The following is a 288,358-nucleotide window of genomic DNA, read 5'->3' on the forward strand; positions in this document are numbered from 1 at the left end:
ATTCTTGTAGCATCAATGCCCAAAGCAAATTTTGTAAATACTTACCTCTTGCGGGAATTGCAGTATGTTAACAAATATGTATTTTTCTAGGATTTTGATAAATACCTGAGAAGTGTTTTATAAGGGAAAACTAAACAAGATTTTATTGTTTCAAATGGGCCTGGCATTTTAAATGAGCCCCAAAAAACCACAAAAAACAAAACTGATCTCTGCTTACTATAAATTAAAAGCTGTCCTTTTGCCTCCTTCCTCCTGGCTGTCGGGAAGTTAAGCTCCGGAAGTCAGTCACTGTACAGAAGTGATGGAACCGGAAGCAATCAATTTGCTCAGGACGGGCAAGTCTGGTTACAACTGGGTCCAGAAATCTCCAGATGCACCCCTCTTCTGTACTGTCAAAATACTTAAATTTCTTGCAAGCAAGCAGTTGGTCAGTCTACTTTCAGGATTGTAGCAAAACATAAGAATTAATAAAAGGATTCAACAAAAACAGGCAATACAGACCAGAAAGGAAACCATCGATTCAGCTGGCTTGGTCCCTGGGCAGAGTTCTAACCAGGTCTAGCAGGATTCCTGGAGTGCCCCTTCCAAAATATCTATTTGCAGCGATTCTGATTCCAGGGTCCACAGGAGCCAGGTGTCTGTCCTCTGGTGATTATGGTGTGCAGCCCTGGGGAGGGATCACTCATGTTTTATTATTCATCTGTTTATGTACTAGAAAGAAAATGTATGGCTGAGGGTGGGGGTGAAGAATAGACGTGGAAATATTTAACCCATGCTAACAAAAGCTGGGGAGAGGCAGTTCTCTGACAGACACTGCCCCCGACCCCGAGAGTGGGTCTGTGTTCGAGTCCTCCCCATCTTAGCTGGGCAAACTTGGACCCTCAATTTATCTTCTCCAAGACTCAGCTTTCTCATATGTAAAACAGGACAATCTATTACCTCCTTCATTAAATTTAGAAGAATTAAATGAGTTAACGAATGTAAAACGAAGGCAATTAACAATGTTTAGTACATAGTAAGTGCTAAGCCATTATTATTTATAGATCTGTAGACCTTCTAAAAAAAATGGTCTACAGAACTGGAAAGGATTTTAAAGGTGTGCAAATCCAGCCCTCCCTCCAGCATCTCACGCACATCCCATTGGAAACTTGAATGTGTTGGCTTATTGATTATGGAAGACATGTTTAGACAGCAGGGAGAGAAGACTAGCTTGAGGAAAGGCTTGGAGATAACCTTGACAAAGAATTTTGAATGTCACTGTAATCAACAAGGGAACTGATTAAGGTAAAGTTTCCTTCATGGGTATTACATGTTCCAAGCATCAATTTGAGACCTGACCTGACTGCTGGGCGTAGAACACATTGAAAGGTAGTACATAGCAGGGGTGTGAGGTCAGGTGGCCTTGACCTGGGAAGGAGGTGGGGGTCGGCGGTGAGACTAGAAGGAAAGAGTGAGGTGTGAGGGTGACTGAAGTTTAAAGAACGAGTTGAAAGGCTGGAGGGTGAGACAGAATGTGGGATTGAGGGTTCTGTGTTTTGAGTCCAAAGAGAATTTTGTGCAGGCCCTGGTGATGAAAATTTCTGCCGGAATTTTTAAGGTTGTGCTGTCTTTTTAGCTTTGTAATAATTTGATTGTACTCACCTGTGTTCCTCAAGGCAGGATATTTATTACCTCTGTGTAGACTCACATAACTGAATTCTGTATGTATGGGAATGTAATAAAAAGCAGCTGATGTTTATTGAATACTCACTGTGTGTATGCCAGGTACTAAATTAACTTCCTTAGTTCTCACAACAACCCTGAGAGGTGGATACTATCCTTTTCCCCATTTCACAGATGGGAAAACTAAGGCACTGAGAGGTCCAATGGCTTTTTGAAAGCTACTCGCTGAGTAAGTGGGGAAGCGGGGATTTGAGCCCAGGCAGCGTGCCTCCAGAGTCCTGGTCCTTGACCCCTGGGAAGGGATGAACACTACCCAATTTTCCCAAGATCACAGCTGAATGGTGATCACATTGGGATTCAAACCCAGGTCAGATGCCAAAGCCCAGTCTCTTTCCTTTATTCCCCAGCCGACCCCAGAGACGACATTAGCAATTCAAAAACCAGGTTCAATCACCGCTTGGGGATAAAAGTTGTCCAGGGTTCAGAGAAGCAATTTTGCAGTGAACCAGGGTGACACTAAGCAGAGTTTTCTCTTCCTAGAATATAAAACTTGTATGAAAGGAGGCACTTTCAAAAAAGATTTTTCTTAGATTTTCTTTGCACATTAAGTTGATAATTACACATAGGAGTTGATAATTACAAAAGGAGGGCACTGATAAACACCAAACCATTATCTTGCAGGGGGATTGGGTGGGGTGGGTGAGAATGAGAGCCTTTCGGAGTTTGGGTCATGAAAAGGGAATTTTTCACATTTTCCCTTATGTCCATACTATATTGTTTGAATCTTTTATAATGATATTGTATTCATGTATTAATTTTCAAATTTAAAAATGAATTTTAAAAAATATATAGAAACAAACAAACAAAAATATATATATAGAAACAGAAACTTCAGGTTTTTAGGCAGAAATAAGGAAGTCCTAGTTATCCAATACTATAAACACATTTTTACAATTAGTGTTATGCAGGTAAGGAAATAATTCCAGTGTAACTAAATATTGTATCTATGTATGTCTGTGTGTGTCCACAGATATACATGGGCAGGGCACCTCATCAGGATGGCAGGCCGCAGCTGTATATAGCAGGGCAACTAATTATCCCTCACTTCACTAAAGGAAGAATTTCACAAAAGGTTTATAGATTCCAGGAAGGAAATCTGCAAAACTTGGTAAATGTAGAAGAAATGATCCAATATCGAGATAAGGCATCTAACCTTAAAAGATTTTTTTAAAAAAGGCAACCAACAGTTAAGGGCCCACTGTCTATTGCTGGGTTTCTCCTGGCTGCACCCCACAACTTCACACCTTTAGTAACAGGGATCCCCTGATATGCCGAGGCATGACAGAGTTTCCAATTGAAACTCACTTGTAATTTATTGTTCTTCTCACATCAGTTTGCAAGGAAGGGAGCACAGCAGAGAGACACGCATTCTGTACGCCCAAGACAGTCTGGTTGCCCTCTTCTGTTCTACCTATTATTAATAGCACCCTCCCACCTTCACTCAGTATCTGATTTTGATTGATCAGCCATATGGTCATTGTAGGCTGGAGCAAAGCCTGTATCTTGCCGGGTCCAAAGGAGAGAGCAGCCCATTCGTCCTTGTGCACAGCAGCCGTGGTGCCTTCCTGGTCTTGCTGTCTCTGCGCAATCACAGAAATGTCTCAGTCCTCTTATCTCAACTTGGGTCCCCTGTCTTTTCTATCCCTCCTTCCATTTCCTTTGCTTAAAGCTAAAACCAGCTTTACTAGTCCCAGAGTCCCACCTCTCCGCATTGAACTTCTCAAGGCCATTGAAGCTTCACACTGTAGCTCCAGCTTTAGGTGAGTTCCCAGATGAAGGGGAGAGAGAAACTGAGGTCCCAGGACACCATAGCAACATCTGACAAGTTAAGCTACTTCCTAGAGTGGGAATGAAGCTAAGGGTGTGGAGAAGACATTAGACTTACCTTTGATACCAACATACCACGCAAATAAGCAGCTATGGGCTTGGAATCAGATAAATTAAAAAAAAAGAAAACAAAACACACATGCATGTACAACTCTCCTTCTCTCTCCCTCTCTCTCTCTCTCCCACACAGGAAGACATGCTTTTAGAATGGTAAGTACTTCAGAAAAATAAAAAAAGACTGGGCATCGCTCTGGGGTTTCTCTGGGAGGCAGCATCTGCTGTGGGTAGGACCTCCAGCTCGGGATTCAGACACCTCTTAGTTTACAATCCAGCTCAGCCACTTACTAACTACGTCAGCCAGTTTTATTATCTGTACAATGGGAATAATAAAAGCATCAAAGCATTGTTTTGAAGTTTGGAAGATTAATATGATCGTGGGGTTAAAGTAACCTCAGTAATGATTCAATAAATGTTAGCGAGTATTGCTGTTATTATAGATATACTACTGACAATGTCATGATAAAGGGACATTGTGACCTTAACAGAATATGTTACTGGAGCATAGTACATGCTGCATAAATGTTAACTGTTATTATTATTACAATTGTTAGTTCAGCCTGTGTAACAATTTATCATTACAATGGCAAGAAATTGCCAATCTGGTTCGTGTGAGGGCTGCTGAATACCGGCGTTATGTCAAATCTGGTATTTCCGGTGGCGTCTCCAAGGCTCCCCACCCAGCCGCAAATATACAAGAAGCCTTGTAGTTCAACGCCTTCACTACAATTCTCCAGAATTCTCCTAGCCCGGCCTGCAGCATTTCCAGTAGAGTTTCTGATCTAAAATGCGAGGCAAGGTAGGTCGTGGGGTACTTTAACGCTAAGGAGGTTTTTCCCCACTGGCCATTTTTACAGCATCATACTTAAGGAGGACCGTTACTGAGGGCACTTATTCTGTTTGTTTCACAGTTTTGGTGGCACATACAGTAGCGTTTTTCTATTGAAAAATGAAGGCTCTAAAATTAGATGGCGGCCGTAAATTTTTTATGGGTGCCCTGCACCGTTCATACTCTCGCTTTACCTCCTGTGCTCCACTCAGATGGGACGGCTCCGAGCTGCCAGCCTGATTTGCGGTCAGTTCTACTCGCTGAGAAGCAGCGGCCGATGGCACTGAACGCTGGTGCAGAGGCCTCATAAATAACACACCTCTGGTGGGGCTCAGGGCCTGTAGACAGTGACCTTTGCCTGGCTGTGGGTCCTTTCCCATGAGCAGCCCTGCAGGGTCTGCCTCGGGCTCTGTGGTTCCCCGGAGCCATTTGCTAAGCAGGATGTGAGGTGTGGGGCGCTCGCTTACCAGCCTGGCTTATCTGCTTTGGGGCAGGGCCTTCCTGGCTCGGGCCTTGTGGGTTCATGATTTGGCATAATTACGGTGACCACAATGACACCACTGGCTTTGCTGAGGAGCCTCCCAGGCCAGGAGCCTGAGAGGAAGCAGGATGGGGCCTGGGTTTAGATTTCAAAGGCTGGAGATAAAGGGGTGTGTTTCCCAGCCTCCCACCTGGTTCTATCTCAGAAAAGCAGCCCTTGATTCTTTTGGTTCTCCCATTATTTCATGAACTGCAAACTGAAAGAAAATGATTTTTCCCTCTATCATACCTGTTTCACTCTCTATTACAAATGACAGTTCTAGGGACAGTCGTCCAGTTGCTGTTTTCCACCTGTATAGGTCAGCTGCTGGTGGGCTTCCTGGCAGCCACTCCCTCCTCTTCTGTCCCACGTCTGAATTTTCCCCTGCGGCATCACTGCTTCTCTTCTCTCAGCCCTTGAGCTTCGGGTAGCACCCCTCACCCCAGGCTCAAGGGCACACCATGTGACTCAGCCCCAGCCAATCAGAGCATTGCATTCCACTGACCACAGGATTGGTCCAGGACTAGACATTGGCCCACTGAGATGGAGAGATACTTTTGCCAGGACTTCTCAAAAATCATTTTGAATTGCTTACCATCAACAGAGCAAACAAAGAAAATTTTCATCCACGTATGCATACCTCCTGACATACCACTGGATACCCCTAGAGGTACATGGTCCCATTTTGAGAAGCATAGTCCTACAGGCAAATTCCAAACTCCTATGTACTCCGTATAAAGATCTTCACAATTTATTGCAAACTCATCTTTTCAGCCCCATCTCTTGCCACCCTGAGTTTCTTGCCATTTCTGGAACAAGCCCTGCTCTTCCACTCCTCTGGATCATTGTACCAACTGTTCCCCTTGTCTAGAATGCACTTCCCCCTTCTATGCCTAGAAAACTCTACCCATGCTTCTATCTAGATCCACATCAGATGTCGCCTCCTCAGGAAGCTTTTTCACTTCCCAGATTTTTAGCTGCTTTCTCCTCAGCTAGACACATATCTTAATCTGGGCTTGTCTGATTCTCGCTTCCTCACTGGGCTATAAGCACACCCCTAAGCACCTCTGTATATCCAGAGCTAACACAGGGCTTGAATAAAGGCTTATTGGATGGGTGGATGGATGGATGGATGGACAGACCAATGGACAGATGGACCATTGTGCTTAGAAAAACCAGCTCCCACACCTGCCACAGCATCCCGGCCCAGCTGGCATCACTTTCGAGTCACAGTGACAGTTGAATAACATACAACCTGGTTCTTACACAGGCATAATTCTATTTATTAATTGCCAATTTCGTAACAATCCATTTCACTGTCTATGCCTTTTAAACTCTTGAATGCTTTATAAGGAAAGGAAAGCAGGGCCAGTTGTTCTTTTCCCTTAGTCTACCTGCTTCCTGACGGCAGCCAGGGCAGGAGTCACTCTTAGTGCTGTGGCAGAAACTGGCTACCTGCCCACCAACCCTGTTTCCTTTCCTCTTGGGCACACAGCTCAATTACATTTCCCAGCTTCTCTTGAAGTTAGGTGTGACCATGTGACAATTCCAGCCAAGGGAACATGGATGAAAGTGATAGATACAATTTCCAAGTCTGGCCCATGAAAACCACCCATGTGACATCCTGTGTGCTCTTTCCCCAACTCCTGGCTGGAAGTGAGAGGGCTCTGAGGTCCCCAGGGGGTAACAGAGAGTCCATATGGAAGACCCCAGGCTCCTGACTCACCGTGTGGAGAGCCACTACAAACATCCACATTGGACTGGGCTGTAAATAAGAAATGTCATTTTATACTCTTAAACTCAGTGATGTGCTGGAGCTGGCTTATTCTGACTTGTGAAAACCAACGATTAAATTTGGAGAGGGCTTCCCTGGTGGCGCAGTGGTTGAGAATCTGCCTGCTAATGCAGGGGACACGGGTTCGAGCCCTGGTCTGGGAAGATCCCACATGCCACGGAGCAGCTGGGCCCGTGAGCCACAATTGCTGAGCCTGCGCGTCTGGAGCCTGTGCCCCGCAACGGGAGGGGCCGCGATGGAGAAAGGCCCGCGCACCGCGATGAAGAGCGGTCCCCGCACCGCGATGAAGAGTGGCCCCCGCTTGCCGCAACTGGAGAAAGCCCTCGCACGAACCGAAGACCCAATACAGACAAAAATAAATAAATTAATTAATTAAAAAGAAAATCCTTAAAAAAAAAAAAAATTTGGAGGAATTTTGCAAGTCAGTTGTTAAATACAGCCATTATTAAGAGTTAAGTTTTATAAACTAACAAATACATTATATTTTTTAAAGGTAATAATATTCAAAACTCATCCCAACCTAATAATTTTACCATATTTATTATGTACTGCTCTTGAGGTTATTTGTGTGGAAGTACTGTGTAATGGGAGGGTTACAAATATCTCTTCCCAACTCTGCATTTAATGATGTCACATTGTGTCTTGAAATCAGCCACAGTAGCAGTACTTACACTGTAGAAACTGGCAAATACTACAAACCAGGCTTTCCCCCCACTGGAAGAGGTTAAACATTTGCCAACACACCACTCTAAGGCTTGTCTGTTACAGGAGCAAATACTTCCCTAACACACTGACTTTCTACTTTAGGAAAAGATAGCAGATTAAATGCACATTAGCTAAGTGCATTAGCTCAGCATAGAGGAAAAGCAGCCACGGTGGCCACAGCAGCTGCCCAGAGCCGCGGCACGTGAAGAGTCACACCAACGCTCAACATACTCAAGCTGAATGTCAGTGGCACTGTGTGCTTGAGATCCCGCTCATCTTCCGAGCACGAGCGTGTGATGACGGAGGCACAGAAGTTGTCATTGCCTGCTTTCACATTTATTGGGTGACAAGTGTAAATAAGAGGGAATGGAAATACGGGTGCTAAGTTTCAACCCACAGCTCTTGCTGGAGAATACAAAAGTGAAGATGCTCTGTGTTCCTGCCCAAGTTCTTTGAGGAAGAAAATTTCTCCATGTTTTAACTCAGCAAAAGCATACGTTTTGGCACCAGCACCTGCAGTGGACCCACGCAGAGCAGAGAAGCTGAGAGAGTGGGAAGTCCGTGGCCAAGGCAGATCCTAGGCTGCAGGTGTGAGGACAGCAGGCCTTGGGCCAGAGCCAGATCGACAGTGTTTGAATTCATCAGGTTTGCACATGGCAAAATGATCGAAATAATTATCCTTTGTGGAAGCCATAATATTTTACTTAGAGGAAGGCAGGCAGATCCTTGGGCAGCGCGGCCCTCCTCCTCGGGATATAAACTGCTGAAGTAGACCCCAGAGTGCAGGGCCATTTGCGAGAGACATCACGCAATTCGCAGGACATTTCAGTGCAGACACTGAATGAACTAATTCTGCTAATAGAGTATTTGATTTAATGGCACATTAAAGGGGAAAGGGGAGCGCAGACACATCCTTCAGCTCAGCAGCTGATGGGTTACCGTAGATATCGTAAGTGAAGGAGCTAAATTCTCCTCTGCCTGCACCAGAGCATGAGAGTTGCAGGAACAGACATGGTCATTTTGCGCCTGGGTTTTGGCTCAGGAGCTCCGAGCAGAAATCATCAGGTTAATGCAGCGCTCCTGCACAGAGGTTATAATGACTGGCCGGAAAGACGGACCCACACAATGACGATGAGTTTCTTTCCCTTTTTGTTAAAAAATAAAAGTTGCTAGATCACACCAGAGTGGAATAAAATAGAACTAGGGGTCACCTAGTGGATCGTCACTTTTCCTTTCTGAGCCATTTGATTTTAGTTATTTGCCCTTTGGTTCCTTCTGTCATTTTTGAGCGCCAGGCTCTTTACATGTATGCACATGTTATTTACATATACATCATCATGTAACCCTGGGAAGGAGATGCTATTTTCATCCTACTTTACAGATGCATAATCTGGGGCACAGAGAGTTTAAGTAAATTTCTCAAGGTCACTCAGCTAACTGGGGCCAGAGCTGGAATTTAAAACCAAATTTCTCTGACTCCAGAATCTGGGTTCTTATCCCTCCAAAGTACTATCCTTTCAGCTGGAAGGTGGGGCACAGCAGAGCTCATCAAATATCATCACCCAGAAAAGCCCGTCAGAAGTGATTTGTTTAGAGACTCAAGCAATAAAATATATATCTCCAAAGATATATATTTGGAGCAAACCTTTACTTTTTCAATTTCAAATTCAGTTTTTCAATTTTTAAAGAGTACTTCCCTAAAACAATCCATTGGGAGTTTTACAGTAATTTTTTTTTCAAGAAAGCTTCACCTTGTATCTTTTTCTTCAAGATTCATATATACACCCTAATCAGAAAAGGTGGCAAATTTTAATGATTTTGGTTTGCTCATTCTCTAACTATTTATAACCCCCTCCTATTTATTTTTTCATTCAGCTGCCAGAAGGCCTTTTCTGAAACTGAAATCTGATCAGCTCAGTCCCTTCATTGGGTTTTCCTGCAAAACATGGGCCGACCTCCCCAGCATGGTGCACTCACCGTGGGGCCCTGTTCACCACTCCTCCTGTCTGCCCACCCTCTCCCTCTCACTTGCATCTTAGACATCAACCACAGCAAGCTGCTAGGAGAGTCTCCAGGACTTTGCATGATCTGCCTGCTCCATTCTTTGACTGGATGATGCACAATTCCTGCTTCTTCTTTGAAAGCAGCTCCGTGTCACCTCCTCCAGAAAGTCCCTGTGGACTTCATCTCCTCGCCCTACCTGTATTTGGGGCTGCTTCTCTCTGCCCCCATTGAAGCCTGGGTTTATTTCTTTCATGGCCCTTGTCCCATTTTATCACGCTTCTCCACATTACGGTCTCCTCAGAGCCTGGCACAATGATTCAACGATGCATGATAGGATCACCCAGAAAGTCTGATTTAATTCGTCAGTGGACGGTTAGGGTTAGGGTTGAGAACCTCTGGCTTCATTAAGGTTTTCTGACCAACTAACTGAATGGATGGATGCATGAATGAATGAATGAACACACTGAGGCACAGAGCCTGAGATTCTGACCTGCTTCCACCAACCCTGGAGACTACGACTCGCTCTGCCCTAAAATAATTAGAATTTGTCTAAGGAGGCTCCTTGGTCATGCACTAGGTTGGGGGCTGCGAATTCAGATCCTGAAAGTTCACAGACGCCTCGTTTGACTTCAAGAACAAGAATGGACTTCCACTTGTTCCAGAACACAAAATGGGAAAGATGATTCCTCCCACATAAAGGAACCTTTCCGTGGAGCTGATGGCAGATGCTGTGAAATTACCAATTCTGACTCAACAGATACCCCTTTCCTCCTCGACCAGCTGGGATGAGAGCTCATCTCAAGTTCTCTGCCAACTAAGAATCCCAGAACCCTTGGTGGTTGGAAGGGGTAACAGCACTGCCCAGTGACCACTGGAAACACCCCCGTGTACTGGAGGGCACGTCATCCTGACTCGGGCTACACCTCTGGCAGAAGAGGCCTGACAGCCCATCCCTGAGGTCACAGCGGAGCAAACCCCCAACATCACGGCCAAGTCCGAGAGGCCAGTTCATGGAACAAAACAACCTCGTGCTGCTATTGCTTAGACCCACAGGCATGGAGAGATACCCCTTGCTAAACCTGCACCCTTTTGTCCTCATTCTGAGGAGAAAAAAGCCAAAAGTCCTGGAGATTTTAGCTCACAGAGCCCAATCTCACAAGCTAGAAAATCACTGGAGATCTCTTGCATTTGAAAAATCACAGATGCATGCTCTGCCTTCCAGCACCAGGCAGGAGAAATGAGACAAACAAGCTTTGAAAATAAATCTGACTCTCTCGTGGCTCCCGATAGCCGACAAGTGTTCGTCCATCTGCCGCAAGCACTCACACTGTGAATTCATTGATTTGATAATCCTCTAGCATAATTGATTGAGGAGACTGGCTTCTTGACTTGCCTCCATGTTTGCTGTCTGATATCTTCCCAACACCGCTCTCTCCACTTTATCTGTGACAAAGAAGGAGAAACCAAAGATTTTTCTGGCACTTTCTGATGGGATGACACCTACTCTATTGGCCGTCCTGAGACAGCATGCTTTTTGAATTCTTGAATGGCAGGAACTGTTAGCTGAGCGCTCCTTTCTACTGACAGATCTTACTCATCTTCCCAATACTGCATGCATCCTCTCTACCCCGGCTGTCCATTTGTACTTATAGGTAACGAAAAATAGCTAGAGGTCTATTGCTGCACCTGAAGTCTCTCCCTAGTAAGAGGGACATAGCAGCAGGCACGGGCTGACACAGAACAGTGATAACGGCAGAACTGTCACATGAGCTATTAGCCTGGGGAATAATACTGATCTTTCCACTCTCAGCAACCACAACCCATCCACCTCTCTGCAACTGTGACATTCAGATGTCATCACCATTTCATTAAATGGAATCAAAACAGCTGTGAGGATTGCTGTTTTATTTTATAGTACAAAGTCATCATAACTTACTTTACAGAGCAGCTAGCAGCCAGCAAGTGCAGCTGAAACGGAAAAGCCGACTGCAAAAGGAGGAACTTGAAAGGGGGACGACCTGGGGGCAGGTGGAATCTGGAGCTAGCTAGGAGCCCCCCGTGGCTCACTGCAAATGACCCAGGAGCCCTGGCCATATGGTTATTCGCGAAGATATAACCACAGGACAAGTTGAGTTTTGCATCTAGTAAACAGATACCTAGATATTAAGGTTCAGTTCAGCCTTCGATAGATCACTATCCGGCCACTGCTAGAGGCAGAAGCTCAGACAATATAGCACTTCCAGTGCCCTTCTCCGCCCTGCCACACTCAGCCTCAGCCCTGATGCAGTGTAAACCTCCTCAAGACATGGTTTTTTTTTTGTTTTTTTTGTTTTTTGTTTTTTTTTTTAAAGTTTTACTTGATTTTATTTATTTATTTATTTTTTTATTTTTGGCTGTGTTGGGTCTTCGGTTCGTGCGAGGGCTTTCTCCAGTTGCGGCAAGCGGGGGCCACTCTTCATCGCGGTGCGGGGACCGCTCTTCATCGCGGTGCGCGGGCCTTTCTCTATCGCGGCCCCTCCCGTCGCGGGGCACAGGCTCCAGACGCGCAGGCTCAGCAATTGTGGCTCACGGGCCCAGCTGCTCCGTGGCATGTGGGATCTTCCCAGACCAGGGCTCGAACCCGTGTCCCCTGCATTAGCAGGCAGATTCTCAACCACTGCGCCACCAGGGAAGCCCTATTTTATAGTACAAAGTCATCATAACTTACTTTACAGAGCAGCTAGCAGCCAGCAAGTGCAGCTGAAATGGAAAAGCCGACTGCAAAAGGAGGAACTTGAAAGGGGGACGACCTGGGGGCAGGTGGAATCTGGAGCTAGCTAGGAGCCCCCCGTGGCTCACTGCAAATGACCCAGGAGCCCTGGCCATATGGTTATTCGCGAAGATATAACCACAGGACAAGTTGAGTTTTGCATCTAGTAAACAGATACCTAGATATTAAGGTTCAGTTCAGCCTTCGATAGATCACTATCCGGCCACTGCTAGAGGCAGAAGCTCAGACAATATAGCACTTCCAGTGCCCTTCTCCGCCCTGCCACACTCAGCCTCAGCCCTGATGCAGTGTAAACCTCCTCAAGACATGGTTTTTAAGTCTTAGGAGGCATGCCAGCTTCTCCAGCTGGACAGCATGGCCAAGACAGTGTGGCTAAGTGGTTAAGTCACTGACTTTCTAGTGAAACGGGCTGGGTTGCATTCCGCCCTGTGCTGCTTAGTAGCTGTGTCACGGGGAAAACTACTTAACCTCCACATCTCAGTTTACTCATCTGTAAAATGAGCTTCATGGGGAGAGCAGATCTTGTCAGTACCTTGCCCTTACCTTCAACCTGACTGCTTCCAACTGTGTTTCTTGCCCTAAAGCTTTTTCTGGTGGTCAGAGCCCACTCTCTGCTCACCTGGCAGGCTGGATGCACCAGAGAATTAATGCTCCCCAGGAGCAGCTCTCAACCAGTGAGGATGGGAATTGGTGTATAAATTGGTGATGGTATATAAATACCTCAACTCCCTTGCCCCTTGAGTAGGACAACCCTAAGACACAGGTTCTCTACTGACACCCAGATTGCTACAGCGGATCAATCTGCAGCCGACCTCAGCGGCTACTTGCTTAATAGCAAACCCTTTGCTAGCTGCCTCCTTTCTTTGCCTCACTGTCCCACTCACCTTCTGGGGTTTCCCGAAATCATCTCCCAGATAATTTCAGAGGGCACCTTTTTTCTCACTGGTCTTGTGGAAGGGTGAGGGCTGCCTTTTTCTCATTGGTCTCTCCAGAAAGAATGTCTGTTTCTAATTGCCACACACCCCCTCCCCCCAGTAGATGTGCTTTTTTTAAAGCCCATGGTCAGGGAGACCCTGCAAATCTACATATGAGATTTTCTGGTTCCCAGATATATTTGGTCTCACTTCACAGCCATCCTCAAAATCCAGCAGTGAGCCTTCCCAAAGTACTATGTTTCTGCATGCACGTTGTTTGATACTCGAAATATCCTAGCATTATCACTTGAAAACTCCATTATTAGGACAGTGAATTAAGTTGCACATTGCTATTTCCTTTCTGAAACTGGTACACTCAACCCCACAGCTTCTAAAATGCGGTAGATCAATACTACATTCCGACCACGTGAACCATTTGCTGTCTCCAAGGACAGCACAGCAAATTTTAAAAATCACAAAATCCATTTTATTCTTGACTTCCAGTATATACTTGGGAATATTTCAGGGAAAAAAAAATCCATGAATCAGTTTTGCTCTTTTAACCTTGCAGGATCTTGTAAGAATTTAGGCATTCAAAAAATGAGCAACTATACACCAAAGGCTTAGAGTTCCTTGGTAATGGTACTTGTTGAGAATTAGCAGTTATTCATGGGAAGGTTGAAGTCTACAGCTTGTTAACACTTTAGTTGGAGAAAAGGTGTTAATGAAAGTAGTATTTGCATTTATTTCTCATCAAGGCTAAATGAAACTGGGTAGAAGAGTCAGATCAAGTTCATCTTCTGGGGGAAAAAACAATTCAGAGCACATACTTTCTTAACAGAGAGACAGTCACAGAAGAATAACAGCTGATATTATTATTAATCCTCATTATTTTAACTTCAGTCTTTGGGTCAGGGCACCTATGCAAAAGAGTTTTTGTGGTCCTGGGCATCTGGGAGCCATGCACATCTACACAATGCGGTCATGGCACTTTGCACAGGCTGCCATTCTCTGATGGCAGGACCAGTGTCAACTCCCTCTGGAGAGTTGATGCCTCTCTGAGGGCCCATGAGAAGTCTGGCAATTCTGATGTGTGTCTCAGGGTAACATTTATTCCAATTCTTCCCCCTTTTAATCAGTTCAAAGTCAGACCCGTTTCAGTGCTGATGGGCCAGCACCATCCGTAGGGAGCACTCATGATCTCTTTTCTGCTCATTTAAGGGACTTAGGAATGCCTGGTAGACGGTCTCTTACTGGAACCAATGAGACCCATATAAAGCTTAAGGGATGTTGATAAACCTGTTCTTGGCTTTCATAAAATTTCTTCCTCTGGTGTTCTGGACAGCCCCATAACTTGTCCATGGAAAGGGCTGCTTCAGAAAATTGCACTTTTTATGGTGGCAATTCAGTCTCACATCTGAGTCCTTGATGGTAAAAGGTATTTAAATTTAAAAGCGTATTTTGATATAAAGTCTATGGAAACCCACTCCCTCCCAGTTATTTGGATACTCTCACCAAGCAGAGACCTTGGGGCTGCTTCATGCCTATTTCGTTTTCCCATTCAATCCATTTTCACTGAAAAGGAGACATAAGCAGGGAAGCCAATATAGTTTTATTGGATCCAATGCACTGCCACTAAAACAAATATATGTACACTCAGGCCAATACACTTTTATTAAAACAAATAGAATTTAATTCAAACCAGCATTCAATACATTTTCTCAAAGCAATGAAATTAAGCTCTACCAGTACTTCTGCTCAATATGTTTTCCCAATCAAATCCATTTGAACAAAGTGAAATATATTTATCATAGATAACACAGTTTTATTAAAAACAAATTCACTGAAACTGAGTTTCCCTTTGAACTGATAGATAAAAATTCTAACCAATTGTACAATTAGATCATAGAACAGATGTACTTTTACTTTAGCAAAAAGCTTTTCTATTCAAGTCCACTTTAAAATGCTAATGAATGATAAAAGTTGCTCCAACAATGTCTTTAACGGAGTATTTTCTCAAAAGTATGTCCTTTGGGGTTGAAGTACAATCTAGACAATAGAAAACACTTAGGGAAAAAGAACAGTGCTGGGAATATGATTACAATAAATTCAGACTTGTAATGATTAAATACTTAAGTCTACCCGTGTGTACTTAGTGTGAAGTTTTTGGGCATGTGTGAACACACAGACATGCTTGGGGACATTCTGTAGCTGTGCTATTTATACCCCATTACCCAGAAAAAATCTTCCTTATCAGTGTTCAAACACATAAATTCTCATCTGTCTGAGGTCCACTAGGGATTACCATGCTTAGGGCTAACCTGATGGAATGGGGAGTCGGGTATTCGTATGGCTCTTTGGAGGGGATTTCAATGTTGGTGCTTAGATCGCAAAACACCTTCGAGTCTTCTGAAGAACCGTGGAGAGGAAGAACTACTTCCAAATGCCATGCACCTTTTGCAGAGTAACAAACTCACTTACTACATACAAGCAAGAGTATCCAAATGCATTCCACCTCTACCCAGGGCCACCATGCTCCTGCCATGTGCAAACTCTCCAGTAGAGGAGCACATCTAGAGAAATTAGAATGCTCCCCATCAGGGAACATTAGGACTCTAATCCATGGCCAGCGTGAACTACACCCTGCCTGCCTCTGCAGTGATCCCCACCCTCTGTCTTCTCTGCCTCTATCCTACCCAGAGGCTGCAGGTCGTAGGGATAGAACAGAATTCTACTCCCTTCATGAAGCAGCCCAGAAAATACTCTCTAAATCAAGACTGTGGATTCCCTTCACTGTTTCCTCTTCCTGCCTAGAAAAGTGCAAAAAGTACAGATTGTGCCCACAAGTCATTGGGCAAATAATTCATTGACCTCTAGAGCACCCTGGTCTTGAATGAACTAGACCCACCATCCCTGAAACACAGCTAGTCACAGAGGACCCCTTGAGAACAGTTAGCCCCAGAGGTTCATGACAGAATTGTTTATAAAGGTGAAATGTTAGAAACTTGAATATTTAGCATGGAGGGGACTGGTTAAATGTATTGTAATACCATCTTCCTAATGTAGTCTATAGGATTAATACCAACACAGTATTGCAAGCATTCAAAGTGATATTGTGGAGAGATTTATTAAATGGGAAATGTTCATGGTATATGATTAAATGAAAAAATGTTTAACGAAACATTATGTGTAGTAATTTCTTATCTTTGTAAAGTAGACATGCATTCCTTTGCATAGATAAAAAGATGGACAGACGACACTAAAGTGTTAATAGTGGTTAACTGAGTGGAGGGGTTATAGATTTCTCTTTTTTTAATCTGTAATTGACAAATTTCCTACAATAAGCATATATCATTTTTGATATAAGAAAAATTTATTTTAAAAGTGATTTTTAAAAAATTTTATTTGTTTTTGGCTGCACTGGATCTTCATTGCTGCACTCGGGCTTTTTCTAGTTGCGGCGAGCGGGGCTACTCTTCGTTGCGAGCGCAGGCTTCTCCTTACGGTGTCTTCTCTTGTTGCAGAGCACGGGCCCTAGAGCTCGTGGGCTTCAGTAGTTGTGGTACGTGGGCTCAGTAGTTGTGGCTCGCGGGCTCTAGAGCACAGGCTCAGTAGTTGTGGCGCACGGGCTTAGTTGCTCCACGGTATGTGGGATCTTCCCGGGCCAGGGATTGAACCCGTGTCCCCTGCATTGGCAGGCGGATTCTTAACCACTGCGCCACCAGGGAAGTCCCTAAAAGTGATTATTTTTTAAAGGATGGTGTTAAGTCCAATCTAAAATGTAATGACCAATATTGGGTGTGCCTCTGTCATCTTAACTCTGCTATCCTTTCAGAAAGGGTCCATGTCACATTTTTTGTCTTTGTGCGAGATTCTATTTGAAGGCTTTGTTCAACTGGTCATCCAACATACACTTATACAAGAACCCAGGTAATAAATTCCTCCTTGAGTTTGTTCCAGGAAGCAGTGGCTCAGCAAAAAAAAGATGTGCCCACTTAATTTTGTCAGATGAAATGAACTATGTCACCCCAGATTTTCCTTTTTGCTTTAGCTCAGAGCCATGCCTAGCTGTTCCAATGATCTCATTTCAGATGTCTGGGAACATCTAATGCCTCTGCTCCTCTTCAGCAATTTCAGTTCTACTTTCTTCCTTGTTTTGTTTTTTGTTTTTTGTTTTTTTACTATGTTTACTTATAAAAGAGATTCAGATTTATTTTGGAAATAGATTTGAATTACAAAAAAAAGTCCTATAGAAGCAAATTCTAAACAAATATAAATATTTGACCATGATTATGCAAAGAAAGCTCCTGTTGCTTTCTCGATGTCCATAGAACCCTGGCTATGCTGGGTGAGTGACACCTGAGGAGGAACCCTCAGGAGCTTGGGACTCATCTCATTCCTCTTGCTCAGGTGCATGACCCTCTAGCCTCTGCTTGGCACTGATAGGGACAGGTCAGCTTCCCTGCCTGGAGGAGCAGCTGGGGCATCCCCCTGTGGCCTGAAGGCATTGGACGGTGAGCCCAGGAATGGAAGGCATCCCCTTTCCTTCACTGGGATACTCCGTGTGCCCTTCTGGGGAAGATTTGCTCTTCTGGGCTGCTTCACGCACATGGTTCAGCCCCTTCAGTTCAACTGAGTCCCTATTTGATATTTTTCTGTGACCCACTGTGAAGATGGAGGATGGGGACGAGAAGGAAGAAGGAGAGAGGGATGGTTTGGTGGTTGGTGGTAAAGAAAGATACAGACAGACAGACAGACAGAGAACAGAAGAGACAACACAGAGTACACAGAACATGTTTAATTAATACTGACAGTTATCCTGCTGCAGTTGAAACCCAGGTGGAATAATTGCTGTTCATTGTATTGTTTTAGATGAAAATGGTAGAAATAAATGGAACTGTCAAAATTGTAAACCTTCCCATCTTCATTAAAAATAGAGTTAAGAAATGAAAAGCTGTAGGCAGGGAGGCAAGAGTGTTCCGAGATTTCATTTTTTCCCCCAAGGCAACATTCCTGACGAAGCTTGGCATTCAGGCGTCCTGTTTTCTGTCTTGCTACTAACAGTTACTTCATTTTCTCCTCCCTTGGAGAGGGTCGCCCGGAGCCCCACGCCCCACCCCCAGCCTCTCCCAGCCGGTACTTCTTCCGAGACCAGCTATCCTCCCTCACTGGCCTTCAAAGCATCCTACTCACCAGTTCTTCCTTCCGGTCTTGGGAAAATGCCTTCTCCAGAAGCTGTCCATGCATTAACCAGTCTAAACCTCTTAATGACCCTTTGAGGGGGGACCTCTTATCCCCATTTCACAGTAGTGGAAACTGAGCTTCAGAGAAGTTGAATAACTGACCCCGGGTCACACAGCTCGTGCAAGGACTGAGTGACAGGGCTAAGATTCAGAGCATCAGCTGACTCCAAAGCAGGCCATCTGCCCTACCCCTCACTGCTTTCCCAGGAAGTCGCAGGGATCTCCTGGCTCCATGTGCACCTGGTGCAGAAGAGGAAACAGAAGCCCAGGGAGGTGAAGTGGCTTGCTCAAGGTCACCCTGACCCTACCAGTTAGCCTGGGGCTCTCTGCATGCTACCATACTGCATAGCTCATTACATTCAAATTCTTTAGCTAATACATTCAGATGCTCAAAACCTGCCACTAAAATTACTGCCAGCATTTTCTAAGAGAAAGCAGCTTAGTTCCAACCTCTTTCTCCATCATTTTTCTTTTAATAAATAGCACAGCTGTGGTTTTATTCCATCTCCTTTCATTTCCTCTCCCTGCCCTCAAGTGGCGGTGTCAACGTGTGACCACATGGCTCCAGAATGGGCCAGCGGGAGAAGGAAAATTCTTGGAAAAGACAGGAAGAGGATTAGCTCTCTCTCTCTCCGTTCATTTCCAACCCATGTCCTTCCTGTGTCCCTGGAATCCAACCTCAGTCTGTGGGCTTGGGAAGTGACTGAAGCCAACGGCTGGTCTGTGAGGGAAAGAGGAGGCAGATACACCAGGGAGCTGAGAAGTACATGGAAATCACACCCTGACCTGCCCAGGTGCAGGGAGCAGGTAGGCCAAGCCCCAGCCTGCCAATGCTTCTCCTTGCACAGGAGAGGGCCAATCTCTGGTTTCTGTAAGATTCATAGACCTTATCAAGAAAAGAGACCAGATACATCTACTATTTGTTGAAACATGGAGGTTTAACTGTTGATGGAGATACATAGGGTGGTAGCAAGAGCACGAACTTGAGAATCAGACGGATTTTGTTCAGAGTTGGAACTAAGCTACCGACTAACCACTCGGCTAGGGGTCTTGAGGAAGTTATTTAACCTCTCTGAACCTCAGCTTTCTCATCTGTAAAACGGGACACTAGCGCACAGTGGGTGCTCTAATATGTATTTAATGAACTGATTTTAAAGTACTCAAAATCATTCGGATTACTGTTTTAAAATAAGAATAACCCAATTCCTGTCCATCTGGAATCCAATTACCCAGTGTGGAGTTTCAAAGGCAGCAAAGATCTTAATGGCTGAACATCACTGAGGTCATCCTGAAATTTATTACGTATCCGAGAGCTTATGTTGACTGTATTCTGGAGGCAACGCATGATGCACAGAGTCAGCCCTCTCTATGTTGTTCAAGTTGTTAGAATGACTTAAATTTGCAGGACCACTCACTTATGAGTAAGGATATGTGTGAATGTACACACACACACACACACACGTCTGCACTCACACACAGGACCGCAGAACTCACTAACAGGCAGGAGTGGAGTAGCAAATCATTACATTCAACCATCATGAGCTCTTGCAGAGCTCAAGAATGCATGTGAGTTTCCCCCCTAATATCCCAACAGGCTAGAGTATTCCCGAGCTTTAAAGTAATGTATTTTTTAATCCAAACACTAGCAGACATCTTCCCAAAATCCAGAAGCGTTTTGTCAAGAAGGAAAAGGAACTAACTAAAGAGAAGATGAGTGGCATTTCTCAGCTATTTTATCACATCGCAACTTCAACAAAACCAAGCCTGTCCTTGCCTCATCCATGACGGCTCTGCCAGCAGAATGAGTGAATTGGGGCAGATTTCAGTTTTAAATGCCTCCTAATATCATTTGGGCAAATTAGCTTATGTGGCTGGACATTGGATTCCAGCCACAGAGAAGGTTCTTTTCCTGTCAGAAGCTCTGATAACCCAATGCCAGAGTGAAATATCAGTAACCTCTTAACAATTTTTCTTGATTTCTTTAAGAGTGAACATGAGACATATTAAGAACAACAACCCAATCATTAAACCCCATGCGGTTCTCCTAGGAGCCAGCTCTATTGCTTTAATCAGATTATGGACAACTCATTCTCAGCCCGGCCATTTATCTTCTTTGTTTATATACACACCAAGTGGCATTCTTCTTAACATCAAAAAATAGTAATCAAAACTGAGAACCACAAAAGACCTTTCACTATGTACGGAGTTAAGTAACATCTATTTGCTTTCATTAGTTTCTAAACAACAAGTACACTGGTTCTGATTAAACCTGGCATGTGTTAATTACATCCGAGGTCCGGGGTTGTTTTGTCTACAATAGAGGATGACTTAAGAATGAAGCCGGAGCTGAAATTTGAGGCTCCCAGGCCTCAGGAGTCACCTGCCTCCATGCGCTTCCTCAGTGAAAGTTTCCAGCCTCAGAATGGCAGCAACGGATGTGAGCGTGTCACAGAAAGTTACGTTTTTGGGGGGTTTTGTTTTGGTTTTAAGCCCTCGGCTTTATCACCCGTTTTATGGGCTGGAGTTAAATGGCAGTACAAGGCAGTTTGCTCTCTCACTGCTCAGCACTAACAGCCATCATGAGCCATAATTAGAAGTAAAACCACCACATAAATAACACGGCAGAAAAATTGTCACCAGGTCGAGTCAGACTGTGTCTATGGGAAACTTCAGTGGGTCCTGGGTACTTAAGGGGCATTGCATGTTTTAGCCCATATTTGTCTTACTAAAGCCAAAATGGGAGCTGTTTAGACTTTCAAAACAGCTCTTGAAAATAGACAATGCCAGTTTAAGCAGACTGTCTGTTGCTTAGTGTGATGTAGAAACCCTTTGCCTGGAGGCCAGGACAGCTGCAAGGGCTGGGAGGGAGAGGATGGGAGCCAGAGGTGAGGAAGGGTAAAGAAGTGGCTGGCAAGGAAGAAGCGCGTGGACTTCCCCCATCAAGGAGGTCTGGATAGATGTCACTACTGCCCACCATTGAGCCGGGAAGGTCACACTTCCACTGGGGGAACCAGTGAAGTTGGGTGGCCTCACAGAGGTTGCTTCTGTGACTTATACTCAGTGATGAAGTGGGAGCAGGCAGACTAACACTTTTGAGCATTTTACATCAATTTTCGTTAATTCTCGTAACAGCTTTAAGAAGTCAGAGAAAATAAATTGAGTCTTGCCCTGGGACAGGGCCCTGAGGAAACAGGACCAACGGCCCACTTTCTGCCTCTGGCCTGCCCATGTGCAAAGAGGCAGCAGATAGGAATTAACATAAGGGCGCCATACCAATAATCAGAAGCATTTCCTTTTTTCCTGATTTAGCCTCCCTCACGCAGGGATTAGGAAACAAACCAAATAGAGTAAGCCTGGAATGGAAGGAACATGGTCGACAGTAGTTTTCAATTTTGAATCACTTAAAAAATTGATTTAAGTACATCCACTTGCTTTTAAAAAATAAGTCATATGTATTTTTCTATGGTTCAGCCAGAATAGTTAAGGTCTAATCTTCACATGGAATGAAAGAGAACATTCCTCTGAATGATCTAAAAGCCCACATGTGTTCTCTAAAAAAGGATGGTTTGCTTTCTCCTTTTCTTTCTTCTTTTGCAAAATCAAACAAATAAGAATAAAAACAAAACCAAATTCATCAAAAACTCTGTGTGGAGAGTTTTTTTAAAAAAGAAACATTGTATCTGGTATTAAGCAATGCATTTAGTGGAATGGCTCTCTACATATACACGTAGGTTAACACAGCTCCATTTCACATGCGGATTTTTGTCTGCATTTATATCTCTGCAGGCCACATATGGCGTGACACTGACATTTTTAAAATTAAGATATGAAGTGCTCATTTTTTTGTGGACCTGCTATATTCTAACAAATTTACTCCACATCTCAGAAAACACATAGCTTTGCCAAAGTTGGTGAGCACCCCAGCGTGGTTTATCTCCAGCCCACAGCTCTTTCCCTGAATTCAATACTGCAGGCACAATTTAATGCAAACCCAATTTATGACTTAATGCTCTAGGGACCATAGTGAGAGATTGTTACATTATTCTTTTCTAATCCTATTTGTGTTTTAATTTGCTAAGTCTGTAATGAGGTGCATGCCTTGAATAGATTCAAGATCTTTCACATCGCTTTTGACTTTGTTTAATATAATAGATTTTACAGTTTGCATTAAATACCCAGGTGCTACGGTCAGTATTATCTCTTTATTTTCTCAACTAGAGTGAATAAAATTACACCGTGAAAGTAATTGTATACATGTTTCCTTGTTTATTGTAATGGTTTATTTCCTACTATAATTCTCGATTCAAATTACATCTAGTTCTCCAAAAGTAAATTCTCCATGGGCTCTTACTACCCCCTTTCCATACAACTGTTCATCTCTGAAAAGAATGGAGACTTGGCTGACAATTGATTAGTTGAGTAATAAGAGAATAAGTTTTCTAGCCTAAGTTGTGATACTTCAGTTAAACAGAAGGGAATAAAGTGAGGAAGGCAGGGAGGGAGGAAGGGAGGGAGGAAGAAAAGGTGCTGTGTCACTGTAGACTCACTATTTTATTTCGGGTGTTCGGCTGAAACGTACCATCCCTAATCAGAGCTGCTACATCACCCAAACCCACAGTGTGTCATTTGCTGTCCATAACTGTGTTATAGCCAATTATAGCTAAATTCTCTGTTCTGTATGCACAATCAAAGTGTGTCTGGAATGCATTTTGCTATTTTCTGAATCCTATTATTGCAGACATGTTTATTACATTCAGAAGATGGCTTTCTGAAATTACATTGGAATTGTACAACCCACCTGCCATTTACAAACAAAAGAATTTAAGCATTTCTTAACAAGGAGAAAGTTCACTGAGCTCTTTCCTGGTAACTTTTCTCGTGTTATTTTCTTCCATGGCCATTTTTATAAGACTCATTGCTCAAGCCTCTATTTTTGTAAAAATATCTAAGCTCTCCAGTTAAGGTTTATTTTTAAATTGATAACTACACAGCCGCTCAAAAAGGAGTTGCAAATTGGCTGTTGACACCTGGGGTAGATGCTTGTGACAATTTTCATTGTGAAATTTTTCTCAGACTATGTATAAAGGGATTGTATAAACGGACCCTAAATATATCTATTCGATAGCCCTGAAATCACTCCTTTAGGTTGCCTGTCAAAAGAAAGAAATTTCAAGTTATGCCCTTAAATTTCATTTGGGGCCATTTTAAGAGGAAAGTGAGTGGTGTTAGAAAGACACATGATGTCTATTTGAAAATGTACGCTTCATCATTAATTATTAAGGGAGAAGTGAAAGTGTTTCTAAACCCAATGCTTTTCCTTTCCCTTCTACTGAAGTTTATACTCTTAAATCCCCCTGACCCAAGCTTACTTTATTACTGGTATTTGCCTCCAAGGGCCAAGGGATATTACACCTTTTTATTTGCTATTTTTACAGGACCCAACAAAGTGCTTTTAAAATATATAACCACTTAATTCAAGTCAAGCTTTTTCAATACTCCTTTCCTTCAAGCCCTTTCTAATTTGTTTTCCTCCAGCCAGGAGCCCAGAGAAGACACTGTGATTTATGTTTTCATTTATTTATTTTACTTGGGCTTTTCATTTAAGCAAAGAAACACTCTCCACAGCCCTCAATTCTGCATCATCTCACCCCACTCCACCCCTTTGTATTTGGACCATTAAGATTTTCTTAAGGCCAGACTTTGGAGTATTAAATGGATTTCTTCGGAGCTTTGACCACAGTCTGGAGGAGGCTTGGCCTGGGGTGCTTCTGGGGGCGCCAAGGAGGGTTGGGGGAGGCTCTTTACACCACTCAGGGTAGCAACACCCCAGTGCTTTACATTTCCACCTTCTTGAGGACAGGCTCTATCTCTTTTTTCCTTTATCACTTCATGCCCAGCCCACTACAGAGCTCCTTAGACAGAGCCCTGGAAGAACTCAGCCTTTCCTAATGATGAAGGGTACTCTGCCACAGAGCTTAAATTTCCATATGTTATTGCTCAAATTGACATGTTGTTTTTGTTTGGACACTGGGTATGGGATGGAGGAAACTTCTACATGACATTTAAGAGCTTGGACTTGACAGTTTAGAGCCATGGGTTTGAGTCTCTGTTCCACTTCTTACCCAGGGGCCTTGAGCGAGCTATTCCCCTCCACACTGATTCATTGATCCAGCCAGTCAGTCAGCAAAAACTTCTTAGGCATCTGCTTTATGCCAGGCACTGAGTTAGGCACAGTGGGTAACAGGTAACAACATAGGCATGGTTCCTGACTGCACTGATCTAATGAGGCCGACAGATGGGCAAACATTTACAGTAAAATGTGTCAGGCATGATAATAGGAGAAGCCAGCAAAGCCTTTTGGAAAAAAGTGATATATAAGTGACATGAAATCAGTTTCCTCCACTGTAAAAAGGGGTTAATATATCACCTGCCTCATGGGGGCACTATGAGATTAAATGAGATAACGTACAATGGGCCCTTGCATTGCTCCCACATGAAGTGAAAACTCTTGTTAAAAAAAAAATGGGAAAGCAATTATTGTCATCATTGCTAAGTACCATTCCAGGATTCCCAAAGAAATTAACATTGGAGAACCACATAGTTCTTTTTTTAACAGAAAGGAGTAAACAATAATGTTGTCTAAAGAACATTAAAGTAAATTTGAAGATAAATGAACTAAAATTAATAGGCTCTCTCAAGTAAAAGTCACTAACAATTGAGTCTGTTTCAAACACCAGCTTCTCTAGGGCAGAAAGGATCAGACAGCTCGGTTCTACCCACTTAAAAAGAGGACTCACCCTCCGCATGGAGTCTTGGACATTTCCAGCAGAACAATGCTCCTCCAAAGCGTTCTTACCAGTTTATAGAAGGTAATAACATTTACTTTCATTTAAAGAGAGCCAGGAAGCATTTTTAAATGAGTATTCATACATTGGGAATTGTATTATATTTGCTCATTGCAACTTCAGAAATGAAATTCCCACAGAGACAAACTTTGGCTTCACCTACCATCAAACAAAACCGCCCTTAGGAGACCATGGTTCATTCCAGGAGGTGCTATGAACTCAGTGGATGCAGTGTGGGTAATGAAGTTCTCCAGTGTAATTCCTGAAAATAATAAAATGATCAAGCATTAATGAGCACGATCTTTGATTACTTATACAAATGTCACAAATATTTGGAGAAAATCATCTGTTAGTCACAACAGAATTCATCTTAGGAGAAGAACTGTCTTCATTTTAGCAAATACTTGGCTGGCCATTTTGGTGCCTTTAGATGGGGTCCAAGACAATTGTCCTGCTTAGTAACACAGCAGTAATGTTAGTGAAATGCTCTGCTTAGTAATTGAGGTGCTGGGAGCAGCCTAAGAAACAGAGAGACGGGAAGAATATTTTGAGGGATAGGGACAGAGCAGCTGGTGGGAGATGTTTAGGAGGAAAGCTGGCAAAGAGGTTACCTTGATGTGGGTATGACAGAGGCAACATCACCAAAAATGATGTCCAATATTCAGTTTTTAGTTAGCAGTTAGTAGTCTGCCAAGCTGGATTGCTAAGTAGCACTTGCTATGTGTGAGCACACAAATACATGGAATTGTCACCATAGGTCTCTATATATTGCATTATATGAGTAGATACTGGAAGCCCTCAAGGAAACTGAGGGTGTCGTGGTGGCTACCGGGCAGAGAAGAGAGAGCAGCATTGGTGTCCAAGAGAGGTCCAGAGGTCAGCAGGAACAATGTATTGGAGGAAGAGACCCCCAAGAACACAAGCCCCTAGGAAGTCACAGAAATCATGGGCAAGGCAGTGATACTCATACAGCACGTGAACAAGAGGATTTTAGCCTGTTTTACCCCACCTGGGCTATGTGTCTACATATAAACTATAACAAGCCCTTAATTCTTCTTTCATTGGAAATTCTTCCCAAGGCAAGGTAACCTGAAAATTTAAGCCACTATACTGGATGAGCCCTCGTGTCAGACTCTGGAGGAACTGACAAGTTGAAAAGACCACATGGAGCTACTTTTCAGATTTTCCGAGATGCCAGCAACGGCTCCTTTGTATGCTAATGTTACTATCCCTTTAAGATGAATTCCCCCACTGTCCTCAATGAATGGTTGCTGATCTAATGATTAATTGATGGCAAAGAGTCTCTAATGACCTAATAGCTCATTAGGGTTGACTGAGCCAGCAGGGGTTTTCGAAATGTTTTTTATTCCACTCTGAGGCTTTGTGAGTTTTCCTGTACATACATCAGACCATGGCCCAGGTTATTAAACCTACAAAGGTGAAACCACAGCAAGAACAGGATGGACCTACAACTATAACTTGGGATTATAAGGGCAAACATGGAACCCACATGACAGAGATGTATAACACTGCCAAAATCATATGATGGGAAACTAGAGAGAGACATGCTGGGAACCAAATGGGTTCCCAGTAGGTGATATCTTATGCCAAGAATTAAATTGTCACCATGATAGTGTGGGTAAATTCACCATTCATTCCTCATCTAATAAATTAACGTTTATTAAATACCTATCACTAATATGGTAGTATATATAAATGCTTTATATACATTACATCAATTTATACGATTGCACTGGTCATCTCACTTATAAGAACACTGAGCCTCTGGCAAGTTAGGAGGCTCGAAAGAGTTATATAACATGTGCTTTTATATCTACACACCAGGTCAGAAACAGATCTGGGGCTCAAATCTAGGTCTCTCTCTAAAATCCCTGCTTTTTTATTTCTCAACACATTGTGCCCTAGCAGGGTTCAAACAACTCAGGCATCTTATTTCTTGGATAATGTTTGTCTCTAAAGATATAGGGAAAGGTGATTACTGTTGGTATTCATTTTTAAAAAGCAGTCAATTCTGGTAGCATGAATAATTAAAATATTCAGGTAAGCCCCAAGCCATAGTGCTGAAGAATTCTCATTCATCTCTTCTTTCCTGCACTGAGCCCGACACTCCTGGGCTATCACCAGGATACTCCATAGATGGATGAGCTCCTTTCCTGGCAACAACCCTCATCTGCTGATGGAGCTGGAACTGCCGGGAAACAGGGAAAGAGATGAGAAGCAAACACCCGGGAAGACTGACCTTATGGTACAGAAGTGTCTCTAGTTAAATTTGAGAAGACACTGGTTGTAATATTTTTGTTCAGCACAACAAATCCCACCTAATGTTTAACTGAACTGAAGTTTGAACTGAAAACAATCATCAGGGAAAAGACTAGGGTATCAAGAGCATGGCCAAGGGACAGATTTCAAAAGAGAGGTATGTCTGTAAATTTGGCCAAGATATTTATTCTCCAACTTCTATCCACCAGGGCTGAGGGCTGCTCCCTGGGGCATTAATGCCCCAGTGTTTCAGGCTCCGGCTGGCTGAGTGAAGGCCTTCTGGTTGAGAGGCTTGCTGAAGGATGCTCTAGACAAGTACCAAGGTCAAAGGCGTTATGGGCAGGCCTTTGAAAGCATCTGCTACATGTGCTTTTTTTCTAGAAGAATGACCAGAACAGCCCCCAAGCCCACATCTGTTCATGAACATACAGAATAGGAACATATTTTTACCTTAGTAGTGTGTAGTATATACATCCTCCCCAGAACCATGCGAGTATATAGTACTAGCATAAACATCCTGAAATATGTCCAGCTATGGGGAGGCAGCTGTTCATCCCTCTTTTAAAGGATTCGGGCAATGTCGGTTGACCTCTATTATAGAACTGGCATATATTAGCTGAAATAATACTTTAACAGTTTTTTAGTACCCAACTACATGTTCTGTTATAAGAAATAGCAAATGTTTAATCATAAATATTTTAATGGCTTCAGGGATTCATGATATTCAATGACCGTGTTAAATGATAATAATCACATCTGGTTTATTACTATAGTAATTCAGCAGCTTCTCTTCAGCAGTTATTTTTTATTATATGTGCTGTGCTACTGTCATGGTCATTTATAGCAGTAATATTTTAAAGTGGCTCATTTGTTTGTTTAAGGACAGTTTCACAGTATATTTCTGTATTAATGTACATTTCGCACTATTATTTCCAAGCTGCCACTGGAAAATTGATCCTAGCCTGTTACGACTGGAGAGGCTGAAGACACGCGAAATGCCCAAGCAGAGATGGAGTGGGGTGACCAGATGGGGCTGTCCTGGTGCCCACTGGGGTTATGACAACCGCGATGAGCCTTATTCATAAATGAAGGTGTGCACTAAGAAAGAGTTAAGCAGTAATAAATATAAAGGGAAGACCCTAGATCTGGGGAGGCATTTCAGGTGAAATACCATCTCAGAGGCAACAGCATTTGGGAAGAACCCAAAGACACATGGTTTGCAAGGCCTGAGGCCATCATCAGGCCTCAGCAGGCTTCTCAGTGTCAATAACAAAATAATAGTGAGGAGGCGAAGAGTGAAAACATGTGAACTCGCAAGAGTGAAGCAAGGGCAGATCGAGGTTAGTCGCTGGGTGGCTTAGATGCTGACGGCAATTTCAAATCTGCTCAAAGTGGGCATTAGGAGTGAATTGCCGAGGCATGGGTAAGCAGCTCCCTATCCGTGTCCTTTCATTCGAGTGGCTCAGAGCAGCAGGGATTACGCTGGATTTGTGTGTGATGCCCAGTGTACTTTTGTCCTGTACGTCACAAATTGTTGCTTGTGATGGGGTAAATATTAGCCTGAAATCATATATTGCTCTTCAGTGGAGAGGGGGGAGGGAAGGGGTTCTTAATAACCCAGGAGAGTTAATTTTCTGTGACATTCTGCTGAACCTAGTTGTGGAAATTCAGAGGAGCCCAGAGAAAAATGCCAGGCTCCTGCTCTGCTTCCTCTTGGCTGGATCCTGATTGGTTGGGTGACAGAGGGCAAATGGCTTTTACGGCTATGAATGATGTATGACCGTAAAATGGTCTGTAACCAGAAGTGCCAACTGACATGCCTGCTGATTTAACGGACACCCAGGGTTATGTTTGTACAGAAACGCTTAAATAAACATGTGCTAGGTTTGAGGCCGTTTCCTAAGCAATCATTTCTCTCGCTCTTCTTTTGTATCTTACTTCATCATAAAAACAAGGAGAATAAAACTACAATTCCCTTTTGTATAATGATGAAGAGGTACTCATTGCCCTGGCAGTTCCTGTCATCCTCTCTACTGTGTCTGGCCCTTTTTTCCTCTGTCTACCTGCAGGGGGCGCTGTGATAGACTATGGAAGCCTAGGCAGGGCTGGCCACTGCAGACACTTGAACGAGCTGCCCCTTGGGAATGGAAGAGATGTCCTCTATTTACTTTTGCACTTGGTGAATTAGGAAAAGAAAGCTCTGAGGTCACTTTTCAATCAATGGAATGGCAAGATTTCCTTTCAGCTACAAATCAGCAAAAGCACCAACGATGGGAAGATAATCTTCCCATGATGGTTCTCAAACTGGAAAGTATCCCATGAGCTTATTCGTTTCTTCCGATACATTTGCTACACCCAGAGCAGTGAGGATTAATGCAGTTAGATTTGGGTCTTGAAGTTTAATCTAGATGATTTTCATATGTCTGCTGAATGGTCATTAGAGGAATATAAATTTTACTGAACATGTAAGTTTTCTCAAATAAATTGATCAGAAACCCATAAGATATCATAGAGTAGTTCCTGGTTATGTCAGTGGAAAAAATCCCATAAGATCCATTTGATTTATATTCCAGGCTGAGTCAGGGATGGTAAATCAGACCCCAATTTTCCTTCAAGGGATCTCAACTGGGTCTCACAATCTCTTTCACAGGGTCTCCAAGCAGACACTACCCATTGATCTGGGTTGGCATTCAAGATAAAATTTAGGTGCTGCTCTTGTTCTAGAACTTTTAGCTCCTTCCTTTCTAAGAAGAGGAATTTACAGAATTTTCCATCTTTTTCTATTACCTGGAAGGTTTTCTTTTAAACTAGTAGAATTATTTGTTTTTTAAAGAATATGTAAACCTGTGAACCCATCTGATACTGGTGTCTTTTCCAATGGTAAAACTTTAATCATCTTTCTTCTATGGCACTTGGTCTCCTCAGTTTTCATTTCTTCTTGGATCAATTTTGATAGTGTGTGCTAGGAGATTGTTTATTTTAGCTTTTCAAATTTACTGCCATTTTGTTGCATGTAGTATTCTCTTTGATTTAAAAAAATCCTTCCTGTAGCTGTAGTTATATCTCCTCTTTCATTGCTAATTTTGTACATTTTTGCTCTCTCTTCTTTTCGTAGTCAAACTTCCAAGGGTTTCTCTATTTTATTGGTCTTAACACCCAGCTTTTGGATTTATGAATCCTTTCTATTATTTTCTTTTTGTTTCTTATGCCGTTTATTTCAGCTTTTGTCTTTATTAATTTCTCTTTGTAGTTTCATCTGTTGCTGTTAACATTTTTTTCTGCTTCTTAAGATTAGTACTGAAGTTTTGGGGGGGAGGAGTCCTCCTTAATAATAAAAGCAGGGGTCACCAACTTATTACACATGAGCCAAATTGGACCCACAGCTTGTTATTGTACAACTTGGCAGCTAAGAACAGTTTTTACATTTTTAAAGCATTGTCAGAAAAAAAGTCTGTAACAGAGACCATATGGCCCACAAAGCCCTAGCCCTTTACAGAAAATGTTTGCTAACCCCGATAAAAGCATTGGCTATACCAGGGGTCCCCAACCCCCGGGCTTCGGACCGCTACAGGTCCAGGGCTGTTAGGAACCAGACAGCAGGAGGTGATTGGCGGGCCAGCGAACAAAGCTTCGTCTGCCACTCCCCATCGCTAGCGTTACTGCCTGAACCATCCCCCCACCACACCCCCGCCCCGGTCTGTGGAAAAATTGTCTTCCACGAAACCTGTCCCTGATGCCAAAAAATGTTGGGGACCGCTGGGCTATACTTTTCCCTCTGAGTACAGCTTTCACTCTGTCCCATAGATCCATAGGAAGTGTTCTACTTTCCCTTGTTTCTTAGATACTTCATAATCTACTTTTCAATTTTCTCTTTTATCAAGGGGTTATTCAAGAGTGTATTTCATACTAAGTATATTTTTACCCACCTTTTGATTATTTGTGTCTAATGCTATCAGCTTAATAAGAGAATGTGGCCGATCTCCATTCCCCAGCTTGAGGTTGTCCCTTCCAATCCATCTGACTGGCTCTTCCTGTCTGGTCCTGGAGGCATTGGGGTTTACTACCCACACCGTACTATTTATTTTTTGTCATGTAGTAGTTTTTAAACTTTCTAAACCCATGTTCCCCTGAACACTTTTTTGCCATTAAAGACTTTCATTTTTTTAATTGAGAGATGATTGTCATATAACATTGAGTAAGTTTAAGGTGTACAAAAACATGTTGATTTGATACATTCCTATATTGCAGTATGAATACCACTGTAGCATTAGCCAACTCTTCCATCATGTCACATAATTATTATTTCTTTTTTGTGTTGTGAGAACAATTAAGATCTAGTCTCTTAGCAACTTGGAAGTTTGTAATACAGTATTGTTGTCTATAATCACAATGCTTTGGATTAGACCTCCAAGACTTATTTATCTACTAATTGCAAGTCCCTGAACACTTTTGATGAGATAAAATCCTCTTCCCCTCCTTTAATAATAATTGACCTTTGATCTAAATTAAATATTAAGACGAAAATAAATCAGAACAATGGGACAAAATATTGCTCTGCTTTCAAAGTACACGCTCCTGAAATAGTGACACCCCATCCTTAGGGTCGGCAGTCACCGCTCCAGAGAAAATTCCTCTAGTCTGACATGTCACATTTCTAGTCTGGTGGGACTCCAGGACTCCTTAGTCACTGCAGTGTGCTCACTGTAATAGAGATCACAAAGCTCCTTGGTGTAATGTGAGTGACAGAGACAAATATGTTTGAACCTGGGCATCGGTAAACCTGCTGGTTCAGTAAAATAAAGATGTCCAAGAATTCAGGCTGTGAAGGAGGAAGTAACACTCAGAATTTTGATACCATCACCATACACAATGGACCACAGAGAAGAAATGACTTAATTACCTGGGTTTCAAGGAAAGAAACTTTCAGTCTCCATGAGCTATACAGAATTTAAAAAAAATAAATAAATGCCACTGACTGTGGCCCAGAAAGACCACCTGGTCACTCAGACTGAAGGTGGCATTTGCCTTGGAGAATTCACCCACCTAGAGTCTGGCCTCAGTGCTATAGAAACATCATTGCATTTATGACTGTAAGTTGATTGCGCCTGGGGACACTGGTACATGCTAGCAAGTCTCAGAGAGACTTATAACAAATCATATGCCAATGATTTACTTTATTTACTATGAGAAATGGAACTGTGTGTGGATGGAACCATCGTGTGTACATGGCCAGTACATTCCAATAGTCTTTTGTCCCCTGAAGTCATTAGCACACTGCACCACTCTTCTTCCTTCTGTGTATTTCTGTGGGTACTCAAAAGTACCACTGAATTCATCAGCTGATGAATGGATAACTAAAATGTGGCATATCCACACAACAGAATATTATTTGTCAATAAAAAGTAATGAAGCAATGATACATGCTACAACATGGATAAACTTTGAAAACATTATGCAAAGTGAAAGAAGCCAGTCACAAAAGATCACATAACATATGATTCCATTTATAACAAAAGCCCAGAATAGACAAGTCCACAGCGACAGAAAATAGATTAGTGGTTGCCTAGGGATGGAGAAAGGGGCTGGGAGTTGGGAAGTGGTGGTAACTACTAAAGGGTATGGGGTTTCTTTTTGGGCTGATGAAAACGTTCTAAAATTGATTGTGGTGATGACTGCACAAACCTGTGAATATATGAAGAACCTTTGAATTGTACCCTTTTAATGGATAAATTGTATGGTATTGAATTATGTCTGAATAAAGCTGCTACCAAAAAAGGATCACGGAGATAATTTTGGATCGTAGTGCTTCTTGGTTGATATCTTCATATCTTTGAACTAGATGCAAAAGGAGCATTCGTATATTTTCATACATGAGCATTTCATTTAACGATGTGTGCTTCTCACAGGAGATGGCAGGAGTGTAAGAGGGCAAGCAAAACCACCAAAGCACATTTCAAGCCTCTACCTGTATCGCATCCACTAACATTCCATAGACTAAGCATGGCCAAGCCTAAAATCAATGATGAGAGAGTGTCCTTTCTGTCAACTCCACCAGGAAGCATTGCCAATGTCATGTGATAAAGGGTGTGGATATATAATCCTACTATGGGACAAGGTGGGGAATTTGAAATGATAATCAAATCCATTCCAGGTGGCTGTTTTCTTTCTGGAGGTAGCAATGGGCGAGTGTGGCCCTAACACAATGGAATGCTGACACACTCATGTCTCCTGGCTCTGCCACACTGGGAACTCAGATCCACCTCTTCCACAGATCATAGTTTTCCTTGTTTTTATTTTGTATGTCGACAAAAGTCTTGGGAATTTTAAACTGTTGCAAAATAAATTGAACCGTGATTTTTATGTTTCACAACTTGCATAATTGACTTCATCTACTTTGATAATTCTATCTTATCATATTTCTAACACTTTATAATTTTCTTCTAAAAAGTTGGGGGATGTATTGGTAAGAATCAAGTTTGGCTGAAAATAACTGAGACCCAAAATAACACTGTCTGAAGCAAAATAAAAGTTTACCTGTCTCTCAGGGAAAATCCCAGAGCAGGCAGTTCAGGCTGGTGTGGCAGCCCTGCTTCACGAAGACTTCAGGTAGCCATGCTCCTTCAGCAGTGACAGCAGTGAGTAGCTCCTGCTGTCATGATCCAAGATGGTAGCCACCACATCCACATTCCACGCAGCAGGATGGAGAAAGTGATACGGAAGAAAGAGGCAAGGGGCATGTGCCAATTATTAGGAAAATATCTAGAAGCTGCCATATCTCATTTGCCAGAACTTCGTCTCATGGCCACATCTAGTGCAGGGATAGCTGGGAGAGAGAGTCTATATTCTAGTCAGTCAGATGCTCCAATAAAAATTGGGAGTTCTAAGAGAGAGAATGGATATCGAGTGGACATGTAGAAATCTCTGCTCCAGAGGACAATTGTCCCGTATCCTGCAGCTTCAGTACTACACAGGTGGTTTGGGTAGTCATCATTTTTCATGAGAACGATTATTATAGTTTCTTAGATAGTAGATATCTAGAAAGATTCCATTGCCTGGTGTTTCCATCTCCAGACTCTGGAGTCATGTTGATAGGGTTCAAATCCAAGTGGCTCCTCTTAGTTGTGTGACCTTGGGATAGTTTCTTCTCTGTATTTCAGTTTCTTCATCAGTAAAGTGGTAATAGTAGTGCCCATGTCACAGGGGACTTGTGCGTTAAAACATGAGCTATTCACAGGGAGATCAGCTCGGTGCTTTGTGACCACCTAGAGGGGTGGGATAGAGAAGGATGGGAGGGAGACGCAAGAGCGAGGAGATATGGGGATATATGTATATGTATAGCTGATTCACTTTGTTATACAGCAGAAACTAACACACCATTGTAAAGCAATTATACTCCAATAAAGATGTTAAAAAAAAAACAACACATGAGCTATTACTATTAACTGGTGTCCCTGCCTCTAGTCACAGCCCCTTTCCTTCTACAATGGAAATCTGATGCTATCTTACTCCATTAAACCCGTGGAAATTTTCTTAGTGTACACACATAAAGCCCCAGATCCTTGGCGTGGCCTGGAAATTCCTTTATAATCTGGACTCTGTTGGCTTGTCTTCTGCCTCCCAGTGTGTAACCTGCTTTGGGCCCTATCACACCACTCACGGTCTTAGAACAAAGAATGTCACGTGCTTCCCATTCCTCTCCCTGTGCTTCCTGCATGCAAAGTCTCCCTGGCGCTCCTCCTTTCCTCGAGACACAGAGAGCTGCTTCCTCTCCCAGCTCCGACATATTTCCTATCTGTGATATGAAGTGATATGACTCTGGACGTAGGTAGATGTCTGCCTGCACAAAACTGGGCCTCCCTATGCACAGGGACATAGGGGATTCAGGTCTGAGGCCCTAGGAAGATGAAGTCGGGGCTCAATATCTGTTGAACAAATAAATGAACACATCTAATATGACACACATATTTGGCATCAGGCAAGAGAATGAAAGAAGTATTGCAAAGAAGAAAGAGCTTAAAGTACACTTTTCCCAAGTTATACACTCTATAAAGCAGAACAAACAAAAACCATAAAATCCAATGCCAGTAATCACTTTCCAAATAAAAAGAGTACCTTATAGCCATGTTTCATGAATAATATATTGTGACACGGACTCAGGATTGTAAATCCTCTTGTTCACTTCAAAGTTTATAGACTATGATTAGCTGGTTTTGATCTGCCGTCAGAAGGTGTGTACTTAGGGGCTAGCCAAAATGACAGCTAACGTTTATTGAGTTTTACTCTGCACTCACACACATTATGGTGATATCTGCCTTAACTCGTAATAGCTAAGAGGTAGATACTACTAGTATCCCAATTTTATCAGTGAGGAACTTGTAATGTGGAGCGGGTAAGCTGGGTTTGGAACCCAGGCATTCTCACTCAGTCTAACTCAGTCAGTTTAGCTACAATTGGTGCGAGAATAATAAGCCAAGGATCCACATCTAAGAAAGGAAAAACACGTTTGTTTTGCTTTGCTCACAATGATCTCTTGAGTTTTGCTCTTAACCATAAATGGCAAACTTATTCAATTCTGGGAGAACCAAATCCCAGAAATACATGTAATTTCCAAGCATAAGAGATTAATCAGTTAGAAAGGAAGTTAACCTCAGAGTCAGTTTGTTTAAGTTAAAAAAAAAAAAAAAAAAAAAGCCAAAGCCACTGAATTCCAGAAATCACTCCACTGAAGACAGCAGAGATTCCCCACATTTAACCTCTCCACACCCTGGCTCTCTCCTGGTTAAGGCAAAGCTCTGACTGACCTCTTAAGAAGCTGGAGGGGTCAGTTGCTGGAGACAGATGGGGAGATGTTATCAACCAGATAAGAGGCCCGTGGGGGCATTAAGCACCTTCCCCATGTTTCTAATGACAAAGAGGCCAGTTAAGCTGGCTATAATTAAGTGTCTTGAAGTGCCTGCAGTAGCCAGTCCTCGGGCCACTTGCCTACTCACCTGCCAGCCCATGTGGGCGCCTCTCCCACCCGGCACTGATTCCACACAGGCGTTTACGCCACAGTGGCAAGAATAGCAGGAAAGCACAGCTTTCTCCCAAGGGTGGAAAAGCAAGGACCAGCATGTTCTCCAGAACCATCGCCACACAGCCCGTGTTCCCAGCCTGGAATGAAAATTCCTTAGTTTACTTGGCCCCCTACACCCAAGTCGGAGATAAATAGAAAACCAAGCAGCAGCGTCTATAGTATGTCAAAGGGTGATAAGTACTGTGGAAAAGCTAAACCAGGGAAGTGGAAGAGGAAGTGCTGGGTGGGCACGAGAGCCATCTCAAACGGGGATGATGAGAAGGCCGGGGGGAGGAAGCAGCATCTGAGTGAAGACCGGAAGACAGCAAGCGAGTGACCCACTGGGGGAGGAGCAAAGACCCAGAGACACCTGGGGGATGAGCATTCCAGCAAAAGGACCAGAAGGTCAACGTGGCTGCGGGGAGAGGAGGAATGACAGCTAGAGAGGTAACAAAGGGAGCGGCGGCCGAGGGCCCTGGTGGCCAACATGTGGATCTAGGCTTTTATTCTGCGTCAGATGAGAAGTCATTGGAGAGTTTTGGGGCAGAGACATGACACCAGCTGCCCTATTGATCAACTGATTGAAGTATAGTTGATGTCTAATATTATATAAATTATAGGTGTACAATATAGTGAGTCACAATTTTTAAAGGTTATACTCCATTTATAGTTATTATAAAATATTTGCTATGTTCCCCAGCTGCCCTATTTTAAGAGGCAAACTCTGGCACCTGTGTTGAGAAGAGACTGTGGTGAGAAAGAGCAAAGGCAAGGAGAGCAGGTGTGATAATCCAGGGGAGCAGCGAGGGCGGCTGGGAAAGGGGTGGAGGTCGTAGGGGTGGGGAGAAGTCACGGGGTGCTGGGTGTCTTTGGTGGTCTTTGGAAATAAAATCCTCCATGAAGGCAACTAGGCTTAATTCTGCACTGTTCCCCATCACGGCTGCGTGTTATTCACGGGGATTTACTAAAGTGTGGAACACATGCATAGAATTTGGGGGAAAGCCAGAGTTTGGGGAAAGATAAAAATGTGTCTGGCTTTTAATCAAATTAACCCCCGTGTAGGTCATCTTCTAAAAGGAAAAACCGTGAAGATATTGGTTTCAGTTCCCACTCAAACTTCCCCAAAGCAGTGCACACGCCTTCTCTCTAGGCAAATCCTCTTCTCTTCTCCCCTCCTTTTCCTCTGGGTCCCTCCTAAGATCTTTGTAGATTTCCCAGGGATGTCTTGAAGCTGTGGGGACCCATGAACTTTGATTCCTTTGACTGCCACCCTCCAGTGCCTCTGGACGGCCAGAAACCCAGCCGGCTGGCCACACAGATATGCTCCTGCAGGGCCTGGGCTGCCGGCCAGGAGCAGGTTGTGGAATTTGCAGCTAAGCGAGGGCAGATTGCTGGAGTTTGGTCAAGAGAACAGATGTGCATAGTGGGCCAATCTGACCACAGAGAAACATTTCCCTGTACCTTTTAAAGGTGCACAATTGCCTGGTTAAGCCAAGGCAATTTGACACACATCACCTTGTCCATAAACAGAGAGAGAAAGCCCTTCCTACCCGGGGGTGTGCAAATGACTGGAGAGGAAGCCAAGGACTTCAGAAATGCTGCAGCGCAGCTTCAGGAAACAAATGTCAGTGGAAAGGGCCCAAAAACATATTAATGGACTAGATGTTACCACACCCAGGCCAAAGCAAGAAGCTGTTGATCATCTGTTCACAGGCACGAGTGGAGTTATCTTTACACAGGAGGACAAAACCTTCCATTCCATTTAAAGGGGCCCACCTGCAGACCTTTTGCTCACTCCTCCAACACCTACCCAGCATCTGTTCTTCTCAATAGTGCCTGCTCCTTTTAGGAATTTCACGAAATCCCAAGGAAGTAGCAGCATCTTTGTTCCTAAGACACTTAAAATAGAGCAGGGGAGACCAGATGTCCATTAAGCGAAACACCCAAGGCAATAGAGTGGAAATGCTGAGAGAGAGAAATGCCTTCATAAATGAGACCAGTCCTATATTCTCTCCACTCTGCCTGGAATGTTCCATCTTCTTCCACCACTGTCCACCCGCCTCCTGCCATCCCATGCCTTGCACCTGTGATCACCATCTTCTCCTTTGACATTGAACTCAGGTATCGATTCCCGGATGAACTCTGCCAACACACACCTCTCTCCCCTGATCCCTGTTCCCGGGGCACTAAACTCATGGAGTCCTCCTCTCACACCTGTCTTCCCCACCAAATTATTCACAATGCTTGGCACATAATGTGTGCTCAACTAATATTGATGTCCATGACATGAAAGTCTGGGCTCTGATTTATCTGAGGGAGCTACAGAGGATCGTTTGACACGGAGGTGAATTGAGGTAAATACTCCTTGACTATGTGGCACATTTAAGCCAAGTGCTTTTCATGATACATAGCATGGAAAAAAAAACCCTAGGATTACTCAAAATGTAAAACAAGAAAAGTTAATTTTAGATGCACTAAAGCTTTCCTGGAGGAAAACAATGAGGTCTGGAAATGGACATGATGTCTGTATGTCACCAAGATGGCAGGAGACTCTTGGGGCACAGTGGGGAAGGTGAGGTCAAGGAGATGCAGAAAGCACGGGCAGATGGAAGAAGGCCTTGGAGCACTTAAGGGAATTAGGTTCAAGATCACAAAGGGGAGGAGAGAAACACGGTGCACCACCAGTGTGACTATCTGGACATTCTCTGGGCAAACCTCAGGGAGTTCATCAGCCGGAGTGAGGTGATTTCAGAAAAAGGCATTGTCACCCCAGAATCAAGGGGGAACCTGGAAGCCAGCAGATAGAAGGACAGGAAAGTCCCAGAAAGAACCTTTCCAGGGATGAGCTTGTAGAAAAAGGGTGAATGTAGGATAGTGATGAACAACTAAAACAGCGTGATTCACAAGGTTAACCTGGGCCGATTTAAAAGTGCAAGGAATACCTTGTCCTCTATGAAGAAGTTCTGCACTTCAGAAAAGGGGTTTGAATGTTAAATCTCAACTAGTGATTTAGAGAAGGAAAAAGTGATAGTGTAGTCAGCTGTCCGTAATTGCGGCTTCTACATCCTCAGATTCAACCAACCAAGGATCAAATATATTGGTGAAAAATATTCCAGAAAGTTGCAAAAAGCAGAACGTGAATTTGCCTTGCTTTGGCAAGTATTTACATAGCACTTATATCGTATTAGGTATTATAAGTAATATAGAGATGATTTAAAGTATACAGGAGGATGTGTGTAGGCTATATGCAAATACTATGCCATTTTACATAAGGGACTTGAAGATCAGTGGATTTTGGTATCCGCAGGGGTCCTGGAATAAATTCCCTGTGATGTAGCTACCACAATAGCACCTGAAAAGACCGTTCACTCTTACATTCATTCAATGACAGAGCGAAAATTTTTTAGTAGCAAATATGAAAATATGTACTAGTTATTGTGTTAAGTGTATGAGGGAAGGATGAAACATGCCTCTGTCCATATCCAGGCCCTTGGGGCTTAAAGTCAAATACAGGATATCAAATATACTTTATTAACTACACTACAAGATAAATAAATAAATGTCATAGATCAACTGCTAGGAAAGTCCAGAGGAAAGTGAGATTGTTTCCAAGAAGAATGATCAGGAAAGGTTTCACAGGGGAAGCATCGTTTGGGTTGGGCTTTGAAGGATAGGTAGGAGTATGAAAAAAGCTTGGACAGAGTTTTGCACATAGACCTATATGGGAGTTTGCTGTTAAGATTATAAATCAAGCCAATATATTTGTAATTCCCCAAAGCAATTCCATGCTTTTGTTCATGATATTCCTTTCACCTGGAATACCCCTCCCCTCTTCAACCCCTTCCCCCCAACCATCTCCCCATTTGTCTTTCAAGATCATCATCTCTTGACAAACACGCCCCTGACGCCCTGAATCACACTCTCCGTCATGCTGTCACTGGGGTCTGCACTCTGCACAGGCCTCTGTCATACACTCGCCACCCAATCAGGGGTCTGTGATGGCTTCTTTTTGTACGATTGTGCGTGCATCCAGAGGGCCCCGCCTGGGCTAGATTCACCTTCACAGACTCAATGTCAGGCCAGAGCAGGCACTAGATGGACAAAGGTGAAAGATGAAGCCATGGGGTGTATGGGAGTGCCGAGCGTCGAGAGCAGAGACAAGGGCCTAGGATAGATCTTTGGAAACTGCCTATCTTTTGAAGACGGCGAGGAAAACAAAAGCAGGTGTAATCCAGGGAGAAGCCCTGCTTGCCCAGCTGTGGCCACAGGAGGTGACCTTGAACATCTTTGAGGCTTCTCTTACTCATTCTTACATAGGAGGAAAATAGCTCCCCTGTGTTCACGAGGAGATCTGCTCAGGAGCAGATCTCCGCGGCGAAGATGCAAAGATCCTTGCCTCCTGCCACACACAAACCCTTTCCCCCCAACACATTAGTGAACAGCCATGTAGGGCAGTGTTTTTATTCTATTGTCCAGGCATCAGCTGGCTCTGCTTGCCACCCTCAAACAGGCAGGAGTGAAGGCAAACATTGATCCACGGGGCCCTCATTCAGAAACACAAGCAAATCACCAATGATGGGGGCCCAGGTGAAGGGAGGGGATCTTTGTTCAAGGGACTTGCAAAGGAAGAATCAAATCTGCTGTTTCACAATCTAAGATACCAACGAGGCTCACAGTTTGGAGTTTGCCCCTGTTCTCTAAAACATGGGTCACACAAGAGGCCATTTGCTTTGAAAAGAAAACCAAAAAATTTACCCCTGCTAACTTACCCAATTCTAAAAGGGTGAGTTAGCTTAGTTTCACAGTGAATTCCTTCTCCTTCAGAACCACCAGGACTCCTCCTCCAGGAAGCCCTCAGTGGAGTTTTTGTTGTCTATGTGTGTTCCACAGCACACCATGGGCATCCAGTCCACAGCACTAAGGCATTTTGATCTAGCTTTTGGCAGGGGGGCAATGTGCCCCAAAGCTTTTCTAGAGCCTTGTTTATAATAGATGGCAGCAGCCTGTGTTATACACCACACGCTATTTGTCAATGAAATATAATGGTCAAAGCAAAAAAAATAGTATATTTATTTCTACACTCTTTGCCATTTCACCAGACAATAAAAGAAAGTTGTATTTGCACCAAATACGTCTCTTAAGCCAGTGTGAAAATTTCCTTTCCCTTCTCCTGGCTCTAATGGGAGGCCTATCAGTTCCACATTCTACACAACTGTGAAAATTCTAGAAAGAGAGAGGAGGAAGCAGATTTAGTATTCATAGATGGTGCTATATAGATAAATGACCAGTTAGTTCCTACTTCCCCTAGGCATCTGAGCAGGGAAAAAAAACTCATTAAGTAGGAATCGAACGATTCCTTCAGGACTGTAAGGGAGCCCTTCCTCTCTTATTCTTTCCTACTTTTGTGATGAATGCATCACTATCTTCCAGAGCCTTGGATTGCAGTGAGAACGTGGTCAAGATGTGGAGTTTTTCTTACATGTAATATACCTCCGTTTCATTGTATGAGAAAATTTGGCTGAGAAATTGGTTTGTATATTTTGAAACCTTGGTGAAAATAAATGTTACTACTTATTCAAACGCTGTTAGTTTTACTTGTTTAATTTTTCATTTTATATCAGTTTTATTGAAGTACAATCACATACAGTAGAATGCCTCCACTTTAAGGACACAGTTCAATGAGTTTTGAAAAATGTATACACCCATCATGTAACAATCACCCCAATTAAGAAATAGACTATTTCCAACACCCTGAAAGGTTTTCTTCTACACTGTTGCAGTATCTCCCACCCCTAGCCCTAAGAAACCACGGCTCTTCTCTCTGTCACTATAGATCAGTTTTGCTTTTTCTATGGTTAAGTAGAAATGACATCATACATTATGTAGTCTTTGGTTTCTGACTCCTTTCTCGGCACAATGTATCGGAGACTCATCCAAGTTGTTTTATGCGTCAGTAATTCTTTTCTTGTTATTGCTGAGTAGTATTCCATTGTATGGATATACTATAATTTGCTGATCCTCCCAACAGTTGATGGCCATTTGGATTGTTTCCAGTTTTTAACTATTATGGATAAAGCTACTATGAACATTCATACACAAATTTTTGTAGGGATTCATGTTTTTATTTCTCTTGATAAATTATCTAGGAGTAGAATTGTTGAGTAATATGGTAATGGTATAATTAACGTTATAAGAAATTGCCAAACTGTTTTTCAAAGCAGTCACACCATTTTACATTAACACAACAGTGTATGAGAGTTCCAGTTGCTCCATATACTCACCAACACTTAGCATTGTCAGTCCTTTTAAATTTTAGCTGTTCTCATGGGTATGCAGTAATTTCTCATTGTGGTTTTGATTTCCATTTTCCTCATGACTAAAGATGTTGAACAGCTTTTCTGGATCTTTTGTGCCATTTATATATTTTCTTTTGTGAAATTTCTGTACATATTTTTTGCCCATTTTAAAACTGAGTTGTTCCTATGGAATGGGAGAAGATATTTTCAAATGATGCGACCAACAAGGGCTTAATCTCCAAAATATACAAACAGCTCATACAACTAAACTCAACCCAATCGAAAAATGGGCAGAAGACCTTAATAGACATTTCTCCAAAGAAGATATACAGATGGCCAGTAGGCACATGAAAAGATGCTCAACATCACTAATTATTAGAGAAATGCAAATCAAAACTACAATGAGGTACCACCTCACACTGGTCAGAATGGCCATCATTAAAAAGGCTGCAAATAACAAATGCTGGAGAGGGTGTGGAGAAAAGAGAACCCTCCTACACTGTTGGTGGGAATGTAGGTTGGTGCAGCCACTGTGGAAAACAGTATGGAGGTTCCTCAGAAAACTGAAAGTAGAATTACCATATGATCCAGCAATCTCACTCCTGGGCGTATACCCAGACAAAAGTATAGTTCTAAAAGATACACGCACCCCTATGGTCATAGCAGCGCTATTCACAATAGCCAAGACATGGAAGCAACCTAAATGTCCACTGACAGATAAATGGATAAAGAAGATGTGGGGGCTTCCCTGGTGGCACAGTGGTTGAGAATCTGCCTGCCAATGCAGGGGACACGGGTTCGAGCCCTGGTCTGGGAAGATCCCACATGCCGCAGAGCAACTAGCCCCGTGAGCCACAACTACTGAGCCTGCGCGTCTGGAGCCTGTGCTCCACAACAAGAGAGGCTGCAATAGTGAGAGGCCCATGCACCGCGATGAAGAGTGGCCCCCACTTGCCACAACTAGAGAAAGCCCTCGCACAGAAATGAAGACCCAACACAGCCAAACATAAATAAAAAAAAAAAGAAGATGTGGTACATATATACAGTGGAATACTGCTCAGCAATAAAAAAGAACAAGATAATACCATTTGCAGCAACATGGATGCAACTAGAGATTATAATACAAAGTGAAGTAGGTCAGAAAGAGAAAGACAAATACCATATGATATCACTTATATGTGGAATCTAAAATATGGCACAAATGAACTTGGCTACAAAACAGAAACGGACTCACAAACATAGAGATCAGACTTGTGGTTGCCAAGGGGGAGGGGGGAGGGAGAGGGATGGACTGGGAATTTGGGGTTGTTAGATGCAAACTATTACATTTAGAATGGATAAACAACAAGGTCCTACTATATGGCACAGGTAAATATATCCAATCTCCTGGGATAAACCATAATGGAAAAGAATATTTAAAAAAAAAAAGAGTGTATGTGTATAACTGAGTCACTTTGCTGTACAGCAGGGATTGGCACAGCACTGTCAATCAACTATCCTTCAATTTTTAAAAAGTAAAAAAAACCTGAGTTTTTCTTATCATTCAATACTAAATTGTAAGAAGTCTTTACATATTGATACAAGGCATTTTTTTTGGTGAGATATATGTTTTGTAATCATATATCTGGCTTGCTTATTCAATCTCTTATGGTATCTTTCAAAGAATCAAAATGCCTTATTTTAATCAAGTCAAATTTATCTTTTTTGATGATTATTGCTTTTTGTGTCCTAAGACGACTTTACCTAAAAGAAAATCATAAAAATGTTCTCTTTTCTTTTCTTCTGTATTTTATAATTCCAGCTTTTACATTGAGGTCTATGAACCATTTCAGTTAACACTTGTGTATAATGTGGGATAAAGCTCAAGGTTGGTTTTTCCATATAAATATCCATTTGTTTCAGCATCATTTATTGAAAAGAAGTACCCTTTTCCAATTGAATTGCTTCAATACCTTTGTCAAAACGCAATTGACCAAATATATGCTGATCGAGCTCACTGGTTTTTTCAAATAATAAGCTTTGAATCTGGTAAATTTCAAAAAACAAAAAAAAAAATTAAGTTCAATGCTATTGAAAATGGATCAAATCAGGGAATATGTTCAGGACATTTGAAAATATAAAAACAGCCTTGAAAGGAATTGCCCTTGTGTGTGTGTGTGTGTGTGTGTGCGCACGCACGCGTGCGCATGCACATGCGCCCTCACCAGGCACCAGCCCTGGGAGAGCAGAGACCGGGCCTGACTCAGAGACTTAGGCTTGTCTACCCAATGCCTGACACACGATAGGCTCCCAATACACACGTTCATTGAATAAACAAAAGAATGAGTGAATGAATGAATAAATTTACAGTGGCCCATAACACAAAACAGAGCTTCGTGGATATTGCTGCTGTCCCCAGTGCAGCTATTTATTTCCCCAAATTTATTTGCACTCACCATAGTCTCCAAGTGGTTCTTCCCTTACATGAAACAGCAGCTTGAACTAAAACCAGGAGGTTCTCACCATCCTTCAGTGAGGGCAAAATCTCAGCAGAGGGGGGGCTCCTGCCTGGGTTTCTATCTGGCTACACTACTTTACCTCTCTGTGCCTCAGTTTCCTTATCTGTATTTTATAGCAGTTCTGTGAGGACTCACTGAGCTAATCCTCCAGATATAAAACTCCTATAACTCGACTCCCTTTCTGATTGTGAGTCCTCACATCTCCAGGAAGGAAGAGACAGCAGGCAGCTGACTCACCGTCCACAGTCCCTGCAGGTCCCTGCTGAGAGGTCTACATTCTTGTCCAAATGGTCCATCTGGACCTGACTGCTCTCTGCTTCTGAGCCATGCAGGTGGTGGCAGCATCCATAGTTGCCCCAGAGACTCCTTCTCAGGGGATGTGGGAGACCCGGGCATCAGCCCTGCCTGGGAAACCAGACGTGGGCTCTCAGGGCGGCACTCAGACCCAAAGTCCTCCCCACTCACACACATCATCTCTCAGGAGAATTGGTGTCTTGATAGAGGACAGAAGCACCTCTCTCTTCTTGCTTCTCCCAAATACTTTCTCTCTACTATGCATCCTCTACGCGCTAATCACATTTGTCCCCTGAGGCGATCAACACAGCTGACTAGCTGCTTGAAAGGGAAGATGGAGAGTAGAGAGAAACATCAGGGGCTAAAAGAACAAAGGGTCTCAATAAGATAAAGTGTCTAGAACACTGTATGTGAATAATTAGTGTTAGTTGATGTTGTCATTTATTATTATTATTATTAAGATAATAATAATAATAATCTTCTTCTTCTTATTATTAAGAACTGGAGAAGAGGAGCCCCAGTTCCTGATAGGAATTAGAATGAGGCCTCAGCACCAGGCTGGCCACAGGGGGCCGCCCTCCTCCCCTTGCTGTTCACGGAGTGCCAGCCAATTTTCAACCCATGTGACCACGCTTCCATCCAAGACAATTTGAATTAATTTTGTGCATGAAATTTGGTGGGAGGCAGTGCCAAATGTTTAACTGAAATCAAGATGCAAACTTCCCCTCATCTACTCGTTTTGTAAATCCTGTCAAAAATAAAATAAAAGCCATTAAGCTTGTTTGGCAACATTTGTCCTTTATGCACCAAGCTATTCAAGGTTCCTGATTCCTCTCCTCTGTTTGCCTGCCCCCCCGCCCCCCATATTTGTTCTGTTGTATTTATGGTCCCTGGGCTGGCCCAGCACACTGTCAGCTCTACTGACTTTGCCAAGTCTAAGATCCCTTTCAGGGACTTATTTTATTTAAAGAGTATCCCATTAATGGGTTTAATGGCCTTTCAATCACTTAGTATGCATTGTCAATGAGGGAGAATCGATTTTCTGAGAATTCCTGTTCTGGGAGGAAAACAAACAGCCCTTCCTTCCCATTGCAATTTGGCCAATGAACAGATGATGCAGGACTCCTCCATCCTGGGTTCACAAGCTTTCTTGCGGCGGGCCTGTCTGTGAGCAAGCGGCCTCACCAGCACAGCACTGAATAAGACTGGCTCCTTTCTTTCTGCACTTCCTTTCTCCTTTGGGGTTGTAACCTGTGGGGCCGTGGGGACACCCTGCATATGAACTCTGGATGAGGTTGACTGTTGCTCTCACAACAGACCCACTCCTGGGTTCTCTCTGGGGAAGAATCAAACCATCACCTTGCGGCTTAGTCAGATCCTCGGGTCCATGGGAAGAGATGGGAAAGAATGGCTGCCGTTCCACTGTCCCCCACGCCCGAAACAAAGTTTCTAGAAGGGCACTGCACCCCACACTCTTGAGTTCCAGAAGCTTGAAGCAGTGGTCAAACACATATACTTTCACTGGGGCACCTCTAATTCCATAAATATCTATTGACAACTTTCCACGTATAAGACATTACACTTGGCATCATGGGAGATGCACGCACGGGATATAAAGAGAGTAAAAGGTGGTCTCAGCTCACACTCAGGTTTGTCTCTTCCAAGCTGGGATCTCCTTTAGATACTGTTAACCAACTTCTGTCTCCTCCCTCTTCTGTTATACTCCCCCTCCCCACCCCACCTCCTCTTCCTCTCTCCAGCCCTTCCCCAAGAATCTCCACATTCTCAGTAATGATGGCGATATTTTATAGAGACTAACAATGAGTGTGAGTCCCCTACTCAGCACCCTACAGGCACCAGGCTACACAACCTTATGTCAACTCCACATAAAGGCAATTATTTTATTACTAGCCCCATTTTTCAAAGAAAGAAACCAAGTTTAAGGGAAGTCAAGTCATTAGCTGTGGAGCCCGACCCATCTGACTTGAAAAGCTTTTCCCTTTAACCTGACATTTACTTTGCCTTCTCTTGCTCTTTGGGGGGTACTTTGCTCCCCAGGTAGTCTTAACCAGCAGGTACCCACTGTCTTAAGGTAAGTGACTCAGAATTGCTAATATCTGGCTCCTTAGAATAATCTTGTTCATAATAATAGCCATCACCTACCAAGTGCCCATCCTGTGCAAAACGCCTCATCAATCTTTTATTGCTTAATCCTCACAACTACCTCAAGAGATGGAGGAGGATACCATGAGGTCAAGGGACTTGCCCAAGGTCTCACAATTATTGAGTAATAACAATGAGGAAATTGCTAGCACTGATTGAAGGCTTATATGCCAAGTGCTGGGCTAAGGTTTTTTTTTTAATCCTAATAAGGTAAGTATTATTATTTATAGCTTCCAGATGATGAAACTGAGGCTCAGAAATTCAAAGTAACTTGCCCAAGGTTACCCAGCCCCTAAGTGGCGGGACCAGCATTTGAACAGGTGGCCATGCCTGTGCTTGTTAGAACAACGCTACAGCCATACCCCAAAGCCCACATTCTTCATATTGCACCAAAGCTACCTCTGTCCTCTCCAAAAGCCCTTTGGAAAATGGCCCATAACTTTTCCCCAAAATAGTTGAAGACAAACCCAAGAGACTTGGCTGTGACCGTCCCTTGATGAGTTTCTGCCCTGAACTGGAATCTCATTTGCGTTTGTCCTTCCGTGGTAGTTTCCCAATTCCTGAGCAGAACACAATTTAACTGTAAAGTTCACCTTAACTAGGCAGCTGTCTGCTGCAGTCAGGCACCAGGCTCAGGTGCAACTCCCGGTAGGCTCTCCCGAATCAGTGTGCCAGTCTCTGTAAAGCAATATAAAGTCACGTCCAAGAAATGAGATGCCACTTGGAAGAGGCATACGCTGACATGCTCTCTTGTTGTCAGCTTGGAACAGTGCAGGGGTTGCCAGTCATGACTCAATTACTTCCAGGACTTCTCTCCTGGAGGCTTCCCTGTCATTTATGAGAACCGGTGCAGGGAAGACTACCACACATCCTGGACCAGGGGTGCTACTGGGGATGGTATTTTGGAAGGGAGGGATTACGGGTTTAATTGGCCTTCCTTCATCACAATGTCAGCAGGCCATCAGAATGAGGGCTCCTGACATCCAATGGGCAAGATAACACCATTCACCAAATGGCATCTGAGCCTCTACTATATTCAAGACCTGATGCCAGGGGATACAAAGGTGAATCAGAAGCACAATCTCAGCCTGACGTGACCCTACAATCTAGACAGGTATATGTAGAGCACCAAGTAGAGTAAGAAAAAGTGCCCTTAGAAGGAAGGTATAAACAATGAAGTTCAAAGACACCTGCTTAGAGGTTTTAGTTGAAATGGAGGGAGCAGGTGATATTATTGGGAAGAGACTACAGGGAAAGATGAAGAAAAGGCTCAGAAGGAGGCTTCAGCAGAGACCTAAATCTGGGGGGCAGAGGGAGTGGCAAAGCTATCCTAGAAAAGGAGCAAGGGAAGAAGTAGCAGCTCAGGATCCCAGGAAGCACAGGGTGACAAGTGGCAGGGGGTGTGTCCATAGTGTCCAATGAGACTGGGATGATGATACAGGAGAAAAGACCACGGGCCCTGGAGTTCAGGAGGATTGCTGGCAACCCTTAGAAAACTGTTGGTAAGGGGTGACCAGCAGTTTGCCCAAGGTCAAGGAGACAGGTAGGGGATGAGGAAAGTAACTGAAGAGTGTAAACTGCTCTTTAGAAATGTTTCATAATGAGAGGAGAGCTGTAGGTCCATGAGGTAAGGGGACAGCAGGCCTGAGGGACGTGCTTTGAAGGATGGGGGAGATTCGAGCATGCTTGCAGGTCCCAGGAAAGGAGAGCTGGAAGATGCAAGGAGGGCATGTATTCCTGATGGAGTGAGATTCTAGGACAGGCAGGAGGGACCAAGGGCACAGGGGGACAAATTCACACTGGGAGAGGGAGCAGACACTTCAGAGACAGGAGCAAGGAAAGCAAGGAAAGAGGGAAAGCGATGATACAGCTGTTTTGAGCTGGAGAAGAGGATGTCGAAAGAACTTACAGCAGGTAACCTTGACTTTGCCATAATATCAAAAATGACCTCCAAAGGAGGTCGCAATAGTGTGGGGACTGTGTTAAAATGGTCATCTTCTGAAGGAATTTGCTAGAAGTAATGGGGCAAGATTCACTACATTCATTCTTCATCAAGCAAATTTGCATCTTTTCCTTTCTTGTTGGTTTTTTTTTAAGTTACGTTTATAATTACAGTAGATTTGGTTCTTCAACTTTTCCTGTCTTTACTTCTCCTTAGGAATATCTTATAATATTTATCTCAAGGATCTGCTTCCTCTTACTACCATCAACTCAAGAGTCCGTCGGGGCTAATTACCCAGTCTGAAGATTATCTGGGTCTTTCTGTATCTCCCCACTCAGACTCCCTGCATCTTAGCTATTTTACTGCTCATCAAGCCTTCCACCAGATGTGGGCAGGGGAAGCAGGAAAAGCTAAAACCCAAACCAGTTCATTTTACTACTTATTTGGGGATATAGCCAAATATTTTGAAGCCATTAGCTCAAATGAGGTTGGGGGCTATCTGAAGTTCAGTTATTTGATTATCCCTGAATAGAATGACCACCCACAATTAGTCCCAAAGTCAAAAAGATGAAGATGTCTGTGTGAGAAAAAAAACACACACTTAGTGAAGGTCTTACTGGCAGAGCTCAAAGTTAATACCTCTTGCCTCATAGCTTTGACTATCTCCTTGCCCTTTACTCTGAGTCTTGCTTTCTCATCAGCGCTGTCTAATTTGAAATTCCACATACTGTGTTTTCAGATTGGAAACCCTAAGAGTTAGCACTGCCAATATTAACAGATTAGTGGTTCTTCCAGTTCCTGAAATGTGACGCTCAGAGTATTCATCCGCATTAAGGTTACAACAGCTTCCCATGCTCCATACTCTACCTTTCTCATTGATAATGGAGCACAAGGCATGATCAGATGGTGTCTGGTTTCTGTTTACTTCTTATTAAACTTTGAGATGTGTGTATTTTTAAAAGACTCCAATTAGTTGTGATATCGTGCTACAGTTTTTCAAGAAAATGTGTAAAAGAGCCACAGATTCTATTGTTTTACTGAGAATCTACAGTCATATTGTGAATCTACAATTATTTCAAAATTAAAAATTTAATTTAAAAAAGTCTTCTAGGAACTTTTCACCATCAGAACAACAAAACCTAACAATGATTTTCATATATTCAATACATCCACTAAAATGACTAAAATTAAAAAGACTGACAACATCATGCGTTGACAAGGATATGAAGAAACTAGAACTCTCACACACTGCTGGTGGGATATACAACTACTATCGAAAGCAGCTTGGCAATTTCTTATAAAGTCAAACATACACTTATCACGTGACCTAGCAATTCCACTCCCAGGTATTTACTCAAGAGAAATGAAAACATGTCCACAAAAAAGACTTGTATACAAATGTTGATAGCACTTCATTCATAATAGTCCCAAACTGGAAACAATCCAAATGTCCATCAACTAGCAAATGGATAAACAAACTCTGATGCATTCATACAATGGAATACTACTCAGCAATAGAAAGATTAAAACCTGACACATACAACATGAATGCATTTCAAAAACATTATCACGAGTGACAGAATTTAGACACAGAGTACATACTAGGTGACTTCATTTATTTAAAATTCTAAAACAGGCAATGCAATCTATACCAAGAGAAAGCAGATCTGTGGTTGCCTGGAGACAAGGGGGATCAGGAGCGGGGACTGACGGAAAAAACACACAATGGAACTTTTTAGGGTTATAGAAATATGCAATATCTTGATTGGGTGATGTTGGTGGTTACACAGGTATGTATGTATGTATTTTATTTTAGGCAAAATATAACTCAATAAAGTTGATTGAGGGAAAAAAAGAAGACTCCAAGAATCTCTACCTAAATCAGAAAAACGAAATATAACCTAGCAATGAGTTTCTTATACTCAATAGTTTAACTTCCTTATCTTAAATACATCTTCAACAATGAACAGGTATCCTGAGACAACAGACTCTGGCTTAGATCAGCCAGTAGAGGGAACTCTTTCTCAAACTGAGGCTTCATTAACTCAATGGCCTACGAGATTAATCTCTACACTGTGAAGAGGTAACTCTTATGTCTCCACATTTCTCCCTCTCCATAGGTACAGACACTTAGCCTCAGGTAGAAGGAGCTCAAACTATCCCAGTAGAGAAACCAACCCTGTTCCCATTGAAAAGTGGGGGGAAGGAAGAGGTCCAGACCAGCAGGTCGGTGCTTCAGCCTCTAAGCCAACTTCCCACTCTGATCTTTAACCATATCCGGTAATTATTAAGGATGTTCGTAAACAAGCCCTCCTTTTACTCCCCAGCCCCTGCAATCAGAGCTATACACAGTGCTACACCTGCCCCCTCCCCCCGTTTCAGTTGCCTGAGAGTGGGGTCTTGGCTTATTGGCTTATTTTTGTCAGCTGTTCTATAATCTGGAGTTCCAGTTCTACTTAATGTCAGACCACCCTAGAGCCATGCTGGTCTGCCATTTGCCTGCAGCCAGGTTCCCATGACAATCCTCTCTGCCTATTTACAGGATCAGACCCAGGACAGCTCCCTGCAGGAACTCCTCAAAGTCAGGCCCTTGCCCACCTGTGCTCTGACTTGGGTCTGCCATAGCCCTGGCGGGCCACCAGCCCATCCTGAGTGTCCTTGTCACCATCTCCTGAAGCCTTCCCAGATTTATGAATCGCAGATTTACCCCCAGGGATGCCCACCTACTACCAACTAGACTCTGGTCTTCAAAGGCATTTCTTCAAGTCATTGTTCACCAGAAAATATGTTGGTGAGACAACCATAAGTTCTTAGAGGGAAAATTCCGAGTCACTGTAAAATAATTCTGTTTATGTTGCACCTAGAATCATGGAACTCTAGAGTCAGGAGGTTTTCAGAGCCATGTGCTCCAAGTACCCTGCCAGTCACTGAGAAATGGACATGGAGGTCCTACTTTTGAACCTTTCCAGTAGGGGGCACTCATTACTTTTCAAGATAATCTATGCCATTATTAACCAGATGTAACTGCTAAAATCTCCTTTATATTTGGATTTCAAATTTATCTCTGTGGACATCTACCTATTACCTTGGTCTCTACTCTTTTGTGAGGAACATAGAATTCCCTGTTACATACAAGAGCATTTTAACTGCTTATAGTCAGCAGCCCTGTGCTCCTCTTCCTCCTGCTTCTCACATTATTTCTTCTCCAGGCTCAGGAAAAAAAAGTCAATTCAATTCAGTTCAGTTCTTACTCAGTTCTAGGTAGCATCCAGAGCACTTGGGATGCAAAGATGAGTAAGTTATGGTTCCTGCCTTCAAAGAGTTTATAGGATGGAAGGGAAGAGTTAGCAAGTGAGGGGTGGACACTCAGAGGAGATAGCAGCACTCAGTGAGGAGGGAGAGAGTCAAAGAGTATTCCAGACATTGGAAACAGTGTGTTCAAAGGCCCAGTGGCATTGCTAGAGAGTTTTGTTTGTCTGTTGTTTTTGGTTTTTTGGGGGGCGGGGGTGGGGCGTGTAATAAGAGATAATGCTAGAAAGGTGAGCCAAAACCAGATCTCGAAGGACATTATAGACCATACTAAAGAGTTCTAAGCAGGAGAATGACATAACACTATTTCAGTTTTAGAAAGATTTCCTTGACTTCTACAGTATAGTTCTAGGCACAAGTTAAGCACTATTGTATTGTTAAAAATAAACTTAGTAGGAATAAACTAACCAAGGAGGCAAATGACCTGTACACTAAAAACAGCAAAACAAAACACTGCTGAAAGAAATTAAAGAAGGCATAAATAAATGGAAAGACATCTTGTGTTCATGGATTGGAAGACTTAACATTATTAAGAAGTCAGTTCTACCCAAAGTGATCTACAGATTCAAACAATCCCTATCAAAATCCCAACAACATTTTTCTGCAGAAATAGAAAAACTCATCCTAAGATTCATATGAAATCTCAAGGGACCCGGAAGAGCCAAAACAAAGTTAGAAGACTCACCACTTCCTGATTTCAAAACTTACTACCAAGCTACAGCAATCAACACAGTGTGGTACTGGCATAAAGACCAACATATAGAACAATGGAATAGAACAAACAGCCCAGAAATAGACCCTCTCGTACATAGTCAAGTGATTTTCAACAAGGGTGCCAATACTGTTCAGTGGGAAAAGGGCAGTCTTTTCAACAAACAGTGCTGGAGAAACTGGATATCCACATGCAAAACAATGAAGTTGGATGCTTACAGTACACCATGTACAAAAACTAACTCAAAATGGGTCAAACCTAAACCTATAAAACTCTTGGAAGAAAAGATAGGGGGAAGTTTCATGACATTGGATTTGGCAATGATTTCTTGGATATGACACCAAAAGCACAGGCAACAGAATAAAAAATAGATACATTAGAGTAATTAAAATTTTAAATTTTTAGAAATCAAAGGACACTGTCAAGAGAGTGAAAAGTCAACCCATAGAATGGGAGAAAATATTTTCAATCATATATATGATAAGGGATTAGTACCCAGAATATTTTTAAAACTTCCTTAAAAATTTGTTGCAACTCAAAAACAACAACAACAAAAACCTGATTTTAAAATGATCAAAGGCCTGGAATAGATAGTTCTCTAAGGGAGATATACAAAAGGCCAATAGCATATAAAAAAAATGCTCCACATGACTAATCATTAGGAAAATGCGAATCAAGCCCACAATGAGATACCACTTCACACCCATTAGGATAGCTATTATTTTTAAAAAAGAAAGAAAATAACAAGTGTTGGCAAGGATGTACAGAAATTGAAACTCTTGTTCACTGTTGGTGGGAATGTAAAATAGTGCAGCTGCTATGAAAAACAGTATGGTCGTTCCTCAAAAAATAAACATAGAATTACCACATGATCCAGTAATTCCACTTCTAGGTGCATACCCTAAAAAATTAAAAGTAGGGACTCAAACAGATATTTGTACACCAATGTTCAAATCAGCATTATTCACAGTAGCCAAAATATGAAAACAACCCCTATGTCCATTGACAGACGAATGGATAAACAAAGTATGGTACGTACATACAATGTAATATTATTCAGCCTTAAAAAGGAATGAAATTCTGACACATGCTACAACATGGATAAACCTTGAAGATATTATGCTATGTGAAATAAGCCAGACACAAAAGGATAAATATTGTACTATTCCACTTATAATTAGTACCTAGAAGAGTCAAATTAATAGAGACAGAAAATAGAATAGAGGTTATCAGAGGCAGAGGGGGAGGAGGTGATGGAGAGTTATTGTTTAATGTGGACAGAGATTAAGTTTTGGATGATGAAAAAGTTCTGGAAATGGATGGGAGTGATGGTTGCCCGACAACGTGAATGTACTTAATGTGACTGAATTGTATATTTTTAAATGGTTAAAATGGTAGATTTTATGTTATGTATATCTTACCACAATAAAAATCTAAGAAATAAAATAAAAACAAAACATAAAATCGAGTGTTTATTATGCGCCAGCTGCTGTTCTAAATGTTTTTCGCCTATTACTTGAGTTGATCCTCTCAACAATCCTATGAAGCAGGACTATGACCATCATTTTGCAGATGAGAAATGGAGGCTCAGAGAGGTTGCATGTTTTGCCTATGGAAACAGAGAATAGGCAATAGAGCTGGGAAAGGGAACCCAGAGAGTCAGTCTCTGGGACCAGCACGTACAACCTGAATGCCATACACCCTCCCAAGTGACTAACAAATTATGAGCATTATCTGTGGTTGGGTAGGGAGAGGGCTAAGTGACGAGGGGCCAGCACTGGACCTCCACCCAGTGCCTGGACTTGGTAAGCCCTTGATTCAGCTCCTCCCTGATACTGGACAAACCAGGTATGCCCCAGGGCCTTCTCCTTCTGAACTTTTCTGCTGGTGGTAGAGACCTTGAGGGAAGATGCAGCCCAGATATGTAGTCACTGTCAACATAAAGGGGCATATGACCTACCCCCTCACTGGTGGGGGAGGGGCTTCTTTAAACATTCTCCAAGAAAAGGCCTCAGAGAACATGTGCCAGTCTAAAGATGTCTGGAGATTACTTGGCCCCTTATTCAGCTAGAAATCCTTTGAAGTTAAAAAAAAAAAAAAAAGGAAAGTAGTAACTAATGTTGTTGGTGAATCATTCTCTAAAACACCTGCACAGTCTGGTTTTGGGGAAAATTCTTAAGTTGGAAATTTCAAAATGTTAATGTTTTACTAATATGTTTGCTTACTTCACTCTGTATGATGGTCTCTAGGTCCATCCACATCTCTACAGATGACCCAATTTTGTTTCTTTTTATGGCTGAGCAATATTCCATTGTATATATGTACCACATCTTCTTTAAGTCCGAAAGAGAAAAACAACTATCATATATTAACGCATGTATGTGGAATCTAGAAAAATGGTACAGATGAACCAGTTTGCAGGGCAGAAATAGAGACACAGATGTAGAGAACAAACGTATGGACACCAAGGGGGGAAAGTGGGGGTGGGATGGGTGGTGGTGGGATTGAATTGGGAGATTGGGATTGACACATATATACTAATATGTATAAAATAGATAACTAATAAGAACCTGCTGTATAAAAAAATAAATAAAATTCAAATTAAAAAAAGAAAAAATATGTATGCTGATTTTCAATATATTAATATATCTTTCTTTTCTGAACTCTCTGACTATGAAAGAAACCAGTGTTATCACTAAAGACTGTATTATTAATATTTATTGAGCTCTTACTATATGTAAACTTTTTACATGTATTATTTAATCCTCACAACATCTTCATTTTATAGCTGAGAAAACACACAGAGATTAAGTACCCTGTCCAATGTCAAATAACAAAGAAGTAGAGAGCTGACAGTCACACCAGGCAGTCTGATCCAGGTCCATACTATAAGCTAGACCCATGATCTGGGGAAATTCCCATCTACACTCTTAGGAGCCCACTTTCCTCATCTGGGAAATGAGGGGATTGGACCAGATGGTGTGTAAGATTTTCTTCCAGCTTGAACATGTCTATTTCCTTGTCTCCACATGCAAATGATACTCCACTAGGGCTTCCTACGTGAGTCTCCACCAACATTTCCCTGCTTAAATTATGGGAGCCATTAATGCTGTAAGCCTGGAAAAGAGAGTTGAGCTCAGCTGAAACTGACATGCTCCCATCTGCCTTTACGCTTGAACTGCAGTCACCCTCTAACTACCTGAACATCTCAACTCTCTTAACAGTCTCCCCCCCCCCCCCGCTCTGAAATAACCAATAAAAGAAAGAAACAGACATAAAGATTCAAGACAGAGGAGGAGAAAAGGGTTTGAATTGATATTCTAATTACACTTCTTTCTTCCCCTCGAGTCACAGAATTTCTTCCCACTTATGAATTTCCTAACAAGCCTAGGGAGCGGTGTGCTGATAAGTATTTAATAACCAGTTCACCAAGATAACAAAAAAAGCCCCAATTCGTAGCATCTACTGAGTTTTGTAGTTTAAATATTCCCACCACGGCTGATTTCAAGCTACCAACACCAAGTCACTGACCAGGAAGTTGGAAAGAGGTTGAGCCCATAGGAGCGGGCGCTAGCCCGCCACTGAGTCTGGGTCATAGCTCTATTTCATCTGTAAGCCTTGCAGTCTAAAGTATTATTCATTCATCCATTCAACGAACTTCTTTGTATACTAGGAATATGAACAAGGTATCCATTAAATTAGTTCTTTATTACAAATCAAATACTCTATTGAGTTCATTACAAAATAATATTATTTTCCCAGCATTTCCCCGTAGAAGTTCATTGAGACAAGACAGGTGGAATGATGGCTTTTCTACCTTCAAATAATTCACTTACGCAAATCAGAAGAGACAATTTGCTCATCTAGTGATTCTCATTAACATTCTAAGTATTAGGGAAAGTGGCCTCAGAACAGCCTTGACTATAAAACCCTAAAGTGCTTTATTATAGAAAGTTTACACAACCAATGCAAAAGAAAAAAATCACCTCTAGAAAATGCTTACCTAGACATAACCCTTCTATAATATTTTCTCTCTAAATTGGTGTATTCAAGATATGTGTGGGTTGTGAGGAACTCTGGAGCTTAATTGCCTGGGTTCAAATCACAGTTCTGCTACTTACTAGATGTGTGATCTTGGGGAAAAATTACTTAACCTCTCTGTGCTCTGATTTTCTCACTGTAAGATGGGGTTCATGATAATAACAGTAGCTGTGGTGAGAACTGAGTAAATATACATACAGCCCCTAAAACAACATGTACGAAGTTCCATCTAACTGTTAGCAGTTATTAGCAAAGGTTTCTTGAATGTTGTCTAAGCATGTCTTTCCAACAAGAATGGAGTAGCCCTCAAAGTCTTTGTGCAATCTCCTGCAGTGCTTACACATAGTATGACTTTAACAAATTCTTGTTGAATAAGCAAATGAAGTAATTAATTGATTAAGTGTGATTGGATCAATGTGACTCCAAAACATTCTCGCCACAGGGACTTCCCCCGCGGTCCAACGGTTAGGGCTCCGCACTTCCACTGCTCCACTGCAGGGGCACGGGTTCCATTCCTGGTCGGGGAACTAAGATCCTGAATGTCTCGAGGCATGGCCAAAACAAAACACATTCTTGCCACAAATAAACCACTTGGTCTCTCATCTGGATCTTGGGAATACTTAAGTCTCCATAAGCCTGTCTGAAGATAAGGAAAATAACCAAGAATAATACCTGGAGTAATTTGTCAGAGCTCTTAACATGCTTACATGTTCAGGAATGTTTATTATATATAAGCAAGAAAAAATGAAAGCAATCTAGATGTTCCACATCAAGGGAAAGGTTGAATAAATTATGATATAAGATATTTATGTTTTCAGTAAGTATTTGTTAACATGAAAAAATGCCCTAAGTGTAAAAATGAAAACAGCAGCATATAAGATTATATAAACAATATAATACCAATGTTTGTTTTAAAAAATGTGTTTGCATTAGGGAGAAATAAAAAGATACATAAGAAATATACCAAAATCATTAACAGTAGCTATCTCTGGTCGGTGGGATTTAGGGTGCTTTTTTGGGATATATTTCTGTATTTCCTAAAATGATAAAAAGAAAAGATGAAATAGATCTGGAGTATCAATCTTGAAATTAGTGTCTCAGGAATGAAATTATGTGTTCCTATTTGCATATAGATTCACTGACCTAACCACCTCTGAGGATCAGCTACGTCACCCACCTGCATGTCCACCCAGTCTGACATTGGCCACCACCCATTTCATCCCTCTCCCAACCTCCCAAAGTGTCCCAAATCTGACATGACAGCATAATCTATGTTTTGCAAATATGACTCCAACATCCAGCTATTTGGAAGTACCAATGATTGCCTTAATTTTTCACATTCCTTTCAGATATCCGGCATTAGGTAAGTACAGCCAACCTCACGTATACGTATTTCTACCTGTTAAAAATCAAGCACATTTGTGTTATCTCCTGTCCTTGAGGTGCCTGATACAAGGGAAGCATGACTGAGTACTTTACTGATAAGGCTGAACAAATCTGTCTTTTGAAACAGGCTACAGGAAAAACCAGTTTGGAGATGTGTGATATCCATTAAAATCTAGCTAAATTTGGGTAAAAGGTGGGTCTCAATTTAGTGAAGTGAGAATTCGAGAATATTTGTTTAATAAAAGCCATTTTACTACTCTCAAATCCAACTGGGCTTGAAGCACAATATGATGAGTCTAAATCAAGGTAGCAAGTATATCGTTGGCTCCTGCTATTAGGAATAGGTTAAGAATTATTTATAATGAGCATATCAGTCAAGTCTGATTTAGTTTTCTGATGTTTAAAACAACTTATTCAAAATAATAAAAAAGCTACTTATTCCCTTAAGTAGTGCAATGTTTAGCATCTTATTTTTATTCTTAATTTGCTAACATCCCCCTCTCCTCAAGGCAATCTCAAGCCCTAGCCTATCTAAAGCATCATAAATTTCAAACTGCTGAGCTAAATCAATAAGGCTTTATGGTATATCTTTCTTTAAAAAAAAAAAAAGAAGAAGAGGCATAACTTAACTAAATGTAGCTGGAGAAATGCACAGAAGTTATGTCTCTCTTAGCTCATTTGCTATGGATGGAGGAACCAAGCACAAGTTCTATTTTCATTTGTGAGGAAAATCTCACAACAGCAGGCACATCTCAGGACACAATTAGCCCAGGTAAGAAGAAACAGGAGAGCAGTTTCAGCAGCTCCTGAAATATTGAGGGGAGGAAATGGCTAATACCAAGGAACATTTTACTGTGAACCAAAATGTGTTATTTCTGTCAGCATGTCATTAATTTCATGGAAATAATTTATTTACATGACATATGTTAAGGGTGCCCCCTCCACCTTCTCTACTTTATTCTTGTCCACAGCACGTGTCACTAACATGTTACATATTTTAATTTTTTCTTATTTTTATCGTCTGTCTCCAGACAGACAGATGGAACTTAGAATGTAAGCTCCATGAAGGAATGGATTTTTGTTGGGGTCTCTGTTTTTCTTTTTTTTGCTTTTGCTGTATGCATTGAAAATGTGCCAGCACACTGGAGGTGCTCCAAAAATATTTGTTGGGGGCTTCCCTGGTGGCGCAGTGGTTGAGAATCTGCCTGCCAATGCAGGGGACACAGGTTCGAGCCCTGGTCTGGGAAGATCCCACATGCCGTGGAGCAACTAAGCCCGTGAGCCACAACTACTGAGCCTGCGCATCTGGAGCCTGTGCTCCGCAACAAGAGAGGCCGCGACAGTGAAAGGCCCGCGCACCGCGATGAAGAGTGGCCCCCGCTTGCTGCAACTAGAGAAAGCCCTCGCACAGAAACGAAGACCCAACACAGCCAAAAATAAATAAATAAATAAATTTATAAAAAAAAAAAATATTTGTTGAATGAGTCAGGCTCCCTCGTAATCAAGGGGCATATTCCTGAGATGTCTATGGTACAGGAGAAAGAGCACTGGATTCAGAGTCTGCAGTAAGTAGCACTTTGCTTGGCTCATAATAGACAATGACCATTTTTTGGATAAAGAGATGGTGGATGGATGTAGATGATGGGCACATGTTATATGACAACTCTCCTTATCTATAAAATGAGGATGATTATTCATTAAGAAAACAACGTGGAAAAGGTGTGACATCTTAGTTACTCAAGTAGGTAACTTTTTTTCTTGCAGCTAATGTACAGGAAGATGGGACAGGGCAGTAAGAACAGTAGCCATCTAAGACAAGGAAAGAAATCATTTAATCTCCTGTGTAAATGAGAGGAGACAGGAATTTGGGTAGAAGTGCATGTTTTTATTCTGTCTTGTACTGCTGCCAAGTCAAGACGGGCTTTGAGCAGAGAGGCAGGCGGGAGGCAGCCAAGTGGAGCAGGTGAGCCGGGCGCCGGCGTCCAATGAGACCTGAGCGAACAGCTTTCAGATTCACTCCAGCGGCTTCCTTGAACTGAGAGGCAGCGGATTGTCAGGCGAGGTGACGAAAGCCCCTGATAGACGGTCGGGATTTTAGTTCTGGGCATTAAGTCTCAAGGGTAATCCAGCCCCAGCGTTCCTGTTCTTAAATGTGTGCTTTTTGCCACAAGAGATAAAGCCTTCGGCTTTTCCATCCCTTGCGGAGCCTTCAGATTTGTAGTGGGGGCGGTCTGCTCTGTTAAAGCCGAGGTCTTCCCTCCCAGTGCAGCACCAGCAGCTTCGGTGGGCAGAGGTGGGGAAGGACGCTGTGCTCTGGGAAAACCGGGGAGGTGGAGGTGCAGAGGAAAACCGTAGGCCACCTGGACCCCCCAAATAGTAGCAGGCAGGTTTGGGAAGATGTTCCAGGGCCCAGGGACACAGCTCCTCCAGAAGAAATCTCAAATGCCTGTTGGAAGTGAATTGGGGTCTCCTGGCTGAGAAAAGACTTTTCTTCCCACGGTTGCTGCCTCCAGTTGGGAGATCTCAACGTGTCCCAAACCTATACCTAATGCTGTGACGTGCTCAAGAAAATCACCTTGTCTGAGGACCTCAGTCCTTCCTGTGTGTAATGATTCAAGATGCAAATTCTCCTCCTACCAGTAAGAGGCCCCCAGGCTCCCATGGGCCCCAGCAATTGTTCTTTCAGTGTGGACTGCTCTAAATCTCTGTTGCTGCAGGGCCTGTGGGAGGCTAGACAGTAGGCGACCTTTGAAACCAAGCCCCAGGAGCAGTCAGGAAAACCTAAAAAAGCCTGTCTCCTGGAGCTCTGCGAATACAAACTGGCCAGTGTTAGGAAGGGACTTTCCTACCTCTGTTGTAGGAACGGTAAGGCTGCACAGATGTCCCCAGACAGAAAGGAACTGAGAACAGCATTGGGTTGGCTGGTTTCCCACCTGTGATAGACACGGAAACTACATCTCTTACTCTCCAACAAGCAAAACATCTCCCGCTGGGATGTGGCCGATCTGTGGCTCAAAATATAGTTATTTTGTCCATGCCTTTTTATGGTTGTTGGTTCCAAAGACAGCCCATGTTCATGAATGTGCCACCCTAATTTCCACACGATCCCCTCTGTCCTTGAGTCTCTTCCGTGTTAAAATCGTAACAGTGGGAGTGGCTAGCCCTGCAGTTCACCAGCCAGATGTGGAAGGCAAGTGGGGAGAAAGACTGGAAGACAGAAAAAGATCTGGAAACCACATCCAGGTGAAGTGTGAGTAAGATTCCACCCTTATCTAAACTCAGTTTTCTGGCAGTACTACTGAGACCTGGAGCATGGAGAGGAGAAAGCCCAGAGCAGGTTCCAGGGGGTGGGTAGCTGGAGCTGACCCAACTTGGAAGTAGAGAAGGGAAATGCACTCTACTACGTCACTGGATACCCCCCATGAGAGGAGAGGGGACCCAGGCACTAGACTCAACTGTGGGAGTTTTTTGTTACAGAGGGCCAGCTCCCAGTGGGGAGGGGACTCAGGGTCTCTCTCAGAGTGTGGGCAATAATGTGGGCCCTCTTTTTCCCCCTCCCACTGCTCCGTCTGGAATTTCTGTAGAAGTAGTACACTGAGGTTATCATATCACAAGCTCAGCCAAGCTTCTCCCTAACCCCACAGTCTGCCCACCCCACTAGGATCCCATAATAAGAGCTACCATCCACTGATGTGACCCGGATGCCTAGAACAATGCTGGGTACATAAGTGCTTAATAAATATTTGCTGAGTAAATATACCTCATGAACACTTCCTACATGTCAGTCACTGTGCTAAGAGTTTTATGACTATTATTTCTTTTTATTTTCACAGAAACCTTGCAAGGTAAGTACCAACATCGTTTTTCAGATGAAGACATTGAGGCTAAGAGATGTTGAACAAATTATTCAAAATCCTGCCACGTGGTGTAACAGGAAGTTAGATCTGGATCCCTCCTCACATATTTAAAGACAGAGCTCTTCACTACCAATTTTTTTTTTTTTTTTTTTTTTGGCCACGCCACATGCCATGCGGGATCTTAGTTCCCCAACCGGGGATCACACCCATGTCCCCTGCAGTAGAAGCGTGGAGTCTTAACCACTGGACCACCAGGGAGGTCCCATCTTTGCTATAACTTTATACTGCTTTTCTGTCCCATCATCTTTTGGGGGCAGGAACGGGAATTAGAACACGTGAAGGAAGGAAAGACAGAAAGGGAGCTGGATGGTCCCACCCACCACCTGGCAATGGCCTCTTGGAGCTGGAGCTGGGTTCTAGAGGTCCAGGAGAGGTTGTCATGCCTGTTTCCAGTTGAGTGACCTAATTCCCTCAGGTTCTGCCAATCGAGGTGCTCCCTTCCCCCATCACACACACACACCCCCACCCCCCGCCTTAGATCCATCCTTCAGGGAGAATCAGTTGGGAAGGGTGATCTGTGGAAGTCAACTTTCAAATTATGTTTCTCAGATGGCAGACAATGTCATCCCTAACACCCTATCATTTCATTTACCAGTTTTTTTTCCATCCAAGAAAGCCGAGTCTTTATGTCCCCCGATATGCACATCCCAGTGTATGTGTGAGTGTGTCCCTTCAGGGGCATTTAGCCAAAAATATCCACCTGGGATTATGCCAGCAGAGCTTTTAGGCATATCTCCACGTGGAACAAGTGGTGTCAGTACACATAACCATGTGATGCCTTTGATGGGAATATTCTACAAGGAAATGTCACCCCTCCTGGGACTTTCCTGCCTTGAAGCTCCAAGAACAATAAATCAAGTTCCCCTTCAGTCTTCTGGGAAACTTGTCTCATGATCCAGGCTGTGGGCCTTCATGGGCTGGATAATCCAAAAAAACCAATATGCATCAGAAGTGAACTGGAGACGGAGCAGGCTCCTGTTCAGTTTATCCGTGTGTCATTCAATCAACCAGCATGGCCTCAGTGCCTGTCCCATGGGAGGTCTGGGGAAAGGTGTTACGGAATAAATAAAGAAATGTAAGACCCTGCCTTCAGCGTCCTTTTCATCCAGTCAGGGAGACAATCCACGCATGTATCCAGTGAGGCACACAGACAGGGATAGGTGTAAGATAAATATCACAGCCCAAGAAGACTAGAAGTGATCAGGGGCTGGATAAGCCTTCTTAGGGCTGGGTTGCCTGGGAAAGTTTGGGGGAGGGCAGAAACCATCTAGCGCTTGGAGGGGTGGAGCAGCAGAGAGACGTGGGAAGAGAGTTTGTACAACGACCTAAGAACGTTCATTTATCCATCCTCATTCCAACCCAAAAGACTGAGACGGTCACCACCTCTGACTGGCGAACTCACCAGGGCAAATGTTGAGTGCATTGGCTTTCCTACTTTAATCTGCATGACAGGGCACACCCAAAGCAGCGACAGAGGTGGCTGAATTATGTCTTTTAAGGTAACTGTCAACTTATACCAGGAGCTAAACTTCTGACCAGCTTTGTGAAGAGTTGTTGTGATATTTCTAATCCCTCAAACAGCATCTTTATGATGGAAACAAAAATCATTTTGGGCCCAAATCTTTCAGGTTCCCAAACTCTACCCATCACCAGTATTGTTTCTTTTCTGATTGTTATGGATTCACATTTTCCTTCCTACCACTAACTTCTCCCAAGCACCATCACCCTCGGGGCTCACTGCGTACAGATTACTGTGACCTGTCCCACTGTCCCCAGCTCCTCTTTATAATAACTCATTCACTGAAAGTTATGAAAGTGTGCACACCCTTTGATGCATTAATCCCATTTCTCAGAATGCATCATAGCCTAACTTCCCTCTTCTGTTCATTCTTTCATTTGTTCATCCCACGTATATGGGGTGTCCTGCTAGACACTGGGGCTACACAATGAGAAACAAGCCAGTAGCTCGAGGCCCTGCGTGAGGTTTACGATCTGGGAGGTTTTTGGTTTGTTTATCCCCTAAATCCAAACATTTTTGGTGGGGGGGTGGATCTTGGACAAGACAGGTCTGTAGTTCAGGTAGAATATACAATCACCGTGCCACATCATGAAATAGAAGCTTGCTGCCACAAAACGACAGGTGTAGACAGAAAGAGAAAGAAAACGATTCCAGGTCAGAGGTTTTCAAACAGATCACCTAAGCCTCAGGGGTGGGTTAGGGTGGGGTGGGGACACCGAGCAGAGAGAGGAGGGGACCGTGCATCACATGAGGACTGCCATGACCCCAGCACCTCCACCCACCAAGCAGCTCTGCACACGTTTTCCCTGTGACTTTGGGTTTCCTGGTTAGATTTATTTGGACAGAATGTTCTGTGGTTGAAAAAGTTTGAAAACCACTACTTGCCTCAAGTTTCTATATTTAGTCTGAAAACTTTCCAGACTGGGAGGTTTTTGGGATTTTTTTCCCAATTCCCTTTAAATCCTCTAGTTTTATGTTTAATGAATGTGCTTTAATGATACCTGATATGTGTTGGGTGTGTAATTAATGGGCAGTAATATCATGGGCGTGATACGTGACAAAATCTTATAGACTGTGCAAACGTGCTAGAGACTAAAAGTCCTAGAACAATTTTACACAGTACGTGACATGAGGACGGGGTGGAGGTGGGTGGGTACTAGTTTAGTTAAGAACATACCAAAAGCAGCAACAAAAATGTAAGCAGTTCGCAGGAGAAAAACGTAAGCAGTCTGAACAATTTGACATGAATTCTACATGGTATCATTTGGTATTTTATTTAATATTTGCTGAGTTCTCAGAATGTTCTGGATAATCTTTTTTCTCTAATTCTCTTTAGTACCTTGAACCAACAGATTTTACATCTAAACTTTCAATATTTACAAACCACCATTGTGATGATTTCTTTTTACAATATCTGCAGGCCACTTATATTAGTAAATATTTTATTTAAATAGATTTGTTTTGAATTTAAATAAATTTATTTTAAAAGAAAAGTTTTATATCGCTACCTATAAATAGAAGACCAGAAACACTTGCCAAAAATAAGTGGTAACTGTAACTATAAATTCATAATGATGAAAATTGTAAATATTTTTCTCTTACACCACCTAAGATCCCTTTTGGTTCCACCAGGGTTATGAGCATCACATTTTGGGAAACACTTGTTTTAACTCATATTACCATAATACTCAGCCAAGAAATTATAAGGTAAGCATAGCTCCTCTTTGTTCCCTCCCACTTCATCTTACAGGGCCTCTGGTACCCACATACCCACATCCCAACCCCTTTCTAAGCACGTGTCTTGCTCCAAGCTAGCTGAGAAGTAATAGTTGATAATTATTAACTTATAAATCTACTATTTTGCATACTTATAACAGATTATTCATTTTTCAAAACTCAAATACCAGAAGGCTATTGGAATTTAGACATAATGCAAGAAAACTGTACCATTTAATTCCAATCACAGGGCTTCCCTGGTGGCGCAGTGGTTAAGAACCCGCCTGCCAATGCAGGGGACATGGGTACGAGCCCTGGTCCAGAAAGATCCCGCATGCCACGGAGCAACTAAGCCTGTGCACCACAACTACTGAGCCTGTTCTCTAGATCCCGCGAGCCACAACTACTGAGCCCACGTGCCACAACTACTGAAGCCCGTGCGCCTAGAGCCTGTGCTCTGCAACAAGAGAAGCCACCGCAATGAGAAGCCCGTACACCGCAACGAAGAGCAGCCCCCTCTCGACGCAACTAAAGTAATCCCACGTGCAGCAATGAAGACCCAATGCAGCCATAAATAAATAAATAAATAAATAAATTTATAATTCCAATCACATATATTAGGTGATCCCTTAACCACCTACTCATAAACCAGCCCTCGTACTTCCCCACAGGCTCATATTTAGACTTCCCCAAAACATGGAAACTTGCCTAAGATGTATTAAAGGCTTTAGGATTTGACAGATATGGTCTTTTCAAACTGTGATGGCATTCCAGGAGAAGAAATATGGCTCAATCACCTCCTTAGCATACACTTTATTGCAATCCCACCCATAGCTATATTCTCCCCCCACTCACCTAGGAAAGAGGGTGGGGAAGTTGGTATAAGGTCTGAATATTGAATTTATGTCACTCTTGATGGTTGTCCTTGCATATTCTCCCTCTCACATTCCAGAATTCTTCCTTCCCTTGCTGCTCACCAGGAATTCCTCCTCCCAGGGAACTTTGGGAGAGTTGTCACAGATCAGGTTTCTGGGGAAGCGGACTCTAAGATGAGTTTGTGGGCAGGAGGTTTATTGGACAGTGGGAACCACACCTGTGTGGGCATGAGGGAAGCAGAGCTGGGCAGAAGAGAAGGTTGCACTGTGCCACAGTCACAACAGAGAACTTGGCCAGCCCAACAGGAGCCGGGACGGCCCTTCAGAGTTGGCCCGACTGTGGCAAGAGGGTTGGGCCTCCATCCCCCGACACTGGCCAGTCATTGGATGCAGGGATTCAGCTGTAAGTCACCAGCAGGGAGACCTCATGGGGTGGGGGAGTGGGAATACAATGATACCTCAGTCTTGGAGGAGGATCGGGGCAGAGCTTCCACCGCAAGAGTAAACCCACTAGTGCCTTGTTCCCCATTCCCCCCCATGTGGTAACAACATGGAGAAGCCGTGGGGCCTGCTTTCCAGGCCGTTCCTCAGAGCGATGAAACAGAGGCCTGGTGGCTGAAATGGAAGGTAAGAGCCAGGAAGCATAGTGTGTGTGTGAGTGTACGGGGTTGGCTGGGGAGCAGAACACCCACAGAAAGCTTGATATTCCCCTCCAGCCTTCTGCATGCATCCCTCCTCCACTGAAAAAGTGCTGGGCAGGAAACAAATGTGGTCTTGATGCCTAACTGGGTTATCAATCTTGAGATATAGCATTCAATTTTAAAGTTACTTGACCAAAGCCAAGTTACAGATCCTTAGGGAAGCTGACTTTCCAGAGAGGCAAGGACTTTTGGAGGCATGAACTGGGGTGAACTTTATAAGAGAAGTCTCAGGAGTCTTTGGTTGCCCACAGTTAGCTGAGCATTTGCTGAATTGCTTGGCTTCCTTACATCCAGGGAAAAGTTTAAGTGGAGCTGGAACTTCTGGTGCCAAGTCTGAGAAGCCAGCATGAAGAGGAGCTGCCCAGGTCTTAGATTTCTTCTTTGGTCTGCCTTCTTCCCCGAAAGTCAGACCACGAAGGTGAGTGATAAAGCACGGTCACAACCGATGACCTTGATTTCGTTCACTTTGTTCTTCTCGGGAAACACAGAGGAGCCTGGAGTGTTTCTCCTTCCACATCTTCTCATTAAATGCGTCTGACTCAGGTAGGGAGCAGCCCAGCATAATTTTGTGGGGAAAGGCAGTCTTGTGTCCACAGTCTTCGGCCCTTGCTCAGCCACGTGAGAATGACCTTGGGCCCAGGACACTGCCTTACTGAGAGAGCAAGCCACACAGCCCGTGCTGGGCTTGTCACCTTGCGTGGAATTATCTTTTCCTGTTTTAGGCTCAATGAGTTTCTTTGTTCTGCTTAAGCCTGCACTGAATGGCTTCAGCTTTAGTATTTCAGACTCCACGGAAATGGGGTCAGAGTCCTTCAGCTGCCGCAGGAGTGGATGCGCGTAGGCCAGCTGCCCTGTATCACTGCTGGGGGCACCTGCTGGCCTTGATAGCCGTGAGGGACCCATGCACACCACTGGAGCTAATTTTGCTCCTTCTGTTCTCTCTCTCTCTATGTGAGTAAAAGCGTTGTTCCATTCACTGCCGCGCTGTGTTGTGTCTTCCCTGGCAACTGATACCAAGACGCAGTGGGCAGAAGTGTTCGGCCCTCTCTTCCTGGTGGCCGGCACTCTGATGGTCTTCGCTATCCTCCATGGAGCTGGGGTCCCCCCCACCCGGCATGGGGAACGGGTGTGCCATGTTCTGCTGGACACTTTGTAGTGCCCAGTGTCGGGGGTGAAGAGGAAGTAGTTCACGCTGGGCTCCAGTACCAGTAGCAGGGTGGAACCCTCGACATCTTCAGAAGTTCATTGCCATGAGGCCTATTTAAACTGGGATTTCTCCAGATGGGACCGGACATCCTAGGAGGGTCCAAGAGGAGGTCCAGCAGAGGCACCTAGTAACCGTTAGTGACGGCAGCAGGTCGGGCCACATGACTGGAGTCAGCCACCTCCTCTCGATGTGGTCCCTCTCAAATGTTAAGATGTGCTGTCACTTCCAAAGGGAGGTAACCCTTGTGTGGGGAGGGAAGGCGGAGGCGTTTGATTTGGGGTACAGGTGGGTGGGCCATTCCCAGGCATCCACAAGGAGACTGAGCAATGCTGCTCTAAGGGCACAAGGAACTGCAGTCCCTCGTTCTAAATGGATGTTTAACTGGTTGCTTCGGTCGATCAGAAAAGTTCTCCGTGACTGACAGGTGTCAGACTAGCTCACCACACGGTTACCGAGTGCTTCCAGGGTGCCTGGCACCATGCTAGGTCCCTGCGTTTATTCTTTCATTTTATTCTCACAAGTGTCCTCTGAGGCAGATCAGGTTGTTCTCTTTTTACTTACAGAAATCAAAGATCAGAGAAAGCAAAGAATTAGCCACGGACTCACAGACACACACCCAGGAAAAAGCAAAGTTGAGACTTGAACCCAGGTCTGTCTGGCTCCAGCCCAACTCTGCTGGTGGTTAAGAAGCCTCAGTTCTCCTATTGCCACCCTGCACCTTTCACATAAAAGCAACATTAAGGGCTTCCCTGGTGGCGCAGTGGTTGAGAATCTGCCTGCCAATGCAGGGGACACGGGTTCGAGCCCTGGTCTGGGAAGATCCCACATGCCGCGGAGCGACTAGGCCCGTGAGTCACAGCTACTGAGCCTGCGCGTCTGGAGCCTGTGCTCCCAACAAGAGAGGCCGCGATAGTGAGAGGCCCACGCACCGCAATGAAGAGTGGCCCCCGCTTGCTGCAGCTAGAGGAAGCCCTCGCACAGAAACTAAGACCCAACACAGCCATAAATAAATAAATTTAAAAAAAAAAGTTAAAAGCGACATTAAATGGCAACTTTTGATGCATCCAGCATTCTATTCATCTCCGTGCCCAGCTCAGATCCCCTGGGCCCCAACGGTTCACCTCCAGGACAGAGGTTTCTCTGCGTCTTTTCAACCTTCCCAGTCACTCACTGCAGTGTCCTGAGCACAATAAAAACCCAGCAAATTCTGCCAGCTGACTGGCTGCTGTACAAACGAGGCTGAAAGACAAATCAGCCGAGGAGAGAGCCGGTCTGTATTTTCACAAACTGGCAGTGTGTCATTCCACATAAAATGCTCCTATATACCCTGCTTGGTTCTCTGGGCCCAAATCTCCTTTATTTGCTCTGAAAATCTGGATCATTTGCTTGTATTATGCTGATCATTTATTTAAAAAAAAATTTTTTTTGATCCCAGGTGGAAAATGCCACTGGTAATTAAGCCTGTGTCTGTAATTAATTCCTGTAACAGGTATAATTCTTCTCCTTCCTGGTGCAGGCACGCTGGCCCATGTAGACCCGGGTACGAGTGGTCATACCTGTTTATGTACGGCTTGTCCTTCTCCATATTTCACAGATGATAGGATACGGCTCTGCATCTCTTCATGTTAATTCTATTTGAAATACTCCCCACCAACATCTTAGGGCTCTGCCATCTAATAAGTGCAGCCAATTTATTGATAGTAAATCTAGGACAAGACAGACTCACATTGATGTGGGCCACAGGGCATTTAAATTAAACAGGAACTCTCCAGCCATCTGTGTTTTAACTTTTTTATGCCTTGATAATAAGCCCTGTTTAGAATAATTTGCTGTGGAAACTGGGACTTCGTGACTGACAGAGAAAGGCCGGGTATAAACAACCCAAGCAGGCCCCTGAATTTGCGAGAATGTCAGGCGAATTTAGACTCATCATAAAAGAATTCTCAGTGACTGTATTTCAATATGACACTTTTATGGTTTTTTATTTTCTAGTCCATTGCAGCCCCAGAGCCCTGGCATGATTTATATAGCCTGGCAGTGCATAATCTTTTGTATAAGATATACAGGCCTCCGGAGGTTTAATTTCTTTCCTCACCGCCACTGACAGCATTTGTGCTTCCCTTCTCTTCTATTTTCATTTCTAATGAGATATTGGACTTTGCTCAGTGAGAGGTGATATTTCCACATTTGCAGCCTGACAGGCTAAATCACCAGATCTCAGTGGTGAGGATACAAACCCATTTAAACTGTGTCAAAATATTCATGGAGCCCCATTGATTTGGGCAACGGTTATTAGGAAGCTATTTGGAAAGTTCAGGTTTAATTTTTGGAGCTTTCTGCTGCAAAATCACTCAGTTACATCACAGAGAAAATGGTATCAAAAGGAGAAAGAAGAGTGAGGGGTGTGGTGTGTAGCATTTATTTTGTTGGGATTATTTTTAGTACAGAGATGACCTTTGTTAAAAAAAAGAAAAAAGAGAGAGAGAGCGAGCGAGCGAGAGAGTCTTGCAATGAGGCATTTGGTCAATGCATGGCATGAAGCAAAGTAAATTCTTCTGATTGCATACAAATGAATAATATGTCAAGCTATTGAAATGTTTTTTAAAAAGCAACAATGAACACAACTGACATAGGAGATTAATGCTTTGCATTGCTACACTGACTTTTACCTCTGCCTTTGATCTTAAATCTAGCTGAAACTATTGCGACAGGAGTTTAGCTTCTAAGTGGGATGGGTTCAAATAGCCCTGGTTCACCTAGAATTCAGAAATATCACAGAAGAAAATTCCCGGGAACAGTAGAGGTGACTGGCTGCCCCTGTGAGGAGCTGTCGGGATAGAAAAGTAACAAATGGCCCAACTGAGGGAATTTGGGAGCTCCCAGTAGAGCGCAGCAAATGCACATGCTGAGGGGGCCCTTGAAATGAGGCCACTGCGATACAGTGTTGGGATGTCTCTGGACCCTACAAAAGAGCAAAGTCCTTTGATGGGACCCAGCACATTTGACCTTTAGACAGTAAGGTCATTTGCAATAGTTGCTTGATTTATGATCCGGGACTTTATATGAAGTTCATATTTACTAGGGTTCCCGAGTTCACAAGGACCTCATTAAATGGCACACATAACATATATACACACACAGGGGGAAATCAGTTTGGCAATTTGTGGGCGATAAAGTGTTTTCTGTAACACTTTACAATAAATGGACATTAATGAACGCTCAATTACAGCGGAACTCCTACGGAACAGCACATTACATTCACATTAATACCAAATGAGTTCGTTGTGAGGCATGCCATTGCAGCAAATATCACAGGAATTGGTGCAGAATCAGGAAATACACTGCAAGTAGACCCGTGTGGTGTGAAGCGACCACTCATTCACATGGCGAGCCACTCACATGCCAGTCCTTTCTGGCCTGGCTTGAGTGAAAACTCTGGTGCCAGGAGTCTTGCAGAGTCCTCTGAGAACACGACATTTCTATGCTTACACACGTGAGAACTTCTCAGAACCCAGGATCCACAAAATCCCCAAGGACTACTGCTTTGTGAGTTCTCTGATAACAGGGCACCCTCGACATGGGAAATGTACTAAAATTTGGTGAGAAATTCAGGGCAGATGTAAATTAGAAATTCTTGGAAGTAAAGATTGTTAAACAGTGGAACAAGCCACTTGAGGAGTATGGTTTAAGGACAAGCTTGGCATGCAACGGACTTCCTCGTGACTCCCTCCTCCTCCAGGGCCCAGGCCTTGACCTCCATGAAAGAATCCAAGAAAATTCCCAGCCCAGGAGCCGTTAAGTCATCTCCAGAGCAGCAGAGCCCCGTAGCAACCTCTCTCGCTCCAGAGAAGTTCCCAGTGTGCCAGTGACTCATGACACTACCAAAACAAAAAAAGCCCACGTGTCCTCTTGGGGCAGATTCATAAATACTGAAATATAACCCCAACATTACCCATGGCCAGGATACCAGGAGGCATGAGAAAAGAAAGCCCTGTATTATTGTCAGACGTCATTCCGTTAGGAGGCAGCCTGGCTGGCACAGCCTCCGGAACCAGGCCTGCGGGGTGGGCATCCCAGTTCTGCTACCCACTGGTTAGGTTATTCCACCTCGCTAAGCCTCAGTTCTCTTAAAAGTAAAATGGAGTGACAGTATGGCTTCACAAGGCTAGTCGTGAGGTTTATGTACAATACTATTTTAAAATACTGAACATGCAGCGTAATCCCGGGCACCTAGCAAGAACATCGAGTGCACTGGCATAACTAATATAACCTCACCCTCCCCTTCTTGTTCCTTCTCCCCGCTCCTTCCTCATTCCAGCTGCAGTCTTCCCCGTGGCCCAGCAGAGTGGTACCAAAAACACCAAAAACAAGGTGGCTTTCAAGGATTGTGCTGGAAGCAGAGAAGATGGTTGAGGGATGGAGAGCCAAGCTCAGCTACCATCCCAAGTGTAAATTATCAGAGAGCTTCTTGCAAATATTTAAAAGAGCAGGTTTATCCTAACTGCTAGTTCCAAATTATCATAGACCACAGAGTCTACATTTCTTTGTCCCATTTTCTGGTCCTCCTGTGTTTTACTCCTGCTGTGGGTATTTTATGCAACTCACCATTAGCTGGCATGCCTGTGTTGAGATGCAGGTGGTCTTCCGTACCCACGGATACAGAGGACCAACTGTACTCACTGCTCTACATCATTTTATATAAGAGGCTTGAGCATCTTCAGATTTTGGTGTCTGAGGGGGCTCTTGGAACAAATCCCCCGTGGATACCAAGGGATAACTGTATACTATTAGTTCAGTATTTATGAGCACTTGCTGAATACAGGTTCTGCATTAGGCGAAACAGCAGATAAAGGACTGAATCAGAGATGGGCTCTTTACTCAAGAAACACATTATCTAGTAGATGAGATAAGACTGCCTCTGAATAAATTTGCTCCTTACTTGGGGTTCCCAAGGAAGAATTCACTAGTTTATATTTGTTCATGTGATTAAGGCAGTGATTTGCTAGTAAATTTTAACAACCAGCTCTCAGCATAGGGGCAAGGGGTGTGAGGGGAGGCTGCGTATATATACTTGTGCATGGGTTTATTGGAAATTTTACTGATTTGAAGGATGCATAGCACATAATTTACAAATAAAAATAAAATGAGCAAACCTATTGTAATTCCACATACTCAGAGGCTTTGCCAATTTTTCATGAACTCTTGTGTCCGTCACCATCCTGGGTTGCAAGTGATGAATGAAGTGTAGTTCTGACACGAATAGTGGTTGATATTTTCATTTACATTAATGAGTAGGACAGAAGTGGAAAATGAAGACATATGTCAGAACTATATTCGTTCGTTAATGACATGAGTGACTTCTTTGCTCAATCAGATAATGGTTTTTGAATACTGGAAGAATATTTCCTCAAAGTTTTGTGGTAGTCACAATGTAACAGCTATAGACACAGCACACTTATAAGCGTAATCTGCATTATTAATTTTTTCTCCAACCCTTTCATAAGTCTAGATAGTCCATGAAACAATAAACCAAGTGCTGATCTGCAGTATTTGCTGATTTCCATGGTGTAAATACACCTGCCGTGGTCAGTTTCAAGCTGCCAAGATGATGTTACTGAATGCAGAACTGGGATAAGACACAGAGTAGCCCACCACTGTATAGCATTTCTGCCATACAGATCCAACAGACGTAAATAACCTCAATAGCACAGATAATAGTAAAATAATTAGGAGTTGATGAATTTGAGTATTTATTATTTTTGTTTTTAATATAATTATTTTACTGCAGGTGTTCCATGAGCTTTCTTTCTAAGTCCCAGTGGGTCCTCACAGATCTGCCCCATCCTCTTCAGAGGCCGCCTTTCAGCAAGTGTCAGCTGAGCGCAAAAGCAGATTTGTGGTGCTGCATCCCTCACATCTGACCCTCCCTGGACGCCCCAGGTGTCTCCCAGTGACATATCCTCCAGGAAGGGGGTCTGCTGCTTCCTTGAAGGCAGCATTTTCCTGGGGCCTCTGGAGGGCTTTGTTCCTGAGCAGTAGTTTGGCATATATTTTTATTCTAGAGTATTTTTCTTCTTCCTCTCCTCTCCTTCCCACCTCTTCATCACAAAATTGTATTATATGCCTAATTCTTTTGGAAAAGAGAGAGCAGCATGAATATCATTTCAGATTTGGGCCTTTCTCCTAAGTGGTTATGTTCTTCTCTGAAATACTTGAGAGCAGAGCTGGAAGAGGTGGAGCCTGGGGGAGGCCTGCAGGGAGGAGGTGGAGACTAGGTCAGCTGCATCACAAGCAGATGTCTGGGACAGAGTCCAGGGCCTCCTGCCAGCTCCCTGCCAACCCCTGATCACCCTCACCTGACCCCACCCCCACCCCCAGCTTTTTCCACGCATCACCTGAGCAATTACTTAAAATGCAGGTTCCCGGGCCCCACCTCACACTTTCTCCATTTCTGGGTTTGGGACCCAGGAGTTTGCTTTTCAACAAGCTCCCAAGTCATTTTCACGCATGTTCAAAATAGACCCTGTGCCTGGAGACAATCTGACTTCCGGTTTCTTTGTAATTTGGGAGATTTTCACATGGCAGGTGAAGATGGCTCTTATTGGTTCTCTAAGAATCAGGCACCTTCAGGATTGGTGAGAAATTAATAGTACAGAATGATGGAACAATTCTATTTATAGGCCAAAATAGCAGATAAAAGTAAGAAAAGCTGGCCTAAGTGACAGGAGAAGGCAATAATCAATATCGTAACATACAACAATAATGCAGCTGGTCCCATAAAGCACTCCCACCCAGAACTGCCTATTGCATACTTAGTGTCCTGTCGTAATGATGCCCACAGAATGCAACGTGCATTAACCAGGGCAAAGCCTCTTCAATGCTGAATATTCTGCCACGTTGCAGGCACATTTATTTTGTTTGAAAGAAGAATGGTCCTGTTGCCAAGCCATCAGATGGTAAAAAGAGATATATTTGATGGATAATAAAAAAGGGTCTGCCACAGCCTCACAAAATATGTTTCTAATGTAAATGCATCTAGTACGTGCAATTCATACCTCTGATGTGCAGATACCTGCAGAGAAAGGCAAGTCAGTCCTAAGGGAGTCGTGGAGGGTGAGTCAGGAGTGTGGCCGGAGAGAAGGAGACCATTAATTTTAACAATAACAAACAACAACAAAAATGCCACTCGGCAAACATCACTCACTTTTTCTCAGCCTGTTCCTGTGATACAGATTGACAGCCCTTTTAATATGAAATAAATCAGGCAGGAGAGGGAGTGTCTGGAAGAACACACAGATTGAGGGCTGACTGACAGAATGCCCCCAAACACGCTCTGTTTGCATTTGCCTTTGAAGCAGCTAACTTGAAAGGATGTCAGGTGCTTTGAAAGGCTGTGAGGATGCGTTTTGAACCTGGAGGACGAGTGTGATGTGCTTACGGGGGTTGGGGGGGGCTCCTTAGACGCTGGAGCCCTGCTGTGCACCTGCAGGAATGCAAAGCAAGCAGACCCTGCAGGTACAAGTGGCCTTTTCAATTTCCCTCCCACATCTTGGGGTAGAAAGGCATTTTGTCTCATATCTGGTTTCATACTTAGTTAGGACCAACCAACTGTCCCAAGCCAGTGTGCTCACACTGAAGCATTAGGGTCTAGTCACTTCTCACCAAGAAAACTGCCTGGTAATGAGCCGCGTCACCTTTCAAGTTGTGCGGTCAGTGGACATCCCTGTCAAGCACACCCCCGCCTCGGTCCAGCCTTCAAGGTGCTGACGTCCCTTTGGTTAGCTGTCTCCTTGGATTTCCTGGACTGCCCAGTGTTCGCGGTTATCCTGCAAAGCAATACTGGTACCCATGAGACACCCAAAGTCCGTTTCAACATCTCCCACGGCCCAGGGGGAAGTATTTCTGCTCTAAGGCAAGAAAATGCTTGCAAGGTGTGGGGTGAATTGGGACTAAGCGTGGAGGAAAAATAAGAGAACAAGGCAGGAGGCAAACACAGAAAAAGTAAGCAATGCTGGAGGCGTGTCTCTATCCCCGACCATGCCCCACGCACACCCTCCTTAGCACCTTTGCCCTCTTCTGAGGGGAGACCCTGCCCAGCCTTCGCACTCACTGGGTATCAAATCCACAGGCTTACTCAACTAACCTGGCTTTGTGATCATTCAGCCAATAGAAGCTGAGCATCTGTGAAGTGCTGGTCACTGTCCTGGACGCTAGAGCTAGAGTGATAACTAATTCAGACAAAGCTGCTCCCCTCATGGAGGAGAGAGGAAACACAAAGCACTAGGGTGCTGAGCTGGAAATGGTCTCCAGCGCCTCCACATGGGACCGAAACACCTGCTTAGAGCACCCACTTCATGGGGCTCTGGTGAAGATGACAGGAGATGAGGCAGTGCATGCAAATGTTTTACACGGTGCCTGGCACAAGTCAGCACTCAAGAAATGTTAACTGCTACTATTATTTTCAAAGACTTGGGATCATTTTCAGGTGGGATGGGAATATTGAGTCAGGTTCTCAGGGCCATTCTGAGCCAGTGTGCCCAAGTCTCTATGATGTCAGGCACCAAAAGCGTTCTAGTACAATTATAAATAACTTACTTTCCCAGCAATTAATCAGCGGTATAAGATTGCCAATACATATCATTGCCACATTATGACACACTGCTTCACACAATCAGAATGCAGAGAAGAGAGGGGGCCATTTGTAGCTGATCTGATTTAACTCAAATCAGCTCAATCAATTGAAAGTCAGTGGGAGTTTTGCCTGAATAAAAGTCAAGACCAATTATCGAAAGGTGTAATAGAACAAGGGGATGTTTTTGAAAATATTAAATCTTATAGTAATTTTTCACAGTAGCACTTCTATAATACAGGAAATACGTTGTTCATAAAGGTTTTCTGTCTAGTCCTTTATTTCAAGAGAGTCTATCTGCATCTTTTAATTTTTTTTTTTTTTGGACAGATGTAGGAATAGGGTAAAAAGTACAAAATGGCTAAACTAAGATATGTATCTAAAGCTGAAATGGGGTAATAAGAAGACAAAGACTTTTCACTAACTATCAATTATGTTATTAACTTGTATTATCTGTTCCTCTCCGGTAGCCAGATACAAGGCAGATACCGGAAAGGTCCATAGCCTAATTTTAGCCATCAGATTTCTCCTCCACCTTATAAGTCTACATGTGCTTTGGAGAATGCAACTGAATCATAACACTGGCTTAAACATGTTTTCATTTGGATAATAAATCTACCACTAAAAAATAGTTATTCTGTATATTTCAGAGCCGACATTGTCTATGGGCTGCTTGCTGGTTTTGTATCATCTGCGGACCTACTCCCTTCAAGTCCCTTCAAAATGTCAGTAAGCAACGAGAGGAAAAGGCTAACTTCAACCCGCCAGCGATCTTTCACTGGCACCAGCTACTGCGTCTTTTCCTCTCCAGTCTCTGAGCCTGTTTTGTACCTGCTGGCTCATCACCACCAAGATTTTCAATGGCTCCAACAGAATCATTTGAATTTTGAAACATCTTGGTCAAAAGACATTTACAAAAATATTTCACATGTCTGACCTGGTAGGTATACTTTCAATTTGGAGGGAACAAAAAGCAAAAATGCTTGGTAGACTGTAAATAATTTGAGAGCAGAAGTCATATCTTTTATTCTTCATACCCTTCACCATGTCCTGAACTTATGAATTCTCCAATAAGTAAGTGCTCTGTAATTGGTAAATTACCAAGAAGTTAAATTGCTTTGTCTAGACAGAGAGGATTGATTTAGGCTGTGTGAGTCAAGCTGACGAAGTTACAGTTCAGATTCTATGCACAAGTGGTAAGTAATAATAGTTCCTGACATCGAAGCTTGTATATAATCTACAACAGGTCTTTAACTGGTCAAAAAGAATTAACTGAAGCTTTGCAGTGAGTAAGAGGTTCTTGAAATTTGCCCAAGATACAAAGTTAGGGAGAGGGCAGGTTTTGTACAACAGACTTGTGGCTTTAATCAGTTTAGAGAGGGGTTTGCTAGTTGATAAGAAGGTATAGTAGCCCAGGGTCCTAGAAAAATGGAGTCTGAGGCAAAAGCTTGTGTGCTGAGACTTTGCTAGGAGGTGCAATCCCAGGAAAGCAAAAGTGAGGGAAAGGGGAGTAAGTCGGGGAAGGAGATGAGATATCAAGCTGGGCTCCACTGAAGTACATGCACAACTAACCGCTCAGTGGAGCAGATAGTCTTCAGAGAGGCCATGTGAATGACTGCATCCCAGGCAGTCCGCTGGGGCTGGGGCTGGGGCTGGGTCAGGAAGAATAATTTATCCACTGACTCCTGCACCTCAGTGGTCAAAGTTTTGTTTCCCAGGGTATTAACCCCATGTGAAGAGTAATTTTATATATCAACTTGGAGAGTGTTTTGTTTCTTTTTTCTTTTTTTTTTTTTTTGGTCACGTGGCTTGTGGGATCTTAGTTCCCAGGCCAGGGGTTGACCCTGGGCCCTCAGCAGTGAGAGCCCTGAGTCCTAACCACTGGACTGCCAGGGAATTCCCAACTTGGAGAGTGCTTTTGGATGCGACTAACATTTAAATCAGTAACAGCCTGCTGGCCTTCAGACTGGAACTGCACCGTCAGCTCTCCTGGGTCTTGAGCCTGTCTTGGATCAGCCCACACAGAGATTTTGGACTCGCCAGCCTCCATAATCAGATGAGCCAATTCGTTTATCTCGCAGACACACACACACACACACACTCACACCCATATCCCACTGGTTGTTTCTCTTGAATACCCTGATGAACACACCCCTGTATTTCCAAGCTGCAAAGACGCAGATTGGGGTTCCAAGTAGTATCATGCATCAGTGTCCACAGGGCAGCTCATGGACAGGCATGAGGCAGGCACTGCTGGTTACGTCCATAAAAGACAGTCACTGTGGCAACCCAGGCAAAAGAAGTGGCCAAGGGCTGGGAGATAGTTCAGGCAAAAGGATCTGAGGTGATGCCTAAGGATAGTGGAATGATGTGGAGAGAAATACCTCGACCAGGTTCTGATTCTAGAAAGGCATGTTTACAAAGCTTCCTAGAGTGGCCTTACGGATAAAGTGAGGAAATGTGTACTCATTTACAGTGGGGTAAATTTTCAAATAACAAGACAACATATACTCAAAGCGTACCCATGGTTTACGGCCACTCTCTAGATGTCTGACTTTGAGACAGTTATTTAACTCCTTTAGTTCTTGGTTTATTGGTTTTTAAAGTGAGAGCATTGGATTGATGATGCCCAAGCCTTCTTTCGGCTCTAAAACTTCTCTTTTTTCTCTACGATTTGGACAAAAACGTAGAAATTTGAAAATTATACAAATCTGATGCATTAAATGTCAGAATCAGAATTTTAAAATATTTCATTAACAGAAATAAAGGACCAAAATCAATATGATGAAATTTAGCATAACTAAATGTCAAGTCCAACAGTTGGGTCCACGCAATCTTTTTCACAAGTGCGGATTAGGGGAGATCTGGCTCGAGAGTCATTTGCGTTAAACAACAACAACAGCCAACCTTGGGATTTGTGTTGACCCCAAAGTCTAATGAATCAACTATTAAATAAGCATGTACTTATTGGGGTTCCTTCACTGAAAGAGAGGTTGGGTAAGATGGATCAGAGGAACTCTGATGATCCGTCTGAAGATTCCAAGCTTCATTCCCACGTATCTCTTCCCCTTAGCCTTTGTCTCAGTACAATCAGATTGTGGCACGGGGCACAGTCACCACAAGGTCAAGTGCTCCTCTAGGATTTCAGTGGGATGACTGAATAGCACAAGGTCACTCAGAGAGCCTCCCAGCTTTTCCTTCTCCTCACGCTCAAAGGGCCATTGTTCTGGATTGTGGCTCCCCTGCCTGGTATATAGTCACCTAAACACAAAACTCATAGCCAGAAGGCAGCTTCGGGAATCCTCACTCAGCTCTTCAAGAGTTATAGGCATTAAAAGGTGGTCCCCCCGTACTTCCCTGGTGGCGCAGTGGTTGAGAGTCTGCCTGCCAATGCAGGGGACACGGGTTCGAGCCCTGGTCTGGGAAGATCCCACATGCCGCGGAGCAGCTGGGCCCGTGAGCCACAACTACTGAGCCTGCGCGTCTGGAGCCTGTGCTCCGCAACAAGAGAGGCCGCGATAGTGAGAGGCCCGCGCACCGCGATGAAGAGTGGCCCCCGCTCGCCGCAATTAGAGAAAGCCCTCGCACAGAACGAAGACCCAACACAGCCAAAAATAAATAAATTTATAAAAATTGTTGCTGTTCTTACTTTAAAAAAAAAAAAAAAAGGTGGTTCCCTGGAGTGCTCCACCACTCTGCTGACTGGTACCAAATCTATCTTAAAGTTGGAAACATGATCTAGGTGGGGATGGGCTGTGATTTAATGCCATCCAAGTACTATAGGGCACACTTCTTAAAGCAACCGTTGTAAATTATCTGTGGCTAATTCTGCTGGTGGATGGAGGGCATGGGATATTCTCAAGTACAAGAGCCCAGCTTGTATCTAATAATTGTTATATCTTCTCTGAAATTTACTGCCGATGTCTCAATTTTAACAATTTAAATAACAAGCTTAACCAAGTGGAACGACGCTCAGGCAGGCTGGCGCTCTTGATGAAAGCAGGACAACTCTTAATGTCTGAGTGCATTTTTACTTTGACATGAGCAGTGACACACAGAGATGAAATCTGGTTAAAGTGGCAGCCTTCTCAACACCATGACAGCTTCTTAGGCTAAGCAAAACAATTTCAAGAGAGTGCACACATATACTTGTTAACTTTACTCCGGTAGACTGATTAGGGACAATGCTTATGAATATGATAATCAGAGGTGGGAGCGGGAAAGGTAAGCTAAAGGGGCTAGGTAATTGGCATGCTGCTTTCTTCATTTTTAATGGACCGCTCTGTAGCCTTAATCTTTGGGCGCATCAGTTAGTTTAGAAAACAGGTGGATCTCCTCCATGCACCAGGTATTACTGATGAGCGCACGTTTTTAGTTTACCTGCTGTTGAACTGCTGTTGATACTGTGAGTGGTCAGAGATGATTTCCTGTAGATTATACTCTCATTACCCTTTCGATGCTCTTTACTCCATCCCCTGAAAAATTCCCCCAATTTCAAAAGATGTTTCATGCCCAAAGTTACATATCACATGCAAATCGAGGCCTATTTTGAATATTTGTGCCCTTGGCAGTCCTAACACAAGGCTGTGCTGAGAACTTGCAACATAACTAGTAGAATTTCTCCCAAATTGCAGGGTCTTATAAAAGAGTGAAGAGACTACCCTGTGAGCTGAAAGCCTTTGTTAAAGTCACTTAACCTTTCTGGACCATTGTTTCCTCCTCAGTAAAGCAAAAAAATGGATCATAACACCAAGTTCCTTCTAGCTCCACTGTCCCATGATCTTATGCTCCTCTTCTCAGGGCAATTAAAACTAATTCAAATTCACTTGCATTATTTTAAGCTAAATATTGAAAGTCTTAATAGGGTACCACCACTTTATCAAACAGTTTGGCAGTCTCTAAAAAAGTTAAACGTACACCCACCATATGACCCAGTCAATGCACTTCTAGGTATTTACCCAAGAGAAATGAACCTGAGGTCTACATAGTCTTGGGCACAAATGCTCATCGCATCTTTATTTGTAATACAGGCAAGGCTCATTTTATTGTGCTTTGCGTTATTGCACTTTGCAGATATTGCGTCTTTTACAAATTTAAGGCTTGTGGCAATCCTGTGTCAAACAAATCTATCAGCGCCACTTTCCCAACAGCATTTGCTGACTTCGTGTCTCCATGTCTCATATTTTGGTAATTCTCACAATATTTCAAACTTTTTCTTTATTATTATAGTTGCTATGGTGATCTGTGATCAGTAATCTCTGATGTTACTATTACAAAAAGACTTACGACTTGCTGAAGGTTCAGATGATAGCATTTTTTTTAGCAATAAAGTATTTTTTAAATAAGGTATGTACATTGTTTTTTTAGACATAATACTATTGCACACTTAATAGACTCCAGCAAAGTGTAAACATAACTTTTATATGCACTGGGAAACAAAAAAATTCATATGACTCACTTTATCCCGATATTCACTTTATTGAAGTGATCTGGAACCAAACCTGAAATATCTCCAAGGTATGCCTATAGCCCCAAACTGGAAACAACCCAAATATGCATCAGCAGGTGAATGGATAAATAAATTGTGCTCTATCCATAGGATGGGATACTACTCAGCAATAAAAAGGAATGAACTGCTGATACACTCAATGACACAGATGAATCTCAAAATAATGTATGCTGAACACAAAGTGTATATACAGTATAATACCATTTATATAAAACTCCAGGAAATCCAAACTATAGTGGTAAATAGCAGATCAGTGGTTGGCTGGGGAAAGGGTGGCGAGGGCATGAGGGAGGGATTATAAAGGGTCACAGGAAACTTTTGAGGTGATGGATATGTTTACTATCATGATAGTGATGATGGTTCCATGGGTGCATACATATGTCAAAACTTTCAAAATGTACACTTTAAGTATGTACAGTTTATTGTGTGCCAATTACATCTCAATAAAGCAGTTTTTAAAAACAAAAAGTCTAAATATTATGCATATACCTTAATTCCAACCCTAAGAATTTATCACAAAGAATCAGAAGTGTGTGCTAAGATGTAGAGTATCAGGGCATTCACTGCAGCACTATTCATATACATATATGGAAACAGCCTAAATGTCTAAAAGAAGATAATTTATTAGGTAAAGTGTAGCACATCTAAGTGTTGGGATGTGATACAGCCATTAAAAAGTCATACTGCAGACAAAATATTTATTGTCATGAAAAAATGTGATCTATTTCTACATTAAAAAAAGCAAAGCACAAAACAACATGTATAGTGTAATGGAGCTATATTAAAAGTCTATGTTGGAGTTTGATAATTAATCACACTTCTCTCATTCCCTCAGAATTAGAAACCAACTGAGAAATGGACTAAAGAGTCAGAGAGATGAAGAGCAAAACACCAGCTTTGTTACTAAGAGTTCTGATTGGGAAAATGTAGCTTAGAGCTAAGGCAAAGTGGGCTTCCTACTCTTTTCCTCTGTGAACTATCCTGACCCACTAAGCTCCTTCCTGCGAGGGAAGGGCCAGCCCTGTAAGCCTATCCCTGGGAAGTGCCTCTCAATCCCAGGCCACAGGCAAGTTGGGCAGGGCTGTCTGACACGTTGCAGGCTGCGAGCATCCCTAGTCCCACCCATTAGATACCATACTATCCCCCAAGCAGTGTGACAACAAAGAACTTTCCCCACATATTTCTAAATTCTCCCCCAAACAAGGGTAGTGGGGCTGCCCAGCTGAAAGCCACCAGAGGTATTGAGGATAAGCTAATATGAAATCCTTGAATCTCAGAGTGGAAGGGGGATACTTAAATAATTTCCCTAATCTCTTTCCCACCCCAATAATTCCTCTTCCCATGAGTGTAGGGGAGTAAGTGAGGCAGCAGAGGGAAAGGTGGAAGTACTCTGCCTGATACTTCTTTAGGGATGGAGTTCCAATCTAATTGTCCCAGGTGAAAACACAAGGAGAAAAAAAGGAATGTTTCCCCTTGCAATCTACATGTCTCTATAATGGTAAAGAAAACCATCTGGAAGGACATATACCGTGCTGCCATAATGGCCACCTTGCTTGGCGGGGTAGCGGGACTGAGAGAAACAGGAAGGACTATAGGTGATTATTTTTCTTCGGCTCTTTCTATTTTTAGTTTTCCAAGTTTTCTGAATATATGACTTTTGCTACTGGGGAGGGAAGGGAAGAGAAGCCCCTTTTTAAAATTTAAAAAAAAAAAGTAAACTAAAAGGAAGGAGAAGTCCTGAGCTTTCCAGAGCCACAGTGCTGGGCAGTATTTGACCTGAGACCCCTCTCCCTGCTTCATTCTTCCTAGGTCATTGTCATATATTATGTGAAGATGCCATTTGGGGACACATTGCCCAACATCTGTTAACAGTATTGCCCTGGAAGTGTCCAAAGTGCTCCGTAAACAGGATTAGATTCTGCTTTTACCTTTCCTTAGCTGATGAAGAACGTTGCATGAAATGACTTTTCTAGAATAGCCGCCACTTAGAATCCCCAGGGATCAACATTCAGGCATGCCCTGGATCAATCTTCTCAAATTGACCAAACTAACGCCTCATGGGCTTCAATCTATTACAAAACTAAAATCACAAAAAATTGTAGATATTTGAATAGCTCAAGTTGGCGACATCAAAAACTACAATGCAATGTCATAGTGCTGTCCATAATATAATGACACGATTTGTAAGATATTAATTTATAAAGCTCTATCAGTAGCTTTGTCCTATAATAGGAAACAAAGTTGTGTGAAAACCGTCTGTACCTCTACCCACAGTCTCGTTTGAAGAGACGTCAAAAGCCTAGGCTGAGGCCCTCTTTGCATGCACAGCTGGCCCTCACAATCCCTTCACACTCCATCGTGCCCCAGTGTTCTCCCAGAGGCAAACTCCAGCTATCATCACAGACTCAGTCCCGATGGCAAGCCCAGCACTTGGAATGGCAGAGATTCCGAAGAAAAGGTGGGGCACATTGCTAAAAATGCAGCCTAGCAGTGTGGAGAAGCCCTCCCGCCAAGTCCCCTGACCACCACCCTCCTACACACATAATCACCTACCAATTCAGAATTTTTGCAATCAGAAAAATAAAAGTTTCTTTAAATTAATGGCTTTTCCACTTGTGGTTGTAGCCAATCCCATAGAGACAATCTGAAACTATCCAAGGCCTAAAAACAGTCTTCATAAAGTGTTGCTCTTAGAAATTCTGGCCAGCTTACCCCACAGGGACCTCACTGGCTCTGGGCTCTCGTGAGTCTTCTGTGAAAATGTTTCACCCAAACAGAGACTCTTCTTATTGAAAGGGTTGAAGCCCAGCCTCATTTGCTGGTGTGCTGACTGAGTTTCTGTCACCTAAGTCATTGACACCTTCTCCCTGAGCCATGTGCTTCAAAATGCCTGACCCCAGCCCCTCCCTCCAGGGAGTAAGGCAGGAAAAAAAGGTAAAAACCACACACTGAATTCTGCTGGGCAAGCACTAGGCAACCAGAGCACTATATTCTGGATCCAAGCCTCGGGTTGGCCGGAGAGAACCTTGGAGCCAGAAGTAGATTGGGGATGCATAGATGCTGGGAACTCCATCAGGGTTTTGCCAAGATTTTCTACACCAATCTATGGTAAGAGATATATTTTATATTGTGATCCAGTATACCTATAGCTGCAAGTGGACACAGATATAAACATATAACTGAACCCAGCTCCTAGAATTCAGCCCCACTAACTGCCTGCTAAGGAATAGCCATTTAATAACTGTTTAACGAACAAAGCAAAATCAAACCTTAGTGAAACAATACGTACCATCACCAGGTGCAATGCACTCTGATATTTTCTATTCTGTTCTAGTCTCCATTTCTTAAAAAGGTAACAAGTCGCAATCCACTAAAGTGATGTCACCACCACTAACAGCCTTGTTCTGATAGGACTTCTGTGCATTGCCTGTCCCTCACTGAAGATTACTGAAACTCGTCATGTGGGAAGCAGGGGCTTGGGGACACTGGAGGCAAGCAGAATGACACTGGGATGTAACCAGGTCGGGCAGAGAAAGACTGTTGGAGGGCGGGGCAGCTGCGATGCTGGCCGAGGGCGAAGGCACTACTCTCTGGGTGAGACCTATGTCTCGTCTCCCCGCCCCCGTCCACACACTGCCACCGCCCCCTCATAGGAAACCATTCTTCACACCCAGGAAGGAAGATTTTGCAAATGGAGTCGCAAGTCAGGCTGGCTTCACTTAGGTATCACTTGAAGGACCAGGAAGGGGAAAAACAAGGGTTGTTTAAGCTGCTGGGAAAACCACGGAGTAACCTGGTAAATGAGAAATCCACTCAGACCCACAAGGAGCACAAAAGTGAGGAATTAAACAACTCTGTAAATAAAGGGATCATTACTCTCAATGCATTAATACACACTCAAGACCTATTGAAAACTTCCCATTTCAAGATGAATGAAGAGCATTAGCTGCTCATTCCCCAAGCTGGATGGGCTGTTTTCACAGCCCAGTGCTGGGGGTCTGAGGCCTGGGTCAGCAGGGGCTGGCCCAGGTGGCGCGCTGGTGGAGCAAGGTCGGGGACCCAGGAGGGGACGGTCCCTGCATTTCTGCTATGGTGAAGGTTGTAACCACAGCCCCGTTTTTCACTAAAGGGATGTGCCCATTGCACACCTGATGAAGTCGGGAGGAAAGTTCTACGCCAGTGCATTTGCCTCCTCCAAGTTTCATCATGATTCACCAAATAAGCATAATTGCCCTGTGTTTAAGAGGTGCTGGGAACAGGGGCACTGCTGGTAATTGCCTAATGGGCGGGCGAAATGAGGTGTGAGGCACATTGGTGTGAAAAAAGCAATAGCCACAAGTTTATTAACACTGAAAATTAAAATAAGCTCAGCCCCAGCCAGGCAGTCCTTGCTGAAATGAATCCCATTATCCCTCTAATGGCTGCACAGGGCTCAATTGGATGCCACCCAGGGGGTAGAGAGGCCTCAATACAGGTCACCTCTCTGCCAGCTTCGGGAGCTGCAGAGCCTCTGGTTCACTGATGACTGTCACTGAGGAAACAGAACACCCCCTGCCTCCCCTCCAGCTCCTCCAGCTCCTCCAGCTCCTCCAGCTCCACTTAAATCCATGGGCAGGCGCTTGAGGAGCTGTGAAAGGGGGAAGCCGATGAGAATTATATGCCGTTCTGATGTGGGTACCTTTTTAAATAGTTGCTGATTGGCATTTGCGAAGACACACTGTAGGGTTCTGGAACTGAATGTTACCGGGTCCACCAGAGGGAAGTCAGGGGCCCTGCCTGGGGCTCAGCAACTTGCCTTGCCTTCTTTTATGCACCTTGATCATATTATCAAATATTTATAGATGCCCAGTGCTAGGAGAGTTGCCCTTGACCTTGAGCACATTCAGTCTATGAAGGAAACAAGGGTCTCTGGGTGAAATAATCAGAAAGCAATCAGTGAATGCTGCAGCCCAGAGCCTAATGAAAATGCAGAGAAAGGAAAGCTGGGGCTGTCTGAGAGCTCCCAGAGGACATGCAGCTTAGGTAAAGGAAAGGCAGAGGGAACTGCATGAACAGAACTTACAGATTCGAGGCATTTGGAGGAAAGGGAGGAGGCGGACCAGGCAGAAGGCAGGCTCTGAGCTAGGAACTAGTAGACAGTAAGCTTGGGTGGGTAAAGAGAGTGACACAGGGAAAGCCAAGTGTGGAGTTTGGACTTGATGCTAGATTTAAAGTGAATCCTGTAGGTTTCAGAAAAGAGGAATCATGGAATTAAAGAATTTAAATCACTCTACATTAAATTCACTTTGTGTTTTTAAAAATACATTTGGATTTTAAATTTCGATTCGCTTTAAATTTCATGAATTTCACTCACTTTATATTCACAGCCATTTACTTCAAATGGGCCTTCGGTGCTTCCCAGCGATCTGACTCTACTTCCCTGGTCCATTCACTCCCCTAGTTGCTGAGTGACAATTGTGCACTTTTTTTCTCTCTTCTCAAACATTCAGCATTTCTGCTGGCATCCTGCTCTCAGCTGCTGACCTTGCCTCCTATTCCTACCCCTCCCACCTCTACCCACTGGCCTGCCTGTGCCCCCAAGCTCTGGTCGCTCCCATTTCTTCCCGTGGACCTTCCTGCTCCAACGGAGGGCTCCCCTCACCAGTGTGCCAGATCGGCCCCCTCCCGCTACTCAAGGTCGCTCCTCCACAACTTCTTCCCTCCCACTTCCATTAGCATACAAACCTGCAGCAATTTCTCTCTTCTTAAAGAAACGAACAGACATTTATTGCTCTCACGTTTCAGCTATTGTCCCATTTCTCTGCTCCCCTTCTGTGGGATGATTCCTCAAAAGAGCTGTCTGCACTGGCACCCTGCATGGCCTCTCCCCTCATCCTCTCTTGAACCCACTCCAGTCAGGCTTGGCCCCGTCCCTCCACCATACCGCTCTTGTCACCGATGACCTCTATGCTGCTGAATGCAATGGTCAACCCTCCATTCTCATCTTATTTGAGCGCTCAGCAGCTTTCTTCACTTGGCTCCCAGGACACTGCTCCTCCTCAGTCTCCAGCTGGTTTCTTTCCGTTTTTTTCAACTTCTAAAAATTATAGTCCCCCAGGGCCCAGTCCTTGGACCTCATCTCTCTCTCTCTAAACTATACCCGTAGTTGGTCTCATCCGGTCTCATGGTGGTAAACACCATCTATTTGCTAACAAGTCCCAAATTTTTATCTCCAGTGTGGACCACTCCATATTCCAGAGAGATCTCTACTTGGATGTCGACCAGGCATCTCAAATTTAATATTTCCAAAGACAAACTCCTGGGTCCTGGCCCACCTCCCACTCCTGCGTGACACACATATGCATCACCTCCTCCTCCCGCAGGCTTCTCAATGCATGTCCTTTGCTCAGGACCAAAACCTTAGTCCTCCTTGACCACACTTTCCAGTCCACTAGCAAATCCAATTGACTCTGTTTTCAAACTCTATCCAGACTCTGACCACTTCTCACCACCTCCACTGCCATCTCTCGGCTCCAAACCACCATCTGCCGCAGCCTCTTGCCTGGTCTCCCGCCTCCACCCTTGCTCCCATACCAGCTTGACACAGCAGCCAGAGTGACCCTTTTAAAGTAAATGCAAATCATGTCACTTTTCTGCTCTAAGCCTTCTAATGTCTTCCCAGATCACTCAGCATAAAATCCAACATTCTTACAATGGCCTAAAAATTCCTACTCTCTCCGGCCCCCGCTCCTCCTCTGTCTCTTCCTTCCCTCTCACGCTGCTCAGCCCCTTGCTGTGTGTGTGTGTGTACGGTCCTTCTCAAACACATGGTGGACACTCCTGCCTCACCGCCTTTTCCTTACGGTTCTTTCTGGCTAAAATTGAATTCTCCTTGGTCACATGGCCCACTCCTTCAGTTCCCCCAGATCCAGCTCAGTGTCATCTGATCAGTGAAGCCTTCCCTGGCCACCCTACATAAAACACATATACACATCAGCCCTCCAGTTCGCCCTTTCTGCTTAACTTCTCTCTATTCAGCCTATCACCACCTGTTAAACCATGTTTTATTTGTCACTCATTCATCATCTCTCCCTTAGAATATAAGCTCATTGGGGCAGGGGCTATGTCAGTGCCTAACATGTAGCAGGAGCTCAAGAAACATTTGGTGAGTGAACAAAATGTATTTGAACACTCTCTTTTGAGCACCTGCCATGTAGAAGGAAAACAAAAACAAACCTCTCTCTGCTCTAGCCACAAAAAAACACAAAAAACCACCTTGAACACAGGGTGTCGCTGGCACTCCCTTTCCTCAGTGCCACACCCTTCAGGATTACCAAGATGGGTTTATTTCCACCCTCTGTTCCCTTGCCTAGGAAATGAGTTTTCTGATGCCAGCTGTCGCCTGGCTGCCTGTTTCCAAAAGTAACTGACCATAACCCCCAGTTTCCTTCCATTAAGCTGAGAAAGCTGTGGCCGGGATGTCAAGTTTCAGCTCTTCCATTACTTACTATGTGATTTTGGCCAAGCTTTTTAATCTCCTGAATCTCAGTTTTCTTAAAAATAGGATGGGAAAAGTAAAGCTAACTTCTAGCATTATTGTGGGATTAAATGAAATGGAGAATGGAGAATACTTGGCACATAGCACTTGCTCACTAAATGTTGGTTGTCTTTCTCTTCCCATCATGAAATGGAGCAGAACACTATGGTCCTTCCCCCCACGTCCTCTGCCTGCTTTTTGTCTGTAGAAAAACTTCAGTCAAAGAATAAATTTAATCAGAGAAGGGAGAAAATGTGGAAGCAAAGGAAAACAGCCAAACAAGACCAAATAGTAATAGTTTAGTTATTAAACAAAGCCAACGACCTTTAGTTCCTCCTCAAGGGCTATAGATAATATTCTGAGCCGTATTCTGTGAGCTGTCTTATAGATACTGAAACCTCGCCAGGTGGAAGAAGTTAACTACCTGATGACCAGACTGTAGCCATGACATAAGCTGCCACAATTCTGAGAACTGGCCTCAAAGAAATGGGAAAAAAAATCCTGGAACTAAAGACTAACTGCACTTAATCAAGATAATGCTGATCAGACCACTGCATGACCAATTTCAAGATCCCTGTCAGAACTGAATGTGCTGTTTCTGCATGTGGCCCCCTCCTGCTGCCTATACACCTCTGAAACTCCCCTTTAAATGCTCTTGTTCCACTGGTTGTCAGGGGAAAGTCAGCCTTTGGACATGAATCCGCCCTCTCCCCTGGTTGCCGGCCTCCCAAATAAAGCAAACTTTCCTTTCCACCAATCTGGCCTCTTGAGTATTGGCTTCTGAGCGGCAAGCGGCCAGACCTCACTTTTGGTAACAATCAGAAGGTGATCCTAGAACCACTCTGAAATCACAATTTCTTCTCTTTTCTTTTTTTTTGGCCGCATTGCTCGGCTTGCAGGATCTTTGTTGTCCAACGAGGGATCAAACCCGGGCCCTCAGCAGTGAGAGTGCAGAGTCCTAACCACTCGATTGCCAGGGAATTCCCTGAAATCACAATTTTTAACCCAACACTTGACCATGGCCCTCCAGGTGGAGATGCCTGATGGAGACCAGCAATGGCTGTCTGAACCTGTTTAGGCCATCCCCCCTCCCCATCTCCCCTCCCCCTCCCTCCTCCGTCACACAAGCCCACAGAGGGACAGGCTGCCCTTGGCACCCCTCTTGCATTTATGGCAGTACCTCTCCGTCCTGCAAGGGTGACGAACTGAATTCAGAAAAATGACAGGTCGTTACAAATATATTGCATGTTGTAAAATAAAATAATGTCCTTCTTAGAAAGCCAGATGAATTACTTTGGGAATAACTTCAATTGACAGGCATAAGATATTGCAAATGCAGAATGCATGTGTTACACTTTGGTATAATACTTTAAATATATATGTGGTGCTCCAATATCGATACATGTGGACACTGGCATTAATCCTTTAACTGAAATGCTCTCTGACAGTAACTCTCCATTACTCTGTATTGATTTGGGTTCATCTCTGAAAGTTCAGACTTGGAGACTACTCAGGCCAGGTCTCAACTGAGGAGAGTAGCATGGACTGTTGGTAATTATACAATGAATTCCAGTAATTATACAATGAATTACAAATTGTCTATACCAGTATTTCCCGGAATTCAAGAAACACAGATATGTGAATTCAACAGCATACCTGTGAACTTTCCAGGATACTTTCGGGGAGTGGGTTGGGGAAGGCGGATGTCCAGTGGGAGGGCCTTGTCCAGTTACCACTGCCATAGTGCTTATTCATCTACATCTCCTCATCCCAATACATTCTTAATAAACACATGGAATTCATTGGTTTTAATCTGCCACCATTCCCTTCTGCCTCCAAAGTAAAAAAAAAAAAAGAAGAAAGAAAGAGAGAGAGAGAGAAAGAAAGAAATAGAGAAAAAGAAAAACTAAAGAGTCCCTAATTGGCTGTGTGTGTTACCTTGGGTAAGTCACTATTTGTACCAGATAGCTTAACTGAAGTTCTGTGATTACTGCTCTGAAACCAGGACTTTGACACAGGTCATGGACCTCTTCAAGAGTCAAGAAATAACAGGCTCTACCCTCAAAGCTCAACACAGCTGATAGGAAAAATTCTCCCAAAGATATATTTAATTGTGGGTATTCCCAGGCTCTTGCAAATCTACTGTTTATGAGCCTGCCATTTGGCCGAGTCCAGCAGGAGTTACATGTCTTTTGTTGGGGAAATAGTTTTTCTGATGTTCATTTTCAACAACAAACTTATCAAAGTGAGTGAGTGCCGGAAGCTGTGTAGTTCTGATGATGAATGAGTCTGGGAATGAGGGAGAAGCCTCCAGATACTTCTGAAGACACAGCATCTCTCCCATTTTCACTGGTCTTTTCCTCTGTACTCTGCCATAACAAATATTCACTGCATATTCTTCCAAATCAGATGATGGCAATACTAATTAAACTCCTAAGATTGCATTTTTCCTCTGGGCCATGATTCATGACTAGCCAGATGACCAAAGTAGGATAACTCTGCAGTTAACTTTGGGGTAATTACAGGGCAAAAGAAAGCTTGTTCAAGCTCTCATTCCTCAGTTAGCCCAGGTTTTCTCCTGGTGCAAATCCGTAGGTTCAGGAGCATTTCTCTCCTCCGAGTAATCACCTATGACACTCACCACAGAAATAGGGAGTGTGGAGCCTGCTGGGGTCAAAGGAGTGGATGCAGTTATCACCCACCTGTGAAGTGGGCCTCCTTCAGTCAGTCAGGAGACTAGTCAGTCTTCCTCAGGAACTCTACAGTGGTCTTCAAGGCCCCCTCAGGTCCTCAACCAAGGACCACTAACAAATGTGTTCCCTTGAGTATCCATGCAGCACTCATGCTATTGATTGCTGGGGCAAGGGGGAAGGGTATTCATTCAACAAATGTTCGTTGAGCCCCTGTGATGACCAGCCCTGCAGTAGAACCTGGCGTACAATAGTTAATAAGGCAGACATTGTGTTGTCCTCACAGAGATTGCTAGGCTTGTGATTAGAAGGCAAGCATTTGAGTCCAGGCTCCCCCGTTACCTCTTTGAGTCTCAGTTTACCTTCAGCAAATGAAGGTGCTAACCCCATCTACCTCCTTGCCTATCTACCTCATAGGATCAAATAAATGTGTTGACATGCTCTGTAAACTTCTATAGTTTACACTATAGAAAGATCAGGTGTGACTACTACAGAAATTTTAAATGCTTTCTCTCATTCTCAAAAGAATTAAAAGCAGGGACTTAAAAAGATATTTGTATATCCATATTCATAGCAGCATTATTCACAAGAACCAAAGGAAGAAACAACCCAAATATCCACCAACAGATGAATGGATAAAGGAAATGTGATATATATATATGATGGTATATTATTCATCCTTAAAAAGGAATGAAATTCTGATACATGCCACAACATGGATAAACCTTGAAGACATTAGGCTAAGTAAAATACCTCAGACACAGAAAGACAAATACTGTATTATTCCATTTATATGAAGTACATAGAATAGTCAAATTCACAGAGACGAAAGTAGAAAGTGGAATAGTGGTCACCAAAAGCTGTGAGGAAGAGGAATGGGGAGTATTATCTAATGAGTACAGAGTTTTGGTTTGGGATGATGAAAAAGTTCTGGAGATGGATGATGGTGACTGCTGTATAACAATGTGAATATACTTAAAAATTTTTTTTTTATTGAAGTATAGTTGATTTACAATGTTGTGTTAGTTTCTGGTGTACAGCAAAGTGATTCAGTTATGTATATATTACATATAAATATATTATGTTTCAGATTCTTTTCCATTATAGGTTATTACAAGATATTGAATATAGTTCTTTGTGCTATACAGTAGGTCCTTGATGTTTATCTATTTTACATATAGTATTGTGTATATGTTAATCCCAAGCTCCTAATTTATCCCTCCCCTACTTTTCCCCTTTGGTAACCATGTTTGTTTTCTTTGTCTTTGAGTCTGTTTCTGTTTTGTAAATAAGTTCATTTATAACATTTTTTTAGATTCCACATACAAGTGATATCATATGATATTTGTCTTTCTCTGTCTGACTTACTTCACTTAGTATGATAATCTCTAGGCCCACCTATGTTGCTGCAAATGGCATTACTTCATTCTTTTTTATGGCTGAGTAATATTCCATTGTATATATGTGCCACATCTTCTCTATCCACTCACCTGTTGATGGACATTTAGGTTGCTTCCAAACCTTGGCCATTTTATCAATAAATAGTGCTGTTATGAACACTGGAGTGCATATATCCTTTTGAATTAAGAGTTTTCTCCAGATATATGCCCAGGAGTGGAATTGCTGAATCATATGGTAGCTCTGTTTTTAGTTTTTTAAGGAACCTCCATACTGTTTTCCGTAGTGGCTGCACCAATTTACATTCCTAACAATAGTGAAGGAGGGTTCTCTTTTCTCCACACCCTCTCCAGCATTTATTATTTCTGAATGTCTTCTTTGGAGAAATGTCTATTTAGGTCTGCTACCCATTTTTTGTTTGGGTTTTTTGTTGTTATTGAGGTGTATGAGCTGTATTTTGGAAATTAAGCCCTTGTCCATCGCATCATTTGTAAATATTTTCTCCCAGTCCGTAGGCTGTCTTTTCATTTTGTTTATGGTTTTCTTTGCTGTGCAAAATCTTATACATTTGATTAGTTCCCATTTATTTTTGCTTTTATTTCTATTGCTTTGGGAGACTGACTTAAGAAAACATTGTTACAATTTATATCAGAGAATGTTTTGCCTATGTCCTCTTCTAGGAGTCTTATAGTGTCATGTCTTATATTTAAGTCGTTAAGCAATTTTGAGTTTATTTTTGTGAATGGTATGAGGGAGTGTTCTAACTTCATTGATTTACATGCAGCTGTCCAGCTTTCCCAACACCACTTGCTTAAAAAACTGTCTTTTTTCCCACAATGTGAATATTCTTAATGCCACTGAACTGTACACTTAAACATGGTTAAAATGGTTTAAAAAAAAAACAAAAAACAGCTTTCAGGCATGCTGCTGTGTCAAGGTGAGGGCCAAAGTGAAGTACCAGCAGCTTTTCCTGGAGGAGGCTCCTTAGCATGCATCAGCTTGGTGTATTCCCACTGCCCAGGGTCTGGTCTTCAGCTTGAAGGTTCATGACTCTGCCTTTGTCAGCACAGAGAGAACTCACCCAACTCTTCATGGGCACACATCTGGAGCACAACATGTATGTAAAAGATCAAAATGTACCATTCACACTTTTAGTGAGAAATTACTACCAGAAATATTCTAAATCAGTGTCGTCATTCCATCTGCCTTCTGCTGGCAAGTGTTCATAGGAAGAAACAATCTGAAGGCAATCGTGGGATGCAATCTGAAGGCTGTTTGGTGAACACTTAATCAAGACAGGGCAAACTGAATATTTAAGTGGCACCATGACAGGATAGGATGTTCCTGCCAAAGGAACCTGAATCCTTGAAGTCTGTCGATTACACACAGGTTATGTCTATGGCTTCCATCACCATATAAGAGATGCCTCTTCCAAGAGCATTGGAAATTACCTAAGTCAATGCACTTCAGTTCCCTCTCCCTTGGACAAGGTCTGGGTGGGCCCTGCTAACGTTTGCCTCTGAGACCTTCTTTTTGTCATGCTTCCATGGCTGAACAACCTTCCCCCTTTCTGATCAAATCATTCTTTAGATTTTCTAATAAAATGTCAAACAAGCTGTATTTGAGTTCTGTGGTCCCGGGAACTATTTCAGCTCCTTCAGATGACTTCTAGTACCTCCAATCTGGTGTACTTTGTGTTGCAGGTTTACATCTCAGAGAGTGACAGCCCCTCTTTATAGACTTCTTGGGGACATCTCCTAGAGCCCCCAAGTACTTACAACAACTACTATTACCCATTTTTTCCAGTTTTCTCAGCATAGGGGTGACTAGGGAGAAGTTAAAGATCTCTTTTCTGGGCAGTTGAACTGGGAATGCAAACCAGAGACATCCCTAACAGTGACTGATGCAGAGATGATGATCTTGATGGCCAGGCAGAGCCCTCCCTCTCTCTGTTCTCCTTCCCCTCTGTGTGCCAGTAATTGCCTGATGTCAGTGACAAATGGCAGGTAAATCCCAGGCTGAGGGCTCAAAATGGACTTTGGATATTTCTCTTCCTGGCAGGCTCTTGTGGAAAGAAGTGAAGGATTGCTGGCCCTGAGGTTGTCTCCCCTTAAACCCACCTGGTGGAGGTCAGGGATAGGGGCCCAGGGTGAGTTTTACCTTAAGTAGACCAGATCTGCAGATAAACAAAGGGAACCATGGTTTCGAGCCTGGTCAGTTTCTTAATCCTGTATAAGCACACAATCACTCACTGCAAATTCTTATCCCAAACTGGAACTCACCGGAAGAAATCAATTTATGGAGGCAGATGTTTCTTCTCTTGCATGCCTTAAGCAAAATAAATGGCACAACTAGCAAGACTGATAGTAATAATATTAAGTCCATAATAACCCAAATCAATTCCAAGTGTGAAATCTGGGATGGTAAGTTGGGGAGAAGTTTATGATAAAGGCACAGTTCTTGGAAGCTGTAATAGCATTATGTTATGTGCTACCTTTAACCTAGAAAACACACACTTGGGAGTCAGACCAACCTATGGTCAAATCCCAGCCCTTCTATCATGTCATTCTGGGTCATGGTTGGGTCATTTTCTAAATTATAAAATGGCCCATGGTTGGGCCATTTCCAAAATCATAAGGTTTGATGAGAGAATTAAATCAGAGAGCCGGTATCAAGCCCATAGTAGGTGTTTATTAAGTGGCAGTCCCTGTCTTACTTCCTTCAACGCCTAAACAAGCACAACCTAGCTTGTGCATTTAACAAGTCCTGCTTCAAACTCCCTGTCTTTAGAAGTTACAGCAAATCCATACTTTTGATAAATAGCTTTATAATGGGCTGCTCTTGCGCTGTATATCCCAAAATCAAATGGACAGGCAAGGATCTAGGAAATCTAAAAGAAGCAAACTTTACCCATTTCCATGACCCCAGAGCATAACACAGTGTCATGGGCTCATTTGATGAGAAATCCCCCATCCTTTTCCCCAGGAGGAAAGCTGTGCCTGGGTCAGCCCCCAAACTAGTCATACAGGGACCCTGGGTGAGTATGGGACTGGGGAAGGAAGCAAGAAGGAGAGGTTAGAGGCCACCAGCTTGTTCTTGACCCCTGGCTACATCTCAGGGCCAACTTTAGGACGCCCAGGTCCCTCTGGCCATCAGAGAATGAGGACTTTAGAGATGTCCGGGGCGCCCGCTCCAGCAGGGCAGGCTGCCCAGGCACTGACCGAGAGGCGGAGGTGAGGAGAGATTGGGGTCGCCTTGCCCTTCCTGTCCTTCCTTGACAGCCCCTATAAGACTATCGATCCCCCAAGACCAAATCACTTCCTTTTTAAGCTGTCCTCACATTTGGAACTCCCATAAAGACAGCAATAAAAAGAGAGGTACCCTCAGATTACCATTTGCAGGTGTTCCAAGATGTAGCGAGTCATTTGAATCCCCCCTTAGGCCAGTGGATTCACTCCATCTGTGTCTGCAATTCAGTCGAGACCAGTATTTTCTGATGTGTGGCTTTCCTGAAATGTCTGTTTCTCCTTTTATTTTTTAACACACCAAAGAAGAAAAATCAGCATATCCATCCACGTTATTAGAACCAAAAATAGTCTCTTTTCTCCCTAACCCATATCATTGCCCCATTACAAATACATTTTGTGCATCAACGTTAAAGGTTGTCGTGTTTCCCTCCAGCCTTCTCCTTTTATTATACAAGATTTCTAGTTATTCAGTATTTTGTTCTCATTAGAACACTGCTTGTCACATGTTTTCACCAGAGACATTCATCACCAAGGTCAAAGGGTGAATATCATGATCTATTACGCTTAGAGGAATCTGATGAAAAGGCACATAATTATCCAATTTAAAGAGAAGCATGCAAAAAAAAAAAAGAAGGGGAGCACTTGCTATAATTTAAATTGTTTTGTTTCCCTAAAGCAAAATTCAGCACCTGATTGACAGGACCTAACGATAATTCTTATTGATATGGTGATGTTAATTGTGGAGAGATATTTAATAAGTCCCATATTCCAGAGGTAAATGTGTGCTCTTAACCTGCACCTGAACCTGATTTTTGATGCAGCGTGGGGATGAGGTACAGATACAGATAAGTGAGCACAAGTGGATTTTCAGTCTTCTGTGGCAGAATGGAAATTGGAATCTTCAGAATCTATTAGGAGAACAATTCCACAGTTGCTCACACTTTTATAAATTATACTGTATATTATAGAAAGACACAAAGTCAGAGGAGGTTCAAGAAAGGATATTGTTGAGACTTTGCAGAGAAGTTTTTAGGGGGGTATTTGGTGGTGGCGTTGTGTGGTTGTTTTTAACCAAAGACGTACACCAAAGATTGTGATCTGTATTCAAACAAACTTTCAAACAAAATGGACTCATGAACTCCGTTTTCTGTATTAACTCTCTCCTACCCCTAGGGGAGGCTGACCTTGCAGAAAATGAGGGCAACTTTAACACCTAAGTAGATTCTTGAACGAAAACGAATTCTTGCACCATGAACAAAATCATCTGAGAAAACATTCATGGGTCTAAATTCCAAAAGGAGGTGATCTGTGGGGACTGAAAAGTTCATCTAGATCTGCATCCCATCATGAGATTGCTGGGCCTCAGTAAACAGCTGCTGGGGCTGCGGACAGAGCTGGGATCAGCACTGACCTTCTGAGAAGCTGTTTCAAAATCATTAGCTGTCCACGGGCCACAACTACTGAGCCTGCGTGCCGCAACTACTGAAGCCTGTGCGCCTAGAGCCCATGCTCCGCAACAAGAGAAGCCACCGCAATGAGAAGCCTGTGCACTGCAACGAAGAGTAGCCCCCGCTCACCGCAACTAGAGAAAAGCCGGTGTGCAGCAACGAAGACCCAACGCAGCCAAAAAATTTTTAAAATTAAATTAAATTAAATTAAAAAATAAAATAAAATAGAATAATCATTGCCTGGACGAGAGAAGATGGGTCACCAGATCCGGTTACGTGTGACTTGACTCTGTAAACTGCAATCTTCCCTCGATGAGAAGCTGTGTGTTTCTTATGTTTTTATCATGTTCTAACAAAGTTTTAAATATTGGAACTTTAAAACTGAATCTGCTATCGTGAGACCACCCCATCATTTGGGAGGTAATACTCATATAGCCATCTCTGGGCAAATAATACAAGGTAAAAAAATGAAAGCTACTCTAAGGAGAAATAGACTTGGAAAAAAGTAATCAAAATCGCTTAAATCTGAGGGAGAGTAAGTTCTGAAACTGAATTCAAATTATTTTCTAAAAATTCAAGTTAACTCAGTCTTCCGTTTTTACTTATGGAAGAAGAGTATTACATGGTTAGCATTTTGACATTCTGGGCAATATAATTATTCGTGCCAAAGCATATGTAACTTGAAAATAATCAAGCCAAAGATCATTCTATATAACCTGAGTCACAAATGGGCCACTATCACCAGAAACTAAAAGCTATTGATCTACAGATAGGAACTTGAAAGGCAAAATGTGATCATTAAAAGGGTGTCAGAGAAAACAAGGGTAATTTTTAATGAACAAAATATTTTACATGTTCAAAGAATTCCAGGATCAGATACTTCTGAACACAGCATCTGGGGGCTGGCACATAGTGGATGATCAGAAAATGAGAAAAGACTTAGAAATACTTTCTTTTCGCTTCCTGAATTTGCTTCATTGTTTTTGCTTTTAATACACACACACACACACACACACACACACACATTGGAATATTCCAGATATAAATTATATTGACTTTGAGCCCTGTACTCACCTTAACTAAAAAAAAAAAAAAAAAAAGTCAACTTAATTGAAGATGACCAAATTGATCGCAGTTATGATACCAATGGCAGTTGAAACTACTGCTATGATTTTCAACTTCCCAGGCCAAAGCATTACATCATGCACAGGAGATTATAATTTCTCTGAGCACTTCTGGTATCTCGCTACCCGAAAAGCGATATGCCAGCAAATTGAAGACTTCAGAGAAAAGCAATAAAGATAATTAAGGAGGCACTCAGATTGACTGATGGAAAGAGATGAAAAGAATTCAATGCAGACTGTGTGGCCCAGTGATGACCTGGTAGTTCTAGGAATGATATGCAGATATCTGGAGAAGCAAGATTCCTGTCTGCGCAGGCGTTAGTCCACACAGAATCACAATGCAATCACAAACACAAAAAGCCTGCTGCTGGCCCAGGTCAAAAGCCTGGACCACGTCTGCGCTGGGCAGCTGCCCACACCCAACCTTTGCTTCTGGGTCTCCGGTGTGGGATCGGGAAAGCCCAGAACTAAGAGAGGCTGGGATGTTGCCAAAGTCCCCCTATTTCCATCTAGTGCTTATCTAACTGTACAATCAACCTGTGCCAGACACCTGCATCCTTGAAATGGCCTGCACCCCAAAAGGGAAAAAATAAGGGCTGGTTACCATCATGGTTAGGAGTCTGGGTTCAAATCCCAGCTCCAAACCTTCCCAGCCGAGTGACTTTGGGAAAGTTACTCAACCTCTCTGAGAGGCTCTTTCCTCCCTTATAAAATGGAGGTAACAATAGTGCCCTTCTCCTAGAGTTGTTGAATGAAATTGTTCACATAAAGCACTTCTCACAGTGCCTGGCCTCTTGTAAGTGCCCAATACACGGTAACTATTATTCTTTTTTATTATAATTAGCAGCAAAAGCAGGGAAAACCCTAAGAGTCAACGAAGAGCTGACCCTCCTAATTGGAGATCCTAAAACATTTGCCTCTGGGTTGCCTGGCTTGAGTAGATACCACAGAATTTCTCATGTTATCGATGCCCTCCCCTAACATGCCAGTTTCTTCCATATCTATTACAGGTTGAGGGACCAAATGTCCCAATTTGCCCAGGACAGCCCTGGTTTATGCCTCTTGACTCAGGGTAATTATTAATAGCACCTCTTTTCACTCATTAGAGTCACAGTTATGATGATAAATGATGTGGTCACCCTAGCTACTATGAAAAAACCATTTTCACCAATCCTTACCTTATATTTCATACCTGTGACTCATTTATTTTGTTACTGGAAGTTTGTACCTCTCACTCTCCCTCACCTATTTCTCTTATTCCCATTCTTATGGGAAAAGGGTTTAATGTTTTGCCACTAAATATGATGTTACTTGTCGATTTTTCATTGATGTCCTCTATCAGGTTGAAGAGGTTCCCTTCTGGTACTAGTTTACAGAGAGTGTTGAGTTTTCTCTAATCATTATGATGATCACATGATTTCCTCTCATATTCTGTAATTTATTAAATTACAATGATTAATTTTCAAACATTGGAAGAATCTTACATTCTTGGGATAAATCCCACTTATTGCTGGATTCAATTTGCTAATATTTTGTTAATGACGTTTGTGTCTATGTTATTAATGTAACGCTATAAGAAAAGTATTTTTACTCCCTTCCTATACTTGACAATCAAATGAGATTGTGAATTTTAAAGTGTGTTGTAGACTGTAAAGGGCTGTCCTCACGTAGGCCAAGCTGCTGCATCTGCTAATGATGATGACCACGCATCACATAAAAGCGGCCCTCACCATGGCAACAGCCCACAGGCTGGTCAGGAACAAGCCTCAATGACTCTTTTTCACACTCTCACAGATTTAGTCATAACCAATAACTCAGAACCCTCAGCTTGTGAGTCTGATAAAGATGCCTCCTGGATGCTCCAGGGAGACTCCGATTTTAAATATTCTCTCTTACTGTCAAACCTCATTACATCATATAACCTGATTTTGAGTTTAAGAGTAGTTTTCCCTGAATGCACTGACTTATTCTTGCTTAGAAAGAAACTTGCCTGTCACTTTCCTGACTACTCAAGTAGACACAGAACATTTTCCCACAATCTGTCCTAATGCAGGAAATGGTAGGGCTGATGATATGCATATAGTTTTAATAGATCTGTAAAGATTTCAGTCTCTAGTTAGGAAGTTTAAAGTCAAGTAAGGTTTCTCAATTTTGACAAAGTTTACTGAAAGTATCCTAATTTGTACATTCTTTGCATAATTCTGCTTCTTCTTTCTTTGGTTTATTTATTCAGCAAATATCTATGGAGCATCTGCTATGTACTAGGTGCTAGGCATTGTTCTAAGTTGGGGCAGTAGCCCCAACCCCATAGTAGCCCCACCCCTGTAGGGGGGGCCGGACAGTACTGCCCCAACCTTCAGAGCAGTACTTGACACTCACTTCAGGACCTTGACACTCACTCCTCTAGCTGCCAGAAGTTTGGGCTACTGATAACTCACATCTGAGACCCTCCATAGGCCTTGCCCTTGGCCAAAAGGAGCTGCCTCACCAGAAGTTACATTCCCTTCCAGCCACATCTCATGATTGGTGGAATGGAGGGAGGGGAAGATACAAAGACTCACCCCCTTGTCTCAATATGGGACAACTCTGAGGGGCCCATCCTAGCTCTAGAGCCCAGCTTCGTGGCAACTTAATTCCTCCTTCTGCCCCATTCTTCTTCCCTCACTCCTCCCAGGTACCATTTCCAGAGCATTCTCCAATCAACTTCATGCACACAAATCCCCATCTCATAGTCTGTTTGCTGCAGGAACAGAATTAAAACTAGCCCAAATCCTGATATATCCTTAAATGCTACCTCTGGGATGAGGCAAGAGATTAACTGAATGACTACTGAATGCCTTTCTTCAAAAGCAGTAGAGCTTAAAAATATACCAAACCTAAGTAGAAAAGTTCATTGAGAAAAGGAAAACTTTTTTTCCATAATTAAAGCCATAACTGACAATTCTTCAAGGAAATCATGACTTCCAACTAATATGCTCCCCAAAAGCTCAATAAACAAACAAAACCACCCACCATCATCTGAACAAGAGTTTCAGGAAAACTTGTGTAACATTAAAAGTTCAGGTATGAAATGTCACAGACATTAGCTGTGGAAGTAAGTGTAGCACTACTAAAGGGGCAGAACCCTCAGCTATGATGGGGGTCACAGGCTCCCACAAGCTATGCAATGGCATTTCCGTCTCACACAAGAACTTTTATAACAGAGTGACCTAGAATCTTCACATGAAGAGCATTACTTGCATGCTTTGTGACATTCTTTCAAGTTTGGTTTCTTTTGGAATGCATAGCAAAAGCTGTCAATGGTGTAGTGAGACACTGCAAGCTACAGAGGAGCTTCGGGATGGGAAAGGAAGGGGATTCCCAACCAGTATGAGACAGTTCATGGTACGTGTTTTTCAAAAACCTGGCAGGCGCCCAGTGAATGACTCCTGGTGAGGGCTACCCCCTCTCTCGCCCCTGTGGTTTGATGGCACAGGGTACAATGGTTAGCGTCTGAGGATTCACTCACTCATCCAACAACTATTTATTCAACAGTGTGTGGTCAGGCTGAAAGCTACCCCGAATAGCAAAGAGGCCACCAACTATAGTACCTTAAAGAAGCACAAGTTTATTCTGCACTCTCGTAACATTAGAAGGCAAATGGTCCAGGATGGGGGAAGTTCTGCCGTATGTGGTCATTAGGTCCATGTCTTTCGGTCCACTTGCTCTGCCACCATCTAGAGTGTTGCCCTTGTCTACATGGTCAAGATGGTCACAGGCAGAGCCACGCTCCTACCCTCAGGAAGGTGAGTACAAGTCTAGGGCTAGGGCTTGTCTTCCGAGCGAATGAGGCAGAAATTATACACATCACTTCCTCTCTCACGCCACAGGTGATGACTTGGGCACCTAGCCTCCCAGCCACAAAAGAAGCTGGTAATGTGGTCTAGCTGGCACCTGGCAATGTGCAGCTTAAATCCTATTACTGTGGGGAGGAGAACAGACTTTGGTGGACAACTGGCAACCTCTGAGCCTGGCATCCTGCCAGACCTGGATGGATGGCAGTGAGAGCACCTATAGTGCTTGCGCCCATGGAGTTTACAGGCTGGTGGGGATGAAAACGGGTAAGAAGAGAAGTAATTACCAAACAGAAAGGTCCATGAAGCGAATGAAGAGGGTGCCGTGATAAAGACAAGAAAGAAGTACACTAGGCAGAGAAACCTAATGCTCAAGGTCCCTGGAGGGACAGTGGATTGGGTGTGCCTGAGGCCAGTCCAAAGAGTGGAACTGGAGCAGAGAGTGAAGGGGAGAGTCATGGGCTAGGGATGCAGAGGGAGCAGGGCAGATCCTGAAGGACCTAGCAGGCCATGGTGAGGCATTCTCATGGGGAAGTACAATGAGAAGGTGGTTTACTGGATGTGATTTCCATTTTTAAAGATCCCTGTGACTGCCGCAAGGAGAATATAGCCCTCTGTGTAAACCACCCAGTACTCTGAGAAGGGAATTACAGGGTCAATAGAGTGAATGTTTAAATCTTGTCTCTAAAGAGTAATTTTAAGGTGACAAATGAATCCCCTGGTAGCTGATGCTTCTTTGGGTTTTCAGAGGGCCTACTGAGACCAGCCACACAGAACAGCAGGCTGAAGCCACTGCAAAAAATCCAGAGCCTTCAATTAGAAAATATACATGCACCACAATGTTCACAGCAGCACTATTTACAATGGTCAAGATGTGGAAACAACCTAAGTGTCCCTCAACAGATGAATGGATAAAGAAGATGTGGCATTTATATACAATGGAATATTACTCAGCCGTAAAAGAGAATGAAATAATGCCATTTGTAGCAACATGGATGGACCTAGAGATCATCATACTAAGTGAAGTTAAGTCAGACAGAGAAAGACAAATATCATATGATATCACTTCTATGTGGAATCTAAAAAAATGATATAAATGAACTTATTTACAAAATAGAAACAGACTCACAGACATGGAAAACAAACTTATGGTTACCAAAGGGGAAAGGGGGGGAAGGGATAAGTTGGGAGTATGGGATTAACCAATGCACACTACCATATATAAAACAGATAAACAACAAGGATTTACTGTATAGCACAGGGAACTATATTCAATATCTTGTAATAAACTACAATGGAAATGAATTTTTATAAAAGAATATATATATATATATATATATATATATATATATATACAAATCACTTTGCTGTACACCTGAAACTAACACAACATTGTAAATCAACTATACTTCAATTTCTTAAAAAAATCCAGAGGCTTCAAACCAACTTTGCTGGAAGGAAGGTGATCGGGAAGCACATTGTGGGGAGGGAGGGATAAGCACTGGGTTTTATGTCTAAGTCACTTCTTATCTCCAGTGGTGGGACTCCTCACACTTGAACTGCAAGTTTGTCACCTGACTTGAGAATTCAGGTACTTGGGAAACAAGCGTTAGTTTCTCCCAAGTACATAAAAAGACATGAAAAGTAGAAATACCTTCTCTGGTTTTGTTTACCTTAATATGGAAAATAATAAAGATTTATTTGTAACAGAAATGGTAGGCAAATACCAGAAATGGTAGGTAATTGTCTACACCTTCTAAAAATGCAGTCTTACATTTACAACTACATGCAGACATTATTAATACCTAAAAGTTGCATAGTTTTCACCAGTTTACAAAGTCTTTGTCCACGTTACTTTATGCAGATGCTTGGTTGAACTGGATTTTCTACAAATGGATCTTAATAAGCAAATGAGATCAACTGACTAAAACTTGAAATTTTTAATGTATCTATATTACCTATTCATGCATCATAAGCATTAAAATCTTCAAAAATAGTTGGTAGGCCCTGATGATTCAAGAGGCTTTGATTTCTTGAGCCCTTGGTTTGTAAAATGGTGACAACCTTGGATGAAATTCTGCACATTTGTAAGTAAAATTCTGAAACTTTGGAGATAAAAGGTTATTTCCAATCTTTCTTATGAGAATATACACGCAAACTGTGTCTATGTTACTGCAAATTCTAAATTAGTTGCAGTGTGAACTAATCATTTCAAACATTAAAGCTAGGCCTTGGGATGAATTTAAAGGAGAAACATTTAGGCGGAATCACTGTAGAATTACCCTCAAAGTAAGATTGCTAAATCCATAAATATTTTCCTAAGGTAAAAAGTGAAAGTATCATCACATCAGTTTCTAATCACAGAAAAAAAAAAAAAAAGCCTATGGACCATAGAAAACAACCTGTGTCAGAACACTGAATTATGTTTTTCCTACCTTTCATTTTCATTGTAACTAATATTTCCTAACATATTCAACAAAGGAATGTAAAATAGAAATCTGCGTTAGAGGTCTTTGATTTATCAACCACAATAGCCCAAGTAACTGTTCTGGTACAGGGGTATTAACTGGGTAGCCATGTCCCAAGTGCACGAAACCCAGCACGTTAGGTATTTCTAGAAAACTAAGGATGCACCAAAAAAATGAGTGTGAGGAGCAATGCCAGAGGGAGAGAATGAATGAAAAACAGGAGGAAAGGAAGCAGAGGGTACCACTCACCTCTCTTGACTTATCACTCTTTTCAGAAAACCTTTTCCCACAACTTTGCCAGACAGCACACCTCCCTCCTCCCTCCCAGGCTTCCATTCATCCATCAACAAGCATTGACTGAGCACCTACTATGAGCCGGACACAGAGTTGCATCCAGACTACAGAGATGAATCACACATGGCCTCCATCCTCAAGGAACCACAGGCTTGCTAAGAAATGGGCACAGAAACGAAAAATCTGGAAAGAGCTCTAAGAGAGGGAACTGCCAAATGCTGAGTGACTTCATCCTGGGATATAACAACTCCTTTACTCACAGATGCTGTGGGGCAGGCGACTGCATGTGAGGCTGGCTTGTCTCTGGGTCTCCATGATGTCTAGGATCTCAACCAGGAAGACACAAAGCCTGGGCTGACTTCCTGGCTGGGAGCTGGATTCATCTGGTGCCTGGAGCGAAAAAGCTCAGGGTCTTCCATGTCTTATGTCTGGGTGAGGGGACCTATAAAACAATCCCTTGCTGCTCCATATTGCTCTATTTCCCTTTTACTTCTTACTGTGTCATCTGGCTGTGGCCTCCAAGATGTGTCCTGCTCATAGCTTTTCAGCCTCAGCTTCCACCCACACACCCTAAATCTGCAGCGGACAGTTGCTTGGAGTTGCCCAAAGACACTCTCTTCTTTCTCCCCTCTTGCCTTTTCACCAACTGTTTCCTCTACCTAGAATATTCCCTGTGTGCCTAGCAACCTCCTACTTTCCTTCCCAGATTCAACCCGACATAGTCTGGTCTCTGAAACCTTTGCTGAGGTCCCAGCTAGAGTTAATGCCTTCCTCCTCTCTGCCCCCTTACACGGTGTATTCTCTTCTGGTCTACACGTTCAACGTAGTAATAAACTGTCTTCACATCCACCTCTCTCACCACCCAGTGAGCCCTCAAAACCCTTGAAGGCTGGAGAATGTGTCACTCTCATCTGTTGTCTCTTCTGGTCTCAAACATCTAGGCACATAGCAGATGTTTGGCTAATGTGGACTTTTCATGGTGACTTTCAAGATGACATTTCACGTTCTTAACAGCATTTTATCAAGCTTACATTAGGAAAACCGTCTTAACAGCTTTCATCTTCTATATGCAACAATCGTGCATTTATTAGCCCCATTTAGAGACGAGAAAACAGAGGCTCAGAATCATGTGGTGATTTGCCCAAAGTCACTTAGCAAGCAAGTGGCAGAGCTTGTTCCTGGATGGTCCTTCTGCTCAGAGCTCTCTGGATTGCACAATGGGGAAGCGGCACTGAACCCAGGTTCATAGATTTACCTTGGACACAGTCTCCATCCTGTGTGCCCAGGGCCACATCTGCTCCTCTGCTCACTCGGTCCCATCAGGTTCAGTCTGAGCTCCCCTGAGGGTAGGACTCTTGGGACCCAGAGGGTGGGGGTACTGTGGGAGGTTACTTGGGTTGGCCTCCAGCAGACTGACTCAAGTTCAAATTGTGGTCAAGTCAGCAAAGCTGAGGCTGCAGCCAGGACTGCACTGGGAAAGGGAAGGATGAGAGCTTGAATTATTTCTCCTGCAACCCCATCCCTGGCATTACTTTGCATAGAAAATCTTACATTAGAGTCCATGTCCTATCAAAATGGCCATAAAATCAGAAACATCAGAGCCCAAATTAATGAGACTGTTAGCTATTTATGAATTGTCTTCATATTAATTTAATTACTTAATTTTTTGAACAGGAAATATATTTACAGGGTCTGACACAGGAAAGTAGACAGCAAAAGTTGTCCTTCCCACCTTTGTCCTCCTGTCACCAATTTCCTCTCCCCCAAGGTGTTACATGAATATTCAAGAAAATACACACACATATTCTTTTCCTCATTTTTACATGACAGGTAGCCTATTTATATACTGTTCTACGTCCTGACTTGTTTTCACTTGACAATGCATCTTGGAATTCCTTCTGTGTCAGCACGCAGAGAGGTGCCTCGGTCTTTTTTACAGCTGGACAGTATCCCATTGTGGAGCTGTGCCAAAGTTTGTTTAACCAGAGTCCCCCAGTGAGGGGCATTTCGTTTGTCTCCCATGTGTTGCTATTATAAATGTTATAAATAATGTTGCAGTGAATAACCTGATACATACATCATTCTGTTCACATGGGATTATATCCATAAGACAGATTCCTAGCCTTGGAACTGCTGCGTCACGGGGGGTGTACATCTGTAATTTCAATGAGGAATGTTGCCAAATGGCCCTCCACAGAGTTTGTACTGATTTAAAATCCAACCAGAAGTGTACGAGCGGACCTTTTTCCCCATGAAAGCCTCTTTAATGTGTTAGCCATCAGGGACGATCTGAGGAGTCAAAGAAGCCAGGAAGACCAAACAACTCCAACTCCTCCGCATTTCGAAAATCAAGATGGGGGAAGTGCCAATTGAAACCACAGGGAGACACCACTTCACACCCACAGGATGTCCATACTCCAAAAAAAACAGAAAACAAGTATTGGAGGGGCTCTGGAGAAACTGGAACCCTTGTGCATTGCTGGTGGGAATGTAAAATGCTGCAATTGCTTTGGAAAACAGTTTGGTGGTTTTTCAAAAAAATAAAATATAAAATTACCGTATGACTCAGTAATTCCACTCCTAGGTACGTACACCCAAAAGAACTGAAAATCAGTACTGAAACAAATACTCGTTCATGAACGTTCACAGCAGCATTATTTACGATAGCCAAAAGGCAGAAACAACCCAAATATCCATCCATGGATGAGTAAAGGAACAAAATGTGATATGTATATACAATGGCACACTACTCAGCCATAAAAAATAATGAAAACTTGATGCATGCTACAACATGGATGAACCCCCCAAAACACGCTGAGTGAAAGAAGCCAGACACAAAAGGTCATGTATTGTATGATTATACTTATATGAAATGTCCAGAATAGGTTAATTCACAGAGACATATACAAATTGATGGTTTCCAGGGGCTGAAGAGGGGAGGGAATGGGGAAGTAACTGCTTACCAGGTACAGGGTTTCCTTTCGGGGTGACAAAAATACTTTGGAACTGGATACAAGTGGTAGTTGCACAATATTGTGAATGTACGAAATGCTACTGAATTTTATACTTTAAAATGGTTAATTTATGTTATATAAACTTCACTTCAACAGTAAAAAAAGGAAAAAATTAAAAGTGCGGGTGTCTTTGCGTCACTGTTTCCAACATTCTTGGTCACTGACTTTCTGACTTCCCCACAGAGAAATGCTTCTTTGTGACCCCCTCCCAGGTTGATCTATTGGTGGGAGCAGACAGGATGCTTACCCAGTGGCTCACTGGTAAAGGAAGGTCACAAATATTAGTGAATACCACATGCCAGGAAATAAGCTCAGTGCTTTCTGTGCATTTTCTCATAAAATCTTCACCACAACCCTACAAAGTACGTATCATTATCTTCATTTTACAGATGCAAAGACTGGGTTTTGGAGAGTGCGAATAGCTTGCCCAATGTTACTCAGCTAGAAAGAAGCAGAGGGTGACTCCAAAGCCAAGCCCCTTCCGTGAAGCAGCCAGTCTAAATGTTTTACCCATATCAGCAAGGGTCAGGGACAGCAGGCTCTTGCCACCCACAAAGGCAACTCCTAATAACTCAATGACCTGGGCCTTTGGCCAGTTGCTCCTCTGGGAAGCACCCAGCTTCTTCTCCTCCTGAGGCCCGCTATGTTCAGCTTACTACAGGCATTTCCCTGAAGCCCAGCTTGTCCCTTCTTGCCCTCCTATTTAACAGAGTGAATTGAGTTCATGGCACTCCATAAATACTAAGTGAATTAAACTGATCTCAGTATGCTGGAGCAAGTGAAACAAAATGAATTCATAGTGTTCTGGTTTTGGCCTGAACTAAAATAACCTCACCTTATTCCTGCTGTGATATGAGTGAGGGCTTTAGCGTTAAACAGACTTAGCTTCAAATCCTGGGTCTGCCACTTCCCTGCTTTGTGATCTCTGAGACTCAGTTTACTCAACCATAAAATGGGGTTGCAAAACTGTAAGGAGGATTGAACAATACAATGTGAGAAAATGTCAGCATACCTCATTCAGAAAATATCCACTAAGGCCCCACTATGTAACAGGCAGGATATTGGTTCAGTGGGATTTCTTTTAATGTGATTAAGACAAGCACAATCCTTGAACTCAGGAGACTTTTGTTATAATGGAAGAAACAGACACTAAATAACTATAGTCAGCCCTCTGTATCTGCAGGTTCTGCATCCACGGATTCAACCAACCTTGGATTAAAAATATTTGGAAAAAAATTCCAGAACATTCCAAAAAGCAAAACTAGAATTTGCTACATGCCAGCTACTATTTACATAGCATTTACATTGTGTTAAGTATTATAAGTAACCTAGAGATGATTTAAAGTATACAGGAGGATGTACATAGGTTATATGCAAGTATTATGCCATTTTATATAAGGGACTTGAGCATCTTCAGATTTTGGTACCCAAGGTTGTCCTGGAACCACCCCCTACAGATACTGAAGGATGACTGTAATTGCAAACCAGGGGTCTCGTCTATTTTGTGTGTGGAGGGGTGTCTGAGAAGGCTTTCTAAGGACGTGACGTTGGAGTTGAGACTGAAAAGTAAGTTTAGCAGGAGGGAGAGGAGAATGTTACAGCAAAGAGCACAGTGGATGCAAAGACCCTAAGGAGAAAATGAGCTGGGTGAGTTTGAGGAACTAAAAAGGGACCATTGTGACTGGACCCAGGTGTCCAGGGGGAGAGGGACAGGAGATGGCTACCATTCACTGCCAAACAGAGTAACCCACCCAGTTTTCCTGTCTCTACAGCCACCCTACTGTCTCTCACCAACCCTCCTAACTGGTTTTCCCTTTTGCATCCATGTGCCCCTCCAGCTCAATCTCCAGGACGGAGCCGCAGGCAAACTGTTAAAGAGGCAAAAAGAGTCAGATCACCTTCCACTTAAGGCCCTTCAATGGCTGGCTGTTGTTTCTAGGAGACTCTCAGATCAGCATCCTTAAGGTGGCGCTGCAGAGTCAAGTCCCTTCACCTCAGCCTCAGTAAGGCTGCAGTGCCACAGCCTCTTCCCCAAGCAAGCTGCCCCATACACAGCTCTGGTCACCCAGGTGGTCATGTATTGTACAAGAGGATAGGTCCCCGCCCCCAACCCACCTGGCTGGCCGGACCAGGTGCCAACCTAAATGCTTCCCAATGATGCACGGAATGGAACCTAAGGTCAGTGGAGGAAAAAGAACTGGACCAATCAGAATGTCTCTCTCAGGAGTTAAACTAAGGAATTCCATGAGACTGGCCAGAAGTTGAAAGGGTGCCTAAGGTCCAGTCAGTGCCATGTCGAGCCAAAGCCGCATGCAGTCTGACACTATGAGAGAAAAAATGCCACGAGGTATCAGGAGAAGCCCATCAGTAGACAGAGAGAAAACGGTGCAAGGGCACAGAGAGAAGCAGGGATGCAATGAAAGACACTGTATACACCAGAAACTAACACAGCACTTGTAAATCAACTATACTTCAATTAAAAAATTAAAAATTTTAAAGAAAGAAGGACACTGTGATTCTGGAGAAAGATGGGGATTCCCTGACCTGGGACAGCTGTTGGCTCCTGCCCCCGTGGGCAGCTCTGCTCTGAGCCCTTTTTCCTTTGTCACCCTAGGTGAACCTCTGCCATCAGACTCCTCTTTGCTTGAACTAGCCTGAGGGGCCTCTGTTCCTCACATCCCTACGACCCAAGCAGGCAGCTACTCAGTTGGGTCACTACCTTTTTGCTCTTTTGCATCTCCCTTGCACACAGGGCTTACACAAGCTCAATACACACCTGTTGGGGAAAAAAGAGTGAATGAAATTTACACCCAAAACAATGGCTAGAGAGGCATTTGGAGCTTGTTTTTCTTATTCATATCAGTTTTAATTGGCACATTCTGCACCCTGAATAAGAGATGGCATTTTCAGAGTGTGGTCCCTGTAGTCAGCTTAAAGCAAAAAGAAATAGAGGAAGCAAGTGGGAAGGAGGAAGAGCAGGGCAGGTCGGGAGGTCTGTAACTCCCATTTGTATAGACATTTACCTACAAGCAAATACCTATAAGCACCTCCTCAATCACTAAACTTGAGTGGAGACAGTAGCATAGCACACACAAAGGAATCTGGGCCTGGCTGAAGTCTATGTTTTCTCTGTTTAGTTCATGGTTTCCTTTCTTTAGATAACACATTTTTAACCTTGCGTGAGGCAGAAACTTCCCACTGTAATGTGGAGTTGTGCCCTTCTTTTCTTGCAATGGCCTGATGTACCACTGTTATCCTTTTTGTTATTACTATGTTAACTGCTTGGGCCCCACTCCATTCTGTGAGCACCCCCAGATTGCAGCACCCAGAGTGGGTCCCTGGACAGGGGAGAGCTATAACGTCCTCAGACACAGACAGGAGATGATTCCCTGTGCCTTGGATTCCAGCTGCCATGGCCATGGATCCAAACTCCTTGAATAGTGGTCAGTTGGCCCACTGGGGCCTTGCCATTAACTGAAGAGAGGGTTCCAGCTATGTAGGAAATAATTCAGTGGCAGAGCAAAAAAATGGAAAGGAAATAATCTGGTTGTCATTTCTCATTCTGTACAAATAACAAAGTTATCCTTCTCTGGGCATTCTCTCATGTTGACAATCATGAGGCAATATGCATACAGGATAAGAAGCAGGTTCAACAGACATCATTTACCTTCTTGTGACAGGGACAATGCATGCTCACCAAAAATGAGCTCCCTTCCATTTCCCAGCCTCCCTTGTTGTTAGGGGGCCATGTGGCCAGTTGCAGCCTATGGGCTGTGGGGAAAGTTCTGTGGGTCATTTCCAGGCTGCGGCAGTCAAGACCAGTCTGCTGCCTCCATCTCCTTCCCATGCTAGAGTCTCCCTGAAGGCTACCTGCTCTTGAGAGCAGGGGCTGCAAGATGAAAAACGGGGCTTCCCAGGTGGCACAGTAGTTAAGAGTCTGCCTGCCAATGCGGGGGACATGGGTTCGAGTCCTGGTCTGGGAAGATCCCACATGCCACGGAGCAACTAAGCCCGTGCACCACAACTACTGAGCCGCACTCTAGAGCCACAACTACTGAGGCCGCGTGCCACAACTACTGAGCCCGTGTGCCACAACTACTGAAGCCCACGTGCCTAGAGCCCATGCTCCACAAGAGAAGCCACCGCAATGAGAAGCCTGCGCACCGCATCAAAGAGTAGCTCCCACTCGCCGCAACCAGAGAAAGCCCGCATTCAGCAGCGAAGACCCAATGCAGCCAAAAATAAATAAATTTTTTTTAAAAAATGAAAAAGGGATGCCCAACAAGCATCTGATTTTACATGAACAAAAAATGAAACTTCACTGTGTTCAATCGCTGAGATTTTGAGTTTTATGTGTTACTACAGCACAGAACAGCCTCCGCCGGGCCTCACACTGTGAGATTCCAGGTAGGAAACACCAAAAGGCAAGAAACAATCCTGCTTTCAAGAAGCTTACAGTCTAAATTGAAAGAACAAGCAGGCAAATATTCCCACGTCAAATGCTGAAGTTCAGGCCACAAAGCTGGTAAATGGATATAGATTCAAATGGCCTGATAATAGGAAGGTGATTTTTATATGAGGTAAAAGGATAGGCTGACAGGCAAATATTCAAGGCCCTAAGAGATCAAATTTCATTAAATATGGTGATCATGCCATCCTGAGGTGGCACATTAACATCTTCTAACTGTAATATATAATGTTTTAAAACATACAGAAAAACAGAATAGTGTAATGAACCCTCATTCCACTCATCAGCCAGTTATTGTCATTTGCCAGTGAGATTTTCTCTACTCCGCATGTATCTTTCCCTGGAGTATTTTTTAAATGATCTAATAACCCATCGTGATCGCCTCAAAAAATAGATATCTTTTTACATTTAGTTTGTTCAAATTGGGACCCAAACAAGTTCTAAACACTGAATCTCACTGTTATGTCTTTAAAATCTGATTTCAGCTATGATAGTTTACCCTCACACACATTTTTAAACGCCACTTATACACATCGACTTTATAAAGTAATGCATTTTAGAGGTCCTGCCTACTCTGCTCTCACATAAGGGCAAAAGAAATCTTATAAACATCAGCTGAAATGTCGAGAGCCACCTAACCATGTTGGGTTTGCCGAGGTTACACAGAAAAATGTCTGGTCAGACTGCTTGCAGCAAACACACATGACACATGGCCTGTGAGGGGTGTCAGAGCCAGAGATCTAGAAAGTGCCTACTGGAAAAAGAGAGGCCACACAGAGTGTGTCTGTCCCTTAACTACTGGGACACACGGTCCCGTCCTGAGACTCAGGGACTATGCGGAAGGTTGTATTCTATCAGATAAAGTGGAAAGCGGCCCCCGACTCTGGTTCCTATCTTTGGCTTCTGACCAACAATAAGTGGCTTCTGTGAGGCAGTGGCCCGGAAAGATATTCAGTCGAAGATTCTGGAAGGGAACGACTGCTCCCTGGGTTTGAGCCTCTGCCTCTGGCATAACCGCAACTCGACCAACCAACCGGGTGAGCGAGTATGACTCAAAGGTTTCAAGGCCAAGTTCCAAACTCATGATTATGCTCACTGTTACTGCAGAATCAGAGAGGATTTTAGAACCTGAGACAGAGAGAGAGAGACAAAGAGTAAGGGACAAACACAGACGGAGACACAGAAGAGGACAAGAGTGAGGAAGCATCTATCCATCCAGCCAGCCAGCCAGCCACCCACACAAAGGTGAGGCAAAGGCAGCAAGAAGGAGCCAGAGAAAGGGCCAGGCCAAGAGCAGGTGTGAGGCAGAGAGGGAAGGCACAGAGTAGAGGCAAACACCATCTTTTCAAGTCCAACAGTTTCCTGAAGAACTCCACTCCAAGACCAATCCACTCCATAAGAAACTAACAGGTAAGCTGCACCCTCGGCCTTCAGTTTTCCACAAAGCACACAGCTCAGCCCGCTTTGCTGAACCACCCGTGCGGCGCTCCCTGGATGGGTATGAACAACCAGCCTTTGTTCTATTTTCCCAGCTACGGTGGAAAGGAACAGGAGCAATCAGCACAACAGCATATCAGAGGTGGATTATTGGTTTAGAAGGGGACCCAGATCCCAGAACCGCCCCCCGCAATAAGACAGCGCAAAGGTCTGCAGAGAAAGCAGGCGGCTGTGCCTGGGGTGATGTGCCAATTAAGAGGACTTGTTCGGAGTGACTCGGCGTGGCAATGCGAACAGTGCGTGTAAACGATCAAAAGCAGTCGGGACCCTTTCCCGTCAGTCACAGAAGATGCTTAAGGCTGGTTTCTTTGAATGCTGTTTTAGTAGTGGTCTCAGACAATACATCTTAAGGAACATTTATACTGTGTTCACTGCGCATTCAACTGTGGCCACTTCAAAGGTTTAGCCAAGTATTTTACGGCCATGGTAAAGGGTTCTTATTGATTTAAATTACAAGCTTGGCTCCCAGCAGCTCCACTTGAGGGCAAAAATGCAATAAAATATCCCACAGCACAAGAGACAGACATATCACATTGAAAATCTTAAGAGATCCTTTTCACGATAATCACTTTCAATGATATTTATTTATATGGGCAAGGTTATCAGAGAGATTTGTCTACAATCTTTAGGCTTTGGAGAGTTTGTCTTGGTTTGGATGGTGGCTTTTTAAAAATCTAGTTCAGACCTGGGCCAAAAAAAAGGTCGTAAGTGCATTCCACGTCTCCTGGCTTAGTCCTGCACCACTCCCTGACTACTAACAGAATGCTTGTTCCAAGAAGAGTGACAGTGACATACTGGCCATCATGGCTGAGGGACTATGGTTTTCAGTCCTCCCATCATTTGCATATCCAGCAGGCCAAACTCAGATGAATGAGAGGTGTCAAGGCATGAATGACAAGCCTATCAAGACAACGGAAGGCTGTCCCAGGATTAACTGTCAGGGAGACAAACTCCACTCTGGAGACTGAGACAGGAACATGCTATTGGAAGACTCTAAAACTGAGAAGGGTTCGAAGCTGTCAATATGAGACTCTGCTTATGCTACTCACTAAACCCTGTGATAATCAGCACAAAGGAAGTCACCTTATGCTAAGAAAAATGGAGAAAGCCAAAGCAGCATGCTCTGGTCTGCTTCATTCTTGGTTCCTGTATAATAATTTGCCTGAAACATAGCCAAGACAGAGCTAACCCCTGGACGTACACAGAAAATAGCAAATGACTATTATGTATCTGACATTTGAAATAACATGTTTCTGGAGGGTTGGCATTACAAGACTCATTTCACTTCAAAATGTTATTCCTAATGTAATTTTTTAAAATTCATAAGAGGCACTTGCTGGAATTCAGTGTAGCACTAAAGTCACTCAAAAGACAGAGGTCAAATTCATTTCATTTCTTTTATGTTTTCTTCTCTCTGCTAGATGAAATAAATGATTAAGCCTAGAACACTTGGCAGTTCAGCGAATGTGCTCCGTGGCACCATTATAAGATCGATTTTCTCAATACAGGAGTCTTTCTAGGGTGCACATTGCTTAGCTGACATCTGTCGCCGTTGTCATGGCAGCACTCTCTCCAGCATAGTGAGAGGTCAGGCCTGACAGGGAAGGCCTCGCCAGCTCTACCCCAGTCACTTCAAGGTTAACAGCCAATGGACCAAAGAAATAGGCAATTATAGTACAGTCAATTCCGGTTAAGGAAATATCTGAGAAGTAAATATGGCTGATAAGTGAATGGAAATGAAACAGCCAATGCTATTGATGCAATCCCATAATATCAATACCATTTTGTGGTGCAGTTTGGTTGTTTCTTGTAAAATTTCCATGCTCAAATAAATCTAGCATGAGAAAGGATAAGGAAAACTTCATTATGCTTCCATTAGCTCTGTACTTGAAGAAGAGAATTCCCACAAATGGAGAGATGAAGAGGAGAAGAGCAAAGGTTCTTCAAGGAAAAAGTGTAAAGAACATTCCCCGGGTCTCCATCCCCTGTTAGTTTAGTCCCCAATATTTCCAACTGTGTGCATGCCTGAGAAAAGATTCTCAGCATCTTAAAGGAAATTGCCTAAAATAATACTTCTCATTGCTATCTCATGTTTACTAAATTTATCGCTTATCGGGATGAAAATCCTTCCTACAGTTTCAAAACCCTGAAAAATATCAACCTTTCCAAATTACCAAATGTTGGAATTAATAATTTCTGATGATATACATTTCTACTAAAGCATAACTTTTGACAGACATTCTTTGAATAGAATTAGAGAAATGACAGGTGGAACTAAAGCGTAAAGATTTTCAATTACAAGTTGCATACCCCAGGAATTCAGTTACTGACAACCTCTTCAGGTTGCAATACTTGAAATTCATTACAGTACATACAGTCATATTACCCACTCCTGATTAAATTCTGTAGTTAGTATAAAGAAATCTTTAGATTTCATCAGACACTTGAACAAATGGCAATGACTTTCCCTCAGCTGTGAGATTTTGTTACTCACAAAGAAGAATGGAAAATTAAGGGGCTGCACTTAAAAGAGGTATTCAGATGATCTAGCTGTAAATGTTCATGAAAAGCCTCTTCTGTACTACTCCAAAAAAGAGAGAGAGAAAAAAAAAGCAAATTGAGGGCAAAAAAGATATATATGTGTGTGTGTGTGTGTGTCACTGTGGTTACTCATCTCAGATTTTTGTCAAAATATTCTCAGCTCTGGTCAGTGTAGACCATAATGACTGCTGAGGTCTTTGGTCCATCCTTGGCCACATCAGGAGGTAGAATCTCACCAAGCAGTGGTCAGGTTGCACTTGTCAACTTGTTTCCCAGAGTTTTCACTAATGAACCGAAGCCATGCATGTCTTCCTCTTCCTTTATGGGTGGAAGCTGGTTTAGCAGCTAAATTGGTGAGCTGACAATATTCTCTTCAGCCTCTTGAGAACCAAAGCCTTCATTTGAAAATTCAGCATTATTTTAGAAAGGTTCCATGTGGATGAAAGGGTAACCCACTCCAATTAGCTTAAGTGTAGAGGATTTTATTGTAAAGATACAACAGGCAATCCTGAAAAGGATTGGAAACATAGACAAGAAACACACTACATGCAAGCCAAATAGAATAAGAACTGGAATTGGAAAACCAAAAACCAGGGTTATTCTCTCTACATGTATTTCATATCTGCCACACTTTTCTTCTTCTTTCTTTACCTCTCTTTCAGCAAGCTTCCCTTGCTTTCAACATGGCTTAACCTGGCACAACCTTTCAGTTCTCGCACCATCCTCATCTTACTCAGTTTCTCAATGTCCAAATTTCAAATCCCTGTAAGACAGGGTCTGATTAGCTCAGCCCAGGCAATGGATTGGTTCTCCCACAGTCAGGTGCCCAGCTGGATTTAACCAGGGGGTAACAGTGGGCAGGGTTATGCAATTTAAACATGACTGCCCTGGATCAAAGATGACACATGAACTGAAAATCCTCCACATGCCCAAAAGCTTCACTAATGAGCAAGAGTTTGAAAATAATAAAATAAAATAATTTTTTAAAAGATGCTGAGATGGTTATTGAACAATATAACCATGAATTTGCATTAGTTGCAATATTGTCAGAGTCATCCCCATCAATATATAATTACAACCCCTGCAAAAAAAAATGTATAAACTCCTTCCTCCTTGTCTAATTACAGAAAAAGTCACACTCTTGAGCCTCGGCCTTCACAACAGGCTTCTGCCAGCACTGCACCCTAGTCTGTAGCCTGCATTTGCCCTGCACTTCAGCTAACCTGAACTGTCCTGTTCCCATTTCAAGCCCCACCCTTTCCTTTCCTCTGTAACTCCTTGCACACGGTGTCTCCAGTGCACCTTCTCTCTGGACCACACTGTAATTACCTATAACTAACACACAGTGGCTCTCAAAGGATAACCAGGAAGTAATGAATGGCCCCTGGAAGCAGGGTATTTTCTCAAGCAGATAGTTTAAATGGACACTTGATGTCATTTGTTAAGAGAAAGCATATGAAGCCTGTCCTTGAGGGCCAGCTCAGATGCCAGCACCTCATAAAACCTTCCCTAGACTACACAGATGAAAAATCAATAATCCCACCTCAGAGGAAGCATTTATTGTCTCCATCACTGTTTTCCAAATATAAGAACTTGTGGATCCTTGAAAGTACAAGCCCACAGACCTCTGAGAAACAGTCCATTAGAAGTTAAAACCCTGTCACCTGATGGGTCACTTGAGCCATGTTGAGTCCTAAATGCAGGACCTGAAATTATATGGCATTTCTAAGTTATTAGATTGACCCCCAGATGATCCAGAATATTATTCTACTAATGTTTAGATACTTATTAAAATAAAAACACAAATCATCATCATTAAATTTCAATTTTAAACACCTAATTGTTCAGGGCCTGTGTAGTCTAACATACCCAGAAGACTCGCATTCCAAATCACCGGGCCCATATGGAATTAACCAGATATCACCTCCACCATTTCAATGTGGCTATATAGCTCCAGCTTCTAAAAAAAAAAGCAAACACCTCTGGAGTTTGGTAAATTATGTATCTTCAAGTTACACTTGGTCAAAGCCATAAATCCAGGGCTTGTTTGGATGGTGATAGATTTCTAACTTGTTCACCTGTAAACCTAGTCAAAACACTGATCCTGGTCTTTTACAGACCCCATGATTCTAGACACACCATCTGAGCAGCAATGCCTATCATTTGCTAAAACAAGAGCACAGAGAAGAACTGCTTTATATGCTCACAAGTTGTGAAAATACAGTATTGATTCCATTTGAGGATTTTTCTGCTTATTTATCATCTCTGGTCAAAACTGAGAATTTGTAATTTGTATCTCTGTAACAGAGATAGAGATGACTTTTTTTATCCTTTGTCTTATTCTCAGTGGTTTTTTCAGATTTGGGCTGTGGCTATTTTTTAAATTCCTTATTCAATATATAAGATGCCAAGAACTGTTCCAGGCATCTGAGAATATAAATATCTCATAGCCTAATGCAGGAGACAGATATGTAAATAGACAATGCAATGGAATAAATTTTCTTAAACGAGGTATATATTAAAGGCTATGAGAAAGAAGAAAATCATTAACACTCACTCAGGCATTTCAGTAGAGTATCACAGAAAAGAATCTTTTTAGTTGGGTATTGTATTAGTTATAGATTGCTGCATAACAAATGACCCCAAAACATAGCAGCTTAAAACAAATTTCTTCTCGCTGTTTCTGTGCATCAAGAATTTGAGAGCTAGCTCAAGTTTTCTCATGAGGTTGCAATCAGGATCACTCACATGGCTGTTGGGAGGAGGTCTCACTTATTCCCTCTCCCTAGGCTTCTCCATGGGGCTGCTTGTGGGTGCTCATGAAATATCAGGTGAATTTCCCAAGAATGAGTGAACTGAGAGACAGAGACAGAGAGGTCCTAATCTTGAACATCACAAACCATCACTTTCTACATATTCTATTTCTTAAAAATTACTAAGTACAGTTCACACTTAAGGGGATGATAATTAGGTCCCATCCTTTGAAGGAAAAACTACCAGAGAACTCATGGGTATATTTTTAAATCACCATGAGTATTGAGGAATGAACAGGAGCTCTCTACAGAGAAGCTAAGAGAGAGAGAGAGAGAGAGAGAGAGAGAGAGAAAGCACCTAGAGCAGTCTAAGCAGAAGGAACAGCATGGACAGGTGTGAAAAACCATGAGTTCCCAGAAAAGTAAGGAGTTCACTGGAGGTGTTCAAACTTATCTTAGCCTTTTAATTAGATAAAATGTTACAAAGAAGCCCAGTATGCAAAACAAATAAAATGAGCTCTACCACAGTTGAAGCTAGGTGAAGGAGGGAGAGAGGGAACTCCCATGCCAAGGCAGTCTTTATGAAAACTCCGGGAGGCCCCAGAATATCACAGAGTTGTTTGAAAGTCACTGCTATAGCCAGTAGCTGTTAGTGGTTACCTATAGATGCAGGCATACTCTCGATTAATCTTTGTCTCATCAGGTAACAAATTGTGCTCTTGTTCTGTCACTGGGCTGTAACAAAATTTAAAAATAGATAAAATTCTCATTAAAAAGAGAGACTTCCCTGGTGGTCCAGTGGTTAAGACTCCGTGCTCCCAATGCAGGGGGCCCAGGTTCAATCCCTGGTCAAGGAACTAGATCCCGTATGCCACAACCAAAGATCCCGCATGCCACAACGAAGATCTCAGATGCAGCAACGAAGATCCCATGTGCCGCAACTAAGACCCAGCACAGCCAAGTAAATAAATATTTTTTAAAATTTTAAAGTAAAATTCTCATTAAAAAGAACAATGAAGGGGGAAAGGGGTGGGGTAGGAGGAATTCGGAGACTGGGATTGACAAATAACACACTATTGATACTATGTATAAAATGGACAACTGATGAGAACATGCTGTATAGCACAGGGAACTCACCTAGTGCACTGTGGTCACCTAAATGGGAGGGAAGTCCAAAAGGGAGGGGATATCTGTATGTGTATGGCTGATTCATTTTGTTGTGCAGTGGAGGCTAACACAACATCGTAAAGCAACCATACTCCAATAAAAATTAATTTTTAAAAAAGATGTAAATAAATAAAGCCAAAAAAATAAGAGTTGTTGATAGAAGCTGTGTAAGAAAAATGCCTATATAGCATCATTAAACATGTTATATTATGCTACTCATAAAAAAAAAAAAGAGAGAATAGTGATCTTATTGCAAATCCAGTTTCCTAATGGATTATATTCCAAGAGTTCACTTGTAAGATGGTTCTTTAAAACTCTGTGTATTAAATGTCCATCAACAGATGAATGGATAAAGAAGATGTGGCACATATATACAATGGAATATTACTCAGCCATAAAAAGAAACAATATTGAGTTATTTGTAGTGAGGTGGATGGATCTAGAGTCTGTCATACAGAGTGAAGTAAGTCAGAAAGAGAAAAACAAATACCGTACGCTAAGGCATATATATGGAATCAAAAAAAATATATGGTACTGATCAACCTAGTGGAAGGGCAGGAATAAAGACACAGACATAGAGAATCGACTTGAGGACACAGGGGGCGAGGAGGGGGAAGCTGGGGCGAAGTAAGAGAAGCATGACATATATACACTACCAAATGTAAAATAGATAGCTAGTGAGAAGCAGCAGCATAGCACAGGGAGATCGGCTCAGTGCTTTGCAATGATCTAGAGGGGTGGGATAGGGAGGGTGGGAGGGATGCTCAAGAGGGAGGGGAAATGGGGCTATATGTATGCATATGGTTGATTCACTTTGTTGTACAACAGAAACTAACACAGCATTGTGAAGCAATTACACTCCAATAAAGATGTATTTAAAAAAATAACTGTGTATCAGTTAGCTACTGCCACAAAGGTGTTGTGTAACAAACCATCTCAGAGCTCATTGACCTAAAACAACTATCATTTATTCTCACATATCTACAGCTCAGCTGGAGGTCAGCTAATTTATGCTGGCTCTGCTTCAACTTGCAGGTCAGCTAAAGGGGTTGCAGCTACCCACAGAAAGCTTATCTCACAAAGAGACCAGAAATGCAAAAAAGGCACAAGAGGGCAAGCAGAAGAAGACAAAGCCTCTTAAGTCCTAGAATTAGAAGTGGCACACTTTTGCCCACATGGTTGGCCAAAACAAGTTTTATGGACGAACCTAAAGTCAAGGAGCAGGAAAATGCAGTCTGTCTACATGAGGCTAAAGCAAGGGGGTGAAGCACTGGAGCCAGTCATTCAATCTACTACATTCTGGATGCATTTTTCCATAAAAACAAAATTTTAATTGTAGTTTATCATATTAGCTCACCAAAACTGATTTAATGCCAAGAAGAATAACAACAGTAGCTAGAATCAGGTAGTTACATAATGCAGGCGGCACACTTTTTAAGGAAGCCAAGTTTGTCTTCCCAGCTCAGTTTCTTCAACCACTTCTCAACAATTTTCACATCTCTCCCTACACGCTCTGCATCTTCATGGCTGCCCTAAACCCTACACCACTGTGCCTCACTCATCTCTCATTTCCCTCCTCCAATTATGTTGGCCCCCAAATTCAGAACTCAGAACGCCTCCATGTAGAAGCTCTCAGCCTGCTGTCAAAAGGAAGATAATCTGATTGATTCAATTCACACTTACATATGAATGCCCCACTGCTTCTTCACACTCCCCAAGACATCTGCCTTTTTAAGGGGCTTGTTCCATAGCCCAGTGATCCTCCCACTGGTAAGATTCCAGATAGTGAATTGGTGAAAGTAAAAAAGTCTGGAATATTTTCAGAGAAGGGGAATGTGTCCTAGAGAGGCCTGTCAGTTACCCTCATTGTGTGAACAAAGTGTCACTCATACACGTGGAGCCTGCTGCATTCATTTTATTACTCTCAGTTCCAATATTTTCTTTTCCTCTCTATGTTGCTACAGGGAATTGAACTCACCAAGAGAAGATAAATGTCAGTGTTATGATTTACATCTCATTACAGGACTAGAGTTGTTTCTCATTTTAAAATCTACTCTATAGGTTAAATCTTTAAAGGCATTCTTTTTTTTTTTTCTTTCAACATTAAAATGACATATTTCAAATTTTTCTTTCAGCATTAAAATAACATATTTCAACATGAAATATGCCTACTTTGACTTAGGAAGAGCTTAATGATTTGGGCCTTGCATTGGGTTTTCATGTGAACATCCCTATTTTAAACAAATAACAAAAAAAGAAATTACTATCTTGAGAACACTGCAATTAATCATCTTTGAAAATGTGTTTACTATTAAAGACATCATAAAGAAAGATTCCATGTATTACATTTTAGTAACACCACTTTTCTATGCTGTACAAATGTCTGTGTATAGACAAAGACCAGTGGAAAGTTGAGGATTGAAGATATCACGTAAAAGACTAACCTGAATAATTTGGACCAAAAAAAATATAGCTTTATTGATCCTGAAGTATGAATTTATGTATGGTTCATTTCTGCTGATGTTTTCATGACAAAAATTAGCAATGCCTATATGCCTTATGACAGTATTATTATGTCATATTTTAGCCATTTTGAGCAGCCTTTGAAATAGTCAATATCCTCCCCCATCACTTTGCTACACAAACTGTGGTACCTAGCATCAAGCTCCCTGAGGATGGGCCAGTAGAAACAATTATTTCTCTTCTTGTCTAGTCAAATGCCAATAACCATAGCATCAACTTCAAGGAGGCTATGTTAGGTCAAGATTTGGGGTGTTTTGGTTTAAGAGCTCCTTCTCACATTTTTTCTTACATTAGCCAGACGTGATCCAAATTCCATGCTATCCAAGGGAAAAAATGCTTTTCTCTTGTTTCTTAACAATTCAATTCTGATGAAGTCTAAATACAGTCACAACTCGCACTGAGGAGAACTGTGAAAGGGGGTGTGTAATAAGAAGTATGATTGGAAAGGTAAGTCCAACCCTTCACCAATGGCAGGGTAGCCAACCATTTGTCAATCGTGAGGTTGCCCTTATTCCTGGCTCATTTAGAGTGAACTACAGGTTAACAGCTAAAACGAGACATAGGGTTCAGAGCAACATTTCAAATTCCAGATCCCACATTTACCAACCATAATGCGGGCAAGTTACTTAACCTCTCTCTGCCTCAGTTTCTTTACCTGTACGGAGGATAACCGTATATACCTCTCAGGGTAATTGTAAAGATGGAACGAGTCCATATGTTTGAAGTGTTCAGAACAGTGCCTGGCACATCGTAAGCACTGTATTAGGGTGTGTTGTCCTCGTCAAGTCACCATCATCATCACCATCATCATCTGTGGATTCCTCTTGGCCATGCAGTCTCTCTTTCCTCTTAACTCAGATATTTGAGAGCAGCTAAATCACCCCATAGTTGATCTGAATTCTTGAGTTCCTTCTTAAACATTGTTGTTGGGAGTATAGCTTGGACAACCACTAAGATCTTGATATGATCTAATACAGTTGAAGATGCTCATTCCCTACGACCTAGTGAAGCTATTCTCAGGCATATACAATGGGGAAATTCTTAGACCTGGGCACCAAGAGACTAGATTGGATTAGAATATTCATGGCAACATGGTTTGTAATAACAAAAAAGGGAGACATTCAGATGGTCATCAACAAGAGGATGGATAAATAAGCCATGGAGTATTCATACAACAGAGTAACGAACAGTTCTTGAGTATGAATAAAGTATGTTACATGTATCAACTTGGACAAATCTCACAGATATAATATTGAGTGAAAAAAGCAAGTCATAGAAGATTACATTTACATAGGGTTCAAACACTGGAAAACTTGTCTTTAAAAAGCAGGAGAATGATATGCACAAAATCATGACAGTGGTTACCTCTGGGAGTAAGAGGGTTGTTCTTGGAGTCTCCATGGTAGTAGTAATAATGTATTTTTAAATTTGGGTGGGAGGTATGTGGACATTCATTTTACTGCAGAGTTTTATAGCTCACATATATTATGAAATTTGTAAGTATTTTAACATTTTATTCAAAACCTCTTCAATGAAGAAAAAATAAAACCACCACCTTGCTGGAGTCCCACCCTGTTTCTCTCATGTGGGGCTCCCACATACACCTGTGGCAGCACAAATTTAAACCAGCTCCAGTTTCTCCTCTTCAGTACACTGGGGCACTCTTCTGCAGGTATTTCTCTTTAGGGATGTGCAGTGGGGTCTGGTCAGGAAGGCACTCTGCCTCTATTGACATTTTTGTTTATTTTCTTAATAGAAGAATGCAATATTATGCCAAAATGATATGGACGCCTCATCTCACAAACATCACTCTGTCTATCGCCTCACAGGCAGGAGGTGGGTTTGCTTTCCCTGTTTGGCAAAGGAGAAATGGAGGCACAAAACAACCACAATGCTACTGCCCAACTCTTACAGTCGTTCTGCTTCCTTCAGGCGGCTTCTGTTCCGTTTATCCCCAAAGGTGCCTCATGCATTACATTTGCCTGTATAAACCATCTGCAAGTTCTTTTGGAGGTCGGAGAGCTGTAAATCTTAAATTTAGAAAACAATGAGGGAATGGCACCTCTGGGATTAAAACCCAACTCTCCTGATTACAGGTTCCGTAACTGAACAACCTCTAAATGGGATTTAAGTCCATACGTGGTGTTCATTATGCACCACATGCAAGCTGAGAGCTGGGGAGACAGGAAGGAACCTCTGGAAGCTGGAACAGTGCGCACCTGCAATAATGGCACAAGTCATGGGCAAAAGCCACGGACCCTCACCGTGGGCCCCTCCCTGCAGCCACCCAGGGCTCCTCTTTGCATCATGTATTTGTTTCTAAGACTTGGGGATGGGAGAGGAAGGCAAGAAAGCAGTTTTTCTTCTTAATAGGTTTGCTCTTCTTGCTCTGGGTGGAATCAATGCAAGTGGGGTTGAACACTCTCCCTAATGTTCCCTCCTCATCTGCTGCCTTCCATTGTAAATAATTCAGATAAAATAAAATAATCATATGCTTGTAATTACCACCCCTCTTCCCCCCAAATGAGTGATTACTGCAATGCTGTCCTCCTGGGTGTTGCAGCGGCCGTTAACAGCGCCCAGACTGGTGGCAAGTTAAAGCTGGGATGCATGTGGCATCTGAAGGTGAAGGCGGGAGGGCTGTTGGTTGTTCTTCCTGAGCAGAAGAACAATGAAATGACGCCGCTGTGCTTCTGTGGAAACGGCTGGCGTTCTGCTAAGGCGCCTGGAAGCAGCACAAATTTAAACCAGCTGCTTTAAACCAAATTCTCCTCTTCATTCTAATTTCCATTTTTATGCATGAGAATAAAGGTTCTATGAGAGGCTCCAAGGCACCCCGCATCAAGAAAAAGTATGCCTTTTCTCCCAGCTTTACCTCTTCATAGAATTTTTATTTTGTGGGCTTATTTCTTCATGCAAACACCTTGCCACCTGTGTGGACCTTATTAACAAGAACCTTTAAGAGAGGAGTAAGTGGTTGTTTTGCTTCAGAACATCAGTAAAGTTCAGGCGGTAATGGTACCAGTTACACTATGAGGATGAATGTTCTCAACCCCACAGAACGAAGTGGTGGCAACTCACCAAAAAGGGAGGGAAGGGGTTCCCAACAAAACCGTGTGTGTGAGCAGTAGGGGGTAAGGGCTGTGTGGTGGAAGGAATCTCATTTGGATACCAATCATTTACAGGGAAATCTCTGCTTGATAATAGTTCTCTTAAAAGAAGATGGTCTGTAGACTCTCCATCTTCATGGAGAATTAAAGAAGTTGTAAACAATAATTTTGAAAACAGCATAGACAGGGTTGTTATGATCCCAGCTTGCTACTGATACTCAGCATGTGACCTTTAAATAAAAAGCTGGAAAAAAAAAAAAAAAAGCTGGACAAAAGAGACTGAACTCATAAACAGGTAGACCAAACCCTGGCTCTTCCTTCTTGCTCTCATCCACTCCTCGGAGCTGGTGGGGAAGGCCTTGAGCAGTGGAGGGAAGTGGCCTTCGAAGGCCACGGGTTCCCCAGGCTGCCCCAACACAATGGGAGTAGAATTTGATCCCTTCTCTCTGATGCTTTCTCAGGACCAAGGATGACAAAGGCCGAGAGGCTCTCAGTCTGACCTGCCCAATACTATAGGCACTAGGCACATGTAGCTAGGCACACTAAAACTAATTAATTTTTAATAAGATTTAAAATTCAATTCCTCAGTCACACTGGCACATTTCAAGTGTTCAGTGGCCACACGCGGCTAGTGGCTGCCATACCGGTCAGAGCAGACACAGAACATTTCCATCATCTTAGAGAATTCTGTTGGACAAGGCTGCTCTATTGTGAGCTCACTGACAGAAGAAAGGCAGGTGTGCTGACCACCTGGGGGAAGTCTTTCAAAAGGGAAGGAACAGGATCTCCAACGTCACCTCACTTCCACATTTGGTGCAACTGTTGAAATAAGTTAAGTATCCACGGGAAACAGTGTAACACCCAGTGTTTTAAAAATCTTATTTCTACCTTAATGAGTCTTAAGATATAATGGCAGGACGTTTTCAAGTACTTAGTAAATGTATCCCTCAATTTGGCTAATTTTCTTCTTCCATTGGATGTTCTTAATTGTTAATATAGGGAAGTTTCTGGACAGAGGAAAAAGCATATTCTGGGCAAAATTATTTTCCATTTCTAAAAAGAAAAGAATAGTGATTGCAATGATAATATGAACTTTTGCATTAAAATATTACAAAATACATTATGTGGAATAAATTCCAAGATATCAGCATTTTATGAAAAGCTAAGATATGGTTACCATCACCCTCTGCCCCACCTGAGAGAGGACCAGGGTCAGCCCTCAGGTGTTCCATTTCCCACCTTCTATCAGGAGCCAGGCACTGTGGCTGGTTCTGAAGGGTATAAATGACCCAGACAGAAGATGCCAACCTCAGTATCAACCCAGGAAATGAGAAGTACAACAACAGGATGCCCTGGAAGGGCAGGGGAGGGGTGTGAGCCTGGATGAAATCTTAATGCCACGTGTAAACTCACTGGATGTGCTTCAAGATATAAATGATTCTGACTTCATATTTTTAAATGCCGTATTTAAATAATGCAAATATTAGGATGCTAGAAAATACCAGTATGTTTTACTTTAAAAATAGCACAGGGCTTCCCTGGTGGCGCAGTGTTTGAGAATCTGCCTGCCAATGCAGGGGACACGGGTTCGACCCCTGGTCCGGGAAGATCCCACATGCCACGGAGCAACTAGGCCCGTGAGCCACAACTACTGAGCCTGCGCGTCTGGAGCCTGTGCTCTGCAACAAGAGAGGCCACGATAGTGAGAGGCCCGCGCACCGCGATGAAGAGTGGCCCCCGCTTGCCGCAACTAGAGAAAGCCCTCGCACAGAAATGAAGACCCAACACAGCCAAAAATAAATAAATAAATTAATTAATTAAAAAAAAATAGCACAGACTATGGAATATTGGTGTACTACGCTTAGTATTACCATCACTGGGGGAAAAGAGGCATTCACATTTCTTATTCTTACACTTCGAATAAGAGCAGAAATTTTGAGAGATTTGTTCTGATGTACAGAACATTACACATTTATTTCAAATGTTATTCATCTTTTTTATGGAACTCTGATGTCTGACATGACTTGATCACCTTGATTTTCCACCTCAGTATCTCAGATATTTATTCACTCATTGATTTATTCATCTATTCTTTGTTCCCTTGTTCATATACACAAATTTTTTCCGTTCAACAAAAACACACCGAGCATCAGCTATATGTAAGGTACTGAGCACAGTGCTGTGGTGGATTCAGAGATGCATCAAAAGCCTCCCCAACTAGCAGGCTAGAAAAGACTGGTTCATTTGTTCATTTTTCAAGCATTGTTTACAGGAAGGATTGCCATATACCGGGCTCTGTGCTAGCGTCTGATAAACCTTCTTTCAAGGTTTTGTAGTCATAAAGGAGAGAGAAACAAGCAGTTAGTCTAATAATGGCAGTGCACAACTGCATGATGATCACTGAAGGGAAGTACAGGGAAAGAAAGTACTTGGGGGTTTAGAAGCAGGGGCGCCCACTTCCTGCCTGGACAGCAGGGCCACTTCCTGAAAGAGGTGGCTTTTGAGCTGGATCTTAGAGCTGGAACCCTGGGTACCCCAGTTTAGCTGGATGATAAGCTGAGTAAAGGGAAGTGGAGTGGGGGGAAAGGCCGGAAAGGCAGGTCATGGTCACAGGAGTAACAGAGGACCTAAATGCTGACTGGGCTAGAAACTTACTACCCTAGTACCATCCCAGTTAACAGTGGAAGGCAGACTCCAGCACCTGCCTTTCTTAACGAAGGGTGGTCACTTTATCCATACTTGTAAACACCTAGGAGCCTGTGTCTATTACATCCATTCTGTGATTGGTGCTCCATGTGACACGAAATAATTATGTCATCAGTTACAATGCCAGGCAGCCACCAACACCAGAATCCACTTACATTCCAACTTAGTTCTCCTTTCCTTAAATGTATACCTGATAGTTCAATTCATCTTCAGAGTGATAGATCTTTTACAAAAGCCCCAGGAAAGTGAAGGAAAGGATTCATCCCCAACGAGCAGAAATTTGTAATGTGGGTGGTGGGAAGAACCCTGGACTTGAAGCCAGAAGACAACTTAGGCCTGGCTCTGTCATTTGGCAGCTGGTGATGAAGGGCAAAGCATATACATATGCTCTGACCCTCGATTTCTTATCTTCCTATAAAGTGGAAGGAGACAAATGATGTCTGCCTTCACTCAGCTATAAAATACTGAGAAAATAGTAGCTATTACTACATTTAGATAAGAGTTTGGAATAGTTAAGTGTTGATTCATCATCTGCCAAAAATAAATCTGGAATAACTTTTTCTTTGTGAATAATGTCCTCTTCCTCATCAAAGTACTGATTTTCTTTCTATTTCAAAGCTACTCTTTCTTCAGAAATATTTTATAGGGTTGGCCAAAAAGTTCGTTCAGATTTTTCCATTAACACCTTACAGAAAAACCCAAATGAACTTTTTGGCCAACCCAATATATCCACATTAAGATGATTTCGTCCGTTCTTTTTTAATTCTCTTTCTTAGCTTTTGTTTGTTATTTAATTTAGTTTTCCTAAATTAAGGATTTATTTTGTGATTTAAATTCTGAAATTGATCATGAATTTTTTGATTTTCTACTATGTGCTTATTAAATTCATATTTCTGGCGGGGGAGGATACAGAAGCAGTATTGGGCATGAGCTCAGACCACAAAGACATTACACTCTAACTAGTTACTTAAGATCATTTATGTTGTTACATTATGTATGCAGTTAAAAAAACAATGTAAAAGAATAACTGAAGGTCATATTATGGTTGAGATTACATGTGCTTCAGAGCATAGGAAAACGGAGAACTCACCTAAAACAGAAGCAGCAGGGAAAGTTTCACACAGTAGGTGGGTTCTGGGGGAGCCCTGAAGGTTAGGCAGGATTTGAATGGACGACAGGAGAGGGTGGGCATGCTGGGTACTGAGAAGGCAAGGCAATGGTTACGAGCAGTACATGATGTGGCCCAATGAGAAGAGTGGACAAATCAAGAGCATAGAAAATGCTGGAAGTCAAAGGAAATAAGGTTGGGTCAGATTACAAAAGATTCAGAAGCTTAGCTCCTTTGAGCAAATGACTTTTGATCATTTAAACTTCTTGGGGTCACATGTAACTCACTGCAATGGGTAGAAGATAAGTGAGATACCCTCTTTGCTTCAAGATGCTGGTAGTCTGGGACAGAGGACTGAGTCTCCTAACAAATAACTATTTGCATCCACTGATTTGGGGGAGCCAAGGAACCTCCTAGGGGGAACCAAACAAGCAAGTCAACAAACTTGAAGTGTTTTTATAAATGTTGGTCAGGCAATTTTGTACATGTTTTGAGAGGAGAGGACATCAGAAGCCAAGTTGTGGGGAAGGATATCGCAGGAGAGAACTCACCCTATGGGATGGGGTCTCGGAGGGCAAGCCAGTCTGTGAAGAAGGCCCAAGAGCCAGATATGGTAGCAATCCTGGGTAACTGGTGGTGCCTGGTACCTGGAGCCACCTGACCCAGCTAACTTGATGGTGTCTATATACCTGTGTAGGAACTGAGAGAGGGCCTCAATACATTTCTTTAACACCACAGTGCTCAAGCAACAATATGGTGGGACCCCACTCTTACTGTAACATAATGGAAGGAGACCACCAAGCAGTCATAGCACCCATGAAAACTGATCATATCAGCGGGGGCAGGCCAATCTTTCGGTATCTGCACTTAAGCAAGGGAAGAGGGCACCACAGAGCAGGCCAGAAGAAGCCACATGGTGGAGACAGCAAAGGCCAGAAGTATTATGACTGACTAGATATATCATCAAAAATATGTACTTTATCCCCCCAACCTCCATACAAAGAGTGTGCTTCCCTACCCCTTGACTTTGGGAGGGCTAAGTAAATTACTTTGACCAAAAGGGGACACAGGCTGAAGCTTAAAATGTGCTTGTGTGGTGGGGCTTGCCCTCTTGTGCTTCTGCCACCATCCGGAGAAAACTCTGTCCCAGTGAGCCCCTTGGTCCAAGTCGGACCAGACCCAGACCCACAGGATGAAGCAGAGCCAATCCTAGCCAGCCTGCAGATCCATGAGAATAAGCGACATAACGTAATTCACACAAACTGGTAATCCAAGCCACACAAATTGCAGGATCCAACATTCCACACACTGGGGATTGTCCCTGCCTACCTTGGTGACTGTACCTACCGATAACACAATAACCTGATTGTGTTATTCACAAAAAAAACTATAAATAAAGGCCCCACACAAGGAGTGTTGTTTTATTTTTTTTTCATTGAAAGCAATGATTTACTCCAGCTTTGGCCAAAATAAAGCACGTCTATGAACAAAAGCTAAAACTGGCCCAGACTTCAAGCTGGGTTCTGCGGTGGAAGTTTCTGGAACTCAAAGCAAATTTTTTTCCTTTCAGTGCATCATTCCTTTTTTTATATTGTATAACTTTTTATTTTGGAATAACTTTAGACTTACAGAAAAGTTGCAAAAATAGTACGAACAGTTCCTATATTCCCTTCTCTCAGCTTCCCCTAATGGTAACATTTATTTGGATTTCACCAGTTTTTCCCCCGATGTCCTTTTTCTGTTCTAGGATCCAATGCAGAATCCCACAATGTTTTGTCTCCTTAGTGCCTTCAAATTCATGACAGTTCTTTAGTCTTCCTTAACATTCATGTCTTTGACACTCTTGAAGATTACTGGTCAGTTATTTTTCAGAATGGGTTTGTCTGATGTCTTTCATAATTGGAGTGAGGTTACACATTTTTAGTAAGAATACCATGATGTTGTGTTCTTCTCAGTGCATAACAGGGGTCGAGGGGAACTGTCTTATTACTAGTGATGTTAACCTTGATCACTTGGTTAAGGGGTATCTGCTGGGTTTCGCCACTGTAAAGTTACCATTTCTCCTTTGTAATTAATAAACATCTTGAGAAAGATACTTGGAGGCTGTACAAATATACTGTTTATCCTCCAACCTTCACCTGGTGGTTTTAGCATCCATCAGTGGATCTTGCTTGCAACAATTGCTGTGGCATTTGCCAAATGGTAGCTCACACCTGAAACCAGAGGGAAGCAGCTAATGAACCGTCCCTTTGCTTCCCAACCTCGACTTAACCAATAATGAGATTTGAACTAAGTGTGCAAAGGGATAAAAAAGGTCCGGTTCCTGAAACGAAGGCATCTCCGGCACAATTTCTGGGCTGCTTTGCAGAGTTGACTAAACAGCAGCTGACAGATCTTGCTTAGTAGGCAAAGAGAACAACCACGGAGCACACCCAACTCCCCTGCTAATCAAGGTGAATAAAGCCATGACATACAACAGAAAACCACAGGACTCTGTTTAACACAAGCAGGGGCTCAACTTAGTCAGCTGGCTACCTTGTTTTCCATTTGTAATTAGAGTCACAAAGAAACCGCCTCCTTGAGTGCTACCCCACCAGCAGAGCCCCAGACAACGTCCTCATTTTCAATAAGTCTTCCCCTTTATCTCACTCTGCCTGATGCCTAATAAGCTGATTGCTATTTACTTTGGACCAACAGCTAATCTGTTAATGATTGATTTTAAATTTTTACAGTCATTTGTCTCTGGCAGGACCTGAGACTGCAAAAGGCAGTCCTTTCCTACCTGATGAATTGGCTTTTTCTTTAAGAAAAAAAAAGAAAGAAAGAAGAAAAGAAGAAGAAAAAAGAAAGAAAGATTTAAGTCAAAAGTCTTCATGGTTGCATTCTGCTGACAAACTATTGACATTCAATGAGAAATTTCAATGCAAAAAAAGAAATGGTAATTCTTCCTCTAAAATTCATCTGCTTTTGAAATTGTCAGCAAATAATAAAAGTGGACATTTTGCTAATGGTGGTGTGGGGTAAAGACCCTCTTCCATATGAAGTAAATTGTAATTGTACTATAAATTTGCAGAGCCTGAGATTCTTTTTTTTTTTTTTAAGAAATTCACGTTCTTTTATTTATTTATTTATTTATTTATGGCTGTGTTGGGTCTTCGTTTCTGTGCGAGGGCTTTCACTAGTTGTGGCAAGCGGGGACCACTCTTCATCGCGGTGCGCGGGCCTCTCACTATCGCGGCCTCTCGTTGCGGAGCACAGGCTCCAGACGCGCAGGCTCGGTAATTGTGGCTCACGGGCCCAGTTGCTCCGTGGCATGTGGGATCTTCCCAGACCAGGGCTCGAACCCGTGTCCCCTGCATTAGCAAGCAGATTCTCAACCACTGCGCCACCAGGGAAGCCCCCCTGAGATTCTTAATTACCAAAATTGATGCTCATTGCCCAGCTGGGATGGGATATCTAAACTAATGCTTTTACTGTCCTTTAAAATGATCTAAATTGCACACCATATGATATGTATATTTTTTGTAGGATATATGCAGAAAAGTAGATTTTACTTTCCGTAAAAAAAAAAAATTTTTTTTAATCTGTTTAATAGACAATAGGTGGTTTAACTGGTATCACACGGCAATGGTCTGCAATTTAATCACTGCTTCTGAAAATGGAACAGTGGATAACTACTGTGCTCTGAAAAGTAGAGGGAACACCAGGCATGAGAGCACTGTGTGCATTTATAAACATCGCTTCTTCCACAAAGTTAAGCTTGCCTCAGAGATGCCATCTCTAATTTTGTAAATGAGCATGACCCCCATGGCTAGCATTCCCCTCAAATATTTATTAAAACACACCCTGGTCTTCCCTAGTGGTGCAGTGGTTAAGAATCCACCTGCCAATGCAGGGGACATGGGTTCAAGCCCTGGTCTGGGAAGATCCCACATGCCATGGAGCAACTAAGCCCGTACATCACAACTACTGAGACTGCACTTTAGAGCCCATGAGCCACAGCTACTGAGCCTGCGTGCCACAATTGCTGAAGCTCTTGCGCCTAGAGCCTGTGCTCTGCAACAAGAGAAGCCACCACAATGAGAAGCCCGTGCACCCCAACGAAGAGTAGCCCCCGCTTGCCGCAACTAGAGAAAGCCCGTGTGCAGCAGTGAAGACCCAATGCAGCCAAAATCAAACAAACAAACAAACAAACAAATAAATAAATAAATAAATAAGCTATACTTAAAAAGAAAAAAAACCCCAAGACCTCTCATCTCAAAATGGAATTAAACTCATCCAAGTGTCTCTGAAAGATGAGAGTGATTTAAAATGTGAACCAGCACTTCCACCAAGTAAAAAGGAAGAACACTAGTACAAAACGGTGTTTGGGTACCTGTAAGTGGTAGCAGGTCTTCCTGGAGGGCCAGTGTTATAAATTAGCAGATTAGACATTTTGCAGAGCCTCTAAGCGGAAAGGCTCAACTGTTTGAAGGATAAAAGCCCTAATCTTATTAATATTTTAGATCCTGCAAGACAGTGAGGCTCCATCTGCTATCAGCACTAACTGAGGAAGAACCGAGGCAGCTGAGGGACAGAAACCGCGGCCTCCCAAATGGTCTACTGACCTTCCTGAGAGGCAGATATCATGTGACAGCGATTGCCTATCTCAGCAGACAGGCTGGAAACAGGAGAAAGTGTTAAATATAACCAGGTAGACAGTGATGAATTGACATACTGAAAAATCGAACGCTTCAGTAATCAGCCTCAGGATCTGATATCAACAACATTTTTCAGTTTTGTCCAAATTCATTGAAAGGTGTACTTTAGCAAGTTCACTTCTCATTGGTAAGACCTTTCATCTTTATGCTGCTTTTCTGATTGGATTCTGTGTCATCACCGGTTTGGGTGGCTCTGTGCACAGGAAGCAGACAGACTGTTCACTTGTGAGAGAAGGAGGACTGGGATGAGCACACACATAAATGTGTTTTACGCCAGCATTAATTACAAAACTATTAAATATCTATCATAATGGTTATTTAGAAAGAATTATTAAAGCCATGGTATATGAAAATGCATCAGGTACTGTATTCTAACAGCACAGTAAACCTGAAATATTAATATATTGCCCTCTATTTTGCAGTAGGAAGCTTCTATAACTATAATTCTAGTTATAGAACTCTAATTAATGTCTACATGGCCTCAGATAACTTCATTAAATCTTTGGAATATTTATATTATCCAAAGACACTCTCTACCCATTAGAATAAAGAAATCTCTTAAAATAACTTTTAAAAATCCTACTGATACGCTTTTCTTTTTATGAGACACATAAGTCATATAATTTACTTTAAGATTTATTCATCTCTGTAGCAGTATTCCAAAAATTCTTTAACTCTTAACCACTTTTTGTCCCTGGTACAGACAGATGTAACAAGGTTGTCAGCTGAGGTCACTCCCTCCTTTGAGATTTAAATAAAAACTTGCTCAAGTCTCCAACCCTCATCCTGTGGGAAGTCCAATATTCTCCCCTAGATTTCTGAGAATTCCTGAGAGTTTATGTTCTCATAGTCACTTCTCTCTCCCCAGTGACTTCTTCGGGTTGAATTCTTGATCTCACTGTCTCTCATCTTTTATAGCTGCCCATGCCAACCCAGATTTTGAAGGTAAACCCTTTTACTTGATTTCTGCCAAAACACCACTCCAATAAAGTATTTGTGTGGAAGAGACTTTCTGTTTCCTTAAAAGTCTCTCATCAGGTCCCATCACTTGCTGCCATCTTGCTTTCTGCCTATTTCATCCCTCTCCTGTCTTCTGTCTCTTCTGCTTTCCCCCATTCCCAAATTCCTCTAAACTTCTTCCACAGAGCAATTCGCTATCTCTTAGCCTAGCTCCAGACTGTCCAGACTATCTCCTGGGGACCTTATCTTCACAGCCAAATGCTTCCATTAAGGTGGTAGACAGTCTCCTCCCTAAAAGGAATTCCTGGCTAGCTCTTAAAATAACAGCATTTTCCTCTAAGCTGCTCATATATTACAAGAGAGATGTGACTCATTCCTGCAAACATTCAGGAAAAGAAACACAAAGGACAACTAATTTTGTGATAAGCACCATAGGAAAGCATCTACAACAGAAGGTCTACAACAAACAGGGAGATAAGATCAGAATTGGGGGGCACTATAGCTTGGGAGGCAGGACTTTGAGGGGACCCTGCTTTCAAATTCACCCTGCAAGGGCCAATAAAAGTATTGACTCATAGATAGCCAGAGGACCATGTTGAGCTGGAAATAAGCCTCCATCCCAATGTCTTCCGAAGACTCTGAGCTCCTGGCTTTTCCCAGAAAGTTCAGTGTAGGAGCACCATAAATAGTGTTGTACGTGACTGATTTCCTATTGCAGACTAAGCCAGAGCTTAAGATGAGAAAATTCCCTGCTGCATGGATAAGTAGAAAGAGTTCCAGGAACTGACCAGAAGTCAAATTCTTTCACTTTACTCCCAGCTTGAATATAGGAGATAAAGCATCTCTCTACTACCCATAAGCTTCAAGCCAATCAGAACTATATGGACATCATTCAATGTGTGACTCACATACACACATTAGATCAACAGCCTCAGCAGAGTGTTAAAGTCCCAGATCCAAGAACACAAAAAGAGGATGACACGATTCATTAGCAAATTCAGACACATCTTAACCTCTTTAAGATAATTCAAGCAGAAGAATTTTACTTTAAAATGCCCAAATAGGTTTCTATTCAGTGTATTTTTTTCTGGCTCTCATAGCAAAAAAATGATGATTTCTAAACAGATAACAAAAGTAAGTCAATTAGGTTCAAGGCTAAACAAGAATTTTCATTAGTTCAATGTTAGAAGTGTACATTCAATGACTACTACGTTTAACTCAGTGGGAGGCAAGTGTGAATGCCCATCAGTGTACATTGGCATAAAATCATTGCAAACTGCTTGAGGGGGAATTGAGTAATTTTATTAAAATTTGTTGCAACTCATAGAACTATTTACCCAGCTATAATATGGCTGGCTCTATCAGAGACATGCTGGATAAAATTTGCCTGTGCACTGAGTAAACTGTTCCATCTCAAGGGTCCCGAAAAGAAAGTGACTTGTAATTGATCAAACAATTGTCCTTTACATCTTAATAATATGATTCACTCTATGCTTATTGAATTCATATATTTGATATATGGTAGTACATAGCAAACATTTTCATAAGCCAGGCACCATTATAAAAACTTTATATATGCTAACTCATGCCTTCATCACAACAATATTATAGGATAGGTAGGATTATAGGATAGGTACTACTATTTTTCCCATTTTACAAATGGGGAAACTGAGACATGGAGAGAGAGTATAACTCACCTAAAGTCCCACAGATAACAAGTAGCCAAACTAGGATCTGAACACAGGCAATCTGGCTGCCCAGGCTTTTACACTTGGCTTTTCTGCTCTCTACAGCTTCCACTGAATGTGGGCCCACAGCTGACCCTCAGCAACTTCACAGTAGCAGCACCAGAAGCAAGAGCTGGCTTCCTGTGGTCTGATTGCCAATAAGTACTTGAGGTTTGAGGACACAAGAAAACCCCACAAATCCAACCTAACTACAGGGAGGACAATGGCTGAATTGAGAGAATTTGCATTAAAAAGATTATTATTCATAAGTATAATTAATAATTAGAGAAATGCAAATCAAAACTACAATGAGGTATCACCTCACACCAGTTAGAATGGGCATCATCAGAAAATCTACAAACAACAAATGCTGGAGAGGGTGTGGAGAAAAGGGAACCCTCTTGCACTGTTGGTGGAAATGTAAATTGATACAGCCACTATGGAGAACAGTATGGAGGTTCCTTAAAAAACTAAAAATATAACTACCATATGATCCAGCAATCCCACTACTGGGCATATACCCAGAGAAAACCATAATTCAAAAAGACACATGCACCCCAATGTTCATTGCAGCACTATTTACAATAGCCAGGTCATGGAAGCAACCTAAATGCCCATCGACAGACAAATGGATAAAGAAGATGTGGTACATATATACAGTGGAATATTACTCAGCCATAAAAAGGAACAAAATTGGGTCATTTGTAGAGACGTGGATGGATCTAGAGACTGTCAGACAGAGTGAAATAAGTCAGAAAGAGAAAAACAAATATCGTATATTAACACATATATGTGGAACCTAGAAAAATGGTACAGATGAACCAGTTTGCAGGACAGAAATTGAGACACAGATGTAGAGAACAAACGTATGGACACCAAGGGGGGAAAGCGGCAGGGGGGTCGGGGTGGTGGTGTGATGAATTGGGAGATTGGGATTGACATGTATATGCTGATGTGTATAAAATGGATGACTAATAAGAAACTGCTGTATAAAAAAACAAATTAAATTAAATTTTAAAAAAAAGAAGTATTTTAGAATTTACTGGTTTGGTTAATTCCAAATGCATATAGTGCCCTTAACCACAAGCCATTTAGTGTGTCAAGTCCAGGTTCCAAGGACCTGCTTAAATAAGCAAATAAATATTATTTGCATACGAGGTTTTATATGCCAGAATATTAAACATAATTTGTCAACACATTCCAAAGAGTATAGTACTTGGACTACTTAATTTCTTTGCAAACAATTTCTCCTTCGAAAATACCAGAGTAAATGCTAGCCTGGCCAAGTGAGCTAGTGCATGCTTTGAGCTAATGGAGGATGCATTAGTGAGATTATACTGCCACAATAACAGTGGGTCTGCATCTCTAATCTAATCCATGAGACACTGCAACACTGCAAAATGTATCTTGCTCTACTTCATCTTGCATTTAAGCACCCCCTTTGTCATAGCCAGTTGGCAACCTTAAACATATTTGTATCTGTATTTGAATCAGGCAGCAGGGTAGGCTATATTCCTCCAAGTCTCAACATACAATTCTCTCTTCACTTATTAGCTCCAGCCCTTAATTAATTAATTAATTTATTTATTTGACCACAACAAAAGCAACAATGATTGCAATTACCAAACACAAAACACACTCACCAGCCCTTAATTTAGATATGACATAAACATTTACTTGCTCATGCACTTGTTTAATTCATTTTTGCTTAATAATTCTTTTTTCCCTAAGACTCCAAAGAGTAGGTATATCCGACACAGCTGGCTGGCTGCCCTCTGCCCTTTTTGGCAGAGGCCAGAATCTGCTCGGATACCTACCTCTCCCAGACATAACTCAGGATTAATCCTAACTGATATCCAGCAATTGGTTTCAGTGTGTGCAAGTGAGCAAATGCCAGCTGAAGGGTTTCCAGCAAAAGTCAGCTAGAGCATTTCTGAGTTTCTATAGGGAAAGACAGACAAGGATGATAGAGACTCTCCCCATTTCTGTTGGGTATTACTACGTCTAGATGTGATGTCTGGAACTGCAGCAGCCATTTATGACTATGAGATGAGCTAGGCCAAAAATGACAGAGCAGGAAGATGAGAAGGACCTGGGCCAGGCATGTGTTAGTGAGCCATCAAATTAATCAACCACAAAACTTCTCTACTTCCAAACTTCTAGTTGTAGGAAATTACAGATGTTCTCACCAGTTTAGCAAGTTGATTCAAGGTTTTCTGTTGCTCAGAGCTAAAAGTATCCTAAAAGAGACAGCAGGAAATGTGACTGTATAATTCACTTTAATTAATTTGTTCAACATATATTAATTGAGCATCCACTATCCCCAGGCATTGTTCTAGAACTTGGGCATAGAGCAATAAATAAACTAGACGAATCCCTGCCCTTATGAGCATACGTTCTAGGGAGGAATTCACTTTGTGTGATGCCTTGTATGCTCAGCACAGCCCAAAGTGGGAAGAGAAAAGGCATCCAATACTGGAAGAATGGGAGGAAAGTTGCATTTATTATGCATCAGAACACTTTTCAAAGGCTATCTCATTCAGTCACCACGGGCGCATGGTAAGATTGGTGTTATGGCCCCATTTTACAGATGAGGATGTTGGGGCTCACATATCCAAGGCAGAGCCAGGATAAGAATCCACATCTTCAACACCAACTCTGACACTCTTTCAGCTCTCGTGCTACATTAAGCCTACAGGGTGTCCAGTGGGTCAACAGGAACAGCAGAACTAGAGACCCACCAGATCCTGGTGTCCCAGCAGATGGACACGTCATGGAGACATGTCTCTACCTGGTACAAACACAGGGCTATTGTATGCCCTGTGAGGACTGTAAACAGGACAAGGCAGTAAAATTCAGAACAATCCCGAACAGATGGATATCTGGCAACTGTGAGATAAACACTCAGAGCTTTTGATGAGTTGGTGACGGTGCAGGAAGGAATGGAGATGAGAGCTCTGAAGGGTCTGTGATTTCCTGGCCTGTCAGCTCTGATCCAGGCTGCCCTGCAAGGGATGTGGCCGCACCCTCTGTAGAAGATAAACACAAACAGCTCTGTGATCATGGTTAGGCTGACAAAACGGAGGGGAGTGGGAGCAGGGGTGCTGTTTCATTCAAGAACTGCGTGTTTTCCTATAATAATGCATAAAGGAATCCTTCCAGAAATTTCTGTTTGGGGTGCTATTTACTGACATAATAATGGGGGCTTCTATTTATTGAGCGTTTGATACATGCCAGGCAATGTGCTAAGTCCTCTCTCTGTAGGATCATATTACAAAGTTAATTCTATTGTTATTCTTGTTTTTACAGATGAGGAAACCAAGACACAAAGTGTTTTAGTCATTTGTCGAAGGTCTCAGAAAATAAGTGTCAGAACTGGGATGTGAACCAAGTCTGTCTTTTGATTACTGGTCTATACTCCCCTCTGTGAGGGTTTATGGAACTTCAAGGCACTGTGTGCTTGCATTCTCCACTCTGACCTAGGACAGTGCTTCTCAGCTTATCCAAAGTGCAGGACTGGTTTGTTTGCTTGCTTTGTTTTGTCCAATCTGCCATGGGCTGATAGAGAGCTCTAATATGCCTACAGAGTTCCACCACATATGACTCATAACCCAATCTGCTCTATATCCTATGAGACCATCCTGACTACTTCTCGGATGGCGCAGCAATGTCAAACCACTATGAGGGTTTTCGTTCTGAACATTTCCTCTCAGTGTCCATATTGCCTCGTTGTGGACCAGCAGCAAACAGTCCGAGACAGGCACTGGTCCACAGACACACTTTGCACAGCACTGATCCAGGACATTTAACCTGCAGCCCCTAATACTGAAAAGGCAATAGGGCCACTTAATGATGAGTGTTTGTATGTACAGGGACATCTCAGAGAAGGAAAGTCCAACATTTAAAGTTCCAAATGAAAAAGGGAAAAAAAGGAAGCAAAGACATTTATAAAAAGGTAGTTCACAGACCTAAAAGCATCTTTCGTATTATAAACTAATACGATGCACTTGTCTAACAGTAGAACAGAAAAATAATTCTGGTAAAGCCATTCATTGGAAAAGTACACAGCCATTGGAGGGGTAGATATAATGTTAAGTAGAAAACAAGATTAACATGCAAAATTATATATCCAATGTGATCCCATCTCCAACACATACAAATGTGCTATCAAGAAAGGACTTTATAAAATATCTTGTCCTTAATTGTAATTTGGTAGATTATTTTAGTTACTGACTAGTATCGCTTTTTTCCTTAGCATACGTATTCAGATCTCCTTAACTTATTTTAAGAAAGCTGTTATAGGGAGTTCCCCGGTGGCCTAGTGGTTAGGATTCTGGGCTTTTACTGCCATAGCTCGGGCTCAATCTCTGGTCAGGGAACTGAGATCCTGCAAGCCACAAGGCACGACCGAAAAAAAGAAAAAAAGAAAGCTGTTATAAATTCATACTCACTAAGGTATAAATGACTGATAACTCCTAATATTTCCCAGGGAGCATTTGCCTTTTAATGGAAGACATAGTTAGCTGAAAAGAATTAATTGTCAGATTTCAATCAGCTATGCAATAGGTAAGTTGAAATCAGGCAATAGATGAGGTTGGCTGGAATCCTTGATATTATATGCACGTGCCTCAAAAGCTTGGTCCCAGCTCTTCTTACAAATGAAAAGAACGAGAGTGCTGGCCAACAGCAACAAACCATGAGACCAAAAATACAGGTGGCTGCCTTGCTCACCCACTTAGGAGGTATACATGTGGAGGCTTTTGAATTATTTACAATTTAAAACTCCCCTACTTCCCAAAAGAATTTGAAAGCACTGATGAAATTTTAAATAATTCAATTTAAAAAAACAGATTACAAACAGTTTACAATATCCAAATGACGGATATAAAGATATTACTATAGTGGAGTAATCAATTCATTTACATTTTCCTCCCAGGATACAGCATTATTTTTTACTCAACAAAAACTTGCTGATCATTATCTCCCATAGCACTTTCCCCAGTAGGCATTCCAAATGAACAAATTAATCAAAGCACATCAACTTCAAGGTTTAACTATTTCCTCCTAAGGAAACTTGTGGAAATTGATACATAAATTATGAAGTATTTGTTAAATTCCAAAGCAACAGCATATTCTGATCACCATTTTGTTTTTCCACTAAGCCATCTAGAGCATCTCAGGCCTGAAGTACATTATGCACATTATGTGTTAACGCCTTATAATGTATTTAGAACTCAGCAGACTCTCCTTCCCCTCACCTCACCATCAGATGATCCACACAGGTCGAATTTGGTGTCAAGCAAATTAAAAGTGTAATTTTATTATCCAAAGTAATTGTTTCAACATTAAAAGGCCATTATTATGAATCGGTTATGTTGGTGATTATGCCATTAAGAATGTGGGGCTAACTATTGGTTTAGCTGAACACCCATGTTTATGAAAGCCTTCTTTAGGCTCTACTCTATGTGGCAAACCATTCTTAACTGGGTACTCCAAATGGTCTTTGTACCTCAGATGTATTTTTCTAAGACATTAACACATTGAAGCCTGTCCCCAAACTCCCCAAGCGACCATTAATTAACAGTGTAAGAAGAAAGAACCAGGCCTCCCATTGTGATGTGGCTGAGACTAAAACTTTCAGCAGTGATGGTGCTCAGAACCACACAGTCACTGGATAAGATCTCTTACTCACATCAAATTTTTCAATCATGGGAAGAGGGGTGAGGGGAGGGAAGGCTATTAGAACAGTGCTTTTACTCAGAGCACTCTTTAAAAATCTGCTGGATACAAATATGTTTTTGAAAGCTTCAAGGAATCTCAACCTTGTAAGGAATTTTGAAATGAACTCCTTAGCCTGGCCCTCAAACAGCTCCCATATCTGAGGACTCAGTAAGTGCTAAGCCCTACATTAGGTGTTTCGAGTATTATCACTGATGCTTACAAATCCCTCCAAGGTTTCTGTTTTACAGATGAGGGAGAGAAGCTTAGAGAGGAGACTCTTCCCAAAGTGTCACAGCAATCTGGAAGATATAACAAAGATCCACATGGGTCTGTCTCCAAAACACAGGCTTCTATTGCATACTGACCCCTTAAAATGGCAATCCAGCTCCAAGCTTACATTCTATGCCACAGGGTAGCTTCTTTAAGCATATATCTAAGAAAGATGTGGTTAATCATAAAACCAACAAAACCCTGTAAAACACCCAGAAACAAACTTTACAGGAAACAGGCAATATCTGTTTGTGATACACACACACACACACACACACAGAGGGACATTCAAACAAAGGCCTGAGCAATTGGGAAATCATGTGTCATTCTCATGCAAGACTCAGAATTGTGAAGAATCCAATTCTCCCCCCAAAATTAATCTATAAATTAAATGTGATTCTAATGAAAATTCCAACAGGATCTTTTTTGAAAATTTGAAAAATGATTCTAAAGTTCATCTGGAAGAATAAACATTTAAGAAGAGCCAGGGAAATTCTAAAAATGAACAGTAATGAGATATTAAAATGTGTGGACCTGGCACAAAAATGCAGAGTAATCAAATTACCATGGTAGAGCCCAGAAAGTATATATGGACATTTAGTACATAATAAAAGTGGCATTTTATATCAGTGGGAATAAAATAAATTATTCAAGAAATGATCTCAAAAAAATACCTAGTCATTTGGAAAAAATAAATAGAGCTGGATCCCAACCTCATTCTTTACAGTGAGTTAAATTCCAGAGGGATCAACGATTTAAATATAAAAATTAGAACTATAAAGTAATAGGGGAAAAAAGATAAAGATTTTTATTATCCTAGGAAAATGGCAGTCTTTCTTATCATGAGTCAGAGGCCACAAATGAAAAGGGGAAAACCTGATAAATTTTATTTTGTAAAAAATGTAAAATCCCTACCAGAGGGCAGACAGCAGAAGCAAGAAGAATTACAATCCTGCAGCCTGTGGAACAAAAAACACATTCACAGAAAGATAGACAAGATGAAAAGGCAGAGGGCTATGTACCAGATGAAGGAACAAGATAAAACCCCAGAAAAACAACTAAATGAAGTGGAGATAGGCAACCTTCCAGAAAAAGAATTCAGAATAATGATAGTGAAGATGATCCAGGACCTCAGAAAAAGAATGGAGGCAAAGATCAAGAAGATGCAGAAATGTTCAACAAAGATCTAGAAGAATTAAACAACAAACAAACAGAGATGAACAATACAATAACTGAAATGAAAAATACACTAGAAGGAATCAATAGCAGAATAACTGAGGCAGAAGAAAGGATAAGTGACCTGGAAGACAGAATGGTGGAATTCACTGCTGTGGAACAGAATAAAGAAAAAAGAATGAAAAGAAATGAAGACAGCTTAAGAGACCTCTGGGACAATATTAAACACAACAACATTCGCATTATAGGGGTCCCAGAAGGAGAAGAGAGAGAGAAAGGACCAGAGAAAATATTTGAAGAGATTATAGTCGAAAACTTCCCTAACATGGGAAAGGAAATAGCCACCCAAGTCCAGGAAGTACAGAGAGTCCCAGGCAGAATAAACCTGAGGAGAAACACGCCGAGACACATAGTAATCAAAGTGGCAAAAATTAAAGACAAAGAAAAATTATTAAAAGCAGCAAGGGAAAAATGACAAATAACATACAAGGGAACTCCCATAAGGTTAACAGCTGATTTCTCAGGAGAAACTCTACAAGCCAGAAGGGAGTGGCATGATATACTTAAAGTGATGAAAGGGAAGAATGTACAACCAAGATTACTCTACCCAGCAAGGTCTCATTCAGATTCGATGGAGAAATCAAAAGCTTTACAGACAAGCAAAAGCTAAGAGAATTCAGCACCACCAAACCAGCTCTACAACAAACGCTAAAGGAACTTCTCTAAGTGGGAAACACAAGAGAAGAAAAGGACCTACAAAAACAAACCCAAAACAATTAAGAAAATGATAATAGGAACATACATATCAATAATTACCTTAAACATGAATGGATTAAATGCCCCAACCAAAAGACACAGGCTTGCTGAATGGATACAAAAACAAGACCCATATATATGCTGTCTACAAGAGACCCACTTCAGACCTAGGGACACATACAGACTGAAAGTGAGGGGACAGAAAAAGATATTCCATGCAAATGCAAATCAAAAGAAAGCTGGAGCAGCAATACTCATATCAAATAAAATAGACTTTAAAATAAAGAATGCTACAAGAGACAAGGAAGGACACTACATAATGATCAAGGGATCAATTCAAAAAGAAGATAAAACAATTATAAATATATATGCACCCAACATAGGAGCACCTCAATACATAAGGCAACTGCTAACAGCTATAAAAGCGGAAATCGACAGTAACACAATAATAGTGGGGGACTTTAACACCTCACTTACACCAATGGACAGATCATCCAAAATGAAAATTAATAAGGAAACAGAAGCTTTAAATGACACAATAGACCAGATAGATTTAATTGATATTTATAGGACATTCCATCCAAAAACAGCAGATTACACTTTCTCCTCAAGTGCACATGGAACATTCTCCAGAACAGATCACATCTTGGGTCACAAATCAAGCCTCAGTAAATTTAAGAAAACTGAAATCATATCAAGCATCTTTTCTGACCACAACGCTATGAGATTAGACATCAATTACAGGGAAAAAAACGTAAAAAACACAAACACATGGAGGCTAAACAATACATTACTAAATAACTAAGAGATCAATGAAGAAATCAAAGAGGAAATCAAAAAATACCTAGAGACAAATGACAATGAAAACACAACAATCCAAAACCTATGGGATGCAGCAAAAGCAGTACTAAGAGGGAAGTTTATAGCTATACAAGGCTACCTCAAGAAACAAGAAAAATCTCAAATAAAAAATCTAAACTTATACTTAAAGGAACTAGAGAAAGAAGAACAAACAAAACCCAAAGTTAGCAGAAGGAAAGAAATCATAAAGATCACACCAGAAATAAATGAAATAGAAACAAAGAAAACAATAGCAAAGATCAATAAAACTAAAAGCTGGTTCTCTGAGAAGATAAACAAAATTGATAAAGCATTAGCCAGACTCATCAAGAAAAAGAGGGAGACGACTCAAATCAATAAAATGAGAAATGAAAAAGGAGAAGTTACAATAGACACCGCAGAAATACAAAGCATCCTAAGAGACTACTGCAAACAGCTCTATGCCAATAAAATGGACAACCTGGAAGAAATGGACAAATTCTTAGAAAGGTATAACCTTCCAAAACTGAACCAGGATGAAATTGAAAATATGAACAGACCAATCACAAGCACTGAAATTGAAACTGTGATTAAAAATATTCCAACAACAAAAGTCCAGGACCAGATGGCTTCACAGGTGAATTCTATCAAACTTTTAGAGAACAGCTAACACCCATCCTTCTCAAACTCTTCCAAAAAATTGCACAGGAAGGAACACTGCCAAACTCATTCTACGAGGCCGCCATCACCCTAATACCAAAACCAGACAAAGATACTATAAAAAAAGAAAATTACCAACCAATATCACTGATGAATATAGATGCAAAAATCCTCAACAAAATACTAGCAAACAGAATCCAACAACACATTACAAGGGTCATACACCATGATCAAGTGGGATTTATCCCAGAGAGGCAAGGATTCTTCAATATATGCAAATCAATCAATGTGATACACCATATTGACAAATTGAAGAATAAAAACCATATGATCATCTCAATAGATGCAGAAAAAGCTTTTGACAAAATTCAACACCCATTCATGTTAAAAAAAACTCTCCAGAAAGTAGGCATAGAGGGAACCTACCTCAACATAATAAAGGCCATATATGACAAACCCACAGCAAACATCATTCTCAACGGTGAAAAACTGAAAGCATTTCCTCTAAGGTCAGGAACAAGACAAGTATGTCCACTCTCGCCACTATTACTCAACATAGTTGTGGAAGTCCTAGCCACCGCAATCAGAGAAGAAAAAGAAATAAAAGGACTACAAATTGGAAAGGAAGAAGTAAAACTGTCACTGTTTGCAGATGACATGATACTATACATAGAGAATCCTAAAGATGTCACCAGAAAACTACTAGAGCTGATCAATGAAATTGGTAAAGTTGCAGGGTACAAAATTAATGCACAGAAATCGCTTGCATTCCTATACACTAATGATGAAAAATCTGAAAGAGAAATTAAGGAAACACTCCCATTTACCACTGCAACAAAAAAGAATAAAATACCTAGGAATAAACCTACCTAGGGAGACAAAAGACCTGTATGCAAAAAACTATAAAACACTGATGAAAAAAATTAAAGATGATACTAACAGATGGAGAGATTTACCATGTGCTTGGATTGGAAGAATCAATATTGTGAAAATGACTACACTACCCAAAGCAATCTACAGATTCAATGCAATCCCTACCAAATTACCAATGGCATTTTTTATGGAACTAGAACAAAAAATCGTAAAATCTGTATGGAGACACGTAAGACCCCAAATAGCCAAAGCAGTCTTGAGGGGAAAATACAGAGCTGGAGGAATCAGACTCCCTGACTTCAGACTATACTATAAAGCTACAGTAATCAAGACAATATGGTACTGGCACAAAAACAGAAATATAGATCAATGGAACAACATAGAAAGCCCAGAGATAAACCCACGCACATATGGTCAATTAATCTATGTCAAAGGAGGCAAGGATATACAATGGAGAAAAGACAGTCTCTTCGATAAGCGGTGCTGGGAAAACTAGACAGCTACATGTAAAAGAATGAAATTAGAACACTCCCTAACACCATACACAAAAATAAACTCAAAATGGATTAGAGACCTAAATGTAAGGCCGGACACTATAAAACCCTTAGAGGAAAACATAGGAAGAACACTCTTTCACATAAACCACAGCAAGATCTTTTTTGATCCACCTCCTAGAGTAATGGAAATAAAAACAAAAATAAACAAATGGGACCTAATGAAACTTCAAAGCTTTTGCACAGCAAAGGAAACCATAAACAAGACAAAAAAACAACCCTCAAAATGGGAGAAAATATTTGCAAATGAATCAACGGACAAAGGATTAATCTCCAAAATATATAAACAGCTCATGCAGCTCAATATTAAAAAAACAAAAACCCAATCCAAAAATGTGCAGAAGACCTAAATAGACATTTCTCCAAAGAAAACATGCAGATGGCCAAGAAGCACATGAAAAGCTGCTCAACATCACTAATTATTAGAGAAATGCAAATCAAAACTACAATGAGGTATCACCTCACACCAGTCAGAATGGGCATCATCAGAAAATCTACAAACAAGAAATGCTGGAGAGGGTGTGGAGAAAAGGGAACCCTCTTGCACTGTTGGTGGAAATGTAAATTGATACAGCCACTATGGAGAACAGTATGGAGTTTCCTTAAAAAACTAAAAATAGAATTACCATATGATCCAGCAATCCCACTACTGGGCATATACCCAGAGAAAACCATAATTCAAAAAGACACATGCACCCCAATGTTCATTGCAGCACTATTTACAATAGCCAGGTCATGGAAGCAACCTAAATGCCCATCGACAGACAAATGGATAAAGAAGATGTGATACATATATACAATGGAATATTACTCAGCCATAAAAAGGAACGAAATTGGGTCATTTGTAGAGACGTGGATGGCTCTAGAGTCTGTCATACAGAGTGAAGTAAGTCAGAAAGAGAAAAACAAATATAGTATATTAATGCATATATGTGGAATCTAGATAAATGGTACAGATGAACCGGTTTGCAGGGCAGAAATTGAGACACAGATGTAGAGAACTTACGTATGGACACCAAGGGGGGAAAGCGGCGGGGGGGTGGGGGTGGTGGTGTGATGAATTGGGAGACTGGGATTGACATGTATACACTGATGTGTATAAAATGGATGACTAATAAGAACCTGCTGTATAAAAAAATAAATTTAATTTAATTTAAAAATTAAAAAAATATATTTTATGTTCTGTTTAAAGCTACATCATAATGTTATAATTGAAGAGAATTCTACAATCCCTTAAGGAAAAAAGATTGGTAATAAATGTGCACACGAATTGAAAACACGTGTTTAAAAAAAAAAAAAGTAAAATCCCTATAATTTAAAAAAGACAAATGAGAAACAGAAAAAATTTACAACAAATACAACTTTTAGAGTTAATATCACTAATCTAAAAAGAGTGTATGAAAACTCTATATTTTCCAACATTGCTTGATTTTTTACAATGAGCATACACCATTTTTTCTAGTGAAGCAAATAACAAAGCTATTTTTATTTTTAAAAGAAGTATTTGTTTAACCATGCCTATTTCCTCCATTGTATAACTTTCAATATTTAAAGGAATCAACCAATAACTTTAGATCATACCATTGCAACTCTAACCACAGGGGGTCTCAAAGCTGGATGTTCTTAAGAATCACCCAGGGGCTTCCCTGGTGGCACAGTGGTTAAGAATCCTCCTGCCAATGCAGGGGACACGGGTTCGAGCCCTGGTCCGGGAAGATCCCACATGCCGCGGAGCAACTAAGCCCGTGTGCCACAACTACTGAGCCTGTGCTCTAGAGCCTGCGAGCCACAACTACTGAGCCTATGTGCCCCAACTACTGAAGCCCGCGCGCCTAGAGCACATGCTCCGCAACAAGAGAAGCCACCAAAATGAGAAGCCTGAGCACCGCAACAAAGAGTAGCCCCTACTTACTGCAACTATAGAAAGCCCACACGCAGCAACGAAGACCCAATGCAGCCAAAAGTAAATAAATTAAATAAATAAATTTATTTTAAAAAAAAAGAATCACCCAGGAAGGTTTTATTGCTGATTTCAGGGGTAGAGGAATTTGCCTTTAAAATTTAACAAGCATCTTGATGTGTCTCGCCTGCTAACCTCACTTTGAAAACTATAATAGCATATCCAGTCACAGAACATTTTAACCTGAAAATAAGTACACTGAGAGACTATCTCCATATTTACCAGGAGATGTAAAAATATCCAGTGCTTCTTAAAACAGCTACATTGGCCACTGAAGAATTGCTTTCTGTCTTGTAGCTTTGGTGGCCCCTTAAGACCTGATGTTAAAATGCTGGTGCCAAATGAAACTTATTGTCTAGGTCTTATCCTCAAGACGGCTTACGTTTTATGCCAGGAAAACAATTCTGGGGTATGACACTAAATTCTCTGCAGCTCCATGGTGTGAAGTATGCGAGGTCTGTCTTCCCCCAGTTAAATGCCTCTTACAGGAATTCAATCTTCTGTGTGCAGTATGAATTTCACTTAGTGGAGATGCTACACATGTTTTCTAAGGTGAAAAAATTCTGCTTCTTTGTTGGAACTTTCCTGCTTCAGCCTGACAATCAGATTTTTTCATAAACTTGGAATGACCTTTATAAGTTTCTATTGGCTCCTCTTTCCCTCCTCAGTTTTCACGTCAATATTAGGAGCTTCACAGGCTTGAAGTATTGAGACAATAGTACAGTTCACTAGTTATGTGTGATTTATTCAAAACTATCTTGTTAGATTAGAAACTTAAGATTTCAAGTCAACTGATGACATGTCTAGACTTAAATGTAGTCTATTTTGAGACAGCTTCCTATAATTGGTTTTTCAAAGGATGTGAAGGCCTTAAAAATGGATCGTTTTTTCTAATTGTTTTTTCTCTTCTTTCAACTTTTAGTGACAAGTAGTTGGGTCCTGTAACCCACATGTTTAAGCTTTCAGTCATTTCTCTCCTCATACATATGTATTATTGTGCTAGATAAAAACAACTGTTACCTTTTTATTGTTTATCTAACATTAGATCATTCCTTCCTTCCTTCTTCAATCATTGTTTGATCAGTTCTTATTGAGCACCAAGATACAGTCTAATTACCTTGCTAGATCATAAGCACATAAGAATTTTGGAAACTAATTGAGTGATCTAATTTTGTTCTTCCCTATGCTTCCCCAGAAAGGAGCCAAACTCCACAATCACAACATAGCTCCAGAAATATCAGCTCTACACCTACCATGAGGTTAGGCTCAATAATCTTGGTAAATGGCCATGAAAAAATTTTAGCGAGATATCTTACCAGTCAGGGACTAACAACTAGCATTACTTTCATCTGGTGCTCACGGCCCCCAGTTGGGTACTTTTGGATCTCCTGGTCTTCACTGGTATAGAAATACCTAAGCATCCTACCACCCGATGATATATATGACATGCTCTGCCAGTTGCTCTACTTCATACTGGTTGAGGGACACACTCTTTCACAATTACCGTTCTTCCAAAACAATCTTTACTCATTATCTTGAATCTGGGAGTGGATCACTGATAAAAGACTGCTGTCTGAACAGGGATTGCTTGTCTCCAAAGTCCTGATAATGATTTGGGATTGGCACCTGCTCACCCAGGCAGTAAAAATCTCTCTCTTCATGTCTCAACAAACTTGTACTGCTATTTGATTTCTGAGAAAATTAAAAATTTACTCTCAGTGCCCAGGCCTCACTCCATGCCAAAGAAAGCATCAAATTGGGATCAGTCAGGAGTCTCCCTTGGAAGTCATTGCCATGGATTCCGCACATAAGATGATCTCACAGGAAGCTATTTTGGAAATCCCCAATATCAACGTGTGGGGCAGAGGCTTTGACTCTGTGAGGTTTCAGCAAAGCCTCTCTGATCTCTGGCTTGCATTTGTAGAATTCAAGACTCTGAACAGTTCCCAATAGGACTGACAAAACATCCTTCTTCAATAATTCAATAATTTCACCAAACTCCCATATCTTAGACGAGTCACTGGTCACAAGAGTTGTTATCATGCCATGTGTTTGGTCCCATGGGCAATCTGCTTGTGTTTATTTTATTTGCTTCTAGATAGCCTCCAATGCAACTTGGAAAACCCTGAGCCTAAAAATTGGGGGAATTACGTAAATTTCATCTGGAAGTCAGCACAGACTTTAAGCAAGTCCCTCGTTCTTTGGGGCAAGATGGGCTGGGTAATAATTCTCTAGGTGTCAGCTTGGAGGAAGGTCTCTAATCAATAGGCCACAGCGTTCTTTCTATCCTTAGACATTGTCTCAATCAAAATGCTTCCCTCTGCCACAGACAAGGACATGGATGGCATGCTTATCAAATCCGATGAAATTCATTCAGCATATGAATCCCAAGAAACAGGACACTTGACATCCAATTCTGCAATACACTTCAGAGAAACCGTTTAAGCAGTGTCTGTTCAATTTTCAGTGAAGATAGGATTTAGTGGCATATGAAGAGTAATTATCAAAAGACTTATACTGCCTGCTATTGTTTTGTTTTCTTCTTCATTCTCATTAGTAACCCTTTTTTGGGGTGGGGGCAAAAATGTGTGCAGACTTTGAGATCACGGTACGTGTCCATGGTAGTTAGTTCCAGCAAATTACAGCCAGCCATTTACTACCATCTTAAAGGAACACCCCAAGATATCACACACACAAGATAAAGTCCTTGCAGGCAAGTTCAAGTCCTATAGCTCAAAGGCCACTGGATTTTAGAGCTGATAAAAATATTAGAAATTATCTAGCCTGTATGTCCCATATTACAAATGAGGCACTTTAAAGCTACAGGATTCTCAGGACTTCCAAATGCCCCACTACAATTCAGAGATAAAGCCTGAATGAGAAGCCCACTCCCTCCCTATACGTCACTCCCTTGATGCTCCAGGATGCCTGACTCAATGCTTCCTTATAAGTAGGTGGTGCCTCCCCTTCAGGTCCCCTTCTTCCCAACACACTCCCTGTGAGCCATTCACACCAGCATTCCCACAAATCTCCATCCCTTTATTGTGACTTCCTCTGTCTAGAAGTCCTTCCTTGTTGGTCTGGAAACCATTGCCTAATCATCTTCCAGGACCCAGCTCAAATATCAGACTTTGGGGAAACTATTTACTCCACCACAGTTAGTTGCTCATGTTCACTTTGTCCATACTATGTGAATTTTCAGACTGGTTTACATCCCGCTGTCTCTTCCACTGTGAGCTGCTGGGAGCAAGGATAAAATGTCAGCCATCTTGAAAATCCAACTTCAGGTAGAGCCAGGTATATGGTGACAATAAATGGCCAAATTAAAACAAGCAAATCGACAACAGCAGCGATTTAAAAAAAAATTTAGGCCCGGCCCCATTCCATAATTCTGTTGAAGCCACAGAGATTAAAAAGACAACAGTTTTGCTCTCAAGGGGCTTACAATCCAATGGAGAATTCACTTATAACTTCTCAATAAATATCTGCTGAATGATGAATTAACGTGATCTAATTCCAATTCTCCCATGTTGATAAGCTATTACCAAAATTCAAACGATCTCAGTGTGTTTTGTGGAGCCATCATTTTTTATCTTGATTAACGAGACTTCCTACTTTGTGGTCCTGATTTTCTCACTTCACTGCATTTATCACAGCCCCCAGTGCTGGGCTCTCACCATAAAGCTGTACAGAGAACACAGTGGAAAAATTCATTCACACACATTAGAAGTGTCTCCCATGAAAAAACTATGTGTTGACCTGGAGTGAGGAAATAGGCACACATACTGCTAGTTGGAGTATAAAGCAGTACAATCATTCTGGTTATCGACTTGGCAATATTTATCACCATTTTAAATGTACATCTCTTAGTCCCAGCATTTCCGCTGCTAAAAATTTATCCCATGAACATGTTTGCACAAATCTGCAAATGTATAACGATATTCACTGCAGTGATGGTTGAAGTAGCATAAATTTTGTAATTGTTACATCCATATCCTGGAATTCCATGCAATCATTACAAAGGATGCAACAGATCTAAATGCACTGAGAAGGAGAGATGTTCGATATATTATTAGTTCAAAATACAAGGCACTGGAGAGTTAAGGTTTGGTAATACCCCACTTGTGTAAACAAAGAATAGATACACTTATTCATATATGTATAAAAATTACTAAAAAGTATACAAAAATATTAACAGAGATTGTAACAGTGGATGGTATAGAAGAAAGGAAGGGACAGGAGGACAATTTTTTTATTTGATACACTCCTGCAGTGTTTGAATTATTTTTCTATTGAATATATTTTATGATTTCTTCCATCTTCCATCTTCTTATCACCTCCTTGTTTTATCTATTTCAGTTTAAGCAACTAGGTTTTCTCAAGACTAGGTTATTTATTCCATATTAACCCTCTCAAACTCATACACATCTCCCAAACTTATTCTCTCTTAACCACTTTTTCTGCTTTAAATATGACCTTTCCAAGATCTTTAGCTTATGATTAACCAGATGAAACCATCAGTACATGGACCCCCAATCCAGGTACTGAATTACAGAAAGTACTTTTGGAAAAAAAAATGCTAACTCAATTGAGTCAGTTAAAACATCCGCAAACATTAGCAATGCCACAGTGTCATGACGCAGGAGGTCAAAGGTCCATGCACTCCACACAGGGAGTCACAGCAGGGCTTAACTGGGGCAGTTCTGGTTCTGCCATTAGGACCACGCACACTCCAATCTCAGTGAAAGTACATAACACACCGCAATTATCCCCGGATCATTGGCACGGTAGACCCAAACAACTCCAGTCTACCATGTCAATGTATATTCCGGGAGTCTTTAACGCACGGATCATTGGCAAGCTGCACCATAAAAGCCCTGTAGGAGCCGTGGCCGTGTGTGGAGTCGATGCACACTGAGAGACTCCCCCAGGCCCGCATCACTGGCAGCGCATCATGTCAATGCATACTTCGGGAGCCCTGTGCGTGCTGAGGAACAATGTATACCAAAAATACTTATGAAATAGTTGTTACAGTGCATACACAGTATTCACTCTTCTAAATGGCATGTCAGCAAGTTTAGTGTGTGACAAATAACTCCTAAAAGGCACAAAGCACTCCTAGAGGCCCAACTTCGCACACGGATGGTTAGTCCAGGGAATCACGGTTAGTCCAGGGAATTGCGGCAAGACTGCGGCAGGAGCGTGGGTCTTTCTTTACAGTGAACAAAGGGAAAGGAACAGCCAGTTCATGCAACCTAAGCCACTGCTTCAACTCTGTGTTGTCAAGGTTTTCAATAATCCTGATTACTTCCTAATTATCTGCCTGGGCATTTGATGCTTAAGATCCAAGAACCTTCTCTCTCTCCCTGCCCTGTTCCAAAGCCCCTGCAGACTAAGGTGAGAGGGTTAGAGGGAAGGGTCTTGGGTCTTAATTAAGCCTCTAGACCAGCACTGTCCAACAGAAATATAATGTGAGCCACATATGTCATTTTAAATGTTCTCTGTGGCCACATTTTTTAAAAGGTAAAAAGAGACAATAGATTTTAATAATATCTTATTTCACCCAATATATCCAAAACATTATCATTTCAATAACCCATCAATATTTTAAAATGATTGAGACAGTTTACATTCTTTTTTTCAGTCTTCTCAATCCAGTCTGTATTTCACACTTACAGCACATCTCCATTTGGATCAGCCAAACTTCAAGTGCTCAATAGCCACATGTGTCCAGTGGCTGACCCAGGGGACCGCACAGCTGCAGAGGCCTAGGAAAACGAATCCCAGCAGCTTAAACATTCACTGTGCCCCATCAACTACCTGTCTCAAAGCAGATGTGTGTCTAGCTTGCCGTCTCATCTCCTGACAGCGCTGCACCTGCCGAACCGCCTTTTCTCAGCCGCCTCAGCGGGTAGATCTGTTTGGGGCTTTGTAACCCTGAAAAGACCACAAATAAGCCTTCAGAAAGGGGAGAGAACGACTTTAGGCCCAAATGATACTGTCAGTGTCAGGTCCTCTTTCTTGGAGATGGAGCTGAAGAGGAGAGCGAGGGGCGCTGGGGGGAGGGAAAGGGAGCGGGGACGGCGCCCAGTGTGAGGGTGGCGGCCTCCCTGCCACTAACCCCCCCAAACTTGCCGTCAGCCGGGCTTGCGGGGTCACGGTGGGGGAGCAGCCCAGGTGGGGTGGCTGGGGTCTGAGGCTGAGTCTTCCCAGGGACACAAAGGGGGAGGGGGTGCAAGGAGAGGGAGAAGACAGGGAGAGCGGGAGCGGGCGCGGGTGCGGGCCGAGCCACAGACAAAGCCGGCGGCAGGCGGGGGAGACGCGGCGCCGCGCTCATCCGGGTACTCGCGGGACGCAGGGGGCGGGAGAAGGGGGAAGGCCGGCGCCCGGCAGGCCTATTTGAATATCAGGTTCTGCCACGCTCGGGGCGCCGCTGACAACTTCATTACCTCCGCGGATAAAAATGACTGCGGGCGAATGCAAACAGCGCGCCCATCTCGCCGCCTGCCTCCGCGGCAGCCGGCTTCAGGCGGGGCTCCGCGCAGCACCGCCTCCTCCGCAAATCCCGCGCAGCGGCCCCTTCGCCCCGGGCACCGCGCAGTGCCGCCCCCTCTCCGTGCCGCCGGCGACCCGCCGGCGAGCCCGGCTAGGGACGCAACGGGGTGTGGGCGACTGGGAATTGCTAATCTACTAAGATTTGATCGTGAATGTTAAAATGCCCTGCTTCTTAACTGTCATCGAATTAACGTATGGAAATGCCAGAAAAAGAGAGTACTCTGTGCGTAGGATTCCTAATCTTGAACCTTGATAGAAGAGGTTGGACCCCACTGGTTCCCGACCACCACTCCCCTGGTGATTAAGTTGGACGAAAGCATCCCCAGCGCCCCATCTTCACCCACTGAGCAAGCAGGTGAGGAGGTGTGCTACTCCCTGTTCCCCAGACCTTAGGGTCCTGCTGCCACCAGGACGTTGCTGCATCACCGTGCTGAACCCCTTCCCAAACCCCCGGCCTAGTTGAGCAGTCCATATGGGAATGGAGGCAAGTCGTGTGCAGAGGGGAAAGCTGTGTTTCCAGAGCCTCTCTCCTTCCTTTGGCATAGAGAAAAAGGCGAGGACTGACTTCTGGCAATAAGTCACCTCCTGCCTTGCGACAGCTGCGGTTATTCTGTGTGGACTCCTTGTGAACTTCTGGGGAGCAGGAGTGAGGTCATTTTTATTAATAATAAAAACAGCAGCAGCAATAACAATAATAGTAAACATCTACTGAAGGCTTATTATGCACAAAACATTATGCCCACTGCTTTAACGAGATTTTATTTTTGCCACAATGACCCTAGTGCTCTCCTGGAAACCGGGGTTTAGCCAAGCCTTGCAAGGAGCCCAGGGTAACCCAGCTAGGAAGGCGTGGAGCACAGGTGAGAAAGCAGGCATCCCTCCCTCCAGAGCCTGTGCCCTCAACCACTCCACAATTTTCTGGGCTTTTCTTGCAGCTCAGGCGGCTGTCCCATGCCCTCTTCCTTCTCCCCTACGTCCCCCAGCCCCCCCAAGCCATTCCTCCCTTGCCACTGAAGGGTGAATCCTAAATAGTATAAATCAATCAGATCAACCCCTTCTTTTGTCCAGGGCTTGGTTCAGAAAAGAGCACGTGACCAGTCCTGGCCAACGCCAGGTAGGGGGGACATCTGTGAGGGGTGGGGGAGGGGGGGTTCTGGGAAATGCTTCCTTGCCACATGGTATCTTAGCGCTGTGCGTATTTGGGCGGTGTCCACCACCTGGTAACCAGCAGCAAAGCTACTCTACGGAGACAGATTTGCAAGATTTAGTACAATTCATGCGAGGGCTGAAGTTTAGGAAAGTGGCTTTCTAGTCCCATCTCTACCAGCAGTGAAATCATGCTGCTTCAGGATTATATTTAAGGTTGATTCCTTTTTGGAACAAGGGAAAATGTAAAGAAGTTAACAAATGAAAACTTGAGCAATTTCATCATGTCTCTTCCCCACTCTGTTTCCGTTTCTTCATCAGTAAAATGACTGAAGAGCTTCTGCTCCTGGGCAAAGGGAACCTCACCATTCCAACTTCTCTTACTGGGCACCAACCTCATTCAGTCTCAAGGCTCTAAGCAGCTTTTCCTTGACTCCCTTTTCCGTCAAGACATCTCTTTGCCTACACAGGCAAGGCATCCCTTCCCTCCCAGAGCATCAGACCCTCTATCTAACTGTCCTGCACGTGCACATCCACGTGTCTGAGCTTGACTGCCTTTGAAATGTTGTTTACTGGCCTTCAAGTAGTCTCTCTGGAGAACTTGCGTCTGGTTTTGAACGTTTGGAAAACAATGGCTACTTAACCAGTCACTTACTTGTTTCCCTTGGCAATTGCTTTAAAACATAGAATCCAAATTAGAATGGAAAATTGATTTTTATTGTTTCATTAAAGTCATGCACACTTATTAAAATATGCCAAAAACCCTATGTAAAATATTAATATGTACTATATGCTTTAACAATTCATCCAGAATCAATAAGTGGTGACCAGCTCAAACATCTCTAATGTTTCCCACCACTGAGGAAAGGAAACCCAAACTCCTTAGCAAGACATTCAGGACAGCCCACAATCTGTACCTAACCAGCTCCAGCCTTATCTGTCTACCGTTATATACCCCCAAATCATACTGTTGCACTTCCTCTCCCATGGCATACAGTTCAGCAGGTTGGGGGCCCACATTGTCTAGAATGCCCTTGAACCTCACCTCCAACTTTTCCAAGTCCAGATTAAATACCACCTTTTGCAAGAAGCCTTTCCCATTCCTCACATTTAGCGACACAAAGTATTGAGTTGTCTAGTATTTGTTCTCAGTAATATTTGGCATATGTTTTGTATTTATTGACACCCGGTATTCTAGAAATAATGCACATGTCCAAATAGCAGAGGACTTAAATATTATTATGCAAAAAAGTAAAATGGGTTATAAATATTATCAGCAGAATGTATATACAGCTCACTCCCAGCTTAAGGATGAGCTGTTCTCTTAAAGGCAATAAAATAGAGTTTCTTTCACCTCTTGTTTTTGACAGAATAACTTTGATGTAAATAAAATAGGAAACCTGTCTCTACTAGCTTAAACAACAAGGAAAACGTAATATCTCCTGTAGGAAGTCTCAGGTAGCAGGTGCTGAGGTTGATTAATTCATGTTTCATGTTGTCAAGGACCCAGGTTCTTCTCATCTTTCCACTCCTCCATCCTCAGCTTATTGACCTTGTCCTTAGCTAGTTCTCCTCAGGGTCTCAAGATGGCTGCCATAGTTCCAGGCATCACTTGAAGAAATGGTAAAGTCCAGCCAAAAAAGTGGGACTAGTCTTACTTTAAATTTCTTCTTAAGAGTGGGGAAGTTGGGGGCAGGGCGGTGGCAGGAGTGGGAGCAGCCGGGAGCCCAGGTGGCAACGCAGCCCCAGTCGGGTGGAGGACGAGGGCGAGTGCAGGGCTCCGCACTGCCCCAGCTCCCGCACCGCGCTCCTGCCCACCCTGCGGCCCGCAGCGGGCAGAGTCCAGGAGAGTTTGCCCCTGAGCTCGGGGAAGTTTCCCACAGAAGCTCCGCTCCCGCGAAAGCAGTACCTGCCGGTGCCCTCCGTTCCCCTGGCCGCTGGTGAGAAGGTATTGTGGAGAGGGACCTTCAAGATGGTGGAGGAGTAATACGTGGAGATCACCTTCCTTCCCACCAATACATCAAAAATACATCTACGTGTGGAACAACTCCTACAGAATACATACTGAACGCTGGCAGAAGACCTCAGACCTCACAAAAGACACTCTCAGGTGACCTACACACAGCGGAGGGGCCAAATCCAAAGCTGAATCCCAGGAGCTGTGCGAACAGAGAAAGGGAAATCTCTCCATGCAGCCTCAGGAGCAGTGGATTAAATCTCCAAAGTCAACCTGATGTACCCTGCATCTGTGGAATACCAGAATAGACAACAAATCATCCCAAAACTGAGGCGGTGGACTTTGGGAGCAACTGTAGACTTGGGGTTTGCTTTCTGCATCTAATTTATTTCTGGTTTTATGTTTATTTTAGTTTAGTATTTAGAGCTTATTATCATTGGTAGATTTGTTTATTGATTTGGTTGCTCTCTTCCTTTTTTTATATATATATATACTTTTTCCTTTTTCTCTTTTTGTGAGTGTGTAAGTATATGCTTCGTTGTGTGATTTTGTCTGTATAGCTTTGCTTTTACCATTTGTCCTAGGGTTCTGTCTGTCTGGCTTTTTTTTTTTTTTTTTGATAGTTTTTAGTGCTTGTTTTCATTGGTGGATTTGTATTTTGGTTTGGTTGTTCTTTCTTTCCTTTTTTTGTTACTTTTTAATTTTTAATAATATTTTCTTATTTTTTATTTTAACAACTTTTTATTTTATTTTATTTTTTTCTTTCTTTCTTTCTTTTTTTTTCTCCCTCTTCTGAGCCATGTGGCTGACAGGGTCTTGGTGCTCTGCCAGGTGTCCAGCCTGAGCCTCTGAGGTGGGAGAGCTGAGTTCAGGACATTGGGCCACCAGAGACCTCCTGGCCCCACATGATATCAAACAGCAAAAGCTCTCACAGAGATCTCCATCTCAAGGCTAAGACCCAGCTCCACTCAACGACCAGCAAGCTACAATGCTGGACACCCTATGCCAAACAATTACCGAGACAGGAACACAAACCCACCCATTAGCAGCGAGGCTGCCTAAACTCATAATAAGGTCACAGACACCCCAAAACACACCACCAGACGCAGTCCTGCCCACCAGAAAGACAAGATCCAGTCTCATCCACCAAAACACAGGCACCAGTCCTGTCCACCAGGAAGCCTACTCAACCCACTGAACCAACCTTACCCACTGGGGCAGACACCAAAAACAATGGGAACTACCAACCTGCAGCCTGCAAAAAGGAGCCTCCAAACACAGTAAGTTAAACAAACTGAGAAGACACAGCAATACACAGCAGATGAAGGAGCAAGGTAAAAACCCACCAGACCAAACAAATGAAGAGGAAATAGGCAGCCAACCTGAAAAAGAATTCAGAGTTATGATAGTAAAGATGACCCAAAATCTTGGAAATAGAATGGAGAAAATACAAGAAACGTTTAACACGGACCTAGAAGAACTAAAGAGCAAACAAACAATGATGAACAACCCAATAAATGAAACCAAAAATTCTCTAGAAGGAATCAATAGCAGAATAACTGAGGCAGAAGAACAGATAAGTGACCTGGAAGATAAAATAGTGGAAATCACCACCACAGAGCAGAATAAAGAAAAAAGAAGGAAAAGAATTGAGGGCAGTCTCAGAGACCTCTGGGACAACATTAAGCGCACCAACATTCGAATTATAGGGGTCCCAGAAGAAGAAGAGAAAAAAAAAGGGACTGAGAAAATATTTGAAGAAATTATAGTTGAACACTTCCCTAATATGGGAAAGGAAATAGTCAATCAAGTCCAGGAAGCACAGAGAGTCCCATACAGGATAAATCCAAGGAGAAACATGCCAAAACACATATTAATCAAACTATCAAAAATTAAATACAGGGCATCCCTGGTGGCGCAGTGGTTGGGAGTCCGCCTGCCAAGGCAGGGGACACGGGTTCGAGCCCTGGTCCGGGAGGATCCCACGTGCCATGGAGCAACTAAGCCCGTGGGCCACAACAAAGCCTGTGCTCTATAGCCTGAGAGCCACAGCTACTGAGCCCGCGTTCCACAGCTGCTGAGGCTTGCTCGCCTAGAGCCTGTGCTCTGCAGCGGGAGAGGCCACGGCAGTGAGGAGCCCGTACACTGCAGCGAAGAGTAGCCCTCGCTTGCTGCAACTGGAGAAAGCTTGCACGCAGCAAAGACCCAACACAGCCAAAAATAAAAAAAAATAAATAAATTAAAATTTAAAAAAAATTAAATACAAAGGGAAAATATTAAAAGCAGCAAGGGAAAAGCAACAAATAACATACAAGGGAATCCCCATAAGGTTAACAGCTGATCTTTCAGCAGAAACTCTGCAAGCCAGAAAGGAGTGGCAGGACATATTTAAAGTGATGAAAGGGAAAAGCCTACAACCAAGATTACTCTACCCAGCAAGGATCTCATTCAGATTCGATGGAGAAATTAAAATTTTACAGACAAGCAAAAGTTAAGAGAGTTCAGCACCACCAAACCAGCTTTACAACAAATGCTAAAGGAATATCTTTAGGCAGGAAACACAAGAGAAGGAAAAGACCTACAATAACAAACCCAAAACAATTAAGAAAATGGTAATAGGAACATGCATATCGATAACTACCTTAAACGTAAATGCATTAAATGCTCCAACCAAAAGACATCGACTGGCTGAATGGATACAAAAACAAGACCCATATATATGCTGTCTACAAGAGACCCAAGTCAGACCTAGGGATACATACAGACTGAAAGTGAGGGGATGGAAAAAGATATTCCATGCAAATGGAAATCAAAAGAAAGCTGGTATAGCAATTCTCATATCAGACAAAATACACTTTAAAATAAAGACTATTACAAGAGACAAAGAAGGACACTACATAATGATCAAGGGATCAATCCAAGAAGAAGATATAAAAATTGTAAATATTTATGCACCCAACATAGGAGCACCTCAACACCTAAGGCAAATGCTAACAATCATAAAAGGGGAAATTGACTGTAACACAATCATAGTAGGGGACTTTAAGGCCCCACTTTCACCAATGGACAGACCATCCAAAATGAAAATAAATAAGGAAACACAAGCTTTAAATGATACATTAAGCAAGATGCACTTAAATGATATTTATAGGACATTCCAGCCAAAAACAGCAGATTACACTTTCTTCTCAAGTGCTCATGGAACATTCTCCAGGATAGATCATAACTTGGGTCACAAATCAAGCCTTGGTAAATTTAAGAAACTTGAAATCGTATCAAGTATCTTTTCCAACCACAACGCTATGAGACGATATCAATTACAGGAAAAAATCTGTAAAAAATACAAATACATGGAGGCTAAACAATACATTACTAAATAACCAAGAGATCACTGAAGAAATCAAAGAGGAAATCAAAACATTCCTAGAAACAAATGACAATGAAAACACGATGATCCAAATCTATGGGATGCAGCAAAAGCAGTTCTAAGAGGGAACTTTATAGCAATACAATCCTACCACAAGAACAAGAAACATCTCAGACAAACAACTTAACCTTAAAACAAAAGCAATTAGAGAAAGAATAACAAAAAAATCCCCAAAGTTAGCACAAGGAAAGAAATCATAAAGATCAGATCAGAAATAAATGAAAAAGAAATGAAAGAAACAATAGCAAAGATCAATAAAACTAAAAGCTAGTTCTTTGAGAAGATAAACAAAATTGATAAACCATTAGCCAGACTCATCAAGAAAAAAAGGGAGAAGACTCAAATCAATAGAATTAGAAATGAAAAAGGAGAAGTAACAACCGACACTGCAGAAATACAAAGGATCATGAGGGATTACTACACCAACTATATGCCAATAAAATGGACAACCTGGAAGAAATGGACGAATTCTTAGAAGAGCACAACCTTCCAAGACTGAACCAGGAAGAAATAGAAAATATAAACAGACCAATCACAAGCACTGAAATTGAGACTGTGATTAAAAATCTTCCAACAAACAAAAGCCCAGGACCAGATGACTTCACAGGCGAATTCTATCAAACATTTAGTGAAGAGCTAACATCTATCCTTCTCAAACTCTTCCAAAATATAGCAGAGGAAGGAACACTCCCCAACTCATTCTACGAGGCCACCATCACCCTGATACCAAAACCAGACAATGATGTCACAAAAAAAGAAAACTATAGGCCAATATCACTGATAAACATAGATGCAAAAATCCTCAACAAAATACAAGCAAACAGAATCCAACAGCACATTAAAAGCACCATACACCATGATCAAGTGGGGTTTATCCCAGGAATGCAAGGATTCTTCAGTATATGCAAATCAACCAATGTGATACACCGTATTAACAAACTGAAGGATAAAAACCATATGATCATCTCAATAGATTCAGAAAAAGCTTTCAACAAAATTCAACACTGATTTATGATAAAAAACCCTCCAGAAAGCAGGCATGGAGGGAACTCACCTCAACATAATAAAGGCCATATATGACAAATCCACAGCCAACATCATTCTCAATGGTGAAAAACTGAAACCATTTCCTCTAAGATCAGGAACAAGACGAGGTTGCCCACTCTCACCACTATTATTCAACATAGTTTTGGAAGTTTTAGCCACAGCAATCAGAGAAGAAAAAGAAATAAAAGGAATCCAAATCAGAAAAGAAAAAGTAAAACTATCACTATTTGCAGATGACATGATACTATACATAGAGAATCCTAAAGATGCTACCAGAAAACTACTAGAGCTAATCAATGAATTTGGTAAAGTAACAGGATACAAAATTAATGCACAGAAATCTCTTGCATTCCTATACACTAATGATGAAAACTCTGAAAGAGAAATTAAGGAAACACTCCCATTTACCATTGCAACAAAAAGAATAAAATACCTAGGAATAAACCTATCTAAGGAGACAAAAGACCTGTATGCAGAAAACTATAAGACATTGATGGGGGCTTCCCTGGTGGCGCAGTGGTTGAGAATCTGCCTGCTAATGCAGGGGACACGGGTTCGAGCCCTGGTCTGGGAAGATCCCACATGCCACGGAGCAGCTGGGCCCGTGAGCCACAATTGCTGAGCCTGCGCGTCTGGAGCCTGTGCCCCGCAACGGGAGGGGCCGCGATAGAGAAAGGCCCGCGCACCACGATGAAGAGCGGTCCCCGCACCGCGATGAAGAGCGGTCCCCGCACCGCGATGAAGAGTGGCCCCCGCTTGCCGCAACTGGAGAAAGCCCTCGCACGAACCGAAGACCCAACACAGCCAAAAATAAATAAATAAATAAATAAGAAAAATCCTTTAAAAAAAAAAAAAAAAAGACATTGATGAAAGAAATTAAAGATGACACTAACAGATGGAGAGACATACCATGTTCTCGGATTGGAAGAATCAACATTGTGAAAATGACTATACTACCCAAAGCAATCTACAGATTCAATGCAATCCCTATCAAACTACCAATGGCATTTTTCACAGATCTAGAAAAAAAAATTTCACAATTTGTATGGAAACACAAAAGACCCCAAATAGCCAAAGCAATCTTGAGAAAGAAAAATGGAGCTTGAGGAATCAGGCTCCCAGACTTCAGACTATACTACAAAGCTACAGTAATCAAGACAGTATGGTACTGGCACAAAAACAGACATACAGATCAATGGAACAGGAGAGAAAGCCCAGAGATAAACCCATGCACATATGGTCACCTTATTTTTGATAAAGGAAGCAAGAATATACAATGGAGAAAAGACAGCCTCTTCGATAAGTGGTGCTGGGAAAACTGGACAGCTACATGTAAAAGAATGAAATTAGAACACTCCCTAACACCATACACAAAAATAAACTCAAAATGGATTAAAGACCTAAATGTAAGGCCAGACACTATCAAACTCTTAGAGGAAAACACAGGCAGAACACTCTATGACATAAATCACAGCAAGATCCTTTTTGACCCACCACCTAGAGAAATGGAAATAAAAACAAAAATAAACAAATGGGACCTAATGAAACTTAAAAGCTTTTGCACAGCAAAGGAAAACATAAACAAGACGAAAAGACAACCCTCAGAATGGGAGAAAATATTTGCAAATGAAGCAACTGACAAAGGATTAATCTCTAAAATTTACAAGCAGCTCATGAAGCTCAACATCAAAAAAAGAAACAAACAACCCAACGCAAAAATGGGCAAAAGACCTAAATAGACATTTCTCCAATGAAGATATACAGATTGCCAACAAACACATGAAAGGATGCTCAACATCACTAATCATTAGATAAATGCAAATCAAAACTACAATGAGATATCACCTCACACCGGTCAGAATGGCCATCATCAAAAAATCTACAAACAATAAATGCTGGAGAGGGTATGGAGAAAAGGGAACCCTCTTGCACTGTTGGTGGGAATGTAAATTGATACAGCCACTATGGAGAACCATACTGAGGTTCCTTAAAAAACTAAAATTAGAACTACCCTATGACCCAGCAATCCCACTACTGGGCGTATACCCTGAGAAAACCATAATTCAAAAAGAGTCATGTACCACAATGTTCATTGCAGCACTATTTACAATAGCCAGGACATAGAAGCAACCTAAGTGTCCATCGACAGATGAATGGATAAAGAAGATGTGGAACATATATACAATGGAACATTACTCAGCCATAAAAAGAAACGAAATTGAGTTATTTGCAGTGAGGTGGATGGACCTAGAGACTGTCATACAGAGTGATGTAAGTCAGAAAGAGAAAAACAAATACCGTATGCTAACACATATATATGGAATCAAAAAAAAATTGGTTCTGAAGAACCTAGGGGTAGGACAGGAATAAAGACACAGACATAGAAAATGGACTTGAGGACACGGGGAGGGGGAAGAGTAAGATGGGACGAAGTGAGAGAGTAGCATTGACATATATACACTACCAAATATAAACTAGATAGCTAGCGGGAAGCAGCCGCATAGCACAGGGAGATCAGCTCGGTGCTTTTTGACCACCTAGTGGGGTGAGATAGGGAGGGTGGGAGAGAGATGCAAGAGGGAGGGGATATGGGAATATATGTATACATATAGCTGATACACTTTGTTGTACAGCAGAAACTAACACACCATTGTAAAGCAACTATACTCCAATAAAGATGTTAAAAAAAAAAAAAAAAGATTGGGGAAGTTATACCAAAAGCCCCTTTGGAAGATCTTTGCTCATATTTCTTTGGCCAGAACTGGGTCACATGCCTATCTCTAAATTTTCACTAGCAAGGGAGATGAGATTATCATCACTGATAATCAGGATTTACCCCTTTAGTTATGTTGGGGGGTAGGTGTGGGAGGAGGCAGGAAATAAGACAGGCAATATTAAAACAAAAGCTGAATTTTAGTCTGTCTCCCAGCCACCTATTCCTGCATACAAACTATTGCAAAGCTTGTTGGCTTAAAAAAATTATCTATTTTTCTCAAGAATCTGTGCTGGGGAGACGGAAGTGATTCCCAAGGAAGAAAGGAAGATTATTGGGTTGGTAACTAAAAGTGTCCCTCTGCAACTTATGATGGTTTATCATTTGAAAATCAAAGATAGTCATATTTAGATTATTCTTGTATTGGTCTTTTCCACAAAATATGTTCCAAAAATGGTGTATATTGATTTAGCCAATAGTAAATTGGCTGAATTCAACTGGTAATTTTCTTAGAGGGTGGTAAAATCATTTTTACTCTTTGCTTTGTTTTTTTTCCGAAATAACTAGCCATATAAAGGACTCCACATAGTTTTCCTTTTCAATACTAATGCTTGACTGAACTAAGTCATTTTTGCCCTAAATTCTTTAGTTTGCAGACATCTAAGAATTTAGATCAGGAGGATAGCAAATAATTCCTTTGATTTAGCAAATAATTTGATAACTGAATTGCTCACCATCAGAATATTACCCTTTTGAAAATCAGTAAATCACAGAAGCTTTTGAAGATTAAATTATTAAATAACCATCTCCCTCTTTTCATCAGGGCAGGTAGGAAAACTGCAACATACATTCTTTGTTTTGTAATGTCACTTCCTTATCCTAAATAGGCCTTCTAGTTCTCTTTTTTTATAAACTTATTTATTTATTTTTGGCTGCGTTGGATCTTCGTTGCCGCGCACCGGCTTTCTCTAGCTGCCGTGAGCAGGGGCTACTCTTCGTTGCGGTGCGCGGGCTTCTTATTGCGGTGCCTTCTCTTGTTGCAGAGCGTGGGCTCTAGGCACACAGGCTTCAGTAGTTGTGGCACACGGGCTTAGTTGCTCCGCGGCATGTGGGATCTTCCCGGCCCAGAGTTCAAACCCGTGTACCCTGCATTGGCAGGCGGATTCTTAACCACTGAGCCACCAGGGAAGCCCCTAGTTCTCTTTTAACTTTTATATACCTGAGGTAAAAAAAAAAAAGTTCTTAAGTGGTGGCTACAGTTAGATTCATATCATTTACTAAAATAATACATGGTCTTCCTTTTGTGATTATATCTTCCATCTTCTTATAAATGTATAGCTGCCTCTATAACAATACGTAGTCAGATGATGAATGTTCATATATTAATGCTACCTCTCACCCCTTTTTTCCCAAGAAGCTCAGGGCACTGCTTGCACAAAATTGGATGTATTTCAACATCACCTCTGTGAATTGTAGACCATTAAAGCCAGAATTACAGCCCTCTCATTTGATGAGTGAAGAAAGAGCCTAAAGAATTTTCTGGAAGTTTCCAGGCTAGCTAGTGGTAGTGTGAGATCTCATTATCTTGTTTCCTGGTTGACTGCCTTTTACACCACATAATACTATTAATGATTAGCCTTTAGGACAGAACTAAGTTTAACCAGGTTATCAAGTCAAATTCCTTATGGAGTTGGTGGCACCCACTCAGCCTAGTCCCTGCAGGGTCAGGGTTCCCATTATATCCTCAGGGGCAGGGAGCTTGTCCTCTACCTCCAGCCCATCATATCCAGAGATCCCACCTAGCACTACGTACCATCAAGCCCCACTCACAGGTAAGACCTCCTCAAGATCTCCCAAGATCTGCTCAAATCCCTGTTTTATAACATGTCCCAGCAGCCCAGGCAAAACCAGGGTACAAGAAACGTACTTGATAATGTGCTTCTCTCTTCCACGCCTGTTTAGCTAGTGAGGAAAGGGGAAAATGGAAGAATGTAGTTGACGATGCATTGCTCTCCATCTTCTCACCATCGCAGTGAATTTAAAGCCAAATTTTAAGATTAGAATCTGACAGCTCAATCATATAAGTAGGTTTTTCATTCTCAAATGTTAGTTGAATTTTCCCCCTTAAATAATTATCTGGACTTAGAAACCCTGGGGCCTGTATTTTTCCAATATGGAATTATTCCATTTGCATCATTTATTTAAACCCACAACTCATTTGTTCAAATCGTATACTTCTAAACAGGAGAAAGGAAAACACGCTCTAATTCTCTAATATCTTTAACAATTAAAGCACAACTAGAGAATGAAGCCTCTTCATCCCCCTCTTCCTCCTCCTACTCCTCCTCATCTTCTTCTTTGACCAGCAATTGCTAAAATCCACAGTAATGAGGTAGACTGTGCTAAGAATTTTCTTCACTTAACATTTCTCATTATTAATAAATTTTACACTGACAACTATAAAGTGAACACTTAGGATTTATGCACCTAACCTAATTACATATGCTACATGTACGCATTTCATTATTTACTTGACAGATTCATTCCTTGATATCATAAATAATTGAACAAGAATCAAATATTAACAATCAGATACATGTTAATTCTCCTCAAATCTGTAGAAACAAACCATATTTTTATTTTCAGTTCAACAAGCACTGATTAAAATGTCTTCATTAGGCAAATTTCATAAGCAAAGTTCTTGATCTACTTTTCGTACTTTCACTGAAAATTAAACCTGGACCAAATTATTCCAGGATTACTTCATGGAAAAAAAGGAGTACAACAGTATTTCCAACAAGCCATTGGATTCATAATCTTTCTCAAGCACTGCTGTATCTTTTTTTTTTTTTTTTTTTTCAAACATCTTTATTGAAGTATAATTGCCTTACAATAGTGTGTTAGCATCTGCTTTATAACAAAGTGAATCAGTTATACATATACAATATGTTCCCATTTCTCTTCCCTCTTGCATCTCCCTCCCTCCCACCCTCCCCATCCCACCCCTCTAGGTGGTCACAAAGCACCGAGCTGATCTCCCTGAAGCACTGCTGTATCTTATATACGAAACATTAATCTGTGTGTTTTAAAAGAATTTGAAAAGGAATTTTCAAATATAGCTTTTATTATAAGCTAGGAACCAGCACCATATTGGTTCTTAGTAGTATATTACCAGAGCTTCTTGTCTTATGGGATGATGGGCTTAACCACACAATAATTATATAACTTGTTTAAAGAATAATTTCTAGGCATTGTGGATAATAGTAGAACTAAATTTATTGGGGCTGAAAATTTGCCCTGATATAGCTGTTACTTTTTCTGCTTTCATGAGCTAGGTTTAAATTTTTTAATTCATGTATATCAACATCTTCACCGATCAAACTATTCCCACATTTTATCAGATTTGCTTTGGTAGAGCATACCATACAATTTCATCATTTAAAAAATATTAAAGATTCATAGATAGCCACGTTATTCATAATACAAGATTAATGCCAGGCTGACAGGTTTTTGTAAAGATCTGACTCTTTTTTTCTAAGTGCATATACCATATCTATGTGAAATGTACCTCTGATGTTGCATATTGATTACTCCCTTCTCTTCTCTTCTAATGCTAAAGAGAGAATATTATAGAATGATTGTCAGGGTTAGTGTGTCTCTGACCTACACATGTACTATTAATAATTTATGAGCTGACTTGAAATACAGCACCAAGAAACCAACTGAGGACCACTGCCGCTGCCTGGAATGACATATACTCGGTTTTGACAGCATGTGCACCCGGATTTGGAGGTTCTGTTGTTAAAATACGTAGAGAGACACAAGTGCTGTAAGTGCCAGGGCTAACTGAATGGAAGGAAGCCATGCTTCTTTGTTAGAAATCTCAAGTAGCTACATTTATCTCTTTTCATCCTATCCTTTCCATGCCATGAAATTTCCTTTTTAAATTATTTAATCAGATTTCCAAGTGAACTCATGGTGTCTATAAACATTAGAGAATCTACATTCAAGCAATATGGAGGTGTAGAAAGCAAAAGATCAGGTCTTCTTATTTCCCACATTCCTTCACACTCAGAGTTTGTCTGGTGTGGATCCTTCCAGACTGTGTTCTATGCTCACACAAAGATCGTGGAGGTAGGGATAGAGTTTCCCCTACCCTCAAAAATGGTATCACACTCTACATACTGCGCTGCAATTTGCTTTTTCACTCAACAATATATCAAAGACATTCCCCATATCAGCACATACATTTGTAGTTCAGTTTTTAAACAACAATATAGTGTTCTATTTTATAGAGGTACCATGGCTCATTTATCCATCCCCTTATTAATAGATTGTTAAGCTGTCTCAGATTTTTCACAATTAAAGAACAATGCCACATACACTGAACATACTATGCACTTGCTTAACTATTTCACTAAGGCAGCGTCCTGGAAGTGGAATTGCTAGGTCAGTAACTGATTGTTTAAATCCCCTTAACCGGTCAGTTAGGCGAGAACCAATAAATATTACCATTTAGGATTTAAATATTATAACATTTCATTAATAGATGTGCTCATAATATTTAAGTGTATTTTTTAAAAAACATACTTTTAAAACTTTAAGAATAGGGAGTAATTTAGGAAAAAGATTATGTAAGGTTTTAGTCACATTAATTTCATATGTGAGTAGCTTTCTGCAAAAGCAGACTAAAGCCGAAGTCATTTCTAATGGTTTAGCAATATGTCATCAAGCCACGTGTCTGTATATACTATTTTTAACATCAATGTCCAAAGCAGCCAGTCTTCATTCTAGCAGTGCTACCCATAACTAAGGATGTTTATAGAAATTGACAACTGTTAAACCACTGAATGTTTTTCAAAATATATTCAAAGAATTTTATGTTTGAAAACATTTCATCTAGGAAATCTAATTAAAAACAAGGTTATATTTATTTGAAACCACCACAAGTAAGTATATTTATAAAATTTTCTGCTTTTCACCTAAATTGTTTGAAGCCTTCTACAAACAGTGTAATGGTTACCTAGTGTGTCTGTCAAGTTCTATTATGTGAACTAGAATATGCTTTCAGAAAGATGCCTTGCATCCGATGACAGGCAGAAAGATGCCTTGCATCCGATGACAGGCACTTCCTATCTGCTAGGATTCATAAAAATTGGAACATTGATCATTTCATGTAGAGATTTTCCTTAGCAAGAAGATAAAGGGAAACCTTATTATGCTAAATGACTTACTAGTCAAAAGTAGCCAGGACACTGAAACCTAGAAACTAGTTAATGGTTCGTAACAAGTCAGAAATATAAAGATGTTCAACCAAGAAAATGACATCAAGCAGCACTGGCTACAAGAGAAAAGAGCAGCCTGTCAGAATCACGTGAAGACTGTGGTGACAGGTAGACAATAAGATGGGATGACACCGGTTCCTCTCACCGGGGGTGTTTTCAACAGCTTTCTCTTGGGAGTTTCCATGCACTTCCTTTGTAGGAAACCTTCCCTCTAAAAATGGCAGCAGACCCCTTGGAGGTCTTGTTAAAATTCCTGTTCTGTGTTATGAAGTGTGTTGTTTAAGGCAGAGGGCAGTATGCGAACAGTTCATTCTTTGTTGTATAAGGGAAAGTGGGAACAACAGTCACACCAGTAAGGTAGCTCATGGCTGACATATCCCAGTAATATTGCACAGCAGGCATCGTGAAACAGGAAATGAGTCAAAGGGGAAAATCGGTGCACAATCCCATCTAAGATGGCAGACAGCATGAATCCAAACAGAAGCAATATAGCACATAATGAATATTTCACATTCAGATTGGTATCCATCATATCTGCAAACAAATTTCATACACCAGCTGAAACCTCCACATCACCATTAGGATGAACATCGTTTTTAGTTTTAAGAGAAATTTTCTTTCATTCACTCTCCGCTACAAAACTGCAGCTATAACAGTGTACCTCTACCTACCTCATTATGGACTATAAAGGCTATGCCACAAAAGAATTGAAAGAAAGCACGGAGCCCAACTATCACCCAATGACTTCTTTAATACCAGTAATTTTAAGGAATCCATCTACTTTATCTAAAATAATGCATCTCTGTTTTTTACTTAACCCTGTTCTAATGTAAAGTTATATCATTTCCTATATGTCTACTTAAAGTGTTATAATACCACTAAACTATTTCCAATAGGGTAATAGCTGTTAAAACAGTCTTCTAAACTATTTCTCTCTTTTTTTATTCTATTCCCAACATATTTTAAGCTGTATGACAAAATAAACATTTCATAACCTTTTTCAGCTAAATTTTTCTTCTATTAATGTCATTTCAACCAGTGGGAGATCTGTATTTTCCGCACTGCAGTTCTACATCTAAAATTATTTCTGATATAGATTAGCTGTCCCTCAGTGAGCCATGAAAGACAAAATCTTAGCCTCTTTAAGCCCGTCTTGTTTGACAGCATGCAAGCATTTACATGAAATATAAAGCAAATATTTGTTCTTTTCATACAAGCTGTCAGCACAAACTTGGGTTGTTTAGAAACCTGTTCAGACAAACAGAATTGGCATTTACTACATGACATACGGTAAAAGGTCAACAATAGGTAAAATCAAAGATTACTGAAAAAGAAATAAAAAGTTGACATGCATTTGTGGAACCAAAGTTGATCACATTATGCCATAACTTATATAGTAAATTGACAATTAAAACTTCATTGTTTATTCATTTGATTGTTTAAGAAAATGTGGGGCTTGATTTTAGTTGCTTACTTACCAGATATTAACTTTTGGTTCACTGCAGGGATAGGTATAAGAAAATTCTTATTACCCTGAAAAGTTCCCAATTAAAGTTGCTTTTCAGCTTTTTTCTCCACGGAAGTTTCTAATAGCTAATAGGAATGTATTCTGGAGATTTCTTGATATTACTGCCACCTAATCAGGGCCGCTGAGCCACCACCTCCAATTGCTCAGCAAAGTCAGGCTTCTGCTTTAAGGAACTGGTGATTCCTGAGTGTGCAGGAGCAGTGGTTTACCAAAAGATGCAAATTTGCTTTCCTCGTGCCTCTAGGATTTGCACTATAATGGCTTCCCTGGGGAATACCTCCATCGTGGAGGCACATTTCCTCTGCCCCTAGACCCGCTCTGTTCTGAAGCCACAAGCATGGAACTTGTCCTGCTTCCTGTGGACAGCGTCCCATCTGCTGAACACACATTTTAATAAGGAAACTCTATTTCCAGGGAAATACCTATTGGTATTAACAAGAAAATAGCATCTCTACAAGATTCTCTGAAAAGAAATCCTGTCAGTGCCACTCATTCTGCTTTCAAAGACAAGTCCCTGTAATTACTTTCTCCCCTTCGTTTCCTTGTCTGGATAAAGCAACAAGATCAAGAGAATCTATCCATTTTCCCCAGATACCTTCCAAAATGTGCATCCACTTCGCAAGCTGGGATCAGAAATTTCATCATCTGTATTTGTATTAGTAATTCACTGCACAAAGAGAACAGGGGGCAGAGGAGGAGAGCAAGCATGCAAGCAAACATCAGACAGACAACTGTATATATGCAAATGCTTGCAAATTTCTGCCAGCATCTCCCTATCTATAACCAAGCAACATGGAAGCCTATTCATCCCTCAGCTTCTTCACTGCCAAATATGGTTGTGGATTTGGAGGAAGATACTCAGGAAACATTGAACTTTCAGCCACTGGGACTAAACCTAACTCAAAACCTACTATATAAAAAGCTAATGCATAGGGCTTCCCTGGTAGTGCAGTGGTTGAGAATCTGCCTGCTAATGCAGGGGACATGGGTTCGAGCCCTGGTCTGGGAAGATCCCACATGTCGCGGAGCAGCTAGGCCCGTGAGCCACAACTACTGAGCCTGCGCGTCTGGAGCCTGTGCTCCGCAACAAGAGAGGCCACGATAGTGAGAGGCCCGCGCACCGCAATGAAGAGTGGCCCCCGCTTGCCACAACTAGAGGAAGCCCTCGCACAGAAACGAAGACCCAACACAGCCAAAATAAAATAAAATAAAATAAAAATAATAATTAAAGGTGCTAATAATTAAAAAAAAAAAAACCTTTAAAAAAAAAAAAGCTAATGCATAAATATAATCAATGATCTTCTAGAAAGACACACAAGATATGCAACCTCCTGGCTACATAGGGCAGAAGAACAAGATGCCCTGTGAGCGGGCAAGGGAAGGGAAGGGTTGCAAGTGGCTCTCCAGCCCAACTGACAGAGGACTGAAGGGTTGCCTCCTGGCTTCAGGGCGGTGCATGTGCATAAACAGCCTGGGCAAGAAGGGGCATGGGAAACCAGAAAGAGGCAGCATGCAGAAAATGCCCCAAATTCAAATTCATAAACACAAAGTGCTCACTTTCAAATGAATATATACATGGTGTTTGAAAATGACAGCAAAAATCATCCTGTATTTTGTTTTGTCTTGAAATCAATTATTCCCAAACAATATTGGTAACAGAAAATTTCATGACTTTCTTTATTCTTATATACTTATTTTACTCACTGCAAATCAGAAATAATGGTAATAACTCATATATACATGCTTTTCACAGACAGTAATTCCATTCATCCTCAAAATTATGCTTCGAGGTAGGGTCAGTATACCCATTTTATAGGTAAAGAAACCTGGACATGGAGGTTGAATCAGCTCCACTGCGAACTGAGAGTGAAAGGTGTGGCCCAAAGAAAGCCAAGAGACTTGTGAGAAGAGAAGGGACAGTGGGCAGGTGAAACAATGGATGTTTACTATGTCTACTAGTTGTCCCTCAGCTACCGCCCCTGATTCATTCTGTCTGATATTATGGTTAGATGTTTTCATGTGTATCTGCCCTCGGATTGAGAGCCCCTGAGAACTATATATCTGGACTATGTATTTGTTATCACTGTATCTCCTGGAGGACCCAGGACAATCCTCCGAATATAGTATATGCTCAGTAAATATTTCTTGACATTATTGTTTCATTAAACTAGTTTAAACCAGTTCATCTTTTGCTCATTTTAAGTTCTGTGTTGCCTTGTTCTTTTTACTACATGGATATACATAAAATCTCACACACACACATACACCTTTTAACACCATCAGAGACAGGATTTCAACAGCAGAAGCAAATATCCTATGTTCATAATTTACACATATATTGACTGTCCTGTAAAATCATTCCCTCAGCTAACTTTACACAGGTGAGAAAAAGCAAGCTTCTGCAGTGCCTTTCTAAATCATTTCATTTTGCTGTTCTGTTTTTGTTCAGCAAATGGTGTATTTGCTGAAAATTCAAGTGCCTACAACTCTCTGTGTCCTTTCACAAGGTGTTAGTATGCAGTTGTCATCATTTGGATTTTACTGCGGTGTAGAAATGTCCTTACTCTTTCCTTGAGTCATTTAATTTCCATCTCTCTGGCCTTTCTCAAGGACTCCCCTCAAAGCCTATAATCTCAAGTATGGCCTTCTTTCCTTCTTCCTGGGTTTACAGCTGCCCAGCTAGAGACTCTGCCCAGCCTTGCTTGTAGCTAGACGTGGCCATGTGACTGAGTTCCTACCAAGTGATGCAGCGATGTGTACAACTTCCAGATCATCTGCTTAAAGATGTCTGGGATTTGATTTCAAATAATCCAGCAAAGGAGGACATATCTGGGGGATATAATTGTACAAGTCTGACCATGTGAAGATAACTTGAAGCTGAGTGATGGGCACATGGGGATGTATTATACTACATTATCCCTACCTTTATATGGATATGTTTGTAATTTTCTATTGAAAAATAAATTCAAAGGTGCTTGCGCCAGATGTGTTGTCCCCTTTCCTTCTTACTGGCTGGAAATAGAAATGACTGGAGTGACCTTGGAAAGCACCTGTGGAGGATGGCAGAGCCACCCCACCAGACTGGGTCCCTGACTGACTTCCTGGAACAGGGCTTACTCACTTGCCTTGGAGACTTACTGAAAGAGAAATTGATTTCTCACTCATTTGAGCCATTGCATTGTGGGGTCTCTTTGTTACAGCTACAGAGTTCTCTACATAACCCAGCCCCCTATTTACTTACATTCTGTTTCAAAAGTCTCCTTTACTCTAACAGAAAGTAGAATCTCACCTGCTTTCCCCATTCCTTTACTTTTCTCTGGCTCTCTTTTAGGTTGGCAGAGTGTTAGAACTCAATCAACCTTTACTACGGTTACATTTTTTGTTCCTCTGGAGATCAGGCAGAACCACAAGCCACACAAATAACTAGATTGCATTAAGACCAACTTAAATTAAATTGCTCACAATCCAACTCACTGTCAAAACCCTTACAAAAATGTCACTTTTGAGTTTGAAAGTCTACTATTTAATATAGCTATTGACAAACTTTATTCAAAAAAAGAACCCTACATTATTACAGCAAAACTTAGGATGAAATAGTAATGTTGAAAACATTTCCGCTAGACAATAAAAGGTTAAGAAAAAATTTAATTTTCCCCACACAAAATATGGTTGTATTCTAAACCACCATTTAGGCTGCATCTGACCCATCAGCATCTTGTCTCTCCCTCTCCAGGGCTGGCACAGTCCAGCACGGTGCTTTTAGGACTTTTGAATTTCAGTGTGTGTACAGGGAAGATACTCTCCAGTCCAGAAGAGTTTCTGCCCTTCCCTGTGGCCTCACAGCAGCCTCTTCCACACTGACCCTGGCCATAGATTGGGCTTAACATGTAGCATGAGGCGTGTAGGTTAAAATAATTTTCTAAAAGGAGTCGTTAATCCTTGTAATAAATTGCCTAAGAAGGTCACAGACTCTCTCTCCAATAGTCCTTAGAAATAAGGTAGATTTTCACACAATGGCTTTTAGGGGAGGTCCTGTGAAGGTCAGAGGGTGAACTTGGTAGGTAAACCAACAAAGAGGAAAGCAAAAATGAGATGCAAACTAATGTTTGTTATTCACTGAAACTAAACAAAATGAGGAGTTTCGGGAAGTTCTCTTTGCAGGGTTAGACTGCAGGTTTCACTTTGCCCACTTTTGCTCACAGGAAAAAAAATAATCGGCTGTGAGTATAGCTGACCTGTTCCCACCCTCTGCCCCCCAGCACACTCCACACTCCACTCCCAGCCCTCCTGCCCCCACCCTTCAGGAGAATTCTGTCTTTGCCAGACTAGTTCCTGAGCTATGGCTGCACAGGTTGGAATTAGTGTGGGCAGGAATCGAGAGGATTGGGTTTACACCAAGAGCTACTGGGAGAAGTGCAAAGAAGGTTAGAGAAAAGGAGGAGAAAGACAAGAGCCAGTGTGGGCTGGGATCTGGAAGTTTGGAAAGAGGTTACAGTTGTCAGGAGTTTGAAAAAAGCTGACAAGGAATGTGAGGTGTACATAGATAGATAGACCTATATCTATCTACAGATAGAGAGGGAAGAGGGACTGGGGCTTTTAAGAAAGTTTTGGATGTTAATATTAGAATCCTTCAGTGTTTTTTAAGGAGAACTTAGTAAAGCTTTAAATTATTTTTCAATTGCTTTTTGAAAGCCAGACTGGGTTTCAGCTTTATGGGGTTATATGACATAGCAGCATACATTTGGAGAACATGCTAGTCTGTCCATATAGTCAAGTATTTCAACTTAATCATCAACCATTTATTGAACATCAATCTAGTATGTACACACTGCGCTAGGCACAATGCCTTAGAAACAAGGTGACCAAATGAAATATTTCACCAAAGTATTTCATCAAATGGTCTCTTTGATCAAAGAAGAGAGGAATCTTGAGCAAAGCATTGATTGACTGCCACGTAGACCTCACGAATGGACAACTACATCACCATTTCAAGGTCTACTGCTGGAGAGAAATGGGAAATGAGGCACTGTAACAGAGGGTTCTCCTACACCCTCAGGACGACCAACATTTTCAAGTTCAAGGAGGCAGACATCTCTGAATTACCTACTACCATTCCTGAAGTTCTTCTTCAACTACTTTTGCTGGTTCTGCCACAGGAAAGGGGCTTTAAGAAGGGTCCTACATAGAGGAGACCTTCAAGATGGCAGAGGAGTAAGACGTGGAGATCACCTTCCTCCCCACAAATACATCAGAAATACATCTACATGTGGAACAACTCCTACAGAACACCTACTGAACGCTGGCAGAAGACCTCAGACTTCCCAAAAGGCAAGAAACTCCCCACGTACCTGGGTACAGCAAAAGAAAAAAGAAAAAACAGAGACAAAAGAATAGGGATGGGACCTGCACCAGTGGGAGGGAGCTGTGAAGGAGGAAAAGTTTCCACACACTAGAAGCCCCTTCACTGGTGGAGATGGGGGTGGGCAGGGAAGCTTCGGAGCCACGGAGGAGAGCGCAGCAACAGGGGTGCAGAGGACAAAGCGGAGAGATTCCCGCACAGAGGATGGGTGCCAACCAGCATTCACCAGCCTGAGAGGCTTGTCTGCTCACCCGCCAGGGTAGGCGGGGCTGGGAGCTGAGACACGGGCTTCAGAGTTCAGATCCCAGGGAGAGGACTGGGGTTGGCAGCATGAACACAGCCTGAAGGGGGCTAGTGCGCCACGGCTAGCCGGGAGGGAGTCTGGGAAAAAGTCTGGAACAGCCTAAGAGGCAAGAGACCATTGTTTTGGGGTGTGTGAGGAGAGGGGATTCAGAGCACTGCCTAAACAAGCTCCGGAGACGGGTGCGAGCCGTGGCTATCAGCGCAGACCCCAGAGACGGGCATGAAATGCTAAGGCTGCTGTTGCCGCCACCAAGAAGCCTGTGTACAAGCGCAGGTCACCATCCACACCTCCCCTCCTGGGAGCCTGTGCAGCCTGCCACTGCCAGGGTCCCGTGGTCCAGGGACAACTTCCCCGGAAGAACACACGGCGCGCCTCAGGCTGGTGCAACGTCACACCGGCCTCTGCCGCCACAGGCTCGCCCCACATTCTGTACCCTGCCCTCCATCCAGCCTGAGTGAGGCAGAGCCCCCTAATAAGCTGCTCCTTTAACCCTGTGCTGTCTGAGAGAAGATCAGACACACTTAGGCGACCTACACACAGAGGCGGGGCCAAATGCAAAGCTGAACCCCGGGAGCTGTGTGAACAAAGAAGAGAAAGGGAAATCTCTCCCAGCACCCTCAGGAGCAGCGGATTAAATCTCCACAATCAACGTGATGTACCCTGCATCTGTGGAATACCTGAATAGACAACGAATCATCCCAAAATTGAGGTGGTGTACTTTGGGAGCAATTGTAGACTTGGGGTTTGCTTTCTGCATCTAATTTGTTTCTGGTCTTATGTTTATCTTAGTTTAGTATGTAGAGTTTATTAGCATTAGATTTGTTTATTGATTTGGTTGCTCGCTTCCTTTTTTATTTTTATATATACAGACGTATATATTTTTTCCTTTTTCTCTTATTGTGAGTGTGTATGTGTATGCTTCTTTGTGTGATTTTTTTCTGTATGGCTTTACTTTTACCATTTGTTCAAGGGTTCTGTCTGTCTTTTTTTTTTTTAGTATAGTTTTTAGCGCTTGTTATCATTGGTGCATTTGTTTTTTGGTTTGGTTGATCTATTCTTTCTTTTTTCTTTTCGTTTAGGTTTTAGCACTTGTTATCATTGGTGGATTTCTTTTTTGGTTAGGCTGCTCTCTACTTGCATTATTTTTTTTTCTTTTTTTATTACTTTTTAATTTTTTATTTTAATAACTTTATTTTATTTCCTTCCTTCCTTTCTTCCTTTTTTTCTCACTTTTCTTCTGAGATGGGTGGCTGATAGGGTCTTTGTGCTCCAACCGGGTGTCAGGCCTGTACCTCTGAGGTGGGAGAGCCGAGTTCAGGACATTGGGCCACCAGAGACCTCCCCGCTCTATGTAATATCAAATGGCAAAAACCTCCCAGAGATCTCCATCTCAACGCAAAGACCCAGCTCCACTCAATGACCAGCAAGCTACAGTGCTGGACACCCTATGCCAAACAACTAGCAAGACAGGAACACAACCCCACCCATTAGCACAGAGGCTGCCTAAAAGCATAATAAGGTCACAGACACCCCAAAACACACCACCAGATGCAGTCCTGCCCAGCAGAAAGACAAGATCCAGTCTCCTCCACCAGAACACAGGCACCAGTCCCCTCCACCAGGAAGCCTACACAACCCACTGAACCAACCTTAGCCACTGAGGGCAGACACCAAAAACAACGGGAACTACCAACCTGCAGCCTGCAAAAAGAAGCCCCCAAACACAGTAAGTTAAGCAAAATGAGAAGACAGAAAAAAACAGAGCAGACGAAGGAGTAAGGTAAAAACCCACCAGACCAAACAAATGAAGAGGAAATAGGAAGGCTACCTGAAAAAGAATTCAGAGTAATGATAGTAAACGTGATCCAAAATCTTGGAAATAGAATGGAGAAAATACAAGAAACATTTAACAAGGACCTAGAGGAACTAAAGAGCAAACAAATGATGAACAACCCAATAAATGAAATTAAAAATTCTCTAGAAAGAATCAATAGCAGAATAACTGAGGCAGAAGAACAGATAAGTGACCTGGAAGATAAACTAGTGGAAATAACTACCGCAGAGCAGAATAAAGAAAAAAGAATGAAAAGAATTGAGGGCAGTCTCAAAGACCTCTGGGACAACATTAAGCTCACCAACATTCGAATTATAGGGGTCCCAGAAGACGAAGAGAAAAAAAAAAGGACTGAGAAAATATCTGAAGAGATTATAGTTGAACACTTCCCTAATAGGGGAAAGGAAATAGTCAATCAAGTCCAGGAAGCACGGAGAGTCCCATACAGGATAAATCCAAGGAGAAACATGCCAAGACACATATTAATCAAACTATCAAAAATTAAATACAAAGAAAACATATTAAAAGCAGCAACGGAAAAACAACAAATAACATGTAAGGGAACCCCCATAAGGTTAACAGCTGATCTTTCAGCAGAAACTCTGAAAGCCAGAAGGGAGTGGCAGGACATATTTAAAGTGATGAAAGGGAAAAACCTACAACCAAGATTACTCTACCCAGCAAGGGTCTCATTCAGATTCCACGGAGAAATTAAAACCTTTACAGACAAGCAAAAGCTAAGAGAGTTCAGCACCACCAAACCAGCTTTACAACAAATGCTAACGGAACTTCTTTAGGCAGGAAACACAAGAGAAGGAAAAGACCTACAATAACAAATCCAAAACAATTAAGAAAATGGTAATAGGAACATACATATCGATTACTACCTTAAATGTAAATGGATTAAATACTCCAACCAAAAGACACTGACTGGCTGAATGGATGCAAAAACAAGACCTGTATATATGCTGTTTACAAGAGACCCACTTCAGACATAGGGACACATACAGACTGAAAGTGAGGGGATGGAAAAAGATACTCCATGCAAATGGAAATCAAAAGAAAGCCGGAATAGCAATTCTCATATCAGACAAAATAGACTTTAAAATAAAGACTACTACAAGAGACAAAGAAGGACACTACATAATGATCAAGGGATCAATCCAAGAAGAAGATATAAAAATTGTAAATATTTATGCACCCAACAAAGGAGCATCTCAATACATAAGGCAAATGCTAACATCCATAAAAGGGGAAATCGACAGTAACACAATCATAGTAGAGGACTTTAACACCCCACTTTCACCAATGAACAGATCATCCAAAATGAAAATAAATAAGTAAACACAAGCTTTAAATGATACATTAAGCAGGATGGACTTAAATGATATTTATAGGACATTCCTGCCAAACACAACAGAATACACTTTCTTCTCAAGTGCTCATGGAACATTCTCCAGGAGAGACCATATCTTGGGTCACAAATCAAGCCTTGGTAAATTTAAGAAAACTGAAATCGTATCAAGTATCTTTTCCAACCACAATGCTATGAGACTAAATATCAATTACAGGAAAAAATCTGTAAAAAATACATATACATGGAGGCTAAACAATACACTACTAAATAACCAAGAGATCACTGAAGAAATAAAAGAGGAAATAAAAAAATACCTAGAAACAAATGACAGTGAAAACACGACGACCAAAAACCTATGGGATGCAGCAAGAGCAGTTCTAAGAGGGAAGTTTATAGCAATACAATCTTACCTCAAGAAACAAGAAACATCTCAAATAAACAACCTAACCTTACACCTAAAGCAATTAGAGAAAGAAGAATTAAAAAACCCCAAAGTTAGCACAAGGAAAGAAACCATAAAGATCACATCAGAAATAAATGAAAAAGAAATGAAAGAAACAATAGCAAAGATCAATAAAACTAAAACCTAGTTCTTTGAGAAGATAAACAAAATTGATAAACCATTAGCCAGACTCATCAAGAAAAAAAGGGAGAAGACTCAAATCAATAGAATTAGAAATGAAAAAGGAGAAGTAACCACTGACACTGCAGAAATACAAAGGATCATAAGAGATTACCACAAGCAACTATATGCCAATAAAATGGACAACCTGGAAGAAATGGACAACTTCTTAGAAAAGCACAACCTTCCGAGATTGAACCAGGAAGAAATAGAAAATATAAACAGACCAATCACAAGCACTGAAATTGAAACTGTGATTTAAAATATTCCAACAAACTAAAGCCCAGGACCAGATGGCTTCACAGGCAAATTCTATCAAACATTTAGAGAAGAGCTAACACCTATCCTTCTCAAACTCTTCCAAAATATAGCAGAGGGAGGAACACTCCCCAACTCATTCTATGAGGCCACCATCACCCTGATACCAAACCAGACAAAGATGTCACAAAGAAAGAAAACTACAGGCCAATATCACTGATGAACATAGATGCAAAAATCCTCAACAAAATACTAGCAAACAGAATCCAACAGCACATTAAAAGGACCATACACCATGATCAAGTGGGGTTTATCCCAGGAATGTAAGGATTCTTCAATATATGCAAATCAATCAATGTGATAAAACATATTAACAAATTGAAGGAGAAAAACCATATGATCATCACAATAGATGCAGAAAAAGCTTTTGACAAAATTCAACACCCATTTATGATGAAAACCCTCCAGAAAGTAGGCATGGAGGGAACTTACCTCAACATAATAAAGGCCATATATGACAAACCCACAGCCAACATTGTTCTCAATGGTGAAAAACTGAAACCATTTCCTCTAAGATCAGGAACAAGACGAGGCTGTCCACTCTCACCACTATTATTCAACATAGTTTTGGAAGTTTTAGCCCTAGCAATCAGAGAAGAAAAAGAGATAAAAGGAATCCAAATCAGAAAAGAGGACGTAAAACTGTCACTGTTTGCAGATGACATGACACTATACATAGAGAATCCTAAAGATGCTACCAGAAAACTACTAGAGCTAATCAATGAATTTGGTAGAGTAGCAGGATACAAAATTAATGCACAGAAATCTCTTGCATTCCTATACACTAATGATGAAAACTCTGAAAGAGAAATTAAGGAAACACTCCCATTTACCATTGCAACAAAAAGAATAAAATACCTAGGAATAAACCTACCTTAGGAGACAAAAGACCTGTATGCAGAAAACTATAAAACACTGATGAAAGAAATTAAAGATGATACCAACAGATGGAGAGATATACCATGTTCTTGGATTGGAAGAATCAACATTGTGAAAATGACTATACTACTCAAAGCAATCTACAGATTCAGTGCAATCCCTATCAGAGTACCAATGGAATTTTTCACAGATCTAGAAAAAAATTTCAATTTGTATGGAAATACAAAAGACCCCAAATAGCCAAAGCAATATTGAGAAAGAAAAACGGAGCTGGAGGAATCAGGCTCCCAGACTTCAGACTATACTACAAAGCTACAGTAATCAAGACAGTATGGTACTGGCACAAAAACAGACATACAGATCAATGGAACAGGAGAGAAAGCCCAGAGATAAACCCACACACATATGGTCACCTTATTTTTGATAAAGGAAGCAAGAATATACAATGGAGAAAAGACAGTCTCTTCGATAAGTGGTGCTGGGAAAACTGGACAGCTACATGTAAAAGAATGAAATTAGAACACTCCCTAACACCATACACAAAAATAAACTCAAAATGGATTAAAGACCTAAATGTAAGGCCAGACACTATCAAACTCTTAGAGGAAAACACAGGCAGAACACTCTATGACATAAATCACAGCAAGATCCTTTTTGACCCACCACCTAGAGATATGGAAATAAAAACAAAAATAAACAAATGGGACCTAATGAAGCTTAAAAGCTTTTGCACAGCAAAGGAAAACATAAACAAGACGAAAAGACAACCCTCAGAATGGGAGAAAATATTTGCAAACGAAGAAACTGACAAAGGATTAATCTCTAAAATTTACAAGCAGCTCATGAAGCTCAACATCAAAAAAAACAAACAACCCAACCCAAAAATGGGCAAAAGGCCTAAATAGACATTTCTCCAATGAAGATATACAGATTGCCAACAAACACATGAAAGGATGCTCAACATCACTAATCATTAGAAAAATGCAAATCAAAACTACAATGAGGTATCACCTCACACCGGTCAGAATGGCCATCATCAAAAAATCTAGAAACAATAAATGCTGGAGAGGGTGTGGAGAAAAGGGAACCCTCTTGCACTGTTGGTGGGAATGTAAATCGATACAGCCACTATGGAGAACAGTATGGAGGTTCCTTAAAAAACTAAAAACAGAACTACCATACGACCCAGCAATCCCACTACTGGGCATATACCCTGAGAAAACCATAATTCAAAAAGAGTCATGTACCACAATGTTCATTACAGCTCTATTTTCAATAGCCAGGACATGGAAACAACCTAAGTGTCCATCAACAGATGAATGGATAAAGAAGATGTGGCACATATATACAATGGAATATTACTCAGCCATAAAAAGAAACGAAATTGAGTTATTGTAGTGAGGTGGATGGACCTAGAAACTGTCATACAGAGTGAAGTAAGTCATAAAGAGAAAAACAAATACCGTATGCAAAAACAAATAGTTCTGAAGAACCTAGGGGCAGGACAGGTATAAAGACGCAGACGCAGAGAATGGACTTGAGGACATGGGGAGGGGGAAGGGTAAGCTGGGACGAAGTGAGAGAGTGGCATGGACATATATACACTACCTAATGTAAAATAGACAGCTAGTGGGAAGCAGCTGCATGGCACAGGGAGATCAGCTCGGTGCTTTGTGACCACCTAGAGGGGTGGAATAGGGATGATGGGAGGGAGACACAAGAGGGAGGAGATACGGTGATATATGTATATGTATAGCTGATTCACTTTGTTATAAAGCAGAAACTAACACATCATTGTAAAGCAATTATACTCCAATAAAGATGTAATAAACAAATAAATAAATAAAATTAATTAAAAAAAAAAAAAGAAGAAGAAGGGTCCTACGTAGGACAGTAATTCATCCCTGACTCTGGAACGTGCTCCTTATTAAACTGTGGCTCGCGCTGGGAGGGCGGGGCGGGTCAGAGATAAAATTCAGTCCTCGCCCTCCGGGGGCTACTGCCTGAAGAGAAGATGGGTGAACAACGATGCAGCACAGGGGGATGGGTGCTGCCAGAAAGGCATGTGCGAATGTGAGGCAGGTCCTGCCCAGAAAACACTGCAAGCGTCCCTGCTCTGTAGAGGGTGTGGTCAGAGTGGGCATCTGCACCAGGAGGCATTTCATCAGAGTCCTGAAAAGGAGAAATTAGCCAAGCAAGAAGGCATAGGAGGGGAAATGAAAAGACCCTTCCAAGTACCAGGAACACGCAGTGATTTCATCAGCACCTCACACCTGCTCTCAGGTTGTATTATTATCTTCATGTGGTAAATGAAGAAACAAACTCCAAAAGGTTGAGGGACCTGCCCCAAGTCACTCATCTTTAGACAGTGAACCTAAGATTTAAACTTAGCACCATACTCCCTGCCTCTTTACAGAATGTAGTCTCAGAAGGGGATTCCTTCTCATTTGGTGATGTCCACACATCTCTCACACCTTGGCCTCAGGAACACTTAGGATGAACACAAGTGTCCCTTAACCATTCTGGGAAGGAATCCAAAGTATTATAGATTCAAAAGATCATAAAATTTTTATTGTCTTCTTGGATACGGTTTTAAAAAACAGTATTCCCCCCCCACCACACACACACACACACACACACACTCTCTCTCTCTCACTCACTCACTGTATATCAACATATGAAAGGCACTGAGAAGTCCTGCAGAAATAACAGACCATGAAAACCTCTGCCCTCTCTCTTTCTTCCTTCCTTCCTTCTTCCCTTTCTTTTACTTTCTTCTTTCTTTCTCTTTCTTTTTCTTTCTTTCTTTCTTTCTTTCTTTCTTTCTTTCTTTCTTTCTCTCTCTCTCTTTCTTTCAATAACCCTTATTAACACCTTTAAAGACATTCTGTATTGTCTTCTTATTGTACTGATGAGGAAACTGCAGTCTACAGAGGGTGGGAGTTGCCTTTGGGTACACGTTAGTGGCAGAGCCAGAACCCCGTTCACTAGACTTCCTTCCTGTCAACACCCTCTTGGCTAAATCACACTTCAAAGTGTCCATTCCATACCTCCAATATATAAACAGTACATACAGCACATGAGCTGATAACCTTGTAATTGTCAACTTACAAATTACCCTTTTAAAAAAATACAAAGAAATCCCTAGGTGAGAGCTGAGATGGTGTATACAAATTTGAAGTGTGTTTATATACACTATTAATCGCCCTTGTCAAGGTTTATACTAGTTATCCAAGTCTTGCTGATATCAATTGTTTATCTTCACAGACTTCCCACTGAAATAATACCAACAACAACTACTAGCTCTTTTTTTGCTCTCAAAGTGAAGGATAATATTAATATACTGATGCAAATTTCCAGTCTTTATGCACGCACTTAAATGGAACCAAAGCTGAAGAAATCACACCTTAACAAGATAATCACAAAACAAATCTTTGTATCAAGCACTTCACTGCTAGATCATATCCCATTATCACTAAATAAAAAAAAAAATTCTTTACTTTGGAATTTGGTTGGAATCAAGACAGCAAAAAAAGTGGGAGAGGAGATTGGAAATCCTTTCGTTTTTGCAAAGATTCACACTGTAACAATATTTCTTATATTAAAATTAAAGTTGTTTGGAAAATTTTTTAAGTAATATACAAATTTTAAAACATATTTCAAGAGCAGTCAGTATCCAACTTTGAAGAGTATTTATGAATATTCTAGTATGAATAACATACTAGAAAAGGTCAACTGGGCTTTATGTCTAAAAAGTTAAATATGCAGTGCTTGTATTCTGCATTAGCAGAAGGAGGCAAATGATACCCTGAAAATGTTTTAAACGTGCAACTTTGCTTATCTTCCTGTATTAATGATCCTTATGGCAGTTGTTATTTAACCTTATCATGTTGCACAGTAATTGGGGAAACCTATTGTGAAAGAAAGGAAAAGAAAAAGCATTTAGTTTAATCTTGGAACTTTTTTCCAAGCTAGCATTTTTCTGGTTATCAAGGAGGGTGAAAATGAAAGTTAGATTTCTACTGGATTTTCTTAAAATCTCAAAGAAGAAACTAGAGAGTTCCAAATGGGTGATTCATTAAACATCGTATTCTGTGAAAAGGACACAAATTAGATTATCGACGAACTGCTCATTATGTGAATTCTGGGTTTCATGAGGTCCACGAAGGAGCTCTGACTAGGAGACAGTCAGTGGCTCCTGAGAAAGCCAGTTTCTCCTTCAGGGCTCTGAATCGCTCATTTGTGGATATGATATTCAGAAAATGCCATTTGCCCCTCATAAGACTTCTATGTCCTTCTTCATACATTTCTGTGTGCACACAGAGGAAATTCAAAGCCTCCATCTTTTAATCCCTTTTAACTTTGACAACTATACTAAACCTGACCCTGAGACCCTTCTACCTTCACATGCTCTCAAGGTGCTTGAGAAACCAGCTAACTTTATGATTGAAATTAATGTTTTCATTCAACTGCAGATGCTTGAGCTCAATACACATACCAGCAGTGTGAGCACCAGCCCCTTCTGCTCCTTCAGCCAGGTAATATGCTTTTTCCTTTTTTTTTTTCTTACTTTTTTTTTTCCCATTATCCTTTTAATACAGAGCAGGGCTACTGATTACAAAGAGGCAGTTTGACTCCAGCAATAGGTCTTCTTCACTAATCCTCACTGTCATGGAAATTCCAGCTGCTACAAGAATAAGAGGCTCAATCCATATTTGCCAGCTCTAATATGAAATCTGTCAGAACCCAAATTAATGAGTTCCAAATTCCTTACATCACGATAACAGGTTAAGACTGGTCAATTAATTACATAAATCCTTCCCGATTCATTGTGCATTTGCAGCCCAGATTGTGTCTTACATTACTCCATGACACAAGGCCTTTTGGCTCCTGTTGTTCTGCAGAAAGGCCCCATTTAAGTGGAGGCTGCCTGCCACAGCAAAATGTTAAATGTCACACGTTAAATTTGCACTTTTCTGTAATTGCTTTTGTTAAAAAAAAAAAAAAAAATTAAACTACAGCACAGGGCTCCCAGTACACCACTATGCAGAGGGCTGGGATTGTACTGAATGGATCCCAGGGCAGGCAAGCTATCTTTTACAGTTTACACAGGTCTGAGAGTTTACAGTCTCCTTTGTACCTGGTGCCCAGTAGGCAGCAGAGCCCAGAACGTGCACGTTTGTGAAAATAAACCAAGTTTCCCTAAGATCTGTGGCAACAAAAGCATATATTCAGAAGATTCTTTTCCTTATGAAAGGATTAAAATAGGATTCTTTAGCCAGTTTCCTTTTTGTTTACCAGTAAAAGTATTAGATATATAAAACACTGTTGATCTACTCACCTTTTCAGGACCATATATTGTACAAATATATGTTATACTTGTGCAGGTCTTTGTGTAGGCTTTGCTATTTGTATTTGTAACTGGCACACACCTACAGAGGGAGAATAATTGAGGATTAAGATCTCAAAGGACTTCAAAAATTATCCTGGCCTTATCCTTCTTAAAACATCAAAATGCACCTGGAATCACAACTAGTTAGATTTAGACCTAGAACTATAGGCGTCCAGTGCCATCTCTCTTCACCACACTACATTTCCTGGTGGGGTGGGGTTTTTAAGTACCTAGGTACTCTGTATCCAATGGAACTTGTTCCGGTTGTGTTTCCTGCATCATCCTTTTGAGGGCTGGGTGTTCTGCGAATACACAAGCGAGCAGATGATGCACCGACGGAAAGCTGTGTGAGGCGTGGGTTCGTTCCACTTGGGAGCCCTAACACCAGGCCACCACGCCACCACACAGACAGCTAGCCAGACCCCAGGCGGCGCGTTCTGCCGCGGACCGCCGGGCCACCGCGCTGGCCCGGCAGCGCCCCCCTCTGTCCTCCCGCAGCCTTGCATCGGGTCGCCACTGGCCGCGCGCTTTCTTCCAGGGTAAAGGAAGCTCGGCCTCCGGGCTCCGAGCCTGATGGGGTGAGGGACTTGTCCCTCCCTATACGTCCCCCACCCTCCCACACACACACATTAAACCCTGACCCTGGGCCGTTTCTGGACCCAGAGGCACGCGCTTCTTCCCCGGCGAGCCAGTCCCGAAACCAAGCGTCGTCGGTCCGCTCCCTTCCCAGACAGATTAACGGATTAACGCGACGGCGCGCCCACCCGCCGGTTTTATTTAGGGTTCTGGGGAGACTAGAGGAGAAAGGGGTCGACTAATGTGTGCGGTGCGTGCGCAGGTAAAACTTTCGCAACGCGTGGGCTTGGCCCCAACCCCGCCGCGACCCCGGGACGCTCCGGGGCCGCTCTAGGCCTGAACCACACCCGCGCCGGCGGCGCGTCGTCGCCCCTTCTCGGGCCGGGCGGCGGGGCGGAGGCCTTAGTGCTGCGCGAGCATCTGCAGAACAAAGACTCGGGTCCAGCCCTAGACTGAGAACGGCCGCCGCCGTCTCCCCGGCCCGGCCGCCCTGACCCAGCTAAGCCCGAAACCCACCCGAGCAGCGGGGGCCGGCTCCACGCGCGCTGCCAAACCAGCGGGACCCCGGAGACGACTGAACCCGGAGGCCCCAGGGGGTCATCGGTATTCAAAGCTCCCTCCTGCACCAAACCCACCACCCCAGGCCCCTCTGCATTATTATTATTTTTTTTTCTCAAGACGCCAAGCTGTCATTCTAACGCTGGGAAGGGGGCCTCGCGGTGCCCACGTTCGAGGCAGGTGGGCAGGGGAGGGGGCGCTGCAGGTCGGTGCTGTAAATCCTGTCTTTTTGCGGTTGTTGTTCCCACTCACCACCCGCCGCCCCCCTCCACCCGGGTTCCCCCCCCTTTCTTTCCGCCGCGCAGTTGCTATGGGTTACCAGGGCGGTTGCCATGGGTTACCGGACCGAGGCCGACTGGCTCGCTACCTGCCACCCGGTCACCGCCGCCGCCGCCGCCGGCGGAGCGGCCAGGGCGGGAGGCAGCGGGAGCGCGCGTGTGCGGGCCGCAGCGCGGGGAGTGTGCGCGAGCCGGCCGGGCGCTGCAGCCAACAGGCGGGCCGGGTGCCGCCGCGGGAGCGCCGCCGCCGGTGGGGTGGGGGGCAGAGCTATAAAGAAGGCCCAGAGGTAAGAAACAAGCAAAAACACAACCGCAAGTTATGCCCGTGCTGTGCCTCTAGCGGCAAAGACAAGCGGTGTGGGGCTTTGGATGCGTCTACACTTCTCGTCGGGGGAGAAAGGGTATTTTCCTCTTTAGCATAAACCATTTGCATAGTGTCTTTAGACCAGAGTTTAAATTCCGCATAAAATTGTAGCTTAATTTTTTTTTCTCGTTTCCTATCTTTTGAAAACAAGTCTTTGGAATTTTGGAGAAAGAGAAAAGGGTCACTACCAGAGTTTGCGCAGCTAAAATAAATTAGTGTCCAATGCACTGTTCATAACAATGATCTAGAAAAGTTTCCAGCAAGAGTGAAGAGCAATTGTGCCTGACTTAAAGGAACAATGGTGACTCGTTTGTGAGCTGCATATGGCAAAGAATAGAGCCAAAATCCTTTGTTAATACTTCAAACTTAAAGAAATTGTTGCTTATTTACGTCCTAAACTTTTTGAACTCCATTCTACTAAAATGTATTAATTTCTTGTGACCTTTATGTGCAAAGGAAATTGTATCTATGCTTTGACTGTCAAACTGCAATAACTAATTTCAGACAGCTTTGTGTATTTGAAAATATGTGTATATATATTATATATATAATAAAGGTCTATATTCCAAACAAAAGCAGAAAATTGTATTGAAATAAATTGTTCCTACATTGAAAAGATGCTGCATTGTATTCATAGGATACCAACTAAGTGATTTAAATATTAAGAGGAAAACTATTTAGAAATAGAATTAACTTTTGTTATTTTTATCTTAAAATTTTAGAGGCCTTTCATGGAAAAGGGTCTTCCTTTATAGCTGAAATACTGAAAACCTTATTTGTACCACAGTAGCTCAATAATGACGACTCCTTAAGGCACCAAAAAACATAAACTGAGTTCAAAACAACATTCAGTTTACTGTTGGGATATAATGGTAATTGTGGCTAGGCTAAATGAATTTGTTTAAATTCTTAATAGCCATAAAAGAAATTTTTTTTTTACCAGACTATAGTAAGGTTATTGCGTATCACTTGTTTGTATTTAATTACTTAGTAAAATGTGAACTAGGCTTAAAAAGCTCCTGCAAGATATTTAATATCTTAATGGACATAACTACTTAAAGATTAACATTTCTGTTTTTCCTTAGTAATTTTTAAAACTTGAAATTTTAACTAGAATTTAAATCACTTTCTTCCAAGTGAGGCTTTAAAAGAAGCCCTAAGTAACAGGTTATTGACTTTCATTGTTGACACCTTTGGGTTATATATAAAACCAGTTCTCAAACAGAACACATAAACTATCTTTATAGGTGAAAAAGTGTGCCCTTTAAGAATTAGCCAGGGAAATACAGTTTTTTGTATGTAAATCATAAAGCAACCAGGATTAGAATTCTTTAAATCTGTTACATTTAAAATAGTTTTAAATAAACATCTATGCTATTTAGTTATTTAAGTAATTGTTTTCTTTTTCTAAAGAAAGCTTTATAAAAATATGGCGGAGAAAAATAAGAGACTTGAACAAAACAAGAAAGCCATTGGGGGCTGAAGTTCATTTAAATATCTCAGCTGCAGGAAATCAGTTTAAAGAAGCCAGTGCTTAGATATCAAAACAACCAAACCAAGGCTAAACGCCTTAAATGTACACAACTACAGTGAATATGAAACCAAATTTTACCAAAATTATTCATTAAAAATTACTAATCATTCAGAAACACACTGAATTTAGATCTAAGACAGAAGAAATATATTCTCTTGTATAAAATAAGCGATCCAACAAACTGAAGTTGATTTTTTCATGTTTAATGTGAAAATGAAGATCTCATGAAGTTTACATATCACAGTATTAGGCATTACTTAATATCAATTTTGATAGCTACAGTTACATCATCTAAAAATCACATGACGATTGGTGGCACGTTATATGCTTTTCAAAACTGCAGTAAAACAGAAATAATGTGAATGCAAATACGTATTGCCAAGGACCTAGGGATCACATTCAAATGACTGGATGGCAAACTACATGTTAGCAAGATAAAAAGAAATTGCTTAATCTTTTTTTCCCCCTGTATTAAAATAATGAGTCTTAAATGACAAAGTAACAAGATCCAAGATACCTTAAATCAAAATATTTATGAAAAGTTCAATAATGTTTTAGAGTAAACAAAAAACAAAAAGGCGAAATTAAGGAGATCATGCGTATTCTAAATTTAATTTTTTCTGTTGGTTCTTAGTTACAAGCATTTCAAAGGCTCTTTAAATAATACTTTTAAACTCCTAGTTAAAATAAAATGAGGTGAGGTAATATTTAATTAAAGCAACAAGTTATACCGGTTATGTAAAAATATCTTCCTGTTAATTTCAGAGATATTTTGTACCATTCAACAGGAAGAAACTTGAACAATTATCTCAAGAAAATGCTGCTTTATCTGAAAGGTTGAAGTTCAATGTACTTTATCTAAGACATTTAATCTTTGGGCCACTAAAAAAAGAAAAGAAACATTTAATTAATGCTTTATAAAATAAGCATTTATAGATGCTCAGGCAAATGCCTTAAAAGAAAGGACTTTTTAGAAATGAATAATTAATTCTGAAATTAGCAAGTTCATATCCTTTTCTAAATTATGGGAATATTTATTGGCAAAATTTATTAATTTTTATAAGATCCTACTTTTAACTTAAAAAAGTAACAAGCAACTGTCACTGACACTGAAAGTTATCTAGTGATAAGAAATTGCACATTAAGTCAGAAAATAAATCATGAACCTGTAATTCTAATTACACATAGATAATGAAAACAAATGGTTTGTTTCCAGAAACCATGTGTTAAAGCTGATTTTGGACAATGAAAATGTATTTCTGAATCTATATATTGCAAATATAAGCAAAATGACTAGTGCTATTTCTGGGCTTTTTCTCTAAGATGTAAACATTATTTTAACATGTCTCTCTATTCATAAGATACATTTTCCATTTACGTGTGAAATAGAATACTGGAAAGGTTAAACACTCTTAAAATATTTCAATCAACCACCCCAAAAGTAAGTGTTTTCCCAGTGCAGGGCAGGTACCCACAGAATTCCAAACGCCTGTCTGAGAGGCATTCTGGTCTGTGCCGAAAGTCTTCGTAGTGGCTAAGACCATACCTGCTGTGTTTATGCTAACACTGCCCCAGTGATACAAGAAGGAATTCTCTATCTGGATTTCAAATGCTACCTATTTACCTATCTTTTAAAATGCAATAAAGCCAACTAGGTTTTTTTAAACATATAAATCATTTCATTTGAGGGCAGGATCTTGTTTTACCAATAGCGTGCGCCTATCAAGGAGAATACTGCATTCACTGGCTTTTAGCTTTTTACAGAAGCTTAGCCAAAATAGGACAACATAAAAATACCACTAATAAACAACACAACATCTTTACGAATTTAAATACTTAATATGACAGTGAGCTTTAGGTAAGAATATATTATTAGCAAGCTTTCTGCTCTATGACTGGACACAGTTTGCTATTCCTAAAATGGTAACATTACAATTATTTTTCAGGATTCCTGCAGAGCTGTGCTCATTTTACATCCGTGTGAACTGCTGTCATCACTACTATGTCCAAACCCAGAGGATGAACTGGAAAAGAAGAGAGGGGGAAAATAATAAAAAGAGGAAATTGGTTTTCACAACACACTCAAAGCCTGAGTAACAGAGGAGAACTTTAATTATCTCCAGTCACAGAGAGAGACAGGAAATTTGGACTTTTAATTAGCCATTTGGAGTGCAGTTGGATATTTTTTTAGCTAGATAATTTAAACGCGAATAATTCAAGTCTGACTAAATGAAAGTCACATAATCAGAATGCAGATAATTGAATTTCTACTGCATTCATTAATTCAGTGTGGAGGTGTGTGTGAAGACTTCTATGATGAACTGTCACAGCTCAATGAAATCTCAGTCAATTAATTTTTTCATTATCTTAGTATTACATCAACAAAAAAGTGGAGTGTGTGTATATATCTATACACACGCATATGTGCACGATGTGTTATATAAATACATATATATTAAATCAAAATGCAAGGAAATACCTTTCCGAATCATAATCTATATCATTTTCTTTTTTTCCTTCTTCTTCTTCTTCAGGGAAACGTCTGTTCATCAAGGCAAACTTGTGAATTGCTTCTTCTACGGAGTACTTAGTCTGCCCGGAAACACATGCCTCGATGTCTTCTGAATTCAGATGGCTTTGCAGGAAGAGGTGAAGGCTGCTATCTGAAAGCAGAAGTGCATTCTGTAGGACCCTATGTAAAAGAAAAAAGGAGACATGACCAGTGGACGGGGATGGACAATTATAGGGTGGGAAAGAGAAAAAACATTAGAAATGTGCCACTGAAGTAATTTCTCTACTATGGCAAACTTGGCATCAATTGCGACTCTTCCTATTAAAGGGATGAAAGCATATGTTAACTTTTATTCTATTATTTGGAAATGTAGGTGAGTAAAAACATGAAGCTAATAGTTAAGAACATCTGTTAAAAGAATAACTTCAAGGACATTTCTTCAGTTTAACCATCTGTTGTGACCATGTGGATTAATTATGGAAATATTTTGCTTAGATAGTCACAGAAATTTATTCTGCTTTTAAAAAATTTACTGCCAACCAGCATGTCAATTCTGTGATCTTTATTGGCTAGGCTGTCATGAAACATCAAAACTTTCAACGACTATTAAAAACTATATTGAAAAGTCAATAGATTTCTCAGCATGTCTTACATTTTCAAACTTTACGAGGATGCTTATATACACGTTCACAAGGGCTCGTTGAGAGGTGGCTTTTTTGAATACTTAAAATTGACTGGAAATTTCTACAAAATCTTCAGCAGCACTGCGTATCTATTTTAAAATGGGTCCCTAAATAAAATTGCTCCCAGCCAATTTTACCATATATGTAATTAAAGTATGATAATTTTGTAATAAGTACATACTAGCCTTCCCACATGCAAGATCAAAGTTTACAAAGAGAGTACAAATTTCAGCAGGTGCATCAGAACTACATGGAGAATGAAAAACTGCCCTGTAGCAAAATCTGCACGTGCTCAAATTCATATTAGCAGTGAATGTGTCTTTTTCTGAAATGCATGTCGAAGAATACCCTTATATTTAAATAAAAACTGGTTTTCTCTTTTTAGCAAAGATTTTGATGTATGATAATTTAGTCTCTATTAATAGCTCGATAATGATATAACACAGACACTAAAACCAGATATAGGGGACAAAACTGAAACACTGAAACCCAAGTATAACTCTGTCCAACATGGGATTTTTCATATAGAGGTCTATGAAAAAGAGTATGTATTTCATACCAAACGAAACTTAGTTTATATTCTGCATTTTTAAACAAGTAATTAGATAAGTAAATCTCTTTTGGCCATTCATATCAATTTACTAAAACTCCAAGGTCACTGGAATACTTCCTTCTCTTCCAAATAAAACAGAATTATTTCTTCAAGAAGGCGAGCGTCTAAAAATGCACAGTATCAAAACCAAAATCTAGCTGTCCTCTTTGCTTCAAATAAGCTTACAAATGTAGTTTGAGAAATATTCTTTACTGACCTACTAAAAGGAAAAGGAAAACCTTTGTGCCTTTTTAAAAGGCAAAGTCTCAAGCAAAGCAGTTAAATATTTACACTCCCTCCATGTCCTCTGCCCTGGGTGCCCTCAGAAGATGACCATATAACATGATAAAGATTAATTTACCAAGTATAAGGAGTAAAGTAGTAAATCCCTTTTACTACTCTTTGAGATTTATTTTCTACCTTTATAAATGTTTACCACTCTTGTTTTAAATGCTTCAAATCAAGAGAAGATTTATATAGCAACGACCCATTAATATTACCTTGCATTTGCTGTGAAGTTTGAACGGAGTGTTTCCTGTGTCCTTTTGTCAGTGGTTTCCTGCCAGCGATGTTACAAGTAACTGTTCATGGGATTATACTTACTGCTTTGTTTCTGTTGGAAATGTATTTTCTTGATAAAATAATGGGTAATCTTTAAAATTGATTTTAGATGGTTTGAGGCATTACACCACAAAAGTAATGAGCACTAATGCCAATGATATTGGACACAAATTCATTTTAGCGTTATTTCATGTCTAAAGCAATTCTACTGAGCCTTGAACTGGTCACACACTGTTAATAACTTGCTAGTAACCTAACACATGGGTACAGCAAACAAAAGTGATCGAGTCCAGGTTGATCGGGACCTCAAGGCTACTGTCCTTTTTCTTGAGCTATAATTCAATTTCCAATTTTACTGTGCATTAGACTCATTTCCCAGTGTTTTCTTTTCTGCTTAATACTGCCATCTGGAGGACACACAGGTGAACAGCCAGAGGGAGCCCGGCAAACCCAGCTCACAATTCTAAACTGGGAGAAGGATGTTCAGGGAACATCTGAACACCCACACAGGCCCTGAGTTCAAAAACATCTGCCAGAAAAAAAAAAAAAAAAAAAATCTGCCAGGCACAGTTTAGGTTTTTTGAATTGCTTCTGTCTGATTGGCTAAATTTATGCCACCGTACTCCATGGGTATGAGTTTTAAATAAGCAAAAATACTTTTTTATTGTATTTAGGATTTTTATTTTCAGTCCCGTATTTCATTCCAAAATTAAAAATACAAAATTTTTAGAGTGCTTTCCCATCCGGTTCAGTGAGCATAATTAGTTCATTTTAAGTAATATCTGGTTTATTATACATCAGAGAGTGTTGTGACTGCCATCATAATATTAAACCTTATTTTTACCTTAGTCATACTTGTGCCACATTTTCCGCCAACAAATCTAACAGCAGAAAATCAACTTCAAACTTAATATAAAGAGTACTTTGTAAAACAGTCAATAAAATGTCATCTTTATAAGCCTCCATAAAAATAAATGTATACAATTTTCAAGCCTTTATAAAAGGAACAAAAAATAGCCTCTAGAATTTTAAAGGAATTTCTGAAAGGATATTTACAACACAAGTCAAAAGTTATTCCTTTCTCCATACCAACTTATAAATTAAACAAAGCAAAACCTGTTCTTCCTTGAATTAAACACAGCTGAAAATCTGGTTTTCCTCAACGTGATTTTATTAGGTGTATTATATATTGGTTCAGCTGAGAATATATATAGCTATGCAAAACCATGTAATCCTAACTAAGGATGCCCTGAGTCTACTGAACCCAATATAATGATATATATACACATCTGTATAGCGTGTGGAAGGTTAGCAGTTTGATGTAGGAAAAAAAAATTAATTCAGCCTGTTTACCTCTTACCATGAGAAAAAAATAAAACCTACAAATCTTCATTGAAGACACTCATGATCTGTGCTGTGGTGCCCTCTATTGAACACAAAGTCTTATAAAAATTGTGTGTGTGTGTGTGTGTGTGTGTGTATAAAACTAGCTGTAGTGTTTCCATGGTATCCTTTTGCAAAAAAAATTTTTTTATTCAATTCCTTAAATTTTTAAGAAATACAAAACTGTAATACAAAAGTCTACATTGTAAGGTACATGTAATTATATTAATGGGGTGGATTCAGTAAAGAAGGAAAGCTGGCTCCCATGTGTGATAGCAATCAAATGTAAAAAATTAGTAGGAATGCCATTTTCATAGTTAGAGACTTACCAACAGAGTTTATAATTTAGTCTATAACTTCTTTTTTCATAACTATTAGTAAAAGTGACTTACAATTTAAAAGTAGCCGGGGGGCGGGGGGAGACCCAAAAGGGAGATTATAGCCAAGACTGAGGAAAAATGAATATATTTGAAAAATCTCACAATCATACGGACCAAATTTAGCTAGCATTTAAGAGTTCTAATTATAAACCTGCCAGTTCCTGGGATTAATATAGTGCCTCTACCTTTCTTATAATTTCCTTGTCTATAAAATTGAGATGAAACCTGACTCCTAACATTGTAAGTATTGAGATAAAACATGTAAAAAGCTAAACATAGCCAGTGTTCAATAAAATAGTATAAATTACTCTTATTTGATATCCTGGCAAAGAAACAACTTTCTAATTCCTCTATGAAGACCGGCCTGGATATGTACTTTGCTATTAATTATGTATTACTTCACAAATGACCTTAAAATGGAAAATATATATATTTGTATTACAGACACACACCTATGCACAGAGACAGCAGCATTTTGGTTTCAAAGGGTTTGAACATATATAGCGCTTTTAGTTCATAACTTCAAAACTTACCTAAAAACCAAGTTTTAAAAATACCTGCTAAAAATCTACAATACAGGCATGTTTCACATTTTAATGCTGTGGTGTTTCCCTCTCAAGTTCCGAAAGTGCTCTACAAACAAGGTACAAGCTACTAACGGTGGCCCTACTTAATGGGTAACCAACAGGGCCTCAGAGGACATCAAGGTAGGGTCAGGACACAGATGGCTGAGTTGCATGTCACATCCAGTTTCCCAAAGTGGACTTAGGCTGGGGTGACAGAGGGGGTGTACCCGGGGCAAAGATATGTGAGGTTGCTATTTCTACACAAACTACACAAAGAACATGAAGACTATGCATCAGGATCTGAGGGGCACAGAAAAGAAGGTGGGGAGGATTGGAAGGGCCACAGTATTCAAGGGCATTTAGGTCAGGACTGAATCCAACCGTGTGGTATTAGACTTCCTTCAGGTTCAAACCACGTAGAAGCACCAGCTTTCATTTTTAATGTGAAACTCATCACTTGGAGACTAATGTTCACAGACCATAATGGAACAAATAACATCACAAGAGAACTTGGTGTCTGTTTCATGATTTGACTTCTGGATGGTAATCCAGATCCAATTTTAATGAATCTAGCCATCCCTGGTATGTATATAGTTGCTTCCCACTAGAATGGAAGCTTCAAGAGGTCAAGGATATGTGTCCATCTTGTGCAGTCCTATATCCCCAGTACCCAGCCTGGTCCAAAGCAGTCACTTAATAAATAGGTTTGCAGAGTCCTTTCCAAGCCATCCTCTGAATGACTTAACTACCCATGAGGTCGGTAATACATGTGTTACATTATTGCATTCTTTCTAGCAAACCAAGGCTCACAGGAATGAAGTGACTTTTCCAAGGTCGAAGAGCCAGAAAACAATCAGGAGCCAAGATTCACAGGACACCTGGAACCCAGTTCCTCAAGCCCCTGACCCACGACACTTTCCATTATGACCTCTGCATCAAATTCAACCAGCAAACTGCCAAACGACACAGCATGCCAAAACAACCTAGAGTAACTAAGCACAACCCCTCTGCAGCCCAATGACTCTCACTCTGGCATGAATCTGGTTGACCAATTGTGCAAGGAAAGGTCATGTTTAAAACAATGAAGTGATTCCTGGTCGAAAAACACATGCCCTGCACTTAACCAGCAACATAAATATAGAGACACAGGCTGTCCTTTGATCTCAAATAAGGAGATTTCTCTACCAAAAACACGTAGCTCCCCAACGCTTATGGGGACTGCAGGATTTGACTAGCTCTGTCCAGGCCTCACTGGCGATGGCCAGTCTGCAGCTTCCCTGAGCAGCATCTGGAGCGACAAGCCACTCTGCAAATTTGACTGCGGGGACCACGTCTTAAGGGAGAGGCCATTAGCCACCTGGGTCCCATACAGACAGTTAAAATTGGAGCTATCCCCAAAGGGAAAGGGCAGAAGAAAGTTGACTGGGTCTTTGTCATGCCTATGATACCCCAAAGAACACCACTGTGAGGTTTTCCGAGAACTTGGCTCGGTTAATCAATTCTTCCGGTCTCTTGTCATTTTTATTCTTCTGCCTTCTTGTTCTCTTCCGGCCCTCCCTCAATTTATAATCTTGGATGTTTCTGTATGTCTCCACGACCCTCTCAAAGGAAAAGCATGATATCAATCTAATAGAAATAAATGTTAATATTCATGTGGATACTTAATACCCAAACCCTTGATGAGTGAGCCATATGGGGAGAGGGCAGTATATTATTTCAGGCTAGCTCAAAGTTACCGTGTAGGAAACTCAAAAGGAGATGGCTTCAGATCCTGAAGCTAGTAGAAAAAGACAGTTCAGGGTCTCCTGTTAGTGGCCCTGCCACTAACTAGTGGTCATAGGACTCATCCTATTTCCTTATCTACAAAATAGGAAGATAAAAAAATTAGCTCAAAGCTATTTCATTTAAGTGCATTAAAATAATGGCCGATACTTGGATACCACACATTATATGTCAGTCTGTTGTGAGTGCTTTACATTCGTTAACTGATTTAATCCTCTCGACAACCTTATGAAGTAGCTACTATTATTACCCCATTTTATAGATGGGCAAACACAGGCACAGAGGAGGTAAAAGACTTGCCCAAGTCCCCAGTTAATAAGTAGCAGAAGCAGGATTTGAACCCAGGCAGTCTGGCCTTAGGGTCTGTGTGCAAACCACTGTGTTGTCCCGTGGGATAGGTAGGTATTCCAGCATTCCAGAGTGGAAAAAAAGGGGAATTATAGCAGTGTGAATTCAAGTCACTTTCACTGCAGTACCAACCATCACCAAATACCCCAGAGTTAATAACCCACCGAGACTATTCAAACACCAATTAATACTCCCTTATAAACATTCTCTCCAAAGAGTATCATTAAGCTATTCATTTAGAGGAGCTCAGAAGGGTATTAGCAGCCCAGCGTAGAGCTGATTTTGGTCTGTCGATCCTAAATGTTGTAAATAAAGAGAATTTCTAAGAAGTGCCTTTTTAATAAGGCACATTTGTTTCCTGGCAAATTTTACTTTTGTCAGCTAAACTCCCAAGCAATTTGGCTCTGCTAGCTTAAGGGAGTATATATTTATTATCTGATTCAATTAGTTTATTGTTTTCTTTCTGGAAAGTTTGGTCCCGAATATGCACTGTGTAATGTGAGCCACAAGATGGTGCTCTAATATAGGAAATGAACTACTGAGCGTCCCTCCAGAGCACATTACTAGCATTTTAGAAACGGGAACATTCTCTCCGACTTGATCACAGGACACTCAACTCTTGCAAAGAGTTATATCTCCCGTCTGGCTGCAAAAGTTTCTGCACACTTACTTTCTGAGGAAATCTTCCAAACCCTGACGGCGTTGATCTACATGCTGGCGATTGTTCATGTTGAAAAATAGGTTTTTAGATGGAAGTTCTGGCAGTTGTCTTATGAGAAAGAAAAAAAATGTTTTTAATCATCAAATTAAGGTGGTTTTGTTACAGAAATCCCTCAAAATGAAAGCAAATCGTGCATGCACACAACTATTATATACATATTATATGGTTATATTATACAATAAGGGTGTGAGAAAATCAATTAACTTAAAGAAAAAACATTTTTAAACATTTTTGAGGACTTTCATGGTCAATACTCATACAAGTTGGTATAATTCAAGTGATAAGTTTTGAATTCAGATGCAGTGGCCAAAAAAAATAACTAAAGCTATATATTGCGATCAAGAAGAAAGCCTACAAAATCCTTCATATTTTATATATCTTAATACATGTCAATTTTTTAATTGAAGTATAGTTGATTTACAATACTGTGTTAGTTTCAGGTGTTTTCCATTGTTTTTCAGATTGTTTTCCATTATAGGTTATCACAAGATATTGAATACAGTTCCCTGTGCTATACAGTAAATCACTGTTGTTTATTTTATATATAGTGGCATGTCAAATTTTAAAATATTGAATATAATAATAAGGTCTCCTCAATATACTCTTTAAATCACTTACACCAGTAATGCATTACTTTGGAGTCTCTGCCTCAGCCACACAAATTCTCTGTATCTTCTTCGTACACAGGATGTTTTCATTGTAAAACACATGCTATTGGTCTATTTAAAGAAAACAAAAAATATAAGCCTCACTTGAGGAAAAAATGCTTTTCTTATATCTATAACTCCCATATGCCCCCAATATTCATCTAAAGTAGGATTTAAAAAATCAAAACTACATTTGCATTTATGCCAGACTCAAATCGTGCACATAACCCACCAATATAGCATCCATGAAGACAGCTGGGGTGACATAAATGAGCAGTGTTGTCCTGGGGCAAGGCATGACCCTGCCCTTCCCTGAGTCCTGAAGTAGCTTCCTGCTCACCTATTAGCACTCCCTTCAGAGACAAATCACAAACATTAAACAAATCCTGAAGAATAAATGACCAATAAGAGCTCAGGGTCGTCCACTGCATTCAACCCCATCCATCCATCTGTGGAGAAGCCTTTGGGGATTAGAAACACCTTCTCTTGGTCCTTGACATGACATCACAGAAGCTGTTGTGTCCTTGATATGGCCATCGCCACAGATCACACAAATGACCCAGAATCCTGAAATCACTTTTAAACAAGAGATCAGCATTTTCCTTCTCTACTTACATGTGCAAGGAAGCATGATCAAGTAAAAAGAGACATGTGGTGCACAGGACGAGCATGTGCATGGAGGACCCAAATTCCAGTCCTGGCTCTGCTATAAGGCAAGTCACTTAAACTCCAGTGTCCTGAATGGTAAAATAGGGATGAAATAGTACATCCCAATTTCACAGGGTCGTTGTTATTAGGATTGATAATATGCACATGGCAAATGTTATCTCTTAATAGTATTATTAGTTACTAGACATTGGTTTCCTTCCAGCTACCTTAAGGCAGACTTAGAAAAAGCCACCCTCAGAGTCCCTACCCGAAGCAAAACAGCAATGCTTCTCCTTTGGGTAAACACAAGGCTGGTAAATATGTGTGTTTCTCCTTTCTGTAAAACAAGAGACTGGCTTATTTGTCTGTTGGTTTTGTAAGAAGATCTCTATTCTGCCTATTAATTTCAAAATTCTATTTCATAATCTTTACACTGCCAAATGGGAAATTTTTTTGCCCCCAAGATTTATATCGTTTCAAAAACTGTTATCAGGGCTTCCCTGGTGGCGCAGTGGTTGAGAATCCGCCTGCCAATGCAGAGGACACGGGTTCGAGCCCTGGTCTGGGAAGATCCCACATGCCGCAGAGCGGCTGGGCCCGTGAGCCACAATTATTGAGCCTGCGCATCTGGAACCTGTGCTCCACAACAAGAGAGGCCGCAATAGTGAGAGGCCTGCGCACCGCGATGAAGAGTGGCCCCCGCTTGCCACAACTAGAGAAAGCCCTCGCACAGAAACGAAGACCCAACACAGCCATAAATAAATAAAAATTAAAAAAAAAAAAAAAACTGTTATCAATCTACCACTGAATAAGCACCCAGCCGCTGTTTTCCTTGGGAAGTGTCAGTGATGGCGAGCATTAGTTCCTAACCGTTCCCATGAAATGTATGGCACAGTTCCTGGTATTCCTGCACTTCCTAAAATTCAAAGAACCTCAGGATGCAGAGAGGTTAAGAGACTTGCCCCCAAAATACTTACTAGCCTAAATCCCGTCATGGACAATACGGCAGCAAACGCACTGGATGGAGTCTGTGGCACAATAATAACGTTGTGGGACTTCCCTGGTGGTGCAGTGGTTGAGAATCCGCCTGCCAGTGCAGGGGACACGGGTTCGATCCCTGGTCCGGGAAGATCCCACGTGCCGCAGAGCAACTAAGCCCGTGCGCCACAACTACTGAGCCTGCGCTCTAGAGCCCACGAGCCACAACTACTGAGCCCGCGTGCCGCAACTACCAAAGCCCACATGCCTAGAGCCCGTGCTCCGCAACAAGAGAAGCCACCGCAATGAGAAGCCCGTGCACCACAACAAGGAGTAGCCCCTGCTCACCGCAACTAGAGAAAGCCTGTGTGCAGCAACGAAGACCCAACGCAGCCATAAATAAATAAGTAAAATAAATTTATAAAAAAATAATAATAATAATAATGTTGTGTGTGTGGATTTCAAAGCACACCAGGGCCTCCCTCTAACGTGACCCTTAGGGACTCAGGCAGCAGGCCATTTACTCCAGAATTCGTGCCCTAACAAGGCCTGGGTGCCTTGTGCCTCTCAGTGCTCTCTCCCCAGAGGGGAGCAGGCCACTGCAGAGCCTCTTGAACCTCAGGCAGATATGGAGTTCAGTTCAACTGCCTTTCATTTCTCTGCTCAGAATCACTGTGCATGCAATAACTGGAGATCCATCTGGTGCCTGCACCAGACAAAGGTCTGTCTATAAGTCCTTCATTTGCAGGACAAGCTCAGGAGAGGATATATGAAGGACTACCCACCTCGGCAGTCCACTAGTTTAAAATTCCAAGTAAATGCTACAACTTCGGAGTTGCCTGGTATCATTTCCCTTGAGGTTAATTTAAGTGCGTTAAACACCAGCTTCTCTACCTGCAAAGCTCTATGGGTAGAGCATCTAAGTGAGGGTAACTAGAACTCTCCAATCTCCCCACCCATTCCTAATCGTACAACAATAGGTAGAAGCCTCTCCAGGATCAGGCTACACTGAGATCACTAATTTATTAAGTTCCTCTAAATCTAGTTGCTTGTTTCTGCTATCTATGAAGCCAAGAATATTTATTCATTGTCAGTTTATTAGCATCTCAGAGAAACACCAGAGCCACCACCAAATAACATGTGTGGAACCCATTATTTCTGGTTTTAGATGGACATTTCTGAATTCACGTCATGTTATTTATGTAGAAGAGAAGGATCTATACTTTCATTAACTCCCTGAAGATAATTAAATTTCATGCCGACTATAAAGTGTGTCATAAGGACCCACAAATTTTTTAGAGGAAGTCAAAAGGCAACTAAACAATTTCATTTCATTTTCAAATGCTTAGTCTTACATATTTGTGTTATAATTTTCCACACAGAATGCATATCTGGTGTGACCTCATGAGTAAAACCAAAACAAAATCAAAATACATGGCATACCCTGGCAATGGCCTTCAACACAATCATCAAAAAAAGCAATTCTGAGTTTTTACTTTATTTTCTAAGTTGGGGAACTTTGAAAGAAAAAAGGGAAGAAAGGAGAAAAAAGAGAAGTTTTGTGGGTGGTATCTGGGTACCCAATATACCAATGTAGCTATTAACAATGTGAAGATCAAAGGATGGCTAAATTTTATCTCACCTGCTCTATACAGTCACAGATAAAATCTGAGCCCATTTCTATGCTCTCAAGAAAAGTCTGGACTAAATTAGACAAAAGAAGTGACTATCTTCATGATCAAGGGCCAATAAACTATATACACCTGTGGGCCAAATCCAGCCACCATCTGTCTTCACAAATAAATTTTTATTGGAACACAATTACACTCATTCATTTACGTATTGTTTATGGCTACTTTCGCCCTACGACAGCAGAACTGAGTAATTTTGAGAGTCTGTATGGCCCACAAAGCCAAAGATATTTACTACCTGGCCTTTTACAGAAAAAGATTGCTGACCCTTATTCAAGATAATCAGAGGAGGCGACACACCACACAACACTGCTCAAGAGATTATGATACAGTACTATTTCCAAGTAAAGTAAATCATTTCTAGTTATTTACTTATCTTAATTACTCAGAATTGAGACTAAGGCAAAATAATTCCATATATTCATTTCCTACTTTCCTGTTCTACATATAAAACACTGCACATCTCTTTTTCCAGAGAACTCTACATCCTCTCAAAACCTAAGATTTATCAGGCAATATAGTCTCCAGAAATATGCTGTAACAGATCATAAAGAAATACCATTAATGAGCTCTAAAACCTCTTTCTGAATTTTAGATGTATTCACATCTTCATACATGAAGGCAATAAACATTAAAATACTAACAAAGGTACAATAAGGAATTCAAATAAAGAACTTTAGGAACCATTGTACTACTTCATTTAAGAGACAAGCACTAATTGTAATCATTCAAATTCAGTTCTTTGAATTAGAAAAATTTTTATAAATTTCAATTATAAGTATATCATAGTATCCCATCAAATGTATGCTACCTAAAAATTACTATGATTTCTATGGACTACTGACGGCATACTTACATGAATACATATCTCATAGTCAATATAAGAATGCCAGAAGTCCTCCTTCTGAATCCTAGGATCTCGAACCCAAACACTTACAAATTCCTGTAAGGGCATCACAAGCAAAGAAATAGGTTTCAGAATCGCAAGTAGGGCTAAGAAGGGCTGAGAGAAACGACTGTACAAGAACAAAACTGAAATGAGCTTTAACCGATGTGGTTGTAATCCTTTAAAAAACAAGAAGTTAATGAATCAGGCACCACAGGAAGTCTAAAAAGCGCTGTTGCCACAAATGGAATTTTTACAATAACGCAAAACCGAGCTGGTTGCACTTTTGGATAGCTTTACAGGTTATGTGAAGACAATAAGAACAGATACTCTAAAACTGATTTTTAATTTTGCATCATGAAAAATAGGTTCACATTTTTATCAAGTTTTAAAAGTGGTCATTTCTTACCTTCTTCATTTCTCTCAATTAAAACTATAGGCCCTGCCTGATAAATCACTTGCTAGAACACAAGTAAGAAAGAGTGGCAAAGGTCATGTGAAAAGCAAGCAAGGAGAGCTGAAAATGACTTTGTGTGTGCACCCCGACTTCCTGAGAATAAGCACTACTAACTTAGTAATAGAAAGATGAGCACCTTTGACACACTCTTCTATTTTAAAAATATACTTTCCCATGTAGTAAATCATTTCATCTTCATAACAACCTCATGTTATAGATAAGAGGTAGAAAAGTTAAAAAAAATACAAAGTAGATCATTTTGTTCCTTTTTAAAGATAATAAGAACAGGAGATAGGGGGTAAAATTTAAAATACAATATTTTTTTTAAAAAGTGCTCGTCACTAAATCAGCTTAATTTTAAAATATGAAAACATACAACCAAAAAAGTGTTATGTTTGGCACAACAATTCATTGCTAACTGTATTTCATTTTAAATATTTTAACTTTTTGTTTTGAAAAAAAAAAAGACTTCAGGGCTGAAATTTTAGGCATTTCTTACTGCTTTGCTTTGGCACATCTGAAAAGCAGGCCGTCAGCCCTCTAGAGCAGAAGAAGAAAAAAGATTATGAGGTTTTCTGGACAGAGCACCTCCATTCTGTTATGCAGATAATAAAATGAGAATTTTCAGGACAGAGGACTAAGAGAGGAGGAGAAAAATAGTCCACATTCCCTTAAATCGCTTTTGCCACCTATCAAGTTCACCTTCTAAAGTAATGCTTTGCTCTTGCATTGGAGACTTCTGCCCCACTGTTTGCCCTCAGTATATATACAGGGATGATGAGTTAATGTTCCAAAAAGTCTTATTTTAAAATCTTTTCATTATGTATTTTTAAAGTCATTTAGAAGACAGACAATAAAAACAAGACAACAATATAGCAATACTCTAAACGTTTTGGCCATTTTTTCTTAACAGTGTACTCTAAATTATAAGAGGGACTGTAAAGACAATTGTTAATAAGAAGCCCTCTTACATATAGTGTGATTGGGTCAGGGTACAGTAGATCCTGCCCAGAGGTGGAAATGAAACAGAACCCAGGCACCCTGCCCTTAGTGCGTGTGTGTGCGTGTAACTCATTTTCCCAGAGTGCTTTTCACACATCCATAGTTCTTAGAAGAAGTGAATCAATCATCAATGAATCAATGAACAGAAGGACAAATAGGTCAGGAATAGGAGAGAAGACCAGAATCCAGGGTAGACCACATCTAACCCTCCAAATGCCCCCAACACACCCAGGGCAAGGCAGAATGTTGACAAGGGCTGCCAAGGTTATCCTACCCCCGTTAAGCCAGCCTAAGGGAGAAGGCTGCTAGTCATCAGGTCACATGTAAGCCACACTCCCTCACAGGGTGCTGGCAGCTCCACTTTTCCACTGGAGAGGCAGAAGTGCTTGAATATCCCACAGGGGAAATTAAATATTTCCAACAGCTCAATGTTCCATATTAACAGTAGAAGATATGCACCTGTTATAGTGGGCCTCCACTCAGGTTAAACAAAAATGAAAAGACAAAGAAATGAATTTGTCAATTTTCTACAAACCTGTCATTTAAAAAAAGTTTCTGAACTAAAATTATAAAATCCACAGTTACCACAGCATCACAGACCCCTTGAACACTCAACATATTATTAATTGAAGATGGTAGTAATGACAAATAGTTCTCAAAAAAATCAGGACTTTTTTCCCCGTATTTGTTCACTACTGCCTAACTACTGACAGTCTACACTTTTGGTAACATGTCCCTTTTCATGGAAAGAGCATTGAAATTGTGGTCACAAGACCAGGGGTAAATTCTGGTTCACTTACTTCCTAAATTATGAAATTATTCACTGAGCCTCCATTTCTACATCAGGAAAATAGGAATGATGCCTGTCCAGCCCATCTCAGCTGTTGGTTAGGAGGATCAAATTTAAAAATACCTGTGAGAGCACTGGGAAAATTTTCATTAAGTGCTACATGAAAGTCAACTATTATTACATAGAAAGGAAAATGCTTATAAACCCAAAGCACAGAGGTCTTCCCATAGACCTTGGCAATAAGCAATTCAGAAAAGCTAATCCAGATGTATATCTTTTTTTAAGTAAAAATTTATTAATTTAAGAACCTAGTTGCAAATACTTTAATACTGTAATTTTTCAGGGAAAGGCAGAGTGACCTAAAGATTTCACAGAACTTGCTTGGAGCAGGCCCCTCATAATATATGTAAAAGGAATGAACATCATAATGAATACTGTAGATTCTACAGTAAAGAATCTACTTTCCTCATCTTAGTGGATTGTAATTCTTGGATTGTACCATTATTATTACTCATTATGACTAATCTTTATGTAGGAAAGATATGTTGAAAACATATTCTAAAGCCATGCTGGAAAAAGAATCTCCTAAGAACACAGCAATGCACTTTAAATGAACACTCAAAATTAACTGTGGTGCTAAGGCTCCAAATGCTTTTTCAATCCTGAAAATCTTTAACTTGGTTGAAGTGCTAAATGGCGAACTTTCTTCCTTCTCGTTCCCTTCAACGTTGCTGTTGCCCTGAGAGCCATCCCAGGCTGCTGTTCTTCACACCCTGTTAGGATTCCAGGACGACCTCATCCAAACATATGGTTTCAAGTGCTCAGCATGAGCTGATGATTCTCTCTCCATCCCAGCCCAGGCATCTCCCCACATACCCAGCCTCCTGCCTAGACAGCTCACTGGGAAATCCCACGAGCACAGAGAGTCCACACCCTTCCCACATCCTCCTCCGCATCTCATCCCCAGCAACCCCAGCCAGAAACCCAGAGTCCCCAGACTTCTCTATTTGACTCACTGACCACATCCTCCAGATTCACCCTTCTTTGATCCACCCACAACTCTATTCCCTCTGTGAGTGCTTTGACCCAAGGACTGCTTGCCCAACATTAATGCAAGGGCTGCTAATTGATCTCTGGGCCCATAATTCATCCCCTACACTAAAACAAGAATGGTTCCAAAGCACACATCTGATGATGCCCTTTTCCCGCTGAAAATCCTACAAAACCTGCCCCATAACCTTCAAGATCAAGTTCAAACTCTGTAGTTAGCACAATATAGCCTTTCATGATTTTCACTCTCCTTATCTCCAAAGGCGAAGCTTACATCCCCATACACAACATGCAATTTCACACCTGCATGCCTTTGAACATGCTGTTCTCTCTGCCTGCACTGCTGTCCTCACTCCAGTTTCTGCTTTTTCCTTCATCGCCATCATCTGGTTCTTTCTTTTATGTTCTGCTAACTCCAACCCATTTTCAAAATGCAACTCAGTCTCCAGAAATCCTTCTGGAATTCCTCTGGAAATCCTCAGATTCACCCAGTCTGATTAATTTGACTCTACTCCGAGCCCCTACTGCCTCTGGGCAGACCTTGGGCATCCTCCCTCTTCACCATGCCTTACTGCACTGTAATTACCTGCAGGCCTCCTCCACTAGATGCTAAGCTCCTTTAGGGTAGCTTAGGCTGTCCAGCATGACTTGAGTGCCTGGTGCACCCAATGCAGTCCATTAATATCATTTAATGAATAAATGCATGCCTGCAGGAATAAATGAACTGGCTTCAGGAAAAAAAACGATGAGATCAAACTTCAACTGAAATAAAAACCTCATCCACTTGGGTTCTTGGACTCCACGAATTAATGGTAAGTTATTTAGCAGCTGGTCTAAAGTTTATCTTAATTTAACAAACCCCTTCCTCTCAGGGTGTGCCAATTAACAGCACATGGCTACAAGAGCAGTGCTTAAGATCTATGAGAATCAACTGTTTCCAAGCACCCTAAAGAACTCCAGAAGCACCTATTTACACAGAAATAATTGAAAATCATTCTGAGAGCGCCAATAACTTGAGTCCCCTAAGACTTGTACCAGACAACAATTTGTTCGCATAGTTGGAGTTAAAATATGTACTTGAAAGTAATAAAAGTACATTTATTTTAAAATATTCTATAATTCAGATGGGCCCCCCTCCCCCAATCTGCAATTAGTAGGAATTAGTGAAGTTTCGCGATACTTCCAGCTACGAATAGCACACCCAGGAAGCCAAGGTTCACCTATAATCTCTTAATTAGACGCATCCCTCATGACGCTGCCCACCATCCTTCAAAGGAATGTTGACAGCCTGTCAGCCACAGAGGACAGCTCCGAGTTCCATAACTAGAATCATATGGATTTCCTATGAAAATTGCTTCAGTAGCAGCAGTTAGTCAATTTAATAACCTTATTAAACACTTTAATGACTTCTTGGGCCTAATGATTATATCTAGTGTGAAGGAAGAAGTCAGGCAGAGGAGAATTAAAAATTTAAGCTAACTGATCCCTGTCAAGCTAACTGTTCTCCATGTGAAAACAAAGTTCTGAAGAAAGAGAACTGCACTCTTTGAAAATCGAATTCCTGTGTTGTCTTATAATAATCACTCTTCAATTTCAGTGTACCCCCTTCCCTCCCCAACTCCCACCCCAGGTTCAACCTTTATCCATTTATCCATCTACCTCATCTTTTTTTCCTTAGCCCTGATATATGAGAATAAATCAACAATAAAAATAACCATACTGAACAAGGCATGTGCATGTGCCAGGCACTGTGGTTAAGTGTTTTATACATATTTTCCTTTCATCTTTATGACAATCCTAAGAGGTCAGTAATATTATCACTCCCTTTTTACAGATAAGAAAAATAAGGCTTCTTAAGCTTAAGCAACTGGCCCAAAGTCAAATGGCCAACAGGCTGAGCTAGGTTTCAAACTCTGTTCTGCCTTGCTCCAAAGCCTGTGCTCTCAAACATGTTCTACTGGGTGGTTCTTTAACAATAAATAATAAATCTCCGATTTCACTATATTTCCAATGTCACATAAGTGCATTATTTTGGAGAGGAAAAAATTATTTTCTTTGCTATTAGCTAAAACATCAGTTCAAACAACATGTTCTTCTGAAACTCTGTCCCACTAGCTTCTCAAAGGCCTTGTATTTCATTTTTATATTTCTAGCACCAAGCACAGTATTGGTACTCATTAGTAAGTGCTCATGAAATGTCTGAGAATTAACCAATTGATTATAAAGAAGATTCAAAAACAAAGGATGTACAGGTTCTGTATGCTGAAAACTATAAGATGCTATTGAAAGAAATCGAAGAAGTATATACTTCTTTGTATATATCTGTGTAAGTATATTCTATACTGTGTTCATGTATTGGAAGAGTCAACACAGTAAAGAGATAAATTCTCCCCAAATTGATCTATAAGTTTAATGCAATTCCTGTAAAAATCCCAGCAAGATTTTTTGAAGACACAGCTGACCTTATTCTAAAATTTACATGGAAAGGAAAAGACCCTAGAATAGTCAAAATAATTCTGAAAGAGAATAAAGTGGGAGGAATCCTTCTTCCTGATGTTAAGGCTTACTATACAGCTATAGTAATCAGGATAGTGTGGTACGGGTAGCGGGGCACAGGTCAATGGAACAGAACAGAAAACCCAGAAATAGACTTATGCAAATATGCCCAACTGATTTTAGACAAGGGTGTAAAAACAATTCAATGGAGGAGAGATAGCCTTTTCAACAAGTGGTTCTGGACCAACTGGACATCCCCAGGCCAAAAGATGAACCTTGACTTGAACTTTGCCCCTTACGTAAAAATTAACTCAAAATGGACCGTAGATTTAAATGGAAACATAAAACCATAAAACTTCTAGAAAAAAACATAGGAGAAAATCTTTGCGACCTATGATTAGACAGAGTTCTTAGACTTGACACCAAAATGATAATCCACGTAAGGAAAGAGAGCTAAATTAGACCTCGCCAAACCTAAAAACCTTTGCTCTGCACCTCCTGTGAAGAGGTTGAAAAGAAAAATTACAGGCTGGAAAATATCTGCAAATCACTCATCCCTCCAAGGACTTGTAGCTAGAATACATAAAGAACTCTCAAAACTCAACATGTAAAAAAAAACAAAGAATTCAATTAGAAAATAGGCAAAACACATGAAGAGGCATTTCACTAAGGAAGACATACAGATGGCAAACAAGCGCATGAAAAGATGTTCAACATCATTAGCCATTAGGGAAATGCAAATTAACACCACAATGATATGTCACTACATACCTATCACAGTTTCTACTATTTTTATAGTACAGTAAACATAACTGTGTGTTAACTGTAAAAATATTCTTATTACAAAAAGATGAGTACAGACAAAAGCTAACAAACAAAGAATCTCTAGGTGTTAGTATTAGTTTTTCATAGCCTTGATGAGAATCTTCTACCACAAAAATGAAAACTTGTTTCATTTTGTGCTCACTTTCTCAGGCCATTTTTATCCTATTCCAAAGAATATACTCATTTTATACGTTTATGTATTTGAACTGGAGACTCATTCATTCAATTAAAATGTATTGAGTCCTGGTTCAGTGCGAGGCACTGACATTTAACCAATGTCTTATTCGCCAAGGTTCTATCCAGGACTCCCACATAACAATCTCAAAACTAAAATTTAGCCCCTTTAACACACTATACATTCTTTACAAATAACATGCTTGAAAGGCAGAAGGAATGTATCAAGTAACCTTCCTTTATTTCCTAATAATATTTATGACAAATAACCTAAAAGACATACTCCAAGGAATGTTACTTGTCACTTTATAGCTTTGAGTGTGTTTAAATGCCGTTCTCTGGCAGTTTTGAACGATGACTTTTAAGAAAGCTTTTATTACGTCGGGATAAATAGCTGTGAATGAAATTCAACTAGGCCTGCCTTTTACATGACTTATAATAATTCATGATGTTACGAGTTTCTTTACACAAGCAGTGTCCAGAATTAAGGAGAGTTACCTTTTGGTATTTCATAATACATTAGTGGAAAAAACTCATCTTTTACAACAAGAAATAACTGCCAACCTGTGTTAAACTACACCACAAGGACACGATCAGCAAAATCCAGAATGTGAAAACATCTATAGGTCAAAAGATGCAGTTTCTTCAACAAATAAATTGCACAAGGGGGAAAATGGGCAGAATGAGAGGTTTTAAGCAATATATTAACCACATGCAATGTGTAGTTCTTATTTGGATCATGACTAGAACAACCAAATATACAATTTTTTTTTCAACATCATCAGGGAGACTTGAACACTGACTGAATATTTGATGATATGAAGGAATTAATGTTAATTATTTAAGGTGTGATAATGTGGTTTGTTTCTAAGAAGGGTCATTTGTTATAAATGCATACTAAAATATTGACAGATGAAATTACACTATGCCTAAAATTCGTTTCAGATAATTCACTGTGTGGTAGCAGAGGGAATGGGTGACAGTGGGGCGACAGCTTGGTCATGAATTAATAACGTGTTAACTCTTGAACCCTCAGGTACATAAGGGCTCATTATATTAGTCTCTCTACTTTGTGTATGTTTACAATTTAAAATGAAAAGTTAAAACCAGTAAAGGAAGAGAAGGAAGGGAGGAAGGGAAGAAGGGAAGAGGTCATCTCAAGGGGACTGCTTTACGAAAAGAGACACATGTGGCACTTGAAAGCGAAAGTAAGTCACAAACATGAATCTGAAAGCGTTAACCATGAGTTCAACAGGTACTGACACCGTTAACATAATGACATCCTAATACTTATCCACATTTGAAAAATTAGATTTTTTCATTATTATAAAAATAAAATACGTATGTGGTTAAAGAAAGAGAAAGAGATCATTTCAAGTACAGATGAGAACACCATGAAAATGAAGTCCCCCTCCTACTGGACTTCCAGTTTCCTGTCAGCCTATCTAGGACTTTTATATACTTTTTCTATTATACACATAATTGGCACATACATGTATATATATGTTTGTGTATATACATGTATATATAATTTTTAATGCAAATGGGAGCACACTGTAAATACTGTTTTGTACCTTGGTTTATTCATTGCACAGTCTTTTAGAAATCTTTATGTGTGAGCACATATAATTCAATGTTATCTGTTTTAAAACTAACTGTTTTAGAGCAGTTTTAAAAATACAGAAAAATTGTTCAAAGACAGTAGAGAATTCCCATATATCCCATACCCAGTTTTCCCTATTATTACATCACGTCACATAGGCAGGGAGGAAAGGAGGAAGGAAGAACAAATTGAGTTTTGGGGATTGGGAAAGGGTCTTGTCTTGTCACTTCCCTTCAAAGTCCCCAGCATCGCAGGACACCAGGTGGAGGTCTTGCTTATGGGATATTCTTTAACGTTATTCACTGGTTCCAGCTCAGTCAGTTTCCAATCAGAAATCAATATTAAAACCATGCTTTCCTAGAGCAAGCCCAAAATGTTACCATCAATCAGTGTAAGTGTATCTTGAACACTTAAATGTTAAGCTTAGAGCCAACACATCCAAAACAGCAGCACATCCTTCCCACCTCTCCCTGTAGGGCCCTGTGTGGCAGGGTCCTCATGGTGCCTGGAACTGTCCCGGGCCCACTTGGGTCTGCTCCACTCAAGGGATCTCCTGCCACGGAGCTTTGGATTTACTGTCACTCAAGTGTCAATAAATGCTAATTGCCATTATATCCAATATAAAGTATGTACATTTTGAAGGAGAAAAAACTCTTATACAAAAGGTATGAATCTCTAAAGGTAGAATTCAGCCATCATGATCCAGGAGAGTTGGGGAGATACACACACACACACACACACACACACACACACACAGAAAAGAGGTTTCAGCCCACCCTTCCAGTCACATCACATATGAAGGACTATCCCACTTCCACCAAGCAAGCCCTGGGCAGAGACACAAACACAGTTCCTTGGAGGGGCTAGAATGTCAGACTCCATGAAAGAGTGTAAACTGCTTATTTACCTACCACATAAGATGAGCTCAATGTGGCTGAAGCCAAAGGTCCTTAGTGATGCAGGAAAATCAACCTGTTCATTCTGGGTGTTAGAATATAAAGAGAACGAAAACGCCTGGCTCCACACAAGACGCCGTCTGAAACGCGTTTCCTGTCACAGCCACCTGCCTTTTCATTAGGGTTCTGAGTTCTGTCTCATTAAACAGAAGAGTTGATTCAGTTGGGTCCACCTAATTACTCTTATTAAAATATGTAACCATAATATTTTAATTGTAAATTAAAGCTGCATGCATGAATGAATCTGAACTCATTTTAATTTTACAATGGCCCAATGCCAAGGCCTTTTTACAGGGAAGATCCATCAGCATGGATACTGCTCTCGTGGGAGTTCAAACCAATGTGCAAATGGAACATGTTTAGCTAACAAGGGAGCCTCTCCCTCCCTGTTCTCCTCTCTCTAGATTTATTGTGGTAATAAAGCTATTTTAACAAGAGAGACTGCAATCGACTCCCCACTCTACCCACCCCATCTTTAAAAAAAAATTTTTTACCAAACTCCTAAGCTGGCACTACCAGCTTAGGTAGAACCAAGATGTCAGTCCTGGGCCGTTTGCATCTTGAACAAGGATGGTAACTAGGTCTCAATTCACATGTCAACCTTACGATTAATTAGCAATGTCTCCTGTGGGCACCAAGCGCAAAGGGCTTACACACACGCTGCCCCCTGGTCTAGATTCTAGAACAATCAGTGATATTGCATTCAGCTCTTACATATGCAGTTAGGTGGGACTTGAATTATTTTCCACTAACCAACCACCAGCCACCAGGATATTTAAAGGGTCAGCCAAAACCTCCTCCACTTCTAACTGGCATTAACTACAGGGTGCTGAGATAAAAATATCTTGATAACTGAGGCTTTAGGAAAGCCTCTCCTTGACTTCTAAGCTGAGGCCTGAAAGATAAGAAGTCGTCAGCCTGTCAAGGTGGTGTGAAGGCTGGGGAGAGAGATTATTCCAGGCAGTGGGAAAAACATCTGCGAAACCCCAGGGGCCCAGGGCACACAGAGCAATCAAGTTTCCAAAATAAGGCCTGAGAAGGGCAGTGGGTGGAGGGAGGAGCAGGAGACGAGCCTGGGGAAAGAAGTAGGGTCAGATCATACAGGGCCTTAGAAACCACATTGAGGAGTTTGGACTTTGTTCTAAGAGCAACATGAGAGAAACCAAGAAATTCTGGCCACACACAGAAAATGAATTGATATGTGATGAACAGTAGTATGTTACGTTACGTCCAGAATCTCGCCTTGCTGTGCTTATTTCTTGCTGACAGAGGCTCAAGTAAATTTCTGGGCATTATACCTCTTTCTCCTTAACGGTATTTTCCTTTTCAATTGAAGGACTTTCCAGTTTAAAACTGCTTTATGTTATAATATTATTATATAATTAGTTATAATAAAGGACTTTGCAAGGTCAATATAATGCTTTCTTTATGCAGTTGGTTAAAGTTTGTGTCTAGTTTTTATTAGCTGAAATGAACTTTAAAAATCGTGATTAAACCAGCCAAGCAAAAAAAAAAAAAAAAAAAAGCTTCTCATTGGAAAAAAGTCTTTGTTGCTTTCATGGGTAGCTTTCTCCCCCCGAGAACAATTTTTAAAATGTGCCTTTGGAATAGTGCCGGCTGTCAGCACAGCTCCACTCTCAGGCCAATACAGGTGTGTAGTGAAGCATTCAGCTTACCTGAAAGGAGGCCTGGCCTCTGCCCTTGGCTTCTGGGAGGTGATCTCTAGGCCCCTGGAATGTCTTGCCTGACAAGAGTATCTTTGTTTGCCTGGGCTTTGGCCACTGGACAGTCTAACAATGTGAATATGATGGAGGCTTAGGGCCACGCTCTATCAGCTGTGACCTCTGGAGGAACTAGAGACTAAAGGTACTAGCCTGATCCCAGGAGAAGCGGACAAAAAGGTTGGCCATGCAGGCAGGATGAGCCCCAATAAAAACTCTGGACACCAAAGGCACAGGGGAGCTTCCCTGTGGAAATTATCACACACTGGCTCCTTGTGGAGAGAATAAGCAGTAGCTCTGCATTTGGGCCCCTTCCCAACTTGGCCCTCTGCATCTCTTCCTTCAGCTGGTTCTAACTGGTATCCTTTCCCTGTAATAAACCATAACGGTGAGTATAACTGCTCTCAGTGAGTTCTGTGAGTCTTTCTTGTGAATTATCACAACTGAAGATGGTCTGGGGAACCTCCAAATTTGAAATTGGTATCAGAAGTGAGGGCAGTGTGGAGACTTGCAGTTTGGCCACCTTCACAGAGAAGGTATTTCCTGAAGCAAGCACCTTGGTCCCAGCACTGTTTAACACAGGGACAAGGAAGAAGCATGCCTGGTCTTCGTACTGGGTAGGGCCAAGAAGGCTGCACTGACGCTGGGGAGTGGGGGTCAGCAGGTTCAGGAGGGCAGCTGTTTTGTTCTTTCATTAGCCCCCTTCTGTGACGTCCTGTGGTATATCTTGACTCTCCTCTACAGATTTATGGTCAGAGAATGAAGAACTAACCTGTAGTGAGTCAAAGCACATGGATTATCTATTTGGGGATTTCTGATGACATACCTCTTTCTGCTGTTCTGGAAACATCTTCAACACAGGACACGATCGACCTGAAAAATAAGATACCAACACTCAGTGATTTGGAACCTCCATACAGGAGCAGATATGCCTCTCAGGGCCTCCCACCCAGATCCCCCTCGAGAGCCTGCCCTCCCACAGTCTCTGAAAAGTATACCTATGCTTCTCCCCCACCCTGTCTCCTGCTGACCCAACCAAGGTGAACATCAGTCCACCTGGGAATTGGGAGTTTAGGACATGGCAAGGCCAAGACAGCCAGATGATGACCGGCCCTCAAACTGAAGGCCAGGCAGAGTCAGGCTGGAGGTGGAGCCTTGGGGAAATCAGAGGAGGCTGGAGATGTTGGGGAGCAGAGGGCCACGAGGGGCAGCAGGGGATGCTGGTTGGCAGTGAGGTGAAGAGAATGGAAAAGATGCCCAGAGATCCACCACTGAGAACAGCCCTGACGGTTTCACCAGCAACCCAAGCTTTCAAGGGACAGGTCACTCCTGTGACATTTAAACTACTCCAGAGTTCAGATAAGAGACGGTGTGGCCCCAAGAGGGAAGAAGATCGGAACCTTGATTCTGAGCCTCCAGTCAGTGCAGTCAGCCTCTGGGCTGATTCCAGGCCCTGCATGTTCCTAAGATTGTCTATTGTTCCTTAAAACCCCACTTAGCTAGTTGGACTTAACACCTACTCCCTGCCAAAAAAAAAAAAAATTTTAATCCCCTCACTCTATGCATGCACATGTATTTTACAACAGAAAGGTGGCTATGGCTGCATGGTCACAATCTGCCTTTATTTTGATAATATAAGTCTGACCCCACTTTCCAGATGATTATTATCATCCACAAGTATTTTCTGAGTCTCCACGAACGTCCCTGGCACTGCAGGGAATACAAGGAAGCAAGAATTCCAGTTCTGGTCTCCAGTCCCACATGGTGGGTGTCGGGGAGGAGAACCGAGAGCAGGCAGAGGAAAGAGCTCCCGAAGGAGGTGAGCGAGCCACACCGTGAGCAGTGGCTGCGCTTCCAAGGGGAAGGAGGGTCCTTTCAGCCAGAGTGAGTGAGCGAGCAGGAGGACCCCCAGGGGAATTTCAGTGTTCACGGAAAGAGGAGGAAGAGGTGTGACAGTGGCATACACAGAGGATGGGGGAAAAGCGTGATGGACAATCCAGAGATGGGGGCCAGGCCCGTTCAGCTGAGGGAAAGGGTTCATGGAAGGTGGGAAGCTGCCAAAAAGGTAGGTCTGCATCCTAACCTCTGGAACCTGTGAAGGTGATCTTATTTGGAAAAGGTGTCTTTGCAGATGGGTGGGCCCCAAATCCAATGACAAGTGTCCTTATAAGAGACAGAAGAGAAGAAATCACCCACACACAGAGGAGAAGGCCATGTGAAGATGGAGGCAGAGACTGGAGTGATGCAGCCACAAGCCAAGGACACCTGGAGTCACCAGAAGCTGGAAGAGCAAGAAAGCCTTCTCTCCTAGCGCCTACAGAGGGAGCACAGTCCTGCCAACACCTTGATTGCAAATTTCTGGCCTCAGGAATGGTGAAGAGAATAAATTTCTGTTGTCTTAAGCCACAAAGTTTGTGGTAATTTCTTATGGCAGCCACAGGAAACTAATACAGAGAGGCTCTCTGGGGATTAGACTAGAAAGGTAGGCTGGGAACGTAGCTGGGGAAGGGGGAATTCATTCATTCACTCACTCACTCAGTATTTATGTGCCATGTGCCGGAGTAGGAGTGGAACATACAGTGGAGTGCAGAGCAGACTCAGAGCTTACGAGATGACTTCATAAATACAGTGTAGAAATGACAGGAAAGGAAAGGAAAGGACAGCCTCTTGGAAGAACGGAGAGACTAAATAGGGAGGTGGGGGAATGTCGCCTGGGAAGGCTGTACTGAGAAAGTGGCACTTAAGCTGAGGCCTAAAGGGTGGTGTGACTTAGCGAGGAAGGCTACAGGAGAAAGGCATTTTAAGCAGAGGGCCTGGCGTGTGCAAAGGGGCAGAGGCTGGAAGGAGGAGCAGCTCAAGAGTTCAGGTTATTGAAGGAATCCCTGCATTGGCTGAAGGCTAGGCCATGGGTTACATCCATCTTGGGATTCTGACAAAACACTGATCGGGTGGGTCCTTGACCCCATGCCTCCACCCCTTCTAGATCCTCCTGCCACCTCCCACTCCTCTTCCCCACCCCTGCTCAGAAACCACTTCCCCGCTCCTGCCCCAGCTCTTCACCCCCATTACACAGCGTGTTGTGCAAGTCCCTGCTGGCATTAACCTCACTTGCATCATAATACTTGTATATTCTCTTTCTCCCAGTTGACTGAATGTCTCCAACAAAGCACATCTGCATTTTCTTGTGTAAACTTCACAACCATTCTGTGAGGGAGATTTGAGTGTCCTCACTTTACAGGTAAGAAAACAGAAGGTTGGAGGGAGCAGGTTGTCCCAGGTCACATAGGGAGGGAGAGAGCTCAATTAGTCCAGTGTGAACTCAAGCCAGTCTGCTTCCCAACCCAGGACTTCCCATTGCCTGAGGCTGCCTCCATGACTGTGTGGCTGGACAAACGGTTCAAATTTTGGGTCTTAATTTAATTCTCCCCAAAGGACTTGAGCTTTTCACTCACCCCCACCCAAGGCAGGAGGATTCAACAGTTCTCACAGGGCACTGGCCACCCTGAGATGCTACAGACCAAGTCAAACTGTACAAATAGGAAACTGAAAGTTTAAACTGGCTCCAAAACATCACAGAGAACACACAATCAAGCTTTAATATTTTAAAGCTGGATAGAGGGATGGGGGTGGGGTTAGAGGGAGGAAGACTTTCATTTTCCACTCCATCCACTTCCACATTGTTTGAATTTTTCCAGTGAACACAAATTAATTTTACATTTTTTCAGGTAACAATCATTTAAAAATAAACACGATAATTCTATCAGAAGTATTAAAGAAGAAATGACAGGCCCAAAATGGAGACACCTGTGCTAAAACCAAGACTTAATACCTACCCAAACTGCCATTACAACCTTCCCCAGGAATGTAATCCCAACTAGAAAATGTGAAATTTTCTAGTCAGCACCAATTAGGTCACTCTTTTGATCCCCCCAAAGGAAGATGAGGTAACTCCTTCGGTCCCCCATAGGGAGGTTACCTAAGCCAGAAATAATCTTTTTGTTTGTTTATGGCTTGTCTTGCCTTTGAAAACCTCTCCCTCTCTGCAGCCCTTTGGAGCTCCCCTCTACTTGCTAGGTGGGATGCTGCCCAATTCATGAATCGTTCAATAATGCTAATTAGATCTTTAAATCTACTTGGTTGAATTTTTGTTATTCAACAGAAGAAATAATGACTCAAACATAAATTATGGAAGATTTTTACTTCATGTAAAATAAACAGCAGATTCAAACGTAGGAAAAGATGCTACCTTTATAACGCAATAGAAAATGTCATCTGGTACTGGACCTTGCCATGGCATTTACTGATGGGGAGAAGGAAATTAAATGATAGCACAATAGAATGGTTTGAGAGAAAAGTTAGATGTCTATAATTTAGCAAACCAAAGCCGCTAGTCAGGAACTGCCCCTTGATAAACTATGCCCTCCTGGTGGGTTGTAAAATTTTTCATTTGTTTAGATTTCCAAATTCCCCAGGTTAGCCCCTATGCCTGTCAAAATAATGGATATGGAGAATTCTTGCCTCACTGAAAGACTTACAGGAACCAGTGTGGAGATCTGACCCCAGGTGACCATCAACAAGGCTGTGCTTGGAGCATTTTCTCTCCCCACCACAACCAGGGAACCACAGCATACGTCCATGGTCACCCACTGCAATCCATTCTCCCTCCCGCTTACCTTCCTCCCAAGAATTGGTCAATCTCACAGCCATTCCAAACAACAGGGATGATTTCTCAAACCTGTTATTCAGGTTAGAGTTGGGGACACACAGATGACGGAGCTACATGGTGACCCCCCCCCACTGGAAAATATGGCAGCTACCGAGAATCCTCTGAGAGACTCAACGTGTGTCTTCATGACTGCATCACCACCTTGAGAGTAGGATTTGCCAAAACCAGAAACTCCAGGAGAAACCTGCCTCCACTTTTCACCCTGGAATATTTCTTCTATAAAACAGAAAACATTTGTGAAACAAACAGAATTCTCTAGAGCAGAGGTCAGCACTATTTTTCTATGAAGGGCCAAATGGTAAACATTTGAGGCTTTGCAGGTCATGTGGACTCTGCTGCAACTATTCAAATCTGCCATTTGTAGTAAGAAAGTCCCCACAGACGGTAAGTAATCAAATGAACACGGCAGTGTTCCAGTAAAACTTTATCTACAAAAACAGGTGACAGTAGTTTGCAGACCCCTGCTACAGAGCAATCGAGTATTGTGTTTTCAGTTCTATACCTTAAAAGCCCTTTCTTAAATCAACAGGGGACAACCTTTGTATCGCTAAGCTTGGTCTGTACACCTAATGGTGGTCTCCTCTCCGCCAAGCAAATTACTGACCAAAACTAGGCTCTATATGTGAGTGGAGTGAAAAAGGGTTACACATGTTCTCCACCGGTGAAATAAGGAATAACAAGCACGGTTTATAGATTTCTTTAAAATGAAAATAGAAGGGGGTGAGGTTCAAGTAGCACAGTTTTGGGTTTTCCTACCATCCCATGTCCAAACAACAAACTTGTTAATCATGAAACAAGATCTGAATTTACATCCAAGTCACAAGGATATCCTGAACAGAATGAAACTGGTTTTATCAAAAATCTACAGTTATTGACCCACCATAACAATATACAATTTCATAAACCAAATAGACACGTTTTCCTGTACTTCCAATACAGAAACCAAGAGAAACCTCCTGTGTTTCCAAACTAAAGTGCAGGTGGATTCATAACTAACCTCACGGTGGACAAGGCCTAAGCGTAAGGGGAGATGAGTGTATTTTTATAAGGAAACAACTTTGTTATCTTTCTTTTCTTTGCTGTGTTAGGAGGAGTAGTCAACCCTCAAACAAAATATACTTAACCTCTTCTCCCTTCGGGAAGTGTGGCCAAGTTCCAAGAGTGGGGTGCTTCAGGCTGGGGACAGGCCTGTAAGTTGGGTGTGGAGAAGGCAAAAACTAAAAAAGATACCATCTGATTATTATTTCCCTCCACGTCTCACCGTCTTGCTTTGACACTGCTTTCTGCCTAGTCTTAGAGAAGAGACTCCACTACGGGACACCCGTGCTTGGGGAATGGCATCACTTACCTGGTTCCTTTCCTATGACAATTCTGCCTCCAGAGAGGGTTATAAGACAGTTAGACAAGAGCCTTGGTACTGAGGTGGGGGAAAGGGTGTGAGATAGGAACCCCAGGGAGCACCTGAGAGGGTCCAAGGGGAGTTGGCCGAATAGCCTGGGTCACTCTCAGAGGTATCTAAGAAGTGGGGGGGCGGGGGCTTCCCTGGTGGTGCAGTGGTTGAGAATCTGCCTGCAAATGCAGGGGACATGGGTTCGAGCCCTGGTCTGGGAAGATCCCACATGCCGCGGAGCAACTAGGCCCGTGAGCCACAACTACTGAGCCTGCGCGTCTGGAGCTTGTGCTCCGCAACAAGAGAGGCCGCGATAGTGAGAGGCCCGCGCACCGCGATGAAGAGTGGCCCCCGCTTGCCGCAACTAGAGAAAGCCCTCACACAGAAACGAAGACCCAACACAACCAAAAATAATAATAAATTAATTAAAAAAAAAAAAGAAGTGGTGGGTGGGGGGTGGCTACTTCCAGGGGCATCCAGTAGCTGTGTTGATCTGGGGTTCTCAAAAGCTTCGTGCCCACCCTTCAAAGGGAGAACTTCCTCCCACTGCACCAGTCCTGTGCCTGAGGCTCCTCGAGTGTGCACAGAGGAGAGAGCCGTGTTCTGCCACGCCTGTGTCTCACCAGCTCACTGCCTCACAGGGGAAAGGCTGGCCATGCCAGGGAGTTTATGCTGTGGCCATCATGCTCCCTAGGGCACTGAAGTCCCCAAGGAGTCCTCTAGGACACCGAGAGGAATTGGTCCTAGTAGTATGGTTAGTAAACATCTCCCTACCCTCACATAAACATAAAAACAATACAAAGAACTTGAGAAAACAGTGATAGACATGACCATATGAAAATTTAAACCTGCTGTATGTTTGAAAAGGGATTCAAAGACAAATGTCACATAATAATAATATTTATAATATGTATGACAAAGTATTAATATTCCTTAATTTGTGGAAAGCTCTTACAAATCCATAGCAAAGAATATTCCTGTAGAAAAGTGAACAAAGGTTACTAACAATCAGTTCACAAAACAACGACAATAAAGGTCAAACTCAACAAGAAAACAACCTGATTTTTAAAATGGGCAAAGGACCTGAATAGATATTTCTCCAAAGGTAATGTACAAATGGCCAATAAGCTTATGAAATATACTCAATATCACCTCACATCCATAAGGATAGCTACTACCAAAAAGCAGAAAACAAGTATTGGTGAGGATATAGAGAAATTGGAACCTTTGTGCTGGTGGGAATGTAAAATGGTGTAGCTGCTATAGAAAATAGTATGGAGGTTCCTAAAAAAATTAAAGTAGAATTACCTTATGATCCAGTAATCCCACTTCCGGGTATATATCTAAAAGAGTGGAAAGCAGGATCTCAAAGAGACATTTGCACACCCATGTTCATAGCAGCGTTATTCATAACAGCCAAGAGGAGGAAGCAAATCAAGTGTCCATCAACAAATGAGGGATAAGCAAAATGTGGTGTGTGTATACACAATGGAATACCATTCAGCCTTTAAAAGGAAGGAAATTCTGACACACTCTACAACATGGATGAAACTTGAGGACATTATGCTAAGTGAAATAACCCAAACACAAAAAGACAAATATTTTATGATTACACTTACTTTATGAGGTTTCTAAAGTAGTCAGATTCATAGAAACAGAAAGTAGAACAGTGGTTTGCCAGGGCTGGGAGGAAGGGGAAATGGCGAGTTCTTGTTTAATGGGTATAGGGTTTCAGTTTCAAAGATCTGGAGATTTGTTACACAACAATGTGAATATACTCAACACTATTGAACTGTACCCTTAAAACAGGCAAGATGATATATTTTATGTTTCTTACCACAATTAAAAATAACATTTTTTTTGATAAAAAGGTCAATAATCTATTTCGAATGTTTAACCTTGCTGTAAGTGCAAATAAAAATGAGATGCCATATTTCTGTCTATCAAATTAGAATGTTTCTTCAATGATATCCATTGCTGGCAAGCATCATGGGAAATGGAACTGAATGCTGCTGGTAGGAATGTGAGCTATTTCAATATTTCTCAAAAACAATTTGGCCATATGTTTCAAAAGCATTTTTAAATTGCTTATGTTCTTTGACTCAATTATTCCACATCTGGAATCTCAACCTAAAAAAACTGGTCAGACATGTGCAAATAATTTTTGTATGAATGTTCACGATGCAGTATTTTTCATTTAAAAAATCAAATAAAATAGAAACCTAAATGTCCATAAGTAGTACACTAGGAAAAGTGAATTATGGTAGGGCTGCATAAGAGACCACCTTGTAGCCATTCCAAATTATGTTACAGAAGAATATTAAATGATAGGAACTGTTCAAGAAGTATTAAGTGATCTTTTTACATATGTTTTTATTTCTTTACTTATTTATTTAAGAACCAAAACCTACATGTGACAAGTCAACAGTGGTCACTTCTGTTTTATTTCTTTCTTTTCTGTATTTTTCCAAAAGTTTACAATGCGTTTGTTAAAGTAAGAAAACCATGATGATATCACTTATATTCAGAATCTGAAAAGATGATACAAATGAACTTATTTACAAAACAGAAATAGACTCACAGACATAGAAAGCAAACTTACAGTTACCAAAGGGGGGGGATAAATTGGGAATTTGGTATTAACAGATACACACTACTATATATGAAATAGGTAGACAACAAGGATACTGTATAGCACAGGAAAGTATATCAATATCTTGTAATAACCTATAACGGAAAAGAATCTGAAAAAATCTGTGTGTGTGTTTGTGTGTATGTGTGTGTGTGTGTGTATATGACTGAATCACTTTGTACACCTGAAACGTAAATCAACTACATCCCAATAAGAAAGTGGGGAAAAAAAAAGAAAACTATATATATATATATATATATATATATATATATATATATATGGATTTCTTTTCTTTTTTGGCCATATGGCTTGGCGTGCAGGATCTTAGTTTCCCAACCAGGGATTGAACCCAGGCTTACGGCAGTGGAAGCACCAAGTCCTAACCACTGGACCACCAGGGAACTCCCAGAAAACCATATATTTTTTAAAAGATAGTAAACAATGTATTCAATTACTTTTATTATTCCCCCCTCCAAAAAAAAAACAATAGCTAATTTCACTTTCAGTGTTTGTTTCATTTCCTCCTAAATGTTCAGCAATTTTTCTATTTAAATTAAAAAAATCACTGGCTTCTTACTTTCATCTGTATAAGGATATGCCATCAGTGGTGTTATTTAAAATTCAAAATTTAATTTAGTGCCAGTTTTTCCCAGACCTGCTCTCAGTGCTACCTATGTCCTTTGCAGGTCTGTAGTGGGGATGGGGCGGGGGGGCGGTATAGCCCTCCCAAAGGAGGGGAGTTCTACAGGTAGCCCTGTTTTCTATCACCTGTGGGGCCCTCCTCGGACACAGGAAACAGCATCAGTGATGGGCATCGGACTCCAGGGAAGCCCATGCACAGGTTAGCCAGGTGCCTGAGGCACGGCCTGGCATGGAAAGCAGGGACGGCTGGACACCAGCTCCCTCCCAGCATTTAGACTAGGAAACACCAAGACTTGGCAGTTCTCTGGGTCCTGAAGCTAGGAAATGATGATGAGAAAAGGGAGAGATAACGATGTCTTAACTGGAGTTCTAAGGGACCAGAGCTTACACTTAAACAGAAGCCATGATGTAAATAAAAGATCTCTTGAGATAGTAAAGAAACCGGCCACCAGAAAAGTTGAATTACAGAAGCCGGCTTCAGCTGCTGATGTCCGCAGGGCTGCCCAGTGCCAGCGCCGTAACCCAGAGTTCTTACTTCCCCAGTGGCTTAAGTGCCCAGTGTCTCCTGGGTTCCCATGCACAGTGTCCTTACAATAAGCAACCCCGTACTTGATGTAGCTTGAGGGAGATCCCAATTTGTGCAATCAAAAGAGCTCAACCAAAAAGAAAAAGGAAAAAGAGCTACACCAAACATGAGAATGGACTGAAGTCGGGCAGTCATGCACTTTTGAGGAGGGCCGGCAAGGTGTGCAGAACCATGTGTAAATCAAGCCCAAGCTGTTCTTCCTCAGTCTGATCTTAGAACTTTAAAAAGGCAAAGCCAAAATGGAAAATGGAAAAAAAAGCAGAAATCTGAAATTCAGTGAACGTTGGAAGACAAATAAAATTACCATTAAATTTTTCCAGCATTTATCACACATACACAAAAATATATTAAAGAGGGTTAGCAGTCTAAAAAAACAATGGTTCCTAACACATAAAATAATGAAACCACTAACTTGCTGATCTCTATGATATAATCTCTATAATGGGTTCCATTTAGAGTCATGAATATGATGCTAGGACAAATTTAGGGTTTGAAATCCAGAGACAAGAAAAAGAAAAAAAAAAAAAAATATATATATATATATATACATATATATATATATATAATTTTAGCCTCACAACCATTTTGGTGGCATTTAGGAAAAGTGCTACCTTAGACTTACAGATGCTCCGGACACAGGCATGTGCATGTTGGGCCTGACCTCCACCTCCCTTCATACACATGCTAAGGAGAGCCACTGAGGGGAGAACAAAACACAACTAGGATAAACAGAGGAAGGAAAATAGCCATAAAAAGCAGATGTAGGAGAGAGGAGCAGACCGCTAGAGCAGACAGGCAGGTAATAATGGACTTCCTAACTTGTGCTGTGACATCTTCTTTCCTCACAAGAAACTTAACCTCCCAGATCAAATCCAAAAATATTTTTCACACTTCCCAAACGGTCTCCTTCCTTTTTTATGCTACTAAGTTTCTCCTATTACTGATTCATCTGGGCTACTCATTTTCCCCTTTTAGAAAAGCAGACAAACCTCAGAAGTTGGGGGAGGGGTATTAGTAACTTAAATATTAATGTGAATTAGTCCAATCGGATTGCATTCCTATTAACCAAGAGTGATCAATCTTCAGCTACTCACTCTCCTCCCCCACCACACAAGACCATCGGCTTTTGGGTTTATGGAGTTCTTTGCAGGCTGATGTATCCCTCAGTGCCCTGCCACAGGACCGTGAAAGACCTAAACACACAGCCTCCTAAAGAATGACAGAAAATGCCCTGCTCCTCTCTCCAGCCAGCAGTTGGAGAGACATTTTTTTTAACTCTCCACTCACCCTACCCCTTCACCTGATAAGACTTTGTGAAAGTATTACCACAAAAGTTCCCACCAAAACACTACCTGAAGAAAAGCATCAAAAGAATAAAATACCTAGGATTAAATTTACCAAAAGTGCAAAACATATACTCTGAAAACTACAAAACACTGTTGAAAGAAATTAAAGAAGATCTAAATAAATGGAAAAACATCCCGTGTTCATGGATTGGAAAACTTAACATTGTTAAGATGGCAATTCTCCCCAAAATGATCTATAGATTCAGTGCAATCTATCATAATCCCAGCTGAATTCTTTGTACAAATTGACAAACTGATTCTAAAATTCACATCTAATTGCAGGGGACCCAAAACAGCCAAAACAACCCTGAAAAAGAAGAACAAAGTAGGAGGACTCTCACTTCCTGATTTTAAAACTCACTACAGGGCTTCCCTGGTGGCGCAGTGGTTGAGAATCTGCCTGCTAATGCAGGGGACACGGGTTCGAGCCCTGGTCTGGGAAGATCCCACATGCCACGGAGCAGCTGGGCCCGTGAGCCACAATTGCTGAGCCTGCGCGTCTGGAGCCTGTGCCCCGCGACGGGAGGGGCCGCGATAGAGAAAGGCCCGCGCACCGCGATGAAGAGCGGTCCCCGCACCGCGATGAAGAGTGGCCCCTGCTTGCCGCAACTGGAGAAAGCCCTCGCACGAACCGAAGACCCAACACAGCCAAAAATAAATAAATAAATAAATAAATAAATAAGAAAATCCTTTAAAAAAAAAATAAAATAAAATAACTCTCAACTTTAAAAAAAAAAAAAAAAAACTCACTACAAAGCAACAGTACTCAAGACAGTGTGGGACTGGCACAAGGATAAACAAATAGACGAACAGAATAGAAATGAGAGTCCAGAAATAAACCCATATTTCTATGATCAACTGTTTTCATCAAGGGTACCAAAACCATTCAATGGGGAAAGAACAGTCTTTTTAATAAATGGTGCTGGGACAAGAGGATAGCCAAGAATTAAGTTGGACCCCTACATTATACCATATATAAAAATTAACTCAAAATGGATCAAAGACCTAAATGTTAAGAGCAAAAACTATGAAGTCTTAGGAGAAAACAGGTAAATCTTCATGGCCTTGGATTTAGCAAAGGATTCTTAGATATAATAAAAGCATGAGCAATAAAAGAAAAAATAGATAAATTAGACTTCACAAAAATTAAAAACTTTTGCGCTTCAAAGGATACCATCAAGAAAGTGAAAAGTCAATGCACAGAATGGGAGAAAATATCTGCAAATTGTTTATCTGATAAGGAACTTGTACTATCCAAAATATATAAAGAACTCTTACAACTCAGTAATAAAAAGACTTAAGGATCTAATGTATAACATGGTGACTATAGTTGATAACACTGTACTGTATAACTGAAATTTTCTAAGAGAGTAGAATTTAAATGTTCTCACCAAAAAAAAAAAAAAAGGTAAATAAGTGAGGTGGTGGATGTGTTAATCAACTCAGTGCGGGAACCTTTCACAACGTATACACATAGTATCACATTGTACACTTTAAATATCTCACAAATTTGTCAACTGTACCTCAATAAAGCTGGAAAAAATAATAAAAAGACTAATAACTCAATTCAAAAATGGGCAAAGGATCCTGAATAGACATTCTTCCAAGGAAGATATACAAATGGACAACAGGCACATAAAAAGATGCTTGATGTCATTAGTCATTGGGGAAAGCAAATCAAAACCACAATGAGATACCACTTCAGTCCCACTAGGCTGGCTAGAATCAAAAAGTCAGATAATAACAAATGTTGGCAAGAATGTAGAGAAATTGGAACTGTCATATATTGCTGGTGGATATATAAAATGGTGCAGCCACTTTGGAAAACACTCGCATTTTCTCAAACAATTAAACATAGTTTACCATTTGACCCGGCAATTCTATTTTAGGTATATACACATATGTCCACAGAGAAACTGGTATATAAATAGCAGCATTATTCATAATAGTCAAAAAGTGGAAACAACCCAACTGTCCAGTAATGGGCGAATGGATAGACAAAGTGTGGTATATCTATACAATGGAGTATTATCCGACAATAAAAAGGAATGAAATACTGACACATCCTACAACAGAGATAAACCTTGAAAACACCATGGTAAGTGAGAGAAACCAGTCACAAAAGTCCACATATTATATGACTTCCATTCACATGAAAGTCCAGAATAGGGAACTCTATAGAGACAGAAAAGAGATTCTGGGTTGCTTGGGGCTTGGGTGGAGTGGGTGGAAAGGTGGAGATTGGGGGTACAGAGGGTGATAGCTAAAGGACAGTGAAATGAGGTAGTGAAATATTCTAAAATTGACTGTGATGATGGTTGCACGTATCTGTGAATATGCTAAAAACCACTGAATTGTACACTGCAATTGGGAAATTGTATAGTATGCAGATATCACAACAAAGCCACTTAAAAAAAAAAAAAGTAAAGTACTATCTGAAACCCTTCATTCGTGGCCCTAGTGTCACTCATCCTGCAAACCACAACGTCTGCCAAGCTGAAGGCCCTCCAGGCATCAACCCTCCCCTGGGGTTCTCTCATCCCTACCTGGCTCCTGTCCCTCTGCCATCTCTCCTAATCCTGCCTTCCAATATGCCCCTGGAACCCTCAATCTAGAGCCAGCAAATGTCCCACATTTGCACTTATCTCAGCAGCTTTATCTTAGCTGGGTCCTGGTTCTTCCACCCTCCCCTTCCATGGTAACCCTCCCAAGTCAAAACTGCTCATTTCCTCAGCCCTCCTGTTTTTCAGGACCAGGAGAAACCAAATTTCCCTGGTCACTGTTATCTCCAGACAGTAACCTACCAAGAAGTACCCAGAACCTAGGCATGGGACCAACTAACTCCCTTCTCCTCACTTCCTAGCATCAATTCCTTCTCTCCAGGCTCCTGCTCCTCATTTCTACATTTTTAGGGACCTCCTCCTCTGTGTTCCTCCCCACTTTTTCCTGATCCCTCCAAGGAGAAACTCATTCACAGAATGACCTAACCTTCCCTGGTCTCACCTTAGCCTGTTCTCCTTCATTCCTGTGACCTAACACTTTGTTTACCAACAATGTATTTACCATGTGGCTACATCCCAACCAGGAACTGTTCTTTGAAATGGAAAACTAAAAAGTCCCCTCTGACCACCACCTGCCCACCCTTCCTTTTCTCACTTCCTCATTCTCACCCAAATTGCTCTTCCACTTGAATGAAAAGCCACTAAAACTTTTGATCCTACCCTTCTTATTCTCCCTCTGGACTTCACTTCCTTCTACCATTCAAATATTCTCCCCCCTCCAGCATCCTTTTTTTCCTGCTCCATTGACACATAGCTCCTTCTACCTGCCAGCCCCCCAAACATGGATCAACATAGGCTCTGCCTCCTCCACTTTCTCTCTTGTCCTGTCCAATACTGAAGAAAAATCCAGTCGTTCTGTGACAGGCTCCATCACCAGGTTCTGAGTTCCAGCCTAAGTGCGGCCCTCCAGGGTTCAGGAGTCTTTCCACTCATCCAGCAGCTTCAGACCATTATCTCTCATCCCCAGCCTCCTTCCTCCTCCCAGTCTACTCCTCCTCTGTCATCTGATAACTGTATCTCCCACTTCATCAGATAGTAAGACCATCAGGTTTACACTCTTCATCTTGATCCTCTGCCGCCTTGAAATCTACCCATATATTCACCCACTTCCCTTAGTCTCAAAGAAAAGCATCAAACCCTCTCCTGTCTTCATGATCTTATCTCCCTGACCTCCTCCAAGACCTCAGCCCATCAATTATTCCACCCCCTTAATAACTACAGCTTCCTTCTTTTCATTAGTCCCTTCTCTTTCCCCAACAAGCAAGCTCAGGTTCTTCTCATCCCAGTGTAGATGGGCAGCCCTGCCTAATTCATCAACCTATGAAAGACCAGGTGCTGCTGCAGACATTGGAGATGGGGCAACAAACAAAACAACCCCAGGTCCCGGGTTTCACTTACATCAGAGTGGGAGGAGAAGGAAAGTTCTCCAATAAATGTACAACTCAGCCATAAAAAAAGAATGAAATTTTGCCATTTGTAATAACATGGATGGACTCGGAAGGTATTATGCTTAGTGAAATAAGTCAGACGGAGAGAGACTAATACTATATGATATCACTTATACGTGTAATCGAAAAAATACAACAAAACTAGTGAATATAACAAAAAAGAAACAGAATCACAGATATAAAGAACAAATTAGTGGTTACCATTGGGGAGAGGGAAGGGAGAGGGGCAATATAGGGGTAGGGGATTAAGAGGTACAAACTATTAGGTATAAAATAAATAAGGTACAAGGATATATTGTATAACACAGGCAATATAATCAATGTTTTATAATAACTATAAATGGAGCATAATCTTTAAAAATTGTGAATCACTATATTGTACACCTGTAACATATAATATTGTACATCAACAGTACTTCAATTTTTAAAAAGATAATAAACAAGCTTAATGACGAAAATGGAACAGGTGTACAATATAGTGATTCACAATCACTTGGTGGGGACTTGGTGGGGACGACTTCACATTCGGGTCATCAGGGAAGGCTTCTCTGAGGAGGTGACATTTGAGCTGAAACCTGAAAGGCAGGAGGGAGCCAGTGCAAGGCAGTCTGGGGAAAGAGCACTCCAGGAGGAGCAATCACCTCGTGCCAAAGCCCCAAGGCAGAACAAGCTTGGCTTACCTGGGGAGCCAAGGAAGCCATGTGGTCGGATGGAGTGTGGTGGATGAGAGAGAGGAGCTCAGAGAGGGAGGCAGGTGCCCTGTGGACCACAGTGAAGAATCTGGAAGCCATGGGAGCATTTCCAGCAGAGGAGTGACATAATCTGACTTATGCGTTAGCAGGATCCCTCTGGCTGCTGGGTGGGGAATAGATTATCAGGGGCCACAGCCGAAGCAGGGAGGCCCGTTGGGAGGCTACTGACATGGTGCAGACCAGAGGTGATAGTGGCTCAGACACAGGAGTAGCAGCAGAGGTGTGTATGAGGGGAAGTAGCTATTGGTGTGCTTCCTCATCTGTGCATATCCAATCGGACAAGAGAGAAAGTGATGAGCCACAGTTGCTAAGAGAGAGGGACCACAGCATCTATTCAAGAAGGGTTCTATGAGACATGCTGCAGGGGAAGGAGACAGACACTCGCTGCAGCTTAGGGCCTGCAGGTGATGCAGTGAGGCCCCCGTGGGAAAGAGGGCATTCTTCTCCCCACCTCCGCACTGACACCCCAAAGGCTGGTCTTGACCTGCAGACAGTGAGCGGTGTGTGGTTGGCGGAGGACATGAGCAGTTTCTGTGGTGAGGAACCACACGTGGCTTCCCAGGAGAAGCCACAGACTCACTGTCACCTTCCACTTTAATCAGGGCAGTTCCCCAAAGGGCCACTGGCAGCCCTCTTCTCTTCCACTCTACACTCTTCTCCGTCTCGGCCACCACCCCCATCTCACATGCAAAGGAGTCCACAATCAGAACCTCCTAGTGGACATCCAGGTCCAGACATCCTTCAGGCACCTCAAACTGACTGTGTCCAACCCAGGCTGGTTGTCACATGACACCTCTTCCTGGCCCTTCCAAAACGCAGCCAATTTACCACCTCCTATGCCGTCCATTTTAGTTAGTCGTGTCAGTATCCACACGTTGACTCAAGTGAGATCCCAGAGGCTGTCTTTGATTGCTTCCTTTCCCTTACTTTCCAAATCCAGCTGGTCAGCAAGCCCTGACCATCCTCTCTCTCAATGCCTCCTAAGTCCATTCCCTTCTCACAGCCCCCAATGTCGCTGGCCTAATTCAGGCTCTTGTCATTTCTCTCCTGGACCCGAGCTGGAACAATGGTAGATTCTTGGGCCCAACACACTTAGCAACTTCTCATAAATGATTTTTGAACAAATGAGAGAGAATGCATGAATAAAGAAAATGACTGAGTGGACAGATGAATGAGGAAAACAAACAAAAGAACCAATGAATGCTGTGTAGAAACAAAGAAAACTAAGGGATATATAGTCTAATGGAGGAGATGCAACCAAGCAGGTACAAGGCATCAGGTGATAAACAGAGTGCTATGGGGGGAGGAGGACGGAAAATAACACAAATAGATTGTCTTCCAGTTGTCAAGTACTAAGCCAGGCACTTCACACATGGTTCACACATGACTCACCCAGAAACCATGTGATGTACTGTGCTCCAGATGGGGAAACCGACATTCAAAGAAGTTAAGTAACCATCCAAGGCCACCCAACACATAAGGGGCAGTGTTCAGACTCAAACTTAGGTCCACAGTCCCTAAATCCCACGTTGGTTAGTGGACACAGGCTTATACGACAGGCCAGACTTCAAAAGATAATAATAATAACCAACACCCAGAGAGTCCTTCTGACCAACAGTCACTGTGCTAAGCACTTTACATATATCCTCATAAAAACCCTATGAAGCAGATATGAACATTATCCCCCTTTTAGAGTTAGGAAAACAGAAGTACCAAGAAGATAACAAGTCATTTGTCAAAGTTCATACAGCTACTAAGCGACAGAACTGAGATTTGAGCCCAGGCGGTCTTGCTGCAGTGTCCATGCTGGTCGTCCCTGTAAGCTTCTGTTGTGTTACCCTAAGGATGGAGGTAAGATGGCAGAGGTGGGTTCCAGGTGGAGGGGACAGTCTGCTTACCCCCAGGGAGGCAAGAAGTTGCAAGCCACTTTGGGGAACAGGAAGTGGCTCGCTGTGGCTGGGCTCCAGGGAGTGGTGGAAAGTGAGACTCCAGGCAAAGGTGGGATCGGACATGCGGCTTCCTGTCACCTGGCCCAGGTCCTTGGCCTGTCTTGTTTGATATATAAAGTTCCTCCCTCTTTCACAAGGTAGTGAACAGTTGGAGGAGTACGTTCGCTCTGTTTTCTTAACCAAAGTATTTCGTTCTCTTGCATCTGAAGGTGGAAAAGCTAAAAGGCAAAGGAATCACTGATTTGTTGGTCTTACCGTTAACTAGACGGTACGACCTTCTCTCCCACAGTCCATGCAGATAAATATCAGTGCCATGATCCCTTGGCATTGATTCTTTTTTTTCTCCTTCTTTTTTTTTTTTTGGCCGCGTTGGGTCTTCGTTTCGGTGCGCGGGCTTCTCATTGCGGTGGCTTCTCTTGTGGCGGAGCACGGGCTCTAGGCACGCGGGCTTCAGTAGCTGTGGCACGCGGGCTCAGTAGTTGTGGCACGCAGGCTCTAGAGCGCAGGCTCAGTAGTTGTGGTGCACAGGCTTAGTTGCTCTGCGGCATGTGGGATCTTCCCAGACCAGGACCAGGGCTTGAACCTGTGTCCCCTGCATTGGCAGGAGGACTCCTATCCACTATGCCACCAGGGAAATCTCGGCACTGATTCTTGACACAGATTTAGTTTGAAAAGATTACACATACTTTAAAAATCTGTCTCTGATTTTATTTCCTGGTACTGTAAGTGTGAGCCGATACACTGCCATCTTTACAGCTCACTACTACAAGGTTATATACAAGTCGGTCAAACATAAATTTATATTAGGAACACTTTAGTAGAAGAAATTAAAAGGAGGATCCCCAAAACTAACATTTAATTTGAAAACTGCTTTGGGAAATTAAAAAAAAAAAAAAGAAGAAGAAGAAGAAGACCAGGTCTGCCAAGTAATCTAAGCAAGCCCTTGGGTCATTTTGAACCTACTGGGGTCATAATCTCATCAGTCACAGGAAAAGGTCATCTTGGAATCTGCAAGTGCTTTTCTAGTTCCTTCCTGCATGAAAATCTAGGGGGGGGGAAATGATCACAACTGGAAAGCCTCCCAACTTGAAGGAGACCAACATAGTCATTCCACATGGTCAGGAGGACAGTCTAAGTAAAAGAGCCCAAAGAAAAGTTCTCTGACCTCCGAGAGTAAATATTCTAAAGCAAAATAATTATTTTTACATATTTTAGTTCAAATTAAATTTAAAGTAGTATAATTCAGGAAGTTTGAAAAACAGGAGTAAAATTACCACCCATAATTAGGGTGACCACATACCCTGGGTTAGTCAGGACAGTCCTGGTTTATACTCCTCACACTGTAATTATTAATAGCACACACACACATACACACACATTTTAAGAGTGCTCAAAAGTACTGTGGTTTAAATGTAAGTTATTTCTGGTCACCCTAGCATAATCCACTGCTATAAACAATCGTCACCACAGTTCTGGTATATTTCTTTGCTGTCTTTTTCTCACATGCATATTTTTTATCATCATAATCAAGTGTTTTCACAAACTTATATATTCTTTTCTTCAATTTTCATTACAACAAAAATAGCATTCTATGTTCCTAGATAATAGGTCATAGCATTCCACTTGGGTAGATCCTACCTTTCCTCTATTGTTGAATATTTAGGTGGCTTCAAGATAGTTTTCAAGGAAATGAATTTGTGGGGTACTTAGAGGACCAGTGTATAGGTGAGGAAGAGTCAAAACAATAGTAATGAGGAGGAAATTTCACAAATTCTATTTTTTATGAACAGGGGAGTGCCCCTGTTCCCTTCTAGACCAACGAATTTCTTCATTCTTCCCTGATCAAGGGTTCCCAGACCCATTCCAGCGTGTGTGTGTGGCCTTTGCATTCTTGCCCATACAATCCGTGCTCCAAACATGCAGAGTGATCCTCTCAATACAAAATTCAGATCAAACGCCTCTCCTGCCTGAAGTGCCCCCACGGCTGCCCACTGCCATAAGAATAAACTCCAAAGCCCTTGCCATGTCTTATAAGCCCCATGTGGTCTGATCCCAGCCTACATTCCTGCTTCACCTGCTTCCCCTCTCTTCTTTACTCTCTGCCCCTCTGGCCTTCTCTCCATCTCTCATGTATACCAACTTCATTCCATCCCAGGGCCTCTGCACTTACTAGTCCCTCTTTCTAGGTTATTCTCTGTATCTTCTCTGACTACGTCCTCAACTCAGATGTCACCAGAGTCATCTTTGCTGCAATACCTTAACTGAAGTTTCCTCCCAAAGTCATTCTCTTTCCAGTTACACTATTTTATTTTCCTTATGGCACTCAACACAATCTGAATCTATATTATTTGTTTCTATGTATTTTTTTTTCCCTGTGATGTGGGCTCCAAGAGGGCAGAGACTCTGCCCAGTTCACTGCTGCACCCCAGTGCCCAGCCCGTAATAGCAGATGGCAAGCAAGTAACTAGAATGAGTGAACGACAGTGGACAGGAGAGTTGCCGTGAGAACAGATCCTTATTCAATCAGCAAAGTACTACAAACCCCTTTTTGTTATTCTGCAAAATGATCAACCAGAACTATTATGTGGAAATAATGAAATTAATGAAACAAAATATTCATCCAAGAACACATCATCAACACCAATAAACAATATCACCTGGATTAAAGGAATTAAATTTTTGCTTTGTAGGACCCCCCCACCAAAATATAAAGAAAAAACTTCTAGCAGTCTGAAATATATAACAGGGGTCCCTATATGGCATTTAGGTCCATGACCAAGTTTTTAACGGTCCACAGTAAAATGGGAAAAAGAAAACAATGCATTGAATTTTTAGAAAGCTAAAATCTTTCAATTTAAAGGACTCTCCATTATTCTTAGATTATGCCTTTCCTACTTTTGGGGTATCAAAATATTCTTTTATACGACAACAGGGATTGTATCCAATAGGTTGTGAGGAGGTTTTTATGCCCTTTATATGGAAAGCAAAAAGTTAGTGATCCTGGGGCTTCCCTGATGGCGCAGTGGTTAAGGATCTGCCTGCCAATGCAGGGGACATGGGTTCAAGCCCTTGTCTGGGAAGATCCCACATGCTGCGGAGCAACTAAGCCCGTGCGCCACAGCTACTGAGCCTGCACTCTAGAGCCCGTGCGCCACAACTACTGAGCCTACGTGCTGCAACTACTGAAGCCCGCGTGCCTAGAGCCCGTGCTCCGCAACAAAAGAAGCCACTGCAATGAGAAGCCCGCGCACCGCAACGGAGTAGCTCCCACTTACCGCAACTAGAGAAAGCCCTCGTGCAGCTATGAAGACCCAAAGCAGCCAAAAATAAAATAAATAAATTTATTTTAAATAAAAAAGGTTAGTGATCCTGTGCTAGGCCTCAACCTTCTTTTATCATTTTAGAAATCCAAGAATTCCACAGATCTGGGTATCATTCATCTCTGCATTCCCCTCACTCCTTCTTCTCAACTGTGGCCCTTGGAGGTTTTACTAGGCCCACAGTTGTACCAACTCTAATCCTAGAGTGCCAGACCCTCTGGCTCTGTGGGAAAGAGGCAGGATCAATCAACGATTCAATCAATTAGTGACGCCTGCCATGGTGAGGAGGAGGGTGGGCAGGAGATGGGAGATGCAGTGGAGGGAGAGTGGCATGAGCAATGCGTCTAGAAAAATAACCCCTCCCCCTAAGACATGTCAGAGCCCAATATTAAAACCACTTGGAAAATCATAAGTGAGAAATCTAAGTGACTTGTTCAGCCCCTTAACATAAGTCGTTGCTGAACAGAGAGAAGTGAGGACAATGAAGTCACGAGGGTGCCCAGCGGTCAGCCAGCCTCCCTCGCTACCTCCTGGTACATGACTCATTGCCTGCCTCACCAAAACTGTGGGAAGCTGTCAGTGCGGAATCCATGAGCTCACCAGGCTGCGGTGCACCTGGGAAGGAACCTTGGCCAAGGTAGTCTGGCCAGGAAAGGGCTCAGGGGGGAAGAGGTCACAAAACTGACCAAATTAAACTAAGCCAGTGGGAGTCGTTTTCAAAGGAGGCTAATCTTGTGATCTTGTCAGCAATTTTAAAGTCCAACCATTAACAAAATACCAAGAAGGAAAACAAATGCAGGTGGTTGGGGAGTGGGAAAGAAAACGAAGACCAGCCTTGTTTTGGAGCAGACCTGGCATACTGGAGTTCTCTGTGAATTCATCTGGAGTGAAGCAAAAGTCAAGATTTGAAACTTGTTACCTTCATAAATTGGAAAAGGGTGAAACAGCTGGGACAAGCATCATGCCCATTAACTAGCTCTGTCCAGGCCCAGGGCTCCGGGTGCTGCTGCTTTGCCCGCCTCATGGAAACCAAGACAGGATTCCATCCAAGTCAGGCCAGAGCTCACACCTCCACCCTGACCGGAACACAGGGTCACTGGCTCCGAAGTCTAGAGCTCACACACCCTTCGACCTAGCAGCCCCGCCTCTGGGAAGGGATCCTCGAGAAAGACCAGCACCCAGGCGCCAAGCCACACATGTGAGGCTGCTCACTGTGGCCGTGTTTATGACTAAAAAAGTTGAGACAACCGAATGCCCATTCCTAAGGGAGTGATCAAATAAAGTGAGCCGCATTCACGGAATAACTTGCCGTTGTTCAAAAAAGAGGGAAATCTGGAAGTGCTAAGGTGGGGGGATGTCCATGATGCACTAAGTGGAAACAACAAATTGCAGAACAACATGCAGTGTGATCCCGTTCAGTGTGTACGTACACTTGTATACACTGATATGCTTGGAGATGCATAGAAAAAGATTCCAGAAGAATTAAAAAAGACATATGCACCCCAATGTTCATTGCAGCACTATTTACAATAGCCAGAACATGGAAGCAACCTAAATGTCCATCAACAGAGGAATGGATAAAGAAGATGTGGTACATATATACAGTGGAATATTACTTAGCCATAAAAAGGAACAAAATTGGGTCATTTGTAGAGACGTGGATGGATCTAGAGACTGTCATACAGAGTGAAGTAAGTCAGAAAGAGAAAAATAAATATTGTACATTAACGCATATATGTGGAACCTAGAAAAATGGTTCAGATGAACCGGTTTGCAGGGCAGAAATAGAGATACGGATGTAGAGAACAAACATATGGACACCAAGGGGGGAAAGTGGCAGGGGGTGGGTGGTGGTGTGATGAATTGGGAGATTGGGATTGACATATATACACTAATATGTATAAAATGGATAACTAATAAGAACCTGCTGTATAAAAAAATAAATAAAATAAAATTCAAAAATTCAAAAAAATAAAAGATGTGGTACATATATACAATGGAATATTACTCAGCCATAAAAAGGAACGAAACTGGGTCATTTGTAGAGACATGGATGGACCTAGAGACTGCCATACAGAGTGAAGTAAGTCAGAAAGAGAAAAACAAATATCATATAATAACACATATATGTGGAATCTGATAAAACTGGTATAGACGACCTTATTTACAAAGCAGAAATAGAGACACAGACGTAGAGAACAAACGTGTGGATACCAAGGGGGAAAGGGGGGGGGGATGAATTGGGAGATTGGGATTGACACATATATGCTATTGATACTATGTATAAAATAGATAACTAATGAGAACCTACTGTATAGCACAGGGAACTCTACTCAATGCTCTGTGGTGACCTAAATGGGAAGGAAATCCAAAAAGGAGGGGATATATGTATACATATGTATACGTATAGCTGATTCACTTTGTTGTACAGTATAAATTAACACAATATTGTAAAGCAACTATACTCCAATTAAAAAAAATCTTTAACTTAAAAAAAAATGAATGCAATTGGAGCAGGGGAGGGGGACTTCCTTTTTTTTTTTTTTTACTTTATACACTCCTGGATTGTTAACTTCTTTTTCTTTTAGTATATTACCTTTGTGATTTGAAAATACAGATCAGATAAATATGTAAGTACATATAACATATATAAAATAAACAAGAGCCCCCACCCAAATCATCTTTATTCCTCTTGCTGAATCAGGAAAAAACAATTACTAGGACAGGAAGCAAGGCTGGAGAAGGGACCACTCAAGCCCTCTCTCGAGCAGCTGTTTGATATTTCTCCCTCCCTTAGCTGACATGTCAGGTTGGATTTTTATTTAGTTCTGATCAAGAACACTTACTTTTTGAAGCAGGATTTGAATTAGCAGAAAACAAAACAAGAAGTGCAGAGCAAATCGGTTTAGATGAAGAACCTAGTGGTAAGATGGGAATAAAGACACAGACCTACTAGAGAATGGACTTGAGGACACGTGGAGGGAGAAGGCTAAGCTGGGACGAAGTGAGAGAGTGGCATGGACATATATACACTACCAAATGTAAAATAGATAGCTAGTGGGAAGCAGCCGCATAGCACAGGGAGATCAGCTCGGTGCTTTGTGATCACCTAGAGGGGTGGGACAGGGAGGGTGGGAGGGAGGGAGAGGCAAGAGGGAAGAGATATGGGAACATATGTATATGTATAACTGATTCACTTTGTTATAAAGCAGAAACTAACACACCATTGTAAAGCAATTATACTCCAATAAAGATGTTTAAAAAAAAAAGAAGTGAGCTCTGCCAGTCTGCGGCGCTATCAGGCACTGACAGCCAACAGCTTTTTTGGCCGAAGGTCTCATTGATATACCTTTCCAACTCCACCCACAGAGCGTGCACCCATCTCTGAATATACTATTTATTTACAATGCATCCTCCCCTTGCTTCCAAATGAATGTGAAGTAGTTCCCCAATAGATTCAAGGCAGTGCACAACAGTTGACCTAAAGATGGTAAAGCTATTAATATAGGAATTGAGGTAAGAATAAGGAAAAAACTAAAATGTTATTTTAAGTATAAACCCTTAACACACATAAGCATATTTAATTTTTGGTTGATATACACTAATGCTCCTTAAGGTCTATACTGCAAAACCAAGGTTTATAACAATCAGGAAAATCACCTAGAAAGACATTGCTACAGTGTCCACTTCCGATTCACTGAATAAATCTAAATTCCACAAGCTTCCTCATGCTCTTCAGAAGCACCAACATTTTTCATAAGCCTTTCTCATGACCATATAAAAGTATAATAAATCTTTGGACACATACCTACCTTGCTGACACAGGGGTTTGATCATCTTCAAAATCTAGCTTGAAAGGCAGCATCAGAGTGTTTGGAGCTCAGGTTTGGAGCCACTCACATCTGGGTTCAATCCCAACTATGCCACTCATGGCTGTGTGACCTTGAACAAGTTATTTAACCTCTCTGAGCTTCCATTTTCTTGTGGGGGGGGGAAGCATCCTTAATAGTGCTTATTTCATAAGGTCACTGTGAGAACTAAATCAGGTAAGTAAGTAAAGCACTTAGCAAGCATGCAATAAAAATTAAGTTTGACCACTGGCTGAATTCTTGGTACCTTTCTTTTCAAAATGTAAGAACAATGGAAAATGCATAAAATTATATATCCAATCCAGTAAAAAGCTGGACTGGATATATGCATATACATGTGTATCTCCACAGATCAGAGAGAGAAAAGCAAGACTTGCCTTTCCCAAAGGATGCACAGGGACCCCTGCACATTTAGCTATAAGAAATATCCATCCATAACTACAAACACTGCAGCAAAAATCACTGGGCAAATAGAATATGGTATTAGAACAGAAAATATACATTAGCCTAGCTACGTATGATTGACTGCCATGAGAAATGTAGGAGATGTGATCTAATAATACTCGTGTCTTAAAATCCTAGTATATTCCAATTGCTTCCAAGGCAGCCCCATCATGAATGTGACTTCACACCAAAGGCTCTCTATAAGAACCTTCCCCACATCTTAGATGCTGAGGACACTTGGCCTATTTGACGACCATCATTAAATCTCCCTTTAGCTTCCATTTTCCAAGGAAGCTATTCTCAGTTATTTAGTGGCTCCTGCTAACCAGAACAAGGAAAGATTTAAGTAAGTATCTTTTCAAAGTGTCCAGCAAAATACACAGAAAGCACAGACAGCAATAAAAACAGCGACCATTTACAAGCATCAACTGTGTGCTGGTACCACGCTGAGTAGATGCTGTGCGCTGTGTCATTTAATTCTCACGACCATCCAGTTCACAGATGAAGACACTAAGGCTTAGAGAGGGGAAGTAACTTGCTCAGGGTCACCACCACAAGGTCACCAACTTGCTCAAGGGCAATGCTGGAATTCAAACCCATCTGTCACTAGATAACTGCTACTCACTTTTCAGATCTCGGTTCCATTCTCACTAACTCAGGGGAGCTTGCCCTAACTCCCTTCAGCACAGGCAAATCCCCTTCGTTACACTTCCGCCGTACCAAGGTCTAACTCTGTAGTTCTGATCTCAGCAATAGTCTTACCCTTATTCATTTAAGTACTGAATTCATGTCTGTCTCCCCACCAAACTGTAGGCTTGGGGACAACACAACTCTCACTGCTCTTTATTGAGGGCCTCTGGCCTCTATCACAGCACCAGGCACTTAATGGGTCCTCTGCACACATTTACACTGATTGAACAAATAAATGGGAAAAAACAGTGCTCAGAAATCACCCAGCCACTTGGGCACCGCACTAAGGAAGCACAGGCAGCCCAGTGTTCGTCAATGTGCAGACACCACACGCCAGCTGCTCACTCGGAGGGGGAGGGCCGAGATAACACTGAGGCAGAGGTCTTTTTCGGAACGGGAAAAGGATCTCAGGTACAAAGCGCTGCAGTGGTGAGACGGACACAGCTGCATCTTCGCATTTGAAGGAGGGCAGCGCGAGGTATGGACGCTTCATCAATCCAATTAATACCCTGTTAACAATAAATCGCTTTTCTGATTCATTTTGGTTGAGTCTTTTCACTACGTATGGCTCATTTCTGTTTTGATTACTTTTCCCGCTATTGTAATCTGCTTTCTAGTCCCTTCCTCAAATATCTTTTTTGTTAAAATATTTTAAGCAGAAACTCATGCCATTCACAGGCTAGGTTCTTAACACTCGACTAGAAAACTGAAATCAACTGAAATAAAGGAAGCTATATACACAACAAAAAACAGTTATCAAGGGGACTTGCCTGGTGGTACAGTGGTTAGGAAGAAGCCTGCCAACGTAGGGGACACGGGTTCGATCCCTGGTCCAGGAAGATCCCACGTGCCATGGAGCAACTAAGCCCGTGCGCCACAACTACTGGGCCAACCTGCTGCAACTACTGAAGCCCGCGTGCCTAGAGCCCGTGCTCCACAAGGGAAGCCACCGCAATGAGAAGCCCACGCACCGCAAGGAAGAGCCAACGCAGCAAAAAAAAACAAAAACAAAAACCATTATCAAATCTCAGCACTTCTTCACAAGTCACTGTCATAAGGAAAAGCCCAAGGGTTTCAGAACACCATATTTTAAGCAAGTCATATAGCACCATCCCACATTATACTCACTCCTAGTATAAAAATACTAAACCAGAAGAAGGATTAAGTCCTTTATGAGAATAGACTACCCTTTGAAAACATATCCACAGGCAACTTATTTTAGTCTAAAAAGATTTTTTTAAAAAAAAGGAAAAAGAAAATTATATGTGTTGCCTGTCAAAGAGTGAGGTTCTTAGGGTCTCAGGATTTGATTATCACGATGACAGGCTCGATTTCATAATGTTTTTATTTTTATGCCACAAGTGAACAACGAACTTTAAGATGAGAGAGAAAGTAGAGACAAGCAGGAGGTGGGGCTTTGCTACATGAATGTTGAGGAAAAACAGGGAAGTAACAAACTTAGCTGTACTGGTTTGGCAGAGCCTCAAATTCACATAAGGCCTAAACTATTTGCCCCTTTTTAATAGGTAGATAATTCCTCTGCATAGTCTTTTCAGAGAGTTATGGATAAAGCAGGTCCCACCAGACAAGCAAAACCATCTTGAAAAGCCCAGTTAAGCAACCTCCTGACCAAGAAAGGTGCCTCAGGTGAGTGAAACCTTGGGGAGGCCTTGGGGAGGAAAGTATTCCATTTACAGGTTCTAACAAGATCAAGTATCTGCTAGATGAGTACATTCTAGAGATCTGCTATACAACCTTGTACCTATCGTTAACGATACTGTATTGTTCACTTAAAATTTTACTAAGAGGGTAGATCTCGTGCTAAATGTTCTTACCACGATAAAATTATTATTATTTTTTTAATAATCAGGTATCTGCTAAGTGTTTTCTAGTGAGCCCTTCAGGAAGGACTAAGGGAGAGAAACACCAATATCCCTAAAATGCTGCTGACACAATCACCCCTTCATGCCTCTCTGACACACACACACACCCCCTAGCTTCTCTCCTTTTCCTTGCTAACTTCACGTTTTTGTTTCATGTGACCCCTCGGTTCTCTCCTGAGAGGCAGCGCGGTGCAGGATGTACCATGTGATATCTTGTGCTCCAGGTGGGGAAACCGGCTGAGGGAAAAGGAAAAGCACAGCGCTCTCAGCCATCTCCCCACCACTGCCCAGGACCAAGGAGGCCACCAGCCAGGCTGCTGCTTCACGGGGAGGCCTCGGTCCTGGTCAACCGAAGGCCACCATTTCAAATCACAACTCGGCCCTGTCACAGACATTACCGTGTACCTGTAAGCCGACATCACATAACGCTTTTATTGGCTGTTTGTTATCTGTCCACAAAAGCAGGGCAGGCACTGTGTCTGTCTCATCACTAGTTGTTACCAGCTGCTTGGCACAGAACCGGCCACAAGGTAGGTGCCCTATTTCGGGCCAGATCCCTGATTTCTGGGCCCTGGGCAGCCCAGAGTCAGCAAGAGGGATCTGAGTAGCTGTGGCAGAAGAGGGATTTCCAAAAGGCAGAGGGAGAACACACGGGGAAGAGGCCCTGGGTCTGGGAAATCCAGATTCCCATTTCTGCTTAAAGGGCCCCTGCCCCAGGGCCGTTCTCTCCAAGAACCCCGAAGAGCCTGGTGGCTCAGCAGCTCTACGTGCTGAGAGGCAAAGCCCAGATGGCTGAGGCCGGAAGGGAGCCAGCTTCTGAAAGACAACACGGCAGGCCCAGCCGTCAGCCCCTGGGGACCTGCCAAAGCCACAGGGCTGGGGTTTCTGCTCCTCTCTCTGCGGGGACACAGCAGAGGCCGAAAACTGGCTTTGAAGAAGCAGGTAACCATGAGTGTCCATGCAGGAGAGCCATTATAGACCCCAGAGTGTTCTCTCTCTAGAGACACTGAGCCCTGGGGTCTAGTACCAGGTACTAGGTGGTGGCCCCTGATCCAGACATACCTCCAGGGTGGCTCGGGGGGCAGAGAGGGAGGATGAGATGTGATCATCTTGGCTAGAGGTCAGGCCACTCAGGGTAAGGAGACAGAGAAGACAAGGGGAGGGGGAAGCAGATTCTGGAATCAGGGCTCAGAAACTAAGCCTGCCTCCCCACTTAAAGAAACCTGATCAGCACCCTAACTGCACTCATTGTCAGCCTACCTGCTGAACCCCCTCAGGCACTAAGTGGACGCGCCTCAGCCCAGCTTCCAAGGCCACCACTATCTGGCTCCATGCTCCTCACCAGTGCTCCCACCACTGAGGTGAGCGCCCCCTCCTCCTCTCCCCCGCAGAAGGCCTGGCATCCCCGGATAACCCCCCCTCCCCTCTCTGTCTGCCCCTGCCTTGCCCACCCCAGTTGAGGGCAAAACATCAACCGCAAACACTCCCACATCCCTTAGGAAGGCCAGGAACTACTCCAAGCACTTTACACACATCCACTCCTTTCCTCTGCACAACAGCCCCTTCAGGAGGCATCATTAGTATCCCCACTTTACACATTAGAAAACTGAGGCACAGAGAGATTACGTGACTGTCTCAAGGCCCCACAGCTAGCAGGAGGCAGAGCCAGCAGGCAGCACCTGAGTCCCTGCTCCCAAGCAGGGAGTTGCAGTGCCTCTCACAGCACAACTCAACTGCCACCTTCTCCCCAGGCCTCCCTGACCCCTCATGGACAGCCCCTTGCAAATCTCCATGCCACTTTCCACACTGGCTGGGCGTGAGGACTAGCTAGGTTCTTGTCTTCTCTCCCCTTCTAGATTAGAAAGCTCATGAGTAAAGCTTCGGGGTATTTCTACATCATCTTCGTATTAGTTTCCTGTTGCTGCTGTAACAAACTGCCATTGACTTAGTGGCTTGAAACCACACAAATTTATGATCTTACAGTTCCGTAGGTCAGAAATCCAACACAGATCTCTTTTGGTTAAAATCAAGGCATCTGCAGCATCGTATTCTTTCTGGAAACTTTAAGGGAGAATCTGTTTCCTGGCCTTTTCTAGGTTCCACAGGCTTGGCTCATGGCCCCTTTCTCCATCTTCAAAGCCAGCAACACATCATCTCTTTGACCCTTCTGTGGTCACATCTCCCTGAGCACAGCCAGGAAAGGTTCTCTGCTTTTAAGGACTCTCATGATCAAATTGGGCTCACCTGCATAACCCAGGATACTCTCCCCATTAATCAAGGCCCTTAACTTAATTACACCTGCAAAGTTTCTTTTGCCATGCAAGGAAAAATATTCACAGGTTCCAGGGGTTAGGACGCGGACATCTTTGGAGGCCGTTATTCTACCTACCACAATCGTTGTACATAAACCTTGAACACCATGGTCCCCATCATACTTCAGCTGCACCAGCCCTGAAGGCTTGAATATATGGTCCTCTCACTGGCCTCTGATTGAGGTGGACATTAGTTCTTTGCCCCCAAGTCAACTGAGAACTCTTTGAAGGAGTATCCCCAAACAGTGATAGTGATAGTATATGGTGGACACATAAAGATGTTTGAAAATCTGAGGATCAAATACAATGCTAATGAATCTACTACATTTGGTTCAATCCCTACCTCATCACTACTTTCTGTTTTTTGCTTTGTATTTTACTTTTATTATTTTTGAAAACAACATTTGTTTCAAAATGCAAAAGGGTCAAGAATAAACATTCTCACTCTCTCTCTTCTGCCTCTTAGTCATCTTTGGTATCCTTCCAGGGAAATTTTATGCATCTGCAAGTAGAATATACTCCTATTTATTACCTCCCCCCCCCCTTCTTTTCGGTAAATGGTAGCATCACATACAGTCCTTCCCATGCCTCCCTCTTTACTTAACAACATAGACTGCTCCACAGCTATCCACAGAGCACCCTGGTTCTCTTTCTGTGCACTATTCCACTGTGCAGCCACAGAATAATTCATTTCACCAGCCCCCACTGATACTCTTTTGCTCTTAGAAACAGTGCTCAGCGAATACCTGTGAATTTGTCTGAGGGATACATTTCTATAAGTGGAATGTCTGAGTCAAGCAAGGCCATGTGAATTATTAACTCTGATACTGGCAACATGCCCTCTGCGGGGAACTAATACACATTCACCAAGTGTGTATGTATGGGTTCTGTTTTCCCACATCTTCCCTAACACGGATGGTTATCAAAATCTTTTATTTTTGCCAACCCCAGATAGGTGAGATGTAGTATATTTCAATGCACTTCAATCGGTATTTTTAAAATTATGTGTGAGGTCAAGCATTCTTCATGTGTTTAGGAGCCACTAATTTATTTTATATGGATTATTTGTTCATATCTTTTGACCATTTTCCTATAGAGTTCTGTTCTTTTCCTTATTGATTTGTAATTCTTTACGTATTAGGGAAATTAATCCCTAATGCGTAACATGAAGTGCAAATATATTCTTCCATTTGTAATCTGTCTTTTGTTTTGCTTACAGGGGTTTTGCTATGCCAACTGTTTTTAAGCAATGAATTTTATCAATCTTCTCCTTATGGCTTCTAAGTTTTGTACCATACTTAGAAAGCCCATTCCTACTGCAAAGTTATAAAAATATGCTCCTTTGGATTATTCTAGAGACTAGTCATCTGTGAGCAGTGAAAAGTTATTTTCTATAGTCTTGGATTACATCCTGGTCATAATGTGCTACTGGCCATAACATATGCAAACAAATTTTAATTTTTATACAGAAACTTTTATTTTCTGATACTTTGCAGTTTATAAAACATTGTCCCATGACAATCAGTGAGACAGGCAGCACAGGACTTATCTGTCTTATTTTACAGAAGAGAACTTCCCAAGCCAATACCCAGAGAGGGTAAACGACCACCCAACGCTGCACTGTGTGGTCCAGACTCACACTGAGGACTCCTGAAGCTGTTCTCTCCTCTCTGCTCCACTGCCTCTCTCCACAAAAGGACAACATCCATATGCATTAAAATCTTAAAGAACATCTCCAAGGGCATTTCCGAATAATGTCCACAGAACATGAATAACTTTTCTATTCAAAAAACAGTATTTATTTATTTAAATGGGCCACACAGTGATCCAATTAAACACTGACTCATCCTCAAACGTCCCATGCCAATGTTCTCAGCAACAGACAGAAGTCCGTGTTTCTACACTGTGCCTATATAACCCTGCAAAATTTAATTGAAAAGTAAGAGATGTAAATGTCCCCAGATCCCAAGGCTTCTGAGTGGGTCATCAAGAGCAGTGTTTCTCAATTTATGGAGGGGGAGAAGGTGAGTTATATTTAAATTATGGAGGGCTCTTTTCAAATCACACATACCCCAGTGTTCCCCATCACCCACCCCCCAACAGTGCCACCCCAGGAGCGCATAGCATGCACCTTCAAGTGTACTGATGGTAGAAAATTTTTGAAAAATCACTGTCCAGAGGACAGGGTCTGTGTCTGCACAATTCCTACACACCACACCCTTTGGTTCTCCAACCAACCCCAACTCTTCTGCACCATCACAGTTTCCAGTCACCCTAACCAGGTCATTTCTGAAACTCCCCCCTCAGGCCCTTTGCACCTCTTGTTCCCTCTGACATCCCCCCACCTCCCCGGCCCAACCCACCAAGGTGGCTCCTTGGTTTAAATGACACCTCCTCAGAGGAGCCTTGCCTGACCACCCACTAAAGCAAATTTCCCCAGTAATGCCCTATCCTTTTATTTTTTTTCCTTAGAATGTATCACAGTCTGTATTATTTTATCTATTAATTTACCTTCTTGTTTATTGCCTGTCCTCTCGAAAGTGCCATGAGGTCAGGGACTTGTCTAAATCATTCACGCTTTATAACCTTAGCACTAAGCAGAGTGATTGGCATATAGTAAGTGCCCAATAAAAAACGGGTCAATTGAGAATCACAACTAGCTGCTGGACAATCATCGACAGGAAGACACTGGAACTCACCAAAAAAGACACCCCACATCCAAAGACAAAGGAGAAGCCACAATGAGATGGTAGGAAGGGCGCAATCACAGTAAAATCAAATCCCATAACCACTGGGTGGGTGACTCACAATCTGGAGAACACTTATACCACAGAAGTCCACCCACTGGAGTGAAGGTTCTGAGCCTCACGTCAGGCTTCTGAACCTGGGCGTCCAGCAATGGGAGGAGGAATTCCTAGAGAATCAGAATTTGAAGGCTAGTGGGATTTGATTGCAGGACTTCGACAGGACTGGGGAAACAGAGACTCCACTCTTGGAGGGCACACACAAAGTAGTGTGCGCATGAGGACCCAGGGAAAGGAGCAGTGACCCCATAGGAGACTGAACCAGACCTACCTGCTGGTGTTGGAGGGTCTCCTGCAGAGGCAGGGGGTGGCTCTGTCTCACCGTGAGGAAAAGGACACTGGCAGCAGAAGTTCTGGGAAGTACTCCTTGGCGTGAGCCCTCCAGAGTCCACCATTAGCCCCATCAAAGAGCCCAGGTAGGCTCCAGTGTTGGGTCGCCTCAGGCTAAAAAACGAACAGGGAGGGAACCCAGCCCCAACCATCAGCAGACAAGTGGATTAAAGTTTTACTGAGCTCTGCCCACGAGAGCAACAGCCAGCTCTACCCACCACCAGTCCCTCCCATCAGGAAACCTGCAAAAGCCTCTTAGATAGCCTCATCCACCAGAGGGCAGACAGCAGAAGCAAGAAGAACTATAATCCTGCAGCCTGTGGAACAAAAACCACATTCACAGAAAGACAGACAAGATGAAAAGGCAGAGGGCTATGTACCAGATGAAGGAACAAGATAAAACCCCAGAAAAACAACTAAATGAAGTGGAGATAGGCAAGCTTCCAGAAAAAGAATTCAGAATAATGATAGTGAAGGTGATCCAGGACCTTGGAAAAAGAATGGAGGCAAAGATCAAGAAGATGCAAGAAATGTTTAACAAAGATCTAGAAGAATTAAAGAACAAACAAACAGAGATGAACAATAAAATAACTGAAATGAAAACTCCACTAGAAGGAATCAATAGCAGAATAACTGAGGCAGAAGACCGGATAAGTGACCTGGAAGACAGAATGGTGGAATTCACTGCTGCAGAACAGAATAAAGAAAAAAGAATGAAAAGAAATGAAGACAGCCTAAGAGACCTCTGGGACAACATTAAACGCAACAACATTCACATTATAGGGGTCCCAGAAGGAGAAGAGAGAGAGAAAGGACCAGAGAAAATATTTGAAGAGATTACAGTCGAAAACTTCCCTAACATGGGAGAGGAAATAGCCACCCAAGTCCAGGAAGCGCAGAGAGTCCCATACAGGATAAACCCAAGGAGGAACACGCCAAGACACAAAGTAATCAAATTGGCAAAAATTAAACACAAAGAAAAATTATTAAAAGCAGCAAGGGAAAAACAACAAATAACATACAAGGGAACTCCCATAAGGTCAACAGCTGATTTCTCAGCAGAAACTCTACAAGCCAGAAGGGAGTGGTATGATATACTTAAAGTCATGAAAGGGAAGAACCTACAACCAAGATTACTCTACCCAGCAAGGATCTCATTCAGATTCGATGGAGAAATCAAAAGCTTTACAGACAAACAAAAGCTAAGAGAATTCAGCACCAGCAAACCAGCTCTACAGCAAATGCTAAAGGAACTTCTCTAAGTGGGAAACACAAAAGAAAAGGACCTACAAAAACAAACCCAAAACAATCAAGAAAATGGTCATAGGAACATACATATGAATAATTACCTTAAACGTGAATGGATTAAATGCTCCAACCAAAAGACCCAGGCTTGCTGAATGGATACAAAAACAACACCCATCTATATGCTGTCTACAAGAGACCCACTTCAGACCTAGGGACACATTCAGACTGAAAGTGAAGGGATAGAAAAAGATATTCCATGCAAATGGAAATCAAAAGAAAGCTGGAGTAACAATACTCATATCAGATAAAATAGACTTTAAAATAAAGAATGCTACAAGAGACAAGGAAGGACACTACATAATGATCAAGGGATCAATCCAAGAAGAAGATATAACAATTATAAATATATATGCACCCAACATAGGAGCACCTCAATACATAAGGCAACTGTTAACAGCTATAAAAGCGGAAATCAACAGTAACACAATAACAGTGGGGGACTTTAATACCTCACTTACACCAATGGACAGATCATCCAAAATGAAAATAAATAAGGAAACAGAAGCTTTAAATGACACAATAGACGAGATAGATTTAATTGATATTTATAGGACATTCCATCCAAAAACAGCAGATTACACTTTCTTCTCAAGTGCGCACGGAACATTCTCCAGGATAGATCACATCCTGGGTCACAAATCAAGCCTCAGTAAATTTAAGAAAATTGAAATCATATCAAGCATCTTTTCTGACTACAACGCTATGAGATTAGAAATGAATTACAGGGAAGAAAACATAAAAAACACAAACACATGGAGGCTAAACAATACGTTACTAAATAACCAAGAGATCACTGAAGAAATCAAAGAGGAAATCAAAAAATACTTAGAGGGCTTCCCTGGCGGCGCAGTCGTTGAGAATCTGCCTGCCAATGCAGGGGACGTGGGTTCGAGCCCTGGTCTGGGAAGATCCCACATGCCACGGAGCAACTAGGCCCGTGAGCCACAACTACTGAGCCTGCGCGTCTGGAGCCTGTGCTCCGCAACAAGAGAGGCGGCGATAGTGAGAGGCCCGCGCACCGCGATGAAGAGTGGCCCCCGCTCGCCGCAACTAGAGAAAGCCCTCGCACAGAAACGGAGACCCAACACAGCCAAAAATAAATAAATAAATTAATTAGTTAATTAAAAAAAGAAAAAATACCTAGAGACAAATGACAATGAAAACACGATGATCCAAAACCTATGGATGCAGCAAAAGCAGTTCTAAGAGGGAAGTTTACAGCTATACATGCCTACCTCAAGAAACAAGAAAAATCTCAAATAAACAATTTAACCTTACACCTAAAGGAACTAAAGAAAGAAGAACAGGGGCTTCCCTGGTGGCGCAGTGGTTGAGAGTCTGCCTGCCAATGCAGGGGACACGGGTTCGAGCCCTGGTCTGGGAAGATCCCACATGCCGCGGAGCGACTGGGCCCGTGAGCCACAGTTGCTGAGCCTGCGCGTCTGGAGCCTGTGCTCCGCAACGGGAGAGGCCGCGATAGTGAGAGGCCCGCGCACTGCGATGAAGAGTGGCCCCCACTTGCCGCAACTAGAGAAAGCCCTCGCACAGTAAACGAAAACCCAACACAGCCATAAATAAATAAATAAATAATTCCCATTTAAAAAAAAAAAAAGAAAGAAGAACAAACAAAACCCAAAGTTAGCAGAAGGAAAGAAATCATAAAGATCAGAGCAGAAATAAATGAAATAGAAACAAAGAAAACAATAGCAAAGATCAATAAAACTAAAAGCTGGTTCTTTGAGAAGATAAACAAAATTGATAAACCATTAGCCAGACTCATCAAGAAAAAGAGGGAGATGACTCAAATCAATAAAATTAGAAATGAAAAAGGAGAAGTTACAACAGACGCCACAGAAATACAAAGCATCCTAAGAGACTACTAAAAGCAACTCTATGCCAATAAAATTGACAACTTGGAAGAAATGGACAAATTCTTAGAAAGGTATAACCTTCCAAGACTGAATCAGGAAGAAACAGAAAATATGAACAGACCAATCACAAGTAATGAAATTGAAACTGTGATTAAAAATCTTCCAACAAACAAAAGTCCAGGACCAGATGGCTTCACAGGTGAATTCTATCAAACTTTTAGAGAACAGCTAACACCCATCCTTCTCAAACTCTTCCAAAAAGTTGCAGAGGAAGGAACACTCCCAAACTCATTCTATGAGGCCACCATCACCCTGATACAAAAACCAGACAAAGATACTACAAAAAAAGAAAATTACAGACCAATATCACTGATGAATATAGATGCAAAAATCCTCAACAAAATACTAGTCAACAGAATCCAACAACACATTAAAAGGATCATACACCATGATCAAGTGGGATTTATCCCAGGAATGCAAGGATTCTTCAATATACGCAAATCAATCAATGTGATACACCATATTAACAAATTGAAGAATAAAAACCATATGATCATCTCAATAGATGCAGAAAAAGCCTTTCACAAAATTCAACACCCATTTATGATAAAAAACTCTCCAGAAAGCAGGCATGGAGGGAACTTACTTCAACATAATAAAGGCCATATATGACAAATCCACAGCCAGCATCATTCTCAATGGTGAAAAACTGAAAGCATTTCCTCTAAGATCAGGAACAAGACAAGAATGTCCACTCTCACCACTATTATTCAACATAGTTTTGGAAGTCCTAGCCACGGCAATCAGAGAAGAAAAAGAAATAAAAGGAATACAAATTGGAAAAGAAGAAGTAAAACTGTCACTGTTTGCAGATGACATGACACTATACATAAAGAATCCTAAAGATGCCACCAGAAAACTACTAGAGCTAATCAATGAATTTGGTAAAGTTGTAGGATATAAAATTAATGCACAGAAAACTCCTGCATTCCTATACACTAATGATGAAAAATCTGAAAGAGAAATTAAGGAAACACTCCCATTTACCATTGCAACTAAAAGAATAAAATACCTAGGAATAAACCTACCTTAGGAGACAAAAGACCTGTATGCTGAAAACTATAAGACACTGATGAAAGAAATTAAAGGTGATACCAACAGACGGAGAGATATACCATGTTCTTGGATTGGAAGAATCAATATTGTGAAAATGACTATACTACCCAAAGCAATCTACAGATTCAGTGCAATCCCTATCAAATTCCCAATGGCATTTTTTACGGAACTAGAACAAAAAATCTTAAAATTTGTAGGGAGACACAAAAGACCCCGAATAGGCAAAGCAGTCTTGAGGGAAAAAAACGGAGCTGGAGGACTCAGACTCCCTGACTTCAGACTATACTATAAAGCTACAGTAATCTAGACAATATGGTACTGGCACAAAAACAGAAACATAGATCAATGGAACAAGATAGAAAGCCCAGAGAGAAACCCACACACATATGGTCAACTAATCTATGACAAAGGAGGCAAGGATATACAATGGAGAAAAGACAGTCTCTTCGATAAGTGGTACTGGGGAAACTAGACAGCTACATGTAAAAGAATGAAATTAGAACACTCCCTAACACCATACACAAAAATAAACTCAAAATGGATTAGAGACCTAAATGTAAGACCGGACACTATAAAACCCTTAGAGGAAAACATAGGAAGAACACTCTTTCACATAAATCACAACAAGATCTTTTTTGATCCACCTCCTAGAGTCATGGAAATAAAAAAAAAAATAAACAAATGGGACCTAATGAAACTTCAAAGCTTTTGCACAGCCAAGGAAACCATAAACAAGATGAAAAGACAACCCTCGGGATGGGAGAAAATATTTGCAAACAAATCAACAGACAAATGATTAATCTCCAAAATATATAAACAGCTCATGCAGCTGAATATTAAAAAAACAAACAACCCAATCCAAAAATGGGCAGAAGACCTAAATAGACATTTCTCCAAAGAAGACATACAGATGGCCAAGAAGCACATGAAAAGCTGCTCAACATCACTAATTATTAGAGAAATGCAAATCAAAACTACAATGAGGTATCACCTCACAGAATGGGCATCATCAGAAAATCTACAAACAAGAAATGCTGGAGAGGGTGTGGAGAAAAGGGAACCCTCTTGCACTGTTGGTGGGAAAGTAAATTGATACAGCCACCATGGAGAACAGTATGGAAGTTCCTTTAAAAACTAAAAATAGAATTACCATATGATCCAGCAATCCCACTGCTGGGCATATACCCAGAGAAAACCATAAATCAAAAAGACACATGCACCCCAATGTTCATTGCAGCACTATTTACAATAGCCAGGTCATGGAAGCAACCTAAGTGCCCATCGACAGACGAATGGATAAAGAAGATGTGGTACATGTATACAGTGGAATATTACTCAGTCATAAAAAGGAACAAAATTGGGTCATTTGTTGAGATGTGGATGGATCTAGAGACTGTCAGACAGAGTGAAGTAAGTCAGAAAGAGAAAAATATCGTATATTAATGCATATATGTGGAACCTAGAAAAATGGTTCAGATGAACTGGTTTGCAGGGCAGAAATAGAGACACAGATGTAGTGAACAAGCGTATGGACACCAAGCGGGGAAAGCGGCGGGGTGGTGGGGGTGGTGGTATGATGAATTGGGCGATTGGGATTGACATATATACACTGATGTGTATAAAATTGATGACGAATAAGAAGCTGCTGTATAAAAAAATTAAATTTAATTTTAAAATTTTAAAAAAAATAGGGTCAATTAAGTTTAACTGAATTAGTCCCAGCTAATTCTCTCCATTTCTGCATCACCATCAAGTTTCTAAGCAGTCCAACCACGTGGGCTCGGAGGATGGACAGAGAACACGTTCCCGGCCCCTCCCGCAGCCCACCTCTGCTCATGGTTACTCATTCATCTTGGGAGAAAAGAAAGCATTTATCCAGCAACAGTCCAGGATGGAATGTCTTGAAGGCCATGTGCCTTCCTCTATTGTTTTCTGTCTTTCCTCCTGACCTAACTCCACTAGACTGTGGAGGATGAGACTGGAGAATGATGTTAAAGTCACACCATTCATAATCAAAAACAGCAACCCAACGAAAAATAACTGATTGTTAACTATGGGGCCAGACACTGTACAAAGACTATAACATGAAAGATCTCATCTCATCCTCAAGATAGCCCCACAGGCAAGTCTTATTACCCCAATTTTACAAATAAGGAAACAGCGTCCAAGGTCATGCAGCTAGTAAGTGAAGGAGCCAGGGTCCAAACCCAGCTAGGTACCACATGGTACCTGCCTACATCTAATATGGCATCCAAGCTACATGCTTAGAGGTAAATGCTTAAAAGATAGCAATGAGTGGAGAATATCAACCAGTAAATTGAGTTATTAATGTCTCAAATGCTTTAGGGATGTCAGGTTGGGGGCAGAGTTCTGTCTATACATGAACTGGGAAAGCCAACAACCAAACATCTGGAAATGACTTTTTCATCCTCAGAAAGGAGGTAATATTGAGAGAAGTGTAGTGCCTTCATATGACCTCTTTAGGGTCATTAGCTACAAAGGAGGACCCCCAAGAATAACTAGAGGACAACAACAATCCACTTCAATGAGCAATCACCGAGAGCCCACTGTGTGATGGTTCTAGGATTGGTCCTGGCGAGGGTTAAGTCACACTCCCTGAGTTCTAAGACCTAAAGATGTCCAGACACAGACATGAAACAGTTTGCTTCTAATGCAGAGTTCACTGTATGTGCCAAAAAAAATAGCACTGGTAACAGGATTACAGGAAGGAGGACAGTGGAGAGAGAGAAGCTTCACGAAGAACGTAGCACTTGATGAGGCCTCGATGCTTGCATGAGGACAAGCAGAGAAAACAGGACCAGCCTGGGGTGATTAAGAAGCAGCACCACATGGGACTTCCCTGGCGGTCTGGTGGTTAGGACTCCGAGCTTCCATTGCAGGGGGCACGGGTTCGATCCCTGGTTGGGGAACTAAGATCCCGCAAGCCACATGGCATGGCCAAAAATAAAAAATAAACAAAAGCAGCAGCAGGAGCACCACTTTCAGTAGACCTAGGGGTCCAGTCAACCAAGAGTGAAGGGACTGTGTTGGCAGAATATCACAAGGAGGTAAGTCTGGAAGAGCTTCAGTGGGCATCCTAGGATGGGGAAGTCCTGAATGATGAGAGGAGGAATGCTGACTTCTGCTAGAAGGCAGGGATGTAGTACACGGAAGCCTGCCACGATGGTGATGACTCATCTGGGGATGGGGTGGAGGATGGATTGATAGGCCGTGAGCTTCATCACAGGGCTGCTGGAATGCACCGGCCAGCAGAAGAGATCATGAACTCAAGGTGGGAGGGGGGATGGCCAAGCGCATTTGAAAATAACAAGCAGCAGAGCCCAGAGGATTTGGGGGGCAGTGAAATCATTCTGTGTGATACTATAATGGTGGACACATCATATACTTGTCAAAATCCAGAGTGTACAACACTATGAGTTAAATGAACCTCAATGTAAAGTGTGGACTTTGGGTGACAATGATGTGTCAATACAGGTTCATTGTAATGACATATGTACACTCTGATGCTGAGGTTGATAATGGGAGAGGGGAGTCAGGCAGGACATAGGCTGTCTCTGTACTTTACCTCAGTTTTGCTGTGAACCTAAAACTGCTCTTAAAAATCAAGTCTAGGGGGCTTCCCTGGTGGCGCAGTGGTTGAGAATCTGCCTGCTAATGCAGGGGACACGGGTTCGAGCCCTGGTCTGGGAAGATCCCACATGCCGCGGAGCAGCTGGGCCCGTGAGCCACAATTGCTGAGCCTGCGCGTCTGGAGCCTGTGCCCCGCGACGGGAGGGGCCGCGATAGAGAAAGGCCCGCGCATCGCGATGAAGAGCGGTCCCCGCACCGCGATGAAGAGTGGCCCCCGCTTGCCGCAACTGGAGAAAGCCCTCGCACGAACCGAAGACCCAACACAGCCAAAAATAAATAAATAAATAAATAAATAAGAAAATCCTTCAAAAAAAAAAAAAAAAAAAAAAATCAAGTCTAGGGACTTCCCTGGTGGCGCAGTGGTTAAGAATCCGCCTGCCAGTGCAGGGGACTTGGGTTCGAGCCCTGGTCCGGGAATATCCCACATGCAGCGGAACAGCTAAGCCTGTGTGCCACAACTACTGACCCAGTGCTCTACAGCCCACGGGCCGCAACCACTGAGCCCACATGCCACAACTACTGAAGCCCGTGCGCCTAGAGCCCATGCTCCACAACAAGAGAAGCCACCGCAATGAGAAGCCCACACACAGCAACAAAGACCCAACGCAGCCAAAAATAAATAAATACGAAATGGTCATTTAAAAATAAATAAATAAATAACAACAACAACCAAAAAAATCAAGTCTATTAGGGACTTCCCTGGTGGTCCAGTGGTTAGGACTCTGTGCTTCCACTGCAGGGGGGCCCCAGTTCAATCCCTGGTCAGGCAACTAAGATCCCACAAGCTGTGCAGCCAAGAAAAAAAAATCAAGTTTATTAAAAAAGATGTACATAACAAGAATAACTTGAAGACAGAGCATGATGGAAGAAAGGGAGTCAAGGGTGACTCACCAACCGGGTGACTGGGGTCATAAGCAATGGGGAAGTTGGAAAGGAGGTCTGTTTTTGGAGGTAAGAGAGAAAGAAGCTGAGTTCAGTTAGGAACAAGCTAGGATGATGATGGACATCCACACAGAACAGTCTTCAGGCACCTGGAGAACAGTTTGGGGTTGAGATAAGAAAAGGGTACAGGCATGCAAATTGGAGACAAAAGTCAGCATTAAATGTTCCCCTTTTAAACTGAGTGATAAATTCTCTTTCAAAAAGGAAATCATTGCAACACACTGGAAATAGTCTTCCCACCAAGCTCGCCACCTCTGTCACAAAGAACTGCCACTGGGGAGGCAAGTTCAATTACATGGGAAGACAGCAGCACCAGGGGTAGTGATCTACTGGTCAAGTCAACTCTCCCCAAAGTGACATCAGTCCAGATAGGAAGAACTGGCAAGTCATCTGAGGGACAAGCAAGAAGGGAGATTTCACTTTTGAGCAAGGAGTGTCCCCCTAACAGGAGCAGGAAGGGCACAGTGAATGCCAAAAAGCCTGGCTGCGAATTCTTATTCTGCCCCTTGCCCAGGGAAATTCTTTCACGTCTCTGTGCCTTAGCTTCCTCATCTGTAAAATGAGGATAAGAGCCTGCTTCATGGATCCACTTTAAAGATCACATGAGCGAATGTGGAGGTACGCACCTGAAGCTCACTGTGTCAGCTACTGTCACTGCTCATTATTGTCTAGATTTTTCCAAGACCCTTGAAGGGGGAAATGCTGAGGTCTCTTCCTGATGATCACAGAGTACTGTGCCTTTTAAAAATGTGCCTTTTTAAAAATGTCCCCTTCAAGTATCTGATTTGTCAGGTGGGACAGTAATATTTACAGGAACAGAATATTTTAAATCCATATGCTCTGATGAAACAGCCCACGTGGTGAAGCACACACCTTGGCCATTCCCTGCGGCACATACTTACCCACGGGTGTCCAATGCCTGGCCTTGACCCAAGAAGGCTGAGATAAGACATAGAGAAAGTCCTTTTAAAAGTGAGTAAAATGCCAAACTTATTATTCCTTAAACTATCTGCCCGAAGCACTGACTGCAATCCAAGGCATCTGACTCGTATCTGTCCACAGACTCAGTTTGGCAAAGTTCTCAAAACAGAGGTCACATTTTTTCAAGATTTCCCAACTGTCAGGGAAATGAGCTGGCTACAAAAAGCCAGCAACCAGTCTGTGCCTCCCTGTAAAAGGTTAAGTTGATTTCCTGGTGTAGGAATTTTCACGTGCACCTGGGCAGAAGGAGTCCCGATTCTCGGGGTCTGATCACCCAGAGATAGCCCACAGAAAGGCTCCACGTCTCCCGCTCTGAGACACCAGAACCCAGGGCTGTGGGAACACCTGCATTCTCCTCAGCTGTCCCAAATGCCACTCTACAGCAAACAGAGCCGCTGTGTCAGTGACAAAGGGGAGGATAATTATCAGCAATAGAAACCTCCTTCCTGTGTATTGTGTTTATAATTTCTAAGAAGCATAGGTTCCCTACGTACAATGCCCCCTGCTCTGTTCCGCACTTGTAACCATTTGGGTTTGTAAGTCTGAGAGGAACTGGGGAGCATCCATAGTCATCAAAATAAAGAGAAAAGACCCTGGAGCTCATGGGAAAGGGGGAGAGGGAGGAGCAGGGCTGAGAGACCGAGAGAGGGACCCAGGAGAAAGTGGAAGGTCAGGAGCCCCGCAAGGTGACTGCTCCACTAGCTTAGTAAAGTCTTCTGAACCAGCAAAGCACGTGGTGGGGTGGATTTCTCCATCAACATGTCAGGGCTGTCACCAAGGTAAACCAGGAAGAACACGTGAGCCCTCCCCCAACGCACAGCCCAGGGAATCAGCAGCAAACCTGGGAGGCCTTTGGAATTCCCTGGGCCATGGGCTCGTGGGTTCTCACCAAGGTTAATTGGTTCTCTAAGGAACAAGGACTGGCAGGCCCCCAGATGACACCTAGGTTAGAAAAGAATGTGTCTTTCTTCTCCAAAACTAGTTAAAGATAGTCTAATTTTACTATTTAACATCTAAGCACCAGAGGAATGCATTGAAAAGACTGAAGGGACATCCACCCCAGCTTGCTTGGTTCAGCAGGGACAGGTGCCCTACACTGATGACAGCCCTTTAAGGTTCTGGGCCCCCGAGGCTTGAGTTGCGTGTGTCCTTCCATGTTTTCTCTGATGTCCAGGGAACTTTGGCCAAATGCTGCAGGAGCCTCAGTGGAATCAGGGAAGCATAAAAAGGCACAAAGAAGGAAAATGCACACCTGCGATGGAAAGTGGGAAAGGAGGGTGGAAAAAAGGAGAAGAAAATAACTTTGCACCACTGATTTCAAAGCTAAAATGCTCTGAAGTGTTAAATCTACCTCACGGTTCGTAAATAATTAGGACAAAACCCTGGCGGCCTATGATATCACTGAAAATCTTTATGATAACGCAGCCTCCAAATTACAGCCTTTTATAATCTGCATGGAGAATGTCTGAGGATCAGAAATGGAAACCTCAGAGTCCTATAGCTAATAATGCACCCAGTATGGCTTTCAAAATTTTCCCCTAATCGTTTTGTCAGAGAGCATGCCATCTTGGCCCTAAAAGTAAACACAATGGTGGGAATTTTAAAATAGAGCACTGAAGAAAAATAAAAATCAGGCATGGAAGCAGCTGTGGGTTCAATTCCTGCCTTATCCACTTGGTCAAGTCATGAAATATCTCTGAAGAGTATAAAATGGCTATAATAATTCCTATTTCACAAGGGTCAATGACATAATGTAAATCAAAGTGCTCAAGGCCGTGCACAGTGTGTGGTGAATTCTGCATAGGTGTCGGTCCCCATCTCTTTCCTAAACCTGCCATCATGCCAAACATATAAAAAAAATTTTCCTGGAAACAAGTCAGAAAGCTTTATCACATGCCTGGACACAGAACTAGGACTAGATGAAGTCTGTCTTGCCCTCTGGTGCCCCCTTTTATTCCCCTCCCCCTTTCCCTCTTTCTGTTTTTCCATCTCCAGGAATCCAGCACTCCCTAAAGGAGGGCATCAGCTATTAGGAATTTAATTAGGAATTTCCAGTCTGAATCCGAAAGGGGTTCGAGATTTCCTTTTCTTATCTTCCTAAGGGTATCCAGGCTGTCGGGGGGGAAGGGGAGGACGGCGGACATCAAAGATATCTACATGGGCTTCCCTGGTGGCGCAGTGGTTGAGAATCTGCCTGCTAATGCAGGGGACATGGGTTCGAGCCCTGGTCTGGGAAGATCCCACATGCCGTGGAGCAACTGGGCCCGTGAGCCACAAACTGCTGAGCCTGCGCGTCTGGAGCCTGTGCTCCGCAACAAGAGAGGCCGCGATAGTGAGAGGCCCGCGCACCGCGATGAAGAGTGGCCCCCGCTTGCCGCAACTAGAGAAAGCCCTCGCACAGAAACAAAGACCCAACACAGCCAAAAATAAATAAATAAATAAATAAATTTAAAAAAAAAAAAAAAAAAAAAGATATCTACATATATAGTTCATTATAATTTCCACTATTAATGAGCCAGATTTGTTGAGTAACAGAGAATATACTTCCCTTATATTCTCTTCTGCAGGAGAATATGTTCTCAAGAGAATAGATTTCTTGAGCGCAGTTTTTAACTGCATAGGTGGATAATATGCAATCTGGACTCTCAAAGTCAGAAAGCCCAGGTTAGACATTTACTGGGGTCGGGGTGGAGGGGGGATGCTGAGAAAATACCACGAAAGGGTAACAGAACTAGTTTTGCGCTATACCCAGGAAACAAAAACTAAATTGAGAGATGAATGCTGGTATTTTTTTAAATGCTTAAAGACTACGTAATCTAGGGCCAATGTACTTCTGAACTGAGCAACTTCCTTGCTACATACAACTCCTGCCTTCAGGAGTGGGGGCTGGGGCACATCTTTGGAATGAGTAGCAGAAAGGGCAGCTGGGGAGAGGACAGCTCGCCTGGAAATCCAGAGGACTGGGTCCTCCACGCATGGGAAACCATACCCTACCCAGGCATTTATGTCATGTTATGTCCTTTTTTTTATCACAAGCATTCTTAAGAAATGTTTTTTTATTTTCAGTACTATATACTCATTATTTTTAAAAATAAAAGATTTATTACTTTTGGTCATTGTTCTGTAAGGTTAAAATCATTTCAAAATTTAAAAGATTTTTAAAAATAGGAATCTACTGATGAAATCCTCCATACTACCAACCCCTTTCAATTCCACTGCCCAAACATAATCACTGTCTACAGATCAGGGGTATATCCTTACAGACTATTTTTTCCCCAAAAAAATGAGATCATAATATACCTACTGCTCTGTACTTTGTTTTCATTACTTAATATATAATAGACATTCTCCATATCAGCTCATTTATAGCAATTTCCTCCTTTGTTCAAGGAGGCAAGTATTTCTGAGGGATAAAGTCCTAGAAGGGGAACTGATACATCAGAAAGTAGGCAAAGTTTTAAATGTTATAAATACTGCCACAGTGCCTTTCCAAAAAGCTGTACCAATTTACACTCCCCAGAGAAGTATATGGTGACAATCTATTTTCCCACGCCCTCACCATGGTTGCTTTTTTCCTTTCTTTTTTTAAAAAAATTTTAAAATTTATTTGGCTGAGCCAGGTCTTAGTTGCGGCACACGGGATTTTTACTGCCACGTGCGGGATCTTTAGTTGTGGCATGCAGGATCTAGTTCCCTAACCAGGGATCAAACCCAGGCCCCTGCACTGGAAGTGCAGAGTCTTAACTTCTGCACCACCAGGGAAGTCCCACCATGGTTGCTTTTAATCCACACTTACCTGATACTAATGAGGTTTAGGACTAAACCTTTCTAATAAGACTAAATATTAGTCCTATTTAGTCACTGGGGCATCAAGCTTTGGCTAAGAGGTGGCCTGGCTTCCCAGTGATTCACACCCTACCCTTAATCTCAGACTTACTGGAATTTTGCTTGAATTTACAAATCTCTCAGCAAAAACTTTCCAACACTATAATTCTACCAAGAGGCCTAAATGGCCTCCTTGTGCCTCAACCAATGCATTTTCTGACTCTTTCCAAGTCTTTTCCCCAAACTGTATCCTCTTGGCTTGTATTTTTCAGCATTGTAGATTCCCATCCTAAATCACTGTAGAGTGGTTGAGCTAACAAGATGGCATGCCAAGGATGATATATTTTGATAGCGCTTCCAGGAAGCTTCGCTGGTCTCTCCCACAGTGGGGAAGCCTAGTGGGCGAGTCGGGCGTCTTTTGGCATTTCATAATTTATTCACCTGGCACCACTCATTCCAAAAGCAGGTATTGGGGTGTGATGGAAAGAATATGAGGCTGGAAGTCAGGAGACCTGAGTTTTAGTCCCCTTTCTACTTCTAATTAGCTGCATAGTTCAGATTAAACTATGCTGCCTCTCCACTGGGCCTCGGCTGCCTCATTTGTAAAACGAGATTATTGGACTAGAATAGTCATTACTAACCTTTCTTTCTACCATGGGTGACCCTTTAAGAATCTAAAGTAAGTTGTGCATTCTCACCCCCAGAATAATATACTCTTGCACAAGAGTATGAAATCATACATTTTCAGGGAGTTCACAGACTCCCTAAAGCCTATCTCTGTATTCCCAGGGTCAAGATCACTGAGACCTACCATAAGCTTTTTTAAAAATAACAGAGAATACAACAGAAATGTATGCAGAATCACAAAACCTTAAGCGAAGTTGAATCATTTCCAGAACTAAAAGCATCTCCTCCGCAGAGACTGGGAGGAGGAAGTGGTTACTTAGGGGAAAATAAATGAAAATGCCAATTAAGAGCTGCCCTTGACTGAGGTCTGGCTAAGCCCTTTACCTACATTCACAGAGGAGTGGCTGAGGGAGAGTACCCATTCCAGAGCCAGGCTGCCTCGTTCAAATCATGGCTCCATCATTTACTAATTGACTTAGGCTCTGTGCCTGTTCCTTCTTCTGTTATTAAAAAAAAAAAAAAAAAAAAAGGAAAGAAAAGAAAAGAAAAACAGGAGGCGAGGATTAAAACAATACCTATCTCAAGGATTGTTAATACACATATGGTATTTGAAACCAGGCCTGGCACACACTAAGCCCTAAATAACTATTCCATATTATAGAAATCTGGGACACATTTGCTGGGTGGTTAAGATTGTGAGCTGAAGAGTTTAGGAAAGCCATAGATATCTTGATAACTCATTTTCTCCCAGATGTAAGCAGAACCTGCTTCAGAAGTTTGCTGTAAGGATTCAAACGTATGGACACCAAGGGGGTAAAAGTGGCGGGGGGTGGTGGTGGTGGTGGTAGGATGAATTGGGAGATTGGGATTGACATATATACACTAATATGTATAAAATAGATAACTAATAAGAACCTGCTGTATAAAAAAATAAAATAGGGACTTACTTGGTGGCGCAGTGGTTACGAATCCGCCTGCCAATGCAGGAGACATGGGTTCGAGCCCTGCTCCAGGAAGATCCCACATGCCGCGGACCAACTAAGCCCGTGCGCCACAACTACTGAGCCTGCGCTCTAGAGCCCGCGAGCCACGGCTAGTGAGCCTGAGTGCCACAACTACTGAAGCCCGTGTGCCTAGAGTCCGTGCTCCACAACAAGAGAAGCCACCGCAATGAGAAGCCCACGCACTGCAACGAAGAGTAGCCCCCACTCAACGCAACTAGAGAAAGCCCGCATGCAGCAGTGAAGACCCAACGCAGCCAAAAATAAATAATAAATAAATTTAATAAATAAATAAATAAAATAAATAAAATAAAATTTAAAAATTAAAAAAAAAGAAGTTTGTTGTAAAGATTAATGAGCCTGCCACATAAAAACTCTTTTCACAATGCCTAGCACATAATCAGTGCTCATTAAGTGTCAACTAATGTTATGAACAATTCTGGGAGGCAAGGATTATCAGTTCCTTTTTTTATCTCTGAATAAAGGATAAATCAGACTTTGAGAGTTAAGTGCCCTGCTGACAGTACCTCAGTTAGCAAATGATTATCCCAGATTTCAACTCTAATGAGTCTGAAACCAGAAGCTGTAACCACTACCACATATAACCTCTTAGTTTGAACAGGGCTTAGAGAACATAAAAGCTGATTCATACCTACTAGATTCTAAGAGAAAAAAAAAAAAAGACGTTGGTGATAACAGTTCAAAATGCAGGGAATTCTCCATGGAGGTCAACCATGACTTTGGCCAAAAGCCCTCCTTTGCCACTCTTAGAAACGGAAGACTGCAAAGGCTGGACCCTGGTCTTAGTCAATTCTAAACCCCTCGCAAGTGGTTCTTAAACCACAGCCCTGACACCAAAAGAGGAAAAAGAAGCCATTTCCCATAATAGCTCAACTAACAAACTGAGCCCTCTAAAATGAAAGTAGAGACCCTAAGGCTGAGAAAAGCTATTATTAAGAATGTTCCAGGGCTTCCCTGGTGGCGCAGTGGTTGAGAATCTGCCTGCCAATGCAGGGGACACGGGTTCGAGCCCTGGTCTGGGAAGATCCCACATGCCACGGAGCAGCTGGGCCCGTGAGCCACAACTACTGAGCCTGCGCGTCTGGAGCCTGTGCCCCGCAACGGGAGGGGCCGCGATAGTGAAAGGCCCACGCACCGCGATGAAGAGCGGTCCCCGCACCGCGATGAAGAGTGGCCCCCACTTGCCGTAACCAGAGAAAGCCCTCGCACGAACCGAAGACCCAACACAGCCAAAAATAAATAAATAAATAAATAAAGTAGCTATAAAAAAAAAAAATTAAAAAAAAAAAAAAAAAAAAAAAAAAGAATGTTCCAAGGGAGGGTGGGAGGGAGATGCAAGAGGGAGGAGATATGGGGATATATGTATACGTATAGCTGATTCACTTTGTTATAAAGCAGAAACTAACACACCATTGTAAAGCAATTATACTCCAATAAAGATGTTAAAAAAAAAAAAAAAGAATGCTCCAAAATCAAGTAGAAATGCTGCAGTAGAACACAACATTAGTCTTTAAACAACAAACTTTTATGTGGGAAAGAATGAAGGTGTTTATTTCTATGTTTGGATACCAAGATCCGGGAGGCCTTCCCCTAAGTAAAATAAGAGGAAGTTACCACAGCCCAGTATGGTGGGGGGAGAAGCAGAATGCCAGTCAGTCAAGAGACATCTGGAGAGGAGCAGTGTCACCTGAGCAAGAAGTCCCCACTCTCAACACCAATATCCTCCCTAGTGAAATAGTCACCTCGGAAATGAGAATGAAATAGACCGGCAGGCGAAACAGGGTGATCCAGTGAAATACAGGTCAGTGCTAATCACCTTACTTCACATCTTATATATATTTACTTCTGGATGTATTTTATTTTGTATCTTTATTGAAAACAGTCCCATTAGGCAACCTTAAATCTCCCATGCTTTTAAAAAAAAAAAAAAAAGGCCTTAGGATTAGGCATCACTGGAAGGGATGGTAGAAGCAGGAGAAGCACCTCACTCACCTCCATTCTCAGACTGAGGCAACCCAGCTGAGCTTGGTCCAAGGTTGGAGCAGCCAGTTCTCCCCAGTGGCTTCACTGACCCAGCCCACTCCCCGGGGAGAAGAGGTTGTTTATGTATTCCAAGCCTACACCCACCCCAGGCCCCCAGGGGTGGGGAGAACGCTGGAGTCGGGAGAACGCTGGAGTCAGAAGTTCTTCAGAATCTAGGGCTGTTTCTGCTCCCACCCAGCTGAACGACTCTCCTCCCTGGGGCCTTAGTTTCCCATCCCTCAAATGAAAGGTTTGAAGGAGATCACATGAAAGCCTCCTTCCTGCTCTAAATTTCGAATTCCATTATTCTTACACGTAAACGTGCCTTACAGAAATAGAAGCCCTTCCTTTCAAGCAGGACATGTGGCTCTACGTCCCCGTGACCATTCCCCTCAATCACCCGCAGACCATCTTACAGAAGTATAATGCATCAGAGAACAAACGTATGGACACCAAGGGGGGAAAGCGGCGGGGTGGGGTGGTGGGATGAATTGGGAGATTTTGATTGACATATATACACTAATATGTATAAAATAGATAACGAACAAGAATCTGCTGTATAAAAATTAATTAAATTAAATTTAAAAAAAAAAGAAGTATGATGCATCAGAACTGAAAAACAGGCGGTTGCTTTCCCGTGGCACCAGACCTAGTAACCAGTCAACGTGGATTTTCTCTCGGGCCTTTCCCCGCAATCCCACAATCCCACGAAAACCCCTGCCTACCCCTCCCAATTTACCCTTCCGTGAATTAAAAAATACCCACCCACAACCCGGCCTGGTGTAAGGTGCCTCAGCACTTTTCCTGGCATCCAGGATTCCACCTCTGCCCCACCCTCTCCCCGGGGTGTCTTTTTAGCCGGATCGATCCGATCCTTGCCCTCCCCTGGCAAACAGGCCGACCAATTTCTCCTCCCCGGCAGGAAAGGAGGCAGCGCCCGGCTCCAATCCCAGGAGACCCAAACCTCTTCCCAGCCCGCAGGGAGTGGCACCTGGGCGCAGCAGGAAGGGCCCCACGCCTCGGGAAAGGAAAGGAAAGGGCGGCCGGCTCGCTCCCAGCCGCGGTCCTCCCCCCGGCGGCGCGGGGGAGGCCTCCCCAGCAGGTCTCCTGTCACTTACGGGCTGCACCTCCGGGCAGAGCCTGGCACAGCAGGACCGGCGGGCCGGCGGGCAGGCGGGCAGGCGGGCCGGCGGGCAGGCGGGCGGCGGAGTTTGCTGACTCAAAGGCGCGTCGGAGGCGGCGGCGAGCGCACACGAGCGCAGCCCCGCGCTCCCAACTCACGTAGCGGCCCCGCGCCCGCGCTCTGCGCCCGCCTCCCGCTTCCTCGGCCACCGCACCGCCCAGCCCAGGTGCTGCCCGGCGCCGGCCCGCCCCGCCCCCTGCCGCGGACCTGGAGGCGGCCCCTCGGCCCCGGGGGCTAGGGAGAGCCGAGCGGCCGCCGGGGGGCGCAGCGCGCTCGGAGCCTGCTTCCCCCTCCCGCGTCCGCGAAATGGGGCTGCGGAGGAGGCATCAGTGTTTGGCCCCAAGCTGAGACTGAAGGGGTGCGAGTCGCGCCCTTGGAATCGCCACTGGAAAGCCACCTTGAGCTTGCTAACCACTCCCCGCCCCCTTAGTTAAGGGGAGGATTGATGAATGGGGAAGAGGGATGGTAGATAACGGTAGACTGTCAATGATAGAACCTAGGTGGTGGGCATGTGAGTGTTTACAGAAAAACTCAACTTTTCTGTATGTTTGAAATTTTTCACAAGGAAACTTTGCGGGGAAAGAAATGAGGTCTGCCAAGGAGCCTGAATCAGTAAACCATTTTCCAGGTGGCACCTTGGGCTGCATCTGACCCACCTGTTTGCAGGGAAAACCGCAATAATCACTTAAACCGCTAATGGGTGACTACATGGCAGAATAATAAACGTAGTGTTTTAAAAAAGAATTCCACTGAGTACATTTGAAAGATTTTATTGGCTTTATTCAGTGATTCATGATTGGGCAGCGTCCAATCCAGCAGATAGGGAGCTCTAAGGAGCTGTACAAAATGAAAGACTTTTACAGACATAAGGAGGCAAGACAAGGAAGTTATCACAGCAAAAAGCAGATTGGTCATGGCAAGCTCATGTCTTTTCTCTAGGAAAAGACAGGGGTCTATCAAGGAGATTCACCTCGCCAGTGCTGACGAGGTAATTGCAGATTGACTGCATTCCTTTACTGGGAGAGGCTGAAACCACTATTAAGTTAGGTACTAAGTTCCCATTTGGTGATGTCTCAGCATAAGTGCTTAGCATAAGTGACTCCATTTGGGGCCTATTGTCTTTTTTTTTAACAGGAGCCTAACATTTCATTATTTAAGCATGAATTTTCCCATTAGACACAGCCAGCTCTGATGATCATTCAGGGCCATTACAGGCCCACCTGAAAATGTACACGTCTATCCTCCATACCCAAATTGGCTTAACATAACAAAACTTCTAAATCTACAATGTTATGTCTTAGCATCTTGGATCCTGACATTGCATCACTGAATCTTGAATCACCTGTATTTGATTTCCTAGAATTACACCCCAGTTATAACACACAAGTGAATGTAAACATGATCACTTCTGAAAATCGAATTAAAGTGTATTTTTCAAATTCTCTTCCCTATGCTCCACAAAGAAAAGCATTGACTGGAAAACAAAATGCAATATGTGTCTAAGATCCTAAGAGCTTCCGCAAAATTAAAATCTTTCTGGATTATTATCATCAAGAGCGCACCCTTACAAATGTGGGCAGAGCAGAAAAAAAAAACCTTTAGAGAGTCTATAGGAGGTCATTTAAATATCTGTTAGAATTATGGCCCTAAAAGAAAGGAAGAATCTGAAAAGAATTCAGAATAGAATGACGCAATGGATTTTAATCCACTCCATCAGGGTAGCTGCTAGGTGGTGTTTCTAGTTTAAGAATTGTACTGTGCAACCTGAATCCAGGGGACTGAGCTAAGTGACCACCAATTTTTTTAAGTTGTGACTTTTTGTTATACTATCAGTGGGCAGGTAAAAAACTGGGACTCTCTTGTGCTTAAGAAATCCTAGCATGCTAATAAAATCACCATAAAATTGCTTTTAAGAAGAAATTCCCTTACCTGCCCTAATCCTGCCTCTGCAGTAGCTCCTAGGGTCAGGTTAACTCATTCAAACCCCAGCTTTACTACCTCTCACTATGTGAACCTGGGAAAATAACTTTGTGGGACTCATTTTACCATCTGAAAAGGGGAGATAATAATAATAATAATAGATGATAATAAAGGGGAGATGATAATAATGATGATAATAGAACCACCCTCATAAGGTTGTTGTGAGGGTTGAGTGAAATAATCCGGTAAAGCTCCTGAACTGTGCTAGATACATTGTAAGTGCTCAATAAATTTTATTCATTATTATTGAAACCAAGCGGGGCCCTATGGGGCTCCCAGGCACGGAGGCCTTTTTGTCCCCCATTTCTTGTAGGCAGGACTCCAGCCTCCATGATCTTCCCTGAGGTCCAAAGGGCAGATTCAACAGTTGCAAATCAAGGGAGGAGCAGCCAGGAAACCACCTGAGACAAGATTAAAGGGACCAGAGAAGCTCATCAAGATTAGGAGACTGGGACTTCCCTGGTGGCACAGTGCTTAAGAATCCACCTGCCAATGCAGGAGACATGGGTTCGAGCCCTAGTGCCCTGGTCTGGGAAGATCCCACATGCCATGCAGCAACTAAGCCTGTGTGCCACAACTACTGAAGCCTGTGCCCCTAGAGCCTGTGCTCCACAACAAGAGAAGCCGCCACAATGAAAAGTCCACACACTGCATGGAAGAGTAGCCACCACTCGCTGCAACTAGAGAAAGCCCCAGCACAGCAATGAAGACCCAATGCAGCCAAAAATAATTAATTAATTAATTAATTAATTATTTAAAAAAGATTAGGAGACCAACTGAGACCCTGCACACATCCTAATCTTGTCAGCAACCCCACCCTTTTGAAACTCTGCAGAAGAAAGAAGAATGCAGGACTGTTACTGCCTTGATCCTTATCCCATACCCCTGACCACAAGCCCTGACTATAAGACCTCTCCCTATTCCCCAGGGAGGGGAGCGCAGTTCTTGACGTGCCAGCCTGCTGTGTTCCCCTCTTTGCCTGGCAAAGAATAAAGCCACCCTTTCTTTCTCCTCCAAAACCCTGTCTCCATATCTCATTTCGGCATCTGTGTACAGGGAGCCAAGATTCTGACAGCATTATAATGCTGTTATTATAACGTGATCCTCTTCTTGAATCTCTTCCATCTCCAGGTAAAGTGCCCTTAGTTAGGGCTTCCCTGGTGGCGCAGTGGTTGAGAGTCTGCCTGCCAATGCAGGGGACACAGGTTCGAGCCCTGGTCTGGGAAGATCCCACATGCCGCGGAGCAGCTGGGCCCGTGAGCCACAACTACTGAGCCTGCGCGTCCGGAGCCTGTGCTCCACAACATGAGAGGCCACGATGGTGAGAGGCCCGCGCACCGCGATGAAGAGTGGCCCCCGCTTGCCACAACTAGAGAAAGCCCTCGCACAGAAACGAATGTGGTGGCCCCCAAGCTGTAAGCTTATTCAGCTTTCTGCTTTCCGGAGAACTGCTTGTCTCTCTCTTGGTATGCACTCCTGACGCTGCGGTATTGAGCGTAAAAAAGGAAAATGGCTTGCGGCCAGTTTCGCTCCAGGTGCCTGCTCTGCATCTAAGAGCCCCTGGTTGTTCCCCAGAAGAAGGACGTGCTGCCCTGAGGGGGAAGTCTGTATCGCCAAAGAATGGCCCATAAGGCATGCTGACGCATAGATAGTGGCGCATAGATAGTGGCGCATAGATAGTGGCGACAGAATTATGTGGAAATACAAGGTTTACTGATTTATTGTCTGATATTCATTCCGTACTAAACCTATATATACATTCATGCTCTTTGAATAAACTTGCCTTGCAACCATCAGTTGTCTTGGCCCTTCTGACCCCATACTGGTGCTTTTCAGTTCCTTAGTAACCTCACCGCCAGGAACTTCTAGCTTTCTGCAGCCGGTCTGCGGCAAGTGGCGCCCAAACAGGGACCTGAGTGCGTGAGGCATTTCGGAAGATTTCAGGTAAGTAGAACTCTCAAGTGAGATAGTGTGGCCACAAGAAATAATTTCGTTTTCAGGACGGTAACTCGAGAAAGAGTCAGAAGTAAAATAATATGGGACAAAAGGGCTCTAAAGAGCGTGATTTATTTGCTCAGGTTTTGCTTTCAATGTTAAAAGCCCGTGGAACTAAGGTAACTACCTCACAACTTCTGGAATTTTTGCAATTAGTATATGATGCTTGTCCTTGGTTCCCTGAAGAAGGATCAGTGGACTTAGCAATTTGGACTCGTGTAGGAGATGAGTTATCTAAATATCATGAAGTACATGGACCATCTTCTGTTTCAGATTCCATTTTTAGCTTGTGGAATTTAATAAGAGATTGTTTTAATCCAATTTATGATTCAGTTCCAAAATTAACAGCTAAATCTGTAGAACATATTGCTGCAATAGCTACTGCTCCTCCGTTGCCACCGAGGATAAAGAGTGTTAATTCACTTGATGATGATGACTTTTCTTTTGATTTAGCGGGTGAAGAAGCCAAATATGAGGCTGAAAAATATCCTGATGAAAATATTCTTCCGCGGTTACAGCAATTACATGTCTCTGTCCCTATCCCTCCTAAGCTTAGTCCTTTACAACAAGCAGTACGGGGAGCTCTTAATAGAGGGGAGGATCCTTTATTCTGCTGCCCGGTGGTGGAACGACCTAATCCTCAAAATCCACAACAAAATAATCGGGAATATCAGCCTCTCTCCTTTAAGGTTTTGAAAGATTTAAAAGCAGCCTGTGCACAATATGGGCCTATAGCCCCTTTCACTATTACTATGTTGGATACTATTGCAACAGAAGCATTGCCTCCAGCAGACTGGAAATCTATTGCTCGTGCTTGTCTCACTGGTGGCGACTATTTACTTTGGAAATCAGAATATTATGAAAAGGCTGCTGAACAAGCTGAAAGAAATACTGCACATAATGTGCTAGTAAATTATGAGATGTTGATTGGGGAAGGACAACATCAGTTATTACAGGATCAATTAGCTTTCCCTTTTGTGGCTTATGCTCAGATCAATCATATAGCTCTGCATGCATGGAAACATTTACCTGCCTCCACTAGGACTGAAGACCTTGCTAAAATAAGGCAAGGGGCAGATGAACCTTATGCTGATTTTGTGGCTAGATTATTACAGGCTGTTAATAGAATTATTTCTGATGGTCCTTCTGGAGAAATTATCGTCAAACAATTGGCTTTTGAAAATGCTAATAATATTTGTCAAGCAGCTATACGTCCATGGAAAAGGAAAGGAAATTTAGAGGATTATATTCGAGTTTGTTCTGATATTGGATCATCTTACTTACAGGGAGCAGCTATAGCTGCAGCCCTAACTAAGGCAGGATTTGGGCCAAATGCTAAAAGTAAAAACTGTTTTAAATGTGGGAAGCCAGGTCATTTTGCAAAAAATTGTACTGTTGATACTCCTAATATGCCTGTCGTAAATTCTGTGCCTCAAGGTAAATCTCCTCCTCCCACAATTTGTCCCCGATGCCAAAGAGGACGGCATTGGGCTAAAGAATGTCGATCAGTGACTCATAAAGATGGAACTCCCTTGTCGGGAAACTTCCGGAGGGGCCTGCTCCGGCCCCATCAAACAATTGGAGCAATGTCAATAATCCCCCCACAACCTGCTCCACCACCTCCAGCTCAGACCTTTGTTCCTCAGGGAATGGAATCTCCTCCCTTCAAAGGGCCACGCCAAATAGTGCAGGACTGGACCTCTGTGCCTCCACCCAATTCTTATTAACCTCGGATATGGGACCCCAAGCCCTTCCTACGGGAACTTTTGGGCCTTTACCCCAGGGAACGGTTGGTATAATCCTTGGAAGAAGTAGTATGTGTATGAAAGGCTTAACTATTATTCCTGGGGTGATTGATGCTGATTATGAAGGGGAATTAAAGGTTATGGTTCAAACATCAAAAGGATCTTTTCTTATCACGCCCGGTATGCGAATAGCTCAGCTTCTATTAATTCCATACATACCAGAAGGAAAAATTTTACAACATAACAAAAGAGGAACTGGGGCTTTCGGTTCCTCTGATGCAGTTTACTGGATTCAACAAATTGGTAGGGAAAGACCACAATTGGTATTAAAAATAAATGGAAGGCCTTTTTCTGGGTTATTAGATACTGGTGCTGATGTTTCTGTTATTTCGTTTATACATTGGCAAAAAATTGGCCCGTGCACCAAACCATTACACAGTTGCAGGGTATTGGCCAATCTAATTCTCCACAACAAAGTTCGCAATACCTACATTGGCAGGATGCTGAAGGTAATCAAGGAATATTCAAACCCTACGTATTGCCCGGATTGCCAGTTAACCTTTGGGGAAGAGATATATTACAACAAATGGGAATCCTATTGCTTAGTCCCAACCCTACTGTAACTAATATGTTGTTAAATCAAGGGTATGATCCTAGGAATGGTTTGGGAAAAAATCAACAGGGAAATAAATTACCCTTACAGACTGATAATAAACGGGATAAAACAGGCTTGGGTTTTTTCTAGGGGCCTTGGATTCTCCTCCACCACATGCTGACCCTATAACTTGGATTTCTGATAATCCTGTCTGGGTGGACCAATGGCCCCTTTCTAAGGAGAAATTAATGGCGGCCCATAATATAATTAATGAACAGCTTGCTTTGGGCAGACTAGAAAAGTCTAATAGCCCTTGGAATACTCCTATATTTGTTATAAAGAAAAAATCGGGAAAATATCGTTTATTGCAAGATTTACGTGCTGTTAATCAAACTATGGTAATTATGGGAGCTCTGCAACCAGGTTTGCCTTCTCCTGCAGCCATACCTAAAAATTATATGATTATTATTATTGATCTTAAGGATTGCTTTTTTACTGTTCCTCTATTTCCGGCTGATAAGTTGCGATTTGCTTTTAGCTTACCCTCTTTAAATTTTATAGAACCTATGCAACGTTTTCAATGGAAAGTGCTGCCTCAGGGTATGGCTAATAGTCCTACTTTATGTCAACAGTTTGTAGCTCAAGTTATTGCCCCTGTTCGTAAACAGTTCCCTCAGATATATTTTATTTATTATATGGATGACTTATTACTTGCTTATTCTGATAAACATATTTTACTTAAGGCTTATAATTCCCTTCAAAGTCATTTGTCACGATCAGGATTAGTCATTGCTGCTGACAAAGTACAGATGAACCCACCTTTTTCATATCTTGGTAAGTATATCACAAATTATAATATTACACCTCAGAAGATAGAGATACGGACTGACGTTCTTAAAACTTTAAATGATTTTCAAAAGTTATTAGGAGATATTAATTGGCTGCGACCTTCTTTAAAATTAACTACGGGTCAGTTACAGCCTCTTTTTAATATCCTAAAGGGAAGTCCTGATCCTTCTTCCCCTCGTATTTTAACTTCTGAAGCTCAACAAGCACTCAAGCTTGTAAACAAAGCAATACAATCTGCTCAGCTAACTAGAATTGAGCCTTCTTTACCTATACTATTAATAATCTGTGCTACGTCACATACCCCTACCGCCTTATTATGGCAAGAAACAGGAATTCTTGAATGGATTCATATGAAAAATATGCCTAATAAAGTCATTACACCTTATTATGAGTTAATAGCAACCCTTGTTCAGTTGGGTCGTAGAAGAAATATTCAGTTGGTAGGATATGAACCAAATTCTATTATTATACCTTATACTACTTATCAATATTCTTGGCTATTATTTGTCTCTGATATTTGGGCTCTTGCTTTTGCTGGATATTCAGGAATTATTGATAATCATTATCCTTCTAATAAGCTCCTTCATTTTGCTACTCAACATCTATTTATTTTTCCTAAAACTATCTGTTCAACTCCTATTCTCAATGCCCCAAATGTTTTTACTGATGGTTCTGCCAATGGCATCGCTGTGGTTATTTCTGATGACTTACTTCATAAAGAACAAACAGATCATACCTCTGCCCAACGAGTTGAATTACATGCGATTTCCTTGGCTTTTCAAATCTTTTCACACTGTTCTTTTAATCTCTATACGGATAGCCATTATTTGGTTACTATTTTGCATAACATAGAAACTGCTATAATTGGCAATACTGTTGATTCTCAGTTGTTTCAGACTTTCTTTCAACTACAAAAGATTATTCGTCAGCATGACTTTCCTGTAGCCATATTACATATTCGAGCCCATTCAGGTCTCCCTGGCCCATTGTCTTTGGGAAATCAATTGGCTGACGAAAATACAAAGATTATAGCCTTAAGTTTATCTCAACCTCAGGATCTTGCTACTCAATCACATAATTTACATCATCAATCTGCTGCTATGCTTCAAAAACAATTCTCTATTTCTAGAGAAACAGCCCGATACATTGTTAAGTCCTGCTCTAAATGTTTACCCCACCTTCCTGTTCCACAATTTGGAGTCAATCCTCGGGGTTTACTCCCTCATCATCTTTGGCAAATGGATGTTACTCATATTCCCTTTTTTGGTAAATTACAATTTGTTCATGTAACTGTTGATACTTACTCTAATTTTATATGTGCTACGCCTTTGGCTGGGGAATCTACTAAATATGTAATTACTCATTTATTTCATTGTTTTGCATCTATGGGAATTCCTAAAGCTTTAAAAACAGATAATGCTCCAGGATATACGAGTAAAGCTTTTGCCAATTTTTGTGCAACTTTCCATATTTCACATAAAACAGGCATTCCCTACAATCCTCAGGGTCAAGGTATTGTAGAACGTGCCAACCAACAATTAAAAATTACATTACAAAAAATAAAAAAGGGGGAATATGATAGATCTCCTCAGATTATGCTTAATCATGCTTTATTTATTTTAAATTTTTTTACTTTAGATGCATTTAGTCACACGCCTTATGAACGATTGTTTACAGGTCTTTCTGGAACCCCTCCTGAAAAAGCGCTTGTTAAATGGAAAGATCCCATGACTAACCTTTGGCATGGACCAGACCCTGTTTTAGTATGGGGCCGAGGCCATGTTTGTGTTTTCCCTAGGGAGGCAGACTCTCCGCGGTGGCTCCCGGAGCGCTTGGTTCGACATTATCATGCCATCACCAATAAACACCCTGACTCGAAGAATGCGTGGCCTGAGGCTCTCGCAATCGACCACAGCACACCCCAACCGGTTCCCCCGGCGGACGAGAAGAATGCGGCGACGGAGTAGGAGACAACTTGTCAGGGAGGCGAGGGGAGATCGAAATCAAATTACTTGGTATCAATTGCAATGTTTAGTATTTCAAGCACGTAGGATTATGGAGGAGAGTGCTCATCCTCGCTCTCCTCTTACCTTTTTTTTAGCCATGATAGCTGTATTGGCAGCCCCACCTATAGAGGCTAAATCTTATTGGGCTTATGTACCCGATCCTCCTTTATTACAACCTGTTACATGGTCTGAAGCTGACCTTCCAATTTTCTATAATGATTCTACTTTTGGAAGAGTGCTAGGAAATTTGCCTATTACTAATACTTCTGTTAATTACTCTAATTGGTTTAATACTCCCCCTGTTTGTTTAAGTCCTATGAGTACCAATTCTGGTTGTGTTAAGGCTATTGCTTTAGAACATGCTATTTCTTACCAAACCACTGTAAATTCTCAATTTTTTACTCATTTACGTAAAAATTATAAAGCTGTGGGATCTAATATTTGTCTTCCTTGCAAACAGACTGTTTCTAGACGAGAAGATTTATCCACCTTTGTATTTTGGTATAAGGATAACGTTCCCATTCACATGAATGCTAGAGTAACTAAGCTTGCTTCTAATACTTCATTGGATCATTCTCTATGCATATATCGCTTGAGGATTGAAGATATTGGACATTATTTGTGTATTGAAACTACCATAGGTAATCAAGGGACGTTATTAGCTGGACATCAAATTACGGTCGTAAAGACTGTCACAGGACTACAATTTCCTGCTTTTATGGCTTCTGAATTCCCGCAGTTTGATTTTCCTGTTTGTAATGATACATGGACTAAAGCCTCTGTTTGGTGTACTTTAGATTATGATAATGGCACTATACTAGTTTCTTCTGTCCCCGTTAATAATAACAGCCTTGTTTTTTACAAGCAATGGGAATTCTGGAAACTTGCCTTATCCTTTTCTTATAGACCGGTGATTACTTGCGTCGCTCCTCCTTATGCTTTATTGATTGGAGATTTAATTGTAGAAAACACTATGAATCCTATAGGTTATAATATTACTTGTGTTAATTGTATCTTTAGTAGTTGTGTTTTGCCCGTTAAAGGATCTGCATCTGTTATGATTATGAAGCAACCTTCTTATATAATGTTACCTGTTAATTTGTCTGAACCATGGTATCATAACACTGGCACGCAAGCCTGGCTGGAATTGACTGAAGCATTAAAACGACCAAAGAGATTTATAGGTGTTCTAATATGTGCAATCCTAGCCTTAGCAGCTTTAACTGCTACTGCGGCCACTGCTGGGATTGCTCTTTCACAAACTATTCACCAGGCTCATTATGTTAATCAGTTATCTAAAAATACTAGTGTAGCATTAGCCCTACAAAGTCATATTGATACCCAACTAAAAACGGAAGTAGATGAATTAAAAAATGTTTTAATAGGAATAGGGGATCAAGTTATGGCTTTAAAATTAAAAATGCGTTTGATTTGTCATGCCAAATATACCTGGATTTGTGTAATTCAACATTTATATAATGATTCACAATGGGATTGGGAAAAAGTAAAAATGCATATATTAAGTGTATGGACTGATGGACACATTAGCCTTGATATTCAAAAGTTAAATGCCGAGGGCTTCCCTGGTGGCGCAGTGGTTGAGAATCTGCCTGCTAATGCAGGGGACACGGGTTCGAGCCCTGGTCTGGGAAGATCCCACATGCCACGGAGCAGCTGGGCCCGTGAGCCACAATTGCTGAGCCTGCGCGTCTGGAGCCTGTGCCCCGCGACGGGAGGGGCCGCGATAGAGAAAGGCCCGCGCACCGCGATGAAGAGCGGTCCCCGCACCGCGATGAAGAATGGCCCCCGCTTGCCGCAACTGGAGAAAGCCCTCGCACGAACCGAAGACCCAACACAGCCAAAAATAAAATAAATAAATAAATAAAAAAATCAAGTAAAACTTTAAAAAAAAAAAAAAAAAAAAAAAGTTAAATGCCGAAATACAAGCTATTCAAGAGGCCCACCTGGACGAAGATGGACCCCAGAATTTGATTCAAGGATTATTAGATCAACTACAAGGGCTAAACCCGATACAATGGATTCATGGAGGGCTCTCAGGCCTGATATCAATTGGTGTACTACTTTTATTGGTGATCGGTTTATTACCTTGTGTTGTTAGATTTGTAATGGGGCGCTTCGCTGTCTTGCGTCAGGATGTTCATGGCTTAAAGCTTCATTATCAAGCTTTAAAAAATAATAAAAAAGGGGGAAATGTGGTGGCCCCCAAGCTGTAAGCTTATTCAGCTTTCTGCTTTCCGGAGAACTGCTTGTCTCTCTCTTGGTATGCACTCCTGACGCTGCGGTATTGAGCGTAAAAAAGGAAAATGGCTTGCGGCCAGTTTCGCTCCAGGTGCCTGCTCTGCATCTAAGAGCCCCTGGTTGTTCCCCAGAAGAAGGACGTGCTGCCCTGAGGGGGAAGTCTGTATCTCCAAAGAATGGCCCATAAGGCATGCTGACGCATAGATAGTGGCGCATAGATAGTGGCGCATAGATAGTGGCAACAGAATTATGTGGAAATACAAGGTTTACTGATTTATTGTCTGATATTCATTCCGTACTAAACCTATATATACATTCATGCTCTTTGAATAAACTTGCCTTGCAACCATCAGTTGTCTTGGCCCTTCTGACCCCATACTGGTGCTTTTCAGTTCCTTACCCCTCACCGCCAGGAACTTCTAGCTTTCTGCAGCCGGTCTGCGGCAAACGAAGACCCAACACAGCCATAAATAAATAAATAAACAAATACTTTAAAAAAAAAAAAAGTAAAAGTCTATTAATTACCTTCCTTGTTAAAAGTGAGGGAGTTCAGAATCAAAAGCCATCAGACTCACTGTTTAAAAAAAAAAAAAAGTGCCCTTAGTTAGACCTATTAGGGAAAGCCAGCTTTGTGCCCTGCCTCTAACTCAAGAGTCAATAAAAAGACACTGAGTCCTTCGTCCATCTCCTGGGAAAACTGCAAAATCCACAGACAATAAAAATGGAAGCTGCCTGAACTTGGTGTTCAGAAGTTATAATTAACTGATACTATACTATCCAAAACTCTATCTTTAAATTTACATGAATTGTCCCGCCTTCTTGAGAAACACTGTCATGGTACATACACATACTGTACAGAAGATGGTTTTATCCTCAAACAACTAATAATGGGATGGGAGCAAAAATTTTAAACAAATAATTTGGATTTTGATTTCTCATTTTACATCATAATCTTTTTTCAATAGTATGAAGACATATAGATTAATGTGAATAAAAATAATCACTCTTGACTATTGTTGATGAAAAATTAATCAGTCAATCTAAGAAAGAAATGGAAAATTTTATTCACGCCAAATGGAGGATTATAACCCAGGAACAGCCTCTCAGAAAACTCAGAGAACTGTTCTGCCCGTTAGAGGTCAAAGCACTGTTATATAGGTTTTTGAGACAGAGGGCTATATATTAAATGACATAGTTTTCACCATCCGGATCTGCAGGTACACAGTGGTGGGTCACTGTGTGTGACTCCTTACGAAATCAAGAAGGAATGTTATCTTTAAGGAGTTGTCCTGTTGGTGCTAGGAGAATGCTGTTCTTTATGGTTGAGCAGGCATTTCTGCTGGTGGGTAGGTCTGGTAGATGCATAATGCAGATACACAATGCAGAGTAGAGCAGGGAGAGGAGGCCAAGGGGCAGACAAAGATTTTTATATTTAAATTTTCCTTGACTTACCTTAGAATATGAATGTTATGCATGTCATCATATTCTTCCTCTCCTGCTCCAACAATCCCATATTACTGTCCACTGCCCATAAATCTACTTCAAGGAATTTCGCCTTGGTTGCTGTGATGGAGGCAAATTGGGAGAGAAACTTTGTCTCTTTCCTCTCGTGTGAACTTCAACCCTGACCTTGCCCAGATGTTCTGCCACATTGCTCTCCAGTGCATGAGACAGACTGCCCCAATCAAGTCCACCTATTGCTATGTCACTGCGCAGGAGAAGACATTTAGCTCTTTCTTCAAGGCAAGGCAGCTTTGAGGAGCATTTCAGGGACTCAGACAACCTGACAACTTCAGAATGGTTTCCTGCCAGCTATGGTTTCCCTTCCTACCCTGGCTGGCACTGGCTCTACTTTACAAGCCTCCCAGCAGCAGCTGGTCTCTGTCTCCATGGCAACAGACAGGCCTGAAGGAGCACACTCTCCAGCTTCCCTCCACAGGACAAAATTAGGGTGCCCACAAGTAGTTCATTAACAAAACAAAGACAGTGGATTAAGAGAAAATGGGAGAAATGAAGGAGCAACTGATCTGAACAATGAACAAAATAAAAGAATAAAATGAACATATGGACCTAGAGATTACCATACTAGGTGAAGTAAGTCAGACAGAGAAAGACAAATACCATATGATATCAGTATATGTGAAATCTAAACAAATGGTACAAATAAACTTTTTTACAAAACAGAAACAGACTCACAGACATAGGAAACAAACTTATGGTTACCAAAGGGGAAAGGGGGGGGGAGGGGTAAATTAGGAGTTTGGGATTAGCAGATACAAACTACTATATATAAAATAGATAAACATCAAGGACCTACTGTATAGCACAAAGAACTATAGTCAATATCTTGTAATAACCTATAATGGAAAAGAATCTGAAAAAGAATATATATATCTGAATTACTTTGCTATAAACCAGAAACTAACATAACATTGTAAGTCAACTATATTTCAATTTTTTTGTGTGTGTGTGTGTCATAACCTACATGGGATCAATTTTAAAAAGTTAACAAAAGCAAGAGAAAATACGTAAGGATGGAAAGAAGCAGTGGAAAATGGCAGGTTATAAAAGGTATGTAAATTACCCTTTCATTTTTGTTTTCTTAGAGAAGGCACATATAGTAAGTACAAAGTGGTAACCATAATCTCATTTTTTCAGCATATGACCCATTTCTCTATTTTGTTTATGAAAATAAATCAGACTCTAAACCCTGCTGCACTGGATTAGTGGGAAAGTCAATCTTAGGCATTACTAAAGGCCTCTTAATGCCTTCCCCCACAATCCAATTCCTGCCTCCGTGCCCCGCTAAAAAAGGAGCCAGAGATTTTACTCAGAGCTAAATATCTGAGGAAGTTTCAGATCTCTAGTCTCCATTGGTTCTCACTGAGATGCCCATTGTCCAAAGTCTCATGGTCCTTTTATGTTATTTCTGTGCCATGGAATTTGATGAAGCTGCATGGAAAAAAAACACTGAATGTTCTAAGGATGTTAAAAGAGACAAATAAATGAGCAATTCCATTAAAGAAAAAAGAAATTATAAATCCATAATAGGCAGAATAAAAACAAGAATAATTGGATATAAAAAATTGCCAACTAAAACTCTGAGGAAAACTGTAGTCAATGAAATTTAGAAGTCAATGCGTGAGATAAACTCTAGGCTGGACACAGGTGAAGAAAGAATTATTAAACTGGAAAACATAACTGCAGCATTTGCCCAGAATGTATCACAGAGACAGTTAAGAGATGTGGATAATAACATTGAGAGAATCCAAAATACATACAAGTAGTGCTCAAAAAGAAGACACTGGATTAAATGGTAGTGAAGTGATGTTTAAGGTGATGACAGTTGAGAATTACCCAGAATTGTTAAAAGGCATGATTCTTCAGATAGAAAATTCACTCTAAAATCCAAGAAGGAAAAATAAGAATAAAACTACAGTTAGAGCAATAAAAGTGCTATTCTAGAACATCAGGGATAAACGGGTATCCATGAAGCTACCAGAGAGAAAAAGCAGATTATAAAAATTATTTACACTGGCCATAGAATTCTCAGTGGTAGCAAGATATCAGAAATGCTTAGCAAAAACAACTGACAACCTAGAACTTTTTATCCAGCTAAGTGATCATGCAAGAGTGAAATCAAAATTTGAGATACACATAGATGAAGGGAATTTCCTACCCACAAACAAACAAAATCAGGGCTCTTGAAGCAGCCATAGCTCTGGCCCACAGTGAGATCAGGTGTTGCCGAGAAAATGCACTGGCTCTGAAAACAGTTGCCATGAATTGGTGTCCCATGTGCCAGGCATTCTTATGCACCATCTTATTTTATCCTTCAATGCCCCTGCCA

The 288,358-nt window shown here is 42.0% G+C and overlaps 1 protein-coding gene and 1 long non-coding RNA gene across 4 annotated transcripts; both read right to left on the reverse strand.

Moving 5' to 3' along the window:
• Positions 1 to 25,392: 25,392 nt before the first annotated feature.
• On the reverse strand, positions 25,393 to 158,885 carry LOC130708610 (uncharacterized). Its single transcript, XR_009008876.1, has 3 exons — positions 158,812 to 158,885; positions 158,183 to 158,299; positions 25,393 to 25,493 (listed from the first exon to the last, which is right to left on the reverse strand). It is a non-coding gene; the product is annotated as an uncharacterized LOC130708610 (long non-coding RNA).
• Positions 158,886 to 195,582: 36,697 nt separating this feature from the next.
• SNX10 (sorting nexin 10) lies at positions 195,583 to 273,400 on the reverse strand. 3 transcript variants are annotated; one of them, XM_007171513.2, is made up of 7 exons: positions 273,015 to 273,400; positions 221,674 to 221,720; positions 209,744 to 209,830; positions 205,542 to 205,642; positions 204,873 to 204,971; positions 197,875 to 198,087; positions 195,583 to 197,419 (listed from the first exon to the last, which is right to left on the reverse strand). In XM_007171513.2, exons 2-7 carry the CDS (start codon positions 221,695 to 221,697, stop codon positions 197,338 to 197,340), a joined length of 606 nt encoding a protein of 201 aa, XP_007171575.1. In that variant the 5' UTR covers positions 221,698 to 221,720; positions 273,015 to 273,400; the 3' UTR covers positions 195,583 to 197,337. The 3 variants fall into 3 exon arrangements, with proteins under 3 accessions (XP_007171575.1, XP_057406334.1, XP_057406335.1); XM_057550351.1 differs by having other exon boundaries at positions 272,888 to 273,019; XM_057550352.1 differs by lacking the exon at positions 273,015 to 273,400 and adding an exon at positions 271,867 to 271,944.
• Between the last annotated feature and the right edge of the window lie 14,958 nt (positions 273,401 to 288,358).

Source organism: Balaenoptera acutorostrata, chromosome 7 (genome assembly GCF_949987535.1).
Source record: "Balaenoptera acutorostrata chromosome 7, mBalAcu1.1, whole genome shotgun sequence".
In the NCBI taxonomy this organism is placed as follows: Eukaryota; Metazoa; Chordata; class Mammalia; order Artiodactyla; family Balaenopteridae; genus Balaenoptera; species Balaenoptera acutorostrata.

Bases quoted from the DNA above. Each gene is read 5' to 3' on its own strand.
- SNX10 (XM_007171513.2), bottom strand. From the start codon at position 221,697: ATGTTTCCAGAACAGCAGAAAGAG. The intron at 205,643-209,743 runs GTAAGTATGCCG...TTCTTTAAATAG, and splicing joins ACTATGAGATATGTATTCAT to ACCAATAGCATGTGTTTTAC. The intron at 197,420-197,874 runs GTATTTCCTTGC...CTTCTTTTCCAG, and splicing joins ATAGATTATGATTCGGAAAG to TTCATCCTCTGGGTTTGGAC.